The 282,352-nt window shown below is 50.7% G+C and overlaps 4 protein-coding genes, 3 long non-coding RNA genes and 1 other non-coding gene across 19 annotated transcripts; 2 read left to right on the top strand and 6 right to left on the bottom strand.

Moving 5' to 3' along the window:
* Nucleotides 1-3,145: 3,145 nt before the first annotated feature.
* LOC100050835 (cystatin-B) lies at nucleotides 3,146-7,210 on the bottom strand. Its single transcript, XM_001491167.7, has 3 exons — nucleotides 6,804-7,210; nucleotides 3,971-4,072; nucleotides 3,146-3,522 (listed from the first exon to the last, which is right to left on the bottom strand). The coding sequence occupies exons 1-3, from the start codon at nucleotides 6,867-6,869 to the stop codon at nucleotides 3,394-3,396; spliced, it is 297 nt and encodes a 98-aa protein (XP_001491217.1). The 5' UTR covers nucleotides 6,870-7,210; the 3' UTR covers nucleotides 3,146-3,393.
* A 10,710-nt stretch (nucleotides 7,211-17,920) lies between these two features.
* Nucleotides 17,921-51,318, bottom strand: PDXK (pyridoxal kinase). Of its 2 annotated transcripts, XM_001491196.5 has the most exons (11): nucleotides 51,002-51,318; nucleotides 40,178-40,232; nucleotides 33,021-33,125; nucleotides 32,221-32,304; nucleotides 31,654-31,700; nucleotides 30,584-30,669; nucleotides 30,049-30,094; nucleotides 27,112-27,223; nucleotides 26,004-26,140; nucleotides 24,083-24,149; nucleotides 17,921-23,754 (listed from the first exon to the last, which is right to left on the bottom strand). In XM_001491196.5, exons 1-11 carry the CDS (start codon nucleotides 51,086-51,088, stop codon nucleotides 23,642-23,644), a joined length of 939 nt encoding a protein of 312 aa, XP_001491246.1. In that variant the 5' UTR covers nucleotides 51,089-51,318; the 3' UTR covers nucleotides 17,921-23,641. The 2 variants fall into 2 exon arrangements, with proteins under 2 accessions (XP_001491246.1, XP_014591895.1); XM_014736409.3 differs by lacking the exons at nucleotides 40,178-40,232; nucleotides 51,002-51,318 and adding an exon at nucleotides 38,792-38,943.
* LOC111770837 (uncharacterized) lies at nucleotides 50,333-53,772 on the top strand. Its single transcript, XR_002804272.2, has 2 exons — nucleotides 50,333-50,556; nucleotides 51,543-53,772. It is a non-coding gene; the product is annotated as an uncharacterized lncRNA (long non-coding RNA).
* Nucleotides 53,773-73,883: 20,111 nt separating this feature from the next.
* RRP1B (ribosomal RNA processing 1B) lies at nucleotides 73,884-100,254 on the bottom strand. 2 transcript variants are annotated; one of them, XM_014736408.3, is made up of 16 exons: nucleotides 100,019-100,254; nucleotides 93,128-93,210; nucleotides 91,449-91,506; nucleotides 90,150-90,235; nucleotides 89,729-89,790; nucleotides 89,225-89,354; nucleotides 88,300-88,364; nucleotides 87,639-87,820; nucleotides 85,802-85,896; nucleotides 84,816-84,913; nucleotides 83,699-83,718; nucleotides 82,749-82,877; nucleotides 81,443-82,161; nucleotides 79,654-79,806; nucleotides 77,985-78,048; nucleotides 73,884-76,771 (listed from the first exon to the last, which is right to left on the bottom strand). In XM_014736408.3, the coding sequence occupies exons 1-16, from the start codon at nucleotides 100,146-100,148 to the stop codon at nucleotides 76,578-76,580; spliced, it is 2,268 nt and encodes a 755-aa protein (XP_014591894.2). In that variant the 5' UTR covers nucleotides 100,149-100,254; the 3' UTR covers nucleotides 73,884-76,577. The 2 variants fall into 2 exon arrangements, with proteins under 2 accessions (XP_014591894.2, XP_070108234.1); XM_070252133.1 differs by lacking the exon at nucleotides 91,449-91,506 and having other exon boundaries at nucleotides 100,019-100,238.
* Nucleotides 100,255-100,257: 3 nt separating this feature from the next.
* On the top strand, nucleotides 100,258-207,862 carry HSF2BP (heat shock transcription factor 2 binding protein). 8 transcript variants are annotated; one of them, XM_070252134.1, is made up of 10 exons: nucleotides 100,261-100,432; nucleotides 100,856-101,003; nucleotides 101,187-101,454; nucleotides 102,231-102,381; nucleotides 115,072-115,175; nucleotides 125,679-125,828; nucleotides 127,630-127,762; nucleotides 144,364-144,481; nucleotides 168,627-168,730; nucleotides 206,383-207,862. In XM_070252134.1, exons 3-10 carry the CDS (start codon nucleotides 101,419-101,421, stop codon nucleotides 206,589-206,591), a joined length of 1,005 nt encoding a protein of 334 aa, XP_070108235.1. In that variant the 5' UTR covers nucleotides 100,261-100,432; nucleotides 100,856-101,003; nucleotides 101,187-101,418; the 3' UTR covers nucleotides 206,592-207,862. The 8 variants fall into 8 exon arrangements, with proteins under 8 accessions (XP_014591892.2, XP_070108235.1, XP_070108237.1 ...); XM_001491309.5 differs by lacking the exon at nucleotides 100,856-101,003 and having other exon boundaries at nucleotides 100,281-100,432; XM_070252137.1 differs by lacking the exon at nucleotides 101,187-101,454 and having other exon boundaries at nucleotides 100,294-100,432.
* Nucleotides 118,580-118,641, bottom strand: LOC111770863 (U7 small nuclear RNA). The gene has a single exon (XR_002804299.1). It is a non-coding gene; the product is annotated as a U7 small nuclear RNA (small nuclear RNA).
* Nucleotides 207,863-242,637: 34,775 nt separating the features above from the next.
* On the bottom strand, nucleotides 242,638-252,230 carry LOC111770836 (uncharacterized). Of its 3 annotated transcripts, XR_011432830.1 has the most exons (5): nucleotides 252,034-252,230; nucleotides 249,753-251,518; nucleotides 246,791-246,940; nucleotides 245,459-245,768; nucleotides 243,607-245,131 (listed from the first exon to the last, which is right to left on the bottom strand). It is a non-coding gene; the product is annotated as an uncharacterized lncRNA (long non-coding RNA). The 3 variants fall into 3 exon arrangements; XR_002804271.2 differs by lacking the exons at nucleotides 249,753-251,518; nucleotides 252,034-252,230 and adding an exon at nucleotides 242,638-243,024 and having other exon boundaries at nucleotides 244,910-245,131; nucleotides 245,459-245,794; nucleotides 246,791-247,466; XR_011432829.1 differs by lacking the exon at nucleotides 249,753-251,518 and having other exon boundaries at nucleotides 245,459-245,794; nucleotides 252,034-252,218.
* Nucleotides 252,231-265,442: 13,212 nt separating this feature from the next.
* Nucleotides 265,443-268,044, bottom strand: LOC138920919 (uncharacterized). The gene is made up of 2 exons (XR_011432929.1): nucleotides 267,844-268,044; nucleotides 265,443-266,330 (listed from the first exon to the last, which is right to left on the bottom strand). It is a non-coding gene; the product is annotated as an uncharacterized lncRNA (long non-coding RNA).
* Nucleotides 268,045-282,352: the final 14,308 nt, after the last annotated feature.

Here is a 282,352-nt window from a genome sequence, read left to right as displayed (position 1 = left end):
GGCGGAGCAAGGAGCCTGGGTGGCCAGGAGATGACCTGAGGACTTAGTTACAAGGTGTGGGTGAGCCACAGGGTGAGTGTGGTACCTGCCGGGCTAGAAGGACCAGCACTGTCACTTCCTGGGGTGAAGGAATTGGACCCAGGAGGAGCAGTGACACTTGATCAATGCCCGAAGCTGGTCCTCGGAATTGGCAAGGGGGGCGGGAAAGGGAGCCCCCTCTCCCTCTGAGGCCGCGTCCCTCTGAGGCCGCGTCCCCCCAGCCCGGCCACAGGGTGGTCAGTGAGCTCCCGGGCGTTCCAGTGGAACTGGAAAGAAGAGGAGCTCAGCGCGGCTGACCCGCGCTTCTCTCACTGAGAGTTCAGTGGACGTTTGAAGAGTTTTTGTGCATCGTCTGTTGAGGTCTTTCCCATCTCCTATAGGAATTCTCCTTTTCTCGCCTCTCTTCAGAGTTCTTTATGCATGAGCAGCGTTAACCACTTCCTCTATAAGTTGCGGTATGTTCTCCAAGTTTGTCATTTTCCTTTGACTTGGTGGTGGTCTTTGCCATGCAAAAGTTCTTCTTCCCCCTTGGTGTATAGGTGTGTCCATGGCTCCTCTATCGTAACTGGATTCTGAGTCAGACATGACAAGCCTGCCCCACACCCAGGTTCTAGAGAAATTCCCCCTTTCCTCTGGAATGCTGGAGTCTTCTTCTGGCCCTTGCGTGCTGGAGCCACGTCCCTCTTCTCTGGGGATAGAAAGGTGAAGTGAGGCCGCCTCCAGGCAGCTCGATTACTGCACCTCGTAACGAGACGGCTCACCCACGTCCGCCGTGGTCTCCAGGCCACGAGCTGCATCAGCGCCGTGTGCCCCTATCTGGTCTAACATGCATCTGATCTCATCTGGACCAGCGGACCCTGAGTTCTGGAGGCACTGTGTCTGAGGGCAACTAGAGAGTGGAGTGTGGCAGGTGAGCTCCTCTCCAGCTGGTAAGGACCCGGGCCCTTCATCTGACCACCCCCAGCGGCCCTCTGGCGAGTTCCCAGAACCGGGAGAAAAGTCCTGTGGAAGAGAGAGCAGCCACAGGAGCCCTGAGGTGGTCCCCGCAGCAAGGGGCCGGGCCAGAGGATGAAGGCGTCCATGTGGGTCAGCGCCTGGTATGGAGAGAACCTGGGCATCACACAGTACAGCACAGCACAGCGGGGCTGTTCAGCCAGCCGGTGTGCGGGGCCTGCAGACCCCTCAGGCTTTGGGAAAATGACTTCCCTGAGAATTCCGGGTGAGGGTAAGACTCTGGTAAGGGTGGCTGAGAAAGGACGGGGTGGGCCAGGGACAGGAGCCTGCCCACCCAGAGGGCTTCTCTCTGCCTGGAGAGCTTGAGAATTAGGGGCTGTGACTCTCGTGGTGGGGAGCCTATGTCAGTGTCTTCTGGGCATTTACATCAACCCAGGTTCCCGGGAGACAGATGGCACTCTGACAGGGGTGATCTGAGGAGCCCTTATAAAGGGGCCACTCACAAGCCTGTGGAATCGTACGGGGTGGTGCAGAGCCCCAGGGTGGTCATAAGGGGAGCATTTAGGAGCCTGGCTCAAAGGGCTACCTGGCGGGCAAGTTGCCAGAAAGGCCAGAAATGTCCTGTAGAAGGGAGGGCACCAGCAGGAGGCCCCGAGGTGGTCCCGGCAGCGAGGGGCTCAGAGCCACAGGGGGAGGGCATCCACACAGGTCAGGGACCAGGGCAGGGCGGAGCCCAGAGGCTGGGCCAGGGTGGCAGACGGAAGAGCCCCAGCACAGGGTCTGTCCCCCAACAGCACTGCCAAGTGCCCACAACCGGGCTCTGGTTCACCATCTGACGCGGGGTGTTTGCATGCAGGTGAAACGCCCACCACACACATGAACCACTGAAGTGCACAGTGCGGTGGCATTCAGTGTACTCACAACGCTGTGCAGCCCCCACCTCTCTAGTCTCTAACGTCTGTCTTCACCCCAGGAACACAGCCCAGCCCATGAGGCTGCCACTCTTACCTGGTGGTGAGACCTGCCTCCATGGGGGTCTCCCTGGCTGCTGTCCCTGCTGATTCCTGCTCCCCTCCTGCAGGCATGGGCCGTGGGTCCCTCTCAGCATCCCAGATGGCACCACCCCACCTGCCTTTCACTGGAAGGCCCCAGGTGGAAAATATATTGCGTCTTCATTTCAATGCAGAAGTGCCCGACTGTGTGTGCAAGACTAAGAGGATGTTAGGCAGTTTTTATTCTCATCGCTCCCAGAAACAGAAGAGGATGCCCACAGCCCAGTCTTCAGAGTCCTCTTATCGCCGCTCTCAAAGCTCTGCTCACGGTCTGCTCCGACCCTTCTGCTCTTCACGCCGTCACGGCCTGGAGAGCCCGGTCCTTCAGCTGCGGACCTGGCACAGATACCAGTCGCCAGCAGCAGAGGGAAAGCAGAGTTCAGGAATGTCAGACCGACTTTGCCCACAGGAATGCACTTTCTGCTGTGATGCAGAACCAGAGACATTTCACTGAATAGGCTGTACTCTTAGAACATATGGGGCACACTTTTTCATTGCACTCAGTAACAGGCAGCGTCCTGCTGGGGACAGAAGTGGTACTAAACGGATGTGCTCTTGCCGGATGCTGGGGTTCTGAGCCACGCCACTCAGCAGACAAGCCCAGAGGGCCTCCAGGCTGACAGCGCTCTGGGCAGCTCCAGCCACTCTGCACGAGCACCTAGTGACCCGGGATGTCCCTGCCTCTCCCACACGCATCTGGGCATCTCTACTGGGTGTAAAGTGTGTGACTGTCTGAGTGCATCTGAAGCTGATGCTCTAAAATCACAGCTGCTCAGATCCTTTCATTTTATGGGGGAAACCGAGGCCTGGAGACACAACACAGAGGCGAGGGGACAGCGTGCGGAGCCACAGTTAGAACACAGGCTCCTGGAATCCTGTGTCTACCGCCCACTTGCTGTGACCCTGGGCAGACCCCTGGGATCAGCTCCTCAGGTGGAAGGGTCTCGGCCAGCTCAGGTCAGCACACGGCCCAGGAGGGGCTCCAACCGGACAGCTGTCACCTGCCTCTGAAAGCCCTTTTACAGATGTCACCCTCACCTCTGGACTCCTCTATACTGTGATTATGCTTTTAATGAAGAAAATAACCAAAAACAGGAAACTTATAAACTTTAAAATATATATAATTAAGGAAAATAAGCCCTCTTTCAAGGGAATTTAGTTAAGGTCATTGATTGGTAGGAAAAAAATCAACACAGGGAAAGTTAGATACACAGACACAGAAAGGCACATAGCACCCCCTCCACCCCGTGTGGCACAGCGTAGAGATGACACTCATTTATGATCCCAGACACACGTCCTCAGAGGACGGAGACCCGCATGGAACACGGGATCTGTTCAAGCTCAGGAGCTAGAAATACGACAGCTCGTCGTGCCTGGCTTTGTTGGTCTGATAGCTGGACAAGGCCAGGGGCTTGTTTTCGTGTGGGAGGCTTTTAAACACTCGAATGTGCACGAAGTCGTCATCGCCAACCTGAACCTGGAAGGAGAGAGTGGAGTGAGGGGGCAGGTGCAGCCTCTGACCCCAGCTCCCCTCTTGGACGCGACAGTCTGCGAAAGGCCTGGATGTGGGGAGCCATGTCCCTTCAGGTCATCAGTGACGGGGCTGATGACATTCCCCTCTCCTTCCTTCAAGTGCACCAGATGCCCTGGTTACCCCAGCGACACCCTCGCACCCCACACTCACTCCATCAGAGCCATCACTTCCCCAAGAGGCTCGGTTCTCTCCTCCAAGGAGGCTGGCGTGTGCACACACAGGCACACACACATGTAGACACATTCGTTTTAGAGGCCACAAACCCCTGAAGCAGGGGCTGTTCCCGGACCCCCCTTTAAGCACCCCTGAGATGGCACCTATGAGCCCATGCCACCCACTTCTGCACGAGCACCCATCAGGCCAGACCCCCCCCACAGGGCAGACACCCCACCTTGATGAAGTGGTTTGTCCCCGCGACCACCTGGCTCCGGAACTCCACAGCCTTAAAAATAGGGAACTTCTTATTTTCCTTCTCCTCCAGCTGTGACCTCACCTGGGGAAGGGGAGAGAATGGAAAAATCGAGATGCCGCTGCTCCTGCCACAGCAACTCACACAAGACCTCGTGTCTGACGTTTGTCTTACAAACCGCATTCTGACGCTGCCCTGCACAGATGTTCTGTGACGCGTGCGTCTCTATCACGGAGGGGACGCAGTACACTCAGCCCCGACACTGACGTTCAGGAAGCGACGCCTCACTTCACCCCAGGTTCAGCGACACCACCGCTGCGCCTCCTTGCCCTCCCTTTTCTAGGCCTGGGAGATCTTTCTATTTTCATCCTCACAACGCCATGTACAACTTTATGCCCTGTTCTTTCTACCTGACATGCCAACGGTTCATGGATGGTTATCATTTTCAAATTACTGTTTTAAAGTTGAAAACTAGGAAATGCTAAAATTTAAACTAAACGTAGTCTTCCATCTTATGGACGTGCCTTAATTCCCTGCACTCTCCCCTCTGCCCGCTCCAGGCGGTCCTCTCTTCCCCTCCAGCAGATAAGGCTGCAGACCTGTGCGTGCAGGTGGAAGGGCTTTGCTGCACTGGGAGGGGTTTCTTTGGGATGCAGGCCCTTGGGCAGAGGCTGCGCCTGATCTTTGGTGTCAGTCACTGTACTTTTGGTTCAGTGCTGTTTTCCAGGGTCTTGGCCTTTCAGGAACAGAGCATCTTTATGGGGGAAGGAGAGACCAAGTCTGTCTCTTTTTTCATTTAAAATCTCACCTGATTTGAAAGGGTTCTGCCTGCTATCTAGACGAACTGGGGGGCACTGGTGTATGCTGACTCTGTGCTGGAGGGACCAAATGGGTGCCAGAAGGTTCCAGGATTTAGTTAAACCAGCTGCAGAAAGATGCCCGTTGCTGGCAGACAAGGGGGCTCTCCCTCCTTACATGTACTGAGTCCCGGCTGCATGATCTTCCAGCGGCCTCAGGGAGGGCCCTTGCTGGGGGTAAGGATGGAGAGAAGACTGGAGTGTGGGCAGTGAGGGCCAGGAGGGCCGTCAGGCGGGGAGAAGGCGGCCACCGTCCAGGAGCTCCCCTGCTCTGTCCACGCGGCTGGAAGGTTCTCACTGTGGTGTGTGCATCTCCCTGGGGCAGCACCCACCCGTGCCTGGGCACTTACCTGTACTTGTCCATGCAGAGTGCCTGCTGGGTCTGCAGGGAACTGACCCCGCAGACGGTCTACAAGCCCAGGCGGGGCGAGTGACACCCACAGCCTGGGGGCTGGGAAGGAATGGCCTGTCTCTTTGCCTGTTCCAGGAGTGGAGGCAGGAAAGCCACAGCTGTGTGCAAGGACAGCTGAGAAAACCCAAATGGAGGTGGTGGAACAGGAGAGATGGAGGCCTGGAATGCCAGCCCAGGGCACTGCCTGCGGGACAACAGTTCACTGACTCCCTTGTTGACCGGGAGAAAGACCGGCTGGGCTGTACCAAGGGAGCACAGAGGGCCCCAGGAAAGTTAGAAGCTGCCTGTTCCTGGCCCTCAGGGGTCCAGGGTGGGGCAGACAGCCAGGGAAGGCACAAGGACATGGCTGGTGGGCACTTCTCCGGGAGGTGGGTACAGAATGCACGACTCTGACGTCTTCTGACCTGGGTCAGCCTCTCCCTCTGTCTCCTGACCTGCAGCCCAGAGCCCTCCAGGATGCTACCCTGCACCTCTCCCCTTAGAGCCGCCCAGCCAGCGCCCGGCTCCCCCACAGCTGCCCCACAGTCTCTCCCAGCAGCAGTGACACTGCCACTTACATGTCACCCTTAAGTGATCAACACCAAGTTACGGGGCCCTTTGAGACGGCAACTCTCTCTGCTGAATGTGCTCACCCACATGCAACCTCCATGGGACAGTGGGGAATTTCTGGGGCCTGGAAAACCAGGAAATGTTGGGAAGGGCGGGGCTGTGGAGCAGCTGTGGGGGAAGAGCAGGAACCATGCCCAGGGGAGGCCCATACACAGAATCCCTGCAAAGTCCTCCTTTTCAAGGGTCTCGTGGGACTGATTCAGCCCCTTCCTGCTGTCATGTGGTCAAGCCCGAGCAGGACCCTGGGCTGACCGGTCCTGGCTTCAGGGGGCAGCAGCAGGGGAGGAGGTCACAAGGGAACAAGTCTGTCTTACTTTCCTCTCCAGACTCAGACCTCCAGCCTTCCTGGGCTGCACCTTGTCTTGCTGGCAAAGACTCACCTTGCTGACACGTGAGGATGGGTGGGGCAGCCCCCTCACCCACCCTCACCAGAACCTCCCCTGCAGGTGCCTTCCCCACGCCCAGGCTACCGATGAGGAAACCGAGGGCGGGGTCAGCCAGCCGCCCAGGGTCGGACCAGGCTCTGCCTCTGCCCCCAGCCGGGTTCGCTTCCTTTGCGCTACGGTTGGAAAACTTTTTATCTGGAGACGATTTCACACTTGGGCACACAGCGTTGCAACAACAGCAAAGTGAGGACCCTGTACTCACTTTCCCGGATTCACCGACCCCACCTGCGGCATCCTCAGCTCTCTCTCTACACGATTTTTCCCATCTACCCGAGGGTGTTCACAGCAGGGCCCTGCCCCTCCGCGCCCCGCCGTGCGCATCCCCAGGGCAGGAGGGCGCTCTCCCGTGACCCAGCCGGGGCGCGGGCCCCGAACCCAGCGCTCGCCTGCACTCCAGCCGCCATCTCAGCGTCCTGGGCGGCGGGTCCCCAGGACCCGGGCAGGACCCCGACCCCATCCCCGCTCGGCAGCCCCGCCGCGGCCCGGCCTACCTGGTCGGCGATGGCCTGGGTCTCGGCCGTGGCGGGCTGAGTGGCGGAGGGCGCGCCGCACATCATCCTGGCGGTGGGCGGGGGTGGGAACGGAGAGCGAGTGTGGACACGGAGAGCGGCCGGTGACCGTGGACCGCGAGAGCGGGAATAAATGGTGACCAGGGCCCCTCCCACCCGGAGCAGGCGCGGCGTCACGTGACGCGCGGGCGGGACCACGGCGCCCGGCGCGGAGGGGGTTTGCGTCTGGGTCGGGCTTGGCGCGGGATCGCAGACCCGCCGAGATGGGCGCGGGGCACGCGCACGGCCGCAGCCCGAGTGCTCCCGCCCCTTCTGTGGGCACCGTCTCGGGACCGAGGATCCTGCGCTGCGTGGTCCCCCCGCCCGGGGCTTGGTGTCGTCCTCCCCGGGACTCTGGAGTCAAGAGGGTGCGGGTGGGGGCGTGACCCTGCGTGGCGGGGCGGGGCGGGGCGGGGCGGGGGCGGGGGCGGTGGAGGTGGGGGGTGACTATGAGCTGCACGGGGTGGGCGCGGTCGAGGGGTCCCCGGAACTGGTGGTGGGGGACTGGGGATGTGGGTGGCGGCGGGCCGGGCCTTGCGAGGATGCGGAGGGTACATGGTCCTTGCGTGCAGGTCGCAGAATGCGGATGGTCCAGTACCCCCAGACCCCCCTGTCCTGCCCTGGTCTCCATGTCCCCACAGCCTGAAGCATTGTCCCGTGCGTGCCATGGACAGCGGAGGGTTCTGAAATGGCCGAGACTTTTAGGGCCTGAAGATGAGTGGGAGGAGTGGGGAGCTGGACCCGAGAAATGCCAGGGGCAGGGTCCAGAGAAGCCGCGCCCAGCCCAGCCCGGACCTGGAGGAGCTGGGGAGAGGGTCAGGGGGCTACCAGGGCGTCCCGGAGCCCAGAGTCAGGCCCTGCCCACCTTGCTCCTCAGCTGCAAGGCGTGGGCCAGCGCCCCACTGTGCCGGCCTGTGGTGTGGGCTGTTGGGGACATCAGAAGCTTGTGGCCAGGGGACACAGTAAAGGGCTGACGTGGGTGGCCAGAAGGGCGCAAAGGGGTCCAGCGGTGGGGGTGAGCCTGAGGCTCGGGTAGGGGTGGCGGTGAGATCAAGGACGTGAGTAAAGGACTTGGTTCTGGCGGGATTTGTTTTAGGATTTAGAATAGACACAGCCACCTGGGCAGGGAAGGGTTGGTGTCCTACGTGGGGCAGGGTGGGGCCTGTGCCGGGAGCTTTCTGGACAGGACTGGCCTTTGAGAAAGATCCAGCGCTCACCACTGCTCAGGGCTGCACCTCAGTGGACGCTGGCCCTCTCCCATCCCCGGGTGCTGACTCTGCAGGAGCAGGCCGGGCCTCGCTGCGCAGAGCATACATTGCTCAGCCCCAGTGGGAGTGGCCGAGAGCAAGTGTGTGGGGAGGTGTGCCTTTCTGGCACCTGCCAGGACGCAGCCCGGTGTGTAACTTCAGGGCAGGGTGGCGGTCAGGTGCGGCTGAGCCCTGCAGGGTGGGGAAGGAGACAGTCCCATAATTCATTCATAGTTGAGTGAATGAATGAATGACAGATCAGATCCCGTAAAAATGGAAAACTCCTCTCTGTAGAAAACCCAGCCTCAGAAAATGATGCTCAGGAGGGAGGGGAAGGTGGTACTGCTGCCTCTCTCGTCCTGCAGCTCCATGGGGCCCCCGCTGTCCTGCCGAAGGTTTTGACCCTTCTTGAGATGCCTCCTGGTGTGTGAGCGTCTCTCCCTGCTGCACCAGGGTCTGCGGGCGCTCACATTTTACAGATATGGGACACCTGTGGGAGTAACGTGTCCCACCCAGATGAGACCCCACAGAGGCCGTTTATTCAGAGCGGCGGGAGCAGGGGTGACCCCATCCCTTAGGTTGGCAGAGACTCAGACAGGCAGGGGAGGGCACAGCTTACCGAGGGAGAGGAGGGCTTGGCTGTGCCCTGGTGGAGGCTGTGGCCTGGGCAGGCTTGGGGGGGGAGCTCTCTACAACTGGGGCATCCTGTGTGACCAGCTTCAGGGACATATGTGGCTTTCTCTGGTTGTCCTGAGTCAGAGGTGGGAGAGGCAAAAATGAGGGAGCTGTCTGTCATGGCCAGGCGCTGACCTTCTGGGCCCCTGGCTGCAGCCTGTGGTTTGGCTTCTGGATGGTTGTTACAGGGGTTGAGGGTCAGAGCTCTCTTGTCAGCTGTACATGGTCTGACCATTGTCCGCATGTGGAGTCAGCCTCTCACGCCGCTCGTGGCATCGGCGTTGCTTTATGGCTGCAGGTCTGCGTCCAGACAGATGTTTTCAGGCTGCCACAGAGGGCAAGCTCTGGGGGCCAAATGCTTGAGTGGGGATCCAGCTCTTCCTTGTACGTGCTGTGTGGCGTAGGAGTCACTGCTGAACCTCTCTGGGGGAATAATACTCATAACAAATCTCAGTGCTTTTTTTAAGCACTAAATGTGTTAAAAATGTAAGTTGTTTGGGACAGTGTGTGAGCCCCAGGGTGAGCTGATAGAGTCATTACTGCTGTCTATAATTAGTTTACTCACATAAGTCTTACCTGCAATTAGCATTGCTTTTTCTATCCAAAGGCCCTGGAAAACCTGACATTTCTCTCTCATTCCGTGATGCCACAGCTCTTGATTTTCCTGGAGCTGGGGAACGTATCCAGTCTCCCCACCCAGAGTCCTGGGGTCGTCTCAGGGGCCTTGAATCACTTCAATTCGAAGTCTGTATTCAGAGGATCAAATGTGAAATTCCAGCAATTTTGAAATCTCACTGGTGTGATCTCTGATTTTCCCAGGGCGAGTAGAAGTCAGGGGTTCTGTCTTTTCTCAGTGTCTCAGGATCCCTTCTTCCCAGTGGGACGAGCTGCTGTGTTGCTCTCCTGGTCACGCTCTCAGGCAGGTGAGTCACTCACCGGATCCCGGTGCTAATCCGCTGCTTGTGTCTCATCAACCAATGATGTCCTCATCAGAGTTTGTTACTAATTAAACACTAGCCTGAGAAACCTTTTGGAAAAAAAAAAAAAAGATGAAACATTTAAACAACTAAGCATGTAGCAAATTGACCAATCATCTCCAATAGCCAGGGCGATAATAGTAGCAGTAACTGAAAGTGGGACCCCCAGTGGGCAAGCACTGCCCTGCCTCTGCCCTGGGAGCCAGCACAGGCTTGGCTGCCGGGAATGGAGCCGACAACAGAGGGGACAGTGGGTGTGCCTCCAAGCCATGTCCCCTAGAAGCCAAGGAGTGTGAGCAGAGGCAACCTGAGCCCCGTCTGGAAAGAGGGAGGAGGCACAGAAATCGGGACGAGACAAGGGAGGGACCAGATGTACACTGTTAAAGGCCGTCGCTATAAACAATGGGGCAAAGGGTTTCCTGAGTTCAGAAGCATCAGAAGAGTCAGAAGGGAGAGCCTGGGACCCACATGGGGCAGTGGACACTCTGGGTGCACCTGTTGCACCTTTCCTGGGCTGTCCAGCTGTTCTCCAGTGTCTCCTGGGGACCTGTGTCTTTCTCAGGGTCCCCAGCAGACAGATAGGTGGCATTAGGCCTATTCTCTGTCACATAGGAGGCACTCAATAAATATCTCAGTCCTTACACAGTTTTGTAAGCCAAAAATAAAACTTCACAATTAAAACAGTTCATACCAGGAAGTTATCATAAGGAAAATTAATGTACGGACAGAAGATTTATGTATAAAAAACTGCATACCAGCAGTTAGAAGGCACCTCAGTGCCCAGCCCATCCACACAAGGGCAGCATGCAGCTGGGAATAAGCGGCATAGGACAGTGTGTCCTCAGGAACCCCAAGGGGTGCCCCCGAGTGCTTGTTCCAATGCCGACTTCCAGGGTCTGGTCCCTGGAAATGCGATTCCCGGGGCACGGTGGGTCCAGGCACCGCGGGATGGACGGACATGCGCTGAGATGGAACGGTGGCCCTCGTGGGGGTGATGTAGGTATCTAATGCCTTTCTTCTCTGAGATGCTCCGTATCTTTCCAAAAGTTACGTGAAGGACTTTTTTAGAAACAACAGTGGTTTTACGTTGGAATACTGCATACTCTTGAGAAGTTAACGATATCATGGAAAATGCTAGGTACGATATAGAAAAACAGCTTCAAAATTGTCAACGTAGGGGCTGGCCCCTGGCTGAGTGGTTAAATTTGCGTGCTCCGCTTCAACGGCCCAGGGTTTGGCCAGTTCGGATCCTGGGCACGGACATGGCACCGCTCATCAGGCCACGCTGAGGGGGCGTCCCACATGCCACAACTAGAAGGACCCACAACTAAAAGTACACAGCTATGTACCAGGGGGCTTTGGGGAGAAAAAGGAAAAAAAATCTTAAAAAAGAAATTGTCAACATAGTGTGATTAGTGTAATTAATAAAAGATAGCAATATATTAATATATAATTCATGAAACTCCTATGCACAGAAAATGAAGAATAGATATTTCAGAAGTTGTTCCTTTGGGCCCTGAAACCGACTGGTTCCCTTTTCTCCCTTTTCTTACTTCCCTAATTTTCTTTAATAAAAGACTGAGGGAGTAAATATGGGGAGAGAAGCACACAGCACGGAAGTGAGTGAGATGGAGTCTGGAGAGCGGCTCTGGGAGCAGAGGGCAGGGGGCACGGGGACGGGGTGGGGGCAGAGGAGGAGGCCTGACAATGACCAGACCTGGGGCGGGCTGCCTCATTTGCTGGGCCCAGTGCCCAGTGGGTCTGTGGGCCCCTTGATCAGAAAGCATCAGGGATTTCAGGATGGCTGCAGCACAGCCGCCCTAGGTGCAGCCTGTTTGAGCCCGGCCCCATGCTGCCACCTGCACCCGTGGAGCCCTGGGGGGCGGTCCTGGCTGGGAGGCAGGTGCTCCCACTCCGCACCAGGCTCCAGGGCCGGCCTGGGCGCATCCTCCCCTTGTCCCTACAGGCTCTGGGTGAGAGTGTAGCCTGAAGCCTCTTCGCTCACCTGCAGAAGGGTGAAGACCGTCCCTCCCTGGCAGGGTTGTTGGCGGTTTACAAAGGTGTGTGAGTCCCAGGCACACAGTAGGCACTCAGGGGATGCAGTGACTGTTACTTATTTGTCTTCTTTACGCCTCTGTAGTGTGTTCAGTATTGTCCCCCATAGTTGTGTCGCCCTGGAACCTCAGAGTGTGACCTTAATTGGGAAATAGGGTCTTTGCGGAAGCCATTAGTTAAGATGAGGTTCCTAGTGATTAGGGTGGGCCCTCAGTGCAGTGCCTGGCGTCCTCGTAGAAAACAGGGCACAGAGAGGCAGGAAGCACCGCATGTGAGGACAGAGCTACACAGGGGAGGAGGCCGTGTGAAGATGGAGGCAGAGCCTGGAGCGATGCTGCCAGAAGCCACGGGGGGCCAGGGGCCCCGGAAGCTGGGAGAGGCAGGAAGGCTCCTCCCCTGGAGCCTTCGCAGGGAGCAGGACCCTCTCCTTGCCACCTTGACTTCAGACTGCTGGCCCCGAGACCTGTGGGACGACCCTGTCTGCTGTTCTAAGCCACACAGTGTGTGGGGCCCGAGGAAGCTGGTCCCTCCTCTGCACGTCTCACACGCTTCCTAGCAGGATGCAGCATGAGGCTTCACGGATGCCACACACACACACCCTTGGGCCCACCTGTTTCATCACATTGAGCCTGGAGTTGAAAGAGCAAGACTTAGGAAAACACACAGGATCCGTGAACACGGACTTTTCTACATTCTAGAAAACAAAACAGAAACAGGACCGCCTCAGGATGAGAAGAGGCCCCACATGATCCTGTAGGTACATGAGAGATGCTGGTCTTTATCATTTGTGGAGTGAATGAGCGCCTTTCTCTTGCTGGTTTGTACCTAGTGAGCTCTTCACAGCTCTTGTGCACGCTGTCACCACCTAGGCGCTGTCCTGGGGGCAGGGCGAACAAGATAGACCAACCCCTGCCCTCGTGGGGTGAGCATTACAGGGGGCGATGTGTGTAAACTTGGAACAGACATTCGTTCCCCAAATTCCCATCAGAATTTCTTATTTTGCTTTTCTAATTTTAAAACTTTTTACATTGAAATAATTTTCGGTTGCAAAAATAGTGTAGAGATTCTGTAAACTCTTCATCGAGTTTCCCTAATGTTAACCTCGTCCACAAGCTCAGGCGTAGCGTCGTTATCAAGACAGGAAATGAGCTTTGAGGTGCAATCCAACGAGCTCCTCTACGGAACTGCCTGTGTCTCACTGTTGTCCAAGTAAAGGCCCCTTTCTGGTCCAGGCTCCCCCCACATCGCGGTGCCTGCTCATGTCTCGTTAGGCAGCTCCATCTGGGACAGTTTCTCAGGCTTTCCTGACCCTGACCCTCTTAAAGAGCATCAGTCACCTATTTTGAGGAGTGACCCCCAGTTTGGGTTTGTCTCATGTTTCCTGGTGATCAGATTGAGGCTATGCATTTGGGGCTGGAATACCCGCTAAGTGATGCTTGTCCTTTCAGTGCATCATATCGGGGCACGTGATGCCCACGTGTCTCATCACTGGTGATGATGATCTCGACCTTGAGTAAAGTGGTGTCTGCCAGGTTTCTCCATTGTGAAGTTTTCCCATTGTAATGAATAAGTACTTCTGAGAGTATGGAAATATCATGTTTCTCATCATACTTTGCCACTAATTTTCATATCCGTTGATGGTTCTTGCCTGCAACGCACAGCAGACTTTGCAAAGTTTCCTAAAGAGGGATGATTTTGCATTTAGAACAAAGCACATGTATATTTCAATTACACTCAATATGCTACCAATCTTTCACTAGTGTCAGCACCTAACAACTGTAGATACTGCAAAGTATATTTTTCAAGTCTGTGTTGGTGCATTTTATTGAGTTATTTTGTTGAAGTTTTGCCTCAGAAATTCATTACATGTCTGTGAAAATTGCTCTTTTCTTTAGTCCTGGTTGTCTCCTTTCCCTGCTCTCAGTTTTTCCAATGCACAGAGCGCCGGCCTCCCTGTATGTGTGGATCTGTTAATTTATAGCTCAGCAGCATCACTGAAATGTGAGCTCCAAGAGGTGGGACCTTGTCTTGTTCACGGCATCAGTGTTGCCTAGAGTGGAGCCTGGCATCTAGATGGTACTTAAATAATCAGTGAAAGAACTAATCTAATTGTAAAACCAGTTTCTAAACTATTTCCCAACTTTTTGTTAGGAACATTTTCCAATATAGAAAGAGTTGGATAATAGGGCAATGAAATGCCTGTATTCCTGCCACCAGATTCAGTCAATGTTAACATTTCGCTATTTTACTGATGTGCTACCTGTGTGGTGATTATTTATCTATTTATTGACATCATGACGCCTCGTCCCCGCCATATACTTCACTTATTTCCTAAAAGTGAGGACATTCTTCTCCATCAGTTATTGGCAAACCATAGTCCGTGGGCTGAATCTGGCTCACCATCTGTCTTTGAAAATAAAGTTTTATTGGAACACAGCTATACCCATTTGTTTATATATTGCCCATAGCTGCTTTTGTGTTACGATAGCAATTGTTTGGCCCACAAAGCAGAAAATATTCCCTGTGTTCCCTGTGCAGAAGAGAGTTAACACAAGCCCTGACTGCTCTCCTTAGAAAGTCCTGCTCACACACAAGGTTGGCCCTTGGCTGGTGTCTGGGAACTTGGATTTTGAGGGGGTTCCCATCACCCCAACTGTGATAAGCATGCCGCACCAGTCGTAAACCCTTTGTACAAATAACACGGCTTGTGCTGACACTGGTTTTCCTTTAGGAATCTGGAATTTTGGTGCCCACGTGACCAGCCCCCAATAAAAACTCTGGGGCTGATCTCTGACCAGCTCCCGGGTAGACGTAATCTTGCACATGTTGTCACAGCTCCTTTCTGGGGAATTAAGTGGGTCCTGTGTAACTTCATCGGGAGAGGATTCTGGAACCTTCCCCCACTTTCCTTGGACTTCACTCTTTTCCCTGTGCTGATTTTGCTTTGCATCCTTTGTATTCATAATATATATCACAGCTATGAGTCCTCCTAGGAAATCAACGAAACTGAAGGTAGTCTTGGGGTCCCGTGACACATGGCCCTTTACAAAAAAAGTCCGCTAGCCCCATTCTACATAAATATTGTCACATCTAAGAAAATAAAAATTATCCTGCACGATAATCTAACATGTAGTCTAGTGTCAACCTAAAAGCAAATTCACTAGTTATTTTACCCTCAAAATGAGTTTATTAGGGAATAGCCCAAAGAACTGCAATTTGTGACGTGCATGCTATGGTGAACCATAGACAAATCCAGAGACCAAGGGAGGGGCTGCTCTTATAGAGAAAGGGGGAGAGGTAGGGGCTGTTCTAAAGGAAAGGCCATTGAGGGAAAGTAGCAGTTCAGGGCGGCAATGGCTTCTCATTGGCTGAGCTGTGGCGTTTCTCATTGGCTGAACTGCAGCGTTTCTCATCAGCTGAGCTACAGAGTTTCTCATTGGCTGAGCTGTGGCATTTCTCATTGGCTGAACTGCAGCGTTTCTCATCAGCTGAGCTATAGAGTTTCTCATTGGCTGAGCTACAGAGTTTCTTATTGGCTGAGCTGTGGCGTTTCTCATTGGCTGGGCGGTGGTGCTTCTCATTGGCTGGGCGGTGGGGTTTCTCATTGGCTGGGCTGTGGGGTTTCTCATTGGCTGGGCTGTGGGGTTTCTCATTGGCTGGGCAGTGGTGCTTCTCATTGGCTGGGCTGTGGGGTTTCTCATTGGCTGGGCTGTTGCCAGTGGGCGGAGAAGTCCTCCTTCAGTAGTAAAGTAGCTGTACTCCTCCAAGATGCAAGGTCACTCCCCTCCTGCTCTGCTTCGTGTCTAAAGCACCTCCAAGTCCACCTGTCAAGCCCACTCTGACCCTCCCCATGCTGCTTAGCTGCCCAGCAAGGCCCAGTCCTGGTGGATGAGTTTCCTGTGGCTGCTCAAACGCAGTTCCACAAATTTAGTGACTTAACACCACACAATGTCCGCTCTTAGAGGCTAAAAATGGGTGGGCAGGGCTGCTTCCTCCTGGAGGCTCCTGGGAGTCTGTTCCCCACCTGTTCCAGATTCTATAGGCACCCACATTCCTCAGCTTGTGGCCCCCTCCATCTCCAAAGCCAGCAGTGTAGCCCCTCAGTCTCTCCGACACTGACCCTCCCGCCTCCCTCGTGTAAGGACGCTGCAATGACACTGGGCCCACCCAGATGACCCAGGACATCTGCCATCCCAGGGTCCCCATCCTATTCACATCTGAAAGTCCCTTTTGTCCTGTAAGGTAACATTCACAGCTTCTGGGAACTGGGCATGGACATCCTGGTGATACCGGACCTGAAGTGAGCTTGCTCACCCCGTCATGCAGCAAGCCAATCTCTGACACCAGCTGTAGTGGAAGAAAGTAGGAATTTTATTGCAAAGCACTGAGCAAGGAGAACGGCCAGCTAACGGTGAAAGCTCAAGCTCCCTGTAAAGCCACAAGCAAGGGTTTTTACTTGGGGTGTTAGGTAGGGGAGGGGGAGCATGTGGCCTTGGGGCTGCAGTTGTAAGGGTCCTCTGTGCAGGTGCGACTGTCTGTTCTATGTGTTGCACGCGGTGGGTTTTTAGTCTTTGATGTCTAAGGTTTACAATCGGTCATTGTAGCTTCTCACTGCTCCTGCAAGATGCTTAGTCAGGTGGGGGCTCTCAGCAAGCTGCTCTCTCATCAGCCATCCTCCTGCTGTTCTGCAAGGCAAGCTCAGAAACTGGTTATTTTGTTTCCCATGTTAACCTTGTGGGTACAAGGCACAGTTCCACCCTAATTCAGGGAAATTTTAAATCCTTCCTCCTCAATTTTATCGAGGGGCACTGTTATTCTACCCGACACATCCTGTGATGGGGACCAGGGTGGGGTGGGGCACGTCCTGACCCAGTCACCTTTCCCTCTCAGAGGCTCTGAGCCAAATGTTCAGCAGGAGGATCACGCAGGCCCTCGAATCTCAACCATCGAGAGGACGCGGGTGCAGCCTTCCCCTGGTGGGGAGAAGACAGGCCTCACGTCCAGGCCCACCCTTGGGACCACGTTGGATTAGGGCTCTCACAGTCTGGGTTCCTGGAAAGGAGCGGGCCGAGCTTCAAGCTCCGGTGTTATTCGGGGCAGGTGCCATCCCAGGGTTGTGGGGTGAGGCCAGAGGAGGGGAGTGAGGCAGGGGAGGGAGAGAAGGTGCTGACCCAGCTGGCCAGGAGTCCCGCTGGGCTGCTGGGTCACGTGGGGGCATCACTGGAGGGGCCATGGGGACCACAGTCTCGCTTGCTCCCTCCCTTCTCTTCTAACTGGTCAAAGTTCACCCACAGGGGTGGGCAGCCCTGGGCCTTTGAGGTGTGCTGCCTGACCTCGGGGCAGCTGTGGGTCCCACTGGGTGGGGCGTCAGTGCAAAGCCAGGGACCAGATCGGGAGTCGCAGGCGAGGGAGGCGCAGACTCGGGGCCTACAGAGGTGAGCTGGGAACACGTCACTACCAGAGAGCCCTGAATTAGATGAGGGGTTCCATCCTCGTCCCGTCATTCGGTCATGTGTCAGCTACCTACCAGGTGCCAGGCACTGTGGACACCATGCTTCTGGTCACGTGGGAGAGGCAAATGACCAAAATACTCACACCAGTATTACAGGGGTACAAACCAATGTGCAGTGGGACTGACGGCTGGACGGGCACATGCATGTGTGGTCTGAGAGAGGGCACCCAGGTCCCCTTAACAAGGGCACCACCTTTTTGCATGGCCGTTCCCACCCTTCTTTGTCTGTCCGGTGGAGCAAGGAACCTGGGTGGCCTGGAGATGACCTGAGGACTTAGTTACAAGGTGTGGGTGAGCCACAGGGCGAGTGTGGTACCTGCTGGGCTAGAAGGACCAGCGCTGTCACCTCCTGGGGTGAAGGAATTGGACCCAGTAGGAGCAGTGACACTTGATCAATGCCTGAAGCTGGTCCTCAGAATTGGCAGGGAGGGGCCAGGAGAGGGAGCCCCCCTCCCCTCTGATTTCTAGGCAAACCCTGCAGGAAGTCTGAGGGCCTGGAGCCCCCTGCATGAGCATATGGGCCAGCCACCCAGGACAGGATCATTAACAAAGGGAGTTCCCAGGGGGAAAAGAAAGCATCACATGTCCACACTATCGCATGAAAATATTTATTTGTGGATAATCAGAAGTCAACAGGACCAGCACAGACAGACATGGCCTCTATACGCTGACAGGGAGTTTTGTTATAAACGCACCCACACGCGCACAGGACGCAGGCCTGGGAGACCACCACCCAGACCCACAGAGACAGTCCCTCCCTTGCAGCTGGGACCAAGGGGTGAGGCGCTTTGTTCTGAGACTACGTTACACCCTGGGAAGCCGCCCAGATCTGTGCTCCCTTCCAGGAAGGAGCAGGTCCACATGGGCTGGGCTCTGCCCCAGCATTTGGTCCCGTCAGTCCAGGTCTGCCATCCTTCGCCGAAATTCCAAGTAAAATTCTAAGTTAGAACATATGTAGCCATACAGTGAAAAGCATTCAAAACACCACCCACATACTTCTTGTCTCTGGGTGGGGGAAATGAAGAATTCACTTCCACTTCCCCAACATTAGACCCACACCTCCCACTGTCAAGACCGTGGTTCCAGGCATTGGCGGGGATGCGCCAGGGCTGCGGGCCTGCTGCAGGCTGGCTTCCACCCCCCTCACTCCTCGGGACACACCAGAAGGCTGCTCCCAGGGGGCGGGTCCCCGCTTCCATCCCCCAGCACTCACCCTCCTTGTGCCAGCTCAGTCTAGTGGATTCCCACCAGCTAACCCAGCCCCACGCTCAGAACAGTATGCGGGAGGGCGGCTGGCTCTGCAGAGCCGGTGGGTGAGCAGGCTGGGCCCTCGACTCATTAGGACCAGTTTCCCCGTCAGGGCCAAGGCCGCTCTGGGAGCTTCCTGAGCACAAGGGCTCAGGGTGGTACTGTCTCCTGTCTGTTCCAGTCTGCCCAATTCTGCCGGACGAAGGGCTGGCCCTTGCTCTCTGGCTTCAGAGCCAACCCTCAGGACAGCGATGCCCCAGGCCAGGGAGAGTGGCCCACAGCCTCATGTAGGCATCTCCTACCACAATGGGCTTCCCGCTGCAGAAAATCAGAACTGGCCCCCTACTGGCGTAGGGCCAGGTGCTGAGGGGAGGCCATAGGTGGGGGGCTTTGTTCACCCTGGGGCTTGGGGGTCCCCCAGCCTCATCCACAGCCGGGAGTCAGAGATGGCCCAGAGCCTCTGGCTCTGAGCACAGGGCTCTGCTTGGCTCAGACACTGGGAAAGCTGCTTATTCTGTTTATACCTGTTTATTCTGCCAGAATTTAAAAAGAAAATTCTAGGAAGAAATTTCCATTACTGTAAAGTTTTAAAATATTCTCTAAGTCAGATCTAGAGTTTCTCATTAAATTCTGTCCTAAACAAATGACCACACTGTTGTTTGTGAGCACAGATCACTAACGAAAGGCAGGAATGTGGTGTGTAAGACACTGTTTTTAATCAATGTCTCCGCACTTTGAGAACAGAAACCATTTCACACTGAGAATAAACTGCAGAAGCCCACAGGAAGATGCACGCACGACGAAAAGCCCACGACATTAGGAACTGTGAGGCCTGGCTGAGTGGCCACGCGTCCAGTGGAGCCTTCCAGCCAGCGGTGATGTCAGGACGAGCCTCTGGAACTCTGCCGGACATGTGCAGGGCCCCCACTCCCTGTGCAGCACGATACAGACCGAAAAGCCTGGTTCCATCACCAGGAAGAGAAAACTAATACACTGAAGAAGGGCCTCCTAGAAAGGCGGCTGATGTTTGCAACCCGCCAGGGTGGGGGCCGGGGCCTCCTGCCCACCACTGCCCTTCCTTCTTTGCCCTCACTGTCCCCCTACTGGCAGAGGCTGCAGAAGAACCTCCAGCCACCTGATTCTGCACCTGTTACCTGTCACAAAGCGACCACAGCACAGAGATGTGCACGCCAGCTCTGCACACAGCGAGGCCGTGTGTGTGGGTGCTCGATCACTGTACTTTGAGAGACCTGCCTGACCAGTGCCCGAGGGCAGAAATGGAGAGAATAGGAGGGGTCTCCTGGAGGAATGACGTCCATCCAGACCAACTGGGCCCACGTTCAAGTCTTCCCAGGCTTAGGGTAGTGGACCTGGCCTCCCAGAGCTGCCCTCCCCAGGGATGGGGTCCTTCTGAGTGCCCTCTCCAAGGACACAGGAGACAGCTCTCCAGGGAAGTCTTAATGCAAAGAGCCACAAGAAGTGATGAGAAGGGAAGGCCCCTGCAGCCTGGCATGGGAGGTGGCCTGGAACGAAAACAGGTGGGCTCAGCAGCCGTGCCCCTCTGACAGGCAGCACTGAGTGTGGGGGGCCATGTGGCTCCCACCCAGACTCAGAAAGCCAAGACTACCCTCACAGCATCCCCGTCTGCACAGAAGCCATTCTGCTCGCTCACAAACGCCACTCCCTTCCTTCGGCCCAGGCAGGGGCTGAGTGGACCCCAGCCCACGGGAGACGCACGTGAAGAAGGCCCGAGGGACAAGCGGGCGGCAGAGGAGGAGGACACGGATTCCTAGCTGTTCTGGCACCAGAATGCAGTTATGTGGTCACGGGGCGCCTCAGATGCACATCGAGATGGTCCCGGACACCCCAGGCAGCTGGTCCCATCAAAGGGCAAGAGGACAAGGAGAGGGTGTGCGTGCCATGGAGGTCCAGCGGCCAGAACACTCTCACCTCCTCTTTCGTACATTTCAGGTGAGGAGCGAAATGAGGTTTAAGCCATGAGATGGATTGTGGGTCAGGGTGTACTCAGGGTAGCCAGTCATCCCAGGCCCCACCCGCCTGGCTCCTCTGGGATCAGAGGACTCACCCTCTGCTTTATCTCCACAGGGGCCTGAGGCTCCAATGCACAGTTTCTTTTCTCGCCGTGGATGACGTCAGTGGGGAGGTGACTGTTACACCAGGACTCAGGTGTCACGGTGTAGGCTGCACGCTGTTGACATTGAACACACCCTCCACTGACTCAGCACAGTCACGCCAAGCCGGGCTCGGTCCACTGGGGCACGAACCAACGTGCTGCAAATCAGTTGCAACACGTTTAAGAACAAACAACAAGGCTTCCTTTTGACCATCACTGACATGTATTGCGAAAGAACACAGACGAACAGGACGGCCTCAGCAGGCGAGGCAACGATTCAAGACTGGTTAAAAGAAAAGGATTCATATCTCATAACTCCACTTTAAGGTCTACAGGAGAAGGTTTGAAAAACTGGAAAGTACTAAAAATCTATAGTCTGATCATCAGCAGGCGATTCAAGGCCAAGACATCTCTCATCTCGAAACAAATATTACTTTGCATGTTACTGAACCATGGGAAAGGAAGAACAAAGACGAATTCTAATTTGGACCCAACCTGTATCAAGAGCCAAGCCAATGGACCCTGGGTAACTTCTGGATGGGAAACTCCACACACAGACCATCCAGAGCCTCTGCTGTCACAGACGGAAGATGTCCACGCAGAAAGGACCTAAGACAGCACAAGGTTGGCAACAGCACGAGGAAAGGTACGCTTTGGATACAGTTTTCCATGGAAGCTGTTATTTCTACGTGAGCCTCCACCCTGCAAAGGCTCTCAGGAGCTCCCAGTGCTTCCTGCTCGGTACGGAGGGCTCAAGCCTCAAGTTCTCCTTGTGGTCCGGGCCTTACAGCCAAAGGAGACAGGAGAAGGTCTGGGGCTCGCCAGAATCCATGATTTTACAGAAAGCTCAACAGGGGGAACAGTCTCATCACTCTATGTCTAATAAAGGGAGGGAATGAATGAGAGCTTGTGTCGGGGGCTAAGCCTCCAGAATAAGACCTAAAGGACCCAGGAGCAAATCGTGTGTGCAGGGTGCGCCTCCTTCAAGGGCACTGTACACGCAGAATAAGCCCCACGACCAGGACCGGGTTTGCAGGGCGGCTTTGCACCACTGCGCTGAAGAGGGATACATTCAGGTTCTTTCTCTAGTCTTACACTTGCTCTTGATAGTAAAAAAGAAAGAAAAGCAGCTTTTCCCACTGGCTGGCGATGTGGCCGTCTCCCCAGCTCTACTCGGCAGTGACAGGATCTTCTGTGGAAGGCGCCACGGAGGCCCAGGGCCCTGAGTGACTGTGGCTGCCCCCGCTCACCGTGTTGGGGAGGCTGCCCCCCCCAGGCCGCCAGCCACAGCCTTCCTCCTTCTCCAGGCCCAGTGGGCTGCGCCCCGAGGCACAGAGGAGCCTGGTCCTCGGAACCAGGAGACACGACAGGGACACACATGCCCTGACCCGCTGGCCGCCATGGCGAGCCGAGACCCACTGACCCTGTGCGCGGGCCGCCGGGGCACGCTGATGCCTGAGAGTTAAGACATTCAGAACGTGAGCAGAGCGGAGAAGAAAGAAGAGCGGAGTCGCACAGCAAGTCGGTGGAGACCGGGGTCTCTTCCCCTTAGGGCTTTCTCAACTAAGTGAGGACAATTCTAGTGGAGAGCTGAGAGGCCCTCTGGAAGACACTGGAACTGCCACAAAAGAAGGTGCGGGCTCCAGGAGAGGGCCTGCCTAGGGGGACAGCGCTGTGGATGGGGGGACAAGGGCTGTCCTTGGAATGTGCTTTCCCAGGGGCCCACATCCAGGCCCCCCACATTCTGCCATCTCCCCACTTCTCTCCAGGCTGTAGGTTCCCGGGAGATGCAAACCTCTGCACCCCCAGACCAAGACGGGGGGCTGCTGAGATCAAGATACGCTGAGTCTTCAGGAGGGGCACCCGGCAGTGGACAACTGGACTAGAGTCACGGCCTAGGTGTGGCCTTCGCTCGAGGCACGGAGAGCTGCTCCTCTGAAGCTCTGCCCCCTCCCCTCTCAGCTTTGGGGAGGGACGAGAGCCGGCTTCTGCAAGCCTCTCGCTTCCTGGCCTCTGGCCGGCACAGAACGCAGAAGGGGGGCTACGAGGTAACTGGCCGGTGGGGTGAAATATGCCGACAGTGGGGGGCAGGAGCCCTCTGTATCTGTCTGTACACTAACACCATGGCACAATGCATTTGTCACCAGCAGCAGGTGGCAAACACAGGGCTTAACTTGTTGTACCATAAACTAGGCGAGTTTTCACAAGGACCCAGTCATCACCCCCAGCACCAGACTTTTCTTTATCTCTGCCACGTCCCCCAGTGAGTTACAAGGTGGTCCCGCTGATACACGTGAGATTTACGGACCCACTTGAGTTTTCGGGGTCCTGGAAAGGTCCCCACCAAAGTGACAGTGCAGGGTCTGTGTGTGTCTGAGCCCGCTGGCATTAACCTGTCCATACGGCAGAACGAAAGCGGAACATCTGAAATCCCCAGGGATCTAACAGGCGGCAAAGTCAGAAATAAAAACATTCTGATGCAGGAACAAAGAAGGAAGGGCAGAACAGCAATAAAGATATTTGGCATAATTCTTCTGATGCGGACAGTTAAAACCGGGCACGGTCTCAGAGACGCACAGACACGGGGGCTTCCCCAGGCCCAGCCCACGCGGGACGGGGATCCCACAGACCCCCGAGCCAGCCGAGGAGGACACCCCTGAGACGGTCAACACGGAGCTGGTTTTCCAGGGAGGCCCAGGAGCCTTCGGGGGGAGGGGAGCTGTTTCCAAATTAGAAATTTCTGTGATCGCTTTGTTATTTTTAAAAAGCACAACTGGCACGTTTTCACAATTAAGACCAGTGGATGCTGGACACTCATGAAAGAAAAAAAATCTCAAGTTTCGGTCACAGCTCTAAGGCAGACGTTACACTTTTCACAGGAATGAAAATGGAGACACCAACACGCTGTGCGTCGGGAGGTGGTGCACGCGGCCTCACAGCACCGTGGCCTGGACGACGATCTCCGGGTTCTCGATGTCCTTTTTGCTCTGGACCATCCTCAGCTCCAGCTGGGCCGGGTTGGGCTTCAGTCCTTTCCCAGCCTGGGCTGCAGAACGAACAGAGCGTTAACGGAGCGGGCGGGGCCGGGAGAGGCGATGCTTAGTTTCTCTCCTCCTACTGCCTTCGTCCGAGCCCCCCGCCGTCTGGATTACTCAGGAGTTCCTCTCTCAGAAGGGGGCTCCGAGCTGCTGCCCAATGACCCCAGGCCTGAAGGCCAAGGCCAGGGAGCCGGCGGAAGGCAGGGACCTCATTCACAGTGGGACAAAGTGGTCACACCAGAGTCCAGTGGGTGTCTCCCTCTCCCACCTCTCTGACTGAGGGTCCCAGACACAGCGCCGGCCAACGAGCCCGCCTGCGGGAAGGCTACGCGGTACCTTTTGCACATTTGATGGTCCTCTGCAGAACGTGATGCATGGCTGACACGGTCTTCTCACAGGCCACCTGCAGGGAGGAGAGAAGCACTAGATCCCCCCCCCCACTCGACTCTCTGCTCCCTCTGCCGCCCCAATGGGATTTCCCACCGACACAAGCACCGTCCCCGTCCTCTGAGTCACCAGGGCCCTGACCACCATCACATGCTCCCCAAACCACCACGGGACAGCCCACCGCAAAGATCCCAGCGCTGAGCAGGTGCCTGCCTACTAAACTAACCGCCTCCCTCTCGACCACAAACAACTCTGGGGCGGGCCTGTGTCTCGCGACCTGTCAGGATTGCCTGGTATGTCGTAGGTTCTTAATAACTGTTCCTGGAATGAACTGGTCATAAAGAAGCTACACAGGAAAGAGCTCCTGCCCCAAACCTGGCCAAAGTCATCACCTGCCGGTGTCTCAAAGTCAAAGACTCAGGCTTTAGCTGGTGCTGAGGATGCAAGTGGAATGCCCGCCCCCTCCGCCACCAACTCGGGGAGCCGGGGCCGCGCTGAACCCAGACTTGGCCTTAGGCAGCCCAGCAGCGAGGCCTCCTCCAGGCACCAGCTGGTCCAGATGTGGCTGCCTGGACCAGACGGAGCTCCCGTGGCTGCTAATTAAACACGGCAGGTCTGCCTCACCCTGGGCCCAGGAGGGAGGCAGGAGGGGGCGGAACTGGCGAGGAGACGGGCACCTGTCAGCTTCGTGTCACAGCACTCGCCCCTGAGCCTCCCTCATAGGGGAGAGGAAGGGGTGCAGCCCCAGGCCTGCATTTCACAAACACAGAGGGGGGCGAGCATCTGTCCCAGGGGAAATGGGGCCCCTCCAGGTGCCCGGCAAAGACAGCTTCAGGGGAATCCACTCCCAGATTCCCCACCTCCAAGTTCTTCCCTCCTCAAGCGGACACAGAGGCCAGTTCCTCTCTCCGACCCCTCCCCTCCCAACCGCACCCTCCCCCCCCCCCCCCCCCCCCCCCCCCGCCCCGCATTCTCAGGCGGTGGCAGGCACCACCCACCCGAACCACTGAGGTGTGCAGAGCGGGGCATGCAAGGGGCCCCAGGGCTGGGATGGCCCCGTGTGCACTGGCTTTCTAATTCTTTGGTTTCGGCAATGTTGAGGCAGGACATGTGCTGGTCGTCACCGCTGGGCATCAGAACAATCAGATAAGATATCACAATGCAGCTCTTCTGCTCAAAGCACAGAAGGAGGTCAAAGAATGCGCCGTGACTCCTGGGGTCACCGTGGAGCGCAGAGAAAAGAGCCCGCACCCCACACCCCGATTCACCAAATCCGTCTAGCAGCGGACCGTGCTCCCAGCACTGCCTGAGCAAAATGGCTCTCTCTACACAGATGCATTTGTGGGCATTTGCACACAAAGCAGGGGGCACCGGCATGGGGACAACACCTGGAAACAGGTCTTATCCAAGCAAGTCTGACTCCAGAGCCCGCCCCTCATGCCCCAAGGGGCTGCGAGCCGCCAGTCTAAGGTCACTGCAGGAGTTAATCTCAGGACAAACTTGCACGGTGCTGCTCTCCTGGAGGATGCTCCTAGCTACTGAGGCTGAACACCACCTCTCAGTCGTAGCCAGAGCCCTCAGGTGCCCTCTGGGTCAGGACTTCCCCACGGGCAGGACCCGGACGACTCCAGGATGCTTTAAACACGTCCTGTCTAGACCCCCACAGCACCCTGACCGCCCCTGCTCACAAACGAGAGAGATGGTGGGGAGTGGGGCTGGGGCTCACCTAGACGGGGACTCTGGAGCCCAGCCCGACCACCCTCCCCGCCCCCGGCTCACGGTGAGCCTCGTCTTCCCTCCCCGTCTGGGGCCCATGGGAAGCAGCTCCCCGCAGAGGCACATGGGGCAGGGAGGGGTGTGTCCTGCTGACCTTGAGATTATTGGGGTGCTTGTGCGTCCACGCCAGGAGCATGGCGGCAAAGAGGTCCCCGGTGCCCACGAAGACCGCGTCCACCCTGCGCATCTCCATGCGGATGCGCTCCGTCACCACGGAGCCATCGGGGCTCCCTGGGGGAGAAGAGCAAGGCTGGCTGGGACCCGAGCCCCTCGGCAGCAGAGGGCCAGCCCCACGGGGGGAAAACTGGCCTGCCCTCCTCCTGCCCTGCAGGCCACAGGGAAGCTAGCGCTGCCCGCCCAGGGCTCAGTGCCTCCCGGTGCCCCTAACGCCCCCCCAGCAGCTGCCCCTGTCCCAAGGGGGGAAGTGGAAGACTGGAGCCCCGGAGGACCACACAGTCAGGCAGGCCTGGGGGGACAGTGTGCAGCTCAACAAGAGGCCAGCACACGTGATATGACGAGGACGGAGACCACAGCCCCGGGGGAGTAGCAAGGGCACCTAGAACTGTGGGGACCGTGTGAACTTAACAGAGTGGGGTGTGTGTGCGTGAGGGCGAGTGTATGTGAGTGTGCGAGTGTTCTTTCACACAGACACAGAGGGATCGGCCAGCAGGCCGCGTACGGGCTGCCTAGGTGTGAGCCCCGCCTTCCGTGTCATTTTAATGCTGTGCACGGAACACCAACTCAGGTGGCACTTGCATGAGTGAACCACCAACACAGTGGGGCACGGAACGCCCTCCCAGTGAGGTCAGCATGGGACCCAGCTCCGTGGGAGGGGAGGCATGCGGACGCCTGGTCTCCCAGGAGCCGGCCCATTCCATGTGGCCCCTGAGCCCGTAAGACGAGATGTGGACCCTGAGCTGCCCGCGTGGTGGTGGGCATTGAGAGCTGCTCGGTGACCACAGGGGAGCCGGTCAGCACCCTGTGCTCCATCGCACCCCGTGTCACAAAAACCTTTCTTTGATTCTGTTTTCAGTCTGATCTTTCTTGAGGTGACGGGAGTTCAGGAAACTGACTACCTGCTGAGTATGGCATGATTTTCCTCCTATGGAACCCAAAAGCTTCTCAGAAAACTCAGGGACATGGGGCGGGCGGAAAGGCAGAAGGGAGCCCAGTGCCGTGGCAAGGGCCAGCGCAGGACTCACGCATCCTCTGGCTCCCCAGTGCAATCAGGTAGTCGTTGCCCCTTGGGGAGGGCAGGTCGGAGCTGGTGATGACCACCGTGTCGGGGCCCATCGAGTGCAGCACGTCCATCACCTGCCGGAGCACAGGCAGCGCATCAGCTGAGGCCCGGGCACCCACACGGGGCTCTGGCAGCCGTTGCCCCAGGCCCATGAGCCCAAACAGCCAGGCACGACGGGAACTCGCGCCTCAGATGTGCTCTTGCATGGTCTGGCTTAACGGGATGCAGATGACAGAAGCCGAGAACATGGGGCACCGCAGCCCGGTCCCAGCCCACCCTCACCAGTTCGTGCCCACCGTGGGGCAGTTTTGCTAGCTCAGAGCGGCCATCCCCATTCCCTGCAGCTTCAGGTCCAAGGGTGCATGCCTGCTGGCCCCCATGCCACACCCTCCCTGTGCTCACATTCCACAGGAAGACAGCAACCACACCCAGGCCGCTGTCCTTCCTCATCCCAGCTCCAGGGTGGCAAAACCACACACACCACCAAGCAACAACTGCCCATTCTGGGAGCCACTCACTTGCTCATTCATTCAGTCAACAAACATCTGTAACACCCAGGGTCTGGAGCTCCCTGCCCTCCGAGGGCACAATGTCTTGTGACAAAATACCCACCAGGCTAAACCAAGGCTCAGGAAAGTGCCGGCTGAGCCACAGCGGCAGGCCTGGTATGGAGAGGCTGGGGCAGGAGACAGGGAGGGCCTTGTCACAGGTGGGAGGCTGTCTCCGCTGTCCCCCGTGGGGCCAGCGCCCACTGAGCTGCTCGGGACTCCCCCCCTCTCGTGGGGTCACTCTGAGAACCTGAAAGGCTCCTGTGCAGACCCTGAATTGTGCGCACACACTCAGAGTTTCTGGTGCCCCGGGGCCAGTGTGGACTCCAAGTCACATTCTCCAGGCCGGGGAGAGGCTGGTCCCTGAGTCATGGCATGGCAGCCGCTGCCCTCCCCTCGTAGCCGGGGCCACAGAGCAATGAGGAACTGATACGTCTTCCTTATGCAACCGCCTCAGAGAAATGCTTGTGATCACACAGGCAGGCGGTGGGTGCCCTTTGCTCCAGAGCCCAGTGCAGGCTGTGGGCGACATGTCCCCCGCCATGCACGCAGGCACATGCACTCACACACGTAAACACACACGGGGGGGGTCACCCACCCAGCACCCACTTGCTCTGGGCACCACACGTTGTGCCAGGTCAGAGAAAGGCCTCAGAGCGGGAGGAGGGCACCCTCCCACCCTGTCCCCCTGCGCCAGCGTCCCCTCTGCACATCAGGGAAACAGAGGCACTGCAGCCCCATGGGCCCAGGTGTGGCCATGACTGGCCGCCTCCAGCTCTGACCCAGGGACGTGGCTCCTTGGAGGGTATTTCCTGGACAGGGAAGAGAGCTCATGCTTCTGATGAGGCCCAGCCACAGACAGCATGAAGCTGGTGCTGGCCCCTGGCAGCACGCCGGACACAGGTCTGTTGCTTGGGCAAGCAGCCCAGAGGGTGGCAAACCATCTAACGCTCCAGGCAGACAGGAGGCCAGGACTGTCAGGAGTCCCGGAGGGAAAGTCAGAAGAAAGCTCACCCTGGGCTGCAGCTCCTGCCGCACACTGCCAGCCCACCCCTCCTGACGACCGGCCCTGCAGGTCCCGGGCGTGCCCTGCCAGCCCCCACTAGGGGCCAGCCACTTCCTTGCAATCAATCTCTTCCTACACACGCACACACACACAAGTGCGTGCACACACACATACACATGCATGCTGCACACTCTCACACGTGCGCGCACACATCACATGTATACACATGCATGCATACAGACTCCCCCCACATGGGCATGGACACACGCACCCACCCCTCTTCCTGGTCCCTGGTGGACCCTGACAGCTATAGACAATTTTTGGTCCACACGAGGGAGAAACAAGTGGACGGTACTAGCGTGCACCTGGAGCCTGCTCAGTGCGTGTCCGCTTCTCTGACCGTCCGCCAGGCGGCAGAACCTCGCCCTGCAGTGGGCCTTCCCCACATGCGGGCTGGGCCAACCCCACAGCCTGTGGAGGGGCCCCTCCCACAGACGCACAGGTCACGGGCACCAGGTGCAGCTGCTGCTTCTCTCTGAGCAGGAAGGCGGGGACCAACGAGACCAGGGGACAAGCTGGGACGCAGACGTTACACACGGCGTGGGTGTGCTGCAGGACCGGGCAAGCCAGACGCACGGCGCTGGCACAGAGGGAACTCTCAGTAAACGCTGTGACTATTATGGGCTGAACTGTGTCCCCTAAAAGGAAACCATGAGGCCCAGGCCCCAGTCCCTCAGAATGGTTCCTACTTCCTTATTTGGAGATAGGGTCTGTGCAGATCTGATCAAGTTAAGATGAGGTCTTTTGGGTGGGCCCTAACCAGGGATGACTTGTGTCCCTATCAGAAGAGGCGACCAGGACACAGACACACACGGGGAGAATGGCAGTGAAGACGGAGAGGCGTCTACTAGCCCAGGAACGCCAAGATCACCAGCAACCACTGGAAGCTGGGGGAGACGCCAGGAGCAGATTCTTCCCCGCAGGATTCAGACAGGGCGCGGCCCCACCAGCCCCGATTTGGGACTCCTGGCTGCCAGACCCACGAGAGCACACTTCTGCTGTTTCTGCCGGGGTCTGTGGCACTTTGTTACGGCCGCCCCAAGACTCTCACACGGCGACTGCTGCACGAGCAGAGCAGACCCCGACAGCACTGAGCGGCGGGTGGCCAACCAAGTGGGCCAAAGAGACTGACATCACGTCCCCTGGCCCTGCTGGCTGGCTGACTGGACCCAGGATGCTGGCCACTTGGGGTGCCCATCTCCCATCCCCGAGGGCATGTGGCCGCCCCCTCCCCGCCATGAGCAGTGCCTCCTGTCCCACACCAGGCCCCGGAAGCTCTCCTTACCGCTAACGCCTCTTCCTGGCTGTGGATCTTTCTGCCGCTTAGCAATCTGGAAGACAGGTGAGACGTCACTTCTCTGGGTTCTGCCTGTGACGTTCCCAAAGCTGTGGTGGCCCTGGACATGTCCCTCCATCCCCAGAGGGGGCTAACTCAGCACCTGCTGGCCATCACCCACCAGGTGGCACTGTGACGTGTCTGGGGACCAGTCAAGAGTAACATTTAGTTTTCAAAGGGGAGTCTCACACATCACAGGGGTGTGGTGAAGTTCCACATTGTGGCTACGTTTACGTGCGACAAGAGTGAAGGACAGCAGCCACATCAGGCCTGGCACTCAGGCAGCAGGTATCTGCCCGACTCCGGGATGGCCTGCCCCCAATCTCCGTGCAAGATTTCTGCTCCTCCAAGGCAGAACCTTCGGAGGAGCCCCTCAGTGGCCTGAACGAGCAAGCCCAGGGCAGACATGGGGACGCTCCCCACACACCCCTGTCGCTCTCTCCTTGGGGAGGTCTGAAAGCATCAGCCATTTCTAATTACTTACTCAGCCTCAAACTGGTTGGGGGTTATAATGTCTGCAACCGGCACAACCTTTTCTTTGTAAACTGGAAGGAGGTCCTCTGGAACGTACTGAGGAAGAGAGGAGACAGGAGCACAGGCTGATGCACCCAGAAGAGGAGGAAACGAAACCCAGGAACGTTCGAGTCCAGGCTTGGGGACTCTGACTGTGCAGAAGAGACATTCACACCACAGGGGCAGTGTGTGGGGACCCAACGGCTCCCAGGGGCCTGAGGGAGGGCCAGGGTGCCTCCTTCCATCCCTAACATCCTAGGCTTCTATGGAGGCCCTGGCGTGACTTTCTACCTTCTCCACTTTACGCCGTCACCCACTCTGTCCCAGGGCAGGTCGGTAAGCTGGGTCCACTGCCTGTGTACAGCTTGCAGGCTGAGAGCTATTTTCACTTTTTGTTTTTTAAAGTATGCTTTTTGGTGAGGAAGATTGGCCCTGAGCTCACATCTGTTGCCAATCTTCCTCTTTTTTTTTTCTCTCCCCTCCCCAAAGCCCCAGAACATAGTTGTATATCCTAGTGGTAGGTCATTCTAGTTCTTCTATGTGGGACGCTGCCTCAGCATGGCCTGATGAGCGGTGCCACGTCCGCACCCAGGATCTGAACCAGTGAACCCTGGGCCACTGAAGCAGAGTGTGTAAACTTAACCACTCAGCCACAGGGCCAGGCCCCGATTTTTATATTTTTACAGGGTTGGGAGAAACAAGTCAAAAGATGAGTAACATTTTGTGACACAGAGAAATTACAGGGAATTCAAATTGCAGACAGTCCATACACAAAATTTTACTAGAAAACAGCCATGTCCGCTCATCTGCAAACTGTTTGTGGCTGCTTTTGGCTACAACAGGGACCACAGCCCCAAAACACCTACTCTCTCGCCCTTTATGGAAAATCTCTTCTGCAAACCTGCTTCTCCTCCTACCCAGGGTTATGTCTTCAGCCCGAGTGCAGTCTCCCAGCCAGGCATTTAGAGAACCGGTGTCCCATGTTTTGATTAACAGCAACGGGTCCACTCACCCCCCTGATATATGCATGAAATTACTAACCATGGAGCCCTCGCCGTTCCACTTGTCACCCATCACCGGATCACACACTGGAGAGACACAAAGGGCGTCTTATCAGCAAAAGCTGCAGCGGATGAGAAAAGAGCGCTCGACGCTGACGTCTGTTGTTAAATCTCACGTATGCAACTAAAAGCTGGGAAAAAGTGTGGCCTCCCATTCTCATTTATCCTGTCACCTGGCACTGAGCATTTTGTTGTCCTGCCCCACCCGGGGCATCCATCCCCACCCTCCCTAGGGTCAGTGGTGGTCGTGCACCTCACTGCAGGGCCTGGCAGCCCAGCCTCCACATGCCGACGCTGACTACAGCATGCTCCTGACCTGCTTCTCTCACACAGACGCCAGGTTCACTGTGAAGACGTTTCTAACCCACGTTCTCAAGACTCACATCCGTGGAGGCCCAGCAGATTCACACTCACGGGCTGGGAGAGGCGGCACGTGAAGGGGGCGCCCAGAAGGAAGGGGGCTGAGCTGCCATTCACAGGGGCCCAGGCCAACCCCACTGGAGAAGGTGGCGGCCCCGAGGGCGCGCGGGGTGAGCGCAGCGCCTACCGTACACGAGCCTGGGGTTCTGCTGCTTCAGCTCCCGCACGATGTCCACCACCATGGCCAGGAAGGACTTGTCCCTCGTGTAACCTTTGGGAGGGAAATCCAGGCCACCCTCACAAAACAGAAGGCTCACGCCAGCTGACAGCAGCAAAAGGGAAATAACCACCATAGCAAGTGTTCCTCCCTGGAGAACGGCTGGCTGTTCTCAGATCCTGGGGCCAGGGTTAAAATGAAGTGTCCCCAACAACCGGGGCAACCAAGGGGACACCAGGCATTTCCCAAAAGAAAGGTCAAGTTTTAAAGGAAAGGAAGAGGCCACAGTGACAGGTGTACAAGGAATGTTCTCCTCCTTCTGTCCTTTCACTTGCAAGAATAAGCATATTCACTTTTAACTATGTATGTAAATACAATTGGGTACTTCTTTTACCATGAGAGTTTGTAAACAAACCCAACGCACCAGGTGGCAGCGTATTGCTCCCCTGGGTGTTTTCACCCCCCGACACCTTCCCCAAATCCCACCTGTCCCCTGCCGTGGGCTCCAGAACCCCAGTGTGGTGACTTGGCTTGGCCAGGACAGTCATCATCCAAGCAAGAACAGCCTGGCCAGGATCCCAAGGTCATGCTATGGGGTCATGGCAGTTACTAGAGTTCCACCGGGTTCTTGGTGGCACACGCCACGCCCCCTTGAAGGAGGCAGGGACCAAGGAGAAGCACGGGAGTGGGGGTGCTCCGGGCCTTCCCCAGCCCAGTCCGGCTGGAGTGAGCCCCACCAGCACCAGTGCTCAGCTCCCTCCGGGCCTCACCTGTGAGCACATAATCATATTTGTTCACGTTGTTCAGCTTCAGACCTTCGTACAGCTCATGGAGTTCATCTGAGTTCAGCACCTGACCCTTCCAGTGTGTGTAGCCTGTGGAGAGAGCCGGACACTCAGGGCCCTGACACACGGGGACACGGGTGAGACACAGCTCACCTGATGGCCCACTGAGGCCCACACAATCGGCCAGTCACCCCCGATGACGCCAGCGGATGGTCCTTTCCCCAGGGGTTGCTGCAAGGACTCAGTAAGGTCACCCAGGCATGGTGCCTCGGTGGGCCCTCCTGGGCCATCAGCCTCAAAGAACCCCCTGGAAGGTCCTCTGGCTCTGACACTGTCTGGGGTTGTTGTTACTGACATCAGGGTCCCACCCTCCCACAGCAGTTCCCTCTGGAATTCACCCAGTGCAATGAGGGCGGTCAGCTCTCCAGGCCAGCTAAGGACGCCTGTGGAACCTGTGTCATGTTGAGAGACGGGACGCGGGGAGGGACACGCCAGACCCACAGAGCTGTGTAACTTCTCCCTATCTGTAGCAGGGCTCCTGGGGGTGACCCCCCCCCCCATGTCACAGTCACTTGCTTTGCCAGCCTCTACCATACATGTTTCCCCATCCAGGACAAGTTGTTCCATCACTGTCACCTGGGCACCTGGCAGGTGAGGGCTTGTCCTGTCCTTGCCCGCACCCCTCCCCGACAAGGCTGAGTTGCAACAGAGCAAGTCTTGGACCAAATCGCAACCAGGAGCCACATGTGAATTAGAAACAGGCCCAGGGGCTCGACCTGCTCTCGGCCCCGAAATGTACCCAGGTGAAGCATTCCCTCCAGGCAGACAGACATGGGGGTGGTCTGCGGGGGGACCTTCCTGCCATGCGGGACCCTTGCTCACCCAGGCTCAGGTAGGGGCAAGGTGGAAGGTCAATGGCTAGCCCATACATGCGGGGCGGGGCTGCACCATGGACACCCCGCATTTCACCCATGAAAACGCGTTCCTGGCATCCCTTAGGCCCTGAGGGATCCCTCTGATGGATGCGTTTCTAAGCACGAAAGTCAAAACCTCAGGAGGGTGGATTCCCACAATAGCCAAGTCCATCTGGACCACCAGGCGGTGGATCCCGGTGGACAGGCCCATGTCCTCACCCGGCTACAGGCTTCCTTCAGGCGAAGCCCCACAGGCCAGGCAGCGCAGGCCCAGAGGAGAAGGGGCGACGGCTCCCTCCACCGGGTGGCCTGTGGGCGTGAGGGCTGGCTCCCACCCGAGGCGGAGCCATGGTGAAGAAGCTAGTCTGGAACAAACACCCAAGAACACCTGTCAAAGCAATTCTCCAGGGACTGCTGTGGCCTCTGGGACGTCAGCCAGGGGCAAATGCCCACCCTGTATGTTCCATCAGAAGACAGCGGCGTATCCATCAGACCGAGAAACTGACTGACCCCTGTTAGCCGGGTAACCTCAGGGGCAGGAGGGGCAGGGGTGTCCACCACGGGCCAAGACCAGCTTCTCGCGGCTCCGGCTCAGGTGTGCATTAGGAGCTGGCCATGTCCCAGGCAGGCGTTTGCTCCACAAAGACCTGGGCTGCCACAGAAAGCCCGCAGCCCAAGGGTGGGGGAAAACGGTCCTTCCTGCCCCTCGGTTTTCCAAACATCCTACCAGACAGGGTGGGACCTAAGGCGACTGCACAAGTAGTATATTTGTGTCCTAGGGCGGCGGTGACAAAGTCCCCCAGACCGGGCGGCTCCAACAGCAATTCTGGAGGCCAAAGTCCAAGATCAAAGTGTGGGTAGGGCTGGTTCCTCGGAGGCCTCTCTCCTGGGGTGTGTAGACGGCATCTCCTCCCGTGTCCTCACGTGTCCTCTGTGTATCTGTGTTCTGATCTCTTCTCATAAAGACACCAGTCAGGTGGGACGAGGGCCACCCTCGTGACCTCATTTTACCTTAATCACCATCTCACAATACAGTCACATTCTGAGGTGCTGGGGGTTAGGACCTCAACACACAAATTTGGGGGGACACAATTCGGCCCGTAACACGCAGTGACAAAGGTGAGTCACACAGACCTCCAGGTCTCAAATGCAGGGAATCACGCAGAGCACGCAGCCCCTCGGTGAGGCCGGCTTCCCAAAGAGACAAGGGGGCTTGGTCCACACCTTTGAGCCCTCCTGCCCAGTTGCTCCTTCTCCACGGCTCAGGACAGGTCCAGAGCCTTCCAGACCCTTCTGAAACAGGGGAGGGGCACTTGGACCCTCTCTCCAACCCATCAGGTTATGGATGAAAAAACAAACTCTGCAGAGGTCGAGCGAGTGACCCCAAGGGACACAGCTCCTCAGGCAGCCAGAGCGGGCCCAGCAGGCCCGTCCCGCCCCAGCCTGCAGGGAAGGCCCCTCACTGTCCCCAGCCATCAGGCTCCTGGTGTCCACACCAGCTACCTCTCCTCCCAGGATTTCACCACTTGGCCTGGCAGCTGGTCACACTAAAAACTGTAAGCGCCAAGCCAGCTGGGCCTGCCCTGCCCACTGACCTCCAGTGCCACCAGTTTCTTCCAGCTGTCCCCGGGGCAGGGATCCTGGCTAACAGGCAGCTCGAGGACACCTGTGCGGAAGGAGCAACTTGAGCACACTGGGTGGGCAGGCGCTGCTTCAAAGCCTGGCGCTGCCCTGGAAGGCAGGCCCTGGGGGAGCCTCCCCACGTCCCAGAGGGCAGAAAATGAATTGGGGTGGGGGCCTTGCCTGTTGAAAGAGGGCCTGTAAGAATGCGGGCTGGGGAAAGCTGAGCAGAGAGCCATCCTGAGACGGCTGTCCCCAGAAAGGCCAGCTGCAAGGCCGGCCCCCACTGGCGTCTTGTAACTTGCATTCCCCCATTCGCAGAACTGAGAAGAGAGGCCACTGTTTGCAAGAACAATGTGCTTTGTGCCGCCACCTGCTTTGCCTGAGAGGCGAGAATTCGGTGCACGCCAGGCAGAAGCTGCCCACAGGACCAGCCCCCATAAAAATCCCAGGCGCTGATCTCCGACGAGCTCCCCGGTAGACGACATGTCACATGTGTTGTCACGGCTCCTCGCTGGGGAGTTAAGTGCGTCCTGCGTGACTCCGTGGGAGGGGCTCTGGAAGCGTGCACCTGGTGTCCCCGACCTCCCCTCATGCTTCCATTCCCTGCCTGTTGCCGTCAGACAGCATAGCCGTGAGTCCTCCTAGCCCGTCACCGAAACTGGGGGTGGTCCTGGGGACCCCTGGCACAGTGGGGATCCACCCTAGGAACACCAGGGCTATCCCTGCCCCCTGAAAACGTTCCCTCAGCCTCCCTCAGCTCCCAAAGCCTGCCTACCCCAACCCAGCCACCTCTCATGATCAGCCTAGACCCTCCCCATCCACGGGGGTCTCGGACGCGGATCGCAGCACTGCAGCATCCGGAATGCAGATTCTCAGGCCCTGCCCAGGCCCGCGAGCCAGACTCCCTGGAGCCCCGCACTCAGTTTTCACAAGGCCCCAGGCGATTCTCAGACACACACAAATTCCAGAAACCCTGATTGAGATCAGGAGGCAGCAGACCATGGCCCCTGGGCCAATTCTGGCCAGCCACGGGTTTTTGTACAGCCTCCAAGCTAAGAACCAGTTATGACATCTTCAAATGGTTGGGAAACAAGAATACTTTATGATTTGTGAAAATGATATGAAATTCCATTTCTGGTGTCCATAAATAAAGTTTAAACTCTACTGGAACACGGCTGCACCCACTTCTTTACTCACTGTTCTCTGGCTGCTTCGTGCTCCAACAGCACAAGAGTGGCAAAGCCTCAGTCATTTAGCATCTGGCTCTTTATAGGGAAAGCTTGCCAGCCCGGCTCTGGAGTACCTGCTCCCCCAGGAAGCAGGCTCTCTGGCCTCAATCTTAAGAGTGATTTCTGACTCTAATCACAATGACATCCCACTTCATGCCCACTATGATGGCTAGAATAAAAAAGACAAATAGTAACAGGTGTTGGGGAGGACGGGGAGAAACTGGAGGCCTCGGACGTCGCTGGTGGGAATGTAAAATAATGTGGCCACTTTGGAAAACAGCCTGGCCGTTCTTCAAACAACGACACACAGAGTTACTATCTGATCCAGCAATTCTATACCTCGGTAAAAACAGGAGAAAACTGAAAACATGTCCACAAAAACACTTGTGGAACAGTAGCATGATTCATAGTAGGCATGATTCATAACCCCAAATGTCCATCACTGAATGAATGGATAAACAAAATGTGGTAGATACAGGCAATGGAATACGATTCAGCCTTAAAAAGGAATGAAATACTGACTCATGCTAAAAATGGATGAACCCTGATAACATTAGGCTGCATGAAAGAAGCCAGTCACTAAAGGCCACATATCTATTGTATGATTCCAATTTACGTGAAATGTCCAGAACGGGCAAGCCACAGACAGAAAGTGGATTGGTGGTTGCCAGCACCTGGGAGGAGGAGGAATGAGGAGGGACCACTAACAGGTAGAGTTACTTTGGTATGGTTTCTGCTGGGGCAATGAAAGTGTTCTGGAAATATACTGGTGATGGTCGCACAACTCTGTGACTACACTAAAAACCAGTGAATTGCACACTCAAGTGGGAGAATTAATTCCACGGCATGTAAATATCTGAGTAAAGATGTTGTTTAAAAAGAAAAAAGGGATTTCTGACCTGGAAGAGTGGGCAGATGTCGGCTGGCAGGACTGCGTACTTGGGACCAGAGCTGCTATACCGGGCGACCCCGACCCCAGGAGACAAGCAGAAGCAGGCTGAAGTGGTCAGAGCCTCTACATGGCTCAGGCGTCCCACTGTGGGATCTATGGGGAGGCTTGTGGAGCAGGGTATAGACAGATTGTGGTTGAACCCTCAAGGCCGGTCATGCATAGCCTGAGCTGAGCACCGAGCACACAGTAGGACCCATGGTGGAACTAACACAACAGCGAGGCCTTTGCCAGACAGCTCGAGAAGCACAGTGCTGGACAAGGGTGCTCATGAATGGGGACAGCCTCTCTAACCGGGTGATTCACACACGACTCATGCAGTAAATCTTTCTCCCCGTATAGACAAGCCTTAACAGATGCTTGCTGGAGGTGAGTGCAGTAAAAAAAATAATAAAGCGCCTCTGTTCTTAAAAAAAAAAAAAAGGTAAAAATAGCAAGTACTCTTGGGTCCAAAGCCCAGGACAGAACAGACAGGTCACCATGGGCGTCCTATACACACAGGGAGCGATTTGGCTCTACTCCCCGGGAATGGCGGCTGTGGGGCTGCATGGGAGCGGCTGAGTTACGTGTCCTCACCACCAGCTCCCCAGGTACCACTGTGGCACGTAGTGCCACACTGCCATGGGCGCTGGGATAAAAGAAACACCAGCCTCAGTTCTGAGCAGCAGAGTGTGGGCAGGGGGGAGGGGAACAGCAGAAAGGGGTACCTGGGCTCAGGGGCACAGTGAGGCCTCACCTAGCTACTCCCGGTTGGGGCGGTGGCACCTGAGCCACAGGGTGGCCCCGGGGAGGCCTGCCCTGGAGGCCCCAGTTAGGCTGCACAGACAGCGCCGTGGGCCCAACACAAGGTGCTCAGAGCCACCCACAGATGGGAGCTGCCTGAGGGGTCCCCTGGCCAGGCAGGCCCTGAACAGCATCTGGGGGCGGCTGGGGTGGGGGCAGCGGGCTCTTCCCTATCCCGGGGGACTCCCAGGACCACAGGGGTGGGCCCCCCTGGAAGGGAAGCCCCCGTCCTCCTCCTGGCTCTAACCAGCCCCATACCTGCGTGGGCTCCCAAGCATGCGGGAGGGAGTCTGTCTTCATCCATCCATCCCTCCAGGGGCAGACCAGAGGCCCCCTTCTGTCTGGGAGCCCTCAGGACGGCCCGTCCACCACCAACTGAGAAGGTTCCACGGGAGCCCAGGAGACAGCCAATCACTAGTGAAGCCCCCAGAAGCTCCCGTCCTCACCCGGAATCTGACGCAAAGGGCGCAGGAGTTTCTAGGCCAGGTCTTTGCTTAGCTGAACAAATGCTGATCGTGGCACAACATAACATTCAGCAATAAATTTAACTCCATTGTTTAATGTCCAAGCCAGTTTGGCTTATTTACTTAAAAAAAAAAAAACAAGAGGGCAAGAGGGTGGTTAAAACAGCCAATAAAACACAAAGGATTCAGGGAAGTTCGCTGGATCGAGTTCGACTTTTCATTTGTTTGTTTTGACTTAAACTTTTTGGGACTTCTCCACATTTCCGAGCACCCTGGACATTCGGCAGAAGCAAAGGCAGGAAAGGACCACAGCCTTTTCACCAGGGCCCGGCATGCAATTGCTCCCTCTCGATTGCAACACCCCCTCCCTTCCAAGAAGAATCGCACCCAAGAGAATTACGGAAAATCTTCCCCGTGCGGGCTGACCCTGAAGCACCTGCCCTCGTATCCTGTTGGCACCAACGCCAGGCTGTTTCTGGGACGTTTTGTGCTCCTGGGGTTCCTCCTGGGTTCAGGTAATTTCAGAAGAGGCGACGTGGCGACGCCTCCAAGAACCGAGAGGCTTTGTTCTCCTGCTCTGCACGGTGTGGGGATCATGGGCCAGCGCAGCCCGAGTTCAGGAGCTCGCCTGACAACTCGAGGGCTTTCCGAGGGCAGTGACCTTCACATACCCTTGAGCCAGCAACTCTGCTTCAAGGAGTCCATGCACAGAAATCCTCGGGTCCTCGTGCACTGAGACACCCACACAAGCTGCCCCAGGCACTGGTTTTAATAGAGAAATCAGGATCCACCCACTTGTGCACCAGCAGCATGAACATGTGGGGCCCTCCCCACGGCCCGCGGTGTCACCTCAGTAGACAGCGGGGGGCATGAGCTGGCACATCACTCAGAGGACAGCACAGCCCTAGAGTAGGAACTGGGATCACTGTCCTTGTTTTACGGAGGAGGAAATTGATGCACCGAGAGGTTATGCCACAGGCCCCAGGTCACCCAGCTCCAAAGCAGCCAAGCGGAGATTCAGAGGCAGCAGGCCAGACCGCGGCCCCCGCCCTCCCATGCTGGGCAGCCCTCTGGTTCCATTTCCCCACCTGTCACATAAGGGGTGGGACCCCAGATGTCTACAGGGCTGTTTCTCATGCCCACACTCAGCTCTATGATGACGCTGAGGTCAACACCTTACCTGTGTGGTTTGAGAACTGGACAGAGTTCACCGCGTCGATCTCAAACCCCAAAACCTGCAAGACACACAGAGAAGGACCAGGTCTGAGAGAGCCGGGCGGCCCGCTGCCCCACAGCAGGTGCCCGATGACCGACGGCCTGGGGCCAGGCTGGAGGAGGGGAGTGGACTGAGGCCGGGCGAGTGCAGGTCCCCGGCACAGGCTGGAGGGTCTCCGAAGTGGGGAACAGGAGGGTCTCCCCGAGTTGGGCCAGGTATTTGTACTCTCAGTGCTGTACATGTCTGCTGATGAGCTTGTTCACTCCTTTACTTAGGAAATATGTTGGGGAGCAACCAGCCCAAAGGGCAGAAACTCAGAGGCCACGGCCCTCCTGCTGGAACTCAATGAAGCACTTTCAATCCCTCTGGAATCCCACCAAACGAAAGTGCTCAAAGAAACCCACGAGCCGTCCATCGGTCAGGGTGCTGAAGGGCGGTATGAGGTTTCAAGCCCCCACTCGGACGAGGAGGGAAGGCCAAGGGCTCCCCCACTCGGGGACACAACTGACCGCTCCCTCCCCAGGAGCCTGGCTGGCAGCCCCTCTGTCATCACATGTCAGCTGGGGAAAAAGAAGGCACCCAGCCTGGGTGCATACAGAGCATACAGAGCAGGCGACGGCGAAAAGCTAAAGCCATCACTGAGCGAAGAGCTGAGTTTATGGAAGGTGGGAGCTCTTCCTTTAATGACAGGGAAGAAACGGCCCGGACGGCTCAGAAGCCAATGCTGACAGGTGTTCGTGGTGAGAGGGCGAGAACCAGAGAGAGCCTTCCTGGTGCTTATCTTTACTCTTCTGATTGTCCACGTTCATTCAGTATTGATTCTCTCAGACGCTATGACATAGAGGACACTGCAGATCCCTCGGGGGGACAAGGCACACTCTCTGTGGGGGCCCCCGCACCCAATGGCTGTCAGAGGGGGCAGACATCAGGACACTTCTCAGCCCATCTCTTGGCCTCCATGTGCCACCCTTACCCTGGGTCCCTGCCAGGCCCCACAGGCTTCTTCCACCTGCCTCTTCCAGGCTGGCCCCCACTGACATTGTTGCAGGAGGACCCAGGACGATGGCCCTGCTGTGTGGTTCCCTCCCTGCCTCTCAGAGTGTGCACTGCATCGCTCCGCAGAGCCAGCCATCTCAGCTGCTGGAGGACCACCACCCAGTGCCGCACAAAGGCCTCAGGTGCAGGGCCCTGTGCTTGGGGATGAAGCCATGAGCCATCACCCACCAGGACGCGAGGCCCAAACACCCAGGAGCAAATCAATCCAGCGTGAGCCGTGTACCAGGGCCCGGCCAGGTCCTCCAGACCTGCGGGCACCAGGCAGCCACCCCCGAGAGCAAAGGGAGTGGCCTCGGGGCCATCAGCACAGGAGGGACATCACTCAGGCCCTCCTTTCGCATCCCCCACCCCTACATGAACGACGTCACCAGGGGAGGTTGGGGGCTCATATATGGACCCATCCACCATTTGCCCTTTGGACACTCGAGTGCAAACAAGCTCTCAGCCGGCCCCGACTTTGAAGCCACATGAAACCACGTCATGACAGACAGGTGTTTAAATTGGGCTCCATGTGTGTTGACAGCTGAGCTGTCCTGCCGGCCCCCACCACCGGGACAAGGTCATCATCTTTCCTTTCGGAGGCTCTGGCTTTGCCCACAGCTGGGACGTGGGACTAAACTGGGAGTGCTGTCCCCCCACAAGGCCAGACCACGAAAACCACGTCATCCGCCAGGATCAGCGTGAACAGGACCAACCATGCCTGGAAATCCGGGACGCAGCTTGCCGAGTCCCGGGACCTCTGCCTCCCCATCTCTTCTGCTCCATGCCACCCAGGCCACCAGCAGGGCCTCTCAGAGCTACCCCCCACCTCCCAACACCCTTCCTGAGGGAAGCACACCCCTTGCTGGCCGCTCCATCCCGGCAGCTCCCTGGGGCGCACACGGGGCCCACCTGCCGCCTGCCTGCACCAGGCTGCCTGGAAGGGTCCTCCACCTTCTCCCCAACTCTCCCAGCTCCATCACCCCCACTCCGCTTCCAAGGCCCCACTGCATCCGTGCTGCGGGTCAGTCGCCGCTGCCCTCTGTGACGGTCGGGGCTCCAGGAGGGCAGGACCTGTTCTTTTGGACACGTGGGGACAGAGCAGGGCTTACTGAGTATTCGCTGATTTGATACACACACCACACGTATTTCCCATGTCTGTGTCTGCCATCCTCGTCCCCTGCTCTAGGCCCTAGCCCCCCACAGGGGGTGCCCAGTCTCCCCTCCATTCCCTCCCGGCCAGCCGGGTCTCAGCCGGGCGCCCCTGGGACATCCACTTCCACAGCTGAGGCCACCAAGGGCCACCACAGACCTCGGCCCCGCCCGGGGTGTGGGGATCGGGGTCACGGCTAGAGCTCAACTGATGATGACGGAGAACGGACTGGCCGGGGACTGCGGAGAAAGAGGCCAAGGGGCGCTGAGGGGCTCAATGATCAACAGCCAGGACTTCCAGTTAACGTGGCCGCTGCCCTTGAGACCCTCGCCCTCCCCCAAACCCCAGGAAAAGGAGGACAAAGGACCTTTTTATAATCCTGGTCCTCAGAGACAAGGCAGGGAGGGGGCAGACGGTGGGTGAGAGGTTTCAACAAACTCAGTTTGTGCGTATATGAGAGAGAGGCAGAGAGACAGGGAGTGAGAACCAAGGGGAGAAGCTGGTCCCAGGGCCCTCCCCTCCGCCATCTTGCCCTGGCCGTCCCTGCCTTCTCCTCTGTGTCAACTCCCCACCCTCTTTTCCCCTTCATCTGACACCACCAACCAACCTTCAAGCCTCCTCGCCAGGTTCAAAAACAGGCAAAGCTCTGGCGTGGGCAACGAGGAGAGCGGGGAGGCGGGGGAGCGACCGGGAGCTGGCTTCTGGGTGCTGCGCAGTCTCTTCTTCACGTGGGTGGCGGGGACATGGAGTGCTCACTTTGTGAAATCACTAAGCTATACATTTATGACTCGTATTTAACAAGTCTTCTTAAAAATTTTAGGCCGGTATTATCAGGACTTAAAATAATAAAACAAAAATCAACAGTCTTTTTAACTAAGAAGTTAAGATGGGCACTTTGCAAATTGACTTGCCAGATTTCACGGCCTCCTATACACGGATATAGCCTGCAGTATTTCAAATGCTTTACAATTCTAATCAATTCTGAGGAAATAGATTGGAAGCAATGATGACACAAATCCCGAAAATCCTGCCAAAATATCCTGCTCCACTGCTTCTGGATGTGCAGATAATTAATCCTTTGGAGCTGGCAAATTGGAAGTCGCTATTTTCCGCTTTTAAAAGACAGAGAGAGCTAAGCCGCCAGGCTGGCATCTCCATTTCAAATACCAGCAGCGACATCAGCTTACTAGTCAGTGTCCCATGCTAGTGTGAGTGCACCTCTCAAACGGCAGGTGCGGGGCTGAGCGAGACTCAGAGAAAGACCACGTAGAGGGGCCGAGCTCCACCACGGAGCCCTCAGACCCCAGAGGAAGGAGAGTCCTGTGGTTTAAATCTAGTCTGCAGCTCAAACGCGCCCTGTGATGCTGGGGCTGCGACCCTGGAAATCACATCCCTGCTCAGCCAGTGGCTCCCAACGGCATTTGCAACAGGGAGGGAGAGAGACACTGGGAGAAGAGAAGGGTCCTGCCCCTTCCAGGTGGCTTTATCCCAGCGCTCTGCTCCTGCGCAGTGATGGGCTTCCTCTAGCAGCAGCTAAATCCACTTCTTGGATTTCCCATCGCTGGCAGAATGCCTCATCACCGCCCTCCCCCCCCCCCCCCCCCCCCCGCCCACGGATCCCCTCCTCCCAGAGCTCCTAACGACCACAATCTCTTCTCTCTGATCCCGTGGTATCAGCTGCCGGCAGGTGCCTCCTCCACTAAATTTTCACGTTCCCTTTTTTTCCCTTTTCTGTTCTTCCAATATCTGCCTTAACAGCTGTCTCTATTAAATTCTCTGTGAAAATAATCACTCTGGTTTCTGTTTCTGGACTGGCCCTGCCTGACACACCTCATCTTCCCCCACCCACAGGGGACCCGGACACAGACTGATCCTCGGCCAGGGGTCAGCGCTGTGTCCTGGCCACCCACACACCGTGAGCAGCCGGGTTCTCCCCAACGGTTGCCTGCCCGGCGTGCGGGCAGATCAAGTTCTTGTAACCTCGGCAGCCATCACGCGAATCACATCATGTGGCAACAGACCAGGGTGCCCCGTGGACCCTCCTGCCTGTCAAGACCACCCCATATGGGCCAATTTGTGGGAGAGCACTGCTGGTCTAAGTATTCTCACGGGTGAGAACCACACAGTTTTACAGTAAACCTTGGAGCTCAATGGCCTGTGGGCTCCTGCAAATTCTCAGAATTCTAAGAATGGTCCCGGTGGCCCTGGCTCACCCTTGCACAACCCCACGGGAGTGTGGGCGGAACCTCTAAATCTGACAGTCTCTCCCGTGATTCTGTCCTGTGGCAAACCAGAGATTAGCTAAGCGAGTCTGGTCCAACAACACGAACCCTTTAGACGCAGAGTCGTCTCCAGCTGACGGGCAGAAGAGGACATCGGAGCGATGCGAATGAGAGGAGGACCAATACACCGTCGCAGGCTTTGAGGATGCAGGCCACATGGTGAGCAATGCAATTTGCAAGTGAGTTTTACACACAGCCATTACTAAGAACTGAGTCATGAAACCACACATATAAATTACATCTTAAGCAAACATAAGAAATAGCCGAGCCCCACCACCCCCTAATTAGTCCGCTGTATTTCACCATTAGCCAGGCTCCTGAGCCTTCCGCGTCCGTTGGATTGGCATGGCAGGATTCTACCCAATGGAGGCCATGGGGCATCTCTTCCAACCCCAGCCAGCACTTTACCGTCAGCCGGGTGGATGTACTCACACCACAGGAACTGGCCCTCCCCCACCCCGAGACAGTTTTTTAACATTCACCAGCACACGGCAAAAACATCCAGACAAGACTTGTTTTAAGAAAAAAGAGGAAGAACTGACTAATCCAGACCAGGGAGGATGGGGGAAGGAGGCCTTGAGAGGCAGGGACGGACCCCACCTCCACCAACCCCTGCTGCCCCGGGCGAGTGGCTCCCCCTCCCAGCACTGCCCTGGCTGACCCTGGTGGTGCCTGCCCTCCGCCTCCAGCTTCCCCACCCCACCCCAGTCAGGGGCCCGGGGAAGCGTCTCCGTGCCCCATCTCTGCAAGGACAGCCTGCAGGCCTGGCTCAGGATCCTCACTCCCATTCCTGTGAGTCTGAATGGTCTCCCCGCCACCATTCTCCTTGCCCCTTCCCCCGACCCCCTGGTGTATCCCGCTAAACCCCAACCTTCAAGGGCTTGCCACTGCCCATGGGAGGAAGCCCAGACCCCCATTCTGTGAGTCCCTCCCAAGCGCCTCTGAATGAAGGCTGGCAGTGGCCAAAGCCCCAGCTTCGGGCTCCACCACCAAACCCACTCCCACTTCAGAAAGGGCTGGGAGTCTCGGCGGAGAGGGCCTGCGACAGAGCAAGCTCCTGCTCCCCCGAGTACGTGCCGCCACCCCCTCCGGCTGCTGAGGAAGACCTGCCACACGAGACCACGCAAGCACAGCTGACGCCGAGCAGCCAGGGCTCTCATAGCTGAGAGGGGCCACAGAGACTCCCAGCCAGCCAAAACCGGAGGCATTTCTGGAGAGGTCTTAGCATCGGATATGCTGCCTGTCACCCCTAATCAATGTCTGGCATGTGGCAAGGCCCCCCACCTGCTGTTGGAGGAGAAGTGTGGACAGGCGCACGGCACACAGGGAGAAGCCAGTCTCCCGCCAAGGGAGGAGTCCGAACACACGGCCTGAGTCCCAGGCTGGCGGGATGGCTCGGAACTGGCTCCAGCTTCCGAGCCCTGCCAACGCGCGGGGGAAACACGGCAACCGTCAGCGCAGACTGCACCCGGGAGAGCACTGTCAAACGTCCCGGAGTCGTGCAGACACAAAGAGCAGTGATGGCCAGGACACAAGGAGGTGATCAACCTCTCCACTTCTACACGCCACGGTAGCCAGAGGCTGTCAACGCGGGCTCCCGTCCTCTGCCCCAGTGCAGACCTCAGGCTGCCCTCCTGGGCAAAGTGTCCCTCCTCGAGGGCGGCTACATGTGCCAGGGGGCCTGAAGCCATGCTCCGGTCCCTCAGCCTTGGGTGGTGACGCATGCTCCCCGCAGCCAGACGGCCGCCTCACAGCTGCACTGCCAGCCCACTCTGCTGGCAGTGAGGTTAACTCGGCAGCCAGGCGATCTGCCCTCACTGGGGAGGCAGGGTGCTCAGAACAGCAGGAGTGGGGAAGCTCTGGAATATTCCAAGGCAGGGCCCCACCTGCCCAGACCACCCTTGGGAGAGTGGTTAGTGCCGGGCAGGGACAAGGGTCACAGTCATTAAGATCCTCGCGGTGGCTTGTCTTGGCGGTGGCTTGTTTTGCAAGACGTTAGCCACTTTCATAGGAAATTGGAATTAGAAAAGAGGGAACACGTGTCATGTGACTGCTGTCATCTAGATCAGCCTGGGGGGTCCATGTCCCTTCTACCAGTTACCGGTCAGCCTACAATTCTGCTCAATCCTCCTCCAGCATCCTCTCATCTCTCACAGGAACTTCTGCTGGAAACAGCCCTCAGCCCCGCAGAGACGGCTGTCCCCAACATGTCACACGGCCTGTCTGCCCTTGACTGGCAGCCCCCTCTCCATGCAGGGGGCGGTGAGGAGGGGATGGGGTCACGGGTCTGCCCTCACCCTCCCTGCGCTCTGCAAACACTGGATCATTCTGCCCCATGCTCTATCTCCTCTGTTGCTGGTCACAATAACACGTTCCCCTCAGCCACTAAAAGGTACTTTAGACTCCAGCCCGGAAAGAAATCCAGAAACAAGGTCAAGGTTCTGCTCTTTCCTCTGCTGTACAGCATTCTTCTCTTCCCCGGGAAGGCGGCTGCCCCGGGCTGCCGGCCTGACACCGCGAGCGAGCGGTGTGCTTTGGGGACCTGGCCAAAAGCAGTTTGGGAACCACGGCCCTGAAGCCCAGAGCCGCAGGCGTCCAGCCAGCACAAATCAGTGTCACGCTCATCGCGAAGCAGCTGTGCTGGCACCGTGGGCGGAGCTCCGTCCAGGCAGCACCCTGGGAGCCCGCACTCCTGACTGCCAAGGGGACTGCTCTCACTCTGCCGAGGAGGCTGAAAAAGGCTCAGAAGGCAGGGCCAGGCCTCTGAGCCAGAACTCCCAGATGAGGGGCCGCGGGGTCAGTCCCCACAGGTGGCCTCTCTGGCACCCCTCACATGCATTTTCCAGTCTCTGAGTAGCAGGAGGGCAGATCTGGGGGGCCCAGACAGAGCCCACCTCCTCCCGCCATTTCTAAGTTCTCTTCCCACAGCCAGCTGTGTGAACAGGCGTACCTTTGGAGTCTCGAGCTATAGGGTGACCATCAAAACTCAGAATATAATCCCCTAAGCACGGCTCTGGGTGTCCAGGCATGGAAACCCGGCTGCAATTGGCAAGTGCGGGACTCCAAGGCCATTTCCAGGCTCTGCCCACCCCAGCCCACGCCGCACTTGGTGAGGTTGCTGCAAGCCGGTCAGCAGGCCACCCCCACCCATCTCCCAGCTCCTCCCCACTGCAGTGGGGCTTAGACGTGGGGGTGGGGGAGCAAAATGCCCGCGTGGGACCCTGGGGAGCATCCTGCAGCGCTAACAGACTGATCCCACAAGAGCCGAGCAGCCGGGGCCAAAGGAAGCAGGTGCAGACTGACAAGGAACCCAGACTTGGGTCAAGGAAGCGCTCAGGGGTTAAGGGCAGAAAGTGTCCTCTGGACTAAGAAGCGTCTGGAAACTGCTCTTGTGATGGGCTGAACTGTGTCCCCTCCAAATTCCTCTGTTGAAGCCCCAATCCCTGGAGCCTTGGAATGTGGCAGTATTCGGAGAAACGGTCTTTAAAGAGGGGATTAAGGTAAAAGGTAAAATGAGGTCACTAGGGTGGGCTGTAACCCAATCTGACTGGTCATCTAATAAGAGGAAGAGATCAGGACACAGACACACACAGAGGGACAGGGACGCCGTCTACAAGGAGAGAGGCCTCGGGAGGAACCAGCCCTGCTGACCCTTGGATTGTGGACTTCCAGCCTCCAGACTGCGAGACAATGACCTTCTATTGTTGAGCCGCCTGCTTCGTGGCACTTTGTCAGGGCCACCCGAAGACACCAGCAGAGGCCTGTTTGAGGCCCGGCTGCGGGGGAGCGTGGTCTCAGCACCACCAGCCCTGCACCTCCCCCTCTCTTCTGCTCTCCCCATCCCTCAAGACCACATCTTATTACTGTAATTAAGAGGAGGGGGAGGTCATTAGGGCAAAGGACGCAGGGAAGGAAGCCAAGACCCAACCCACACCCACTCCTGACAGCAGTCCCAGCCTCTACGAGGCGCCCCAGGCACATGTGGGTGCCACCTAGCACCCTTTCCTGCCTGGTCCTTCTGCATGCTGGGAGGTGAGCAAGGCACCCCCGGCCCACCTCATGCAGCAGCCGGCACCTCCAAGAGACTGCTCACTCCCCATCTCCCCCGGTCCTAAAACAGCCTGTGAGGCAGGTCTCACACCCATTTCACAGAGGAGGCGCCACAGGGCTCCAGGCAGCAGGTGGCCTCTTCAAGGTCACGACCCTAGTGAACAGGCCCTGCCTTCCGTGACACCCGCCTGCCATGTTCCTCCTGGGCCTCACAAACGTCGAGAGGAGCAAAATGCAGGGCGATTAAATCAGAGACAGAGGGGTCACTCCTGCCCCAGGGATGACAGGAGGGAGGAGATGACACACTTCTCCACCCCCCCAGCCTGTGGCCGTCAAGCCCACAGGGAAGGATGCTGGGCACTGGGGAGACCCCAGGTAAGAATAACAGCTTGGTCCTTAAGAGGCACTTACTTCCCCAGGTGGCAATCTGGAGGAGTCCCCTCCCCCGGAGTAGGTGTGGAAGTTAAGAGCGTGTGCCCGGAAATTCAGGAACAAGGGACACCACTGCAGGACCCGGGAAGAGCTGAGCAAGGGACAGTTTGCCCCGTGGAAAAGGAAAAGGGCACGACAACAGGTGGATGGGGAGGAGGACAGGGCAGAGGGCATGGAGAAGCCAGCAGGGGCCCGTGCACCTCTGCCAGGGGCGGGTCCCACGGCACCCTGGCGAACGCCGTGCTGGGATGCTCCTGTCGCTGGGCAGGGAGCTGAAGCTGTTCTCAGAGCCCAGCCTGGTCCCATCCTCCCAGGCTGCCCTACACCTTCCCCCGCAAGCACAGTTCCCCCCAGTGGCCCTGCCTGCACAACCCACCTAAGTGCCAAGTCTCCCCTCCCCGAGGGGCTAGGGGCGGGCAGTCCATCCAGAGCAGCGGCCAAGAGCGGGGGCTGGGGGACAATCCCAGGCTAGCACCCTGACCACTCTGGGGAGTCAGCTCCCCACTGGCTGGAGTGAGAGGGGCAAGGACAGGACTGTGCACTAAGCACCGCACACTTCTCAATGGTGCTTGCCGATGAGTGGCGGCCGCCCTGCTTTGGACTGAACCCTGCTACCTCTCCACCTGCAAGTCTTTGCTCCACTATTTCCCCCTTGGCGCCGGGCATCGCAGCCTCAGGTCAGCCCTCAAACTCTACTGGGAGGCAGTTCCAACCCGTCCTACAGTCCTTCCAGCCAGCCTGCACTCCGCAGGTGTTAGTGACCCATGGTCTTTTATGTCCTGCAGGGCCCAGCAAAGGACTAAGCATGCACAGCAGGGGACATGGGACCTGCCGAGACCTGTTCCTAGCCCGGGGTCAGGCCCCGAAACACCAGCCAAAGGTGAACAGTACAGGAGAGTCATCACCTTGTGCAGACAGGCCAACAAGGCAAGGAAGTGCTGGTCACCCCAGCGTTGCCTCTGGCCCAGCACGACACCCCGCCACACCCAGGCCTCCTCCTGTGCCTTCAAGGGCCACGCAGCCATAACCCTGGGGCTGCAACAGGAAGGACTGGGCGCCGGTCAGTGAGCCACAATGAGATGGGGTGAGCGCCCAACCAGGACAGACACACGAGGCAGAGGCGGAGCGAGGGGAGCTGGTGGGGATGGCCAGTAAGGAAAGCCTAACACATTTAGAAGGCGGCTTCTAAAGTCAAACCCTGCATGGGACTGAACTGGTTTCTGGGATTTTCTTCTTCAGAGCTAACATCTGCAGGCAGGCCTCGTCTGCCCCATCCCCGTCCCGGGGGACCACCTCCCGGAAGGTCAGCCGCTCGCCCGGGGGCTTCACTATCCATGAGCTTACTCCTCCCTCCCACAGGGGGCAGGGACAGAATCCGGGGCGCCCGGCAGGTGAGCACTGCAGGCACCTGCCTATCCTCTTTCCTCCTCCGCTCCGGGGACCCCCGCTCGCGTGACGCCCCGGCCGCTGCGACGCATTTTCTCGCCTCCAGGGAGCCCCCGCCCGCAGCTGGCCGGGCCGGAGGGAAGGGGCGGAGGCTGGCGAGCGCGCACAGCTCGTGCGCGGGGGCTCCAGCCTAACTAATCGCTCCCGCCCCCCATTCCCTCCCACCCTCAGGGGCCCACCGAGTGTGCCCCCCGCCCCCGCAAAGCACCCGCCTCCGGAGCCCGCATCGGGCACCCCGCACTCCAGACTAGGACCTGCGGCTGCCTCGGTGGCCCGGCCAAGGTCACTCGGCCCGGCTGCGGCTACCCCGCAGCGGGCCCGCACTGCCGGGCGCGGGGACACCAGCCGGGTTACGTAAGGCCGGCCAGGCCGGGCCGGGGTGGAGCGTACCTGCAGCGGGAACGTGGCCGCCCGGTTGCCCACGTAGCCGCGGACGACGTGGCTCTGGATGGAGAGCACCCGGCACTCCTCCTCCATGCCGGGCCTGCCGCGGCGGCGCGGGGCCGGGCGGGCGTCAGCGTCTCCGCCGCTGGCGGGGGCTCCGGCTCCGCTCGCGCTGCCCTCCGCTGCGCTCCGCTCCGCTCCGGCCGCCCCGCTCGGCCCCGCTCGGCGCAGGCGCTCGGCTCGGACGCCAGGCCGCCTCCCTCTGACCTCAGCGCTGCTGGGAACCCGCGGGTCCCGCGCTGCGCGGGGGGCGGGCCGGGGGCGGGCCATCGCGCAGGCCCGCCCACCCCGCTCCTCCCCGGGGACGGAGAAAATCGAAACCGCGCTCCCCTGGGCCGCGGCGACCACGTCACTCTGCGCTCCTGGCACGTGGGTGGGGCAGCCACCCTCCAAAAGCCGGGTTTGCGCTTTTAATTTTTCCCACTAAGGGCACTGTTGCGTCGTTCATTCATTCATTGAGTCATTGATCCATTCATTCATTCTACAGAGGTCCGCGCGCCCTGGCCCTGCGCCTCCTTTCTGACGTCCGGGCCCCATATTCCCGGGCGCAGGCGGACCGTGACCCCGTCCGACCGGGACAGTCATGGAGGAAACGCGCGGGAGAGGGCGCAGAACTTGGAGACTGCGGAGGCGCAGCGCGGGGAAATGACCGGGACCGCCTCCCCACCGGCCGCGGCGCCCGCAGTGCCAGGTCTCCCCTCCAGGGGCGTCAGGGCCGCCGAACGCCCTACAGGGCCCGGATCCTGCATCCGATCCAAACTCACCCCTCCGGCCACTGCGCGGACAGGCGCAGGGACGCGGGAGCCCCGGGCCCGCCCCGCAGGACCAAGGACCCAGGCTCGCCCTGCCCGCCCTGGCGCGCCCACCGAGGGGACGCGGAGCTGACGATCGCGGGGCCACGAGGGGACTTGCCCTACCCCGCAGATGTCTGGGGGGCGGACATCTCCCCGGCACCATGAAACCTTTGGAGACCCCAGCCTCCCAACCCCAGCCACGTGGCCAGCCCTCCCTTCTCAGGTGCCCCGGGCTGGGCCACGTGGCCCGTGACCACCCCACCACCTCGCCGGGGGCCTGTGAGGAGGAACCCAATGCCCCGAAGTCACAACCCCCAGCCCCTCACCCCGCCTTTCCCTCCCACCCCACACCCCCAACCTCTGAGGCGCCCCCTGCGGCTTCCCCTTGCTACCCCCCGGGTCTCAGACCTCCAGACATGGTGATTTGGGTCTCTTCTGGTGACCCAAGGCAGCGTGTTTAACCTCCTCTAAGCCTGGTGAGAAGGTCGAGGCAGTGACCCAGCAGGTGACAGGATAAGGAGGAGGGAAGGCATGTCCTCAGCCATCCAGATTTTAAAGAGGAGGAATGTCCTAATGAATAATAATTAGTTGTTAGGTAATCACACCTAACATTTATTGAGTGCTTACTATGTGCTGAGCTCCTTTCCCGCATTAACACACTTAATCTTCACCAGTATTCTATACGGCCCGGTTTCATCCCATTTTTACAGATGAGGAAACTGAGCAAGAGAAACCAGAAGTTGCAGGCTGAGTGGCACACGCTGCTGGGTGAGAGGCGGGAATCCGCAGGGCCGGCAGCTCTGGCCACTGCACTCACTGCCCTTTTCTCCTTCCTGCTCTGTGAGGTCACCCGCCCGTGGCTCTAGGATGGCCTGCTGAATCCTTCCCTGTCAGCAGCTGACCTCACCCCTCCCCACCTGATCTGTCACCTCCTGTCCCTCCCTCTCCCTGGGCAAACCTCCCCCATTCTCCATCCCACCCCTCACAGCTTCAGCCAGGGGATTCCCAGGCACCAAGAGGGAAAGGGGCTCGGGGACCCTGCTCCTCGACAGAGGGCCCGGGGAATGATGTTTTGGTGAATTCACTTTTCCTTCGGCTTTTGAAAGGTCTAGGTTCCTCATTCCCAGAGCCCATGGTTCCCGAACTGGTCACCTGAGAGTCACCTGGGTCTCTAGTCACCCTGGTCAGCTAGCCAAGGCCCAGCCCTGTCCGCCTGCTGGAGGCTGGCCCCCAGGGCGCTCTGTCAGCTCTCCAGGGGCTTCTGGGACCACTCAAGCTTGAGAGGCACTGTTTAGGCAGCTGAGTTAATTTGGTGTTTTTGTGAACACTGTCAGTTGCCACTAGTTACCAGTCCACGGACAAACCTCTTTCCTTAATGACTCAGGCAGTGAAGACCTTCCAGAAACTGCTAGTCTATGGAAAAGACACTCCCAGGTCTGGCCAGCCGGGTCATGGGTGGGCTGCTTCACCTCTGTGTCCAGGTGGGGGGCAGAGCCCCTCAGGAACCCTCCCACCCACTCGCATGTCCCCGCAGGCCTGTGGACAGCCTTTCCTGGGAGAGGGCACTGTCCCTAATGTGCGGCACATGCCCTGAGGGGGCGCCCTCAGCTGGTTAGGACGAGGTGGCCAACTGACGGATCCCTGGGGGAGATTATGGCTGCACAGGCAAGTGGGTGGGGTCTGGTGGGGGGGGGACCGTTCGAGAAAGTCATTCACCAAGAAAGAAGAGAGGTAACTGAGAGAATTCTCTGTGCTCTGAGCTCATCTTCCATGACAGCACGTGAGTGACCGCTCTCTGAGTTGCTGGAGGTGGTGTGGTGTGTCCACGAGGACTCTGGGCCTTGGAAAATGACCATGATTTTGGTGACCTTGTGTCAGCGCTCAGTAATTTTTTTGAAAAAGCTTTCCATTTGGACATAGTGATGTATTGTGTGTAATTGTGTGTGTATTGTGTGTCAATGTGTGTAAATACATTTTCTTCTACACCCTGGCGGCGTTTGAAATGCCCTCACCGGGAGACCACACCCAGAGAGAGTTAGGACAACAGCTGCCGAGCTCCAGAGGCTCCTGTGTGAGGGGTGTTAGGAGTAATTTTTCTCTAACGAAATGAGGGGTATGTAGGATCTGTGGTTGGTCAGAAGTCTGGACAGGCATCTGCGCCCTGCCAACCTGGGGAGCCCAGCAGCCTAACACCCTCAGAGCAGCACCCTGGGTCCGGAACCTCACTTAGGCCTGTGTCCCCCCACTTCAGGGGGGTGCCTCGACCTGACCTGAGAAAAGGCTGGCTGATCCTACTCTCAGAGCGGTGTCACCTTCGACTCAGGGTGAACCTTGTGTATAAGCTTCCTCTTATGGGTTGCATTGTTCCCCAAAATCCATATGTTGGAGTCTTAAGCCCCAGTAGCTCAGAATGTGACCTTATTTGGAGATAGGGCCTTTGCAGATGTAATCAATCGAAAGTGAGGTCTTTAGGATGGGCCCTCATGCAAACTGGTGTCCTCATACCCAGGGGAAGACGCTGTGAGGAGATCCAGGGGGAAGACTGCCATCTACAAGCCCAGGTCAGAGGCCCTCAGAAGGAACCAGCCCTGCCCACACCTTGCTTTGGGGCTTCTGCCTCCAGAACTGAGAATAAGTTTTTGTGGGTTAAGCCGCCCCATCTGTGGCACTCTGTCCCACCTGACTAATACACCGCCTGTCCAAATGCCTAAAACGACGGCATGCCGGGCCATTTTGGGGTCTGCTGGCTGACATGCTGCACACGTGTCAGAGTCCTGGCTTCACCCTCTTGCACCACCTGGTAGGTATCAAGCTTGCCCCTAATGATCCGAGGGACTGGCATTGACCCCAAAGAACCTGACAACCGTGACAGGACAAACTGGCTGGGCTCAGCTCACGACATCATGTGTCCCAGATTTTCTGAGCCCCTCCCAGTTTCAAATGTTCTGTCCCACTAGCAGACCGTGAATACTGATTTTAGGGTCAGAAAAAGCAATCGCTGTCTCAGGTTTCTCCTGGCCAGAGTGCTGTCTCTGACCTTGGCAACAAAGGACACGGGGCTCAGTGACTTAAACACGGTTGTGGACTGAATGCTTGCCTCCCCCAAATCCACATGTTGAAGTCCTACCCTTCTAACTGGTGGTATTTGGACGGGGGGGGCCTTTGGGAGGTGGTTAAGGTTAAATGAGGTCATGAGGGGGAGCCCTGATCTGCCAGGATGGGTGTCTGTAGCACAAGAAACATCAGCGAGCTCACTCTTTCTGTGTGCAAACACTGAGGAAAGGCCCCGTGAGCACAGAGCCAGAAGCCAGCCGTCTACCAGTCCGGAAGAGGGCTCTCACGGAAGTGAATCCGTTGCGCCTTGATCTTGGACTTCCAGCTTCCAGAACTGTGAGAAAATAAATGTTTGTTATTTAAACTGCCCAGTCTGTGGGATTTTGTCACGGTAGCCAGAGAGGACTAAGGCAGTCACTAAAAACATCCTTTTGCCTTACAGACCGTGCATTTCTTTGACGCCCTGCCACTATTTTCAGACCACACCTCCTCATAGACTAGAACACATTCCAGAAGGCCGCTCCCTGCCGTGCTGGGTGGGTTTCGTTTTATTTGGCTGAGAGGTGGTAGCTGAGCGTTTAAAAACATAGGTTTTGTTATTATCCAGGTATAGTGAGGTCAACAGATCAGAGACAACTGCCATTGAAAAGATAGCATGTCACGCACAGCTCCCAAGAGATGCGGGCTTGCCATGCCACGCAGGGCCTGGTGGGGAAGCACCAGGCAGGTCAGGAAGCAGAGGGGGTGAGGGGAAAGCATGGGCAAGAGCCTTTATTGTGGTTCCCACGAGAAAGGCAAGGCTACGCAGGTAAGCAGGATGAATGCTGACTAGTCTGAATAATCTTGGCAGGCTCCAGGGCAGGGTCCGTCTCTGGTTGCCTGGTCCCTGGCCCTGTGGTGATTACGGCTGAGGGGTAGTGCCCCCCACAGTGTAAGAGCTGATAAAAGAACGATTTGGAATGGGGGCTCCGGATTGTTAGTTTACTCGTGAAAGTCACGTTTGTTCTCTCTAAGAAGTGGCAAACCTTGGGAAAGGTTCCAGTTGCCAGAGTATCAAGAATACAGAAAATAGGAAAATGCATTTAATACCCTGGGTGAGCTCTGGACCCTGGAGCCACACTGCCCAGGTTCGATTCCAGATCCTCCGATGGCCCTGTCAGCTTGTGACAAGTTCCGTCAACTCTTGGACTCAGTTTCCCCATTTCCTCAAATGGAGAAGTGATAATAATATCTACGCTGAAGCGATGTTGAGGGGGTCCAGCAGACTGCCCCACGTGGAGATGGGGAACCGGGCCTGGCACGAGCGAGTGCTCAGTAAAGTTTCCTTTTCATTATTTATCCTGGATTCTGCTGGGCCCGGTGGAACAGAAGCTGATGGAAAATTCCACTTTCTCCCATAACTGATGGATGCCAAGCCACCATTTTTATGGGGTGAAGAATCTAGCTTGAAATCCTTCCATTCTTCAGAAGTGGCTCCATCCTTTTGGGGATAGGGTTTTGGATGTTTCTCAGTTCCAGAATGTCTTTATTTAGAGGCAACAACTGAACCCAAAGCCTGGATTACAGGTTTGTTTGTATGTTTATGAGTGGATTATCTTTTTTGCTTTCCTCTTGGGAATAGCCAAGATGTCTTGAACCTTTAAAGCTGTTTGGGCCAGTGTCTTCAGGAACACTGGAGAGCTCTCTGGATTCTTTCCTGACCTGTCTGGGTGTAGTAGTTTGACTTGAATCCTCCAGCACTCTTGTCTGGTTAAAGCTCACCTTGCAGTCTTCAGGTCAGCGAGCTGGCCCCTATGACAACGTCCCCAGCTCTCCTTGATCTGCAGGCTCCGCCTGAAACAGCTCCAAGCCATCTGAAGAGTTTTCTCCCTAGAGGTCGTAGAAATGTGCAATCAGTTTCCACTTAAGCACACGGGGTGGGGGGGGTGGGGGGGCGCTGTCTCTGCTCACAGATCCCATCGAAGAAATAACCTTGAGCGCCACCCTCTGATCCTACGCAGCCTTTACTGGCCGTGCCTCCTCTTTCTGTGTGGTCTTCTTTCTACGCACATCTGTCTGCTTTTACATGATACGTGGTAAGTGCTCAAAAACATACCCATGTTAGATTGTTTTTGAAAATTCGGATTGTAATATATTGCGTATGGACATAATATTATATTTTTATACTTTCCATCTGTCCTCCAATATTTCTTAGCGGTCTTTCATGGCTGCATCGTTCCCAGCATGTGAAGGTATAAGAATTTCTTTAGCTAATCCTCTAGTATTTGGACAGTTTGTCTACAGTTTTTCACCATTATAAATAATTCATTGGACTTACTTGTAAGCAAATCTTTGTGTGCATTGCTGCTTACTTGCTTAGTACAAATTCCTCGAGGTAAAAGAGTAAAAGATCAGTGAAAAGAGTAGCGTATAGCTCTAGATTCTTCACATATGTCGCCCAATACGTTACGCTCCAGGGAAGTGTCTAACCCACGCTCCTATCAGCAGCCGGTTGTAATTTCACCACAGCCTCATCAGGACTAGGTATCTGTATTTTTACAGAATCCCTGGAAATTGGCAATAAAAAACACAGGAGACACTTTTAGATGTGAACTTGGGTAACCTGTCCCTAGCGTTTTATAGACGTTATGCAAATATAAGGGGTTAATCTAATTATAGCAGTTGGATTTTTAGAGGTCTTCTGTTTGCTTCTGAAATCACGCCAAACAGGCCAGTCCTCCTCAGCCAAGGGCTGACCTGGACCTGATCACGCAGCGTCTGTGGCGACAAGAGCCGCGGGCTCACACCCCCTCGGCACCTGTGGTCCTTACTAAGGACTGCGTACGCCCAAGGTGCGCCGTCAGCTCACCAGCGCCGCATCTGGAAAACAGGGGTAATAACAGCGTCCTTCACCCAGTTCTTGCGGGAATCTCATGAGATGGTTCCCATAAAGCACACAAGTGCCAGCATGATAAAACCAGCTTTTCCAACCAGACTGCAACTCCGTTAGGGCCAGGACCAGTCCTACACCCCAGCATCTATACTGTGCTACCTGGTGGCAGTCAGTTAATAAATGTTGGACGGAGGGATGGATAGAGGGAAGACATGGATGGGTAGAGGGAGGAAGGCGTGCATGAATAGATGGATGCATGGACCAGTGGATGGACAGATGGGTGGGTGTATGGGTGGACAAATTAATCAACTGGTTTAAAAAAGGCAATTTCTCAAAAAATTAAACATAGAATTACTGTATGATCCAGCAATTCCACTCCTGGGTATACACCCAAAAGAACTGAAACCAGGGGCTCAAACAGATATTTGTACACCCACGTTCCATAACAGCATTATTCACAATAGCCAAATGGTGGAAACAACCTAAATATCCATCAAGGCATGAATGGGTAAGAAAAATGTGGTGTATACATACAACGGAATATTATTCAGCCTTGAAAGGAAGTAAATCCTGGCATCCTACAACGTAGAGGAAACTTGAGGACATTGTGCTAAGTGAAATAAGCCAGTCACAAAAGGACAAATACTGTATGACTCCACTTATGTGAGGTACTTAGACTAGTCAAAATCATAGAGACAGAAAGTGGACTGGACGCTGCTGGGGGCAGGGGGAGGGGATGGGGAGTAGGTGTTTAATGGGAACAGAGTTTCAGTTTTACAAGATGAAAAGGGTTCTGGAGATGGATGATGGTGATGGTTGCACAACATTATGAATGTATTTAATACCGCTGAACTGTACCTAAAAATGGCTAAAACGGTAAATTTACATTTTGTATACTTTACTGCAATAGAAAAAAGGCAAGCAAGCTTGATGCAACATCAAATGTAATGAAAGCAAATCCCTTACACTCCAGGAGCTTACATTTCAGATTTAAGCAAAATAAACACAAGTGACTGGCCGAGGGTGGTAAAACATAACATTCAGTTAGAACAAAACACAGAACTCGAGGTGTGGCTGGTGTTCTGGTTCATTCCAGCTGCTGGTGGAGCGCTGTGCTGGCAGAATCAGAGGAGCCTGTGGGCTGGGAGTATACTGGGGGCGGAAAGGCAGACCCTTCCTGTCTGGGGAGGGGCCTGGGCACCTCACCCAAACCAGAGTGTCTGAGTGCACTGTCCCTGGAGGTCCCCAGCGGTGGGGGTGGGCTGGTGCTCAGACCCGTGCAAAGTTGTGTCTGCTCCTCTTGGGCAGCCAGTGCCCAGAGGGGCCTCCTTAGCTGTGAAATCCCACCGGGGAAAAGCTGGTGCCTGCCCCTTCTGCTTCCCTGGGATGTGGATGGAGGAGGTGGGAGGGACCCAGGATGCTGTCACTGGCGCTGTGCCCATCAAAGCCCATACCCAGAGCCTGCTTTCCCCTCATTTCATCCTGGTCCTCCTCCCAGTGATTCCCTCCTTTCTCGAACGCTCCAGTCTGCCCCTCCACCTGCCCTTTTGCTTTCTTCTTCCAACATGTGCTGCCTTCTCCTGCTGTGTGGCCCTGTGGGACACTGGACACAGGGAACTTGTGGGATGGGAGGCAAGGATGGCATCCTGGGCAGGGCATCCTCACTGGCGGGCGCCCTCCTTGACAGTAGATGTGATTAAACGCAAATGAGAAGCACTGAGAGGCCCCTCTGTGGCTGACACATCCGTGACCAGGACTCCCAGGCCCTTTTGGACTCTGCTGGGCCAGCCAGGAGCTCGGTGGCAGCAGGGGGAGGGAGCGTGGGTGTCTCCTCGCCTTTGTGAGGATCAGGCCCAGACGGCACTCAGCCCACGAGGACCTGGGCTTCAGAGCTTGCTGAGGACAGGCAGGAGGCAGAGCCAGCCACCAAAGGTCACCTACTGTAGGATTCCGTTAATGTGAAATGTCCAAAATAGGCAAATCCATAGAGACAGAAAGCAGATGAGTGGTGGCCAGTGGCTGGGGTTTGGGGAGAGAATGGGAGTGACGGCTGATACCGACATGATTTGTCGGGGGAGGCTGTGCCGAAAATGTTCTAAAATTAGATTATTGTTACGGATACACAATTCTGTGAATATACTAAAAACTATTGAAATGTATGTTTTAAATGTGAACTAAATGGTATGTGAATTGTATTTCAACAAAGCTGTTTTTAAAATTATAAAAAATTGCAGAGTAAAAAAAATAAAGAAAAGAGAAAACCAAATTCTTTAAGGAAAAATCCAGACTTAAAAAGAGATGCACAGGGGAGGTGATTTTTTTTTTAAGATTAGCACCTGAGCTAACAACTGTTGCCAATCTTCTTTTTTTTCTCTTCTTCTCCCCCAAACCCCCTAGGACTTAGTTGCATATTCTAGCTGCAGGTCCCTCTGGCTGTGCTATGTGGGACGCCACCTCAGCATGGCCTGATGAGCAGTGCCATGTCCGCGCCCGGGATCCCGACCAGCGAAACCCCCGGCTGCCAACGGAGTGCACAAACTTAACCACTGGGCCACAGGGCCGGCCCTGATTCTTTTAAAACTACATATTCTTTCTCTCTTTTTTTTTCTACAAAATAACGCAAGTTGAGATTTCTGGTTTCGGCTCTGATATGCATAGACCTTGGGAGTTGTCACTCTCATCCTCACAACAAGAAAAAAGATGAACAAACTGAAAATCAGGGACTTTTCTTAGATCCATCAGATCAGAGAATTGAGGTCATGTGACAGACCGCCACCCCCTAATCTGGAGATGTGGGAATATGGAGTCACCGCCGAGATCTGCTTACCTTGGGCGGAAGCTTCCAGAACCAGTAACCATAAGAACGGTTACACCGTTCCCCTATCTTTATAATTGAGGAATTGCTGGAGGCAGAATGTGGACTAACTGGAGAGTTAAAAACTTTTGGTGGGGGGGGCGGGGGAAGGGCACACTTGGTGGTTTTACCTCCGGGAGCCCTGCCAGGATCTAGCTGTAGAAACCAGAGAAAACCCTCCTGCGCTTGGGGCAGGAGGAAGGGAAAAGCAACCGTTTTGAAATACACCCTGAGCAGCCTCCCCAGCGAGCCCCCTGGAGGGGCCTTTAGCAGAGCCTGTGTGACCCGTGGGAGTACAGCCCCTCTGCCTTCCCGTCTCAGGAGAGGGGAGAAAAAAGAGTAAGAACCGCTTCTAAGGGGCACAGCCCAGGGAACGTCTTCAACATTTCTTGCAAGGCAGGTCTACTGGCCGCAAAGGCCTTGTTTGTCAGAGAAAGTCTGTATTTCTCCTTCACTTTTTTTTTTGAGGTCATAATAGTTTATAACATTGTGAAATTTCAGTTGTACATTATTATTTATCAGACACCATATAAACGTGCCAGTTTACACCTTGTGCCCGCATCCACCCCGCTTCCCCCTGGTAACCACTAAACTGTTCTCTTTGTCCGTAAGTTTGTTTATCTTCCACACATGAGTGAAATCATACGGTGTTTGTCTTTCTCTGTCTGGCTTATTTTGCTTAACATAATACCCTCGAGGTCCATCCATGCTGTCGTGAAATGGCACGATTTTGTCTTTTTTATGGCTGAGTAGTATTCCATTGTATATATACACCACATCTTCTTTGTCTATTCATCAGTTGATGGGCACTTGGGCTGCTTCCACATCTTGGCTATTGTGAATAGTGCTGCAGTGAACATAGGGGTGCGTATGTTAATTTTGATTGTTGATTTCAAGTTGTTTGGATAGATATCCAGCGGCTGGATAGCTGGGTCATATGGTACTTCTATTTTTAGTTTTTTGAGGAATCTCCCTACTGTTTTCCATAGTGGCTGCACCAGTTTGCATTCCCACCAGCAGTGTATGAGGGTTCCTTTTTCTCTACATCCTCTCCCACATTTGTTATTTTTTGTCTTGGTGACCATAGCCATTTTAACAGGCGTAAGGTGGTATCTAAGTGTAGTTTTGATTTGTATTTCCCTGAGGATTAGTGATGTTGAACATCTTTTCATGTGTTTATTGGCCATCTGTATATCTTCTTTGGAAAAATGTCTGTTCATATCCTCTGCCCATTTTTTGATCGGGTTGTTTGTTTTTTTGTAGTTCAGTTGTGTGAGTTCTTCACATATTTTGGAGATTAACCCCTTGTCAGATATGTGATTTGCAAATATTTTCTCTCAGTTAGTTGGTTGTCTTTTGGTTTTGATCCTGGTTTCCTTTGCCTTCCAGAAGCTCTTTAGTATGATGAAGTCCCACCTGTTTATTTTTTCTTTTGTTTCTCTCATCTGAGGAGACGTGATATTCAAAAAGATCCTTTCAAAACTGACGTCAAACAGTGTATTGACTATATCTTCTTCTAGAAGTCTTATGGTTTCAGGTCTTACCTTCAAGTCTTTGGTCCATTTTGAGTCTATTTTTGTGTATGGAGAAAGATAATGGTCTACTTTCATTCTTTTGCATGTGGTTGTCCAGTTTTCCCAACACCATTTATTGAAGAGACTTTCCTTTCTCCATTGTGTATTCTTTGCTCCTTTGTCAGAAGATTAGCTGTCCAACTCCTTCACTTTTTTTTTTTTAAAGATTAGCACCTGAGCTAACAACTGTTGCCAATCTTTTTTTTTTTTTTCTGCTTTTTCTTCCCAAATTCCCCCAGTAGATAGTTGTATGTATTTTAGTTGTGGGTTCTCCTAGTTGTGGCATGTGGGACGCTGCCCTGGCATGGCCTGATGAGCGGTGTCATGTCCTTGCCTAGGATCTGAACCAGTGGAACCCTGGGCCACCAAAGCAGAGCGTGCGAACTTAACCACTCGGCCACAGGGCCAGCCCCCAACTCCTTCACTTTTTTTTTTTAAAGATTTTATTTTTTCCTTTTTCTCCCCAAAGCCCCCCAATACATAGTTGTATATTCTTCGTTGTGGGTCCTTCTAGTTGTAGCATGTGGGACGCTGCCTCAGCGTGGTTTGATGAGCAGTGCCATGTCCGTGCCCAGGATTTGAACCAATGAAACACTGGGCCGCCTACAGCAGAGTGCACAGACTTAACCACTCGGCCACGGGGCCAGCCCCCCAACTCCTTCACTTTTGAAGGAAAATTTCACTGGATACAGAATTCTAGTTGGCTGTGCTTTTTCTTTTAACACATTCAGCATTTCACTCCACTCCCTTCCTGCTCGCATGGTTTCTGAGGACATCAGATGTAATTCTTACCCTTGTTCCTAGAGAGGAGGTGGGTTTATCCCCTCTCTTCTTTCAAGATTTTCTCTTTGTCTTTGAGTTTCTGCAGTTTGAATATGATATGCCTGTGTGTACATTGTTTTGTATTTCTCATGCTTGGTGTTTTCTCAGCTCCCTGGATCTGTAGTTTGGTGTCTGTCATTAATTTTGGAGAATTCTCAGCTCTTAATTTTGTTGTTGTTGTTGTTTTTTTTGAGGAAGATTAGCCCTAAGCTGACATCCGCGGCCAATCCTCCTCTTTTTGCTGAGGCAGACTGGCCCTGAGTTAACATGCATGCCCATCTTCCTCTACTTTATATGTGGGATGCGTACCACAACATGGCTTGCCAAGCGGTACCATGTCCGCACCCAGGATCTGAACCCCAAACTCTGGGCCGCCAAAGCAGAACATGCACACTTAACCGCTGTGCTACCGGGCCGGCCCCTCAGCTCTCATTACTTCAAATAGTCTTCTGTTCCTTCTCCTTCTGGTCTTCCCATCACGTGTGTGCCATACCTTTTGTATTTGTCCCATAGTTCTTCTGTTCAATTTTTTTTCACTCTTTTTTCTCTTTGCATTTCAGTTGGGAGTTTTCTATTGACATATCTTCAAGCTCATTGAGTCTTTCCTAGTCATACAGATGTCCCCAGGTCAACCTCTGTGTGGCCCTGCCTGGCAGCCTTGTCTCATTTGGACCTCTAAGTAAGGAAGGGTTCTGTCTTTATCTATCTGAATGTCACTGTGTTGTGTCCCACAGTCAAAGAAAATCTTTAAATCTTATAAAACACTGATAAAGAACAGTGTCCAAAATACACATAGATTTTTAAAACTCAATGATAAGAAAACAAACAGCCCAATTAAAAAATGGGCAAAAGATCTGAACAGATGCCTCACCAAGGAAGATATACAGATAACAAATCAGCATGTGAAAAGTTCTCAACATTAAATGTCAGCAGAAAAATGCGAATGAAAACAACAATGAGATACCACTACACACCTATTAGAATGGCCACCATCCCAAACACTGACAACACCAAATGCTGGCGAGGACGCAGAGCAACAGGAACTCTCATTCACTGCTGGTGGGAAGGCAAAACGATACAGCCACTTCAGAAGACAGCTTGGCGTTTCTTACAAAACTAAACATACTCTTACCATAGGATCCAGCAATCACTTTCCTTGGTATTCCCCCAACGAGTTGAAAACTTACGTCCACGCAAAAACCTGCATATGGATGTTTATAGCAGCTTTATTCATACTTGCCAAAAATGGCAGCAACAAAGATGTCCTTCAATAGATGAGCAGATAAACAAACTGGGGTCCATCCACACAATGGAATATTATTCAGCAATTAAATAAATGAGCCATCAAAACACGAAAAGACATGGAGGAAACTTAAATGCATATTGCTAAGTGAAAAAAGCCAATCTGAAAAGGCTACGCACTGTGCGATTCTAACTATGCAACATTCCAGAAAGGGTAAAACTACAGAGATAGTTGAAAAAAAATCAGCGGTTCCCAGGGTAGGAGGGGAGGGTGGCATGAACAGGTGGGGCACAGAGGATGTTCAGGGCTATGAAACTCCTCTATAAGAGATTGTGATGGTGGATACACATCATTACACATTTGTCAAAATCCGTAGGATGTACAACATCCAGAGCAAATCCTCATGTAACTATGGACTTTAGTTAATAATAATGAAATGATGCTGGTTCGTTAATTGTAACAAATGTACTACACTCTTGAGATGTCAGTAACAGGGGAAACTGTGTATGGCGGAGGCATTTATGGGAACTCTCTGTACCATCTGCTCAACTTGAAATTGCTCTGAAAAAAAATAAGATCTATGGATTAAAAAAATAAAACATGTTTATCAATAAAATCATGGTAAATCTATGACCCGTTGCTAACATTTCGATGTAAATCTAGAGTTTTTATTTTCATTTAAGAGCAAAGGAATCCTATTGCTCATGCTATTTGAGATCCTGCCATTTCCGTTAACATATGATGGTGTGCATCTTTCCATGTCAATAAAAATTACTCTCCATCGACCTTTTTCATGACTGCATTTTACTCCAACCTTTGGATATTTATGTTTTTTCTTAGGCAAATCCTGGTCTCGGTTAATGGATATTTGGGTTGTTACTACTTTTTCACTGCAGAGAGTCTCATTTAACCTGCATGAATCCAACTACAAGTGCTCCACCAAAAAGAAAAAACCAGGAACGAAACTAGCCAGTGGGTGTGGCTGCCACTGGCCCGGGCAGGGGGCTGAGGGTCCCTGTGGGAAGCCGGCTGACTGGCTCCTCCACTCAGCTTGTCTCACTTTCTGTGCTTGTCACAGCAGGAGCGCTGTCAAGCTGAGCCAGTCTTTAAGGTTTAAAGACATATTTTTTGAACAATCTGGCCTCTAAACCCACGTCAGACATTTCCTCTGTGCTCGACCAGAGTGACAGGGCTGTGTTCCAACATTAGAGGAAATGCTGTGGCTGCACTCCACCGAGGGCCTTCGCGGAGCTCCCGGGGGCAACTGTGGTTCCTCCTATGTCTCACCTACCCAGGTGAGCAGCTCTGGGAGCACATACTCGCACACAGTCTTTACACGCACTCATAATTAGCTCCTAATGTCAAATTTCTTGCAGTGCAATTTTTGGGTTAAATGGCACACACTTGTCTGAGAATTTGGGTGCAGATTGCCAAACCGCACTTGTATAAATTTGTGCCAAGGAAACACCCACCAGCTGTGTATGAGAACCATGTAGAAAAAGACAGCATCTGAAACCAAAGATTCAATGAAGGACTTGACAGGAGCTGGGACACAGACACGATGAATGAACTGGAAGACAGACTACAAGCAAATCTCAAACCAAAGCACACTCAGAAAATAGAATTTTTAAAAATCAGAGAAAGAGCTTAAAGGACACATGGCACACAGTCAGAAGGCCTGGCCTAGGTGTAGTTAGAGTCCGAGATGGAGAGGAGAGAGAGGACGGACTGAAACAGTATTTGAAGAGACAGTAGCTGGGAATCTCCCAAAGACATCCATGCAGCCAGTGAAGCAATGCGCTGACCCCCAGGCGGGACAAACACAGAGAAAGCTATCCCCAGGTACATCCTAGAAAAAACGCTGAAACCCTCTCTGCCGCACGCCATCCCAACACAAGGGTCTGCAGTGACTTCCTGGACACAGTGGTGCTCGGCTGGGTGACCCCAGCCCAGGGTGCTTTGGGTCTGTGCCCCCTTTGGAGTGGCCAAGGGTTAGGACATGCTAAAGGCTTGTGTTTGGGGTGAGACAGGCTTCCCGCCCAGCAAAGTACAGGATGGCCCCACACAAAACCAACTCTCCCGGCACGCTTTCAAGTGGGCGAAACCCTGTTAACAGTGATCCTCCCCTAGAACCTACGTGTATTGTATATCGAAACACTGCTATGGACTGAATTGTGCCCCCCCAAATCCATGTGTTGAAGCCCTAAGCCCCAGTGTGCCGTGTTTGGACCAAGGAAGTATATAAGGTTAAATGAGGTCATAAGGGTGGGGCCCTGGTCCAGTGGGATTAGCATCCTTATAACAGGAGACAGCAGAGCGGCTCTCTCTCCCTCCACCCCCGGAGGACACAGTGAGAAGGTGGTCCCCCATACACCAGAAGAGAGCCCTCAGCAAGAACCCAGCTGTGCTGGCACCCGGATTTCGGACTTCCAGCATCCAGAACTGTGAGAGATAAGCGTCCGTGGTTGAAGTCGCCCCGTCTGTAGTATTTTGTTACAGTGGCCCAAGCTGACTAATACAAGGACAAATGGTTGCACCGTTTTAACACAATTTTCCAGGAGTGCAAATGCGGTGCAAATTGACAGAAGATGACAGTCTGTTTTGTTCTGACCTTTACCCACGGCTGTTCACCATCTCATAAGGTCACGTTTCCAGCGTAGCGCCGTGGGGTCTGAGCGTCTGTTCTGCGTCTGCCTCGCTGGCTTTTGCAACTGCTCATTGCAGCGACTCGGCATGTAGGCCCACGCACAGCCCCTCGGCCGGGCACCCACGTGCCCAACCAGTTCATCTCCCTAGGAAAGCACTTCTCCTTTGTATTACAATCAGGGCACCACACTGATGTTTTAGAATGTGAATGTAGCAGTGGCATCCATTTCATTTCAGGAAGGAGGTGTTCCGTTCTTGTTATAAAGGGGGCCTGGGTCTGACGGGAGGAAATATTTTATTCGGTAATAACATCCCCCCCATCAGACACAGGTGCTGAAGACTGGGGCTCCTGAGAAGCTCACCCCCCAAATTCGACTGCATCTCAGAGGCAGTCCAATCTGTTTTGAGACATTTCAGCAAATCTTTGGTTAAGAGGGAGTGTGGACTGACCGTTATGCCCAAGGCCTTGGTTCAAAACCGGCCCCATCACTGACTGACTTATAAGACCCTTCTCTGCCTCAGTTTCTTCCTTTGTAAAGGTGGGGTGTATTAGTTTTCTAGGGCTGCCATGACAAGGTACCATAAGCTGAGGGGGCTTCAACCACAGAGATGTATCGTCTCTCAGTTCTGGAGGCTGGACACCCAAGATCAAGGCGCCGGCCTGGTTCCTCCTGAGGCTACAAGATCAAGGCGCTGGCCGGCCTGGTTCCTCCTGAGGCTCCAAGGGAGAACCTGTCACAGGCCTCTCCCGGTTTCTGGTGGTTTGCCGGCAATCTTTGGCGGCCCTTGTCTTGTAGACGCACGTCTCCAATCTCTGCCTTCATCTTCACATGGCATTTTCCCCGCGTGCATTGTCTGTGTCCAAATACCCCCTTTTTATAAGGACTAGTTGTATTGAATTAGGGCCCCACCTAATGAATCTCGTCTTAACATGATTATCTGCAAAGATCCTCTTTCCCAATAAAGTCACATCCACAGGCACCAGGGGTTAGGGCTGCAGCCTCATTTTGGGGACATGATGCAATGCATACCCTGAGGTTCACAGCATGGGGCATTGAATGGCATGTACAGCCATGTAAACTTCACAGACGCACTGGGCACACGGAGGTCAGCGCCGATGCGCCTACACCTACGCGGTTCATGAAGTCCAAGGGCAGGGGCCGGGTCCACGCTGAGCTAGGAGGTGCCCGCTGCATCCAGGGCATGTTCCACAAACTCACTGAGGGCCTCGCATGTGGTTCTGGGGATTGAGAGCTGGCCAGGAAGGGTGGGAGGGGCCTTCCAGACAAAAGATCCACACAAAGTGGGTCACGAGCACGGCATGTTTGGGGAACAGGTGGGACGTGTGGTTACAACGGCACAGGGGAGGCTGCCATTGCACTGGAGGGGCCAGTGGTTCGGAAGGCAAGGAAGGGGGACTTCGCCCAACGTCTTAAAAAAATCGTCACATAAACACCCTGAATCCCAACCGGATGCCACACTCCATCCTTCGTACGTTTTTGTCAGCAGATTTCAGCACGTAACCATATGTCCATCATTTAAGATAAAGTTCTCACCTCAACTGAGTTAAAAATAAATAGCATGGCCAGAATTACCTGTGGGGAGGAAAAAGCAATGTCTCCTTTCACTAACAGGAAGTATGAGTTTCAGAACCTGCTGCCTTTTCGAAGAGTCACTACGGTCAGTGTGAATTATTCGCCAGGACGTCGTGAGCTGTGGTGCCCATCAATGGCGCTCAGTAGAAGGTGCGTCTGAAACAGGACTCAAATCTGGAGCTGCCAGTGGAGTATATTTTCGACTTTTATTCTTAAAAACCTAGGTGGAGAAATAATTGCAGGATTTGAAGATTGACGGACCAGAGCCTTAGTCACCAGGCAGTGACAAATGCCGGGAAGAATTGCAGCTGTTTTAGACCGGGTTCAGAGAGGCCGTGAGTCCCGGGAACAAAAGGCGTGTTCTGAGCCCCTGACACACGCGCGTGGAGGCGGAATCACGGCCCAGACACAGCCGCGGCGCTCGCTGCACTTGCTGCTACTGGCTGAACGCAGGGACTCAGCATGACCTGCTTCCCAAAGGGAAAAGGATCAGCGAGGCGGGTACGGCTGGCCTTCCCTGGGGCAGCTCTGGAAGAAACTAGAGTCTCACCCCTCCTCCGGCCCCTGCCCTCGTTGGCCCCCAGGCCAGGCCGGTCCTCGGGAGCCGGCCACCCACAGGGCAGTGGTCTCCCACAGCCCCAGGAGACACCCCTCTTCTGGGGATGTTCCCAGAGAAAGGTCAGAGGGTGTCTCTGTGTGATAACCCCGGAGAGCCTGGATCTTGAAGGGGCCCCCACTGGATGCCCTCAGTGGTCACTTGCCCTCGGGCCCCACGTAGAGCTGCCTCAGGCCTGTTGCTGCAGAGAGGGGACCCAGAGGCTGGGCCTTCAAAGTGGAGTGAGGACCAGGCCTGCCACTGGCTCCCAGCTCCTCTTGGAGGGCAGGAAGGAGGGAAGGAGGGAGGGAGGGAGGGAAGGAGGGAGGGAGGGAGGGAAGGAGGGAGGGAGGGAGGGAAGGAGGGAGGGAGGAGGCAAGGAGTGAGAGAAGGAGGGAAGGAGGGAAGGAGGGAAGGAGGGAAGGTGGGAAGGTGGGCAGGAGGGAAGGAGGGAAGGAGGGAAGGTGGCACACGGCCGCGGCTCACGGTGAGCACTGGACCTTCTCCCAGCTTCCTGAACACCCGGCAGCATCACCGTGGAAGGCTCAGACCGCAGTGCCCAGACCTGTTTGTGGCTTTACAGGCCCAGGACACTAATCCACGTCCAGTCACTTTTCTGCATTTGGTGCTCTGTTTTAACACAAAACTTTGACTTGGCTCCTGTTTCACTTACAGAAAAGAGATACCTGGTTGGGGTGCTGCTAAAATAACCAAGTTTATCCCAGGGTTCCGACCACTCGCTGTGCAGCCCAGCCACGTGTCTGCTGCCTGATGTGCTGACCCCAGAAGGTATGGAGCGCTGAGGTTCTGGGTGGATGCACAGCTTAGGGGCACGTTTGAGGGAGAGGCACACCCTGTTGGGGAGAGAATGCCCTGCCAGGGTTGCCCGTGTCCCCACAGTGTGGGCTCAGCGCCTGGACAGCTGAGAACCCGCCTCCCAGGAGACACAGACCGGGCTTGCCTGTGTGCTGGGCCGGGGCTGCCCTGGGCCCAGGTGGCGGGGAGTCCAGCCTGCATTCTAGGGGGTCCAGTCCTGACGCTAGGCCAGGGGAAATCGTGCTGGAGTTGAAGATAAAGCCCCTCCTCTGCCAGCTTCCTGAGAAAGCAGGAAAGCCAAGGTTGCAGGTGTCATGGCAACCAGCCCAGGGCTCTGAGGCATCAGCTGGCTCAGCAGGGACAGGGGTGTCAGATGGCCAGGGCCTCCCACACTGCAGTCCCAAGACAAAGTGGAAAGACTACGCCCCCTGCCGGACCATCCCCAGGGCGATCCCAGCCCACCGGGGGGCTGCAGGGTCAGGGTTAGACACACTCTGCTTCAAAGATGCAATGTCCAGGGCAAAAATAAGGGGCAATGTTCTAGGATAAGAGAAACTCTAAGACACAACAAGCAAATGCAACGTGTGATCCTGGTTATTTCCTGGTTAGAAAAATGTGTTTAGGGGGTTGGCCTGTGGCCGAGTGGTTTGAGTTCGCGCTCTGCTTTGGCAGCCTGGGGTTTCGTAGGTTCGGCTCCTGGGTGCAGGATCCCACATAGCACAGCTGGAGGGACCTACAGCTAGAAGATACAACTATATACTGGGGGCTTTGGGGAGAAGAAGAAGAAAAAAGAAGATTGGCTACAGATGTTTGCTCAGGTGCCAATCTTTAAAAAACAAAGGCGTTTGGGGGAAACTTAAAGCTGAACTCGTGTGAGGGGATGTCGGGGATCTAAGCGGGCCGGGCCGGTGTGACTAGGGGAATGACTGGTTCCAGAGGACGTCCCTTTGGCAAGGCAGGCTGGAGTGCGAGGGGATACATGTTGTGTCGCCCATAATCTCCTTCGAGAGGGTTGGGCAGAAAGGGTCTCCAAACCAGGTGCATGGCGGAGGTCATCAGCTCGCTCTAGATGACGGGTCTGTTTGTTCCGCTCTCAAGGCTGGAGGGGAGGCTGAGCCCAGGGGTCTGGGCGGAGCGTCTCTAGGTTGGACCTTGAGGACAAGAGCTGGGGGAAGCCCTCTGCTTTGCTGGTTTTTCAGCTGGCTGGATTTGATTCAGTTCACCAAGTATTTGCTGAGGGCCGTTCTGTGTCCAGGGCCCTGTGCTAAACGCTGTGGATCTGTGGACAGTGTTCCTCCCACCTGCGCGGGCTGGTGGACTGCAGGCGCCCATGCAGTGGGCCTGGGGGCCTGAGACTCTGCCTTCTTCACCAGCTCCGGGTGGTGCCCTGCTGCTGGCCAGGGTCTGCACCCCGAGGAGCGAGGCCCCAGCCCTGTGGCGCCAGAGCTTGGCGAGGTGAGGCACAGGTCTGAATGTGGGCTCTGCAGACTGGCAGAGCTGGCATCAGGGCCCTGCTCGCACATCCCAGCTGGGTGGTCTGGGCAAGGGCCTGACTCCTCTCAGCCTCCTTTCCTTGTCTGTGAGCAGGGACTCAGCATACCTTCCGGGCAGCGGGGAGACTAGACCCAGGGACACCCGTGATGCGCAGAGCCCGGCAGAAGAGAAGGCTCCCTTGGGAGAAGCTCCTATGCCTCCAGGGGCTGCAGACCCGGCTTCTGCGGCTCTGCCCAAGCTTTGGAAGGTGCGCCCCCCACCACACCTGCCCCAGCCCGTGCCCAGGCCCCGGTGCCTCCCAGTGCCCCCTCCGGAGCTGTGGAAGCATGAAGGTGAGCTTTACTTGGGCTGTGGAGTCTTGGCGGAAGAGCCCTTCCACTGCAGGGAGACAGGGGCACGGGGAACTGCCACCAGCTGCTGAGCACACTGAAGCTGTCCTCTGCGAGCCAGAGCCCTGGGCGCACAGGGCAGCCCCTCGCTCGACCAACCCAGCCTCCCCGTTCTCCTGTACATTTTATTAAGTGCTTCTCAATTTGTTCTAAGTCCCTTGATCAATTTCTGGAGACCCTGAATGGCTGTCTTTGTTAATTTTGACCAGCACATCAGAAGTCTCTCCTGGGTAGAGGTTTCCCTGAGCTCCTCCTCACACTGCCACACTCCTTCCTGTTCTTTGAATTCACGAAACATGTACCTGCCTCAGGGCCTTTGTATGTGCTTTTCCTTCTGCTTGTAATACTTTCTCCAGATATCCACATGGCTCACTTTTCAACCTCTTTTGGTCTCTTCAAATAGTACCTTCTTGTAAACAGTTCTTGCCAGCATGGTCAGGTAAATTACGGAAAAAACATAAAAATTAGCAACTGCTTCCAGATCGTCTTTATACTTCTCTGTGCTTTAAGTTCAGTGGAAACTTGAAAGGATGACACATCTGTAAAGTGTACCACTCTGTACGGCATTGGCTAGGCCTGTGGGCGGGGGGTTAGCACTCACGAGAACCCTGGGCCCCGACGCACCTTCTCTGCTTGGTCTTCTCCCTCTCGGAGCTCTGGTCCCCAGCTGACATCGCACAGCTTGTCCTGTCTCCTCCAACTCGGTCAGCTCCACCAGGCACTGGGCTATCTGTTGTCTCTGCAGGACGTGCTAGAGGACGGGACCTGGCCCGCAGCGGGCCCTCAGCAAGCACCTGCCGATGAATGAATGGTGTAGGGGATATGCTGAGTACCTGGGGGGAAAATAGCCATTTTGCAACCTGTCTTCTAAAGAGGTGGCTCCTGTCACATGCAGCACTTTCTATGGGGCACCACGTGAGGACACAGCTGAGCGCAATGGGGGCTAGAAGGAGCTGAATAGCTGTGTAAAGCTAGAGGAGGATGTGGGACAGCGACGCCTGTGGAGGCGGGAGCATGGGAACCAGCTGGTGGCCCAAGGCTCAGAGCTGCAGGCCCAGAAATGGGGAGGAATCTCCAGCTGATGGATCACTCCAAAAAAGGACGTGTTTCAGGCGTGATTCTAGGTTTGTGGTGGGTGAGTGACAGAACCCCTCCCTTAACCCCCAAACCTTCGGCAACACATTTGCTCCCCGCCGCCTGCAGTATCTAGGGGGTCTGGGATGAGGCTCTGGGCCCCACATTTGGGGTGACGGAATAGAGAGCAAGAACAGGGCAGAGGAAGACACTCAAGCCTGGGCGTCCATGGAACATGCCCCTCTGGGGACATGCACTCCCCTCGGGGAGCGTTCTAACTTCAGTGAGGTGTAGAAGGGCGGCCTCCGTGACATCTGGGCCAGTCCTAACAGCCAGAGACTGAAACCTAAGTGCCCACGGCTAGTGGGGACGACGAACGAAGGTCATCTACACACTGAGACGCCACGTGTCCTCCTGTCGAGACCTGGGGTGAGGTCAGAACAGGGACGGTGGGGGCCTGCCTGGGATTTTAGCTGTTATTTATGGGTTAAGTGATCCTCTGTGAACTCGTCTGGACTCCGAACCACAACTGTGAACAAACTGGGGAACACGTGCATATTAAGGTCCAGAGCACAGTCAGTGTTCCACGCGCCCCACAATCAAGCCCATGCTGACGCCCAGCAGGAGAGCGGGCCGTCTGCCCGGCCTGATGGTGCCCTGGACACCGGGGGCAGTCATTTCTCTGGGCTGGAGCTGGGGAGTCTCCGCCAGGACGCAGGCACCTTTCCACTCATCTTCACAGGCCAAGGCCCAGGGAGCAGACGCTGCAGGCCTGGCAGCGAGCATCTTTGCGAACAGTCTCAGGCCAGCTTCCCCCATAAGAGAAGACTCGTGAGCAGCCCCTGGCTGGCTCTAGGTAGTCGGCGCACCACAGAAGGACAGGGGCCCCAAGAGTCTTGTTTTTGAACACTCACGACCGACGCCCACATCTTCCAACCCCTGCTATGTTCAATTTCTCAGACAGACATATCTTTATGCACACCGACAGTCAATACCAACACGAATCTGAGGGCAAAGACAGATTTTTATTGGCCTCGGCTTTGACGAGGACTGACGACCCCTGCAGACACGAACAGAGTAACTGTAAACAAAGTCCTTGCCAGCACTCCGGCAAATTCAGAGAACACACACACATCAAAAGGTGGATTCAATTTTTATATTCTTTCCAACACTAACAACTGCTTCCAGATTTTCTTTATACTCTTCTCTGTGCTTTCAGCTCAGTAAAAGTTAGAAAGAATAATACGTTTGTAAACGGCGGTACCAAATTGTACAAAATTGACCAGACCAGGTGGGAAGATGATCATTTTACAAAATACTATAACATCACCAGCATTAATTGAAATTATTTTTCCTTTTTTGGACTTCCAAGTCCCCTTGGCAATTTTACCTACGAAAATAACATGCATCCAATAGAAAACAGGTATTCTAAATACATTTTCTTTATGTGACATATTCTTGTTGTGTATATATGTCATGAGAAATTTTAAAAATAAGTCACAGTAAACCTATTGAACTTACCCACAAAATGGGGTAAGTCAGGACAGATTGAATCCAAGACACACTGTCCCCTGGACCCGAGGCCACAGGCATGATGTCACAGGAGGTGCATTTAAAGGACAGTCCACCATGCCTCAGAAAGGACAGGGGACATAGAAATGCTAAGAGGAAAAGTTCCTGCACCCACTGGGAGAACAAATGTGCCATTCTGCCCTTGAATGCTGTGCTAAGACATCTTAACATTGCTGGATTACACGGCCCGGTTGGCTATACGACCCATCTTTAAAGCTGAAATAAAAATTGTTAGAAAAATAATTTGATCAAGGATAATGAAATTTTTTTTTTTTAACAAAAAGTTAAAAATACTCGCGTACTCTAATCTTTTCAGGCCCTCGGTTTTGGTTTTGGAGTGACTGTCAGCACTGTGTCAGGCGCACACGCTGAAACCACGCGAGCACCACCACGGAGCTGCCCTGCATGCGAGTGAGACTTCTCGCGACAATGACTGCTCAACAGCACGATGTTAACGATTTCTCTTCAAGGCCTAATCCTGACAGAACTTCCTTGCAGAGCAGACAGAACAAAGCTCGCACTCCCTTCTCCCCAGGGTCTTCGTCGCGAGTCAGCCCACTGACACCCCAGACTGGCCAGTCACAGCCTCGGCAGATGAGGCCCCCATCAGGTGGGTGGAAACCAGTCAGGTCGACGCAGCGCTGCAGCCCAGGGGCCTCCCTGTCCTCCCAGCCGAGGCGGGGACCACGGGGATGCTGGGCTCCTCCGTTGGGAGCAGCGCAGGGGCTGGCCAGGGCTTTGGGGAGAAACTGGAGCAAACGGGGAGGCAGCTTTCATGCTCAGGAGCCCCGAGGTCCCTGGGGCAGTGCAGGCTGGGGACGCACCGAGCACCCGTGAGCCAAAACTATGGGTCCCCCAGGTCACGCAGCTCCTTTAGGTCTGCGATCTGTTCTTGTGGACGCTCCGGAAAGAGCCAGCGGCCCAGCGGCTCGCCTGTGACCGTGTGGCTGGATTTCTGCATCTGCATCCTCTCCATCACTCAGGCTCAAGGGACAGACGCAGCTTCCCGAAACAAGGTCATCAAGTGAGCACTGCTCTAAGTCGCACTTCTGTTTCTCCAACTAAAGCCTGGGCGCCTTCCACCCCCGCTTTTTGTAATTAACTAAAATTAGAACTGTATAAAAATCTGTATGTGCAAGCTGCAATATTTCAGATAAAAGGTAGCTATGAACAAATAAATATGCACAAACAATATTAAGGGCTGCTAATTCTGCCTTCCAGCAGGAACTCAGGTTTCCAAACACTGCTGCCACACTTCTAAAGAAGTGAGTTTAACTGAAGTTGGGAAAGCTGCTTTTGGAGACGCCAGCCATTTAGGTCGCTGGCTCAAACATCCATATGTAAAGAGCATCCAGAGGCCAATGACCTGGGAGGAGTGTGCTCGGCCCCTGGGGCTGGAACCCCAGGGGCAAGCCAAGGAGGGCTCTGGCTCTCCCCAGTGAGGACACTTTGGGCTGGCCTGAGAGGTAGGAAAATGGGGAAGGAAACAAGACAAAGGCAGGAGGGACGCCCCCAGGGCAGAGGCCCTCTCCCTGCCCCCATTTGCAGGTTCACCCCCAGCTGAGTACGCATACAAAAACTACCGTATTGCTGATTTGGTTACAACAATCTTCTGTATCACAAACACCAAACACCCACAGAACATGGGAATGAAGTCGTACATGCTTTTTAAAAGAAAAAGATGACCCTTAGACTAAAAACAGCCAGAAAACCAGCCTAGCATGGCAAACACAGCAGCGAGCACCAAAGCTTTGTGTACCGGGTGGCTGGTGAGGAGCCCCCTCCCAGCTCTGACTGGGCCGCCAGCACCCATTACTGAGAGTGATGGGCAGCGTCCTCTCAGTTCACACAGCTCTCAGGCCCCTCGTGGGGATCACTGAAGCTACCCCGAAATGTGGAATGTGGCGAGCTCAGGCACAAACACCGCTTAGAGCAAAAGCTTCAACCAAGATGCCCACAGCCCCTGGTGGAAGGACGGAGAAGCAGCGGTATCACAACTCACACTCAAAATCTCGTATATACAATTTATGGGAATTTATAAAACAATAAAAAAGGCCCCACCTTCATAAAGTTATAATTTATAGAATATTCTGTAAAAAGCAGTCTTTAAAAGGACTCTGTCACGACCCTAGAAGAAGTCCATAGCTGTCGGCCTTCTCTTTGGTGTGGCGCTCAGCGGTTTCTTGGTCCCCAGGGGGGTGCTGGCAGGTGAGCTCCTGGGGGTCTTCAGCACCCCATGGAGGGGTCTCTGCTCAGGGTTGAAGGCCACTCGGGAGGGGCCTGTGGGACTGACCAGGATGCTCTTGTCCGTCTTCTTGAATTCTGCCCAGATGAAAGCAAGGACACATTAACAGGTATGATTCTTCTGTCCTGCCAACCTGCCCAGATGGTGTCCCGCCTTGGTGCTGTCACAGCTCACGCCCCGCGGCTCAGTGGGCCCTGAGGGCTCTCGGAGGCCGTGGAAGGCCCTGGTGCGGCTCCTTCACCACACCAATGTACTCTTACACGGAAGCGCCCTGAGGGCCTGGGCAGAATCCGAGGGCGCACCAGGGAGGCAGCTCCCAAAAGGGGGAACTCTGGGAGCTGGGGCGTGTTTACGGAACATGAAGAATTAGTGAATCCCGAGTTTGGGTCTGGGACGAATCTGAGGTAGATATAAAGAGTGAAAGGAGGAGCTTTTCCTGCCGGCGGGTTTGCTCCTCCCTCCCTCTGCAGCTCTAAAGACAAGGCCTCGGGAGGGAGCTGCGTGGGCTCCTCAGGCCCTTCAGATGGGCTCTCCTCTCTCCATGCACATGCGCGTGCACAAACACACTGACTTGTGGTCCCTGAAAAGAGTCAGGTCTTCAACTCATATACTTTTAAATAAAAGTTTGGTTTCCTTGGAAAAAAACAAAACAAATGGATCGCACCAATATGAAAAGCAGTAAGACAAGAACATCCCTCTTTCTCCCTCTCCTCTTGGGCAGGGTGGTTCCAAATTTTAGTACAGGCAACTGCAGCCTACAGACCATGAGATCTCAGGCCGAGTTGGCTTAAAGTATTCTAGGACGGCAGGCCTGGGAGGATGGCTTCACCATCTCCTGCCAGGCAGCCTCCTTTCAGGGGGCCCCAGAAAGACCCCCTGCCCACTGCCCTATCAACTGTCAACCGGGGCTGACTTCTTTTTTTTCCTAAGGTGTGCTTCTTTTTTTTGGTGAGGAAGATCGGCCCTGAGCTAACATCTGTTGCCAATCTTCCTCCTTTTTTTTTTCTTCTCAAAGCCCCAGGACATAGTTGTATATCCTAGTAAGTCCTTCTAGTTTTTCTATGTGGATGCTGCCATAGCATGGCTTGATGAGCAGTGTGTAGGTTTGCGCCTAGGATCCAAACCTGCAAACCTGGGCTGCCTGAAGCAGAACCTGGGAACTTAACCACTCGGCCACGGGGCTGGCCCCAGTGGCTGACTTCTGACTCAGGAATGGGTCAAGACCCTCCTTCCCCCGAAGAGTGGACCCCAATGTGGCCTTTGTGGAAGGAAAGCAAAGCCCACACTCACCTGCAGTCATGTTTCTGTTCAGGCCGAAGGTGACCTTCTTGGAGCTGGACGGTGTTTTGTACAGCTGCAGAAGGACGACAGAAGCACAGGAGTAAAACGACAGCCGCGGAGGCGCTCAGTCTGTCTGACTGCAGCGTCCCTGAGGACCCACAGGCGCCCACTGGCCCATGGGGCAGCCTGCAGCGCAGAGGCCACAGGGCCGCTGTGTCCCCCTGGTGGCCTGGGTCAGGCCCAGGGCCTCTGGGAAGCATGTTCATGGCAGGCAGTGCACAGCGCCAGCACTGCTCTGCACTAACCCGGTTCATTGCTGGCCACGTGCTTGCGGGTCCCGGGGAAGAAAGCAGAGGGGGATTACGACGTTTGAAACCTCCTAAGTAACAGGACAAAGCTTACCGCTGAAAAACTATGAGCAACTCCCACTCACTGTGTCCCAGAGCTTAAACTTGTACATGAAATTGACTAGACTACACCCGTAATGGAATCTAACTTCAACGGGCGATGGGTTTCCCAACTTCCCGTGCACGAGGACTCCAAATTGGATATTCTAACAATTTATCAAAATTAACCAAGTTGTTTCCTATTTGAAAACTCCTACAAGTGGACCCATTTTGCATTACAAAGCACTTTCTCAAATTCCTTCCTAGAACCCCACATTTCTGTGTGAATCTCATAATTCTGCCTTACACCATTTTTGCTTTAATACCATAAACACTCTGCGAGAGGAACTTGGCTTCTGTAAGCCCTGAGTCCTTTGGCAAATACACCTAAAATATCTTATGTACAAATATGAACGCAGATGGTGGTGATTCTGCTGGTTCAAAGCTATTTAAATTGCACTGAGTTCTTCTCAAAATGTCCACCTGCTCGTGAGTCTCCCCAGCAGGGCCCGCCCAGCACGCCGGCCACCGCAGCAGGCCTCTGCCCCACGCAGCTCCACCAAGACGTCTACCTCTTGCAGGCAAACCCAGACTCGCCTGCACAGCTGCCCAGCCCGGACCTTGCTCCACCTGCCAGGGGCACTTGGCAGAGCCGACCACTTCCTTCACGAGCCCCCGCCCCTGCCCGGCCTCGCAGAAACAGTGACTGCCCCACCCCCACCCTCACCACGACCACCCTGACACCCGTGTCCTTGGCAGGGTCCTTGCCCGCCTCCTCCAAGTGACTTACAAATCCAGGGCTCTTCAGGGCTTCCTTCCTTCCCCCTTTCACTACCCTTTCCTCTAGATCTCACCAAATCCCACAGGTTCTAAGACGCGGCACCCCTGACCCTGCCGATACAGAATGGGCATCATCAGCGGCACCTGAGATTCCCCCCGACCGATCTCGTGGCGTTGGCCCCCTGACCATGATGGTCCCTCAGCCAGTCCCTGACCGCCCAGAAACAAGCACATGCTACAGGGCTGAGACCACAGCCCAGAGCCGACCAGGCCCGTGGAACCCAGCACAGCCTAAACAGTAGACCTGGGCTCCTTGACAGGAACCTGCTCACCGTGGACAGCAGCAGAGGCCAAGCGGCCTGCAGAGAGTGCAGCTGGGGCCAGGAGAGCAGAGCAAGGCCCAAGGCCCAGCATGGAAAGTCCCTTTCTGTGCCCTTCACGGGGGACCGGGCTGTGCCACTGTGGGGACGGGCAGCAGAGGCAAGGGCCAAGTGTGGCTGGAGTGCGTGTACCTGCACGGCAGGGTTCGGAGAGGAGGCGGCAGTGCTGCTCTTAGCTTTTCTGAAGAACAGGGGCTTTGGTAGGAAGGGGGCGTCAAACTTCACAAAGTCATTCTCTCTCTTCATCTTCTTCTTCTTCGAAGGGCCGAAAGCCCCACGGGAGCCCTACATAAGCGAGGGGCGAGACAAGAGGGAGAGGTCACACCCACGCACACAGGAAGTGAAATTAGGACGGGAGTGCAGACAAAACCGAGGGGGGGGCCCACATGATGCAGTGTGTCTCAGATGAGCCCATCCACCAGCTCAGACAGCCCGCACCCTGTTTCCTGTCCCAGGCTTGCAAACACCTTGTTTACTCAGCAGAGCGCAGACTTCATGCACAAACTACCACCTCTCCATCGTGGCACCACGCCAGCAGGGCGGGAGATTTCCTCTCTCCAGCCGCAAGAAGCCTTTTTATTTTGTCTTCAAACTTAGGCCCTATGTTCTGAAGATTTCTGCCTTTCAAACACCATCTGTTAAATACTAATTCATTTTCTCATTTCTGACAAAAGACATCACTGTCCATCGAAAGACTGGTATGAAAGAGGGAGCGTGATGACCTGGTTAGGCTCTGTGGTCCATCGCAGGCAGGCTGAGAACACTCACTGGGTGTTTCACAACTGACGGCCACCCACAGCAAAGACCCTGCTCTAGTTCTGGACCCCAAGGGCCTGGGAAACCCCGTGCAGCCGATGTCACACTGGTGGTTTTGGCAAGTTCTCGGTGTCCCTTAGCAGGACCCATGGTGCCACAAGTGAGGGGCAGAGCCGGGAGCCCTCTCTCTGTGCCTCCCCGCACTAGCAGAGATGTAGGGGGCACGTTGAGCCCCTTCGGGAGGAAGGCCTCCTTTGCCCGTGACTGATTTATCAACTGTTTCCATGCCTTCTAAGAGGGGTTGCCAGCAGCCCGAGACATGAGACAGGAAGGAGGAGCTTTCTCTGACACTCCTAGTGAGGAGCGAGCAGCACATGAGCAGCGAGTGAGGCCGGCGGCCGGAGAGCCGAGGGCAGGTTTTACAGGACAGCCAGGTGGTCGGAGGAGGTCTGGGACTGGAGCAGACTTCCCCAACTCCAGCTGAGTGCTCTGCTGGCCGACCTGAGACCTTTTACTGACCATTGGACAGGCCTGGAACCAGCATTTGACCAAGTCTCCATGAGTTCCCCTAACAAAGGCCTCAGTGTCCTGACCGCTGCAAAGCAGTACGTGCAAACACAAGTGCTCGACGAGGTCAGCACACGCGCTCTGGAGAGGGCCAGGGAGCATGTATCTTCAGCGTGTGGGCCATAAGGTATGTCACAACCACCCAGCTCTGCTGTTGAGGAGCTGAAGCCAAACTTTTGGGCTTCCTCTTTTGCCCAAGGGGCCTAAGATTGGACATGAGTTGAAGGATAAGAATGAGGCCAGCATTTGATGGAGACACACACCTGCCTGTTTATACTGCAGGGCAGCGGTGCCTGCCTTCCATGGGGACAAGTCTCCCAGCTTGATGCAGGCGCCGGGGAGGGTGGGAGTGTGGATGGTGGCGGGGATGGTGGGGGAAGGAGGAGGCGGAGGTCGTCAATGACGACTGTCTCGGCCACTGAGATGGGTCATCTGTCTATTTACTCATTGGAAAGGGTGTTAGAAACCATGACTGCTCCTTAGTCCAGAGGTCTGACCTGTGCCCATGCCCCCATAAACAGGGGCCCAAAGAGGCAGGGAGTCCTGACGCTCCTGCAGGGAAGCCTCAGCCACCCCTGCTTGGGTCCAGCTGCCTTACCAGAGCCCGGATGAGCTTGACTTCGGATTCCAGCACTCCACTGTGTTCCACCAAGTTGGACATCTCTTTCATTTTCTTCCTCTTTTTCAAGATGGCAGTTTTCTGACTGGACGGGTCATAGAGGTTAAGGGTGCCAGGCTCCCCCTTCTTCTTCTTCAGTCTCCCGCCCTGGGGCAGGGTGGCTGGGCAAGCCCCTCCATCTGCTGGGTTCGCCAGAGGGCCCTCCTTCTGGGGCGGGGGCCAGGCCAGCGTGGGCGGGCCACGGCCATTGACTGGGAGCGCTCCGAGCTTCCGCTTCTTCAGGACGGGGGCTCCGCCGGCTGGGGAGGCTTGTGGGGCAGGTCTCTGAGAACGGGCACTGCAGGGGCCACCCTGAGACACATCCTCCAGAGGCGACGCTGCCACTTCTGTGCTCTCCCTCTGGAGCCCTGCGCTCCTCTTCCTCGGCCGTTTCCTCCTGCTGTGCATTAGTGGGTGCTCCACGCTGCTCTGCCCCAGGGGGCTGGGCAGGGCTGCTGCCCACGGCGCAGCCACACTGGCCTCCTGGGCTCCTCCCGGCCCTGCCTCTGGCCCACTGCCCCCATTCTGCTCTGGGGCCGCGGCCTCGCCCTCCGGCCCTGCGCTCGCAGGCTGGAGGTGGCGCCTCTTCTTCTTTTTCCTTTTTCTCTTCTGAACGCAGCTTTTACTCTTTTCCTCCTCAGCATGAAAGAACCTGTTTCCTAGAGAGACAGAGAGACAGATAAACAACACCCCCACGACAAGGCGACAGCAAGGTCTCGCTGGGGAGTCAAGGGCAGCGTGAGGGGCAGACAGAACTTCCCCACATTTTAGCACCAGAAAGGCCTCGGTCCTCCTTGATGCACGGGAACTCCACTAGTTTTCTCATTTAGTCCCATTTCTTCCCTTTCCCAACTTTGATTAGAAACCTTCTGAATGCTTATTTTCATATAAGTGGAACGAAAATAATATTCAGATTTCTATTAATTTTTCAGGCCAAATGGTAAAAACCAGAGATGCAGGGTCGGAACAGAACAAATGCTCCAGCATTCTCCACGTCCGCCCCCACTTCCCCCAGAGATGCCGCTGGGAGTAAATCAGTGCTTTCACTTTAGGGAGGCTGGAACGTGCTTCCACAGAAAAACGAGAAAACTCTCAGAAAGGAGCCTTGCTTTTCAGCCACTGTAAGCTAAAGCTTTTGCTCTGTGATGGCTTATGGCTCAAAGCCTCCCATGACTGCAATATGCCCGCTGCTCCCCGAAGGCCGTGTGCCCTTTTCACCCCCACTAACTGCAAGCTTGTGGCTCACCTTTCTCTCTCTCCATGCTGCTTGTCTCTAAAAGTTTACTTCCTTTTTTCTTATGCCTTCCTTGACTGAGGGTTTGGTCATCCTCATCAGCAGAAATATCCTCAGCAAAACTGAGTTGAGGTACACTGCCTGGTGGACAGAGAAGCCACAACTCTTCAGCTTTCTGAGACCCTTACAACTCGGGCCCCAGGGGAATTAAGAGCCATGGCTCCCCGCCCCCGGGTAGACTTTTAACCCTATTTCTGTCATCACTGTTGCTCACGACTACCCCAACCCAAACCCCAAAGCTGCCGACACAGGAATTATGGACTTGAAAAACCTTTGTCTTTCTTGACCACGGCGAGGGAAAAGATTACAAGCCCTGGGTGGCGCCCTACAGCTCAGCCCCAGGGCTTGGCCAGGCTGTCTTCCACACCAGCTGGGTCTGTGGTGCCTTCCCCATTCGGAGCACTCCAGGTGTACGAGGGGCAGGGGCGGCAGAAACATCGACTTGCTCAAATGTAACCCAGCTGACACAGCAGCTTTTCCCCAGAGGACAACTGACCGTTAAGAGCAAAGGAAAGGGACCCTGAGAGATCAAACTTCCGTCTCCATAAAGGATCCAGATGAGCAGAAATTCACCTTGCTAAAACAACAATACCCCCCACCCCGGGGTCTACCCTCTGCCTGGCGCTGACAGGGAGAGCCTCCCGTTGGGCTCGGCTGAGGTCGCTGGGCTGGGGAAGTGGGGCGCTGGAAAAGGTCCTACGCTGTGGGGCTTTCATGGGCTTCTGCTCAGCTGAGCAGTGAGCGGTGTTAACTGACGACCTTTCACAGGTGAAGGCTACTATTTTTGACGTTTTCAATCAACATCGTTCAATCCTGGTTTTCAATAGTTGGCAGAAATGCCCTCGGTGGGGTCCACGTTCATGTCAGATCATAATCAATTCTAATCCTCTCACTTTCCTCACCTTCAGAAAGACCTCGAAATCTGAAAAAGAAAACAACAAAAGTTCATAAAGAAAGCCCTTCCTTCTGTCTTCTGTGAACACAGGCACTAAACTTAAACGTGACAATTTGTTAGTTCACTTTCTTTTTCCTCTAGAAGGGGAGGCTGAAGAGGGAGTGGGATGCAAAGGCCAACAATGAAGGACGAAACTGCCCTCAACCATCAGCAACGTCAAGGACATGGTGATCTCAAGATTCTGTCTTGGCACATCCAAACAAAACCGAAGAAATCAACGTTTTCTTCTTTCTTAGTCTCTCAGGCTGAAGCAGCTTGGAGCTCTGCTTCTGTTCAGTCCTCTTCGTTTACCAAAGGGGGAAATGCCAAGCAGTGTTCTGCTCTCCACGGCTCCGGAGCGTGAGAACAAGGACGCAGGGGGGCTGTGTGCTGCGGGAGGCATGTGGGCTCAGGGCGCAGCACCGGGGGAGTGGCAGGGGTTGAGAGTTGGCTCCGCCCCCCGGCAGCTGAGGCCTCAGGTAGGTGGGTTACCCCAGGCCCTAGTCAGCCCACCTGTAAACGGGGATATTACAGCAGCCGTCTTACAGGGCTTTTCTCAGCATGAAATGACTTATGTAAAGTCCTCACAACAGAGCCTGCTCACAGACTGTGGTCAAACTCAGCTGTCACTTGTCATCAATCACAGGCGGCCACCGGCTCTGCAGCATTGATGGCGACCACACTTCTGGCATAACCAGGCTGGGAGTGAGGGAGGGTAGATAAACGCATCTATCTCAACAGTGCGTTGCAGATAACGCCGGAGCAGTTTATTTACGCTAAGATTTCTTGCTCTCTCAATTTTAGACGTCACCCAGAGACTTCTTTTACGTCACTAGGGAAGAGCTAGAAGTGAAGGGAATGGCTGCACTTGAAGAATGGAACCCAAGGGGCAGGCGGGCGCTGTCCTTGTGAAACCTTTAGGTTTGCATGTGTATACTGCATTGCTATGAATACAAACACGGAAGGACAAAAAAAGAAGACACAAGGTAAGCACGGTGACAGCTCGTCCACACCATGAGATAAAGAGGGGCTGGACTGAGCGGGAACGATGAAAGTCAAGTGAAGCCCTCTCCCGAGCTGCTTACTTTTTGATTAGTCTGGAGAGACGCTTCCTGTTGAAGGGAGGGATGTTTTTCCTGCTGGTTATTTCCAGGAGTCGGTCAGCAACAGCCTTATAGTCAAACTGTGTGAGAAGAAACACAACATTAACCCACAGCCAAACACCACCACCCGACCTGGAAGTCCCATCTCCTAGAACAGACTCCCAGCACACGGCTCTGGGAGCACTCAGTGACGGACGGTCCCAACAACACGTGCTGAGGCGCAGCAACCAAATGCTTAAGCAAGATCTTTGAAAAATTCGCTCTCTTTTTCCGTGGGAGAAGTTGAGTATAATTCTTCCTTTAAAAAAAATTGTGGTGATGGGGCTGCCCCATGGCCGAGTGGTCAAAGTTCCATGCGCTCCGCTTCAGCAGCCCGGGTTCGCCGGTTCGGATCCCGGTGCGGACCTACTCCACTCGTCAGCCATGCTGTAGAGGCATCCCACACAAAAAGCAGAGGAAGACTGGCACAGATGTTAGCTCAGGGCTAATCTTCCTCAAGCAAAAAAAAAGGATTGGCAACGGATGTTAGCTCAGGGCCAATGTTCCTCAACTGCGCGCTGCCCCCCCACCCCACCCCGCCCGCCACCAAAAAAAGTGGTAACATATACCACATACAATTGACCTGGGTGTGTTTCTTTGTAAATTTAATCCAGATGTCCAATTTGCACTTGGTAACATAGTAAACTTTTTTTACTTGGGAATTACCATTGAGCTGGCTTTGTTGTATGGGATAGAGCAGATCTCAGCAATTCAACCCAAAATGAACACTGACATCTTTCAAAATTCCTTCACATTTAACTTTGTCTCCAATAAGCTCATTATGAGGAAGGTGACATTAGTGACTGAAAGGATTAAAGAGGACTTTACACATTAGGCCTTGGTGTTTAATTAGCTCTGACCCTAATTCCCAATGAGCCTGACCACTCCACAGTAAATCCATATTCCATAAAAAGCAACAGTGTACTGACCTGGAGAAGCGGCCCAGTGTTCTCCGAGCTTCGGCAACCATCTCTTTCACCTTCATCACCAACGCCACCTTTTCTGGAGTGACATCTGCCCAGGGCTATGAAAACACACCCAAAGACGACACCCTTCAGACGTGCAGCCAGGACTATTCCAGGGGAGCCACCATCTAATTAGGGGTCTCTTAGTCAAAAAAGAAAATTTCTGTACAGAGAAAAACTCTGCAAGTATATTTATAATTTGCCGAAGATGTTTTTTCAGCCCCTGGACATGAAAAGTCTGGGAGAAATCACACTTTGCATTTTAACTACATCACAGACACAACCTCGGCTGCCTCCAGCACTCTCTGGCACACAGGGCCTTCCTGGGCAGGCTGTGCTGGCGGCGGGCGCGGGCTCGGGTTGGGTGCTCGGGCAGGTGCGAGGAGAGCGGGCTCAGCAGTCCAGCCCTCGTTTCAGAGGAGTCGGGCCGTGGTGGAAATCGACACAGATATGGTAGCACACTAACTTTTCCTGGGGCCGCCTCAGGAGGCACGAGTGAATACTCATGCAACCGAGAGCATTTAAAAAATAATTCAGAGCATTAAAGCCCATGAAGCAGCAGATAAAAAGTACTAATGAAATCTCCTAACTTTTCAAACTTGTACCGTTTCTGGAATCCTGTAAGCTCGTTAGTGGGATGGGCTCAGGGTACAGCCCAGAGCAGACAGCGCAGGGTCCCACACTGTGCAGGTGCTTGTAATGAGCACTGGACACGTAAACTAGGAGAGAAGTTTCGGAAGCGCTCATGAAGAGCGAGAGCATCTCCAGTGTGCACAGAAATGTGGGTAGGAGGGTCCAGAGACAGTTCCCGCAGCTACACAACATGCGATCCAGGCCCTTCAGCTACCTCTGTTGCCTGCATCGAATTTAAAATCAGAATATTTCTCCTTTTCTTTTTAAAAACTTTTGCTTTTTTCTGATTAAAAAATAATATATGATCATTGTAGAAAATTTAGAAAAACAGACAGAAGTACAAAGAAAACAGTAATCACCCATAATTCTGCCACCTAGGACTATTAACGTTTTGGTGTATATCCTTCTAGATTTTAAGGGGACATAGAAATGTTTAAAACAAATCAGACTCCTCCACAGTTTCGTGTTCTGCGTTAAAAAAATTTTTAAATTAAATTTCCTCTGGTCATTAGTTTTTGAAAACTTTGCTTTTTAACGGCTACAAAACATTTTAAAAGCATGGGTATACCCTGAGCAGTTACCTAATGCTGTGCCCCGAGATGCTGTAAACCACTGACAGAGCTCTGATGGGCCTGCAGCTTTAAATGCACACGCTGCACACAACTGCACAGGTATAAAAGGGGAGCAGTAAGAACGATGTGAGTCCACAGTGGGTATTTAAACACCCAAAGAAAAAGAACCCCGAAAGGACTCGGAGATCAGAAAGGAGAGCTACAGAAACAAGTGTGCATTCATAATGTACGGTAAAGGATGTCCCCTGTTGAGGACCCTCTTACAGATCTGAGTCTACATTAGGATATTTAACACATCAAAAAAACAAAAACAAACAAAACCCAAAGCAACAATGATAAAACCCTCGGAGAAAGTGCCCCTTCCTGGGAGTGACAGAAGTGCGTGTAAGCTGCAGGGTCACTAGGCCTCGGATCCGGCCCAGAGGACTGCTGGCCAGGCACGGTACTGTAATGCAGCTCTGCTCCCCTTCTCAGGGGTCCAAGGCAGAGCCATCTTCACGGAACTCTAGGTTGTAGTCAGTGAGATTCCAACAAATGTACTAAAAGTGTTTGTTAGATCATGATTTTATCTAAAAAAAAAAAGGAAATTCTCTTACCTGTCTTCTTTTTACTGATGGTTTTCCTCCATGTCATCTCGTTTTCAGGCATGTCGTCTTCAGAGAGGTCACCATCACCCACTTCGGTTTTCTGTTCCTCCACTGTCTCTTCAGGTACAAAAGGAGACTGATCTACAATGACTTCAAAAACACCCCTAGCTATAGTCTGTACCAATGTCTGGCTGAGGGTGGAAGCACAGCAGAGAGAGCGTGATTAAAATGAATGGTCTGGACTTCGTCGTTCAAAGGCGTGTAGAGGGACGAGGAGTAGAGAACCAGTGCACATTCAATTTCAGCCCGCCCAGTGCCTGGTGTGACCCATCGCCTGGTCAGCAAGCATTTGTATCCCTAACTACACTCCCGTCAAAGCAACGTGGCCTGTCAGGAGCCAGCTCAGAGCTACGTGACAGAAGCCGGGGCACCAACAGTAGACAGAACTCTCGGTGTGATTCCTGAAATGCCTGGGGTCAAATCACAAAGCAGGAATAGCCGAATTACTACTCAAAGCTTCCAATGTCTTGCTGATAGGAATTAAGAGTCTGGCTGTCCTTAGCTTTAGATAACCACCCTAGGCATCCTGTGTCATGCTTCACAACAATCCCCCACCCCTGATAATTAAGTGCCAAGTGAAGCAGTAGAAACAAATATGTGAATCACTTACTCCTTAGTCTTGGCAGCAATTTTGCAGAATGGATCAATAAACTTAAGATTCTGATCTGCCAAAAGCTGTAATTTAGAAATAAAACAGGAAAAAAAAAAATGAGGAAAAAGAAGAACCTTTTCTCCTTTCTGACGTGTCCTTGAAAAAAGGAACCGTTTGCATTTTTGACACAGGTTGAGTCAGACTGAGTAACACTTGTGTCACAATGCCCCAAATGCACTCTGCATGAAATACCCCGACGCTGGGAGCCAGGCTCAAGGTCACGGCTATCCTGCAGCCACTCGGCGTCTTGGCACAGAGACAAGAGAAACTGCCCAATCCAACCAGCACTGTTCTCCCTTCTGCGCATACACAGCCCCTCCTTTACAGAGAAGTTCTATATGGAGACTATCTTATAATTAAAAAAACTCACGTTCACTGCAGAACATTTGTGAAGGAAAAAGTAAAAATTACTCATAACCCCACAGTCAGATAATCACCTGCATACTGAAGAATGTACATTTCATCTCCAGCCTTCTGTCCATTCATACAAGAACATGCTCTTTACAAAGTCATACTACTTGCACAGCTTTCTCTACTGCCTTTAAAATCCCAATACGACAAGCATTTCCCCATGTTATTGAACTCTTTATTGGACTGTGTAGATTGCTTTCAATTCTGTTTCAAGTAAGACTGTCATGTACATCTTCAGGGCAGAATCTCTGTCCACATGTCCCATTAGGTGCTTAGGACACATTCCTAGATGGGGAAGGACTGAAAAAAGATAGGTGGAACCAACTCATGCTGCTATTGTCGCTGCTAACAACGAGTGCCAACCAAGAGCATCTCACTCGCAGCCCACGAACATCTGAGGAAGAGCTAAAGCCCCATCCGGGTGAGCTGTGGTCTCACTACACAGCTGACAGGATGTGGGACTGATGCTTACCTCCTTCCCTCCCACTTTGGACAGTTCATCCAGATAAATAGTAACGAAGTGGAATTTCACTCCATTAGGAGACTGACTCTCAGGATGCAGGACTTCCTTCATCAAGACATCGAGAAAGAGCTTGATTCGGCTAAAGAAAACAATACACAGGTTTCTATTAACTACAGCATGCTGACATTTCTCTCTTTTCCAAGAGAAAACAATAACATCCAGTCTCATGCTAGACTGTATAACAAGTAACGCAAGGCTGAAGAAGTTTTATTATGAGAAAAAGCAATCACTGAAATCAGTACAAAATGCCCACTGTCACGTGGACTCAGCCCTCACAACCTCTCCTGGATTTAAGGTCTTCATGTGTAAGGGTGCTCTGCCTCTCACAGCACTCAACACAGAGAAAGGCAGAGCTCATGCAATTCACAGTTGCTGATTAACTGAAAGGCTTGAAAAACACAATTACTTTAAAAGTTTTAAGGCCACCAAATGCTAATCCAAATAGTTACCAACCTTTCTTCCCAGCCAGTTCGCTTCAGAACTTCAAAGGACTGCCTCAGGACCAGACGGATCAGCTAAAGACAGACAACGTTTGTTACAAAAGGGAAAGTAAGAAATCTTGATCAGCTTAGCAGAATGAGGAGACCAAGGAAACTGGTGTGGCCTGGATCCCAAGAGTGAAAACATATTTGCAACTGTCAAACTTCTCCATCAAAACATAGTAACTAAGGACCCCTAAACTCATCCCCAACACCTGAAAGAGACAAAACAGAGACGCCTTCACGTCCCTGTTCAAACGCTGTCTGACGCTCACGCTGCCTCATGCCAAGCCTGGAACCCGCTGTGCTTCCCATTGTTTTTTAAGGTGCTGAACATTCTTTGTACTTCACAGGAGCTTCTGAAAAAAACCGGGACGAAGGCAGTCTGATCTTACCAGGTAGTACTTGTCCAGGCGCAGCCTGTCTATCCCCTTCCACTCTCGATTCACGGTTTGCCAGAACGTCTGCATGAAGAGATGCTCTGCAGGGAAGAAAAGCCTTTGAACGCTTGGGTTTGGGTTAACATACAGCAAGAACGCAAAGAAGAGAAACAGACTAGGACTGCTTATCACGGACTTTTCTCAACAATTCTTGGGCAGGTAGAAAATCTGGCCAATAATCAAATATGCTCAACATTTTACATTTAAGTAAAAGCATATGATGTTAACAGGAAGGCTGGTAATACCTTAGTTTTCAACTAGAATGCTCTCTGGAGCATTTTTCTTTTTCCACTGCAAAGCCATGTTTCTATTAAAATCAAAGGATTTTCTGAGCCATGTCTACCGGCCCTTTCCAACCATCTATACCTAATAATCAACCCAAAGCCATCATTTTCATAACACTTGTGCGATCCATGTAGAAACTCAGCTTTTCGGTTTGTGTTTAGTGTCAGCTGGGTGAGCTATAACAAAACATTTTATTTTTCTCTTCTGAGCCACGAAACTAACACTATCATCCAAAAATAACTTTTGTTTGTTGATTTTTTTTTTTACTTTACTTCTTTTTGCACAATTCTTTCTTGATATATGAAAACCTACACTGTACTCCATGTGTAGAATTTTGTTCATTACAAGTCAGCTGGGCCCCCGCTAAAATTCAGAGACCATGGAAATTAGCGCCATTAGGTTGGTTTTGTTCTAAGGAGTGCTAAGCAGAACAAACATTGTGCTTTTTCTTTCTTCATAAGTAATCAAAGCCTGAATGCCTCAGAAATAAATTTCGCCCTTTGCTTATTCTTTTCGGTGAAGAGGGGTTACTGTATAGTCTATGTCCAGTGATAACCCTAAATGGCTCGTCTTGAGGAGGCATCCAGAGGTTCCTGCAAACACCGGCATACGCATATAGAGCCTCTAAGAGTGTGAAAGTAACTCAGAATTTGGAGATTCTGGAGGATTGTTATTTCTTCAAATATTTTTTCGAAATCTTTGAGATGTCAAATGTGCTATTCCACAAGACACCTCTCTAACCCTCTTACAGAGTCAGTATCTAGGTTTATCATAGTCCCCACAGGAACAGCTTGTCACCTGACATCTATACACCAGTAGCCCCAGGTCCACATTAAACTAGCCCACTAGGCCACTGGAACTGAAACTTTGAAGGCAGGAGAAGAAACAACACTGAGTAGATCTCCTAGGCAAGTTACCAATGCTGACGAACAAGGAAGTTTTGAAAGGCATGAAAACATTGGGACTTACGAGCCTCTGAGTTGTTAACAACATGGATGAGTTGGGAAATAGTGTTCGCTAGCTCCTCCTGCAAAGGCGGGGTTAGGAAAAACATCGGGGTTATTAGGTGGTAACACTGAGATGACAGCACTGCAGCCTGCACCTCTGCCCGTCTGCTGGGGGATCTCTATCTCTTGTTTTCACTGTCACTTCCACTAACAAGTGTGTATATGAATATGTGAATTTTATCAGATGTGAAATTCCCAATTTCAGTGGACTACTGTGCCAACTTTATATGCCTCTGAGAATTAAATTAAGATGCATGTTTACAAAACAATCTCTGGTTATCACTTCAAATGACCTACAGAAGAAATAAATTAGCTGTCAATTCCTGGCTTTAAAAATATATTATAACTTAAGTTGAGATTCTAGTCTAATCCCCCAAATAATGGAAACGCAGATGCCAGCAGGGAGAAATTGCTGGAGGTTAGACATGGACCCTCACTCCTCAAGGTTCAGGGCGTGGAATCAGAACATCCTCGCCTCGGCTCGCTGAGACAGGCTGTAACAGCCGGGCGCTAGGGAGAGGGGTCGGCAGCCCCTTCCAGGCTCTGTCCTGGGTGAAAGTGCCACCTGAACAGCATGCCCCACTAAGGTGCAGCAAGCTCAGTGTGGGGGGAATTTGGTGGCTGGGGTCTGTGAAGAAACCTGCCTTGGGGAGTGTCAACGAAAGAATTCTGTTTACGAGCTCCCTAAGAAAGAAATATCCTCGTGGGGACTACTACACTTGCCTGGGCCTCAAGTTTTCCTTACCCATTTTAGAGGAACTCCCAGACTTGACAATGATGTTCCTGTTCATCTGTTTTCTTCCCCCACTAAAGCTGTTGGTTGTTACTTTTGAATGTAATTTAAAAATATTTTGCTCTGCTATCCTACTCAAAATATGGTTAGTGGAGTAAAAGCAATAAATCAAGCAAGTTACCACACGGCTTGGGGGAAGTGGCCAAGTTGCACATTCAAACCCAGGCAAGTAAAATCTACCCATGACATCTTATACATCAGAGGGCTTCAAACGGGGTTTCAAGGCTTATCCCTTCCTTCTACACAGGCAAGACCTGCTTTTACACATCAGAACAAAGCTCTTTAAACAGTGGAATCATTTTCTTAAATACTTTTGGTGGTGAGGCCCAGCATGCTCAGCAGACAGGTCCAGATGCAGCATGCACATCTGTGCCGAGTCCCCACCAACTTTAAGGGCGGGGCATCAGATGTGGAGCTGCTGATCACCCTATGAAGACCCTGACCCAAGCAAGGTGGCTGCCTAGTCCCAGGCACCCACTTAAACCATGGCAGAGGTGGGCCTGGAGCTTAGGTAGCTCACAGGATCTTAGACTAGCGCCATGACATTTTTGACTACGAATAATGAAAGAAGATGAGACAGAAACTTTAAAATAAGTAACGTAAAATCTACCATGGAACCTATGAAGTCAATCCTTAATTTATGTGTATTTGCAAAGATAATTAACTTCAATGCCTGGACACTGCACCCCTTTCCATATGGACAAGAGGTGAGAAAGCGAATCCCTGAAAAGCCACGATTTTCATCTGTTTAGGCACATTAGGGGACTGACACAGCAGAAAACGAGTCAGTCTCTTTTATCGATTGGAGCCCCAAATCCAGCAGTATGACAAAGGGAACTGTACGTTACCTGCAGAAGGGGTTCGTCCTGCACCCACATGCAGTAGAAGAGCCCTTTCCATATTTTTAGAAGTTCTTCTTGACTGAAACCTCCTAGACGACAAAAAAAGCACAGAAATCTTAGTCCTCATCTTTCATTTCTTAAAGTTCGGAACTGCCACATAAGCAGTGAAAGTAATACCACATACATTTTCATTATTTCCAAATGTCTTTTTTTATTTAAAGCACATATTTCCTTGTTATTACAAAAGAAACACATATAAGTTATGCAGTTTTATCAGTTATGGGGCAGGTGGTAGTGGTGGCGTGTCCTCATTACCTGAGTAATGTAAGGAAGCAAACATCATCACAACAAAAAATCAACTAACAAAGCGGTCATTTGTAAAATGAGCTCCTCCTAAGTGCCCCTCTCTGCTTAAAACTAGCATCTCACCCTGCACACCAACACTTTCATTTGTCTTGCAAAGTAAAATGTCAAATCCTACAAAAGATGTAGGATTTGCTCAAGTCCCATACAACTGGCCACGGGGAATCTGACAGAGCATTGGGATATTTTGGCAACAAGACCCTTTCAAGGATCCTGCTGTAAGGTCACACTGGGCTGTATCCTGATCTCCCTCCCTCTGCCCCTTCTGGTTATGTTTTCATTTACTGGGCAATTTTAGTTTTATTTTAAGTGGCATCACCTTGGCTAGCCTTGTTCTGCCTCATTATTTGAGCCCTTGACCTCTTCCTGTATCATCTATGATCAAGCTGCAAGTCATGCACAGCCTTCTACCTCCTGGGCCGGCCCCAGGTGTCCTGGAATAATTGCTGAGTGACATAAGGAATCATAAAATCAGGTAATGTACACTTTGAGAGTTTCTAAGCCTATGGAGAACAAACAGAATCCTCAAGTCCTGATGCAGGTTACAAATGGTCCTTATTAATATCTCACTAGGGGCACTAGGAAAAGTCTTTAGGAGCTGCAAAGAAGATAAACTGGGAGAATGTAAACAATCAATGTGATGATCTCAATACTCCAAAAGATCATCAGAAAGTGACACACAGATCCCTTTTGATGGACTGAGGTTATTTAGTGGATTCAGAGTGAGCTTTATACCCGTGTAGGTATTGATTTCTAAGTTCCTAAAGACCTTTCTCACATCAACTACGATGGTGCCTTTTGATTCTTTGTGATAGTTTCTCACTTAAAACCCATACACCAGAAATTATAATAAAATCAGTTTATGAAAGTGCATTTCCTCTAGAGGTTGGGCAAACGATGTGCCAACTGGTTTCTCCCCTCTTGTTATGAATAAACCACACCCGGGGATCTTCTTATTGAGAACACAACTCTGGTGTGAGTAATAAATTCCACCAGAGCTGAGCCAATTGCAGTCATAATTGTAGTAACTTTTTTTGTCAGTGACTTGTGCCTACATTCAGTCATGTTAAGACTATATATTCCTAATGAATTGGTGGATCTCGGTCAGGATCATCAATGGCTGCTAAAAGATTAGATGAAAAAATATTGAGGAACTTTAAAATGGATAAATCAGACCAACAACACCCAAACCCACTGATCCAACTTAACTTGCAAAGATAGACAACTATTCAATAGATGCCAGATGTGATACAGCAGGAATAACACAGCACTGCCTGCTCAACAGTCTTACGAAAACAAAAAGCTAACCCATATCACGTCAAATCTAACTATTAATACTCATTTGCAGGAAATACAGGGGACAGACGAACACATCAAATGAAACCATGGGATGCAGTCAGCAAAACCCTAAATGACCCAGTTCCTCCAACAAATGAATTAGCAGGAAAAGAAAGAGATGGATAAGAACAGTTAGAATGTAAGTCTCAGTGCACGTATCAACCAGACGCAACGAATGAGTCTTGTTCGAATTCTGATTTGTCACTAAAAACATTTATGGGATGACAGGAAAAAGTCAACAGATTGGATATTTCATACTAAGGATTTCTTTTTAAAAAGCTGTGGTAATGGTACTGCGGTTATGCTAAAGAGCCCTTATCTCCTAGAGATACATGCTGAGCTACCTGAAGATGAAATGAGATGTCTGAGATTCACTTCCTAAGAATTTAGGGGGAGGAGGAAGCAGGCAGATTGGACAAACTGGCCAGGTACATAAATGCTGAAGCAGAGTAACGAGTACACTTTTTATATATTTTAAATATTTCTTAATAAGAAGGAAAAAAGAACTGCACGAGATTACCAAAGTGTTATCACGGGCTGTTTCCTTTCCCCTTTTTGTCATTTAGAAAACTCTTCATAAGGAAACTGGAAAAGCATAAACACAATGAACTTAAAAGCAAAAGGGATGTGAACGACACTGGTTCCTGATGAGGCTCGGCACTGGGCACTCCCTGTTTTTGCTGAACACCTAGTAATGATGCTATCCCCTCCAGGGCTGTCCCACCTACAAGGCAGGGCCTGTGGAGGGAGGCAGTGGTCCGGATTGGGTTCACCCCACTCGGAGGAGAGGTGGCAAGCTGGGCTCAGGCCAGATCAGCATGAACTCCCTTGGCCACAGGGCCAGTACAAGAAGGAACAGACAACCTCACTGCAGATAAAGATCCTCTTGTTCAAGCTCTGGGAAAGTCTCTGGCTCTCTCCCAGTACACCGGGAAGAAGACACAGCCAGGACCGGCGCTCAGCCACCTTGCCACAGCCTAACCCCATCTGAGAACAGAACCAATCTCAGGGCAGCAGAGTTTCCTATGGAGAAAAACCGGGTCCTGGTGTCACCAGTTCAGCTCCTGCATGAAGCTGTGCTTTGGTTTTTCCCCTTAAAACTAGTATGGCTTGGATGTTCTCTCAAGCTGCAACTGAAAAAGAATTCTAACCAATAAAAATGTATTTTTATTGCAAAAAATTCATATACATCAAAAGTTATACATTCAAAAGTGCCTTGTTCACTGCTCCTGAGTCCCAGTCCCCTCCCCAGACGGAGCACTGTCATCTGCCAGACGTGCATCTCTCCTATGCATTTACATCACACTTACATGGAGTTCTGTGTGTGTAACCTAAATAGCATCGTATGTTCTACATTGTCTGTACTCTGGCCTTTTTCACTTTAAAATAGCATGGTGTATATTTATCTCCAGACGGTTCTTCTAAGTGCACCAGTATGCCAAACTGACCCTAGGTGATAATTTGGTATACCCAAACATCTCCGGGCAATCCATACCTGTGACAGGCAGAGGGACAATATGATGGGCTACACAGGCTTCTGTAATGGAAAACATCACGTTTTGACAAAGTAACAGGGTGACAGCAGATCCCGGACAGCAGGCAGGAAAGGGAGTTGGATGTGAAAACACATTCTGACTGCTTCATCCTACGTGAGGGAACAAAGCAGAGCGGGAGCAAGGCCTTGGTTAGGCCCCGGCCTGCTCCTCACTAGCCGCGCAGTGTTAGAAAACATCAGCTACCCTTTGAGCCTCAGTTTCCTCCCCTACAATGCAGGTAAGGTTGTGGTTAGGGTGGAAATTAGGAGCCTGCGTGAGAGGCACTTGTATGGCCACATTCCCCCTCAGCTGGCGGCTATGACGACTGCCTCACCCACCTGCTCCTGAAGCTCTTCTCCCTTTTATAACATAAAAAATCACTTGTTTTCACCCAGGAATTTAGCTGGTTAAAACAAGGTACCAATTTTCACAGGATTTAAAACAGAGAAATTCTCACTATTTCATTTCTTTCAGAACTCTGAAGGTGAAGTACATATCTGAAGCACTTTTCGTTCCCAATTGCTTCTTGATCTGTCTTTTCCCCTTGGGGTTGAGTTTCTTAAACTCAATGCAACTAAGTTTCTGACAACAGTACGGGTTTAGTTATTTCAGAATGAATGAGTGAACATGAAAGGGAGACGTGGATACAGTAAATACCAAGAAGCTGTGAGGTAAGAAAATCCAACGGCTACTTTCACCACAAAAGGAGTACAGGAGCCATTTTATGTGGGGGTGAAGGGTTATGCTCAAACTTACACCAGCGTCAAAACATCCACAGCTCTTAGTTATCACTACCGGATCAAGAGACCTTTAATCCTACAGGCAAGAAAAAACACATATTTCCCCTATTACTGCCACCGAATCTAAGGTGCCACCAACTGTAAGACGTACTATTTCACGTGCCACCAAAAGACAGCAAGAACGCAAATGAAACTGCCACAAGGTTGACGTTAAGATACATCCCGATTCTAGCAGATGTCAGATGTTTAAAGTTGCAGAACTGATCAAACAGGGAGGGATTTTTGTCTGGGTTTTCACTGACGTATTACTAGTATGGAGTAATAATAGCAAATAGTAGGTGCTCCATAAACGTTCGCCAAATGCACGAGTGAATGAATAAATAGGGACGAATGAGCCCTAACAAGTAAAACCACACACAGCGACCCTTCTGTGACTGTGGAGGCTCACCACGAGTAGCTAAAGCACCAGAGCGGCTTTAAGCACTTCAAAGATCTCCAATTTGTTCTTAAAATCACAAAGCTACCTATGTTGCTGATGGACAGCTATACATATCGGTGAGTAAAATTTCAGATTCCCTTTACTACGCCTAAGACAAGATGCCAAAAAATTTGACCCTCTCACTCAATGAGATTCAAATGTCAGGCCAAGTTATTTCCAAACTTGTGTTTCTATTTTGACAGAGCACAGCTGTGGCAGAGACCTTGTTTACTGTGTCCCACCATCACCGTCTATGACATTCACTTTACAGATCTTTCTTCGAAAGCCCACTATATTCTGTGCAATGTGGACACAGTGAGGCATAAGACAAGCAACTCTAGGTGTGATGTGTGCTAACCAGGCGGGACTCTGGGGCACTGGCATAAGCACACTGGCCTCATGCTCCTGCATCGCCTCAACATTTCAGATCCCGGGCTTGCTCAGCAAAGGGGTTTGAGCAACAGGCTCTGTCTGGCTGTCTCAGCCCCATATGCATTGCATCTGGTCTTTCTTCTGTTCCTGTGCATAGCCAGGCCCTCGTATGCCTGGATGCGCTCCCGCTTTCAGCTAAGAAAACAGACGGAAGCTCACAGTGTTTTGGGGGAAGAATGACACATTAACAGATAATTAAGAAGCAATGTAGCTAAGTGCTACAATAGAGACATACTGGATATTTCAGAATCCTAGAGGAGTGGGGGTGAGATAGGCAAGGCATTGTGGAGGAGGTGATACTGAACTGAATGCTGGGAGCAGATCAAGGGTGGGAATCTTTTCGGAGTGAAGAGGAGAAGCAAAAGCAGGGAGGTGAGAAATGGTGTACTGTATGCCAGGAACCATGAACGGTTTGCTGCTGATGGAGCATGAAGCAGTCAGGTAGGGGCTGAGCTGGGAAGAGAAAGGAAGACAGATCATGATCTGCACACATGGGATGCTAGCAAAGTAGTGTTTTAGGAAGATGACTCCTGGCTGGTTGGAGGACGCGTTCAAGGCGGGGACAAATGGAGTTACAGAGATCAGCTAGGAAGTAAGCAAGAGCGGAAGTCCAGATGAGATAAAGAGGGCCTTTGGTTAGAGCAGAGTCATTCAGCAGTAGGACCACGGGATACCGGATGCAGGGTGGAGGGAGAGGACAGGGAAGAGAGGAGTCCAGGACAATACTGTGCATCCAGCTAGAGTCTGAATGGATGACGGGACCTAGCAACCAACATAAGAGAGCACAGATGGCAGAACAGCAGCAGACGAGAACAGGTCTTGGGGGGAAGAAAACGAGTTACTTTTGGGCATTCTGAGTCCGAGGTGCCTGTGGGACATCCCGGTGGAGATGCGAGGTTAGCAGGGACTATCTGAGCTGAACGCAGCAAAGGTTTGGGTTAGAAATTTGGGTTTAGGAACCTTCAGCATCTATGGGATACTTGAAACCAGCAAAGTAAGCTAAATCTCTCACGGAGATCCCTAACAGAATTGAAGTCAGGAATTTAGGTCTTCATTCCTCTTTCTAGCACACTTCCCATAAAACTGTATTTTCTTTTTTCTGGGTAGTCTTTTGCGACTTCTTTTCAAAATAAAACAAACCAAGGGCAGATAATAACTATTCTTTCAAGTAGACTCTAAATATATTAGGATTACCAGTAAATAAGTCAAACTTTATCTAAGAGCAACATAAAACCTCTATCCATAGTGCAGTTCATACCTCATGTGCTCACCCAAGAGTTTACAGAACATATTTTGGGTCGGGTACATGAAATCCTTCAACGGCACCCCACCAAAGTAAAAACCCAAACTACAAAGCTCCATGTGACCCGGCACCGCCTACTTTTCCACCTCCATGGCACAACACCGCCACTCTCCCCGACTTACTGGTCCTCCAGCCATTCCCTAGGACATGCTCCGCGCTTCCCTCCCGCCTCTGCTCAGCTCTGTTGAACATCACCCAGAGAGGCTCCGCCTGTGTAGAGGAGCTCCCTCCCGCCCTGATTTCCATGCCTCTTGCTGCCTCACACGAGCTCAATTTTAGTCATCTATGCCCCCTAGCTTTACTGGCACAAGTTCTTCGAGGGAAGGGATTCCGTCTTCTCTCCTGGAGCCCGAGCACCTAGAGGTGTGGGTCACAGGAAGGCGCGAATCAATGAAGAGCACACCAGAATAAATCAGGCGGGACTAGCGATTCAAGGTGCAGGCTCGGGCCCGGACAGGCTGGGTCTGTTCTCGGCTTCCCGACTCGCCGTGACTTCCAGCAGAGTACCTAACCCCTGCGGCCGCAGCCCCTCAACCCTAAGACCGGGCTAGACCCAGCAGGAAGCGATGCCCACGGTGTGGACACAACCGGGGCCACGGCAGGAGTGCGAGCCGGTGCCCGACGGCTTCCCTGCTCCGCCGGCGGCTCCCCCCGGCCCCGGCCCCCGGCCCGGCCGCCATGCGGCGCGGCTGACCGCCGGGCGCCCACCTGTCTCCCTCTGCGTCTTCACGCTGAGGTACTGGCGCAGCTTCTTCACCGCCCGGTCCCGGATGCCCTTCTCGTGGGACGCCAGCCGCTGAGCGAACTGGATCTCGGCCGGCTGCATGGCGGGGGCCATCGCGCGCGCTGGGGCATCCCCGGCCGCAGCCGCCGAGGCTCAACCTCCAGCTGCCGCCGAGCCGCCGCCTCCGTGCCGCCCCTGCCGCGACTGCGCAGAAGGCGGCGGCGGCGCGCGGGCTGATGGCGTCATGAAGGCGCCGGCCAGCGGAGTTCCTCGCGGGGGTTCGCGTCGCGCCTTCGCGTCTCTGCCGGCTTTCGGCAGCCAAAGCTCGGGGCCGTGGACGGCGCGGTTAGCCAGCGTTGAGCCTTGGCCAGGAAGAGACGGATGGCCAATTTTAAGTGGTCTCGAATTTTTAAGCCCACTCCACAAAAACCCCATCCGATCGGCAGCTGTCCTGCGAAATACACGGGTTTACAGTTGCATTGGACTCCTCGGGCCGCCTCCGCAGGGTGGAGACTGGGAAGAAGGACCGTGCTTGGGGTTTTTGGCGGGATATTGGGGGCAGCGCCATCGAGGGGCCGAGAGAGGCGGCCCCCTCCAGCGTCCAGGTCCTGGGGCAGAGAGGGGGCGAGGACGAGTTCTAGGACAGGGCCAGCGGCAGGGCAGGTCCCAGTGCAGGGCAGGGATTTGCAGCATGTGCTCGCGAGTCCACCCTCAGGCCAGGAGAGCACGCACTCCGGCGCCTAGGGCAGAGTCAGCTTCCTGCCGGTTTCAAAGACAGACGGCCTTAGTTGTGCGGTAACTGGGTACGTTTGAACCCACAGGCTGCACCATGTTTCGCGAACTCAGCGGGCGTATTGGGGCAAGTGAATGGACCAGGTGACATCTCCAAGGTCAGGTGGTCATCTGAGTTACCTAGCCAGCCGGCTGGGCTAACACTCCCTGTGGGAGCAGACACCCCGAGGAGCTGTGGTGAGAAAGCGTGGATCCTTGCTAATGAGGCTCAGAGCCGAGCAGGGGAGAGTGGCCGCCGGCTGGGCGGGTGCCGGTTCCCTTGACTGCATCGCCCCTTAGTCTAGCATCCGTTGCCAAACAGGAAAGGCCGATTCGACTTACCTCACTTGACACTTACACCTGGGTCTCGCTGTCCTTTAGCTTTGCAGTTAACAAGTTTAAAACCCCAGCGGAGCCAGAAGAGAGATGCCGGCTCTCGCCGAGCCCACCCCGAGTCCGCAGGGCCCAGCGTGCCGCGTAAACGCTACGGAGTTTGAGCCTCGCGGCTCTCTGTACTCAAGCCCTCGGCGTGGACGCACTCCCGCGCTTTCTGGCGTGTGGGGTCAGAGGGCGCGTCGCCGCGCAGGCGCACGGAGCTGAGGCAGTGGCGGCCATGGGCGAGGCGGGGGACGTCGAGGAGGCCTGCTGGGTCAGTGAGGGGGCCCTGCCCGCCCGTGCGTCTGAGCTGCCGCCATGCGCTACCCCGCGCTTCAGCGGACGCTGGGGAAGGGCCTGGGCCTCGTGGGCGGACAGCTAGGCCTGGGCGGGGGTGAGGGCGGCGCGATGGGGCGCTGGGCACGGAGCTGGCGGTGGCGGCCCCGGACCCAGCCGTGCCCTCAAGGCCCTCTCGCTGCGCCAGGGCTCGGTGTGGGCTCTGGGAGAATGCGGCTCCACGGGGGACCTGTGTCCCCTGACTGCACGTAGTGACGTCCCTGCAGTGATGTAGCTTAGACCCTGGAGCCTGATCTGTGTTCCCCTCCTGCTTCGGTCCCCCGCTAATGGCGTCCCTTGAGACAGCCACCCATTCTCCCCAGGCCTCCGCTTCCGGCCTGGACAACCTTGGAGGGTCGTGTTGAACACTACGAAATGAGATGACCAGCAAAGAGCTGGGCGCCCAGTGGGGACCCGGTAAACGTCCTTCCCTCCTGATTAGCTTGGCGCTGGACCGCTCGGGAGGGGATGCTGGCGTTCTCTTTGGCTTTCAGGATTAGGGCCTCCCTCGTATGCACTTAGAAAAGGAAACTGGCTGGGGCTTTGGCTCTCGGGACGTGACGTGTATAGCAGAGTTGTACTCTTTAGGGTAAAGATGTGCTTTTGAGACCGGTATGAACACAAGAGGCCTTAAAGAAAAGGAAGCAAGCTGGTCAGGGCTGCTGGTTCTGGTGATCTGAAGGGAAATGTCATCTTAAAATCTTGTTCTTTTAGCACGTGGGAGCTAAAGAAGAATTCGTGAAAGTCCGAAAGAAGGACCTGGAACGGCTGACCACTGAAGTGATGCAAATCCGGGACTTCTTACCCAGGATCCTGAATGGGGAAGTACTGGAAAGCTTCCAGAAATTAAAGATTATGGAAAAAAGTGAGTCTTACTTCATCTTTGGCAGTCGTTGATGGTGACAGCAATCTGTTCCAGCAGATTTACTTTATGTGAATAACTGTAAAGGAATTGTCCATAAACTCTAAGATACCGTTATAGTCCTTGTAATTGCCTTGGGGAGAGTCAGGTAAGACATGAGAAAGGGAGGGGCCCTCAAATGAATAACTGGGACATGTGTAAGTTTGTGTTGGAGGAAGAGTTGCCAGCTTTTAGGAGTGTCTGTTACCAGTTTCTCTTTCTCTCCACCTGTCTTCTTGGCAGAAGACTTTTATACAGTCATGCACTAAATAACGAGCTTTCGGTCAACGACAGACCACACGTACAACGGTGCTCCCGTAAGGTTAGTGCCGAAGAGCATAGCTGTGTAGCAGGCTGTACCATCTAGGTTTGTGTAAGTGCACTCTGACGTTCACACCATGACGAAATCGCCTGACAATGCCGTTCTCAGCACGAATCCCCGTCCTCAAGCGACATATAACTGTACTGTTATAATGAAAAAGCCACAGGGAAAATGAAGTCCTTCCTTGTGTAAGTTAAGCATCTGGCCGTGGGGCAACCTTGCATGCAGTTTGGTGTGTCTGGAGAGGTAGTTAGATGTGTGTTTACTGGTCTCCAGGTTGATGGACAGGTCAGTTCCTCGCACTGGTGTAAGTCCAGGCTTGCTGGTTCTTGTCCATTCGGATTTTGAGATTTGAGCTGAGCTGTTAGTCATATGTCAGTCTAGCAGCCTGTTGAAGTTCTTGGAGATATTCTGGGATGGATTCAGTAGTTGCCTAATTGAGGCTGAGTTACGATTAAATCGGCCTTCAATGGCTAAGGCTGATTCACTGCACTGCGTTTGACTGTTTGCTGTCACCGCATGAGCTCTAGAAAAGGCACGTCTAGAGGGCTCAGGTCGGGTCTCTGGCACTAGCCCAGGCGAGAAGATACCTGGACTCAACAGTGCATCTGGTTTGTGCAAATGTGTCTGGTCAAGGGGGCAGCTATACACGGTTAGAAGGGAGAGTGCGCGTGGTTACCATGGCTCCCTGTCCTGTTTATTCTCTCTTTGGAATCCTCTCTCCTCTGGTGTGCTCTGGGAGGCGGGCTCCTGCAGACTGTGTGCCTCCTTGCTGGCTGCCAGTGAGACTCACCAATGGAAGGCCTCAGTGGGCGGAGAGGGAGATTGGGGTGTTTCCTCCTGCTCCCTCCACAGCTGTGACTCCCACTTGGGGGCCTCCTCCACAGTCCCAGCTCTCACTGGGCTCCAGTAACACTGTTTTCTCCCTTCGTTCCTTCAGCTGGAGGGTTGTTGCTAGTCCCTGGTGCCTCACCATCCCTTGCTGGGTCTCTTATCCCTGCTCCGCACTCTGTAACTAGTCCTTCCCGTTAAGTCTCGACATCTGGGTTGATTTGTTTCCCGTTGAGACCCTGCTAGATATGCTCCATGTCGCTTACTACCATAGGTCCAGGTCGTCGTCTTCCTAACCTCCCTGGTTCTGATCCCACGCTCATCCAGCAGCCTCCTGCAAGTCGTTAGTGTCCCACATGCATTTATCTTCAGGGAAGGAAGCTGCTGACCAGCAGCAGAGTCAGCTTGCTGGCTGTCTGTTTCTCACTGCAGGTTAATGAACTGGCGTTCTGAGAAGTTCATCAGGATCTCGTGAATGGGTTAGCATGAGTCGATCTTTGGAGGTCAGTCCTCTGCCAGAATCAAATTGTAGTGCTTACAGAGGTAGGGGCCCCGAATGAACCTATGGTGGCCTGATCAAAGTTAGGCTTTAGGAGGTCTTGCCCCACAGCCCCTGGCCTTCCTCAGGCCATGGAGTCCCCTCTTCCCACTGGTCTCTCTGGCCGCTTCTTCCTGATGAGCTTTGCCGATTCACCCTTCTGTGCAGCAGCCTTTCAGCCAGCCGTGCTGCTTGAGGCTCAAGCCAAGACCCCCTTCTCTCCTCACTCCAGGGCCTCTCTGTGGGCAGTCTGTGCACACACATAGCTTCAGTTGCCAACTTGATGCCAGCGGCTCCTAGATTTATCTCTAGCCCAGACCCCCCCCCTCCGGGATCAGGGCACTGCATCTAACTCCTGCTTGGCATTTCTTCTCGCTGTTTCAGTCATTTCAAATTCTAAATGTTTATCCTAGCCTTATCAACATACAACCAAGAGGAACAACAAGGTCAATTTACTGGCTCATTGCAAGGAGGAGACCACACACCGGAGGAGCTGTGGGTGTTTTGCCAGCAAAGGACAGGACAGAGTTGCCATAGGATTGGGGGCAGGATGCGTTGGAGGTGAAGTGCAAGTGAAGCCTGTTTTGATGGGCTCCAGGCAAAGTTGGGCTGTGTGTGAAGGGATCAGCATCAGGTCTCATGCAGTGGACCCAGGTCCTGTTTCCTTGAAAACTACAAAATTTAGATAGATGTGGAACATCCTATCTCGAAATCCCTCGTTTGAAGCTCTGCAGCCAGCTGGGAATCAAGGCTGCTGCTCTGTGTCACAGTGACTTGGATCCTGCAGGCAGGAGTGGGATGTTTCCTTTCTACTGGTATAAGTCCAAACAGCAAAATTTCTGATAGTGTGGGGTTTTACAGAATAAGCTTTCTCTGAATAAGAAATCAGCATTCCCTGAAAGAAGGGATCATTATGACACTTTGCAGTTGCAGTGTGTCCTTGGGAGAAACACTCTCTCCTGGTAACTTGGCAGCTGGCATTACATGTGTCTGTTATCCCAGCCTGTTATCCAAATTGCAGGACAGATTTTCACTTTCTCAGAGCAAGCCGATTTGTACTTTGTCATGACTGATTCATGATAACCATCCCTCCACCCCACCCCAATTTTGCCTACCTCAGTCTGCCCCAGGCACCACCGTTCAGACTAGAGACCTAGGATCCTCCTTGTGGCCAACCTCTCTCTTCACTATCCCCCCCGCCCACCTCTCTGCCGGTAAGTCCTGTATATTTCCCCTCATGGTGCATCCTGAAGTCATCAGCCTGCTGTCATTGCCACTGCCACCACCAGAGGCCCGGCCTCTGTCATTTTGCCTGAATCTCTGCCTCCTGACAGCATCCACTCATTGCCACTCTGTAGTCCATTCTGTATACTGTAGCCTGAGTAATTTTTAACAATTCAGAATGTCATTCCCCTTCTTAAGTCTTTAGTGGCTTGCTTCTCCTTGCTCTTAGGATAAAGACTAGAAAACAAAACCCTGCTAAAACCCACTACCACCCAAAAACCGAAACAAAACTATACAATGGCTTGAAAGGCTTTATATTGTTGGACTTAGTCTCACTTCCTTATATGACTGCGTAGACACCATCTGTCTTCCTGTTAGATGTTGTCAGAGCATCCTGTACTTTTATTTCAGACAGAATGGTTTTATTCCCATCTTACGGTGTAAGGTGGTGGGAGGGCAGGGCTCCTGTTTATATCCTCAGAGCCTGGCTGAATATTTGGTCCTGAGGGACTGCCTACCCTCCTGTCTCTGCATGCTCTTCTTTCTCAATTGTAGCAGAATTTCATGAAGCAGCGTGTGCTACAGGATACTGAGTGTTAAAAGGAAAGGTCAAAGTGGACTGCAGTGGTTACAGGAGGCTTCACTGTGAACTTTGCACTTGACTTGGTCCTTGAGGACGTCTGCTTCCCTGGCCTAAGGCCTGGTTTAAAAGATGATCTCCTAAGACATCTTTCACCTCATTTTGGCTCTTGAATATTTGCTACTTGGGCGATGTGAGAAAAACAAAAATTTCCTTTTTCTTTTTATGAGGACTAGGTCTGGTGGCCCTCCCTGGGCCTTCCCAGGGGCCTCTCTCCCAGATGAAGCACATAGCCATGGCTCTGAGAATGGGTCCTATAGAGGCAATCTCAGGATCACATGATGGCAGCGAGAGCTGTTTGATGTGTGGATTTGTGCCCCCTCCCCCTCGCCATGTGGTCCAGGAAGATTCTTGGCTTTGAGCAGTCTCAGGGCTGCGTTTGCTCCTGTCTTAAGCAGTGATGAAGGGCAACATGAAGGTAGGAGTGAATGCAGTCAGGCAGGAGGAGGAAAGGCAGGCAGGTGGAGGGAGAAAGAGGACTCGAGTACAGTCCCATTTACAATCGCAACAAAAAGAATAAAATATCCAGGAATAAATTTAACCAAGGAGGTGAAAGACCTATACAATGAAAACTATGAGACATTATTGAAAGAAATTGATGATGACAAAGAGGTGGAAAGAGATTCCATGCTCATGGATTGGAAGAATAAACATAGTTAAAATATTCATATTACCTACAGCAATCTACAGATACCATGCAATTCCAATCAGAATCCCAATGACATTCTTCACAGAAATAGAACAAAGTATCCTAAAATTCATATGGGGCAACAAAAGACCCCAAATAGCTAAAGCAATCCTGAGAAAAAAAGAACAAAGCTGGAGGCATCACAATCCTTGACTTCAAGATATACTGCAAAGCCAGAGTGACCAAAACAGCATGGTACTGGTACAAAAACAGACACGCAGTTCAATGGAACAGAATTGAAAGCCCAGAGATAAAACTGCGCATCTACAGACAGCTGACCTTTGACAAAGGTGCCAAGAACATACAATGAAGAAAGGAAAGTCTCTTCAATAAATGGTGTTGGGGAAACTGGATAGCCACATGCAAAAGAATTAACGTAGACCATTATCTTATGCTATGCACAAAAATGAACTCAAAATGGATTAAAGACTTGAAGGTAAGACATGAAACTGTAAAAGTCCTAGAAGAAAATATAGGCAGTACATTCTTTGACTTAGGTCTTAGAAAAATCTTTTTGAATACCATGTCTACTCAGGCAAGGGAAACGAAAGAAAAAATAAACAAATGGGACTACATCAGACTAAATAGCTTCTGCAAGGCAAAGGAAACCAGGAACAAAATGAAAAGACATCCCACCAGCTGAGAGAAAATATTTGCAAATCTTATATCCGACAAGGGGTTAATTTACAAGATAAATAAAGAACTCATGCAACTCAACAACAAAAAAACAATCTGATCAAAAAATGAGGAAGGTATATGAGCAGACATTTTTCCGAAGAAGATATGCAGTGGCCAATAGGCACGTGAAAAGATGTTCAGTATTGCTAATCATTAGCAAAATGCAAATTAAAACTACAATGAGATATTATCTTACACCTGTTAGAATGACTATAATAACCAAGACAAAAAATAACAAATGTTGGAGAGGATATGGAGAAAAGGGAACCCTCATACGCTGTTGGTGGGAATGCAAACTGGTGCAGCCACTATGGAAAACAGTATGGAGATTTCCCAGAAAATTAAAAATAGGACTACCATACGACCCAGCTATCCCACCCCTATGTTCATTGCAGCTTTATTCACAATAGCCAAGATATGGAAGCAACCCAAGTGCCTATCAACTGATTAATGGATAAAGACGATGTGGTGTATATATACAATGGAATACAACTCAGCCATAAAAAAAAGACAAAATTGTCCCATTTGCAACAATGTGAATGGACCTTGAGGGTGTTATGTTAAACGAAATAAGCCAGACAGAGAAAGACAAACACCACATGATTTCACTCGTATGTGGAAGATAAACTAACACATGGACAAAGAGAACAGATTAGTGGTTACCAGAGGGGAAGGGGGCTGCGGGGTGGGCATAAGGGGTAAAGAGGCACATATATATGGTCACTGATTAATAATGATGTACAACTCAAATTTCACAATGTTATAAACTGCTAATGACCTCAATAAAAAAGTCTGAAACACTAGTTTTAACCTTTTAAAACTTTAGTAAATATGTTAAAATGTTAATACTGTGAACCAGCCTTGTTTGTTCATTGAATACCTGCAATGAATACAAACCAGCACAGCCATGATATACTGGAGAGAGATTCGACTGATTAGCAGTAAAAAACAAGTTATTTTGTGTAATTTAAGATCTGTACAACAGCACCTTGCCTCTGTCAATGTGGTCCAGCAGAACTTTCTGTGATGATGAAGGTGTTGTATAATCCATGCTGTTCTCTTCTATTTTAAAAATAGCCATTAAGCCATGTGTGGCCAAATGACCCAGCACCATTTATTGAAAAGACAGTCTTCCCCTTCCATACTACGCTGTTGTTTTTGTCATAAGTGGCTGTATATGTGTGGATCTGATTCTGAATTCTTCATTAGTTTTATTATTTATTTTTAAATTATTTGTTTAATATTAGTATTTATTCATTTTTGTGTTGATTTTCTGCTTGGCGGTTTTTTATTCTAGCTCCCTGATGAAATTCTCTTGTTGCCTATTTTCTGGAACATAATCAGTTATTTTAAAGTCTTGAGTCTGGTAAATCCAATATCTGGGTCACCTATTGGTCTGTTTCTATGGCCTGTTTTTCCTCTTGGTAGTCCTGGTAATTTTTTATCAATCAACGCATTTTTTGAATGAAAACTGGCGTAGGCTGTGGATGATGATATTTTTCTCTAGCAAGGAATTTTTTTTTCTTCTGGCTTCTGCCAGTGAGAATAGAGTCAGAGATTACCTTCATCCGGTCAGGGATTGATTCACAGCTGGTTTCAGTCTTGGTTCCAACTGGCCTATTTGTGGTTCATTCTCTCTATTAGGTTTTTGGTCCTTCAAGGGGGTCCACCTGAGAGCTGGAGTTGTTTCCCAGTCTTTCCATTTTGGTGGGCTCTGACCTTCAATTTTGGTCTCTCCAGCACCATAAGACTGATTCTAGCTCTGCTTGGCATCCTGGCCTTTCTTCACTCACTGTCTGCTTGCCTCTGCAGCCTCACGGTGCTGGTTGCGCATTGCTGAGTGCCTGGAGGGAGAAATGGCTCTGATGTCAGCTCATTTTTCTATGCTTCCGTCTTTTCCAGGATCATGGCCTGCCCTAAGTCCATCTGATAGCTCTGTACTTGATTTTTATTTCCCCAGCTTGATGAGACTGTGGAGCACTCTGCCTAGCTTTGCCGCCTCTTTGCTGTGCTGCCTTTGAATATGCAGATGCCTCAGGGAAGGCTGGGTAGAGAGCTGGGCTCACCTCACTGCACTCCCTTCTCTCGGCCTTGGCCCTCAAGGCTGTGTGACTCCATAGCTCAGACACCTTCTAATGAGTTTCTGTTGTTTCTTTAAATTCCGCTTTTCTAGTTATTCTTGGTGGGAAGGTTGATCTGCTACGTGACCATCAGAGTTGGAAATGGAATTCCTTCCATATATGTTGTTGTGATTTTTAGATTGTTAAGAATATATTGTAATGTCATGCAGAAAAGACAGGCTATGGAGATGTTCCAGATTAAAGAAGGCTAAAGATACCTGACAGCTAAATGCAATACGTGACCCCAGACTGGATGCTGTACTGTGAAGGGAGAAGTTGCTATAAAGTACAATTTTGGGTCGTATGACAGAATTGGAATGTCAGTGGTAGATTAGGTAAAGGTAGTAATATTAATTTTTCTGCAGTTGACAGTTGTACATAGTGGGTGTCTAAGGCATTATCCCTCTTCTTGGGAAATATTCACTGAAGTATTTAGGAGTAAAGGACCATGATATATGTAACTTAACCCAGCTGGGTCAAAGAATATATTGTGTGTGTGTTTGCGTATGGTACATACGATGAGCAAATGTGGTAAAATGTTAACAGTAGATATGTCTGCCTAAAGGGTGTTCTTTGTGTTATTTTTCTTCATTCCATGTTTTCTGTTTGAAATTATTTCCAAATAAAAAGTTTAAAAAAACATACTGTAAAATGGAAATACTACTTAAATGTTTACAGAACCATAAGCATCCCTGAGACACTCTTGGGTTCTTAGCAGGGCGGTATTTCTAAAGTATTTGTAGGGGGGTGTTGAGATTAATTTCCCAAGAGTTTGATATTGATGAGAAGAAAGGGGGACCTCTGTTTTGCCTCAGAGAATTATTATTCCTGGCCCATACAAATATCAACTAGAGAGATAGTTGTGAAGAGTGGGACAAAAGAGTGAGCACCAAAAAGATATTTAATATGACCAAAAGTTTATTGTGGCCCAAATGAGATAAGATCAGAGTGTATCACGTGCCCGTCCTGGAAGGAAACAAAAGCAGCAGACAAGGAGTGTAATGAAGAGATGGCAGCACAGGTGTGGGCAGGGCTTGGGAACACATGAGGGCAGCAGAGCCCTGGGAGCTGGGGGAGTGAGGCGACATGGCCTTCCTGAGAGCTGCCAGACTCGCGAGAGGGAGCTGCTCGATGGGACCGTGGCCTCAGCCGGAGGGGGCACTGCTGACTGGAAGGCTGGCAGCGATGAGGCAGAGGGGAAGCAGATGTCCCAACTTGTCTCAACCTGTCCTCCTTTCCTGTGGAGCCCGCCACTGTCTATCCAGCAGGAAGCCGTAAGCACAGGAGGCCAGTTCCTGTGGACGTTGACCGCACCCTCTCGGGGGTGCACAGTGGGTGGAGAGTGGATCTGAAGGGTGCGTGGAGACTGTGCAGAGCACTGGGGACTGGGCAAGAAGTCAGAAGTCTTGTAGGCTTGTGGTCAGAGGAGGTGGGATGGTAGCCAGGGTCGGGGGTGGAGACGTCCATTATTCGAGTATGTCGCTCCTGACCACCCGATTGTTAACATTATATTTGTATGCCAATAAATGAAAAGCAAAATTCCCTGACTCTGGTTTGGGAAATACTTGTAACAGAATTCTTGAGTTCAGCAAGATTGATCTTAGTTTTTTTCTGATAGTATTTGTCTTCAAGTCTTTCAGTGAATTTAGTTGGTAAATCACTCAGGTAGGTGTTTATTACGTGTCTGATATTCGTCAGGCCGTGCTAAGTAGCGTGGGGATGTAAAAGGTTAGGATCCCATCCTTTCCTCATCGTTTACAGGTGGACTGAGGAGCTCCAGCATGCGGCTGAGAAAAGGTAGCAATACAAGGTCCTGCCAAGTCATTGGCAGTGCCAGTGGAGGACAAATTCCTGTTAGTCACACAGTTTCTTCATCTTGTAAAAGGGTATTCCAGTGCCCTTTACGTTAGAAAAAGAGTGGTTTTGGAAGCAGATTTTTGGCAGTGCAGGAAAAAAATATTTCTGTGTTCTGGTTCCAGCTCTCCTCTTTCACCCCTTTGGTTTGTTTTAAAAATTTGACAGCTAATTAAAGTGTTGTTTGGCTGGCTTAGATTGGACAGTAGGATTGCAAATGCATTTCAGCTCTTTAACTGAAGTTTTTAAAAAATTTTATGAATCCTAGAATATTCTTATTTCTTTCAACTTATATTTATATTATATTAGGCTGATTAAGTTAAAATGAGATGTTTAGTGTGGGCCCTAATCTGGTATGAGTGGTGTCCTTATATAAGGGAAAAATTTGGATGCAGAGACAGATACACACAGAGGGAAGATACTGTGAAGAAACACAGGGAGAAGTCCAAGTGAAGGTGGAGGCAGGTTGGATTACGCTGCCGTCAACCCAGTGACGTCTGGGGCCACCAGAAGGTGGCAGAGGCAGGGGAGGGTCCTTCCCTTACAGGTTCCAGAGAGAGGAGAGCTGCTCTGTTGTTCTGAGCCACCCAGCTTATGCTACTTTGTTACAGCAGATTTGGGAAACCAATGCACCCTCCAAATCTCGGCTCAGACGAAAGATGGAATCCATCAGTAGGTAATCCTGAATTCTCTAAATCTGTTAGAGAGTGATAAGGAAAAAGTTAACGGCCATTAAAAAGCCTTTATTTTGGATTTAAGACTCTTTCCTTAGCTATTTTGATCAAAAACATTTTCGTGTTGATATGAAAGAAATGGTAATTTATTAAATTGGTTATAAACATACCAGTTGGTAAAGAAAGGGTAGGAGAAATTGATCCCTTTTGTATAGTTTAAATTTCTTTGGTTAGTGTTTTAGAAACCCAGCTTTTCATTTATAGCTCTCTATATCCTGCCTTTATACAGTTCTCTGTACTCTTCCTGTGAACTGAGCATTAAGAGAGAGAGTCACTCTCATGTTACTAAAACTATCAAAGAAGAGTTGTAAATTTCAGAAGCTATGTAGCGGTTGACCTGGCCGGTGATTTAGATTGCTTCTGTATATTGGTAGTCTGTCTGGACCACCCTTTCATTCAGTTAACAGTTAAATGGAGATTTTCCCTTCATTTCGATACTAAGATTAGCGGTTGAACTCCAGTCCAGGCTGGCAGCTCCTTCCCTATTCCAGTGCTGAGGCTGGGTAAGACCCTGTCTTCACTATGTATGCTATGTCATTCACCATCCATATTGTTTCTGTCCCTGCTTTTTAACAAAATTACAAAAGCAATATAGTCTCATTATAAAAGAATCAGACATATAATCAAAGTGGCCGGGTTTTTCTGTGTTCAAGGATTAGCAGAAGGAATGTATAAAGAAGTGAAATTCATTTATGTGACGACTATCAAGTGCTTACTCCGTGCCATGTGCTGTTCTAGGCATTTGGGATGCATCAGAAAACAAAACATGAAACTCCCTGTGCTCGTGGTGGTCTGGGTGGCAGGCATGCTGCAGTCCCAGTGGAAAATGAGGGGGGAGTGTTGGTAGGAGGCGGCAGCAACGCTCCTATCTGGCCACAAGGCGGTGGGCTGGTACAGCGGAGCATGCTGCCGCCTCCTGGACAGCCTGGAGCGGGTGGGTGTGGCATCCCTGACGCTGACCTGGAAGTCTTTGGGGTAGCCCGTGGTAGAGTGGGGTGTTTTAACCCTGTCCCTTTGTTATGTTAACTTACAGGAGGATCATAGAGAATGACAGAGCAAGAGAGATTATGAAGTTATCATAATGAAAGAGTCTTTTGGGTGGTCAAAATTAATGCCTACATATTTGTACACATAATAAGGCTTGTAGAGATGTAATTTCCTATCTTCTTTACGGTGTTTGACTAATATACAGTTTAATAATAGAAGAAAAATTTAAAAGTTAACTGAAAAGGAAAAATTATCTTAGTTCCCTTTTATATTTTCTTTCTTTTTGTCTGTGACCATATGCAGTTCATACTTCATACATAATTATAAGTAATATGTATAAATAATACATATATGTTTTCATTTAATATTGTTACAAAGGCAATTACGTAGTTTTCAAAGCGTAGCACTTGATTGGTATTTGATTTCTCATGTGGCCAGGATTAGTGGGACAAAATAATTTCAGTGAAAGTCATGTCCTGGGCTTTCATGTTCTACATCGTAGAAGGGCAGAAAAGAAAACTGACTTACGGGAGAAGAAGTAGTCCCACGTGACTTTCCCCTAGTTCCCTAGTTTCTAAGAAACACGTTTTAAAAGAAGCTTTGCCAGCTTTGCCTGCCAGTGTCGTAATCTCTGACTGAATGTTTAGCTTTAGCTTCTGATCTTCCTTCTAGGGCAGAGGGTCTCCAGAAGGTGTAGACTCCCTCTATTCCTCTGGAGCTTTTTGGGATCCCCCTGTTGTTCTTGGCAGCCCCTGCCCCCAGGTTCCTTGTTTGGGCTTCCCCTCGCCTTCTCAGGCCCCTCGCTTATACAGCCAACCCCTTCTCTTGTCTGCACCTCCTTGGAGGAAGTGTCTGTGAGCCTTTTCTCCTCTAGGGTGGAGTGCTGTCCCATTTCCCAGGCATCTGCTCCTCTCACGGCACCACGGGCTGCCTTCGCCCACCCTCCGTTTTTCCACTCTGTCACATTCCTATGGCTGGGTCCCCTTCTTTGCCATTGCTGGTTTGTGGATTTCATTTCGTTAGTGATGAGAGACCACGCTGTTATCCTGAAGCAGTTGTTCTTAAACTCTGTCCCCAGACCAGCAGTCTCACCTGGAAACTTGTTAGAAATGCAGATTCTCAGGCCCACCTCAGGCCTACCAAATCAGAATCCCTGAGGATGGGGCCCAGCAGTCTGTGTTGGAGCAAGTCTCCAGGGCATTCTGATGTGCACTAAAGTTTGAGAATTACTGTCCTCAAGTATTGCTACTTTAATTGGAGAAATTGCACCATTAGCTCTGAGCACGTCCCCCCTCAAATCTTGGTATATTTTGGCTTATGGTTTCTTAGCCCTTGAAGTCAAGGCACTTAAAATTTTAAATTATGTATTTCTTTTCTTTTTGAATGTCAGTATTTCTGCAGCATAGTTTTTATTTAAAGTTGATGATACTTTTGACTTCAGATTTATTAATGTGAAAGTCTTTTGGGATTTTTCCTGGCTATTTGAATCATCATCTAAACAAATATGGTGGAGGGGAAGTATTCCGTGGTTGCCAGCTTTCCCTGTGGCCTTTTCTTGTCTCGATCCCTCCTCCGTTGACTACTACTGTGGCTGTTCCCATTGAGTCAGTATGCCAGTTGGTGAGGCTAGCTTTGTGAATCAGCCCTGGCTGGCACCGTCTACTCACTCAGCTGCCTTCTGCTTTTTATGGATCAGATACAAGTCTGTGCCAGGAGACAGTCGGGCTTCTCAGTGCTGCCTTCAGTCCTTTAAATAACACGCTTTCTTAAAGCCTTGAGTATATGTCTGGCAGTAAAATGAGGTCTTAAAAGCATAAAACAGAAAACAACAAAAAAAAGTGCTTTCTGCTATGGGCTAAAAACTGATAAAAACTTAAAAAGCAGAACTTGTACAATACTGGTTATTCAAGGACTGGTTATGTGATTGATCCTGCCTGAGAAATTGGTATGGGTTTTCCTAAGAAGATTAGGCAACATGGATGCTTAGGAGACATTAGTGATTTGAAATATTGAGTGTTTTTACGTCTTTTTCTTCTAGACCTGGAAAGGAAAGAGCAAGAAATAGAGCAACTGAGGATGGATTGTGAGCACTTCAAAGCTCGCCTGGAGACGGTGCAAGCTGACAGCATGAGAGACAAGAAGGTGTGGTGCTCACAGACCGCTGCTTCAAGCGCCAGCATCGTGATTGTGTCCACAAAGTGGCATTAATGACAGTCTTTCTAGCCCTTAGGCCTCGAGAGATTGTATTTTTAAATGTGTGTATTCTGAATGGGTTTGAAATAGTTGAACATTTGATTTTATAACTGCTTAATGTGGAGGCTATTTACTTGGTACCTTTTAATAGTCATTTACTGTTAATTTTTATGTTTAAAAGACCATTCTAAAACATTAAAATTAAGAATATAATAATCTTAAAAAAAGTCATGCACATAATGGTTTATAATCAGAGATAGATATATTAAATAGAAATATTTGGAGCGTTTTTATTTTCAATAGTAATACACTAGGAGTACCAGTGGTGGCAGCTCCTGTGTGGTGTTCACTGCGTGCTGGCAGGTGGTCAGCAGCTGTCCGTGCGTCTCAGGCGCTTCTCCCGGTGCAGCTGGGTCAGCAGGTACCAGGGATGGGAGGGAGCTGGTCCAGGCCCCACGCCTGTGTGCTGAACTTGGCTCCTGCTGCCTCCTCGTGTGAGGGTATCCGAGTGTCGCTGCAATGGTGGTTTTCCAGAACTGGTGGATTTTGGGTAGACTTTAATATTGAGCAAGTGGGAAAGGTTAGGGAAAGAGTTTCAGTCTCAAAACTGAGTACGAGTGTCACATATTGAAAGTTGAAACTTTAGCTTTGTCATATCCTATTTAGATCTTGATAAACTAAGATGGGAATGTGGTTAATTTTTCTGGGCCTAAAAGTTTCATGTTCTGAAAGAAGTTGACCAAGGGGCAAGAAGGAATTTGCTAAATGTTAACAATACAATCCATGGGTTCAATACTTCCTTAAATTGCTGAGACATCCTTGTTAAGGTTGAAGCTCAAATTGGGCAGAATCTTAAATTTCTTCTTCTTTTTTAATTGCTAAGCATAAGAAAAATGCATGTTTTGCCGGGATTTTAGATGTAATGCTTAAAAATAAGTCATTCTGGAAAAGTGCTGGTATAGACAATGAAATGGCCATGGTAAAGCAGTGTCAGATTACAAGCATGTTAATGCCCTGACCCTTTAACCTTAGTTAAAATATTTTGGTTTTTTATTTTATTATTTTTTTAAATGTGGAAATATTTTAGATTAAACTATTTCCCATTTCTAGGTAAGTATCTTACTTAATTTGACACAGAGGGGAGGCCCTGCAAGTTTGCTGTAACAAAGCCCTGTGTCATCTTGCTGTAGAGAACTGGCAGCTGCCTTTTCTGTAACGTTTTCTATGGTCTCTGTCCAGGTCTGTACAGATCATGAGGCTGGACTCTGGAAGCTTATTTGAGAGTTGAGGGACCAGGAAAGAATCTAGAGACTAGATCCTAAATCAGAGTCTTGCCAGTAAGTACTTAGGGTGGATAAAAGTTGTGAGGAAAAGGCAGAAGTTACTGAATCCAGTATGTAAGAAAAGGTCAGAAAACAAAGTCTGGACTCAGAATCATAAAGAAATGTGCTGGATGAGCAGCAAGCCCGCACCTGCTGGAGACTGGCTGCTGGAGCGGAAAGCTTGGTTCATGGCCCAGATTGAGAGAGTCCTCAGTGATGATGGACTCGGATCCGTGGAGGGGTTCAGCGGGGCCTTGCTGTGATCCACGAGGCTGGTCAGGGGAGTCTGGCAGCAGCAGCCTCTGAACTCGAGAGAGGAAAGAGCCCAACTTCCGTGTGTAGGTGAAACTGTGGGAGGGTTCTGAATTACTCTTTGAAGGATGGTGCTATTACTGTGAGTTAGCTGAGGCTTTCTGTAGAGTATCTGCCAGCCGAGCTTTTATAGCACCTGCCGGGGTGGTCCCGCATGTGAACTTAGCATCGATAAGGTGCAGAGTTCCCCCCGTGTTCTCTTTGAGGAGCAGGCGTTTCCGTGGCTTACTGTGGTTTCATCCTCTCTCTCTCTTGTTTTCTTATGGCGTGTACTTTTCATCGTCAGTAAACTAACTTAAATATGGACTGCCGATTTTTTGTTATCTATCTTTTTAATTTGTTAGGAAAGACTTGCTACTTTTGTGGTAATAAAAGGGAAGTTGTTGCAAATGTATATTTATGGAAACTTTTTAAAGAAAAATAACTGAGTATAGTTCAGTTAAAATCAGAAATGAACTACAGAAAGGTTTTGAAGGAATCTTGAAAGTTTTGTACTTGAATTCTCTGAATATTCTGAACAAAATACTCTGTTATGTATGAGTATTCACTTTAAATAAGTAAATACATCAGGGTTTGATTATTGTTTTCCCTTTTTTATTTTATTTATTTTATTTTTAATTTCTTTTGGTGAGGAAGACTGGCCCTGAGCTAACATCTGTTGCCAATCTTCCTCTTTTGCTTGAGGAAGATTGTCGCTGAGCTAACATCTGTGCCAGTCTTCCTCTATGTTTGGTATATGGGATGCCGCCACAGCATGGCTTGATGTGTGGTGTGTAGGTCCATGCCTGGGATCCAAACCTGTGAACTCTGGCCTGCTGAAGCGGAGTACACAAACTTAACCACTATGCCACCAGGCCAGCCCCTATTGTTTATTTTTTAAAAGCAGCTTTATTGAGGTATGTTTTGTATACCATAAAATTCACGTGTTGTAAAAGTATAGTTTGATAATTTTTAGTAAACTTGTGCACTTGTACAACTATTGCCCCAATCCAGTTTGTCCTTTGGTTAAAAATTTTTTTTTGAGGAAGATTAGCCCTGCACTAACATCCACCACCAGTCCTCTTTTTGCTGAGGAAGATTGGCCCTGAGCTAACATAAGTGCCCATCTTCCTCTACTTTTTATATGTGGGATGCCTACCACAGCATTGCTTGATGAGTGGTGTGTAGGTCTGTGCCCAGGATCCGAACCTGTGACCCTGGGCCACTGAAGCAGAGCACGCATGCTCAACCACCACACCACTGGGCCGGCTGTTTGGTAAAGTGTTTTTGAGATAATTATAGATTCACAGGAAGTTGCAGAAAGTCCTCTATACCCTTTACCCAGTTTCCCCCAGTGGTAGCATGCTGTGTAACTAGGATACCAGGTAAGAGCCAGGGCATTGACACAGGTGCAGTCCACAGAGCTCACTCGGGTTTCACCAGTTTCACCTGTACTTGTGTGTATTTAATGAGTTTCACATATACCCATCTGTGTGTGTGCATAGGTCTGTGCCAGTTTATCATGTATAGATTCGTGTCACCACCACCATGCTCCGGATACAGAGCTGTCCCTCACTGCAGAGATCTCCTGCTACCACATTTCAGGCACACCCACCCTGTCCCTGTGCCTACCTCCTGGCAACTGCTAGTGCATAGTTGCCACACATTAATCTCTATAATTTTATTTCAAGCATGTCACAAAATGGAATAATTCAGAATATAGCATTTTTTGGGGAGGAGGAGTGTCTTCCAGTGAGGACTGGGAAACCTGCTAGACAAATTCTAAAAGAGCTTCAACACTCAGCGTATAACCTTTTGATAGTGGCTTTTTCACTCAGATCCGTGCAAGTCGTTGTGTGTGTCGTAGTTGTTCCTTTGTGTGGCTGCGTGGTGTTCCATGATGTGGAACATCAGTTTGTTTGGCTGTCTCCCACTGAGAGACATTTGGCTTGTTTCCAGATTTTTGCTGTTGTGAGTAAAGGTCCCGTGAACACCCGTGTCTAGGCTTCTGTGGGAATGTATGTGGGAGTGTGTGTTTTCATTTCTCTGGGATAAGTGCCTAAGAGTGCAATTGCTGGGTCGTGTGGTAAGTGAGTGTTCAGTTTTGTAAGAAATTGCCAAATTGTTTTCCAGAGTGGCTGCACCATTTTACATTTCCACCAGCAATGTGTTAGTGATTCACTTCTTCCACATCCCAACTAGCGTTTGGTGTTATTACTATTTTTTATTTTAGCCATTTTGATAATGTGTTGTGGTTTTAATTTGCGTTGCCCTAATGGCTGTAATGGTATTGAACATCTTTGCGTGTTCTTATTTTCTGTCAGTATATCCTCTTCTGTAAAATAGCTGTTTGTGTCTTTTGCCCGTTTTCTAATTGGATTTTTTTTTTACTGTTGACTTTAAAGAGTTCTTGATATAGTCTAGATAAAAGTCCTTTATTTGATATGTGGTTTACAGATATTTTCTTCCAGTCTGTAGCTTGTCTTTTCGTCTTTTTCATAGGACCTTTCGGAAGAGCAAAAGTTTTAAATTGGGATGAAGTCCAATTCGTTGATTTCTCCTTTCCTGGATCGTACTTTTTCTGTTATGTCTAAGAACTTTTCACCTCGCCCTGGGTCCTAAGAGCTTCTTCTGTTGTTTTTCCTGACAGTTTTATATTTTATGTTTAAGTTCGTGATCCATTTTGAGTTATTGTTCGTATAAGGTGTGAACTTAGGTTGATTTTTTCTCTTTTGGCCTATGGTTGTCCAGTTGCTGCAGCACCATTTGTTGACAAGACCATCTTTCGTCGCCTGGCTTGCTTTTGCCTGTTTGTCAGTAGTCAGCTGGGCGTCTTTGCCTCGGTCTCTCTGGGCTCTGTGCTCTGGTCCGCTGATGGTTCTCCCACCGGTGCTCTCTGTCTTACTCCTGTGGCTGTGTGGGAAGCCTGGGCTCTGGGTAAAGGGCTTCTTCCCATTTAGTTCTTCTTCCTCAAAGCTGTCTGAACAGGTCCTTTACTTTTTCATATAAATTTTATAATCTCATCTATGTCTACAAAAATTCTTGCTTGGATTTTTATGGGAATTGTGTTACATCTGCAGATCAGTTTGGGGGGAATTAATATGTTTCTTATGTTGAGTCTTTCAATCCATAAACAAAGTATGTCTTTTCATTTATTTAGGCTATCTTTAATTTCTTTCGTCAGCAGTTTGTAATTTTCAATGTATCCATCTTACAAGTTTTGTTAGATTTTTACCCAAGTATTTCATTTTCCTTGGAGCGATTGAAAATGGTGGTGTACTTTTAATTTTGGTTTCTGCTTTTTTGTTGTTAATATTTAGAAATGCAATTGCTTTTTGTGTGTTGATCTTGTGACCTGGCTGAACTCATTTATGAGTTCTAGGACTTTTTTGTAGATTCCTTGAGATATTTTTATATAGACAGTTGTATCATTTGTAAATAGGGACAGTTCTGTTTCTTCCTTCTGCTTGATATGCCTTTTATTTCTTTGTCTTGCCTTATTGCACTGTCTGGAACTTGCAGCATTATGGACGAAGGAGAGTGGTGAGAGTGGACATTATTACCTTGCTGCTCATCTTGGGGGAAAGCACTGAGTCCTCCACCGTTAAGTATGATTTTTAAAAAATAGGCTTTTTTTTTAAGAGAAGTTTTAGGTTCACAGAAAAATTGAGTGGAATGTACAGAGATTTCCCCTATACTCCTTGCCCCCACTCATGCATAGCCTCCCCTATTATAAACATAAATATGATTTTAGTTGTAGGCTTTTTGTAGATGGTTTTTATCAAGTTGAGGAAGTTTCCCCTATTCCTAGTTTGCTGAGAATTTTTAGCATGAGTAAGTGCTGGATTTTGCCCAATTTTTAGAACATTTCTATCACATATCAGTTTGTCGTTAGTGCTTGCTTTCCTGCCCAGCCCAGGCAACCCCTCGTCTCCTTTCTGTCTCTATAGATTTGCCTTCTCTGAATCTTTTGTAGAAGTGGAATCATATAATATGTAGTCTTTTGTGCCTGGTGTAGTGTTTTGGAAGTTCATTAATATTAGCATACGTCAATTGTTTGTTCTTTTTATTGTTGAATAATATTCCATTGGATGGTCATCACTTGATGGACATTTAGATTATTTCCAATATAACATATAATCTTTTGTATTTCTGAAGTGTCCACTGTAATTTCTCCTCTTTCCTTTCCGATTTCATTTATTTGAGCCTTCTCTCTTTTTTTCTTAGTGAGCCTGGTTAATGGTTTGTCAATTTTGTTTATCTTTTTAAAGAACTATTTCTTAGTTTCATTGATTTTTTCTGTTGTTTTTTTAGTCTCTATTTCATTTATTTCTGCTCTGATTTTTATTATTTCCTTCCTTCTACTGATTTTGGGCTTTATTTGTTCTTCTTTTCCCAGTTCCTTTAGGTGCACTGTTAGATTATTTGAGATTTTTCTTGTTTGTTGAGGTAGACCTGTATTGTTGTAAACTTCCCTCTTAGAACTGCTTTTGCTGTATCCCATAGATTTTGGCATGTCATATTTTCATTTTTACTTGTCCCAGGTGTTTTTTGATTTCTCCTTTGATTTTTTCGTTGACCCAGTCGTTGTTCAGTAGAATTTTGTTTAATCTCCACGTATTTGTGGCTCTTCTGATTTTCTTGCTGTAGTTGATCTCTAGTTTCATATCATTGTGGTCCAAAAAGATGCTTCGTATTATTTCGATCTTCTTAAATTTATTGTTTTGTGGCCTAACATGTGATCTATCCTGGAGAATGTTCAGTGTGCATTTGAAAAGAATGTGTATTCTGCGGTTTTTGGATGGAATGTTCTGTATATATCAGCTAAGTCCATCGGTGTCATTTAAGGCCAGTGTTTCCTTATTGATCTTCTGTTTGGATGATCTATCTATTGGTGTAAGTGGAGTGTAAAACTCCCCTACTCTTATTGTGTTTCTGTTTCTCCTTTTTTTGTCTGTTAATAATTGCTTTTTATATTTAGGAGTTCCTATGTTGGGTGCGTAGATAATTACAAGGGTTGTAGCCTCTTGTTGGATGGTTCCCTTTGTCATTATGTAGTGCCCTTCTTTGTCTCGTGTTACAGTTTTTGTTTTAAAGTCTATTTTGTCTGATATAAGTATTGCTACCCCTGCTTTCTTTTCTTTGCCATTTGCATGGAATATCTTTTTCCATCTTTCACTTTCAGTTTGTGAGTGACTTTAGGTCTGAAGTGTGTCTCTTGTATGCAGCATATATATGGGTCTTGTTTTTTTATCCAATTAACCACTCTCTGCCTTTTGATTGGAGCATTTAGTCCATTGACATTTAAAGTAGCTGTTGATAAGTATGTACTTATTGCCATTTTGTTACTTTTTTTCTGGGTGTTTTAGTAGTTTCCCCTATTCCTTTCTTCTTCTCTTGCTCTCTTCCCTTGTGGTTTGATGGCTTTCTTTAGTATTATGTTTGGGTTCCTTTCTCTTAATTTTTTGTGTGTTTATAATAGGTTTCTGGTTTGTGATTACTGTGAGGTCCATATATAATAACCTACGTATATCACGATCTGTATTAAGTTGGTCTCTTTAGTTTGACCTCTTGCTAAAAGCTCTACTCTTTTACTCCGCTTCTCCTACATTTTGTGTTTTTGATATCATATTTAACCTCTTTTTTTTCTTTTTTTGGTGAGTAAGATTTGTTTTAAGCTAACATCTGTTGCCAGTCTTCCTCTCTTTTTTTTTTTCTGCTTGAGGGAGATTAGCCCTGAGCTAACATCTATGCCACTCTTCCTCCATTTTGTGTGTGGGATGCTGCCACAGCATGGCTTGCCAGGTGGTGTAGGTCTGCACCCGGGATCTGAACCCGCAAACCTGGGCTGCCAAAGTGGAGCACGCTGGACTCAACCACTACAGCATAGGGCCGTCCCCTCTAACCTCTTCTTTGTGTGTGTGTGTATCTGTTACCCTTTTATGATGGAAATAGGTAATTTTAGTACTTTTGTCTTTTGACCTTCATATTAGCTTCATAGGTGGTTGATCTGCTACCTTTACTGTATATTTACCTTTACCAGTGATTGTATTTTTTTTGATAGTTTTCTTATTCCTATTTGTGGTCTTCTCTTTTCCACTTAAATAACTCCCTTTAGCATTTCTTGTAAGGCTAGTTTCTTGGTGATAAACTCCTTTAGTTTTTGCTTGCCTGGGAAACTCTTTATCTCTCTTTCCATCCTGAATGATAACCTTGCTAGGTAAAGTATTCTTGGCTGTAAGTTTTTTCCTTTCAGCACTTTAAATATATCATGCCGCTCCATTCTAGCCTGTAAGGTTTCTGCTGAGAAGTCAGCTGGTAGCCTTATGGGGTTTCCTTTGTATGTCATTTGTTGCCTTTCTCTTGTGGCTTTTAGGATTCTCTCTTTATCTTTAATTCTTGACATTTTAATTATGATGTGTTTTGGTGTAGGCCTCTTTGGGTTTATCTTGCTTGGTGCTCTCTGTGTTTTCTATACCTGGATGTCTGTTTCATTCCTTAGGAAAGTTTTCAGCTTTATTTCTCTGTCCCTTTCTCTTTCTCTTCTCCTTCTTGGACACCTATAATATGGGTGTTAGTGCGCTTGATGTTGTCCCAGAAGTCTCTTTGACTGTCCTCGTTCTTTTTAATTCTTTTTTCTTCTGTCTGTTCAGCTTGGGTGATTTCCTCTAGTCGTTCTTCCAACTCGCTGATCCATTCTTCTGTATCATCTACTCTGCTTTTGAGTCCCTCTAGTGAAGTTTTCATTTCCAGTGTTGTATTTCCTTCAGGGAAAGATTTGTTCCTTAGGATTGCTCCTGGCGGGCTAGAAGGTAGCTTTTTTTCTCCCCAGAAAGGAGTTTCTGCCTTTTCCACCTCTGTCAACAGTGTCCCTTCTTGTGGGGGGTTCTTTTTATCCAGTTTTCAGTTCTCTCTCAGGGGTAATTGTTCCAAGAGTACTTGTAAATTTTTTGTGTCCCTTGGAGGAGGTGAGTTCAGAGTCCATCTATGCTGCCATCTTGACCTAACTCTCTGTTTTTGAAATCAGGTAATGTCAGTCCTCTCACATTGTATTTCTTTTTCAAACATTTTTTTGGCATTTCCATGTGAACTTTAGAATCAGATTATGAATTTGTACAAAAAAGCCTGCTAAAATTTTGATAGTGATTGTGTTCAATCTGTATATCAGTTTGGGGAGAATTACCATCTTACCAATATCGAGTCTTCCAGTCCGTGAACGTGGTATATCTTTCCATTTGTTTAGCTCTTCTTTTAATTTTCCTCATAATGTGTTATAGTTTTTACTGTACAGGTCTTGAACTACTTTCTTAAATTTTTTCTTAAGTATTTTCTTATTTTGATGTTTTTCTGAGTGGAATTATTTTCTTTGAGTTTCTCTTGGTGTTATTGTACTATCTGTGCAGCCCTTGTTGGGCATATCTGCTTACAACCACCAAATGTGACCCTAGTGAACACTGTCCTTCTCAGCAGTTCTTGTGTGATCTTGCAGAAGAACCACCGTAACCAGACTAATTGGAATGCAGGCTGCTTCACCTGTGAGAAAAGCTGGAATTCTGAAAGGACGTGCTGTGATAGAGCTTTTGCATACGTCACCCCAACTTGAGTGGGTTCAGCTACAGACGCCTGAAGATCGAATCTAGGAATCTAGACTATTGTTATGATGAAGTCAGATGTTAAAAACCCAGAGTTTATAAGTCACATAAAGCAGTGTTAGCATGTGTCGTAGGCTCAGTGACCATTTTTTCTCGTAAATTGTGTGAATATATGTGAACATGTATGAAGCTTTAAATCTCAAATGCGTCATCCCCAGGTAGATGTGACTGGCCACCTTAGGCCAAGTTATGAAGTGAACAGACTTTGACTTGTGGCCCACTGCTCCCTTTCTTCCCCTAGGCAAAAAGCCCCTCTACTCTAATTGTCCTGCACTCACCTCTCTAAAAGAAAAGCCTAAAATGTCTAATATACTCAACTTTGTGGACTGTTGAGCCAATTAGACTTTGGTATAAATGCATTTAGCTTGGTGTTTATATTTTTGAGTTTCATGAAGTGAGGAAATGCTCTCATCTTTTAAGGGAATGTCAGGTAGTAAGGAATAGTGAAACTGGAGGTGGTGGTTGGGGAGGGCAGGAAGCCCCACATCACCCAAGACTCACCTGAAGGTGTGCCTGTAGGAGTGCTTGTGTGCTCAGAGGGGACATCGGGAGGACAGTTCACTTGTTAAGAGCCCTGGCTGACACTTGCCTGCTACGTTTCTTCAGAAGCCGCTGGTGGGGGGCGGGTGAGAAGTCTTTCCTGGCCTCCCTCTTCTCCTGACACGGGCGCTTAGCTTGCTGTGCCAGGGCACGCCTGGGAGGCCCTGCCTTCATACTGCTCTCCTGCCTCTGCTCCCATCTTTCCTACCTGGTCTTAGCTGTGTCATGTGGTGTTTTTACAGTGGAGGGGGCAGCTCCTTTCTTAGAGATGTTGCTCTGTGTGGACTACTGTCAGGTTGGTACTCTGTTCAGGTGTCCCAGTTGGTGCCGGTCTTGGGTAGAGCCACTTGGGACCTGAGATGCCTCATGTTTTCATTTTACTTAAAGAAGACGAATTCAAGTCTTTGGTGGCATTTATAAACTCTAATGCAGTAGTGTGTTCTTTTCTAAGAGTGTTATTTTTGCCTCTGAAGTTTTTTAAAAAATATGGATTATGGCTTTCTAGGGACTGGTTTTCATTTACCAACTGTTTTCTATAATTCTGCATGCATTTCTTCAAGAAATATCTTTGAAAGAGGAAACACAATAGAGATATTTCAAGGTTGAATGCTATTCATTTTTCTGATTTTATTTTGTTTTGATTTCAGGAGAAACTGGTTCTTCGACAGCAGCTGAATGAAGCGAAGCAGCAGCTCCTGCAGCAGGCAGAGTATTGTACGGAGATGGGAGCAGCAGCCTGTACTCTTTTGTGGGGTGTCTCCAGTAGCGAGGAGGTTGTCAAAGCCATTCTAGGAGGGGTGAGTACGACCAGTGGGCTGTCTGGGTATTGTTGATTAGCGCTATGTGACTGAGAGAGTCCAGCGCAGCTATGAGGGTGCTTACAGGCTAAGTCCATTTCTTTTGTTCCTTCGTCACTGGTTTTGGAACACCAACTGTGTAGGGTCCATTGTAACCCGGTACTCTGGGAGTATGTGAAGTGAATGAAATAAGATCCCTTCTCTCCTGGAGTCTGTGTGGTGTTTGTGGAGATGATACCACTTCAGTCTTATTACTTGACATTTACATGTATTTAACAAAGTTTAGAGTGCTTTGCCTATGTTAATTCCGTGGGTAATGTAATATTTAATTTATTGAATGTTATGTTATTTAACATACGTACATTAATAGTGCACACACATGCACATGATGGAATTTCACCGAGGAAGAGAGATCTGAAATGAGCCTTGATTAACTTGTATGGGTGGCAGTGGCAGAAAAGGAGGAAGGTGGCTCAAGAGGAAGGAAACAGTGTAATCAAAGGCAGAGAGCGCGAAGTCCCAGGTTGGTTTTAGGCACAGCGTGTGGGTCAGCTGACACAGTGTGAAGGGTCAAGTGGGAAAGTCGGGGAAATAAGGCATAAAAGGTAGGATGGAATGTGATTTTGGATGACCTTAAATGTCAGGTTGATGATGGATTCCTGAAGGATTTTTGAGTAAAAGAGTGATAGGACAAGAGAACAATTGTGCAGAGATGAACCTGACAGAGAGGATAGGTAGAAGGTGGGGTTGTGGGTATGGAGACTAGACAGGAAGACTCATTGGAAGGCCATCCCAGTGGCTCAGGCTGGAGTGAGTTCAGCAGGCCCCTGATATGATAGCGGGGATGGGAAGGGAGGAGAGCCATGGTGATTGAGGCAAGTGTTGTGACAGGGCAGACTCAACAGCTGAGAGCGAGAGGAACTGAGGAGGAGGATGGTGGGTTGCCTCTGGGAGAATGCTGTGGTCATGAATGGGAGTAGAAGTCAAGAGGAGGATGTTTTGTGAGAGGCCAATAATAAATCACTTATCACTTACAGAAATAAAAACTGTGTGACTTTAGGTGGAGAGATTAAATACATTTTAAAATTTATTGAACTTATTGAGGTATAATTTATATACCAGAAAATTCATCCTTTTGCAAGTGTACAATTTAGTGGTTTTTAGCTAATTTCCAGAGTTGTGTAATCGTCACCACAATCCAGTCTTAGAACATTTATATCACCCCACGAAGTTCCCTTGTGCCATTTGTAAATGCATTGGTTTTAAAATTACTCCTTAGAATCCTAGCACCCCCAAGGAAGGGCTTCAAAGGTTCTGCAAACTCGGAAGTACTGTTTGCCACATAATGAAGATTTAAACTGCCAGATGAGCCTGTTCACTGTCTTTATCTCTTCTACATGTTGAGATTTCAGTTCAGATCTTATTTGAAAAGCAGTTCTGCCAAAGGTTTGAAAACCTCTGGTTTCATGCCTAGAACAGAGAACATATTTTCCTAGTATATTTCTAGTATATTTTTGGATGAATTCATCCCAGTACTTCCATCATTGTGTAAATCTGAGCTGTTTCCTATATATATATATATTTATTTATTTTACTCTTTCCGTCATCAGTCTTCAGTCTTCTGCATACCTCAAACTTCTTTTTTCTGATCTTTTCGATTGAATCTTTAATGAAAGAATAGACTTGAAAATATTGTTACTGTAGTTAAAACCAGAGTGTGTCTTCTGTGTTGTGCACTTTTAAAACGTTTTCATGCTGGTATCTGTGAAAGAGTCTGGTATTTTCCTTTCCAAACTTTCAGGATAAAGCTTTGAAGTTTTTCAGCATCACTGGTCAAACAATGGAGAGTTTTGTGAAGTCACTGGACGGGGATGTCAAGGAGCTTGATTCTGACGAAAACCAGTTTGTTTTTGCTCTGGCCGGAATCGTAACAAGTGAGTAATTCTTTTCAAACGTAGTGACTGTTGGAAGGGTGTTCTAGAGCGGTGACTCCAGTCAGGGGTGTGTGTGCATAAATCTGTCAGGAACGTTTTCAAATCTTGTGTGATTCTTACCCTGGAAATCTGACTCAGTAGCGCAGGGATAGGTACCAGGGGTGTATTGTGGACCATCACCGCAGGCAACTCTGGTAACCATCCGTAAGAACGATTGATCTTAGGAACCAGGGTGAGGTGCATGTTCTCTTCAGTTCTGTACCCCAACAGAAGTCAAAACACAACTGTAAGTTTAGCTCCTTGTTATTTGGAATCATCATCATTTTACTAATGTCTAGCTTGAGTAAAGGCCCTAAGTTGAGCTTAAGCTAAGCCCTTGCTGTTGTTTTGGTACAACAGTTAAAGAATTCCAAAAACCTCAATTGTCTCTTTAGTAAATTTCTCCCAAAGATTATAGATAGAGTTATGATAGAATTCTATGGCAAAACTACTGTCGAGGATAAAGCCAAATGGTTAAATGATAACTGATAGCCTAGCGTAGTAGGGGGTGGTCTGTACTAGTGAGTGTTAAGTCTCTTTGTTCTGAAGTCAGTGAAATAGTTCAGTATATTGCTATGGCTTATTTTTTACATTGCTCTTTCATCTCTGCTGTGTCCTATGCCACCCTTAGGGCAAGGCTCTGCTATTAAAGAGAAAGGAAATTTTATCATGGCATTATCCTTCCTCTACTGCAATCCTAATGAAATAGATCCTGTGTAGACAGTTTCTTCATGATCCCTTAAAAGTTGATGATACTTCTGGGGTAGGTGTTGAGACTCAGAGGGTCTCTACAGCGGCCCTCATTTAGCCAGCGCTTTAATCAACCCCAGCACGGCATTATGTGCTTCCATCATAGCGCCTGCAGCGAGAGGAGGCTTGCTTTGCTCTACCGTTTACAAGTGTTTTAAGGTCTTTTTTTTTTTAACAGAAGTCTGCAAATTTGATGATTAGATTTTCTGCTATTTGCAGGTGACCCCAAAGGTCTGTGACATATGTGATTTGTCGTTCTGCTGGGTTGTGAATTTGAACTGCCTGAGTTGCTGGCTGGTGTGTAGCGGGGAGGCAGTTGGCCAGTGGGTGAACCGGCCTGTTGCCCAGCATACAGGCTCAGCTTACCTTTGTGTTTCCCTGCTTGGAGTAGCTCACATAGGAACTCTCACCAAGACTTGGAAAGTGGCACTTACGTTTTTCACTTACACGCTGATGAACTTTACTGGAAAGATTACATACTATGGTGGTGTTTTATTAAAGTGCTGCTTTGCAGACATCTCGGGGCTTATGCATCTCACATACCAAGACTCTGTTCTATGAGGAGTAGGCAGTATAGCAGAGACCTTGGGTTAGCTGTCAAACAGATCTTCTGCCTTCTGAAACAAGGATTCTTATTTTAAATTTACATACAGTAAACTCACCCATTACGGTTTTTTTTCTCACCTTTTTACAGTTCTATGAGTTTTGACAAATGCGTATAGTCATGTAACCACTCAGATTAAGAACAGTTCCATTACTTCCCCCAAGACTCCCCCCATCGTCCTCATCACCTCTTTCTTTTTTTTTAAAATTTTTTATTGAGTTCATAATAGTTTACATCATTGTGAAATTTCGTTTGTACATTATTCCTTGACTGTCACCGCATAAGTGCTCCCCTTCACCCCCTGTGCCCATCCCCCACCCCCTTCCCCTGGTAACCACCAAAATGTTTTTTTTGTCCATGTGTTTGTTCATATTCCACATATGAGTGACATCATCTGGTGTTTGTCTTTCTCAGTCTGGCTTTTTCGCTTGGCATAATTCCCTCCAGGTCCATCCACATTGTTGCAAATGGGATGATTTTGTCTTTTTTTGTGGCTGAGTAGTATTCCATTGTATATATACACCACATCTTCTTTATCCAATCATCAGTTGACGGGCACTTGGATTGTTTCCATGTCTTGGCTATTGTGAATGGTGCTGCAATGAACGTAGGGCTACATATGTTACTTTTGATTGTTGATTTCAAGTTGTTTGGGTAGATACCCAGTAGTGGGATAGTTGGGTCATATGGTAGTCCTATTTTTAGTTTTTTGAGGAATCTCCATGCTGTTTTCGGTAGTGGCTGCACCAGTTTGCATTCCTACCAGCAGTGTATGAGAGTTCCCTTTTCTCCACATCCTCTCCAACATTTGTTATTTTTAGTCTGAGTGATTATAGCCATTTTAACAGATGTAAGGTGGTATCTTAGTGTAGTTTTGATTTGCATTTCCCTGAGGATTAGTGATGTTGAACATCTTTTCATGTGCTTATTGGCCGTCTGTGTATCTTGTTTGGAAAAATGTCTGCTCACATCCTCTGCCCATGTTTTGATCGAGCTGTTTGTTTTTTTGTTGTTGAGTTGTGTGAGTTCTTTATATATTATGGAGATTAGCTCCTTGTCGGATATATGATTTGCAAATATTTTCTCCCAGTTGGTGGGTTGTCTCTTTGTTTTGATCCTAGTTTCTTTTGCCTTCCAGAAGCTCTTTAGTCTAATGAAGTCCCACTTGTTTATTTTTTCTTTTATTTCCCTTGTGAAACGAAAAGCTGAGAAGACATGGTATTTGAAAAGATCCTTTTAAGTTCCATGTCAAAGAGTATTCTACCTATATTATCTTCCAGGAGTTTTAGGGTTTCAGGACTTATCTTCAGGTCTTTGATCTATTTTGAGTTTATTTTTGTGTATGATGTGAGATAATGGTCTACTTTCATTCTTTTGCAGGTGGCTGTCCAGTTTTCCCAACACCATTTATTGAAGAGACTGTCTTTTCTCCATTGTATGTTCTCAGCTCTTTTGTCGAAGATTAGCTGTCCATAGATGTGCGGTTTTATTTCTGGGCTTTCACTTCTGTTCCATTGATCTGTGTGCCTGTTTTTGTACCAGTGCCATGCTGTTTTGATCACTATGGATTTGTAGTACGTTTTGAAGTCAGGGATTATGATGCCTCTAGCTTTGTTCTTTTTTCTCAGGATTGCTTTAGCAATTTGGGGTTTTTGGTTGCTCCATGTGAATTTTAGGATACTTTGTTCTATTTCTGTGAAGAATGTTGTTGGGGTTCTGATTGGGATTGCATTGAATCTGTAGATTGCTTTGAGTAGTATGCACATTTTATGTTTATTCTTCCAATCCATGTGCATGGAATCTCTTGCCATCTCTTTGTGTCATCATCTGTTTCTTTCAGTAAGGTCTTATAGTTCTCATTGTATAAGTCCTTCACCTCCTTGGTTAAATTTATTCCTATATATTTTATTCTTTTTGTTGTGATTGCAAATGGAATTGTATTCTTGAGTTCTCTTTCTGTAAGTTCGTTATTAGAGTGTAGAAATGCAACTGACTTTTGTAAGGTGATTTTGTACCCTGCAACTTTACTGTAGTTGTTAATTATTTCTGATAGTTTTCTGATGGATTCTTTAGGGTTTTCTGTAAACAAGATTGTGTCATCTGCAAACAGCGTGAGTTTCACTTCTTCACTCCCTATTTGGATTCCTTTTATTCCTTTCTCTTGCCTAATTGCTGTGGGCAAAACTTCCATACTATGTTGAATAAGAGTGGTGATAGTGGGCACCCTTGTCTCGTTCCTGTTCTCAGGGGGATGGCGCTCAGTTTTTGCCCATTGAGTATGATGTTGGCTGTGGGTTTGTCCTATATGGCCTTTATTATGTTGAGGTAACTTCCTTCTATCCCCATTTTGTTAAGAGTTTTTCTCATAAATCGTTGTTGGATCTTGTCAAATGCTTTGTCTGCATCTATTGAGATGATCATGTGGTTTTTATTCCTCATTTTGTTGATGTGGTGTATCACTGATTGATTTGCGGATGTTGAACCATCCCTGTGTCCCTAGTATAAATCCCACTTGATCATGATATATGATTGTTTTGACGTATTGCCAAATTCAAGTTGCCAGTATTTTGTTGAGGATTTTTCCATCTGTGTTCATCAGCGGTAGCGGCCTGTGGTTTTCCTTTTTGTGTCATCCTCATCAGGCTTTGGTATCAGAATGATGTTGACCTCATAGAATGTGTTACGAAGTGTTCCATCTTCCCAAAGTTTCTGGAGTATCTTGAGAAGGATAGGTATTAAATCCTCTCTGAAAGTTTGGTAGAATTCTCCAGGGAAGCCATCTGGTTCTGGGCTTTTATTTTTTAGAATGCTTTTCATTACTGTTTCAGGCTCTTTACTTGTGATTGGTTTTTTCAGATTGTCTATCTCTTCTTGATTCAGCTTTGGGAGGTTGTAAGAGTCTAAGAATTTATCCATTTCCTGTACATTGTCCATTTGTTGACATATAGTGTTTCATAGTATTCTCTTAGAATCCGTTGTCTTTCTCTGGTATCCATTGTTGTTTCTCCTCTTTCATTTCTAATTTTTTTTTTATCTCCCCAAATCCCCCTGGTACATAGTTGTATATCTTAGTTGCAGGTCCCTCTAGTTGTGGCATGTGGGACACTGCCTCAGCATGGCCTGACGAGTGGTACCATGTCCGTGCCCAGGATCCGAACCAGTGAAACCTTGTGCCACCGCAGCTGAGCATGTGAACTTAACCACTCGGCCATGGGGCCGGACCCTCTAATTTTATTTATCTGAGCTTTCTCTCTTCTTTTCTTTGTAAGTGTGGCTACGGGTTTGTTAATTTTGTTTATTTTCTCAGAGAACCAGCTCTTTGTTTCATTGATCCTTTCTACTGCCTTTTTTGTTTCAATAGCATTTATTTCTGCTCTGATTTTTATTATTTCTCTCCTTCTGTTGACTTTGGGCTTTGTTCTTCTTTTTCTAATTTAGTCAGGTATAGTTTGAGATTGCTTATTTGGGATTTTTCTTGTTTGTTAAAGTGAGCCTGTATTGCAATGAATTCCCCTCTTTTTTTTTTTAAGGATTGGCACTTGAGGTAACAACTGTTGCCAATCTTATTCTTTTTCTTTTCTTCTCCCCAAAGCCCCCAGTACATAGTTGTATATTTTAGTTGTGAGTGCCTCTGGTGGTGCTATATGGGACGCTGCTATGGTGTGGCCTGATGAGTGGTGCCACATCTGCACCTGGCATCCGAACTGGTGAAACCCTGGGCCACTGAAGTGGAGCACGTGAACTTAACCTCTTGGCCACAGGGCTGACCCCGAATTTCCCTCTTAATACGGCTTTTGCTGCATCCCATATGAGTTGGTATGGTATGTCTTCATTTTAATTTGTCTCCAGATATTTTTTGATTTCTCCTTTCATTTCTTCAGTTATCCATTGGTGGTTCACTAGCATGTTGTTTAGTCTCCACACCTTTGCCCCTTTCTCAGCTTTCTTCTTCTAACTAATTTCTAGCCTTCATAGCATTGTGATTGGAAAAGATGCTTGTTATTATTTCAGTATTCTTAAATTTATTGAGGCTTGCCTCATTTCGCAACATATGATCTGTCCTTGAGAATGTTCCGTGTGCACTTGAGAGGAATGTGTATTCTGCTGTTTTGGATGGGGTGTTCGATATTTACCTCTTAAGTCCAACTGGCCAAGCTTTTCACTTAATCCTACTGTTTCCTCGTTGACTTTCTGTCTGGATGATCTGTCCATTGATGTGAGTGGAGTGTTGAGGTCCCCTACTGTTATTGTGTTATTATTAATATCTTATTTTAGGTTTGTTAATAGTTGCTTTATGTACTTTGGTGCTCCTGTGTTGGGTGTACAGATATGTATGTGTTATTTCTTCCTGATGGCATGTCCCTTTAATCCTGTGTACTGCCCCTCTTTGTCTCTCTTTACATGTCTTGTCTTAAAGTCCACTTTGTCTAAGTATTGTGACACCTGCTTTGTTTTGTTTGCCATTAGCTTGGAGTTTGGTCTTCCATCCTTTCGCTCTGAGGCTGTGTTTGTCTTTGGAGCTGAGATGTGTTTCCTGGAGGCAGCATATTGTTGGATCTTGTTCTTTAATCCATCTCGCCACTCTGTGTCTTTTTATTGGAGAATTCAATCCATTTACATTTAGGGTGATTATCAATTTGTGAGGGGCTTAATGCTGCCATTTTATCACTCTCTTCCTTGTTCTACTGCATTTCCTTTGTTTTTCGTTCTGTGTAGTTTGGTCTACCCATTGAGTTATGTAGTTTTTTATGTTGTGTTCGTTTTCTCCTTATTTATTATTTGTGTCTCTGTTCTCCTTTTTTGTTTAGTGGTTACCATGAGGTTTATATTCAGAATCTCATGGAGAAGATAGTCTGTTTTCTGATGGCCTCTTATTTCCTTAGTCTAAACTGATTCCCTTTTCTCTTCCCCTCCTAAGTTGTTTTTCTCACATCTTATTCCATCTTGTGTTCTGAGTTTGTGGTTAAAATGACAAGATTATCTTTGTTTGTGGTGTTTTCCTTCCCTTTCTCTTTGATGCTGTACTTGAGTATTTGCTAACATGTTCTGATGTGTAGCTACAATTTTCTGATTTTGTCTACTTATTTATCTCCTTACTCCGTGCTTTCTAACCCCTTTCTCCCTTTTTTTTTTCCAGGTATGGGGGCCTTCTTGAGGATTTATTGTAGGGGGGTCTTGTGGATGCAAACTCCCTTAACTTTTGTTTATCTGAGAAAGTTTTTATTTCTCCATCATATCTGAAGGATATTTTTGCTGGATAGAGTATTTTTGGCTGAAAGTTTTTATCCTTCAAAGATTTTAGTATGTCATTCCAGTCTTGGTTTCTGCAGAGGAATCCCATGAAAGCCTGATAGGGGTTCCTTTGTAGGTTATTTTCTTCTTCCTTGCTGCCCTTAGTACTTTTGCTTTGTCATTTACTTTTGCCAGTTTCACTACTGTATGCTTTGCAGTAGGTCTTTTTACATCGACATATTTAGGAGATCTGGTAGCCTCTTCCATGTCGATATCCATCTCTTTCCCTAGGTTTGGGAAGTTCTCCACTATTATTTCTGTGAACAGACTTTCTGCTCCATTCTCCTCTTTTCCTTCTGGAATACCTATAATTCTTAAGGTGCGTTTCCTAATTGAATTGGATATTTCTTGGAGACTTTCTTCATTTCTTTTTAGTCTTAGTTCTCTTTCCTCCTCTGTCTGGAGTCTTTCAACATGTCTGTCTTCGATTATGCCGATATGCTCCTCTATGATGTCCGCTTGAGTGTTCAGGGAATCCATATTCTGTTTTATCTCTTCCACTGTGTCTTTTATCTCCAATATTTCTGATTGATTTTTATTTATGGTTTCAATCTCTTTTGTGAAGTAGCTCCTGAACTTGTTGAATTGTTTCTCTACATTCTCTTTTAACTCATTGAGTTTTCTGATGATAGCTGTTTTGAATTCACTGTCATTTAGATTACATATTTCTGTGTCCTCAGGACTGATTTCTGTATACTTGTCATTTTCTCTCTGGTCTGGAGATTTAATATAATTTTTGATATTGCTAGAGGGGGTGGCTCTGTTTTTGTGCATTGTGATGGTATTTGGTTGCAGTTACCGCCTATTGCCACTGTGTGGGGGTCAAGAGCAAATATTCTGAGTCCTCTGCATTCTGCTGGGATCCCAGGCACTGGAGCCAGTGCTGGGCAGGGTGGGTGGAGGTACGCTTTCTCTTGTGTGCTCTCAGGGTTTTCTCGCTCTGCTCTCACTATCTGCTCTCTTGGGGTGTTGGCTTGCTGAGGTCACCCCCCATGATAGCTTTCTCCCTGGTAGAGGGCTTCCCTCTATGCTGCGAGGGCCCTCAGGGATCTTTGACATTCCTGTGAACAAACATCCCCTCCCACCTTCCTTCCCTCTCGGTGGCTGCCCGGGGTCCCAGATCACAGTCTTTTGGGGAGGGACCAAAGTTTTCTCCTACCCCATTCCACCTCCTCCGAGGGGGACTCCAGCCTCTCTGCCCTCTGTCATGTGGCTGCATGGGTCTCTCAGACGTTTTTTGTGTTGTGTTTGGATGTCCTCTGCTGGAGTGTGAATGTCTTTTTTGTTGTGTCATGGAGGGGAGGGATTGCCAGGAAAGCTCACTCCGCCATGTTGCTGACGTCACTTCCTCACCATCCCCTTCTTTTGTAGTCAACCCCTCAGCCCACCGTCAGCCCCAGGCAACTGCTGATCTGGCAGTTTGTTAAAACTTTTAGCTGAGTTTTTCATGCTAGCTTGTGTGGCATCCAGTGTCTGCTCCAGGTGAGCAAGTGCTTGCTTCACATCTCGCCTTGGAACATCTGCCTTTTCTTATTTTTCCTATTAGTTGGTTGATCTTTGCATTCAATTCTGTGATGTGTTCAAGATAAGCTGTGATTATGTGAATTATCTCCCCCACTTTTTTTTTTTTTGGTGAGGAAGATTGGTGCTGAGATAATGTCTGTGCCAGTCTTCCTCTATTTTGTATGTGGGACACTGCCACAGCATGACTTGATGAGCTATGCATAGGTCTGCACCCGGGGTCCAAACCCATGAACCCTGGGCTGCTGAAGTGGAGTGCATGAACTCTGTGCAACCCAACCAGCCCCTGGAGGTGTAGCTCTTTCCAGTTTACTGTATCTCAGGCAAAAACTAGAAGTCAGGGATTTGTTTAAACATTGAAATTGTTAAATTTCTTTTGTTTTTTTTTTAAATTTTTTAATTTTTCCTTTTTCTCCCCAAAGCACCTCTCCCCCCCCCCCCGTACCTAGTTGCATATTTTTAGTTGTGAGTCCTTCGAGTTGTGGCATGTGGGATGCCGCCTCAGCATGGCTTGATGAGTGGTGCCGTGTCTGCATCCAGGATCTGAACCGACGAAACCCTGGACCGCCAAAGCGTAATGCGTAAATTTAACCACTCGGCCACAGGGCCGCCCCTGAAATTGTTAAATTTCTTACTCATCCATAGTCACTGTTCTTAATAATAGATTAGTATAGTAAAAGGGTCTGGACTTTTTAGGCCCAGCTAGTCCACTCCCCAGGATGTAATTCTCTGGACTTTATTTTCCTTACCTGAGAAGGGGAATAGTAATACCTGCTCTAATTACCTTACACATTGTTGTGAATATTCTACTGGACTACGGTAGGTGACAGCACATTGTAACCCCAGGTGCTGTTCAACAGGCCGATGTGATCGTTTTCAGTGACTTCTATGACAGGAAAAATTTAGAACGTAGAGAGGAGGGCAGGTTGTCATCACCATCCTGTGTATCTAGAACGTGGAGAGGAGGGCAGGTTGTCATCACCATCCTGCGTATCTAGAACTTGGAGAGGAGGGCAGGTTGTCATCACCATCCTGCGTATCTAGAATGTGGAGAGGAGGGCAGGTTGTCATCATGGTCCTGCGTATCTAGAACGTAGAGAAGAGGGCGGAGTGTCATCACAGTCCTACAAACCTAGAACGTAGAGGGCAGATTATATCACAGTCCTGTGGAGATTAACTTGCTTAGCTTGCACGTGGAGAACTTACTTTTCTAACTACTTTTTCTGCTTTTTGATTATTTGGAAGTCATAATTGTACTCCTTGACTCTTAATTCTGAGTTTATTCATTCGAACAATGTTAGATAGTGATTATAGAATCAAGATTACTTTTTGATTATTGATAATTTATGGGCAGGACTGGAGCAGCTTATCTTTCATGGATGTAATAGTTGCACAAAGTTGATGGCAGAACACTCTTGTGTTGGTGACCATCACTTCTCTTGCCCCCCAATTATTCTGTTTCCTGTTCCCCTCTTCCACATACTCACACCAACACAGGGAAGCAGTGTGGTGTGTGGGAAAGAAGACAGGGTGGGAATTGAGGCCCAGTGTCCAGCTCTGCTTGCACCACCAACTAGCCCTGTCTTCTTGTGTCTGTGGCCCTCAGTTTCATCTTTTGAGAAAAGAGTCTTAGACCCCACATGATGATTAAGGTCTGCCCTGGCCCTCGACTGGTGTGGCTCTTCATGTGGAAGAATAGGTGCCAGTTCTGTACCTTGACCTATAGGTGGTCTCGTGTCACCTAGTCCGAGTCTGGAGTGAAGAGTCAGTGGCCAGGCATTTGGATGGTTTCCACTCTTTGGCTATTACGGATAATGTTGCTGTGAACATTTGTGTGCAAGTTTCTATGTGAACATGTGTTTTCGGTTCTCTTGGGCATATACCTAGGAGTGGCATTGCTGGGTCATGTGATGTTTAACTATTTGAGGAACTGCCAGACTGTTTTTCATAGCAGCTGTATCACTTTCCATTCTGGTGGCTGCTTTTTCCTGTGTCTTCAGAACAGTCCGTCTTTCTCTGTGTGTGTCTGTATCTTTGTCGTTGTTGGAGGTGGTTTGTTCTTTGAGCTCTAGGCGAGATCATCAGGGACTGTCTGGATCTCCATCACTGTTGTTGGACCTCATCAAAGGCAAGGTTGGCTTGTAGAGAGCTGATTTTCAGTTTAGCATTTAGAAAGATTTATGATAATCTGGGATATTAGAGGTAATTGTTGAGAGATATTTTGAGGTCACTGAAGGCTGTTTTGGTTTCTGTGTTCCATGGGCACAGTTCTGACATGTTTGATTTAGTCTAGTCTTACAGAAGTCTTGCTAATTCAGAAAAATTTGGTATCTGTTATCTGCAATATCCAGTTGATCACAGAAGTTCTCTTAATTGTCTTTTAGTGGTTGGTCTTGGGTGACTTTGGATATGTTGTAATCTTCCTTAGATAATTCCCTTCCTTCAGTTGACTGAGTCTGGCCTAGATAATGAGCTGTTGTTTTGTGGAATTGAAATGTTTCTTTAGAAGTTCATGTCCCTTTTTAGCTAGCTCAGCAAGGAGAAAACATAGTCAGCTTCAGAGTTTTCCAGATCAATGGAACGTGAGGAGATTATGTACCTATTGGATCAGAAGGACCTCACAAGGGCTCCTGTATCCTTGACATCTGGCATTAAGACCCAAGAGAAGTAGGATGGAATTTCACTGAATTCCATATGTAACTTTCTGGGTGAATTGTTGATTTTACTAGGTGAAGGCAAGTAAATTGGCCAACTTTATAGAATGGGACACTAAAGAGACCTAAGCGTTAATCTGTTCTTGTAAAGAATTTGGTTTCAGGTGGGACAGTGAGAGGATAGTATTTGGGGTAGTCAGTACAGCAACACAGAATCGTTTTGTTACTTGTTCACAGATCTTACACAAATCCATATTCTCTACCATTAGGCTTTTTTAAAACAGTCAACATTAGGTGATTGCAGGGACTGTACAAGGAATTACTAGTCCTTTTTCTATTTAACTGGTCACAGTTGGCCTACAGCCTTTTGTGGCTCAGCTCTAGAGAGTATTGAGGAAGTTTAGGTAAAGATGGAGAAGAATCATCTGGACTCTTTTGGCTTTGTTCCAGTTATTTGACTCTGTCTGTAGAATCTTTCCCCCATAGGGATTCTGGGACCATAGTTAATTCTTTGGTTATTTCTTGAGTCATACATAATATGGCCAAATTAGTGTTCAGATTGGCTGTCATTTGCATATCAGAGAATTTTCTGGGACTCCTAAAAATCGTCCTTCTGTGGTACCTTTTATTTGTCAGGTTCTTTTGCAAAATAAATCTCCATCCGTTAAACTTGCAGGGGTTGTGTCCAGAGAAGGAAAAAATATCTTTCTGATAATGATTCCGGAGTAACCGTTACAGGTTGGGAGAAATGAAAGATGCTGAGAATATTCCTTTCCTGAGAGTGCAATAAAGTCTTAAGGGAAAAATTCTGACCAAATTGAAAAAACAGGAACTATGCTTGTAGATGAGCCGTAGGAAAGATGGAGACTTCCGCTTGGAGCTGGTTTCTTCATGGTGGATCAACAGGTGATAGCATTGGCTGGAAGTAAAACTGTGTCACCATATGCCTTGCCATTGATTTTTCTGTGACTGGGCTTCCTAACAGTGGGGTGTGCTCACTCCACAGTGGAAATTTACCTAATCTGGCAGAGACAGGTTTTGCAGGCAAAGGCATGAGCAGGTTGTAAGCGATATTGGACATCTCCCAGGAGTCACTTTGACGCTGTAGACTAACAGCAGCGAACAGAGAAGGACGGTAGGCTCATCTCTCTCAGCTAGCCCTCAGATTATAGGGCTGATCTCTCTAATCTGACTTCTCGCCACAGAAACCAGAGCACCCAAAGGAGGAGAGAAACTGACTTCTAGGAGCCACCGCCCAACAGGACTGGGCATCCCCTCCAACCCTGCGGGGGATTTCCAGAAAGAGTGTACAGAGGCAGAGTTCCAAGACTGAGATCACTCACGGCCCTTGGCCCTCCCCCCTCCCTGTGACAGCTGAATAATTGACTTGATAAGAAACTACCACAGCAAATACAAAGAAACAAAAACCAAACGATGAAACAGGGTCACAATATTAATATCAGAGGAAACCTGCTTATGTTTCTTTCAAAAATTATGGTGCAGCGCTTGTGCTGCAGATAAGAGGTTTATAGAAAACAAGTTCAGGATGAGCAGTAGAGACTAAGGGCTCCATTGAACGTGAAAATTGTATCCCTGTTGTTGTTATTATTAATTACTCTTTAACAGCTTTATTGAGATATAGTAATATACCATTACAATTTGCCAATTTAAAGTATATAATTCCGTGGCTTTAGTATATTCATGTAGCTGTGCGTCCATCTCCACAATCAATTTTAAAACATTCTCATCACCCCAAATGGATTTCTTTTGAATCTGGCCATTCCCCCCAACTCTAGGCAACCTCTGATAATACTTTCTATCTCTCTAGATTTGCCTATTCTGGACAATTCATATAATACCATATATGGTCTGTTGTGACTGGCTTCTTTCACTTAGCATGGTGTTTTCAAGATTTTTGCATATAAGAACATGTGTCAGTACTTCATTCCTTTTATGGCTGACACTGTTTCATTGAATGGCTATACCATACCTCTCCATTCATCAATCTATGGATGAACATTTTGGTTGTTTCTGCTTGTTGGTTATTGTGACTAATGACGCTACAAACATTTGTGTACAAGTTTTTGTGTAGACATAAGCTTTCATTTCTCTTGAATATATAGCTAGGAGTGGAATTGCTGGGTCATATGGTATGGCTTTAACCATTTGAGGAACTGTCAAGACTATTTTCCACAGTGACTGCACCATTTTACATTCCCCCCAGCAGGGCATGAGGGTTGCAGTTTCTCCACATACTCGCCAACACTTGATTATATTTTTGATAATAGCCTTCCTGGTAGGTGTGAAGTGGTGTCTCATTGTCATTTTGATTTGCATAACCCTGATGGCTAATGATGTTGAGCATCTTTTCATGTGCTTTTTGAGCATTTGTATATCTTCTTTGGAGAAGTTTCTATTCAAGTCCTTTGCCATTTTTAAATTGAGTTATTTGTCTTTTTATTATTGAGTTGTAAGAGTTCTTTGTATATTCTAGATACCAGTCGCTTATCAGATATATGATTTGTAAAAAATTTTCTCTCATTTTGTGAGTTGTCTTTTCACTTTCTTGATAGTGTCCTTTGAAGCGCAAAAGTTTTACATTTTGATGATAACCAGTATATTTTTTCCTTTAGTTGCTTGTGTTTTTGATGTCATAGCTAAGAAACTGTTGTCTAATCCAAGGTCATGAAGATTTACTCCTATGTTTTCTTCTAAGAGTTTTATGGTTGTACCTCTTAACATTTGGGTCTTTGATCCATTTTGAGTTAATTTTTATATATGGTGTGAGGTAGGGGTCCAACTTTCTTTCTTTGCATGTGACTATCCAATTGTCCCAGCACCTTTTGCTGGAAAGATTATTCTTTTGTCCTTTCTCCATTCAGTTGTCTTGATACCCTTCTTGAAAATCAGTTGATCATAAATGTGAGGGTTTATTTGTGGACTCTAAATTCTACCATTGATCTATGTCCATCACTATGCTGGTACCCCATCGTTATTTCTAAAGCTGGAAAAAGACAAAATTATTACAACCTAAATCAAAAATGTCAGACATAATACAGCTCAACTCTTTATATTTTTATCAGCATACTTAATTGACACCAGATTTATTTCTTAAATTATATAATTTCTATGATAAATTCTAGAAATACCTATATAAATAATTTTAAAGAAAAATGAACCTAGAAAAAATAAGTACATTTTAACAAAAAATTAAACCAGCAGTGCTTTATAGTCCTAGAGTTGACTTACATCCCAGACAGACTGACAAATACTGGAGCTGTCTGTGTAGGAATTTATTCACATTTATCTTACTTTGTAGTTTGCTCTTTAGATAGTGATGTTCAATGAAATGCAAGATTGGCATTTGCTGCTGTAATGCTGGATACATGATATGGGACTTCATTTACTAGTAAATTTGTTGTGTTTTGTTTGGTGTTGTTGCCTGCTATGATACAATGTAGTTTTTGCTCTAATGTTTTCTTCGCTGATGTTCCTGTTATCTGTTGCTGTGTAACACACCACCCCAAAATGTCAAATCTTTAAACAACAACATCCATTTATTTTGCTGACAAATCTGCAATTTGCTCAGGGCTTCACAGGGGTGATTTGCTGCTGTTCTGCAACATCTGGGGCCTCACTGGGGGTGATTCAGATTGCTGGGGATGAAACTGCTGGGGGCTAGTGGGGTGCCTCTCTCTTTCTCTCCTCATGTAGTCCCAGGGCTTCTCCACCGTGTGCTCTTTCTATGGTCTCTGCATCATGGCAGCCTCTTGCCTAGCAACTCAGGGCTCCTAGGGCAAGTGGCGAGAGACCAGCGTGGAAGCTGTCAGGCCCCTTCCTGCCTTGCCTTGACAGTCACGCTGTGTCAGTTCCGCTGCACTCTGCTAGTTACATGTGAGTCATAGGCCAGGGCCAGCCCAAGGGTCTGCATGCTGGAGGCTTGGTTCATTGGGAAGTCATCTCTGGAAACTAGCTACCAAAGAACCTAGCTAGAATGTATGTTTTCCTGCAGGGTCCAGTATGTGGTCTACTCTAGTTACATGAAGGAGGTTTTCCCCTGAAAAACTACCTTAAAATGACTTTCTATCAGTTTGTGATGCCAAATGCTTGAAGCTTCATCTTTCCACCAGACATTTCTTTAGTAAAACCAGAGTGTGTCATATGCTAGAAAATATAGTCATCAGGTTTAAATTGATTGAACAAAGAAAGTAAGTTTGTGTCAGTGAAGGTCCAGTCTTCAGTAAAGTTATAGCTATCATGAAATTATGTACTAGGTAACACAGCTCCAATTTATGGGGCAAAAATCGCTGGAAAGACAAGCAAAAATGGGGGAAAAAATCTGTTAGGTTTAGGAGACTTTAATGTACCTCTCTTGATCCTTCTCAGCACAGAGAAACAAAAATAAATAGGAATGTCCAGGATCTGATTCCATAAAGTTGATCTGGTAGCATAGATGAAATTTTATGTTCTGCCGTTAGATTACAGTTAATCAAAGGCAGAACAAGTTAGTGATAAAAGTCGTCCTCCATTCTTGATAATTATTAGCAAACTAAAAATAGAAGAAAACTTCCTTAAACTCATAAAAGATCCTACCAGAATCATCCATTAGGCGTCACACTTAATTGTGAATTACTAGAAGCATTTCCATTAAGTCAGAGGGAGAAGGACGCTGCTGCTCTGCTTTTCCACTTTGGCCTGCTCTTTTTTTTTTTCTTTTTGAGGAAGATTAGCCCTGAGATAACATCTGCCAATCCTTTTTTTTTTCTTTTTCCTGAGGAAGAGTGACACTGAGCTAGCATCCGAGCCCATCTTCCTCTACTTTATATTGGGATGCCTGCCACAGCATGGCTTGACAAGCAGTGCGTAGGTCCGCCCCTGGGATCCAAACCCGTGAACCCCAGGCCGCTGAAGCAGAAGGTGCAAACTTAACTGCTGTGCCACCAGGCTGTCGGTCAGCTCATTCAAGTTAGGAATTTTAATCACTGTGAATCACGCTTTATTGTTAGACCTAGCTAAAGGGAAATCTTACCAACCAGTACATGGATGTACTTGGATCATTGATGTATCCTCACAGGTGTCTGGGAGTGTTGACAGGGCCCGTGTTAGCTGCACAGTGTCCACTGGGAGCTGGTGGGATTGAGTAATCCCACCTGGCCTTCATGCTGGTCTTGCGGTGCCTCAGGCATGGTGATACCTGCCAACCCATAGTAGGATGTAAAATTCAGAAAAAAAGTGTTTTTCAGAATCAGTTTTCATACTGTCTTTTGACCTCATGATTTCAGTTTGGTATCGTAGTTCAAAGTCATTAGGATTTCACTCCCAGGATTGAAAGTGGATTTTAGCATCTTTTGTCCCAGATAAAGTAATCAGCCCCCATCTTCTGTTTGGACCCTGCCCGCTCACAGCTGTTTAATCCAGTATTCCAGACCCTGGTGTCCCCTCGCTGTCCTGCAGTCGGGCTGCTGACGTATTTAGATCCTAGTGCTCTGTTCCTCTACCGAGGCATTCGCTAATCACAGAGGCCCTTACTCACAGGCTTAGTAACTGTTGTGGTTGTCAGTTACTCTCTCTGGGCTGTCAGCCCTGTGGATAATACTGCTTTTTAGTACCTTGTTTGTTATTCTGTGTTTTCATTTCATCTGTTAGGAGAAAAACAGCAATAAATACTCCATCTTGGGCAAACTTTTCTAGATTCTGAAGTAACAGTGATTTTGATGCTTTGTTTTCTCTTTCTGTTGCAGATGTTGCTGCCATAGCGTGCGGTCGTGAATTCTTGGTTAACTCCAGTCGAGTGCTCTTGGACACCATGCTGCAGCTTCTGGGAGACCTGAAGCCAGGACAGTGTACCAAACTCAAAGTGTACGGAGGATACTATTCGAAAGTTCATGTTTATTTACATACCAGTTAGAATTTGCTGATTGGGCCTCTTTTTCAAATAAACACAGTTAATTTGGCAATAGTTCTAAAAACTAGAAGAAGCAAATTGCCCGGAGAATTAAGGGACACACTCTCTATTCAATACTATTTTAGAAAAATAGCATAAACAAAAGGAATGTTCTCACCTTAGAGCGATCAGTGAGTCCCAAATGCTGGTGTGACACTTCAGGGTTGTATTAATTACCTCAAAATGAACTTAAATAGATATTTGTTACAGCAGAACCCGACTTCAAGGTGCCAAAATCTGTGTTCCTTTTCTCTTGTTGTGTAACAAGTTACTGCAGACTTAGTGGCTAAAACAACACATACTTGACAGTGTGTCGTTTAGGTCAGAAGTCTGAGTGGCTTAGCTGAGTTCTCTGACTAGCGTCTCAGAGGGCCACAGTCATGGCATTGTTGAGGCTGAGCTGTTTTCTGGCGGCCCTGGCGAGAATCTCCTTCCAGGTGTGTTCGTTGCTGGCAGAGCCCACTGCCTTGCATTTGTAGGACTGAGCTGCCTGTTTCTTTGATGGCTGTCAGGTGCGGGCCACTCACTCCTTCCAGGGCCGACTGAGTTCCTTATCCCATGACCCCACACCATCTTCATGCCACAGCAGCTTGCTGGACCCTTCTTACACTTGGAACCTCTCGGACTTCCTCCTCTGCTATCAGCCAGAGAAACTCTGCTTTTGTTGGGCTCATGTGTTTAGATTAGGCGTAAGTGGATAAACTCCCTTTTGATTAACTGAGTAGACTGATCAGTAACCTTAATTATATCTGCAGAGTCTCTCTCCCATGTAACTGAACATGACCAGCATGTCGTATTATAGGTATAGCCCCAGGGATGAGGGTGGGAAATCTTGGGCTGTTCTAGGACTCTGCCTGTCACACCATTCATTTCGAGTATTTGCTTTTACTTCCTGGAGTGTTTTTTATAGAAGTTTCTTTAAAGTCTTTGTCATACACTTCCAGCATCTGTGTCATCTTGGCCTTGGTGTCTCTTGGTTGTCTTTTCCCATGTGAGTTGGGATTTTTCCTGCTTCTTTGTATGCTGAGTAATTTTGGATTGTACTGTAGACATTTGAATGTTGTTTTGAGACCTTGGGTCTTGTTTAAATCCTGCAGGAAATGCTGATGTTTTTGTATTAGCAGGCAGTCAACCTGGTTAGGTTCTAGTCGCAAGTTCTGATCAGCCCCCTCTGTGTTGTGGTTTCAATGTGAGTTCTATTTTCAGAAAGCCTTTGCAGTGCTATTGGGTCTGCCCCTCACGTGTGCCACCTGTGGCCAGCCTGAGACCTTCATGGTAGTTGAGAGGTTAGTTCTCAGAGTCTCGGATATGCTGTTTATGATCAGATCCACATGTGCATAGCCTGGAGTGAGGGTCGGGGTTTATAACAACCTTGTGGGTCACTTTCTTGAGCTCTGAACGCTCCACAATGTCCTTGGTACTTCTTAGTTCCCCAGGGCTCCCTTTTTCAGTCCTTCCCCTGGAATGCTAGGGTTTTATGTGCCCTGCTGTGCCCTATGTTTTTGCCACTTTGCCCACATCCAGGGCCAGACAGCAGGAGTTTACAGAACCGCAATTCCTTCCAGTGGTGAGGAGGATTTCTTTTGCACAGAGTGAGTTACCTGGGGCTCCCACTGCTAGCGTGGTCACTGCCAGGAGGTTCCTCCCCTACTGCCTGAGCCTGCAGAAGTCTTCTCCTGGTGCTCGCTCGCTGTGGGTCACTGCCACTTCCGGGCTGCGGGCTGCGTGGTAAACTCACTGCCGGTTTGGTGGTTCTTACACTCCTGGTTTTCTTCCCAGTCTGCCTGTTCCTGTTTACTTCTCTGGGGCCTCCCACAGCTGCTCCTTGTATTCTGTTCAGCATTTATAGCTGCATTCTGTGGAAGCAAGAGGGTGGGGTGTTTAGTCCATCTTATCTGGACTAGACTCTCCAGTCCATTTTAGTATTTTGTGCTAGCAAATATATGTACATGAGCAATGCATATAATATAATATAAGATATAACTTATATAGTTTTGTGTATATTTTTACAACTTGTCCATGGATCTAGTTAATTCCTTTTAAGTATCTTATATCAAAGAAGATGTAACATTTGGATTATCTTTTCACTGACTAGTGGACATATAGGTTCTTTTCAGGTTTTATTCCTCAGATATAGTGCTGCAAACCTCTCCTTGCTAAGCTGCGTGCCAGTTCCTCTGTGAGTTTTCTCAGAAGTGGAGTATTGGATAAGTAGGACATGCGTATTTTCACCATTATAGGATAGTGCCAAATTGTCACCAAAGTGTACTCTTCCACCTGTACTACGTCAGTGCTCTGCATCGTCAGTGTCATCAGAGATACGTCAGCATGCTCACCACTGGATGCTCCCATGCCCTCATCACCCCTTCATTGTTTATTGTATTCTTATAAAGAATACTTATGTTTTCTATCTATATCTGTCTGTCTGCCTGTCTGTTTTTAGATTTAGATTACCAGTGAAGTTGAGACTCTTTTCACATGTTTGTAATACTTGTTTTTTTCTGTGAATTACCTGTTCGTGACTGTTGCTCATTTCTATTGGGTTATATTTTTCTTAATGGTTTGCTGTCATTTTTTATGTGTTCTGGATACTAAACCATTGTCTCTTTTGCTTCTGTGGTCTGTACAAGGTCACTGTTCCTGGGACCAGCTAACCTCCTCCTCCAGTTTCGAAGGCGAGGCTGTGTGTGAGGGCTGAGTCTCTTTTAGCCTCTCTGGTTCCAGTAGGTGGAGCTCTGTGCCTTTGCATCCTCATGAGCTCTTGTCCATTGTAGTGGGAGATAGGGAGAATTGCCTTCAGAGACATTTGCTTGCTTACTTGGCAGTCTTCATCTGACCACTGAGCAGAGCTCATGTACAGACTGCTGGCCTCAAACTCCACTTGGGATCTGAGCACGCAGCAGCCTGAAGTGGGCCTTCTCCATCATGTGATCTTTGGCTGCCTTCTAATGTGCATGACATCGGTCCACTTTCTTCTTCACTGCTCACTCCCAACCTTGAGTCCTCTGGAACCAGGACCTTTCTTGTACTCTAAGTAAGCTTCCTTTTCTTTTTGGCTTCTCCATGCCTTGACTGTAACTTGCTTCTTTCCTGGGGATTTTGCTTTTTTTGCTCTCCACGATCAAAGGCTACTCATTTTAAGCAGCTTGGGTGCCTCAGACCAGAGATGGGGAATTTTTTTAAAGACAATTTTTTTAGAGCAGTTTTAGTTTAACAGCAAAATTGAGAGGAAGATACAGAGATTTCTCATATACTCCCTGCTCCCACACACACATAGCCTTCCCTGTTATCAACAGCACTCACCAGAATGGTACATTTTTTTACCAAGGATGAGCCTACGTTGACACATCACAATCACCCAAGGTCCGTAGTTTATATTAGAGTTCACTCTTGGTGTCGTATATTCTGTGGGTTTGGATAAATGTCTTATAACATATATTCATAATTATAATATCACATAGTGTATTTTCACTGCCCTAAAAATCCTTTGTGTTGTACCTATTCATCTCTTCCCCATCCCTACCCCTGGCAACCACTGATATGTTTATTGTCTCCATAGTTTTGCCTTTTCCAATATGTCATACAGTTGGAAGCCTTCTCAGATTGGCTTCTTTCACTTAGTAATATGCATTTAAGGTTCTTCCCTGTCTTTTCCTGGCTTGATAGATCATCTCTTTTTAGCATCGAGTAATATTCCATTGTCTATATACCACAGTTTATGTCTCCATTTACTGACATCTTAATTGCTTCCAGGTTAGGGCAATTATGAATAAAGTTGCTCTAGACATTGTGTGTAAGTTTTTGTGTGGACGTAAGTTTCAGCTCCTTTGGGTAAGTTACCAAGGGGCACATTTACTGGATCACACGGAAAGAGTATGTTTAGTTTTGTAAGATACTATCAAACTGTCTTCCAGAGTGGCGGCACCATTTTACGTTCCCACCGGCAATGATGAGAGTTCCTGTTGCTCCACAGCCTTGTCAGCCTTTGGTGTTGTCAGTGTTCAGAATTTGGGTCATTCTAAAAGGTGTATAGTGGTATGTCATTGTTTTAGTTTGCATTTCTCTGATGACATATGATGTGGAGCATCTTTTCATTCGCTTATTTCCCATCTGTATATCTTCTCTGGTGAGGTGCCTGTTAAGGTCTTTTGGCTCACTTTTTTACTTGTTTTTGTTGTTGTTGTTGTTATTGTTGAGTTTTAGAGTTCTTTGTGTATTTTGGATAATAGTCCTTTATTAGATATTTCATTTGCAAGTATTTTCTCTTAGTCTGTGACTTGTCTTCTCATTGTCTTGATATTGTCCTTCACAGAGCAGAATTTTTAATTTTAATGAAGTCTAGCTTATCGATTATTTTTTTTCATGGATCATGTCTTTGGTGTTGTATCTAAAAAGTCATCACCATATCCAAGGTCACTTAGGTGTTCTCCTGTGTTATCTGCTAGGAATTTTACAGTTTTGCATTATACATTATGTCTGTGATCCATTTTGAGTTAATTTTTGTGAAGGATGTAAAGCCTGTGACTAGATTAATTTTTTGCATATGAATGTCCAGTTGTTCCTGTACCATTTGTTGAAGAGATCATCTTTGCTCCATTGTATTGTCTTTGTTCCTTTGTCAAAAGTCAGTTAATTGTATTTATGTGGCTCTATTTCTGGGCTCTCTGTTTGATTCCGCTGATGTATTTGTCAATTCTTTTCCAAGTACCACACTGTCTTGACTACCATAGCTTCATAGTAAGTCTTGAAGTCAGGTAGCATCAGTCCTCCAACTTTGTTCTTCTCCTTCAATATTGTGTTGGCACTTCTGGTTCTTTGCCTCTCCATGTAAGTTTTAGAATCAGTTTGTCAATATCCATAAAATAACTTGCTGGGATTTTGATTAGGATTGCATTGAATCTGTAGATCAAGTTGGGAAGAACTGACATCTTGACAATACTGAGTCTTCCTACCCATGAACATGGAGTAGCTCTCCACTTATTTAGTTCTTTGATTTTGTTCATTTGAGTTTTGTAGTTTTCCTCTTACAGATATTGTATATATTTTGTTAGGTTTATACCTAAGTGTTTCATTTTTTGGGGGTGCTAATGGTATTGTGTTTTTGATTTCAATTGACTTTTGTATATTAACCTTATATCCTGCAACCTTGCTATAATTTTATTAGTTCCAGGAGGTTTTGTTGTTGTTATTGATTCTTTTAGGTTTTCTATGTAGATGATTATGTCATCTGTGAACAAAGACAATTTTATGTCTTCCTTTCCAATCTGTATACATTTTATTTCCTTTTCTTGTCTTATTGCATTAGGCAGGGATTTCCAATATGATGTTGAAAATGAGTGGTGAGAGGGGACATCCTTGCTTTCCCATCTTAATGGGAAAACTTTGAGGTTCTCGCTATTAAATATGATGTTAGCTGTAGGTTTTTTGTAGATAGTCTTTTTCAAGTTGAGGAAGTTCCCTTCTATTTCTAGTTTACTGAGAGTTTTTATCATGAACGGATGTTGCACTTTGTCAAATCCTTTTCCTTCAGCTATTGATATGATTATGTGATTTTTCTTTTATAGTCTCTTCATGTGATGGATTACATTAATTCATTTTCGAATTTTGAATCAGCCTTGCATACCTGGGATAAATCCCACTTGGTCATGGTGTATAATTCTATTTATACTTTTTTGGATTCAATTTGCTAATATTTTGTTGAGGATTTTTGCGTCTAAGTTCATGAGAGAGTTTGGTCTATAGTTTTATTTTCTTGTATGTCTTTGTCTGGTTTTGGTATCAGAGTAATAGAATGAGTTAGGAAGTATTTGCTCTGCTTCCATCCTCTGAAAGAGATTGTAGAGAATTGGTAAAATTTCTTCCTTAAGTGTTTGGTAGGATTTCCCAGTAAACTCATCTGAACTTGATGCTTTCTGTTTTGGAAGGTTTTTTTTATTATTAATTCAATTTCTTTCATAGATAAAGGCCTGTACAGATTGTGTGTTCCTTCTTGTGTGCATTTTGGCAGAAATTATCCTTCAAGGAATTGGTCCATTTCATCTAGGTTATCAAATTTGTGTAGTATTTGGTTGTAATCCTTACCATTTTCGTGGGATCTTTGATGATGTCCCTTCTTTCATTTCTGATATTAGTAGTTTGTGTCCTCTGTCTTTTTTATTCAGTTAGCCTGGCTGGAAGCTTGTTGATTTTATTGATCTTTTCAAAGAATCAGCTTTTGGTTTCATTGATTTTTCTCTATTGATTTCCTGTTTTCTTCTGCTTACTTTGGATTTAACTTGCTCTTCTTTTTCCAGTCTTCTGAGGTGGAAACAAATTATTGATTTTAGATCTGTCTTCTTTTCTAATATCTGCAACCAGGGCTATAAGTTTCCTTCTAAGCACTGCTTTTGCTGCATCCCACAAATTTTGGTAAGTTGTATTTTCATTTTCATTCAGTTCAAAATATTTTAAAATTTCTCTTGAAAGTTCTTATTTGATCCATGTCTTATTTATATGTTGTTTAATTGGCACTATTTTGGATTTTCCATTATCTTTTTGTTACTGATTTCTAGTTTAATTCCGTTATGGGCTAAGAGCGGATATTGTATGATTTGTGTTCTTTTAAATTTGTTGAGGTGTGTTCTTGTCTGAATGTGGTCTGTCTTGGTGAGTGTTCCGTGTGAGCTTGTGATGAGTGTGTGTTCTGCTGTTGCTGCATGAAGTAATCTATAGCTGTCAGTTCTAGCCAGTTGATTGATGTCATTGCTCAGTTCCGTTATGTCCTTGGCTGAGTTTCTGTCTACGGGATCTGTCCGTTTCTGAGACAGGGTGTCACAGTCTCTATCTGTAATAGTGGATTCGTCTGTTTCTCCTTGCAGTTTTATCAGTTTTTGCCTCACGTAGTTTGACGCTCTGTTGTTAGGCACATACGTGTTAAGAATTACGTCTTCTTGGAGAATTGACCCCTTTGTCATTATCTAGTACACTTCTTTATCCCTGATACTTTCCTTGTTTTGAGATTTGCTCTGTCTGAAACTAATATAGCTACTCCTGCTTCCTTTTGATTCATGTTAGCATGGTGTATCTTTCTCCACCCTTTACTTTTAATCTGTATCTATCTTTGTATTTAAAGTGGATATCTTTTTATGCTTTTTTTTCAGTGAGAAAGATTGGTCTTGAGCTAACGTCTGTTGCCAATCTTCCTATTTTTTTTGTTCTCCCCAAAGCCCCAGTACATAGTTGTATATGACCTAATTATAGGTCATTCTAGTTCTTCTATGTGGGACACCACCACAGCATGGCTTGATGAGTGGTGTGTAGGTCTGCACCCAGGATCTGAACCGCCAAACCCTGGGCCGCAAAAGCAGAGCGTGCGAACTTAACCACTCAGACACAGGGCCAGCCCCTAAAGTGGGTATTTGGTACACAATACATACTTGGGTCTTTTTTTTTTGATCCACTCTGACAAATTGGTCTTTTAGTTGGTGCATTTAGACCACTGACATTCAAAGTGATAATTGATATAGTTGGGTTAATGTCTACCATATTCATTACTGTTTTCTATTTGTTGCCCTTGGTTTTTATTCCTATTTTTGTCTCCCATTCTTTTTCTGCATTTTGTGATTTTAACTGATCATTTTATGTGATTTTATTTTCTTTCCTTTCTTAGCATGTTGGTTGTGCTTCTCTTTTTACTTTTTTTAGTGGTTGCCTGTAGTTTCCAGTATACACTCAGAGTCTAGTCTGCTTTTAAATAATATCATATCACTTCCTGGGTAGTGTGAGTATCTTATGATAAAGAATAATCCTAATTACTTCCTGCCATTCCTTGTATCATTGCTATCATTCATTTCACTTATACACAAGCGTATACACACACACATACAGCTATCTACATAAGCATGCATAGTCAAATATATTGCTGCCATTATTATTTTGAGCAAACTTTTATCTATTAGATCAACTAAGAATAAGAAAAATGAAAGTTTTTATTTTTCCTTCACTTATTCCTCCTTTAGTGTTCTTCCTTTCTTTAAGTAATTCAAGTTTCCGGTCTGTGGTATGTTCCTTCTCTCTAAAGAACTTCTTTTAACATTTCTTATAAGGCAGGTCTGCTGGCAACAAATTCTAATTTGTGTTTGTCTGAGAAAGTCTTATTTCTCCTTCACTTTTCAAGAGTAATTTTGCTTACAGAATTGTAAGAAGAATTGAATTGTATAAAATTGTAAGTTGGTGGGTTTTTTACCTCTCAACATTTTAAATATTTTACTCTACTCTGTTCTTGCTTGCATGTTTTCTGAGAAGTTGGATGTAATTCTTATCTTTGTTCCTCTGTAGGTGAGGTGTTTTTTTCTCTGGCTTCTTTCAGGATATTTTCTTTATCTTTGATTTTCTGCAGTTTGAAAATGGTATGCCCAGGTGTAGTTTATTTTTGCATTTACCCTACTTGGTGATCCCTGAGCTTCCTGGATCTGTGGTTTGGTGTCTGACATTAGTTTGGGGAATTCTCAGTCATTACTGTTTCAAATATTTGTTCTGTTCCTTTCTCTCTCTTTCCCTTCTGGTATTCTCATTACATTTGTGTTACCCCCTTTGTAGTTGCCACACGGTCCTTGGATATTCTGTTCTGTTTTTTCAGTCTTCTCTTTGCTTTTCAATTTTGGAGGTTTCTATCAATATGTCTTCTAGTTCAGAGATTCTTTCCTCAGCCATGTCTAGTCTGCTGGTAAGCCCGTCAAAGACTTTTCTTCATTTTTGTTACAGGGCTTTTTATCTCTAGCATTTTTTTTTATTGGTTCTTTCTTAGGATTTCTGTCTCTCTGTTTACATTATCCATCTGTTCTTTCATGCTATCTACTTGATATATTAGAGCCCTTAATATATTAATCATAATTGTTCTAAATTTCTGGTCTGATAATTCCAGTGACCCTGCCATGTCTGGGTCTGATGCTTGGTCTGTCTCTTCAGATGTGTTTTTTGCCTTTTGGTATGATATGCCTTGTAATTTTTTCGTGATAGCCAGCATGATGTACTAAAAGGAACTGCTGTAAATAGGCCTAGAACAACATTTTGGTCAATGATGTACCACGTATACATGACAGTGGTCTGATAACATTAGGACCATAGAGGTAGGTGTGTTGTAGGCTGTACCATCTAGGTTTGCATAAGTGCATTGTATGATGTTCATACAACTACAGAATCACCTAACAATGCATTTCTCAGAATGTGTCTGTGTTGTTAGGTGACACTTAACTGTACTCTTCCTGTGATTTCGTCTCAGTCTTGTAGTGAGCCTGTGCCTCTGGACTGCATTTCATATCCTGGACAGCTTGGCTGGAGTGGGCTGGAGTTGGGTATTTCCCTTCCGAAGGCTAGAGCTCACTGGAGTTGGGTATTTCCCTTCCCTGGGTCAGTTAGGCTCTGGTTGACTAGCTTCCCTGAGGGCCAGCCTTGTTAGGAAGAACAAAGCACTCTGGTGTATTTCAGAATGGTTCCTCTTCCCCTCCCCTTGCTGTGGAAACCTGCTTGAGCTCCTAGAGGTAAATCTCACAGTATTGTAGGGACCTCCCTTTGACTGGGTCCCCCTGGAGTTTTTAACTGTCAGCATTGTCTACACTGAGCCTTGGCTAATTCCTCAGTTGCAGTTCAGGTTTTCTTCTCCCACCGCTGGTTCCTGCGGTGGTTTCCTCTCGTGAGTCTCTGCTCTGGGAAGCTGGCTCCCTGTGTTCACCTGTCTGTCTCTCCAGTCCTGGGGGCAGTGGTTGGCCCTGTGTCCGCTTTCTCTTATGAATCCAAGAAGAGTTGTTGGTTTTTCAGTCTGTTGTGATTTTTATTTGTTGGGAGAGAGTGGCGACTTCCACGCTCCTCATATGTGAACTGGAAACCGGAAGCCCTTGTTCTCATTTTTTTTTATTAAGGTTATAAAAGTTAACATCCTTGTGAAATTACAGTTGTACATTATTATTAGTCATGTTGTAGGTACACCACTTGACCCCTAGTGCCCTCCCCCCACCCCCCTTTCCCCTGGCAACCACCGATCAGTTCTCTTTGTGCGTATGTTAACTACCACCTATGAGTGGAGTCATACAGAGTTCGTCTTTCTCTGTCTGGCTTATTTCACTCAACATAATACTCTCAAGGTCTATCCATGTTGTTGTGAATGGGACAACTTTGTCCTTTTTTATGGCTGAGTAGTATTCCATTGTATAAATATACCACAACTTCTTTATCCAATCATCAGTTGCTGGGCAAGTAGGTTGGTTCCATGACTTGGCTATTGTGAATAATGCTGCAATGAAGATAGGGGTGCATGGAGCTTCTGAAATCGCTGATTTCAGGTTCTTAGGATATATACCCAGTAGTGGGATGGCTGGGTCATAAGGTATTTCTATTCTTGACTTTTTGAGGAATCTCCATACTGTTTTCCATAGTGGTTGCACCAGTTTGCATTCCCACCAACAGTGTATGAGGGTTCCCTTTTCTCCACAACCTCTCCAACATTTGTCACTCTTGGTTTTGGATATTTTTGCCATTCTAACAGGTGTAAGGTGATATCTTAGTGTAGTTTTGATTTGCATTTCCCTGATGATTAGTGATGATGAGCACCTTTTCATGTGTCTATTGGCCATCTGCATATCTTCTTTGGAGAAATGTCTGTTCATGTCCCCTGCCCATTTTGTAATTGGGTTATTTGATTTTTTATTGTTGAGTTGTGTGAGTTCTTTGTATATTATGGAGATTAACCCTTTGTCAGATAAATAACTTGTGAATATTTTTTCCCACTTAGTGGGCTGTTTTTTTGTTTCAATCTTGTTTTCCCTTGCCTTGAAGAAGCTCTTTAGCCTGATGAAGTCCCATTTGTTTATTCTTTCTATTGTTTCCCTCATGTGGGGGGTTATGGTGTCCGAAAAGATTCTTTTGAAGCTGATGTCAAAGAGTGTGCTGCCGATATTCTCTTCTAGAAGACTTATTGTTTTGGGCCTAATCTTTCAGTCTTTGATCCATTTTGAGTTTATTTTAGTAAATGGTGAAAAAGAATGGTTGATTTTCATTCTTTGACATGTGGCTGTCCAGTTTTCCCAGCAACATTTGCTGAAGAGACTTTCTTTCCTCCATTGTGGGCCCTCAGCTCCTCTGTCAAAGATTAGCTGTCCATAGATGTGTGGTTTTATTTCTGGTCTTTCAATTCTGTTCCATTGATCTGTGCACCTGTTTTTGTCCCAGTACCATGCTGTTTTGATTACTGTAGCTTTGTAGTCTGTTTTGAAGTCAGGGATTGTGATGCCTCCAGCTTTGTTCTTCTTTCTCAGGATTGCTTTAGCAATTCGGGGTCTTTTGTTGCCCCATATGAATTTTTGGATTCTTTGTTCGATTTCTGTAAAGAATGACATTGGAATTCTGATTGGGATAGCGTTGAATCTGTAGATTGCTTTAGGTAGTATTGACATTTTAACTATGTTTATTCTTCCAATCCATGTGCATGGAATGTCTTTCCATCTCTTTATGTTGTCGTCAATTTCTTTCAAGAAGGTCTTGTAGTTTTCGTTGTATAGATCTTTCACTTCCTTGGTTAAATTTATCCCAAGGTATTTTATTCTTTTTGTTGTGATCGTGAATGGGATTGAGTTTTTGAGATCTTTTTCTGTTAGTTCATTGTTAGCGTATAGAAATGCTACTGATTTATGTATGTTGATTTTATACCCTGCAACTTTGCTGTAGTTGTTGATTGTTTCTAATAGTTTTTGTATGGATTCTTTGGGGTTTTCTATATATAAGATCATGTTGTCTGCAGACAGCGAGTTTTACTTCTTTGTTGCCTATCTGGATTCCTTTTATTTCTTTTTCCTGCCGAACAGCTCTGGCCAACACCTTCAGTACTATGTTGAATAGGAGTGGTGAAAGTGGGCACCCTTGTCTTGTTCTTGTTCTGAGAGGGATGGGTTTCAGTTTTTGTCCATTGACTATGATGTTGGCTGTGGATTTGTCATATATGGCCTTTATTATGTTGAGGTACTTTCCTTCTATACCTATTTTATTGAGGGTTTTTATCATAAATGGATGTTGGATCTTGTCAAATGCTTTCTCTGCATCTATTGAGATGATCATGTGGTTTTTGTTTCTCATATTGTTAATGTAGTGAATCACGTTGATTGACTTGTGGATGTTGAACCATCCCTGTGTCCCTGGTATAAATCCCACTTGATCATGGTGTATAATCTTTTTGATATATTGCTGTATTTGGTTTGCCAAAATTTTGTTGAGGATTTTTGCATCTATGTTCATCAGTGATATTGGCCTGTAGTTTTCCTTCTTTGTGTTGTCCTTGTCAGGTTTGGGGATCAGGGTGATGTTGGCTTCATAGAATGTATTTGGGAGTGCTCCATCTTCCTCTATTTTCTGGAACAGTTTTGAGAAGGATAGGTATTAAATCTTCTTTGAATGTTTGGTAGAATTCTCCAGAGAAGCCGTCTGGTCCTGGACTCTTATTTTTGGGAAGGTTTTTGATTACTGTTTCTATTTCTTTACTTGTGATTGGTCTATTCAGATTCTCTATTTCTTCCTGATTCAGTTTGGGTAGGTTGTATGAGTCTAGGAATTTATGCATTTCTTCTAGGTTGTTCAATTTGTTGGCATATAGTTTTTCATAGTATTCTCTTATGGTCCTTTGTATTTCTTCGGTGTCTGTTGTGATTTCTCCTCTCTCATTTCTAATTTTATTTATTTGAGACTTCTTTTTTTTTAGTGAGTCTGGCTAAGGGTTTGTCGATTTTGTTAATTTTTTCAAAGAACCAACTCTGTTTCATTGATCCTTTCTACTGTCTTTTTTGTTTCAATATCATTTATTTCTGCTCTAATTCTTATTATTTCCCTCCTTCTACTGACTTTGGGCTTTGTTTATTCTTCTTTTTCTAATTCCGTTAGGTGTTGTTTGAGGTTGTTATGTAAGATTTTTCTTGCTTATTGAGGTAAGCCTGTATTGCAATGAATTTTCCTCTTAGGACTGCCTTTGCTGCGTCCCAAATAATTTGGCACAGTGTGTTTTCATTTTCATTTGTCTCCCAATAATATTTGATTTCTTCTTTAATTTCTTCAATATTCCATTGTTTGTTCAGTAGCATGTTGTTTAGTCTCCTCATTTTTGCCCCTTTCCCAGCTTTATTCTTGTAGTTGATTTCTAGTTTCATAGCATTATGATCCGAAAAGATGCTCGATATTATTTCAACCCTCTTGAACTTACTGATGCTTGCTTTGTTTCCCAAGATATGGTCTATCCTTGAGAATGTTCCATGCGCGCTTGAGAAGAATGTGTAACCTGCTGTTTTTGGATGAAGTGTTCCATATATATCTATTAGGTCCGTCTGATCTAATTTTTCATTTAATTCTATAATTTCCTTGTTGATTTTCTGTCTGGATGATCTGTCCATTGGTGTTAATGGGGTGTTGAGGTCCCCTACTATTATTGTATTGCTGTTGATGTCTTCTTTTAGTTTTGTTAAGAGTTTCTTCACGAATTTTGGTGCTCCTATGTTAGGTGCGTATGTATTTATGACTGTTATGTCATCTTGGTGGAGCGTCCCTTTTATCATTATATACTGCCCCTCTTTGTCTTTCATTGCCTGTTTTGCTTTGAAGTCTACTTTGTCTGATATAAGTATGGCAACACCTGCTTTCTTTTGTTCATTATTGGCTTGGAGTATTGTCTTCCACCCCTTCACTCTGAGTCTGTGATTGTCTTTGGGGCTGAGGTGTGTTTCCTGGAGGCAGCATATTGTTGGATCTTGTTGTTTGATCCATCCTGCCACTCTGTGCCTTTTGATTGGAGAGTTCAATCCATTCATGTTTAGTGTGATTATTGAAATGTGGGGGCCTACTGTTGCAATTTTATCACTTGCTTTCTGGTTCTTTTGCATTTTGTCCTGATGGAGAGCTGTTACTTTGTGTTATTGTCCTTCTGCTTATCTCCTTTTTTCTGGATTTTGTAACCCCTTTCCTTTTTTTGATTTTTCAGGAATGAGTTTCTTCCTGAGCAATTCTTGAAGAGGAGGTTTTGTGGTGGTGAACTCCCTTAACTTTTGTTTATCTGGGAAAGTTTTTATTTCTCCATCATATTTGAAGGATATTTTTGCTGGGTAGAGTTTTATTGGCTGCAAGTTTTTATCCTTCAGAGTTTTGAATATTTCATTCCAATCTCTTCTAGCCTGTAAGGTCTCTCCTGAGAAATCTGCTGATAGCATTATGGGGTTTCCTTTGTAAGTTATTTTCTTCTGCCTGGCTTCCCTTAGTATTTTCTCTTTGTCGTTGACTTTTGCTAGTTTCACTACTATATGTCTTGGGGTTGGTCTTCTTGCATTAATAAAGTTTGGAGATCTGTTGGCTTCTCTGACATGAAGTTCCATCTATCTTCCCAAGTTTGGAAAGTTCTCAGCTATTATTTCTTTGAACAGGCCTTCTGCTCCCTTCACCTTCTCTTCTCCCTCTGGTATACCTTATGTTGCATCTCCTAATTGAGTCAGATAATTCTTGGAGAGTTTCTTCATTTCTTTTTAGTCTTAATTCTCTCTCCTCCTCTGCCTGCATCATTTCTATATTCCTATCCTCCAAATTGCTAATTCTGTCCTCCATATTATCGACCGTACTGTTCAGAGAGTCCAGATTTTTCTTAATCTCCTCCATTGTGTTCTTCATCTCCAGTATTTCTAATTGGTTCTTCTTTATGGTGTCAAGCTCTTTTGTGACATAGCTCCTGAACTCATTGGATTGTCTATCTGAATTCTCTTTTAGGTCATTGAATTTTTTAATATTGGCAGTTTTGAAATCATCGTCATTTAGGTTGTAGATTTCATTGTCTTTGGGATTGTTTTCTGGATGCTTATCATTTTCCTTCTGTTCTGGAGATTTAATATATTTTTTCATACTGCTTGATGGCGTGGGTTTGTGACTCCGCATAGAGATAGAGTTTAGTCACTGCTTCCACTTGTTGCGACTGGTGTGTGTCGGGGGGCAGCTGTTTAGACTGCCCCAACCAGGAACCCTGTCAGCTGTTACTGACTGGGTCTGGACCCCTCCTTGTAGTCACAGTGGTCATGTGGGGTCCCTCGTCGGTTGTGGGGGCTATTGCAAGGGGGCCTCAGGCTGCTGGTGCCTACTGCTGCAGCCCACCTAGACGCGCTCCCTCCTTGTGGTCTGCAGCAGTGTTGTGGGCTTTCCCATCAGCCAGGAGCAGGATCACGTATAATCTCCGATTTGTCCCTAACAGAGCCCACCAGATCACACTTGTCCACTATAGGTCCCAGCAGAGCTATGGGTATCTTCTGCAGTTTGTCATTAGCTCACTTAGCTGTGCTGCTTTTGCCCCAGGGCCTTCCCGCCTTGCGATTGCCAGTCGGGACCTCTCCACTAGTGCTGTGCAGAGGCTTTCACTGAGGCTGCTGTAGGACCCTGGAGTTCCCCCCTGGGCTACGTAGTTGTTTCACCGGAGCTCTACTCTGCCCCACTTTACTCTCACGGGATCTCTGGGAGCCCCTTGCCTTGTCTGGGACACGGCCAGAGTCCATAGGCCTGCGGTGGCTTGTAAGCTGCTGCCTTGTGGGGAATTCTGCTCTAGGGAGCTTCCTGGTGTTCCGAATGCTGTGTGGGGCCTCCCTGCCAATGGTGAGCAGAGGCCCTCCCTGCTGGGGGGGTGTGGGACCCTGGAGCAACCCCCCGGGCCACAGAGCCGGGTGTTGGAGCTCCACCCAGTCCCCAGGCACGTCCACGGGAAGTCCGGGCACCCCCTGTACTGACCCGTGTGCAGGAGACCGTGAGCCCAGCAGCAGCTTGTGGCCTGGAGCCGCCCCGGGGGATCTGCCCACCGGGAGCTTTCCTTTTTCCTGGATTCTGGGCGTGGCCTCCCTGCTAATGGTGAGCGGAGGCCTTCCCTGCCAGTGGGTGTGGGGCCCTGGGGATTTCCCCTTGGGCTTAGGTGTGATCGCGGGGGGCTTGGGTAGCGGTGTTGTCACCTGTTTCCACTGTCTCTCCGCTGGTGAGTGCACACTCCTGCCCTAGGTGCTTGGCGATGCTATGGTGGAGTCTGCTGGAAGAGAGCCTCCTGCAGGAACTAGGCTGTCCGGGGGTCGGGGGTCAGAGAGTTTTCACCTATTTCCACCTCCTCCCGGGGGGGAAGTCTGTCCGCATTCCGATGTGTAGTAGCACGAGACTTTTAGGCGTCTTGAGATGCTATCTGGATATCCTTTGTTAATCGGTGAATGTCCAATTAGTTGTAGATTCGATGGGGGAGAGACAAAGAAGACCTCTCACTCCGCCATCTTGGTCCTGCCCCGCCCCTTGTTCTCATTTTTTAAATCCATTTAAAAAAATCCATTTCTCTTCCACTTCATGCACGTGAGCATCCCTGGGAACCCTCCTCTGTGTCCTTACCGGTGCCCACTTTGCTGTCCACAGTTGCTAGGTTGGACTGTAGGCTGTTTGTGACCTGACCGCTTTGCTGTTACTCAGTCCTCTGCAGGTGGCTCTACTTCCTGCTCCGTGGAGAGAACTGAGGGTGTGGGTTGTGAGCTTACTCATCTCAGCTGCCTCACTTATTAATAGCCCCTCACTCTCACACTCTTCTCTCATGTGTCAGAGGGACATCTGGCTTTTGGGGTTTTTGGGTGAGTAGTCCTCCTACCTCTGATTTCAATTAGCTGTCCTTTTGATTAGCTGCCCTCTTGGATTTTGCTGAGTTGGTTGTCATCTCTTGCTTTAGCATTTTCAAGTTCTCCCACTCTGCTGGCTCCTAGGCAGCCTTTTTTCTCCCAGTTGTGCTGTGACAACCTTCAGCAGGGCCCTAGGGTCCACATCAGTCCATTTGCCAGCTCTGCTAGAATTTGAGTGACTTTGGGTTTACCATGATGTGACATGTTTTCCAGAATGTGGAAAAAAGTTTCCATTTTTCCAGAATGAAGGGCTGGCTCATGGTACCCTGTTCCTTTTGCTTCCCTTTGGAGTCCCCATGGGCCCTGTGGGTCAGTGACCTTATAACAGACTTAGTTCTACCATGGGGCACCAGGGCCATCTCTTTGGTGGCACTTTCTCATAGGGTAACAAGTGGGACATTGTTGTGACTTAGCCTCTGTGAGTTCTTTCATTATCATATCTTCTCAGACTGTAATTTCTCACTAGCCCTAGTTTATCTGCCTTTTTGGGGAAGACACTTCTTTAACTTCAAATGTAGAAACTTCCAACATCTGGTGGCTAGACATGCCAGCTGATCCTGGGGGTCTCACGAGGTGCTTTGTGCCTCCAGCAGGGTGAGTGGATTGCTGTTTACTGTAGCGGTAGATCTCTTAAGCCTTGGCACCCATACCTCCAGGAGGATCACCTGCTTGCTACACCAACCGGGACTGTGTTCTCTGTTGATAATTTTCACATTTGCATCAGCCTCTCAAGTGCCTGCTTGCCACCCAGGCCAGCCCTAGACTAGGCTCCCTCAGCCTGGGCTGGGGAATTCCATGCTGCAAGCCAGTGGCAAGCCCCTGGCAGAGGATCTTGGCCAGCTCTTCTCCATGCATTAGTCGTTCACCAGTTCGGGTGTGAAGTGTCAAGAGCTTCATCTGTCATTGTCAGCATCAGTCCGGTTTCTTCCACCTGTAACCATGGGTTATCCAGGCTCGCACATGCACGTCTGGCACAGGCAGGGTCTGTGCTGTGTCTAGGATTGCACCCTGACCTTAGGATTGCAGAGGCCATTGAGCATCATGCTGGCACTGAGCCTGGTGCACTGGACCCTGAGACTGTCCTGGCTGTGTCTTGTCTTTCCCCACTCCTGTCAGGTGATGCTGTTGTTGCTATTCTCCTTGACAGTAAGAGCTGGACAAACAAAACTTTTGTTTCACATTGGAGATGTGGATTTTAGGAATTAGGATGACTTCTAGCCTTGTTAAGTACCCCTGTTTCTTTTGTACTTAACTTTCGCATTAACTTATTCTCGTTGCCCATCCTTCGTTATGATTTTATTGGTCCTTATTGAACAGGCCACAGGCGGCCTTTTAACAACTTATTCTGGCTGCTTCTCAGGGTCAGTGTTAGGGCCAGAACTGCTGGAGATGTCATTGAATGGGTTGGCTGAAGGCCCAGAGTTTAAGGTGGCTCCTCAGCTAGAGAGAAGAGTCTGCTGGCAGGCTGAGCCGTTGGAGGGCGGCAGGGAGGGGTTTCCACATTCCTGAGCGATGGCTTGGCTCTCAGCATACTGCTCTCCCAGGTTTGGGGTTGGGCTGCAGGCTCTGTGAAGGGAATATGTCTGCTCTGTACCAATCGCAGGTTACTGACAAAGCATGTTTCACTGTGCAGGGGCCGGGGAGTATGCGGCATGCATGGTCAGGAAGGACCAGGAGGGAGAAGAGCAGCTCAGCAGAGCTGTTTCTTGTCAGACACATGGGGTGGGGGAGTGTAGAAATGCCTCTGGAGTCGGGAATGTACTTTATCCCGCTCCTTGAGGTTACTGTTGGTTACCCCCCACTCGATGACTTCCAGTTGTCGTCAGCAGAAGTCCTGCTCATGAAATTTCCCAGGTCCTCTGGGCAGAACCAATTTGTGAGCTCTGCAGGAAATCCAGTTCATACTTTGCGACCAAACTGGCATTATGACATTTCTGAAGAGATGTGGCTCTGAGTGACTGTGGCTGTGCGTGCAGCTCTGTGCCTCCGTGAGCAATGATTCATCATCGTCAGGAGCAGTGGGCTGGCTTCTCCGCAGAATCCCAGCTTCCAAAGAAGAGAGAACTTCTTCGGGATAGTCAGAGCTCAGACTGTATTTGTGAAGATGATTCTAGCAGCATTTCCACAAAATGTCTTAAAATAATGGCAGCACTTTAGAACTCAGCTCAGGGCACTGAGCTTGGAAGGGACCTCAGAGCACAGACAGCCTGCTCAGCATCTGCTCTGCTTGTCTCTCCCTCTCACGGTGAACTTCCGGGGGCACATACCGCCTCTTCAGCTCTGTGTCCCAGGGCCTGGCACACAGGAGATGCTCAGGAAGTCCTGCTAAACGAGCAAGTGAGATGCAGATACTCACCTTCTGGGTTACGGTCATACCTTGGTTGTTGTTAAAAGTCATACAAAGTGTCACTGCAGTGGTGGCCTGACGACTTCTTCACAGAAGGAGCAGCTTAATGCCAATTGAAAGGAAATATTCAAACATGATTGGGTTTCTAAATTGTTTCCAGTCAAAACTTTAGTAATGCTAGGTAGTAGGAAAGTTATCATTAAGGACATTATAACATATTTCTAGGATGTTAATTATCATTTGGGGTCTGGAAATGAATGTATATTATTTTTCACGCGGTAGGGCTCTTAATGCCAAAACATTTATCATTCACTGAATTGGTCTAGTACTGAGTTATAAATTGGTATTTGGTGCCATGAATAATATAACCTCAGGTTGTCTGAGAGGCGTTTTTAGGATTTCAACCTATCTAGTTTGATCATTCTATCTATATTTTTAAAAATCTCAAAAATCTGTATTCAGCTTTTTCAATAAGAAAAAGGCGAATAACCCGATATACATATAACCAAAGAGATAATCAGGCAGTTCCCAAAAGATACTGACAAGCTTCGTAAATATGGATAAGATTCTCGACCTCAATTGTAATGCAGATTATAACCCTAATGAGATACCTTTCCATTCCTTCTCGTTGAAAAAAACCAGAGTCAGGCAGTTTGAGCTTTGGAGAGGAGGTGAGGCCGGGAGAGCTGACACCTGTCCTCTTGCTGTGGGGAGGGAGATGGAGGCCGTTGGGCGGCCTCTGTTGAGGTTGACCACATGCATGCCTGGGACAGGCAGTCCCCTTCTGCCTACATACTCCGGAGGAAGTTTTACCTGTAAACACCAGGATACTTGTGCAGAAACGTCCTGGCAGCCATGTTTGTAACGGTGTGCCCCAGGAAGCTACCTGAACTGCCGTCAGCTGGAGAACAGACAGATGGAGGGCAGTTAGTGTGTGGGGACCTATCGTGCAAAGACGTTAGAACTGTGCAAATCAACAGACACCTCAGCGTGGTGTGGGGGTTACTACGGCCTCCTGCTGCTGCTGCAAACATGGAGAACAAAATCACCAGGTTCTGTCCCTGTTGTACAAGTATACAGACATGCAAGGCTATTCTCACATCAGGTGTAGACAGTGGTTCCCACCGCCCTGAAGTACGCGTTCAGAGTTCCACGGGGGTTTGACTGTGGTGGTGAGGTTTTCTTTCTTAACCAGGGAGGTGTGTGTTCTGTTGTTCTTTATATTCTTTTGTGTCTCTCCAGTGTTACGTAGTAGATAACAATTAATCTATAGGTATTTGATTAGGATTACATATGGCATGGACCACAGATTTTTAGGTTCTGACTCGATTGGGGAGGGGTCGCAGACTCTAAAACAAGCATGCTAAGTAGTTAATTACTGCATTCCTCTTTAAAAATTGATAGGCCTCTAACTGCAAGCTGCTGTCTGTCATTTGGTCTGAAATGTCTAATTGTATTGCTCTGCCAGTTGCTTCTCTCTCAAATAACATAAGCAAACTTTTCTAAGACTTTTATTGCTCCTTGTTCCTGAGAATTACTTGATGGTGCTAATTTGGCTACTTTAGATTTTAGTCAGTTTTGGAAGACTGATTTGTAGTTTTTGTTTCTGGCCATCACAATCATGCCTTTTGGTTTGTCTTTATTGCTGGTTTGTTTGGAAGTGCTGGGTGTGTTTGTTCTCTGTTACTTGTAGGTGACAGTTGGCGTTTCTTTTAGATGAAGGATAAGGCAGTTCAGTTGCGTCACCTTTACTTGCAGTGAGTCAGCCCTGCGCACCAGACCGTCAGGAGGGCTTCCCAGCTCCCCACCGGGAGAGCCTGTCCAGCCCCAGGCCGGTGACCCAGGTGAAGAGAGCTGCCTTTCTTTTTTTTTTTTTTTTGAGAAAGATTAGCCCTGAGCTAACTACTGCCAATCCTTCTCTTTTTTGCTGAGGAAGACTGGCCCTGAGCTAACATCCGTGCCTGTCTTCCTCTACTTTACACATGGGACGCTTTCCACAGCATGGCTTTTGCCAAGCAGTGCCATGTCCGCACCCGGGATCCAAACCGGTGAACCCTGGGCAGCCAAGAAGCGGAACGTGGGAACTTAACCGCTGCGCCACTGGGCCAGCCCCAAGAGAGCTTCCTTTCATTGAAGGCGAGTTCCCGTTGTTGCTTTTGTGGCATCCACGTTCGCCACTACCTTTATTTTAGCCTTGCTTTCAGTCCTTTTGTTATCAGTGTCAGATGTATCTCAAGTTCTCAAGACTGCAGAGACCGGGAAGTTGTTCTTCTGGAGCCCATTAGTCCATCTGTAACGAATCTTCTGCCTAGGTTTGTGGTTGGAAGCCAGCTTTGCTGGCTTTTTTGTCATTGGAGGAAAACGTCTGACTCCTGGTACTACAGTCGTTTGAGAAATGACATTTACTTTTAGTATCTCCTGTGAAGTCCTATAACAGTGAGTCGAGTGGGCAGTTTCTTTGACTTGACAGTTGGAAACGTCATACATTATTTACAAATTGCTTTTGGTTGGAATAGAAAACATTTGGATAAGAAACGGAGAGTCATTCTGAGTTTGGTGTTTGCTAGGTCCTTGAGTGATCTTGGAGAAGTCGCTGGTCTTCTGTGAGATGTAGCCTGACCATGATTTGAGGTCTCAGGTGGCACCATGGTCATTGCAATCACCTTTGTTCCATGTTTGCTTCACAAGGATGGCTGATTTTGACCAAATAGGAAATTTTAAAGGTATCTGTCAATTTGTGAGTCGTTTTTGACACCTTAAAGTTAAATGGCAGTCAATGAAGAATTTCAGCTGGACGTATCTTCTGCCGCATATTTGCACACGTATTACAGTTGCCGTCTAGAGGTTAACTTTGCCTTTTAAGATCTAGAGAAGATTGGTTTATCTTATTTTCATGCTCTAAAGCAGGAGTTAGCAAACTTCTTCTGTAAGGGGCCAGATAGAGAATATTTTAGGCTCTGTAGGCCATATGATCTCTCTTGCAATGACTCAGCCCTGCTGTTGTGCGTGAGAGCAGCATAGACAGTACATTTAATTTTAAGGAATTCCAGCTATCTGTGCTGGTAATCTGAAGTAGGAACTTTTCTCTTCCTGGAACACTGGATCAGAGACCGCTGAAAATTCTAGTCAAGGTGCTGAATTTTTCTCATGAATATGACATTTGAATAGCCCTTAATAACTCATAATAGGTTACTAGCGAATAGGTATTTGGATATCTCAGGAAACCTTGAGAGGATTTGCACTTGCGGCTCGTCTTTGGCCCATGGGGGGCTGAGGATCGTAACTGGAAAGCTGGGCCTCACTGCTGTCGAGGGCGCTCGTCTAGTGTTACCTTCTTGGACTCCGTAGCTTGTCTTGACCTTGAAGATGCCCCTAAAATACGAGGAGAGAAAGACCTGTCCCTGCTTGCTTTGCCCTGCTGAGGCTCTCGGTCACTGGGAATTGAGTCATTTTCCGTATTTAAACGGAGTGCTTAGTGTCCCAGGTACTGTACCAGGCTGTGGGTGATAAAGACGAATCAGCCACGGAGCTTGCTTTTGACAAAGTAGGGTTAGTGAGGAAACCAGCTGTTTTAAGAGAGGGCTGTAATAAACATTTTCCATGGCATGCGTGTGTGCCTGGCCCACCTTAATTTATTTACGTAGTCCCTTGTTAATGGAGAGTCGCTATTACTGATTTTCCTTTTGCCTCAGGCTCTAATGTGTCTTGGTATGGAACTGTTACTGATCTCATCTTTATTTAATATTTTGACATATTGCTTATTATGGAACTTTTACAGTAGTTTTGATTTTTTTAAAATTTGCATTATAATATATTTTAAAAATCTTGGTTACTGAGTCTTTTGGCATCTCTTAAATTTGTGCCCAAAGCAACTGCCCTACTCTCCTCGCCTAGCCAGCCCTGCGAGTTAAACATTCGCTTGTATGCTGGACGTTGTAGAAGGTGTGTTGTGGACTCTGGACTCTTATCTTTTCCTGAAGAGAATTGATGTTTGTCCTAGCAGGTGGTTAGCTTTACCTGACTCCTAAACCCTGGCTCCCCGGAGGTGGTCAGCAGCCACAAACTGTGCCTGTTCCTGGGTTTTCCAGCTCTCTGTCTCCACTGGGCTCCTTAGTGTCTGCCTCGTGGTGACATAGTTCAGAGGCAGCCCCAGCCAGGGCCATTTCGTGTGCACGTCTTAGTGCTCCCCTCGTTCTGGCACCCGCCTTTATGGGCTTCCTCCTTCCTGGCTTTCTCTCTCTGCTACAATTTCTTTAGCTCTATTTCCTATTTAGTATTTCTCCTTTCCCAGGGGTCAATTACCCTTGAGTTTTACAGTTTGATTATTATAGTTTTCATTTTTGTGAGCTCTCCTAGGTTCTCTTGAGTTCCTGGTCATTTATAATACTTGGTAGCTCCTTGATCATGTTTTTAATTTCTTATTGAATTATTTATACCTATTAAACATACACATTTTCTACTCTTCACTTGATATGTCTAGTATCTGACTCTGATACTTCTAGTATGCGGCTCTCATTGGTTCTTTGTGCTGTTACTTATAAGGGTGTTTTTTGTGTGTATTTTCTGATCTTTATTATGAACTCACATTTGTTAGTACTGTATTTGTGGGAATTCTTTGAAGACCAGGTTGAGGGTCCTTTCCTTTAAGAAAATGTTTGTTTAGAGTATAGTATACTTGTGAATTGAGGGTTACCTGTATATAAATGCAGGATTGGTAATAAAAGAGATGATTCAATAGATATAGTTTTGAGGTTTCCTGTGGTACCATCTCTACATTCATGTCTCTTGATTATGTGAGCCTAAAGGTGGTATTGTGTGGCACTGTTGCTCAAGTTTCCCATTTTCCTGTAGCTTCAGAGACAATTATTATTTCACATACCTTCTGCTTGCTATACCTGTCATACAGATTGTAGAATTGGATGCCTGAAATGCAAGGAAACCTCTAAGTATGTTAAAGTCCTGTTAACCAAGAGATGTATTTAGGGTGAAATATAGAGTGGAGGAGCCAACATTTCAACACCATTTTCTTTCACATTTCAGGTTAATGCTGATGTCCTTGTACAATGTGAGCATCAATTTGAAAGGCTTGAAGTACATCAGTGAGAGTCCAGGATTCATCCCTTTGCTGTGGTGGCTTTTGAGTGGTAAGGAGAGGTTTACATATATCTCTCGGATGGCTATGTGCCTACTCCTCTGTGGCTGAAGGAAGTTGTAAAGTATTAGAAATTAGGATTGGTTGTCTCAAGGTGTTACTATTTCTTTAAAAAAAGGATTTCAAATTATGGAAAACTCAATGGTGTGCTGAGTTATTCTAGTTCTGTTTCTGAAGTATTGTTTTCAATTTAGTTATGATTCTGTGATATAAAGAAAAATGATAAAACAGTTGGTAAATGACAGTAACCTATTGCCTTCTCTGAGAACAATACAGTACTATATGTGTTGTCTGCGAGTCTGAATATCAGGTAAAGGAGAAGTCCCATTGTTAAGGAATGTGGGGAAAAGGAAATCTGAGAGATATCACAGCTCTGAAGTTACATATATATGAACATATATATATATTATGTATATGTGCTTTTAAAATTTTCTTTGAAATAAAAGGCTGTCTTTACTGTTCCTCTTCTCCCTTACCACCAATGTAACCTAAAATTTTGTCCCAGTCTGTTCATCATAATTTATAACACTGTGTGTTTAGTGTTATGTATTTCACTCAAGCGTGCAAAAAAATGGACTTTCCTTATTTTTTCATAATTCAGGTCAATCTCTGTTTTTGAGCTTCAGCTCTACTTGGTGGTAAATGCTGTTTTTTAAACAGTTTTTTTGAGGTATAATTGACATGTGATAAACTGCACACATTTAAGACAAACAATTGATAAGTTTTGACATAAATCTACACCTGTAAATTCATCACCATAGTCAAGATAATGAACATACCTGTCACTCCCAAAAATGCCTTGTGCTCCTTGGTGACCCCTCCCTCCCATTACTCTCTTTCCAGACAACCACTCCTCTCCTTTCTGCACTATAGATTGGTTTTTGTTTTCTGCAAGTTTATATAAATGGAATCGTATATTTTGTGTTCTTTTTTGCCTTTTACTCAGCATAATTATTTTGAGATCCATTCGTGTTGTGTGTGTTAATAGTTGATTTCTTTTTATTGCTAAATAGTATTATATGGATATACCATGATTGCTTTATTTATTCAGCTGTTCATGGACATTTGGGTTGTCTCAGATGTGTTTGGCTATGATAAATAAAGCTCCTATGAACATTCTTCTGTGTCTTTGCATGGACATATGCTTTCATTTCTCTTGGGTAAATACCTGGAAGTAGAATGTCTACATCATGTGTTAGATGTGTGTTAGTTTTTATGAAACTGTCAAACTGTTTTCCGAAGTGAGTAAGCATTTTGCACTCCCCCCAGCAGTGTGTTAGTGTTCCAGTTGCTGCGCGTCCTCGTCAGTACTCGGTATGGTCGTTCTGTTTAATTTTAGACATTCTGGTAAGGATGTAGTGGTACCTCACTGTGGTCTTAATTTGCATTTGTTTTATGACTAATGATGTTGGGCATCTTTTCATGTGCTTATTTGCCATCCACATATCTTCTCTGATTAAGTGTCTGTTCATATCTTTTGCTCATTTTTAAAAAGTTGGCTTGTTTCAATTGAGTATTCAGAGTTCTTTGTATATTCTACATAGAAATCCTTTCTCAGATATGAAGTTTGCAGATATTTTCTCCTAGTCTGTTAGTTATCTTTTCATTCTCTTAAGAGCATCCTTAAAGTACAGAAGTTCTTAATTTTGATGAAATTTATCATTCTTTTTCGATTATGAATCATGCTTTTGGTATAGAAATCTTTGCCTAACTCAAGGTCACAAAGATTTTTTAATGTATTTGCTCCTAATAGTTTTATAATTTTGCATTTTACATTTAGGTCTATGATCCATTTTGAGTTAATATTTGTATACAGCGAGAAGTATGAATCAAAGTTCTTTTTTTTGGCATAAGGCTACCTAGTTGATCTGGTGCCATTTGTTTTGAAGACTTTCCTTTCTCCACTGAAATGCCTTGGCACCTTTGTTGAAAATCAAATGACAATATATGTGAGGGTGTAGTTTTAGATTCTGTTCTGTTCCATGGATTCAATTTTGTGTCATTATGCCAGTATCATAAAGTTGGGTAGTGTAAATCCTTCAACTTTGTTCTTATTTTTCAAAGTTGTTTGGGTGTTTCGAAGTCGTTTGTATTTCCGTATAAATTTGAGAATCAGCTTGTCACTTTTTACCCAAAAAATCCTGTTGGGATTTTTATTGGGATTGTGTTGAATTGACAGTTTGTTTTGGGGAGAATTCACATTTTAGCAGCATCGAATCTTCCAATCCATGAACACAGTATAAATGTCCATTTATTTGGATATCGTTGGGGCACATAGATCTCCCATGTTTATGTCTTAAGAGCAGAGGAGCTGACCTCCTTTGTTCCCGGCTCTCTTTTCAAGGATGCTTGTATACTGAAGGGCCTTGGGAGATAGAGATACTGTCCCTCTCCAGAGCAAAGGGTGGGTTTGTTTACACCCATACAGTATGGGTAATGCTTCCTTCTAGGGCAAAGGTCAGGCAGGCTTACTACCCATTATGAAAGACTTGGGTTCCCTGAGCTTGGGATTCCTCTTCTGTAATGCAACCCGCGGCATGTGCATGGCCTGGTAGAATTGGGTCTCGCTGAGCTGACACAAGAGCGGATGCTCTGGATATGGCTGTTGCTGTGGAGTAGTAAAGTTTTTTGTCTCAAGCTCAGAAGTCTCATGTCTTCTGCCAGCATCCATGAAACTATAGCATGCTAACTTGTTAGCTTGCAAGTAGGATAAAACCCAGACCTCCCACAGTTTTAAAGGCAGGCTGAGGGGAGGCTGTGTTTGTAGTGCATGATAATCTTATCCACCAGCGTTGGATACTTGACCAAACAGCCATTTTTTTTTCCCCTGAAAATGTGAACTAAGGGAGACATAGAGTCAGAGGTGGACTTGACCTGTAAGCTAACTATCCAGGCTGGTTGTCATGGGCTGTGTGCAAGCAGATGCTGCCAGTTGGAGGGAGCAGGGGGTAGGGAGAGGGAGAGAATAATTAAATAAGAATACCTAGTGCTTTTTGAATGCCAGTCACTGTTTTAGGTGCTTTATTGTATACTCAGATTCATTTCTCTAAATACCTTTATAAGGTAAATATTACAATTTCTGTTTTATAGACGCGGAAACTGAGGCACATAGACGTGAAGTAACTTGTTCAAGGTTATACAGCCGCTAGGTGGAAATCCTGACAGCCGGGCTTCAGCTCCTGTCTCTTAGCCACTCTATTGGGGTGTTCTTCCTCAAGAAGTGTCTCTGAGATGGAAGCCTTGGTTCTGGGTGACTTCTCTCCTTCACTTGCCTCTGAGATAGAGGGCCTGAAACTAGATGCCCCCCTCTCTGTGTGAGCTAGCTTGCAGCCAGTGATCCTTTGGCACTTCTGCTGGTTGTTTACCTTCTCATAAAAAGAAGGCATTGGGCTAAATGTTCTCTATGCCCCTTTCTAGCTCTGGTACTCCAGACATTTTCCAGGGCTGAGTGAAAATCATTGAGTTTCATTTCATTTTATGCAGCTCTCTAGGCAGCAGGCAACCAGGAGTGTCTGTTCCTGACACTCAGCGGAGATGGTGCTCTTTGACCAGGGTGGATGGTTTCTGCTTAAACGTCGGGTCGCATGCAGTGAAGGGTGGTGGTGAAGTTGCCTGAATGCCACTTTTTGCCACTGGGGCATCAGGCTTTCTGGTCCATAAAGACAAGTTCTTTTGACACAACGATCACAGGCCAAACCCTAATAAATCTTCTCCAAGGTCATCCTACTTGATATCTGTAGAGTTATTTGTTATCACAGTCAAACAAAAACAAGGTCTATCAAGACCAGGATATTTGACCCCTGAGTTATGTATGGAGTTACTTTAACTTAAAAATCAAAACTTGGGAGCCAGCCCGGTGGTGTAGTGGTTAAGTTCGCATGTTCTACTTCAGTAGCCCGAGGTTCGCAGGTTCAGATCCTGGTGGTGGACCTAGCACCCGCTCATCAAGCCGTGCTGTGCTGGCTTCCCACGTAAAATAGAGGAAGATTGGCACAGATGGTAGCTCAGAGCCAGTCTTCCTCACACGCACATACAAATTAATTAAAAAATCAAAATTTGTTATGGAATTTTATGTGTATTTTAGTAAGGTGAGTACATATTTTATTCTAGATTAGAAAAATAGGAACAAAAGTAGTTCCCTGAAAAATAACATGTACTTCTTGGTGCTTGGTAGTGTGTTGTGATGGTTTCAGAATTCTGGACCTTCACAGCTGCTTAGGACTAGGAGAGAATTTGAAAACTGGCTTGTTCTACCCCTTTGCTTTTAGGTAGATCTGCTTTATGAAAATACACTAGACAAAAAGAGTCTCTTCTAATTTTTAAAAGATCTAGGAAAAACAGATTGCATGACTTCTCTCAATAATTGGTTCCTACTTTTATCAATTTTTCCATTAGGAAATTTAATATATTTAAAGAATGTAGACTTTGGACTCATTAGACCCAGATGGAAATGGCAGCTCTTCTACTTGAGAACTTAACTAACCTTTTAGGATCCCTCTTTTCTGATCTGCAAAATGGAGATTTCTGCCTCAAGGATCTTAATGTTTATTAAAATGCAATAGTGCCCAGGCCAACACCTAATGTAGTAGGTGTTAAGTTTCCCTTTTTATTTCTAATATAATTCATACCGCAGTGAAAGCTCATTTCCTTTTATTTTGTTTGATCTAAAGGTGGCAAGTTGCTTTCAAGTTTCCGGACTTCTCTGATCCAGAGTACAGGACCAGTTGCTATTAATCATCCCTGACTGAATAATCTTATTTCCTTTAACCTTTGCTGGATTTCGTTTTCCTTCTCTTTATTCAACTTGTATCTGGCTTTTCCCCAGGCTTTCTCCAAATTCTTCACATTCCTCTTAAGTGGCAGAACTGGCACAGAACTGTAGCAAATAGCTGATGAGGACAGAGTGTATTGGGATGATGACCACATGTTACATTACTGTTAATGCAAACTAGTATAATGATCACTCTTTTAACTTTTAACTTAGTGCTGGCTTTCCTACCCATGTGTACAATGTTGAATAGGCATTTGGAAATTGCCTCCCACTTTACATTTATTTGGTTTGCCTGCATAATATGACACATTGATAGTTCTACCAAATTTTTATCTTCAGCCTAGACCTCTCTCCCGCACTCCAGAGTCATATGTCCAGCTATCTATTTGACATCTCCCCGTGGATCTAATAGACATACAGACATCTCCCCATAGATAGCTTATAAACATTCAGACATCTCTACATAGCTATCTAATAGATATTCAGATGTCTCCACATGGATATCTAATAGACATTCAGATGTCGCCACGTGGATATCTTTTTTTTTTTAAAAGATTTTATTTGTCCTTTTTCTCCCCAAAGTCCCCTGGTACATAGTTGTATATTTTTTTTTCAGTTGTGGGTCTTTTTAGTTGTGGCATGTGGGACGCCACCTCAGCACGGCTTGATGGGCAGTGCCATGTCTGCGCCCAGGATGCAAACTGGTGAAACCTTGGGCTGCTGAAGCGGAGTGCATGAACCTAACCACTCAGCCTTGGGGCCAGCCCCTCCACGTGGATATCTAATAGACATTCAGACGTCTCCATGTGGATATCTGATAGAAATTCAGAGGTCTCCACGTGGATATCTAATAGACATTCAGACGTCTCCAGTGGATATCTAATGGACATTCAGACGTCTCCATGTGGATATCTAATAGACATTCAGACGTCTCCATGTGGATATCTAATAGACATTCAGACGTCTCCACATGGGCACCTAATAGACATTCAAGCTCAATGTGTTCAGACTAAATTCCTAATCTTCCCCCACATTAAATTCTACCTACAGCCTTCCCAATCTCAGTTGATGACAACTCTATTTTTCCAATTTCTCAGGCCTCTAAAAACCTTGGAGTGATTCTTGTCTCCTTTTCCTCTCACACCCACATCCAGTCTGTTAGGAAGTCCTGATGGCTCTGCTTTCAAATACATGCAGAGTCTGACCACCATCTACCGTTACCATGTGGTTTTGAGCCTCCATCAGTTTGCATTTCGGGAACGTCGGTAGCCTCCTGCACATCTCCCTACAGTCCATCCTTGAAGGCCAGGAATTGGGAGCCAAGGCTATGATGGAATAGATCCTGGACCAACTCTCCTTACTGAAAAGAGTCAAAATGCCACATGAGATGTAAAAAACATTTTTAAAAATGCTCCTCTGAGCTAGAAAAAAAGTAATTATACCCAGGCACAAAAGCCAAGTGAAAGTGGGACGCCAGAGAGGTTGACAGAAATGGAGCTAACTCCTGCTTTGAGGGCATTTGTCAAAATGACCTTCAGTTTCCTGAACTCACAGGGTATGGGGACAGGAAAGCAAGCCCAGGTCCCACCCTAAATGAGTAGCCTAGTAGGGAACTCCCAAAGGTATTTACCAACATGGTAAGGGTAAACTGACGATACTCCTCCTACCCCTTGGGACTGCAGGAAGATTGCCTGTTTTGACCTTTGGCACTGAGCGTAGTGGGGGAAAATCTCTTCTGAGGATGACCATAGGCTGTAGTGGAGGAAAAATCTCCTCAGAGAATTAATTACCATAGGCTGGGTTTCGTGCAGCTTGAAGCCTTAATTCAAACTACTGGGTGGTCCCCATTTAGAGAACAATGCAGATCATTTCTGGAAGATTCTTTGACTTCAGCCAAGTCTTCAAGGAATTCTTAGAGATAAGGTTCCAAGAACTTGAGCTCGCATATTAAAAATCACAAAAAGCCTGGGAAACATCATTAGTGAAATAAATAACATAACCTGCAGAAGATTTTAGATATAAGAATTACTATATCAATATAAAATAAATGTGTTTAAAGAAATAAAAGAAGGGATTAATATACGAGTGAAGAGTAAGAGATTGTAGAAATGACCAGGCAGATCTCAAAAAGGATCAAATAGTATTTCTGGAAATGAAAATATAATGATTACAATTGTAATTTTATTAACTTGATAGTAGATTATACATAGTTGAAGAGATAATTAAATTGATATAGGCAGATCTGAAGAAATTATCCAGAACGAAGCCCAGAGAGACAGAGGTGGAAAATAAGAGCAGGTAAGAGATACAGAGGAGAGACTAAGAATTTAACATATGGCTAGTCAGAGTTCTGGAGAGAGAGGAGAGGGAACAGGACAGGCAAGCTGTGAAGAGAGTAGCTGAGAAGTTTCCCAACCTTGTTTGCTTAATTTGAGAAGTCTACCTAGTTATAAGCAGGATAAATGAAAATTAGTCTACACCTAGACAAATTGTAGTGAAAACTGCAGAATATTACAGATGGAGAAGCCCTTAGAAGCAGACGGACAGAACAAATGTCTACCTTCTAAGGAAGAACGCTTAGACTCATAGGTGATCTCTTAGCAGCGACAGGGCGGTATCATAATGCTGAGAGAAAATAACTGTCAACTTGAATTTGTATGCCTCCTTCTCGCCTAACAAATATGTTTCAGAACAAGGATGGAATAAAGATGTTTTAGACAAACAAAAACTAAGAGTCTGTCACCAGTAGACCCTCCCAATAGGAGATTCTAAAGGTTACACTTGAGGGAGGAGCGTGGTCTCAGATGGAAAGTATGAGATGCAAGTAAGAATGACGATCAGAGAGAGGAGCAAATGTAGGGATAAGTCTAAACAAATATTGACTATATAAAATAAGACAAACAGAAAACCAAAATGATAGAATTTGAACATCAAGAGCAGAATAATAGCACATGTGCTGGGAGGAGGATAGGCAGAGTTACACCGTTACGTTCACGGGGAGAGCAAAAATACTGGTTAATTTCAGACTTTGATAGTTAGTATGCAGGTTAAAATTTCTAGGGTAACATGGAGATAATAGAAATAAAACAGACACTTATAACGTCAATACAGGATAAAATGGAATGTGAAAAATAAAGATGGCAAGAAAGAGGAAAAAAGAAAACAAAGATAAGATGGAAGCAGTAAGTCCACATATATGTACAATTATAATAACTGTAAATGGACCAAATGACTCAGTTAAAAGATAGTAATGTCAGTCTGGATTTAAAACAATCGTCCAATTATATGTTGTTTATAAGAGAGCTATCTAAAACTTATGAATACATAAAGATTGAGAGTAAAAGGAAAAACATACCAGGCAGATTTTCATCAATTCACCAGAAGGATATAACAATTTCTGAACTTATATATGCACATCCTAATATAGTCTAAAGATAAAATAAAAACTGAAAAGAACATAAGAAGAAATTCACAAATCCCCCATGATCATGGAGATTTTAACACACTTCGCTCAATACTTCATAGATTAAGAAAAGACCAAAGTCTCTTGGGGCCGGCCCAGTGGCACAGCAGTTAAGTGTGCACCTTCTGCTTCAGGCAGCCCAGGGTTCACCAGTTCGGATCCCGGGTGCGGACATGGCACCGCTGGGCAAAAGCCATGCTGTGGTGGGCGTCCCATGTATAAAGTAGAGAAAGATGGGCACGGATGTTAGCTCAGGGCCAGTCTTCCTCAGCAAAAGGAGGAGGATTGGCAACAGATGTTAGCTCAGGGCTGATCTTCCTCAAAAATATATTTAAAAAAAAAAAAAAAGACCAAAGTCTCAATAAAGGTAAGAATGATTTGAAAAACACACTTAACCAGTTTACCCTATTGGATGCATACAACGCTCCAGCTGTGTATTTATTTCAAGCACACATGGAATATTTACAAAAGTGACTATTTTCTGGGTTATAAAGCAAGTCTCAACAAATTTCAGATGATCAGAATCATATGGAGTATCTTCTTTGACTACAATATGAGTGAGGCGGGAAATATTTTTTTAATTAATTTTTTTTATTGAAGTAACATTGGTTTATAAAATAAATTTCAGATGTACATCATTATATTTCAACTTTTGTATAGACTACATCGTGTTCACTACCAAAAGTCTAATTGCCATCCATCACCATATACATGTGCCCCTTTACCCCTTTTGCCCTCCCCCACCCCCTTTCCCTCTGGTAACCACGAGTCTATTCTCTGTATCTCTGTATTTGTTGTTGTTTTTTTTATCTTCCTCATATGAGTGAAATCATTTGGTATTTGTCTTTCTCTGGCTGACTTATTTCACTTAGCATAATACCTTCAGAGTCCATCCACGTTATCAAAAATGGCAAGATTTTAGCTTTTTTTTATGGCTGAGTAGTGTTCCGTTGTGTATATATATATATATATATACACCACATCTTCTTTACCCGAGAATAAAAGAAGAAATCAGATATTTTGTACTGAATAATAAAAATATTACATATCAAAAATGGTGAAATACATCTAAATCAGTATTTAGTAGAAAGTTTATTAAAGATCAAAGCAGAAAATTAATGAACTAAACATCTACCATAAGAACTTAAAAAAAGAAATTGAAACAACCCAAATAAAATACAAGGAGGAAAATAAAGAAAAAAGTAGAAATTGATGAATTTTACTGGGCAGGTTCAGCAGCAGGTTTGAGCTGGTGGTAGTAAGAATGAGCAAACTTGAAGCCAGAGAAAAGAGATCGTCTGCTCTGCAGGACAGACACAGGGAAGAAGGAAGAAAAACAACCAAAGCTCAGAGCCCTGTGGGCATCATCAGGCAGACCCATATATGCACAGTAAGAGTTCCTGAAGGAAATATGAGGGAGAACGGAGCAGAAAATATATTTGAAGAAATAATGTCTGCAAACTTCCTAACTTTGATGACAAACAGTGTATGCATCCCCGAAGTATAGTGCACTCCAGGTAGGCTAAACATGAAGAGGTGTCCGTTGAGACGCATCATAGTCCAGCTGTTAAAGCTTAACACAGAGAGAACGTCTCGAAATCAGCAAGAGAAGAGCATGTGCAAGGGGACCACAAGAAGACTAGGAGCTCACTGCACCTCAGAAACAATGGTCATAAAGCAGACGGATGACGTTTTTAAAGATTTTTTTTATTTTTGCTTTTTTTCCCCAAAGCCCCCTGGTACATAGTTGTGTAGTTTTAGTGGTGGGTCCGTCCAGTTGTGGCATGTGGGACGCCGCCCCAACATGGCCCGATGAGCGGTGCCATGTCCGCGCCCAGGATCCGAACCGGCGAAACCCTGGGCCACCGAAGCGGAGCGCGCGAACTCAACCACTCGGCCACGGGGCCGGCCCCGCGGATGACGTTTTTAAAATTCTGAAAGAAAAGACAAAGAATTCTGCCAAGAATTCTGTGTCCAGCTAAGCTATTCTTCAAGAATGAAGGCAAAATACATTCGTGGCTAAACACAGACTGAGAGATTTTATTGCCGGCAGACCTTTATACAAAAGGAAGTTCTTAAAGCTGGAGGAAAACGACACGAGAGCATGACTCCAATCCGGAGATACTGTTCAGGCCACCTTGCCATGTGCTGTGTGTGATACACGGATAGGGCTGGCATTTCAGAGGCACACTCTTTTGAAACTGTTGTGTGAAAGACTTCTAGTAAGAATGAAAGATCTTATCCCACTTCTGGGTATTGATCCAAAAGGACTGAAAACAGGATCTTGAAGAGATGTTTGCATACCCATGTTCATTGCAGCATTACTCACCATAGCCAAGATAAGGAAGCAGCCTAAGTGTCCACTGATGGATGAATGGATAAAGAAAATATGGTGCATGCATACGATAGAATATTTTTTAGCCTTAGAAAAGAAGGAAATTCTGAGACATGCTACAACACGGTTGAACCTTGAGGACATTATGCTGAGTGAAATAAGCCAGTCATAAAAAGACAAATACTGCGTGATTCACTTATATGAGCTATCTAAAGTAATCAAACTGAGAAACAAAGTAGAATGGTGGTTGCCAGGAGCTCGGGGGAGAGGGAACGGACATTGGTTCAATGGGTACAAAGTTTCAGTCATGAAAGATGGAAAAAGTTCTGGAGATCTGTTGTACAGTAACGTGTATAGTTAGTACTACTTACTGTACACTTAAAAATTGTCAAGAGGGTAAATTTATGTGTTTTTTTACCACAATTAAAAAAAAAGAATGAAAACTCTTGTGTGGCTTTTTCCTCCCTTGACACCTTGTGCCTAGATTACCAACAGCTTTTTAGCTGATGCTCTCCCCACTATCTGCTCTCACTCCTGTCTACCCATATGCTCCAAGTATCCCTTTTGGCCCCACGGTCCCTCTGCTTAAGAGCATTGAGCTCTCCAGAAGTTTCAGTCTAGGTGCTCTTGTCTGACTCTCAGCACCCACCCTCAGGCTTCCCTCCCCTTCTCTCTCACCATGCTTCCTACTCACTCCGAAACCAACACAGAGAGGGAGCTTGGGTTTGCACACTGACAGCCCTGGGGTTACACCTCAATTCCGCTCTTTAATACCGTAGGACTTTTAGCAAGATTCTGACCCTCCCTCAAGCTCTCTTTCCTCATCTGTTCAGTGGGGATTGTGGAGGTCATTGTGTCAGGTGCCCTGCACTGGCCAGGCATATAGGACCCACTGGATTAATGGGGCGTGCCCTCTCCTGGTCTTCTCCTCAGATGCTCTGCACAGCTTCCCAGATCTTTGCCCTCTCGTGCCCCAACAGCTTTGCATACTCCCTCGTTCTGTTTCTCTTTCCCACTCCTGCCTGTCTGGAAGGCTCGGCTCAGGCTGTACCTGCTGCTCTAGCCCATGTTGAGTTCTCTCATTTGGTTTCCCACTTTACTTAGAGACAATATAACTTAATGTTTTCTTGTTATCATGTTTTATAAATGCCAGTTATCTCCAACTAGACTGTACATTCTTTTTGGTAGGAACTAGATCTTAGATTTCTTTGAACTTCTTGCTATCAAAAGCCTGCCTGTCCCAGTGCCCCTCAGCTGTCATCTTGGTTCCCCCCACCGTAGCCCAGCCCTGTGCAGCTTAGCGTCCCTAGGGGAGTGTCTGCTTTCCCTCAGGCCGCAGCTACCCTGACTGCAGCATTCATCCAGCTTTCCATCTGGTCTCCTGCCTCAGTTCTGGATTTGCTTTCCAGTTCTTCATGAACTGAGCCCTGACTGGATCTCTCAGGGTCTTCCCAAGCCTCTGGGTCTTTTTGTCCCAGCCTACAAGCAGTTAGTGGCTCCCCACCTCTGGCCCAGCATCTCCTGAAGATTCCTCCTGTTCTGCACACTCCCCAAGTTGCAGTCTCAGGTTGATCACCCAGCCTAGCCTGGGATGGAGTCCCCAGGTTAATCTTTTTGTTTGGTGAGAAAGATTCGCCCTGGGCTAACATCTGTGCTAATCTTCCTCTACCCTGCATGGGGGATGCCTCCACAGTGTGGCTGATGAGGGGAGTAGGTCCGCGCCTGGGCTCCAAACCCACGAACCTGGGCCACTGAAGTGGGGAGTGTGGAACTTTAACCATTCAGCGAAGGGGCTTGCCCTCCCAGGTGAGTCTTTGGTGGCATGATTGGACTCTGGGCTGGGAAAGGTAGCCCTTGACTTAGTGTCTGTATGGCTGTTGTTCTGGTCGGCTTGGTAAGCTCCTGCCCTCTTCTCCTGGAGCAGGACTTCTGCCCTGACCCGGCCGTGCCACAGTGATGATCTTGGTGATGTGTGTGTCATCGGAGCTGGACCAAAGTCTTCCTCCAGGAATTTTCCGGCTGGAGCTGATGAGCTAATGGGGAATTTGGTAGACAGATTCTAAAATTTATGTGGAAAAGAGCCAATGAAAGCAAAGGTGTTCTTGAAGAAAAATAAGGTAGGAGGAAATGTCTGTACTAGCTATCACTCTTGACAAGAGACAGTGTGGTATTACAAAACAACAGACCAATGGAATGGAGTGGAGGGCCCAGAAACACATGTGGAGTGCTGTTAAGGGACAAAGGCTGCTCTGAAGAGCCATGGGGAAAGGACAGTCCTTTCAATAAATGATGCTGGGTCAGTGGATATCCATAATGGAAAAAGATTAAACTTGATCCCTTCCACACACCATACATCCAGATCAGGGAGACTGTAAGACTGAAATGAAAGGCAAAAAGAGAAGGCGTCTAAGAGATAACAGGAGTTAGGTATTCATGACCTTGACATAGGCAAATATTTCCTGAACAGGAGACAGAAAGCACTCAGATTACATTCCAGTGATATTTCCGGTTCATCAAAAGACACCATTAAGAGAAATAAAGCAAGACACGGAGTGATAAAGTATATCTGTAACTTTTACGAAACCAACAGTGATCCTGTATCCAGAATGTAAAAATTAGTAAGATGACGGACAATTTAACAGAAAAACAGATGGGAGATTGGAATAGGACCTGACAAAAGAGAGTGTCCAGAAGGCCAAGTAAACACAGGAAAAGGTGTCCAACCTCAGGACTCATCAGAGAAATGCACCTTACAGCCACAGTGAGGAAACACTCCTCCCCATCAGACTGGCTAAGGCGAAGAAGGCCAGCAACAGCAGGTGTTCGTGAGAATGGGGAGAATCAGAACGCTCCCACGCTGTTGGTACAACCACTTTGGAAAACAGCCCAGCATAAGCCACTAAAGACATGCACTTCCATAGATCCAAAATTGTGTTTCTAAAAGGTACACTCACAGGAAAATACGGACATTTACCAAAAGACAGGCACGAGAATTTGTGGAGCAGCATTATTTGTAAAAGCCAAAACCCAGAAACAATCCAGATAGTAAATGGGTAACTTCTTAGAACGGGACACTATACAGCAGTGATTCTCAACTTGGGGTGGGGCGTTTTGCCCGCCAGGGAACATTTTGAATGTCTAGAGACATTTTTGATTGTCACAACTGGGAGGTGCTACTGGCATCTAGTGGATGGAGGCCAGGGATGCTGCTCAATATCCTACAGTGCACATGACGGCCCCACAACAAAGAATTATCCTGCCCCAAGGTCAGCAGTGCTGAGGATCCCTGCAGTGCAGCGATGGACGTGTCCACAGCGACGGACAACAGCATGAGAAGCTCACAAACCAAATGGGAGTGAAAAGCCGACAGAAAAGCATGATTCCATTCGCATAATGTTCGAAAATGGGAAGAAGGAGGAAGCATCGTGTGGTTAGGAGGGAGCAGAGGGTTTCCAGGTAACGGCAACTTCCCATTTCTCAACTTGAATGTGTTAACAAGTCTTCCTCTGCGATAATTCTCTCAGCTTCACTTTTATGTTTTGGGTACTTTTCTCTAAGTATGTTGCACTTATTAACCTTATTTTGGTAACAGAAAGAGGAAGAAAGGAGAGAAGGCAGGGAGGGGGTGAGAGAAAGAGAAACCACGATTTGTCAAAGCCATTCCAGAGGAGCCCTTCCCACACCTCTGGGCCAACCTCACTCTTGCTGTCCTCCAGACCCAAAAGCCTGGCACCTGGGTCACTTCTCCCGGCCTGCCCCCTCCACTCCAGTCCATAGTGACGTCTCTCCTCCTTGGACCCCTTGCTCTATCGAGAGCCCTGCCCTCTGGCTCAGGTGCGTTAGTAGTGACCTCACAGGGCTGGTGACGGGATTGTGTGCATTCAGTGCACGTAGTGTGCTCAGGATAAGGCCCAGCATAGAGCGAGCTCTCAGTGTTAGTCATCGTTGTCATCACGTTGAGTGCTTTGTACTGTCTCAATCTAGTTCAAGTCCCGCCTTCTGTGATGGGCAATTTTATGTGTCACCTTGACTGGGCTAAGAGATTCCAGAGCTGGTGAAACCTGATTTCTGGGTGTGTTTGTGAGCGTTTCTCTGGAAGAGGTCAGCATTTGAATCCATAGACTGAGTAAAGAAGACCGCCCTCACCAGTGTGGTGGGCATCGTCTAGTCTGTTGGGGCCTGGATAGAACAAAAAGGCCGAGGCAGGTTGAATTCACTCTGTCTACCTGAGCGGGACGTCCATCTTCTCCTGCCCTCGGGCATTGGAGCTCCTGATTCTCGGGCTTTCAGACTGGAACTGAGTGACACTGCTCGCTTTCCTGGGGGGCCCAGCTTGCAGACGGAAGCTTGTGGGACTTCTCAGCCTCCATAGCCATGTGAGCCAGTTCCTATACTAAATCTCCTCATATTTATATGGATATACATATCCTACTGGTTCTGTTTCTCTGGAGAACCCTGACTAATACACTTTCTCTGCAAATTTCAAGTTCTTTAACACAGGATACAGGGCAGTAGCCCTCAGACCAGACCCAGTGCTGTGCACACTCCTGGATGCTGCCGTCTTTCTAGGCTGGCGATGCTGCGCCTGAGTACACAGCACCGTGTGGCGTGCAGAGCTTGCTGCATCTGCAGTGAGGCGCCTGCATCCTGAGGAGTCCCACTGTGTACAGAGTGTACCTGGTTTCCCAGGCGGGCAGGAGAGCCACTGTTCCTGTCCTGCAGCAAGGAGCTCTGCTCCTGGGTGAGCGGGCCCAGGCTGACTGTCTGTTAGACTCGGGTCCAACCTCGGACAGATTCCGAAAAGAAATAACACAAAACATGCCTTCAAAATAAGCTGCACGTCACTGCAGCTCTCACTCAGCCAAGAATAGTTACTTGGTTTTCCTTTGTTGCCTGCACGTCCTTTTTTCTTTAGGGTTAAAGAAGTAGGTGCCTAGGAGCCAGCCCAGTGGCATAGTGGTTAAGTTTGTGCGCTCTGCTTCGGCGGCCCACGGTTCACGGGTTTGGATCCTGGGCACAGACCCATATATTGCTCGTCAAACCACACTGTGGCAGCATCCCGCATACAGAATAGAGGAAGATTGGCACAGATGTTAGCTCAGGGCTAATCTTCCTCACCAAAAAAAAAAAAAAAAAAGGTGCCTTGAACATTAAACCTTAGTGTACAAATATCTCTAAAACCACCAGATGTCCTCAATTAAAATCTAAGAATTAGAAATTCAAATTGTGCCTTGTACACTCTTTGTTCCAAGTAACAAGCGAGCATTTTAGAAAATATCTTATTTTTGTTATGTTCTTTTATGATTCTTTTTAGCCATTCTCTGCATTGTTTCCTCAGGTGGCAATTGTTCTTGCCCCTGCAATGACATCTGAGTATTTCTCTCAGATTATTACAACACCCACCAGCTGTCCTGAGAGGGCTCCTGAGAGAAACAATACAAAGAATTTGTCTACAATTACTTCTCTGTGATGAAGGAGGAAAAATTCATTGGATCAAGGAGAAAACTTCCATTAAAATAAAAACAGTTGGGGCCAGTCTGGTGGCACAGAAGTTAAGTTTGCATATTCTGCTTCAGCGGTCCGGGGTTCACTGGTTCGGATCCTGGGTGTGGACCTACGCACTACTTGTCAAGCCATGCTGTGGCAGGCGTCCCACATATAAAGTAGAAGAAGATGGGCATGGATGTTAGCTCAGGGCCAGTCTTCCTCAGCAAAAAGAGGAGGATGTGTGGCAGATGTTAGCTCAGGGCTGATCTTCCTCAAAATAAATAAATAAACAATAAAAACAAAATCCATTTCCACAAATCAACCAAAATGGATTATCTAATTCTCTAACCAGGAGATAGTTATTGAGCCTTAAGCATTAAGACAGATCAGATTCACAATGTTTATTATTGCCGTAGGAGCCCTCATATTAAAACAGCAATTTGAGTCAGTTTAGCACTATAATATGAAAACAGTGAGCACATCCTTTCATGGATGGTGCTTAATTCTGGCCCAGTGCTCTGGTGCTGCCAGGTGCCACTCGGGATGAATTCTGGAGGGCCCAACTCCTTGCCCTGTCTTCTCTAAAAAGCTGGTGAAAGATGAAACCCAACACGGAAAGGCGCCACGCCTGGGAAATCAGCAGTAATCTTGACCTGCGCGCCTGGGAAAGAGGAGGGCAAGCGTGCCTTGACTTGCTTGGAGTAAACTATGGAAAGAGAGATCGATGAAACATGAATCTCAGGGTGACCACAAGAGGTTTCACTGTAGAATCCTGTTACATTACAAGAACACTTAGAACAATTTGCTTGTTAACTCCTCTCCACCAAAACCAAAATCTGCTAAACAGAACAAAACCAAAGAGAAGAAAACTGGTCTCTTCGTCAGCAGTTCAATATGGCGGAAGAGGGTGGGGTCAGCAGCTGTCCACTCCTCTGCTCCGAGAGCTGGCTCTTCCTCCTAGAGAGTCCCGGCCAAATGGCCAGTGTCGGAAATGGAAAGAGCCCAGGGTCTCCAGGGTACTTCAGAGTAAGGAGAGTTCTAGAACTCACACAACCCAGAGCCTGCTTTCCACCAAAGCAGTCGGCCATGAGGGCTACATCCTCACTCAGAATACCCTCACTCGTCAGGACGTTTTTGGAACTCCTCCTGGAATTGCCTTCAGAGCCAGTCTGTGAGCCATACCCAAATACCAGTGTCGCTGCCTGAGATTCGGACCCCGTGTCCTCATCAGGAGCCTAGTGCTGACATTAGTCCCGCCACACTGGACTGGCGGGTTATGATGAGCTTTGTGCGTGAGCCGCTCACGACGGGGAGGGCACTGGGCAGCTGAGCTTGGGCCTTCCAGCACTCACACAGCTGGTCCTCTCACCTCCTCAGCCTGCAGGCTCCCCTCTTCGGGCTCCCTCAGAGAAGCCTTTGCTCCCCTGCCCCTCGCTGAAAAGGCTGGAGCGCCCCAAGGCCCAGTCGTCAGATCCTCTCACTCCCTGGAAGGTGCGTCGCTGCCGCGGGCTGTGAATGCTTTCCACAGCGGGGTGATTCACAGTGCTGCCTCCAGCCCCAGCCTCCTCTGGAGCTTCAGCTCATCAGTCTAGCTGTGCACTTGCACCTCCCTCTGAAGGTCGCACAGGCCTCTCGTGCCTAACGTGTGCCCAGCCAAACTCTTGATTCCTCTGCTTGCTCCTTCCCCAGTCCTCCCCTGGCATCCCCACTGTCCCCGCTCAGCCCCCAAACAGCATCACCCTGGACGTCCCTCTCTCACATCCCTCTCCCTTCGGCATGTACCTTGAATCTGGTCACCTCGGTCATCGTCACTGCTGCCCCTCTGGTCAGGCTGCCGCCATCTTCTCACCTCTGCTGCAGCTGCCTCCCATCCTCTCGGCCCGCCCTCAGCAGCCGGCACGAGCGTGGTGAGCCGTCCATCAGGCCAGGGCCTGCCCCTGCTCAGAGTACTGTCCTGAGTCTTCACAGCCGTCTCGAGGCCTCGGTGTCTCCCTGACCTCCTCTCCTGACACTTCGGCATCCTCAGCCGCACTCCACACACGCACTGCGGCCCTTGTCGCTCCACATGCCCATTGCCCAGGGCTGCCGGAGGGCCTTCCACTGCTTTCCGTGGCCTGTGATGCTCCACTTGCAGATCTCTGCGTGGCTCGTCCTTCGCTTCACTCAGGTCTCCACTCAAATACCTGAAGAGTGGCCCCACCTCGTCTCTCCAACCCTTCACGCCATTCCATCTTTATTTGTATTATGTGACATAGGCCATTCTGTCTGTTTGTTGTCAGTGTCTCCACCTGCATATAAGCTCCATGAGGGAAGAACTCATCTCGTTCACTTCTGAGCCTCCAGTTCGTAGGAGGGGGCCGGGAGCTCGGTGAACACCTGTCGTAAATGAGCTGCCCCAGTGCTCCAAGCTGCAGCACCCCTGCCCGTGTCACGAGCCACCATGGCATGGGTGAGGCCCCTACACCGTGGGGATGGGTAAGGCCCTCTGCTGCCACGGGCGCAGGGAAAGCCCCTTCTCACCAGCAGGCTCTGCGGAGGGGCTGCTGAGCCCCAGCAGTGTAATTTGTGAGACAAAAGAAATAGTCTCTAGTCTCTACTCTCTTACCTAGTTAGAGGTTAAAAAAAAAAAAAGTTCCAGGCCATTAACAAGCAGCAGATCAGAAAGTACAAACGTGAGTCTGTTTGTAGCGCTCACCACGGGACGCTGAAGCAGGAGTGGTCTGACTTGGGGACGGGATGTCTGGAAGGGCTCCCTAGAGAGTGGTTTCAGGCTGCATGTTGAGGGTCTGAATGTAACACATCAACCATTTAGATCACGATGAGATGAACTGGTAAAACTTTATGTAGTAGGCTACTTCGTATTTCTCAGTTTTTCTTTCCATAACTCAAAGAAATGGTATAACTGCAGCCTTTCCAAATTAAAACTCCCTCATAATGGATGTGCACATCTTGGCTTCTTCCATCAGCTCATCTGTTTCTGAATTACACTCTAGCAGCAGATTCCTCACTTCCCTCTTCCCAAAATCACTTGTCGACTTTTTCAACACGATACTTTAGACAACAGATCGCACACAGAGAGAAGTGGAAAAGGTGTTACTTAGCCCAGCTGGGAATTTGCTTCTTCTGTAAAATGCACTCGTGTAGCAGACGGGTCAGCTCTGATGTACATGTAGAGCCTGAATCACAACCAGATTAGTCCTGCTTCAACACATGTCAGAGTGCACTGAGGAGGAAGGTGGGCACGGATCTTAGTTCAGGGCCAGTCTTCCTCAGCAAAGAGAGGAGGATTGGCAACAGCTCAGGGCTAATCTTCCTCAAAAAAAAAAAAAAAAATTAAAAAAAATCCATTGAAATAAGCAGGTGTCAGTAGCCATAAAAGAAATACCACTGGCAAAGACAGAATTCTCAGAATGGTGCATCATCTCTTACATGGAGACAACACATAATTTTCAAATTTCAGATTCAGTGTAGGTTTAACTGATAAATTTGGCATAGCCCGGGAGAAAACACACAAGCTCAGACACAGGGTTTGTAATCAGAGGGCTGGGATGTAAGCACCAAATACGGTACTTCCTAACTGACTGGCCTTCTCAGGGAAGGTATTCACATGCTTCTGGGCCACCGTTTCCTCCTCGATAAACTGGAACGTATACCCGTTTCCGAGAGTTTTACAGAGCACGTTAGCTGGCGCGTGGAAATGCGTGCTGGGCGCAGTAATACTCCGTGACTGAAGCCGTGAGGACTCTCGCTGGCTGTTGCGCTTCCTTCTGCCGTGCGGATTCTCACACACCTATGGCCCCATGGGATTTAGGCATCTTCTCTGAAAGATCTTTTTGAGAGTTACCTTCTGGTTTAGTTTCCGGGGAAAATTCAGTTTATAGGTAGTAAATTTTAAAGATGAGAGTTTGTGCCGTCAAATATGTTTTTGTGTACTGCGATAACACAGTGTGGGGAGGAGCAGAGGTGGGACTGTGAAGAGGAGGCGGTGGGCGCACACTGCCTGCTCCTACATGCCTTTGGAGGAGGATGGCCATGACCCCAAGGGAAACACGAAGCTACCAGATTTCCTCATGTTGTCACTGTCGTTATTGGACTTTCACCCTCACACGACGAGGAAAAAGATTGGAAGAAAAACACGAAAGTACCAGTGGGACCTGTGGGACAACATCAAGCTTGTCAGTAGAGTCTTGGAAGGAGAGTAGGGGGAAGACACTAAAAAAATTTGAAGAAATCATGGCCCAAAATGTCCAGATTTGAGGTAAACTATAAACCTACAGATCCAAGGAGAGAAAACTACACCACAGCACCTCATAATCAAATGGCAGAAAACCAGCGGCAAAGAGAAACTGCTAAACGCAACAAGGGGAAAGCACGCTGGGTAGAGAGGAACAGAGGTGAGAAGGGCAGCGGGCTCCTTGTCAGAGACCACGCGGGCGAGGACCCCAGGGCAGCACCGTGCAAGTCGTGACAGAAAACCCTGCACCCAGCAGGAAGGCCTTCCAGAAATAATGAGGACGGGACACCTGTCAGACAGCCCGAAGCCGAGGGAATGCTCTGTCAGCACACCTGCCCCTCAGGAAGTGTTCTCCCGGCGGAAGGAAAATGAGACCAGGTGGGTCTCGGAGGAAAGGGGAGCGCCAGCAACGTCAGATAGGTGGGTATTTTTCTTCATATCTTTTCAAAGACTTTAAAAGGTAGCTGTTTAAAGTGAAAATAATAAAAATGTATTTTGAGGTATTCAACATATGTACGACAACAATTGCCAAAGGATGGAAGGGGAAAATGGCGTGTGTGTAGGCTGCTCGCACGGCACGTAAGCAGTGTGATGTGTTTTGAAGGTAGACTGTGGAAAGTTAAACGTATGTATTTTATACCCTAGGGTAACACTAAAAGAAAAATTTAAAAATCAAAGAGGTACAGCCAATAATGGAGATAAAATGGAATCACAAAATAATGCTAAGTTAATCCAAAAGAAAGCAGACATTGAAGGGAAAAAAGAACAAAGAACAGATAAGACAAGTAGAAAACAAATAGCAGGAGGACAGATTTAAATCCACGTAAGTTAATAATCACATTAAATGCAAATGATCTGTAAATGGCTTGGGGTTCACAGGTTTGGATCCCGGATGTGGACCTACACACCACTCATCAAGCCATGCTGTGCTGGCATCCCACATACAAAATAGAGGAAGACTGGCACAGATGTGAGCTCAGGGACAGACTTCCTCAGGCAAAAAGAGGAATACTGGCAACAGATGTTAGCTCAAGGCCAATCTTCCTCACCAGAAAAAAAAAAAAGGTAGAGATTGTCAAATTAAAAGTACAAGACTTGGGCTGGCCCAGTCGCGTAGCGGTTAAGTGCGCACGTTCCACTTTGGTGGCCTGGGGTTCACCGGTTCGGATCCCAGGCGTGGACATGGCACCGCTTGGCACACCATGCTGTGGTAGGCATCCCACATATAAAGTAGAGGAAGATGGGCACGGATGTTAGCTCAGGGCCAGTCTTCCTCAGCAAAAAGAGGAGGATTGGCAGCAGATGTTAGCTTAGGGCTAATCTTCCTCAAAAAAAAAAAAACAACATAAAAGTACAAGACTTACCTGGTGGCACAGTGGTTAAGTTCGTGTGCTCCGCTTCTGTGGCCCAGGGTTTGCAGCTTCAGATCCCAAGTGCAGGTCTAGCACTGCTCATCAAGCCATACAGCAGCAGCATGCCAACGAAATAGAGGAAGACTGTCACAGACGCTAACTCAGGACCAATCTCCCTCACAAAAAAATAAAGAAACGTAAAAAAGAAAGAAAAATACAGGGCCTAACTGTATGCTGTTTACGAGAAAGCCACATTAAATATAAAGATGTGTAGGTTAGGGGCCGACCTGCTGGCACAGCAGTTAAGTTCGCATGTTCTGCTTCTCAGCGGCCTGGGGTTCACCGGTTTGGATCCCGGCTGTGGACATGGCACTGCTTGGCAAAAGCCATGCTGTGGCAGGTGTCCCATGTATAAAGTAGAGGAAGATGGGCATGGATGTTAGCTCAGGGCCAGTCTTCCTCAGCAAAAAGAGGACTGGCAGTAGTTAGCTCAGGGCTAATCTTCCTCAAAAAAAAAAAAAAACAAAAGACGTGTAGGTTAAAGGATGGAAATGTATTTTAAAATATTTTATATATATATCAATATTACATATGTAAAATGTTTACATATATATATGTATATAAAAAACATATACGAAAACTAGTTCAAGGAAAGCTGCAGTGGCTCTCCTGACATCAGGCAAAGTAGAATTCAGTGGAGGGATTATTGGCAGGGGTGAGTGAGGACATTTTGTAATGATGAGTCAATTCATTAAGAGAGCGTGACATTCTCAAATGTGTATGCACTTAGTGATAGAGCTTCAAAACACGTGGAGTGAAAACTGACAGAGCTGAACGGAAAAATGAACAAATCACAATGACGGTCAAGATTTTGACATCTCTCTCGATAGGAGATAGAACAGGCAGACAGAAAATCCGTCAGGATGGAGAAGACTGAACAACATCGCCAGCCCACTTGAGAGCAGCGGCGTCTGTAGAAGGCACCACCCAGAACAGTGGAATACACGTTCTTTCCAGGAGCGCCTGGGGCATTGACAAGACGCACCGCATTTTGGGCTGTAAAACAAGTCTCAATAAATTTAAAAGGATTGGAATCATACATGATATGTTTCCTGACCATAGTGGAATTAAATTAGAAGTCAATACTAGAAATCTAATTAAATTAGAAATCAAAATTAGAAAGATATCTGGAAATTCTCCAAATATTTGGAAATTAGGTAAGTCAATTTAAGTTAGAACGTGTGCCATACAGCGTACTGAAGAGTAAGGTGGTGTCACAAAGTCAAATAAATGACTGGTCTCACCATTCTCTAAGAGTTAGAAACGCTTTATGTACTACATGATGTTGTATACTATATTAGTCATGCATAATAGATTATCCCTATATATGCAAAACGTAAAGATGCATAAGCATTCTCTTCATTGCAAATTAACCAGGGATCCTCACGCCGTCACCAGATACGACTGCAGACCCTGGAAGACTTGCGAAGTCTCTGTGCAGCAGGCTTCGCGCCCCACCATGCTCTGTGAAGGCTCCTGGCCTTACAACACCCTTCCAGAACTCCTCTCCTTAATTGCTGCCTCTCCCTCGGGCTTGCTCACTCCTCCCCCATCTTCCGCCGTTCACAACTCCCGGGATGCTCCCTCTGCTCTATCTACCCCTCGCCCTGCACACAGCCCCTCTCCCCGCAGCTCCACTGATTCTGCTTTTCCCCAGGAACCCAGGGACATGTAGACGTGAGATCTAATGGCCTTACTCAGTCCTCAGCCTCTTGATCTTGTTTTCTCTCCTCAGGCTCTTGAATGCCGCCCTGGCTCAGCTCAGCTCCTTTGCTGGAGCAGCTGTGAAGCCATCACAGGCTCTGCTTTCCCTTGCTGTAGCCTAACGGAGAGGACACGTCAAGGCTCAGCCTTCCCCACCTCAGTTCTGGGCACCAGCTGTGCCTGTAATTAGTAGGTGCTCACTAATGTTTAGGTAGTTAATGAATGAATCAATGAGTGAACACAAGAATGACTTGTTCCCCCAAAAGTCACCTGCCACTTCCCTGCGTGGGTGAGCAAAGCAGGGTTTGATTCTGGTTCCCTCCACTTGCTAGCACGGTGACTCCAGAAAAACCACTTTCTGAACGCCACTGTCCACTGTGACGGGGTGAACGAGGCCCACTCGGCATGCGGCTGTGAGGGTGAGTCCTGCGTGCACTGGGCCTGGGGCTCCTGCACACGCAAGTGCTCTGTAAACTGGCTGTGCAATGTGCGGTCCAGGGGACACAGGTTCTCCCAAGAACTTGTAAGTAACGCTGCCTTCTCAAAGTGCAATGAGGAAAGCCCAGATACTTAGAATGTACAAATTAGGGACCTAACTGAAAACAGATAAGTAGAGAGTTGTGGACCTTGTTGCCTCCTCCAGAGACCAGAGCAAAGTTCTTTCCTTCACCTGATGGAACACAGATGTGCCTCAGACTCCGGGTCTCTGCTGAGCAGCAAGCAGGGAACGGGACTCGGTGTCTGCCCTCACAGGGCACAGACAGTGTGGCTGTGGTGGTGGGCACCCCGGTGGGACCCCCTCCGCTTGACCGTGGCATGAGGTCACAGAGAGACAGTGTTGGGGAGCGTGCTGAGGACTGTCCAGGACGTGAGCCCCTCACTGGAGCCGAGTGCCATGCTGAGGGACGGGGCGACTCCCCAGGCGTCTGGGCTTATCTGCCTCTACACTCCACACATCCTTCCCTCTGCTCTGATTCCTGAGCTTTGGAGGCACCTTTGTGATGGGTAGTTTGGGTTGCTAGGGAGACAGAAACTTGGAAGAAGGTGCCCTTGATGGGGACGAGAGCATCCCAGTCACCAGCAGTGACTGCCCCAAGGTCAAGTTCTGTGCTAGCCCCTTACTCCATAAACCTCAGTTTCTGTGAGTGAGCATGACCCGAGGCAGCCTTTCCTTGTCCAGATCATTCTGGGGCTGTAAAGGAGGGCGGAGGCCCAGACTATGGGCCCAGCAGGTCTCGTAGCAGACTGCCATCCCCAAACCTTCCCCTGGACAACATCACAGTCACTTCACTGTGCCCTTTCAACCTGCTATTCTGTTTAGCACCTAAATGTGACGAAAACAATCCTCCATCCTTTTATCAGTCTGTTGCCACACACTGGCTGACTCCTCTGAAGACACCGAGCACATCTAGAGTTGCATGTTTACCTTGAGAGTAACAGTTCTCAACACCTTTTTCTGAGTTAAAAAACCCTCAAAAATTCTGATAAATCCTCCGCTAACCCAACATAACTACCCCCCTCCCCCCACAAGATCCCAATTACAAGGCTGTGCCTCTTGGAGGAAGTCGGCAATCTGCTGGACAGATCCTGGTTCCCTGCTGGGAGAGGCCACCTCTCCTCAGCCCCTCGGGACTGCGGGAGCATGGCCAAGTGAGAGCTGCTTCGCCTTCTTTCCTGCTGGGGGTGGCAGAGGAGAGCCAGCAAGACGAGCCAGCAGACACAGAGCTCTCGCATCCTGCTCTAAGCCCTTCTACCCCCGGGCCTCAGGAGACCACGGGGATGCACAAGGGCGATGGAAGTGCGGGGGCGGTGTGAGGTCTTCCCTCCCCTTCCTCCCTTCTGGTGGGATTCACCATTACAAGTTCACCAAGGGCCCATGTGGCCAGAATGGGCTCCTGGTGGGGACAGTAGGGTGAAGTTTTGTCTGTGTAGTTTGGAAATTGCTGTTTATGGAGTGCTAACTGTGTACCAAGCATTTTGATAGACACTTTCACGTGGCTCCTCATTTAGTCTTTACAGTAACAATGTAGATGATTTAAATCTTCAGTTTATAGATGAGAAAATGAAGGCCCAGCAAGCCTTTAAGTAACTTTTCTAGGATGGCAGTGGTGAGTGACTCCAAATTGCTTGTCTCACCTCTGTATGACGCTGCTGTGCTCTGGCATGGAGATAAAGTCTTAGCCCATGTTTTAGCTTATGCATTTAATATATGCATTTTTTTTAAACAAAGGTAATTAACCAGATAATTAAGTGTGAGCATGTGTCAGCATGTGTGTGAGCGTGTGTCTGAGCTGTGCTTTAAGGAGCCAGGTAGTTGTCAGGAAATATGAGTTTGGTGTTTTCTTTGTGTCACTGTGAGCGCCTGTGTTGGAGAGATGTGGCATTGGGAGTCATTGCCTGTGACAACAGCTGTCATAGGGCGTGTGGAGTTAGGGATGTCTCAGTGCCATGTCCTTGTCCTCTGGTCCTTAATTAGCCACAGCTTAGTTCTCAGAGTACTGTTTTGTTCTGTCCTTCCTTCCCCTCCCCAGTTGGGGTAGATGTGGGGTAGATGGAAACACCTGTCACCATCTAGGGAACTAGCGTCCCTTAACCCGTAGAGCTAACTGGATGGGGATGATGAGTGTGTATATGGAGAGGAGGTGAGCAAGGAGGGAGTTCTTGGACCTTCCTTCCTGTCAGAGGGAGGGTTGTGTGTGTCAGGGGCTTCTGTCTAGGGAACCTAGGTCAGCACACACCAGCTTTAGGGTAAAACATTTCAGGTCTCCTTGTGTTCAAAGAAATGCAACTTACAAATTCCTAATCATCCTATTGAAATATGGTGACATCCTAACCTTTCAGTCTGGATTTTTCCACAAATCCGTGCAGATAGTAACAGGGAAGAGCGTTGCCTGCCGCTGATGATGATCCGTCTTTGGCCAGCAGTAAATCCTCCATGCTGGTGCCTGGGCCTGGTGTGGGCACACGTGTGTTGAGTTGCACACCTTGTGGAGCCACTTATTTCTCAGTTGTTCAGCGTGGGGGTAATGTGGTTATTTAAGCCTAGCTGCAGGCCCTGTTCCAGTGCTGCTGCTGCTGCTGCTGACGGGTGTGACTGAGTGAGCTGCGTGCTTATTAGAGACGTTTGTCTGTGACGACGCCTGTGACTTGAGAGCTCAGAGCTGTGGAGGATGTCACTCAGGGAAGCTCTGTGGTTACCTGGTTAAAACTGCGTTCCCAGTTTATAGCTGTTAGTGGCTCTGTTAGCACAGCTTCTCCTCCCCTACGCTCCCCCTCCCCACTCCCAAGTGATTTAAATATTATGGACATTCACAAGAAATCTGTCTACTGTCTGGGAGGAACATTGTATGTGCAGTGATTCTGCGTCCATCCAAGCTCTTGGTAGGACTTGGTGAGGAGAAAATGGCTCCAAAATGTCAAGAGGGGACTAAATTGATAAAAATGTGGGAAAAACCCAAGCAGAATATGATTTCATTTGTTTTGATTTGCCTGGGCTTTAATAATGAAATAATGCTTTTTTAAAATGTTTGGTCCCATGTGTATGATTTTCAAAAACATGCAAAACTAATCTATAGTGATAGAAATCAGGACATCAGTTGCTTATGAGTAGAATTGACTGGAAGGGAGGGGGCATGAGGGAGCTTCATGGTGACGGAAATGTTCTGTATCTTGTTAGGATTATGTTTTCTATGGGTGTATACATTTGTCAAAACTTTTGAATTGTACATAGAAGATTTGTGCAGTTTACCCTGAGTAAATTTTAACCTCATTTTGACAAGACCATCCAAGAAACATACTTTTATTTACGTAATTTTACATTAAATGTAACTAATCCCTATCTACTGCTGTCAACTTTTTGACAGTTCAAGTGAAGGATAGAAGCTTTACCTTCCTTCATATAATCCCATTTCATCTAAAATTGTCTTAAATATTCCCTCTAAATACGTTGGGAACCATATGAGACACTAGAATAATTTTTACTTCAACCAACAAACATAATTTAGAGAAATCAAGAGAAGAATTGGAGTGTGTACGTACCCTTATTTTTATTCTTTCCTCCTTCTTGATGTTCCAAGGTTCTTTCTTTTATCATTTCCTTTCTGTTTAGAGAACTTCCTTTAGCTATTCTCTCTTCTGTTTCTTCTTTTAGATTTGCAGAAAAGTTACGGAAATTGTATGGAATACCCCTCACCAAGCTTCCCCTAATGTTAACATCCTACATAACCGTAGAATAGTTTTTGAAACAGGAAATTAACATTGGTACACCTTTATTACCTAATCTTCAGCCCTAATTCAAGTTTTGCCAGTTTTCCCACTAATCTCCTTTTCCTGAAAACAGCTTTGAGATGTAATTCACGTACCATGAGATTCAACCATTTACAGTGTATAATTCAGTCGTTTTTAGTATATTCATAGAGTTGTGCAACCATGACCACCATCTAATTTTAGAATATGTTTATCACCACCAATAGGAACCCCCCATACCCCTTAGCAGTCCCCATTCTCCTTTCCACTCAGCCCCGGGAAACCGCTCATCTGCTTTCTGTCTCTACTGATTTACCTATTCTGGGCAATTCATAAAATTGGAATTTTTATTTTAGGCTTTTGTGTCTGGCTTCTTTCATTTAGCGTGTTTTCAAGGATCATCCATGTTGTAGCATGTGTCACTACTTCATTCCTTCTCATTGCCAAATAAATATTCCATCGTATAGAATTACCACATTTTGTTTATCCATTTGTCACTTGATGGACTTTTGGGCTGTGTTATGAATTGTCAAATTAACACTTCTTAAGTGAAGCACAGGTTGCCGGATGGTGAGCTGCAGTTCAATAATAGCCCACAAGAAGAACTGAAAAAGAGAAGTTCATTACTCACAGGTCCTGGAGGAAGTACACAGCGTGCCTTGAGGGACCACACAGGGAGGTCAAGGCAGAGTGCAGACAGAGACAGGCCCCAGGGCACATGCGTTTTTGAGGGTCTGTTGGTGAAGTGCTTTGGGGTTCCCAGGCTACAGCTGAATTGGTCCATTCAAACCAAAAGACTGCAGTTTTGGTAAGCCCCATGGGGGTCTTATCTAAGGGGCACATAAGGGAAAGGCTCTGGGAGGCAGGGGAGATTGTTGATCACAAGGGCTATTGGAGAAATCACTTCAGAGACTTATATTTGCTTTGGACTCTGTGGGTGTTATTTAGGGCATGTGCTTGTGTCAGGGGCCAAGTGTCAGTTGAAGGTCCCTGCAGACCATTTGGCCAAACAAAATGGATGTCAAGGCAGCAATGCCATGGAGTAGGTGAGCTAAACTCTCGATAGGCTGTTACTGAATAATGCTGCTTTGAACATTTCTGTGCAGGTTTTTGTGTAGTCTAGCCATTCTTTTAGTGTAGATCTGCTGGCAACAGATTCTCTTAGTTTTTCTTCATCTGTCAATGTTTTGAACTCCCCTTCATTTCTGAAGGACATTTTCCCTGGGTGTAGGATTCTGGGTTGCCAGTTCTTTTCTTTGAACACATGGAAAATGTTGTGCCACTTCCTTCTGGCCTCCATGGTTTCTGATGAGAAATCCAGTATTGTTGAATTATTTTTCTCCCATAAGTGAGGTGTCATTTCTCTCTTGCTGCTTTTAAGATTTTTTTCTTTGTATTTAGTTTTCAGAAGTTTGGCTGTAATGTGTCTTGGTGTAGATTTCTTGAGGTCTATCCCACTTGGCTTTTGCTCAGCTTGTTGGATCTGTATGTTTCTGTCTTGCCAAAGAGCGTAAAATTTCAGCCATTATTTCTTAGAGTATTTTGCAGCCCTGCCAACTTTCTGTCTCTTTCCAGAACTGCAATGACATGAATGTTAGATCTTTTTTATAGTTCCACTGGACCCAGAAGCTCTGTTCATTTGATTTTTCAGTCTATTTTCTGTCATTCAGATTGGGTAATTTCTCTTGTCCCATTGTCCAGTTCACTGATTGTTTGCTCTGGCCCCTCCATTCTTCTCCACCAAGTTCTTCATTTCAGTTACTATATTTTTCAGTTCTAACATTTCATTTTGTTCTTCTTTGTATCTTCTCTTTGCTGAGACTTGCAGTTTTTTCATTTGTTTCCAGGAGGTTATTGTTGCTCATTGAAGAACCTTTTTTATGACTGCTGAAAAACCCTCCCCAGATAATTGTAACACCTGTGTCATCCCTGTGTTGGGGCAGGTGAATGCCTTTTCTCATTCAAGTTGCTACACCCATTTCCAAACCCAAAATTGAGCCATCTATTGGAATCTTTTCAGTCTCAAATAATAAGTTTTTCCATGATTATTTTAAAAGAGAAATTGTATAGTTATCACTCAGAATTTGCTAATCTGTGGCCCAAACAGACCCGAGTTCTGTGTTATCTCCTGCTTGTGCAGTTTGGGTGCATCACCCATTTGCCTTCCCTTCATCTGTATTCTCTTCAAATGCTGTCACTGAGCTGACCGTGTTTCCTTCTGGTGACATCATCATGAAGTTATTCCCGGTGGCTGCATCCTTAACTACATTTGTCTCATTTATGACTTCCAGTGGCTCGTTTTATTTTACCCTCTTTTGAGGGCTTCATAGCTGTCTCTTCAGCTTGCCTAATTATTTTGTTCTGAAATGTCCTTATAATTTGTATTACGTCAACCTTAGCCACATAAAATACAATCTTTTAAGTCGTTCAGCAAATACTTATTGTATTGGGGATGGAATGATGAGCAAGACAGACAAGGTCATTGCTTTCCTGAAGCTTTTGAAGCCTAGTACCTGAGGATTACTGTAAATGCTCAATAAGAACATGATTACCTTTTGACCTTGTTCCCAAGACAGACATAGATGAAAAGAAATTAATCTTGTCAACTTGCTGTTTTCTTGTTTAACCTGAGAGGTGACTCAAGGGTCACAAGGATTTGTGAGCTTGTTTTACAGAAGAAAAAGAATACCTTCAAGGAAGTTAACGTCACCAAATAAGCAGTGCCCAGCTTCTGTTGACACCAGAAGTCAGATTGCCCAAGGGCTGATCTGGAGTGAAAGAAACGAAGATTACCCCTTTGTTTCTCCAAACTCCTCCTGCCAAGCCCCTAGCTCTGTAAAAGCCCCTGCTTTCTTCTCTGTTAAGGCGGATTTCAGAAAACCCATCCTCCTGCCTTCTTGTCTTGGCCATTAGAATAAACCTTTCTCCTTCTCCAAGCACTGATGTCTCAGTGATGGGCTCACTGCTTATCAGACACACAAACTTGAGATTAAGGTTTGGTACCACTTTGAGTCTAGTTGGGGAGGAGCGAAGATAACTTCATAGAATAAATGGTATGTAGAGAATTTAAATAGGGTGATGGGTGACAGAGTGAGTGGGTAGTAACTTTACACTGGGTGGGAAGGGACGAGCTCTCTGAGGAGATGATATTTAAGCTGAAATTTGATTATTTTGTAGACTTTCCACCTCTCTGTTTTCATTACCCTTCTGTTCTTGCATGTTGTACACTTCTTCCATTAGAGCCTGTTATGGGCTGAATTGTTGAAAATTCATATGTTAAAGCCCTAACCCTGAGTGTCTCCGAATGTGACTGTATTTGGAAATGCGGCCTTTAATGAGATAATTAAGTAAAAATGAGGCCGTTAGGTTGGATCCTAATCCAGTCTGACAGGTGTCCTTGCAAGAAGAGATTAGGACACACAGATGCTAGGGATGTGTGAATACAGAGAGCAGGCCATCTGCACGCAAGGAGAGAGGCCTCAGGGGAGCCAACCCTGCTGACCCCATGATCTTGAACCTCCAGCCTCCAGCACTATGGGAAAATAACTGCCTGTTGTGCAAGCTCCCCAGTCTGTGGCATTTGTTACGGCAGCCGAGCTAAGGCAGAGCCCTTAGCATGCTGACCACAGGTATGTTAAATTCCCTGTCTGATAATTCCAACATCTCTGTCTTATCTGAGTCTAGTTCTGATGCTTGATTGGTCTCTTCAGACTTCATTTCTTTCCTTTTAGCATGCGTTGTAATTTTTGGTTGAAGGCTGGATATTATTTATTGGGTAACAGGAACTGAGATAAACAGGCGTCGGTGTGAGGTGTTATGTTAGTCTGGCAGGGGTTGGGCAGTATTGAATATAGGTTCCAGAGGCTTCATATTCCTCTGTCGTCCTTGCGCTTTCTCACCTGTTGCCTCTGAGTTTCCCTGACAACCCACCTTAGATGGAGCCTGCATCTTGCAGTCTCCCAGCTGTAATCCTCTGTGTTTATAGTTCCTGCTGTGTGTGCCGTGTCTGGTGATCCCTGTTAGTATGAGTTAAGGTGTGTGAGAGGAGGGCAAGTGTTCTGTCATCTTATGATTGAATCTCGGTCTTGTGGTGGCCTGTGTCTCTGGGCTCTAACCCTCACAAGTGTTTCTTAGCCCTCTCCCCTCCTTAGGTGAGTCAGGAACAGAAGAAGGGCCAAAGTGGGAGAATACCCTTCTCCTTGGGTGGGATAAGGCTTTGGTAAAGTCTTTTCTCCTGGAGAAATTCCCTTTGTTGTCGGAAGCACCCTGGCTGTATTGCATGATCTTCCTATCCCCTGCCGGAGCCGTGTGAGAACCTGATGGGGCTCTGGGAAGTCAAACTCAACTGTGGGGCCCCCCTAGACTGCAACCCCCAGGAGTTTCTTACGTTCATAGTAGGCCACGCCCAGCTTTCAACAATTTGTCAAAATGATCATTTATGTGTTCTATTAGTTTATGGCTCTAGTGACTTCTGTTCCAGGGAAGCTGATCTTGGCTGTGACTCTCTGGATTTACCTCTTTCTCTAGAATTTAGTGTGGCCATTACCTGAAACCTCAGTTCAATGATAGGTCCAAGAAAATATTTGATTTTTAGTTTGTTCTCCTTTTCTTGTTGTAAGGATGGGACTGACAGTTTCCAAGCTCTTTACATGTTAAGACTGCTAAGCTGAGATTTGGAAGGATCAAAGTGTTTGGTGATTAGAGGAAGAGCATTCTGGGCAGAGTAGCCATCTAGGACAAAAGGACTAAGCATATTTGGGAAACAGAGCAGGCCGATGTTACTGGTTCATGGTGAGGAGGGGCGAGTGATGTCCCATGAGCCTGGGGACGCAGGCTGGGCGAGGTCAGATGGGGCTTGGTCAAGGACCTGGGATTTCATCCTGGATGCAGTGAGGATCTGCTGGAGAGCAGGGAGGTGACATAATCTGATTTCCATTTACAAGGTTTCATTCTGACTGCAGTGTGGAAGATGGATAGGGATGGGAAGAGGAGAGAATGAAGTACTAAATAAGAAAGCCACTGAGAAGGTGATTACTGTAGCCTAGGTGAGACAAGATAGCTTAGCTTGGGTGGTAGTTATGGATTTAGGGTGTGTTGGAAGTGGATTGGAGAGTCATCAGCAGATATGTGGAATTTGAAGCCATGGGAGTGGGTGAGGGGTCACCTAGGGAGAGTAAGTGCAGAGGGAAGCCCAGGACGGAGCCCTGGAGGACTCAAACGTCTAGAGGCCAGTTATAAGGAAGAGGATCTGGTGGAGGGGGACTGCTTTGGGAAACCAAGAAAAGAAAGTATGTCGAGGAGGAGGGCATGGTCAGCTGTGGCCAGAGAGGTCAGTTGAGATGAGAGTGGAACAGTGACAACATGGAGGTCATTGGTGACCTTGAGAGAAGCAGTCTCAGGGAGGGGGAGGTGATCGCAGCATGAGTCAGGCTGAAGGAAGCTATGTGAGGCAAAGCAGTGGCCACAACGACAGCCACATCCTTCAGGCAGAGTCTCTGGGAAGGGAAGCAAAAACTGGGCAGTAACTGGAGGCCAATTTGGGGTCAAGGAGTATGATTTCCTTGCCTTCTTCCCTCTTCTTTGAAGTGTGTAAGCTCAGGGCTCATGGAGCTGCTGGACAAATCCATGTTCCTGGGTGCCCAAGGAGGATTGTGCACAGCCTAAGACATGGCTGACGTGGCCTGGGCTATGGTCCAGAATCCACAGAGGTGGGTGCTCCGAGGTGGCTGGCGAGCCTGTAGGAGGGAGGAGTGCATGTGAGCGTGTGTCCTGAGACTTTCACCACAATCGGGAAGTGCCTGACAGGAAACCTTGATTACATTTGAAGTCCATTGGCATTATCAAAAATTTTATCAGCAAATGAAAAGGAAGATCTGTTGGATCCTTTAAATATAATTTCAACTCTTATACATTTTGGATGGTTGTACAGTGATAAACAGTTTGTACAATGGTTTATCACCTGCATATGTGAACAGATAGCATCATTTTGGTTGTGAAGAATTTGAAGAGGTCATTATTACCTGTTCTCAATTAGGAATTGTGTGAAGTCATTTGAAACATAAAATATAATGTGAAGAATTATGGTCACAGAAATAAGTTTCTCATTAAATTGGATAATATTTTGTTTGAAAAACACTTAACCAAACCAGATATACAAACGGCAAGAAAGCACACGAAAAGATGTGTCTTTTCAAATATTTTGCCTGTTTTTATTGGGTTGTTTGTTTTGTTATTATTGAGTTTTCAGAGATCTGTTTACATTCTGGATTCAGGGTTTCTTTTAATCAGATAGGTGTTTTGCAAATATTTTCTCCCAGTCCAGTGGGTTGTCTTTTCATTTCCTAACTGTATCTTTTGAAGAGGAGATTCTTTTAATTTTGATATAGTTTATCAATTTTTTTCTCACGTGGATTGTGCTTTTGGCCTTATACCTAAGAAATCTTTACCTAACTCAAGGTTGCAAAGATTTTCGCTTGTTTTCTTCTAGAAGTTTTATAGTTTTGTTTTTTACATTTAGATCTATTATCAACTTTTCTGTAATTTTTGTATGGATTGAAGTTCTTTGCTTTCCATGTGGGTGTTCAATTTTTCTAGCACTGTTTGTTGAAAAGGCTGTTCTTTCTTGATTGAATTGCATTTATACTTCTTTTGAGATTTAACCATTGCTGTGGTCTGTTTCTGGGTTCTCTCATTCTGTTTCATTTATCGCTGTGTCTGTCCCTTCACTACTACCACGTTGTCTTGATAACTGTAAATCTTGAAATCTAGTACTCTGAGTCCTCCAGTGTTTTTCTTTTTGTAAATTATTTTGGCTGTCCTAATTCCTTTGCTTTTTTAAATAAATTTGAGAATCAGCTTGTTGATTTCTACAAAAAATCCTACTGGGATTTTGATTCAGATTGCATTGAATATATAGATAAATTTGGGGAGATTTGCCATCTTAACAATATTGGGTCCTCTCATCCATAAACATACTGTGTCTCTCCATTTAAGTTGTCTTTGATTTCTTATGTCAGTGTTTTGTGGCTTTTCAGCTTAGAAATCTTGCACGTATTTTGTAAAGATTTATATCTAAATGTTTCATGGTTTTGGTGCTATTATAAATGATAGTCTTTGAAAAATTTCATTTCCAATTTATCAATAATATAAGGATACAGTTGATCTTTGTATGTTCACCTTGTATCCTGTGACCTTGCTCAACTCAGTTACTTCTAGTAGCTTTGTTGTAGATTCTTTGGGATTTTCTCTGTAGACAGCATATCTTCTGCAAATAGGAACAGTTTAATCTCTTCCTTTCCAAACTATAAACCTTCCATTTCTTTTTCTTGCCTTGGGTTAGGATCTCCAGTATGATTTTGAGTAGGAGTGGTGAAAATGGACAGCCTTGCCTTGTACCTGATCTTAGGGGAGAGGCATTCAGTCTTGTACCATTAAGAACAACATTAGCTGCATGTTTTTTGTAGATGCCCTTTATCAAGTTCAAGATGTTCCTTTTTCCAGTTTGCTGATAGTTTTTATTATGAATCAGTGTTGAATTTTGTCAAAGGCTTTTTCTGCATATATTAAGGTGATCATTTAGTTTTTCTTCTTTAGTCCATTGTCATGGTAAGCAACATTAATTGATTTACAAATGTTGACCCAACCCTGTGTTCTACAGTAGATATCTGTTGTTTATGAAGTATTATCCTTTCTGTATATTACTGGATTCAACTTGCTAACAATTTGTTTAGGATTTTTCTGTCTATATTTATAAGAGATATTGGCCTTTTCTTTTAATATCTTGCCTAGTTTGGTATTAGGGTAATCCTGGACTCATAAAAAAAAGTTGAGGCTTATTCCCTCCTTTTCTGTTTTTGGAAGACTTGTGTAGAATTACCATTATTTCTTCTTTAAATGTTTGATAGGATTTGCCATGTTTGTCATGTATTTGTATGTATATGTATATGTATGTGTATATATATATATATATTTTTTTTAGTGAATTTTTGTGATTATGTCTTCCAAGGAATTTGATCCATTCCATTCAAGTTGTAAAATTTATGGGCACAAAGTTGTTGGTAATATTGTCTTATTATTCCTTTAATATCTGTAGGATCTATAGTGATGTTTCCTCTTTCATTCTTGATATTCGTAATTTGTGTCTGTCTTCTCTCTCTCTATTCTCTTTGTTTAATCTGGCTAGAGTTTTATCAACTTTATAGATTTTTTAAAAGGGGTCAGCTTTTTATTTTATTGATTTGTTCCTCGATTTTTTTTGAAGATTGGCACCTGAGCTAACATCTGTTTCCAGTCTCTTTTTTCCCCCTTCTTCTCCTCCCTTGCCAAAGCCCCCCAGTACAGGGTTGAATATTCTAGCTGTAAGTCCTTCTGGTTGTGCTGGATCACTTCACTATGGGCCTTTCATTTTCCTTGCTGTGTCATTGTAATTTCTGATTGAATGTTGGACATTGTGTTGGAGGCAGTGGAGCAGAGGTCAGCAAACTTTCCCTGTAATGGGCCAGATAGTAAATATTTTGGACTTTGAGGGCCACATCATGGTTTCCGTTGCATATTATTTTTCTATTTTTTTCTTTTTAAACAGCCCTTTAAAATATAAAACCGCTCTTAATTCATAGCCTGTGCAGAAACAGGGCATGGGTTGCATTTGGCCCCTGGGCCATGGTCGACCAACCTGTGTACTCGAAAATGAGGTAGGTAGTGTTTACTCCTAAAAACAGCCATACCTCTTGTTCTGCTGAGCTGTTAGTGTCAGGGGCTGAGCTGAGTTAGGGTTTTGTTGTTGCTGTGGTTACCTTCATGCACCGCTGACTTCAAATTTCTCCCCTTTCCTTGTGCTGAGGGTGGGGGCTGAGCTGCCAGAGTGTCTTCCTCAGGTCCTGCTCCACCCTCCACTGTTGGCCTTCCCTTTGGCTCTGTGCCTCAGAGGAGTCTCCTTCTTTCCTGTGTTCCTCCCCCAGCTGTGGACTGCTCTTCTGGCCTCTGGGTGTTTGCTGGGCTGCTAGTGGAGGACAGAGGGGAGTTCTCTGTTGTTTTGGTTTAGCTCCTGTCTCCTGTGTCTGGGTGGTGGGCCTTCCCAGTGATGCTGTCCTGCTCCTGTGGCAGCCACACTCTGCGCTGTGTCTTTGGCAGGTGTTGTGCTAGAGGCAGTTTCCTTCCCCTCCCCTAAAGCAGGAAGAGGCTGATGGTCTGGGCCCAGGAAGGCCCTGCCTCCCCCGGGTAGGCTCTGGGCGGCGGTTCCCACAGAGGGTTTGTTCAGTCCACTCTTTCAATCCACTTACTTCCTAAAAGGTTTTTTAAGTGTAGTGCTAAGAAAGAGGTACTGATTTGGAGTCTGGTTCCAATGACAATATGCAATTAAGAAGTGAATTAATGGCATGTTAAAGACTCACAGGAGGAAGAACTGGTAAGGGGAGTTGGGTCCATCCTGGTTAAGGGTCATAACTGTGTTGGGCTCTCGTTTCAGCCTAGCTGTTTTTAGTGGCTGCTACAGTATAGGCAGGGCTACCAGGTGCTGGAGCTGCAAGGAGCATTCGCATGGAACAAAATGGAATACCCTGTGAACATTGCAGCCTGTGACTTTGTGGGACTCAGTTCCCCTGAATAGAGGCCCTATCTGTATTTAGGCTCTGAGGGGTTTGCTGCACTTGGAGTGAAAATGAAGTAATACCTTTTAAAACAATCTGATAAGTGGACAGAATTAGAACAAACAGCATGAAAAGCCCTCATATTTTAGTTCAGCATTTTAAAATTACATGATTATGAGTAAGTTTTGAAGACAGGATGTTACTAAATAGTTGACAGTTGAGTTTTGTCATGCTGTTCTTATGAGCTCAGCTTTTACATCGCGAAGTGATGCTGTTTCTGCGTCAGCTCATAGTGTTCTAAACTGTCAAACCTGTCGTTCAGAGAGGGCAAGCACCCCCGAGGGCCAGATTCTGCCCCAGGATTCGTGTGGAAGGCTGTTCTAACCAGAAGCATTACCTCTTCCCCCAGATCCAGACGCAGAGGTGTGTCTCCATGTATTGCGACTTGTCCAGTCTGTGGTTCTGGAACCAGAAGTCTTCTCGAAGTCCGCCTCCGAGTTCCGGAGCTCCCTGCCCCTGCAGTGCATCGTGGCCATGTCCAAGAGCCGCAACCCCCACCTGCAGACTGTGGCCCAGGAGCTCCTGGAAGACCTCCGTGCCCTGCAGCATGATGTGTAGGGGCACTTGGCGTGTCCCTTCCCCTTCCCCAGGTCCCCACTTTGTATTCTGAAACCGTCACCGTGTGCCATATGTTATAGATGGCAAAATGTGATTGCCTAGAGATGGACCTCCCTCACTTCGTCCTGGAAGTGAACGTACTTTGGGTGGTTGGTTAATCTTGCCAAAGGGGAGCCTGAGAGAGACTCCTTCCTTCCAGAAAGGCCCGTGTCAGCTGTACCTGGAAGAGGGCCTTCTGAGAGCGGCTCCTGCTGCTCCGGAGACTTCCCCCATAAGAATGGGAGATTAAATAACCATCTCCTCTGTTGGTCAGCATTTTCCTGAGATGCGCTTCTTTGACAAGTGATTCATTCTCTCTCTAGTAATTATAATGAGTGCCCCAAAATGCAGATGTACCTTTAAACCTTTTGGTGAACCTGCTATTTCAGATGACATTGGACATTTTAGTTCTTTATTTTTGTGGCTCTTTTATTTTTGAATAAAGGAAGTCAGAAGAGTCATTGATGTGCAACAACTATTGTTTTAGACATATCGTAAACTTGATACTAGGAAGTTGGCTATTACAGTGCATATGCTTGGTTTGTAGAAAAACTCGTTCCGTTCTTCTGGGTCCTTTGGCTGTAAACTCAGAAGTTCAGATTTTGTATCACAGATAACATGGAAAGATGCTCCTGGATTGGAGCACATGCATTTGGTTGAACTTCCTTACATGATGTACACGGTGTGTCCAGGGTCCCCTCACCACATATCTCCTTCTCATCTTCACCCAGCCTGCTGCAGAGAACAAAGGAGGAGACACTTCACTTCTCACAGATAGCACGACGTGTGAGGGCAGGAGTTCCGCCTCAGTCACTCCTTAAAGTCACGTGAGGGAACGTGTTCCCTCCTTTCTTCTATGCTGCTTCCCACCGTGAGATGCTGCGGGTCCTTGGACTCCGGGCGTCCTGTAAGAGCGGGAACAAATGCAGGCCTGCCCTTCCAGGGGACTTAGGAACTGTTTCTGCTGTGTTTGACATTTTCGAGTGACTTCATGTTTCTGTTAAGTAGGTTTTTATGTGCAGTTTATGGCTGAGGCCGAATGAAGGAGCTTAGGGGAAGGCACAGTTGCTTGGATTTCATGAGCCAACACATTGTGCAACACCAGTTACCAGAGCAGAGCAATGTTGTAAAAGGCACTTTAAAATTCAGGGAGGCAGAAGTTGGTCCATCTGTGCTGTGTGGTTCCATAGGTCCTGATTATTCGCTAATAAAATTGAGGATGTGTTTTTGCACTTTTTCTAGCCTGATGTTTTCTTTTTGGTTATTTGTTTGATAAGGTAACGGGAAATAGCTACTGTAATTAGTTTGTGCTGCCTCTAGAAATGCAGGGGTTTTTCCTGCCAAAGATGGGATCAGTGATATGTAGAGAGATATGAGACTGGGCCAAGCCTGTGAATGTTGCCTAGTTTAGCTAATTAGTAGATGGATGTGATTAAGAAGGATAAGTTGTTTTCTCCTAATTTTGAAATGCTAAGGATAACAAGAGTTCTTATGAAAACTCCTTCAGGAAGAAACATGACCAATGCGTGTTTTGAAAGTGTATCACAGGAAAAGTGCTGAAGGCCAATTCTAAGGAGTGACCAGTCTTTCTAATGTTTCTCCTCTTCATATGAAGGTCAAGAGGAAAACATGGGTTCTTTAATTTTTTTGCATTGAGAGATCCAAAGAAAACTCAGTTTAAAAAGTATATGTAAAAGCATGTACTTGGCAGCATTTGAGGTCACTTATGAATTTTAAAATCAGAAACACAAGCAGTAAAATGGTACATATTTTTTTAAATTTAATTTTTAAAGAGTTCCTCTTACATTTATTAAGTTAAGGAACTCTTTTTCTCCATAGTGCCGTCAGTTTATATGTAAAGGCAGGAAACCTGCCAGGCCAGGTCCCATCTCTTTTCTGTGAAGTCCCAAGGAAGCAGATCCTTGTTAAGATGCAGGTCAAGCAGAACTTTGTGGCCGGCTTTGGATGCCCTGTGTTGCTCATGGCGTGAATTGGGATGAGCTTCATGCTGTAAGGGCTTCTTCTCATCCCAGATGTTTATATAGCCCCTTGGCTTTCACTTATTCCAGAAGATTTTAAATTTAATTAGAGTTCCAAGCATAGCCGTACAAGTCTGAGACTTGAAGAAAATCAGCCCAAGGCTGGAGGTCAGACCATGGGCAAGGAGGGGTTTTAATAAAAGTTGTGAATGTGCCCATTACATGGATTCTACCAAACCTGCCATTTGCTGCATTGCCATGACATTAATAAGAATGGAAAAGGTTGATAAATAGTTTTGTAGACTTACTGATTTCTGAGAAGTCCTGACGTTGAAGTTTGCTCTATTTCCTTCTGTGATGTAGAAGTTTAGACTGCCTTTTAAGGACTTCTCTAACCAGCGTATGATCTCGCGCATAGACCCTGATAGAGTGTGGGACACAGTCCAGGATTCAGCATTCTAGAGAGGGTGTGCCAGCTCAGACGGTGGAGCGAATGAGCCCATTCAAAGGTCTTGGGGTACATTTCCAGTCCAGGCTCAGGTGGGGGTGGCAAAAGACAACTGGTACGCCTCCATCTTCACAGAGACTCGTCTTAAGGACCACGGCTGTCTCTCTGCTCTGAGAGTGTGCGCATTTAAATTTGTCTCCAAATGTAGAGTAAGATGTGGAATACGGAGTCCTTTGAATGTGTTAGTCGTGTTATAAAATGAAGACTCTTAGTGTCTGTTGTTTGTAATTCTTCAAGTTTTTTTAAATTGTGGTAAAATTTAAAACCATTTTTAAGTGTAGAATTCAGAGGCATTGTACATTCACAGTGCTGTGTAACCGTCACCACTGTCCATTTCCAGGAGGTTTTATCGCACCAAACAGAAAATGCGTAGCCATTAAACAGTAACTCCTCATTCCCAACTGCCCTCCCCCTAGTTGCTGCTATCCTCTGTTCTACTTCCGTCTCTGAATTTGACTACTCCACGCACCTCACGTAAGTGGAATCAAAATATTTGTGCTTTTGGGTCTGGCTTATTTCACTCAACATAATGCCTTCAAGGTTCATCCACGTTGTTGCAGGTGTCAGAACTTTAGTCCTCATATGGCTGTATGATACTCCATTGTATCTGTGAACCACACTTTGTTTATCCATTCCTCTGTTGATGGACACGGGTTGTTTCCAGCTTTTGGCCATCAGGGATAATGCTGCAGTGAATATTGATGTACAAGTATCTGGTTGAGTCACTGCTTTCAAGTCTTTTGGGTGTATACGTAAACGTGAAATTGCTGTATCGTATGGTAACTCTGTGTTTAACTATTAGAGGAACTGCCTCCTATTTTCCAACAGCTGCACCATTTTACATTCCCACTGGTAGCAGTGCACGAGGGTGCCAGTTTCTCCACATCCTTGCCAACACTTGTTATTGTCTTTTTTTTTTATTATAGCCATCCTAATGGATGTGGAGTGGTATCTTATTGTGATTTTGATTCCCTAATCAAAACCCTAATGACAATGATATTGAGCATTTTTTAAAAAATTTATTTTTATTTTTATTTATTTGGGTACTTTTGAGGAAGACTGACCCTGAGCTAACATCCGTGCCCATCTTCCTCTACTTTATGTGTGGGACGCCCACCACAGCATGGCTTGCCAAGCAGTGCCGTGTGTGCACCGGGATCCGAACCGGTGAACCCCAGGCTGCCAAAGCGGAATGTGCACACTTAACCGCTGTGCTACTGGGCCGGCCCCTGAGCATTTTTTCATGTACTTATTGGCCATTTGTGTATCTTCTTTGGAGAAATGTCTATTCAAGTCCTTTGCCCATTTTTGCACTGGCTTGTTTGCTCTTCTTCTTCTTTTTTTTTGGTGAAGAAAATTGCCCCTGAGCTAACATTTGTGCCAGTCTTCCTCCATTTTGTATGTGGGACACCACCACAGCATGGCTTGGTAAGTGGTGTGTAGGTCTGTGCCCAGAATTTGAACCTGCACACCCCCAGCTGCCGAAGCGGAGCATGCAAACTTAACCACCATACCACCGGGCCAGCCCTGGTTATTTGCTTTTTCTTGTTGAGTTCCAGGTGTTCTTTATACATTCTGGATATTAATCCCTTGTCAGATATATGATTTGCAAATATTTGCTCCTGTTCCGTGTGTCGTCTTTTCATTCTGTTGATAGTGTTCTTTGACGTACAAGAGTTTTTAATTTTGATGTAGTCCAACTTGATCTGTTTTTTCTTTTGTTGCCTGTGCTTTTAATGTCATATCCAAGAAATCATTGCCAAATTCGGGGTCATGAAGATTTTCCCCCATGTTTTCTCCTAAGAGTTTATAGTTTTATCTCTTCAGTTTAGGTCTTTGGTCTATTTTGAGTTAATTTTTGTATGTGGTAAGAGTCCAACCTCATGTTTTTTGCATGTTTTCCCAGCACCATTTGTTGAATTTTGTGATTGTCATTTGGCTTATGCTCATCATACTTTTAAAATATTTGGTTTGTTTCATGAAGAGCCTTTACCGTAAGGGTTTTAAGTTGTTCCCAATGGAGCTCCCTCGGCTGCTGCTTTCCCACTATGAATGTGTATTTAATGTTCTTAGAACTTACCTACCACAAAATGTCAGAAAAGATGACTCCGGGTCGTATAGTTTATTGCATTTTTTAATTGAAGGCATATATGTAGCTCAACTTTTCAGAATAAATGGTTTTATGCAAACTCTTACTCTTGAATCTCTGGGAGAGAGTTCAGGAAGCAGGAAGAGTGGGTGCAAAGGGCCCAAAGCACCTGTTTGGGGCACGTTTGAAGACAGCAGGGAGTGTGCAGGCCACAGGAAGACTTTGTGGCTTGCTGTGTCACGATGGCAGATCGTTGGAGAGCAATGGGCAGGAGCAACATCTGATTTGCATTCTAAAATGTAAAAAAACCAATTCTGTTTTTAAGATCGTTAGCTGACCATGCCCTCTGTCTTTAGCTGAGTGATCCTCTGCCAGCCCCCACCACTTAAGTGGCAGGAGTCTGAGATACCAAAACCGGTGACCAAGGAGTTTGTGTCCAAATGCACTTCCCCAGGGTGAAGCCTTCGCTCTCTCTGGGCGTCCCAGGCCAGCTTCTGTGGCTCCCAGCAAGCAGTCCTCGGACTCGTCACACTGAAGTCCGAAGTCCCTGTTCTCGTGGGACCCAGTGCCTGCTTACCTGCCATGCACGTGTTGTCGCGCAGGGCCCGGGTGATGCAGAGGTGACACGGCCCTGCCAGGATGGAGGAGAGCGCCTGCTCACTGCCAGCCCCACGTGGTCTGTGCCCTGCTGTCAGTCACTTGCACCATCAGCTCTCTTTCAGTTGTCCCTGTGTCTGCTTGACTGCAGACCCTTAGAACAGTGGCTCTTAGCTATTGCCGAGTCATGGAGCACTTTGACAAGCCGATGAACATCTCCACACAAAACCGCATGTAAGCACATATGTGCTGTTTCCTGTACAATTTCTGGGAGTTTGTGGGGCCCTCTCTTCCCCCACCATGAGTAACTGGTAAGGACCCCTTGCCGTGGATGTGAGAGTCACACTGGTTGAATTCATGTGGCCTGGTGCAGTGCCAGGCATGGGAAGCATTAAATGTCATGATTTCCGTGAGACAGTAGGGCCTCCCACATTAACGTCAGCCCTGTAGCTGGACACAAAGCATTTGGTTTCTTGGTGGCAGACAGGGCCTGTGTCCAGTTTGCCCCAGCTCAGTCCTCACAGCCACTTTCTGCGGGTGAGGGGATGAGCCCAGAGACGTTCAGCTACTGCCCTGTGTCGACGAAAATAATCCATAACCAATCTATAAATGAAAATTTGGGTGAGTTTATTCTGAGCTGTAATCTGAGGACCATGGCCCAGGGCCTTTCTTCCCGAAGGAAGAAAGGGCACCAAGGAAGTGAGGTATACAGAGTGGTTATATACCCCCATACAGGACGTTTCACATAGGATTGAAATGTCCCTCCCACAATAGTCACAAGATTGCCCTGTCGGCACAGCGCTTGATGGACACAGCAGGTAGTGGGTCTGCTGTCTCAGTGGGCGCAGAAGGAGGCAAGTCTATTGTCTTGAGCTGGGAGGTCACAGGTGAGCGCAGCAGTCAGTTCCTAGCCTAAGGAAAGATGCTTAATCCTTAAGGGAATGCCAACATTGGGAGGGGGAGGGAAGTTGCACCTTTATCTCAAGGGCCTTTGCTCTTGCCATGGGGAATATCTAAAGCAGATATACAATGCATGCTCAACCACCTCGGTCAGGCCCTTTTGGAAAGACAAGGTCAGGCCGAATTAGGTTTACACAAAATGGCTTCCTCATATACTCCAATATGTCCTATTACTTGCCATTTTTATTTGTCACCTGAGTCGCAGAGCTGCGTTCAAGCCGCATCCCTCTTAAGTAGCCCCTAATCACAATGTGCCTCCCTGGGGGTGCGTCCAGCCTAATTGGTCACTTGTTCTCCAGACCAGGGTCTGGCCCTGCTCTTGGGCTGTCACAGCTCTGGTGACCAGCGGTTTCAAGCCCTCTGGCACCTTCTTTGGCCTGCACACTCTGGGTGGCACCAGCAGGCCCGTGGGAGATGGAGGGAGGGCACGGAAGCGGAGGACAGGGTCAGACTTCTGCCTGCCCTCCAGGTGGTGTGCGGACAGCACGCCTTGATACATGACAGCCTCCCGTGGCTGCCTGCTCACATGCTAACATTCAGAAAGATAGGGAGAGGTTTAGCTTAATCATCAGCATCACAAATGTTTTCTTTTTTAAGATTGGCACCTGCGCTCACATCTGTTGCCAGTCTTCCTTTTTTCTTCTTCTTCTTCTTCTCCCCAAAGCTCCAGAGTACATAGTTGTATATTCTAGTTATAGATCCTTCTGGTTGTGCCATGTGGGACGCCACCTTAGCGTGGCTTGACGAGCAGTGCCATGTCAGCGCCCAGGACCCAAACTGGCGAAACCCTGGGCCGCCAAAGTGGGGTGCGTGAACTTAACCACTTGGCCACAGGGCCAACCCCACAAACGTTGATTTTTAAAAGCCTCTGCTCAGTATCTGCAGGTCAGTTTACATAATTAATATCAACTCCTGCCTTGGGGCTGGTCATTCACGGGCTCACTGTGACCTGTCTTACCTTTGCCTACAGTAATTGCGTGTTTCCCTTTCAGCCTTTCAAATTTGCAGTCCCGTAGAGCTGAGACCCATGAGGCCAGGAGCAGACTCATTCTCCACCTGCTCCAGGCCAGAAAGCCAGCTCCAGCACAGCGGGGATTGGAGAGGACCTGCCTTCTGCTCCTCTGCCCTGGGGCAGGGCCTGGGGGAGGGTTCGGGAAGAAAGGCCCTGGGCCATGGTCCTCAGATTACAGCTCAGAATAAACTCACCCAAATTTTCATTTATAGATTGGTTATGGATTATTTTCGTCGACACAGGGCAGCAGCTGAACGTCTCTGGGCTCATCCCCTCACCCGCAGAAAGTGGCTGTGAGGACTGAGCTGGGGCAAACTGGACACAGGCCCTGTCTGCCACCAGGAAACCAAATGCTTTGTGTCCAGCTACAGGGCTGACGTTAATGTGGGAGGCCCTACTGTCTCACGGAAATCATGACACTTAATGCTTCCCATGCCTGGCACTGCACCAGGCCACATGAATTCAACCAGTGTGACTCTCACATCCACGGCAAGGGGTCCTTACCAGTTACTCATGGTGGGGGAAGAGAGGTCCCCACAAACTCCCAGAAATTGTACAGGAAACAGCACATATGTGCTTACATGCGGTTTTGTGTGGAGATGTTCATCGGCTTGTCAAAGTGCTCCATGACTTGGCAATAGCTAAGAGCCACTGTCTTAGAGGCCCAGATGCCTGCTGACCAGCCCCCTCCAACCCCCACCCGTCCAGATGGGGTACTGCCTTATGCCAAGCACCGAGCACCTGGCAGGGGGCTGCCCTGCAGGCCGTGTCTTGACTGATGAACCAGTCACCGCGGGGTTAGTGTTTTCTATCAGATGTGGCCCTCTGCCCGGGAGGACGGACTAGGGTTGAGAGTGGATGTTTCTCCTCCTGTGTCCTCCTCTCTGTGTCCACGTGTTTGATGGGGACTGGGGTTGTGTGCTCGCAGAAAGGCCTGTGGCCTCAGGACTCCCGATGGGCCCAGGAGGTGGGTTCACCCTGTTGAAGTGTTGACACTGAAGATGTTTACATCCCACATTTCTGGGAATGTTTATCCGTTTTTGGCTGTAGACCAAGAATACCTGTGCTCAGACAATTGGTCAGGCCTAAGGAGGCCATGACAGATGACAGGCTGTCTCTGAGCCCTGCCAGACAAACCTGAACCTCCTTGGTCGTCTGAGGCCAGCTTAAGTCAGTCAGGTTTGCATTTCCCCTTAAAAACCAGCAACCAAGTGACTGGGATGCTGGGCCGAAGGCCGGCCTGAGGCAGAACCCCTCTGCTGCCAGCTTTGCTCCCGGCTGTCTTATGACCTCAAGCCCCTTTCTTAATCTTGTTTCCCCTGCTGTGCTGGAAAAAAATCCCATTCCTGGAAGTTACCAGGAGAAAAGCCCTGTCTTAAGGTCAGAGGAGCAGGAGTCTTGAGGGAAATGAACAGAGCAGGTCCTCAGCCGGAGGCCCAGGCTCTGGATGCGGGGTCCCTGTCTTAGAGGCCCAGATGCCTGCTGACCAGCCCCCCCCAACCCCCGCCCGTCCAGATGGGGCACTGCCTTATGCCAGTTGACGTCATCAGCACGAGAGACTCAAAGCAGGGAACAAAACTGCCTGTACTCTCTGGGGCTCTTGATGCTATCGTCTCGTAGGAAACCCTGACCGTGCTGGGCAGGTGAAAAGCCTTCCTGTTTGTCCCACGATTAGTCACACTGACTCTGTGCCAGGACTCGCGTCTGCGCCGACGTGAATCCCCGGGCCCAAAGATGACAGGCCGGCGGCACCAAGGGGCTTGCACAATCGGCACCTCAGACAGCCGGACGGCTTCTCTTCCCTGTAATCTGCACCCCTGCCCTACTCAGCACACACTTCCTCTTTTCCAAGTCCTTCTGGAACATCTTGGTCTGGGCTCCACTTTGCCCTGTTCGGGGAGGCAGCCTTCATCACAGAAGGAACCTCTGTTCCTGTGCCAGGAGGGCTCGGCCTCCTTCCAGGGGCTGAACAAGATACCGTATGAAGCATCAGGCATTTCTCGTGGCTCCCAGACCTGCTGCTGGCTGGCCGGGCCGGCCGTCCCACAGCTCACAATGGGCGGCTTAGCCTTCTCAGGGCGAGAACCAGCAAGCTCTTGCCACACTGGTGGATGACCCCAAACCCCATCTGGAGCAAACGCATGAAAAGCAGGGAGAGTAGGGTTCGGGGTTGGTGCCCTATCCCAGAAGAGGAGAGCGCATTCCCACAGTAACTGACTTCCATGGGCCCTCCCCCTTCCATGATTTGACAGGTTTTCATTCTTAGAACACCACTCGGCTGTCGGAATGTGTAACAGAAAGGGGCAGGACCACACAGAAGAGCCCAGTGCAGGCTAAAGCATGTGTGTGTGTTGTCCAAGCTTGGTGTGGTAACTCACACTTAGAGGACGCAGTGTGAGTGAGTGAGGCACGGAGGCGTGCACACAGACGAGTAAGCCAGTGTCTTGGCCGCCTGCCTCTGCATCCCCTCCTCCCCTGTGGGGCTCCCCAAAATGCTGGGTGTCATTGCATGCGATGAGTCGACATCAGGCCTCCGCTCTGGGCCTGGGCTAGACCCTGCAGACTCGGATCTGAAAGTCAGGGTCAGACCCGTAAGTCCGTCACTGAAGCGCCCAGGCAGATGTTCTATTCTTTGACAGGTGAGGAAACTGAGGTTTTGAGAGGTGAAGTGCTTTTTCCAGGGTTACATTTCTAGGCAGAGCGGGCCAGGGCTTGAATCGGGCAGTTGGACGGTAGATCCTGGCCATGATAGAAGGGATTGGGGGTTCGAAAGGTGCACAGACGAGGTGATACTTGAGCTGGACTCTGAGGGACGCACAGGGCTCTGCCAAGGAGTCCGAGAATGGGGTCAGGTGGGAAGAGCGGATTCGGAGCAGAGGGAGAGGATGTGGACCCAGGATATTTCTTGGAGGGGAAGCAGGAGCCGCAGGGTGTCCCTGTGGCCTCGGCAGGCCTGGCATGGCCTTTTGGTGTATGTATCTTGTCTCCCTGACCAGGCTGCCACCTTTGGGTCCCAGTGTCTGGACCAAATGAGACCACGTCCAGTAAATGTTGCTGAATTTAAGTGGAGGCCGCTTACCCCGCGGACAGAAGGTTCTGCAGGGAGGATGTCCCGAGGGAAGTCGAGGAGACGAGGGGACTCAGTGTGTGGCCTGGGCTCCGTATGTGGTCTTCTGCTGGGGTCCGATTCCCCTCCTGCCTTTTAGAATGTCTGAGACACGTCTATAATGATGGCTGACGACTGCTCCCATGAGGCTTACTTTGGGGGATAATTATCAGGCCGAAGTGGGTCACCATGCCATGAGGACTCTCTGCAGAGAAGGATGGGGTTGTTTCTGGGGGGGTCAGGCCAGAAAGGGAGGTCACCTTCCACAGAGTTCTCTCTGCAGAAATTAAAGGCTGCCTGGGACCAGCTCCCCAGCCCTGCGCCTCTCATATGGCAGCCTCTGACTGCTTCTGTGGCCGGCACACTGACAGGGTTAGCGTGGCAGAGGCGACAAGGGCAGGCCCACGGAGGCATTCCCTCTTGATAAAAGTCTCCTTGGCACAACACTTTTTCTGCTGATAAGGCTGGGTGATTAGGGACCCAAGGCTTGGCCCTGGCCCTGTGTGGGAGCCTGGCTGAGGTGGACACAGGTGTTGGGCCCTCAGGCCTTTTAGGGCCAGTGGGCAGAGAGGGCGGGCGTGAAGGTCAGTGTTCTGGCAGGAGAGGGACACTGTCTGAGTGTGGGCGCCAAGGGCAGGCCTGCCGCCTGGCCATGAGATGTTCCAGCGTCAAGCTGCCTTTGACCAGCCTGTCCACGAGCTCTGCCCTTCCTGCAGATTGGCTCCCTCCCCCACTCCCGGAGACAAACATCACCAAGGCCTGCTCTTCCTCGAAAGCTGGTTGCTAGAATTTTCCTGCAGGCTAGATCCCTTCTAGGGAAACCGTTTGGAGGGCTGAGTGTGTGTCTGCGTAAACATTTACTTAGGCCTGGCATCTGGTTTCACATCTGGGATTACACACCCATTCCGACTTGGCGAGGGAGGGTTATTGCAACCTTTCAGGGCCTGCGCCCCGACCCCTACTCCTCATGTTCCCTTGTTCAGCCCTGCCCGGCCCTGCAGACCAGGGAAGGGCCTCTGAGCTGGAGGCGGCTGAGGGAGGCTGCTGGGGGTCCCGAGTTGAGGTCACGGCCCAGCACAGACTGGAGTGACTCAGGGGAGCATGGTGGAGAGCTGAGCCCTGAACAGGCCAGAGGGCCCCACGCCCAGGAGTCTGGTTCTGGCGGAGGCATCTGGTGCTGGGTGGGGGTGTGTGCATGTGTGTCTGTGTGCACTTATGTGCATGTGTGCATGTATGTGGGTGTGTGTGCACGAGTGTACGCACGTGCATGTGAACTGACCCCACAGGGAGGTAGCGATCGGGCTTGATACAGCCCATCTCTGGGGAGCCCTCTCTGAGTGCACCCCACCCCTTCTCACCACTTTCTTTTTGTGGCCTCAGCCATCCAGTGCTGGTTTCTGGGCAGCCTGCGCTAGTCCTGGTTGCCGTCCAGGTCACCCAGACCCTTGGCTGTGCCATCCCTATGAAGGGTTGCTCCCCTCAGGTGCCTGCTGCTTGCCCTTTCTCACGCTCCATCTCAGCGGCTCCAGAATCCCCACCCCGGCCAGCTGGTACCCCACCCAGACCTCCTGTCCATCGGTGGCAACCATCCCTGCAGTTGCCCCAGCTTGCCCCACTTTCTTTCTTAGAGAACTCCTCTCTGCGGCCAGCGTTACCATCACTCCCTTACAGATACCCCCAATTCTTGCCAGCTCGCCCACTGTCACACTCGCCTGGCAAAGCAGGACCTTAGGGAATGAAATGGCTCCGGGGCTTCTGTGCCACACCCGGGCAGCTGGGCGGCACCGGGAAGAAGTGCTGCCCCCACGGACCGTTGAGGGTGGCGTTTAGCTGAGTAGCAGGTGCTGCAGCCTGGCCCAGTGGACACAGGAATGTGCCCACCGCCATGGGCAAAGCAGGCTTCTCAGTCTCCTTCAGTCTCTCCCGTCTCACCAGAGTCCCCTCTCCATGCCCAGCGCATTGGCCGCCTGGCAGCCGGCTGGGTCCTTTACAAACAGAATCAGATCGTGTCATTCCCCTCCTTAGACTTCTTCAGTGACTTCCTGTGGCACTTGGATCGGGCTTGCAAATCCTACCTGTTGTGTCCCATGTCCCAGCTCCCTCCCTCCTGAGCCCCGCAGCCTCCTGCACCCACCCACAGGGCTCTCCTTGCGTATTGGAGTTTCGCCTTTCCCTAGTGAGAGCGGGGCCATGCCTGTCTTCCTTGCCTCTGTCTCCCAGCACCTAGAACAGTGCCCGGCACCCGGCGACACGCAGTGGATGCTAAGGAATGAATGCTGCCGGTGGGGCAGGTCACTCAATCACAGGGCTCCTGCCATCTAGGGACACTGCCTGTCAGCTCTCTAGTCTCCCCCGTCTGGGTCTGTCTCTTCTTGTGCCATCGCAGGGACAGAGTTGGGAGCTTAGGGAGGAAGATTCCAAGCTGCTGACAGTCCGAGTTGCCCAGAGTGAGCTTCCCCATCCAGTTCCTCTCTGTGCTGTGGGACCTCACCCGGGCCCCACGCATTTGCTGTGCCTGTGTTTTGCAGCTACCCCGCTGCAACTTCTAGAAGAGGGTAGCACAGCATCCCCCATGGACAGCCAGTGGCAGGAGGCTGATAAAAAGGCCCGTGGAAGACTGAAGCTTTTCTTTTCAAGTGGCTTTTCCTGCCTCCTTCCTGTGGCCTCGATTTGTTCTCCGGTCACTCATAAAGATACCTCCTGAGGTGTCCAGGATGCTGCATGGGGCTTAACTCAGAACTGCAGAGCAAGTTGTGTTTGGTGCCTCCTCCATCGGCCACGTCTCCACCCAGACTGTGATCTGTGAACAAGAGCTTCCTCCAGGTGTCAGCTGGTGATGCAGACCGGCCAGGCCCAGCCCAGAGAGCCTAGAAGCCCTGTGTCTCTCAGAGATTCTCAGCGGGCCACGTAAGGGCCTGAGAAACCCACAGTAAGACGCCTGTTTCCCTGGGCTTAGCCCAGTGTTGCCCCGGCCTGCCCAACCCCAGGGCCCCCAGCCCGGCCCAGCCCAGCCCAGCCCTCTGCTCTGTGGAGTGTGACTTGGAATCGTTAATCCAGGCCAGACCTTCAATTTGAAGAAAAGGAAACTGAGGCTCAGATGGCGCAGGGACTTGCAGAAGCTCGTACAAAAGTCATGAGTGATGGAGGACGAACCAGATCCGGTCTGCTGACCTGGGGCCAGGAGCTCGGTGCCTCACGCACGCTGGCCAGGACGCTGTGTGCCAGGACGGTTAGAGCGAGGGTGTGTGGCTGTGCGAGGAGCCTGTGGGAGGCAGGACAGGTGACAAGCTCCTGTGCTGGGGGGACCATGTGAGGCTGGAAGGGTTCCGTGTGACGTCACCTCTGAGGGTCTGAGGCTCGCTGGTGGAAGGGGCGTCCGGGCCAATGGGAGGTTGGAGACTTCCCACTACTAAGAAGTCCTCTGCGTGGAGCTGGAAATCGCCTTCTGTCCAGCTGCCACGTGCCCATCCTGGCTGGGTCTCCTGGAGCCGCAGAGACCAGTTTCCCTGCCTCCCATACGGGCAGATTTCCTGCTATTTGAAGAGAGCTGCTGTCTCTCCCTCTCCTGCCCCCCATGAGCAATGACAATGAGTTTCCTAGAAGACACGAAGGACAAAGGCTTGAGAAGGATGACTTTTTAAATAACAGTTGCTCGCAGGTAGGCCGTGCCGTCCCCAAGTCTCTGTGCCAGGCGTACAGGAGGAGCTCGCGGTGGGAGCTTTACAGTTGTTCCAGGCGCTTGGTCCCGCGGGCTGGCGCAGGCCACACTTTCGTTCTGTGTGTGCGCGTGCATGTATAGGTGCACCGTCAAGTGGGACGTAGGGGCTCTGTCCCCCTCCCATCTCCTTCAAGGACTGCTGTCGCTGCCAGCCTCCTTACCTAGCCTGGGTTTCCTGTCCAAACCCCAGCTGGACTCTCCTCCCCGGGGTCTCCTCTGGAGCACACAGATGGGCGGTAGTCAGGGTGACGAGGGGGTGTTCCCGGCTTTGCTAGGAAAGGAGATGGGACACTTCCCCCGAGAGGTTAGTGCCAGACAACATGGCCAGCGCTGGGGCCCCACCTGGAACTTGGAAAGCCGCGCTCTATAGCTCCACCCCAGTGAGGCCAGTGGCAGGCAGGGTGGGGTGGAGGGAGGGCCCTTCTGCGGGGCACTGCTCCCATGAGAGGGTGTGGGGGTGGGAAAGGAGAGAAAGAAGGCATGACTAGGCTTCCTGGCACCCCTCAGGGTTCCCGGCAGCTACCCACATTTCCTAAGCTCAGGGAGCATGACAGGGTGGCCGGTTCAAACGCTGGGCGCACTTTAGCCCTGGGGAGTGGGTTGGCGTGTGGAATCAGTGAGTCCACTATCCCTTGTCAGAGGGGCTGGGGAAAGGAAATGAGTCAGTGGGAACAGTTGCCACAGCAATAACTCAGTGTAGAAAACCCAGAAGATGCTGCTTCCTCCTCCCACATCTGTGCCTGCGTCTGCTCGCCCAGTGCGGCAATGCGAGAAACTTCAACGGAGAAAATCATGGCATGGTCCCAAGTGATCATTAGCAACCAGGCGGGAGAACCCAGGTTAAATTGCATTTCTTAACGGTGCCTCTTGGCTCTCGGGCTCAACGCTGCGTCTGAGCACTGAACGAGTGGCTGGGAAGCCAGAGCAGAGAGCGACAGGAGTGGGGGAGCTCAGAGCCCCCAGGTTTTCAGTGCTGTCCATCCAGGGCCAGACTGCAGAACCACAGGCCTTGAAACCGTCTACCCTTTTGTCCTGGGCATGGACACACTTCGTGTTTTGGTAACTCAGCAGTGAGAGGATGATGTCTGGTCTTCGTGAAAGGTGACTGTGCACAGACCCCGAGCCCGAGGGTGGAGGGGGCTCATGGCGAGCATGCGCAGCTGGGGACGGTCCCTCGTGGGCCAGGCCCTGCAGCTCCGTGTGGAAGAGCACAAGCAGACATGGTTATCACGGGAGCGGGGACAGCTTCAACAGCTGTATTAGCTTTGTGGCTCACAGACCTGGCGCTGCCCCGTCTGTGGGGTCCTGGGATGGTGGGATGGATTCCTCAGACTCGCTTCTTCCCTTTATCAACTCGAGCACTTCAGTTTGGGGTCAGCTGTGGGCTGGGGAGGGTCCTTGAGCCCAAGTGAGGACAGCAGAGCCCCTCCCCTTGACTCTGAGGAGTTGGGCCGCCTGCCAATGTCACAGCACCCCGAGAGCAGCCATCAGTCCCCAGTCACTGTCACTTGGGCTTGACATCATATGTTTCAAAAGCTTCCTGTGAATCTTGTGGAACAGTGAGTCTGCAGTGTTTACATGCACATATGAGTGTGTGCACACATGAGCTGGCACTGTAGTGTGTGCTGCTCTCACCTGTGGGGTTCCCCCTGCAGGGTCTGTGGGATTCTCCTTGCTCGGCCTGGCTCCAGGACCCTGTGGACCTGGGCGTGTTCTGGACGGAGAGCACGGTGAGGCCAGGTCTCCTCCCTGTCTGAGGACAGCCTTTGGCTTCGCTCCTTCCCAGCGAGACTGGCTGCTGCACCCTCCACTCTCCCTCTTCTGAGAGAGGCTGTCCTCAGGGAGACGGAGGGTCTTTGCTGAAGACAAAGAAAAGGCCCTGAGCTGCTCTCTAGCGGGTCACCCGGACGCGTGAATGTGAACCACCTCCGTGGCTGTGCGCTGGCCTCGGAGCCCGGGTTTCAGTCTGTCCTCTTCAGTCAGCCTTGCACCCAGGAAGCCCCTGCTGCCCTCTCTCCCCTTTCACAGTGAAGCATGCTGTCTTGTCAAGAGGGGACCAGCGGCCCCAGGTTGTGAGTGTGACATTGTGGCTGGGAGCAAAGTGGCTGTGCTGAGAAGCAGACGGTGCCTGGGGAGAGAGAGGCTGTGGCCTCCACAGAGGACCCCTCCTCAATGAAGTGATGGGACCAGGAGGCCTGCTGAGGGAGAGCCTGTCGTGTTGGTACGAGGAGCCCCACAAGCAGGCATGTGCCCACCTTGGTGTGCGTTCATGGAGCCAGCTCACTCAGTGTCTCAGTTAGCTTGGGCTGCTGTGACAAATGGGGCAGCTCAAACAACACAGATGGGGCAGCTCAAACAACAGGCACTTATTGTCTCAATGCTGGAGATCCGGGTGTCTCAGGGCTGGTTCCTCTGAGGGCTGGCTCCTTGGCATGTAGACACCGTCTGCTCCCCGTGTGCTCACATGGCCGTCCCTCTATGTGTGTGTCCTGATCTCTTCCCATAAGCACACTGACAGATTGGGTTCGGGCCCACCCTAGTGACCTCATTTTACTTAACCACCTCTGTGAAGGCCCCGTCTCCGTACAGTCCCATTCTGAGGTGCTGGGGCTGGGACTCCGTATAAATTTGGGGCAGAGCAGGGCCCACATCACTGACATTTCGTGGGAGCTCAGGGCCGGGCCCTGCCAGACCTGTAGCACACGTGTTTTTGTTTCTGTCTTCCTGTTTCTCTTCCTCACATGTCTTAGAGCTGCAGCTATTGTCAGCCCAGCTTCCTCGGGTGGGGAGACTGAGGCTCGGAGACGCGAAGAGATGTGTCCAGAGACCGTGACAGTCCAGCAGAGGAGAGAGAGTGTGGATGCCAAGTCACAGCACAGCGTGACAGAGGAGTGCTCTAAAAATGGCATGTATGGGGGGCACTGGGGACAGGGAAGGGGCCCGGTGTGCCCTGGCCACACGTCCCTCGTGGCCTGTTGACACCCCCAGATGGTCTGCTCTGTGGGGCCAGGGACCCCGCTAATCCTGGACACCACCAAGCTCGTATTGGTGAGAATGGGCACAGTCCTAGCATCATATGGTCACAGTCTCCAGACCACAGGTGAAGCTGGCTGTCTGCATGCTGGTCCTCAGCTTCTGGCACCTTCTATCCATGCTCCGGGTGTGTCCAGTTGGGACCAGCCACAGTCTGCTGTTGGTAGCAGCACCTCTAGAGAAACCCTCCCCTGTGACCCCGGGTGTCATCTCGAGTATGTGACTTTGTGTGCCGGCTGCCCTGTGGTCCTTCTGCTTTAGCTTTCATGGTGATGCGCGTCTGTCTGCGAGCCGAGGCGGCTGCACTGAGTCACTGCTGAGCGGGAGGGAGTCCTCAAGCCTGGGTTTGTCACCTGCGCTTTGTGCTGCTTCTGGCTGTGCCTGGGGCTGGGCTCACAGGTCCCCCCCCGACCCCCACCAAGGTCAGAGGTCGATTCACCTGCTCCTTGGGGCTTTGCCTTCTGTTGGCCTGTGAGGCCAGGGTGAGGCCATCCTACCTCCAGACAGCTCTGACCTCTGAGGCCAGTCCAGGGCCTGCATCCTCATGGGCCACACACGTGTCTTGCTGGCAACATGACTAGGGACCACCTTGGCCAGCCTGGCCTTGAGGGCACCATAGTCTGGTCAGCTCTGCCCCTGGCCCATCGCTTCCTCTGTCCTGCAGACCCTTGGACTTTGGTGCACACTGGCCCCCTACTCCTGGGTCCTCCTGTCCAACTTGGGCCATCAAGGGAACCCTGGCCATTTGCGGCCTAGCTCAAATTTGTTTGATTTGTTTTGGGCTGCTCCTCGAGGCCCCTCTCCCCTTGTGAGACACTCCAAAGAAGTGTCCTTTCCAAGGTCTAGTTGGCACCATGGGGGAGAGTCCCTCAGAGCTCGTGGTCTGTCCTGAAGCCAGCAGTGGGAGCCGGGGACTCTCCTCATGGCACTCTGCCCCGGAGGCAAGTTCTTCCCATGAAGGAAAAGCGCCAACGCTGGCAGCAGAGGAGAATGGGGGCTGCCCTCTGCTCTCAAGGGTCGTAGAGACTATCTCAGTGAGTATGTCAGACCCGGAGCAGGGGACTCCTAAACAAGAGCAAGGGCTCTAACCACAGGGAAAAAGACAGACACGTTCTCGAAGTTTATCAGTCAGAACATCTGTTTATCAAAACCACCTTAAAGAAATGGAAAAGGCAGCCACACGCTGGAGAGAGGCTTCGTAGCACTTGCAACCGACAGGATCAGTACATAAAATATAGAGAACTCTGAATCAGCGAGAGAAAGAGCCACAGCCCCATGCAAAAATGGGCACGGGTGGCCAGCAGCCACTTCAGTGTCCTTTGTCCAGTCAGCATGGGAGGGGATGGTCAGCCTCACGCAGGTGCTGGGAGATCATTGGACGTCCACCAGCTTGGCAGGTACGCGAAAGCCGACAATCCTGAGAGTGGGGGACGGTGGACCTCTCTCATCCAGATTGCGGGGAGCAGCGATCCACACCTCCAAACGTGGTGGAGCTGCAGCCACGCCTCCGCGCCGAGGCCATGCCCCCGTGCCGAGGCTGCTTAGGAAGGCCAGGTCCAGGGAGAAGAACACGCCCGGAGACAGCGCACCGGGATCCTTTCCCACGCAGCCAGAAACAAGCAAAGCTCCATAGATAATGTACACGTGATATGACATGTAAGAAGAAAGAGGGAACGAAGAACACGATTCAGGGAGAGGTGGCCCTGCCGGGTGGGTGGGAGAGGAGAGCCATCACTGAGCTGCGGGTGCCCCAGTCCCCACATGTGGGAGGGCCGCGGTGCTCTCTGCGCCATCAAGACATAATCAGAAGAGTGCATTACATGGACGTCGGCGAATGTGTGCCACAAGGCCAGGATCTGTGCCCCCTGTTCGGTGAGAAAGGGGGGGGAAGGGACCGCACCTGCCACATGCTCCCTGTCCTCCTTCACGACTCCCCTCTTTCCTGCCATCACAGGGCATGAGGGACACAGCCCTGCTTAATGCTGGTAGCCATGGCCTCCACTTCTCACCCAGGAGCGGTCTGGGCGCTGTCAAGTCCTCCATCTGCCTTTTGCCCTCCGCCCCTGGGGTTTCGTGATGCCAGTGGACACCCAGCTCTGGCGCGAGCCTACCCTCAGGCCAGTGGCCTTGACAAGGCAGCCATACCTGTGTGTCCTGAGTGTCCCCACGGTGCCAGGCGCGATGGGAGGCTTTAGACGGATTCTCCTCCATCCTCACAGCCCTGGGTGTGCAGGCTGTCTCTGCACCCCCCTTACAGATGGGGAGTCGGGGCGAGGGAGGGTCTGGGGTCTCCCCAGGGCACACAGCCAGCGTGGGAGTGTTAGCACTCACCCCAGCCCCGCCCGAAGGCTGCTCTCTCAGGTGCCCCTTGGCCCCGTCGAGCCTGGCACCAGCTTCAACTTCTGTGACAAGAGAGTGCAGACGTGCAGCCAGCAGTGAGTCATGGGCCACACAGGTTCTGCAAGCTCTTGGCTGTTCTCTCTGGAAGGTTCCAGCACCGAGGGAAGGACGCTGGGCAGAGCTGGTCTTGGGGCCTTTGCAGTGTCCAGAAGGGGAGGGGAGACTTGTCCTGGGGTGTGGTTGGGGAAACTGTGGCGTGGCTGGGCCAGGGCTTACCCAGGGTCACGGTCAGTTGTGAGCCCGCCCGGAGGCCCAGGCTGTTGAAGGCCCATTCCTCGGCTGCCCTCCCTGGGAACACAGGAAGTGGGGGAAGCTCCCTGCGCTTCCCGAGGAAGTTTCTTCAGGAAATGTGCTTGCCTGGGGAGCCCAGACCCGATGCTAGAAGCAAGCCTGGGGGCGCCTGGGCTGTGGCCTTGTGCAGCAGAAGAGGGGAGCAGGGCCAGGCGGGGTGCAGAGCTGGCCAGTGGAGCCCGCAGCCTCCACCGTCCTGGGAGCCACAGCCTGGGCAGCTTCTGTCCACAGGCCAGGCCAGGATGGAGCTTCCTGGATCTGGCCCAGGGTGGGGACTCTGGCTGGGGCCTGGGGCCGTGCCAATGCTGTGGGCGATGCGCCTTCAGCCTGAGTCTGTCCCCCGGAGAGATGCTTCAGCCTTCTTTGAGAACACCAGCTCACGATGGTGTGCTGATCTGTTGATTTCCGAAGGAAGGATCGAATTCAGGCTCCAGCCGCCTCTGATGACAGATCAGTGCCCCCTCAGGAAAAGCTGGGTGGGGTCAGAATGGGACTCGGCCTGGCCCCTCTCCCCGTCGGACCCTCCCCAGGCCAGTGGCCGTTGGTGAGATGAGGCCAAGGGGCATCCTGAGTCTGTGGCTCTCGGGCCCCAGGGGCAGCAATGCCGTGGGTGGGGAAAGGTCCCGCACCCCTAGGGCTTCCTGCCTTGGTTGCTGCCGGGTCTCCAGTGGGGCTGGGTGGGGGCATTGAGACCAAGTGGGGCTGTGCATAGGGTGTGGCTTCAAGGTACTTACCCTGAGCCTGGTCCTTGCTGTGGCACGTGTTGTCCCCCAGTGTATGCTGCCCTTTCGTTACTGGGGGACCCTAGGGCAGAGCAAGGGGTATCTGGCAGCTGCAGGTTTCCACCTGTTGGAGGCCTGGACAGGAGAGAACTGGACATGAGCGAAGGTTGTGGGGAGCTGAAGACACAGTGCAGGTTACCTGGGAAGGGAGGCAGGTGAGGGAGCCCCAGGACCACAGGGCCTTCCCCGCCCAGCTCTGCTGACATGGGAGCAGTCCAACCCTGCCCTTGGGAGTGTGCCTCTGTGGACAAGCCAGGAATCGCAGTTTCCAGAGGAGCTCCCGCCGCCTCAGCCATTCTCCCTTCCCCTCTCTGACCCTTTCACTGCTAGGCCCGGGGTGGACCTGGGGCAGGCAGAACTCGGCAGAACGGGATGAGGATGGAGATAACAAGTGAAGGAGTCGCTACATAAGATGCCAGCACTGTGTGAAACTGAAGAGGGCGAGGACAGCTAGCGAGAGGGAGGCGCCAGCCGGGACAGGTGGCACAGCAAGTGCAAAGGCGGGAGGCAGGAGTCTGGGGACACAGCAGAGAGGCCAACAGGGCTGGAGGGGACCTGGCACAGTGCAGGATCGGAGCTCACTGAGATGAGCCTGGAGCTTGCCCCCGCCTGCATCTCTGAGTGACAGTCAGTAACAGGGAAGGGCAGTGGCCTCCCCAGGCAAACGATTGGTGTTGGTGACCCGGGAGTGTGATCAGTGGCAGGTGAAGGTGGCTCAGCAATTGGGAAAGCGGTCCAGTAACACGCAGACCCACCTTCCCCCATCCCCGGCCCCCAGGAATGCAAGGGAGGGGGCAGGGCAGTCCACTCTCTGCCATCAAGGGCGGGAGTTATAAATGGACAAGAGCGGCTGTCGCCAGTGACACACAGCGACTGCTCCTGGGGCAGCCCTGGCCGGCGCCGAGAAACCCCCAGTGCCCCCTCCCACCCTCCTGGGAACAGGGAGACTGGACAGGCCTTGGCCTTTTAAGGTAATTTCTGGGCCAGCATTTCCATTACCGGCTGGTCGCACCGGCTGAAATGTGATCTCCCGGAGACTAGCTCTCAACGTGGCAGGAAGCTCTTCCTGGCTGGGCAGGCAGCTGGCAGGCGCCCCCACGTGCCACCTCAATTTGGATCCCGGAGGAGACACAGAAGATACGCCCCCGGAGCTGCTCCACCAGCCAGGGGCTTGGGGGTGCCCCTGTAGGCCACAGTGGTGGAAACACCTAGGGAGCAGCCTGTGCTTCTGGCAGGGGTGGGGGTGTCTCTCTGCAGCCCCTCCTTAGGTTCAGGATGTCCCAGCTCCTGCCCTCACCTGGATTTGGGCTCCTTTCAAAGCCAGTAGCACTTATCCCTGTAGGAGGCCCTAAGGCAGGAGGGACGATCCCCATGCCAGGACCACCCAGGGTCTCATGTCCCCTATTCAGGTTTGTGTGGGTGGGGGCTGGGTGGGGAGAGATGAGGCGAGGTCTTAGGAGGCCTTGGAAAAGCAGCCCCTCCATGTTCTAAGGCTCCCTCATGTGCCCCTCAGCCAGGTCACACCAGGCCCATAGCAGAGGGGGCCACACCTGGGCACTGGCACATAGGGCACAAGGGGACACTCTCCAGGCCATCTGCTGAGTCACCTGGGCAGGCAGGTGTGTCCTATGAGAGGTTCCTCGGACACCTTGTGCACCAGGTAATGCATCCTCTCAACCCTGGAGCCAGCTGGCAGCTTGGGGGTCCCTGCCTCTCCCAGGCTCACTCCCCTGCCCCCTGCAGCCTCTGCAGTATGGTCACTGTTTTCCTTGTAGGTCTGCTTCCCTGGCGTGGCAGCTCCCTGAAAGCAGGCCTGGGGCTCAGTTCTCTGCCCAGCCCGCAGTGGGTCCTCAACAAGTGTGTGTGGAATGACGAGCTTGCTGCTTGCTGAGTCTGTGCTCTCTGGTCTACACTTAGCCCGGTGGAATGGACACCATGCCAGTGCCTGTCCTCAGGTTGCTCGTCCAGGTGTCAGGAAGGTAAGCTGCGTTCATGCCACAAAGTTCTTACAACCCAGAACCCCTCCCCTGCCTCTCATAGCCAGGGAGGCAGAGGCCAGAGGGTGTGGGCAAAGCGGGCTTGCACTGCGGCGTCCACATGGCCAGGCCAGGCCGGGAGAACGGCGCCTGCACCGTGTGTCTGACGGGCGGGCTGGGCCAGCAGCGTCTGGAAGTGCAGCCGCAGGGTGGTCGGGCCCAGGGTCTATTGGAATGAACGCTGGTAGCAAGCCACACCCCTGGACACTGCCAGGCACCATTTTATTGTATGGTATTTGCAGGTATGAGGGTTTCCACCTGATAAAGGCATCTATGAAACGCCCACAGCTGACGGCATACTTCATGGTGAGAGCCTGGGTGCTTGTCCCCTGACGAGTTTGCTAGAGCTGCTGTGACAAAGGACCACTGACTGGGCAGCTTCAGCAACAAAAGCTTATTGTCTCATGGTGTGGAGGCTGGAAGTCCTGGATCAAGGTGTGGGCAGGGCTGGGTCCTCTTGTGTGCTGTGAGGGAGAATCTGTTCGTCCTCTCTCCCAGCTCCCGGTGGTTTGCTGGCAATCGTCGGTGCTCCTTGGCTTGTAGAAGCATCACCCCATCTCTGCCTCCATCCCCACATGGCTTTCTCCCCAGGTGCCTGTCTGCGTCCAAATGACCCTTTTGTATGAAGACACAGTCGTATTGGATTTAGGATCCCCCCACTCCAGTATGACCTCATTTTATGTTAATTAATTACACCAGTCATTAGAGGGAGGCCCCCTGACTCCACTCCTGTCCTTCAAGGTGGGGTCTGTGAGCCAGCTTGAGCATCACCTTCAGGGCCCTTTGAGGCCTGCCCTTTGTGTGTGCACATGTGCTGGGGTGTGAGGGGGTGGGGCGGTTATTTCTCTGGCACCTCTTGTCTCCAGGCGGGCAGGGCCGTGGGCCTGGGCTCCTTCCACCCTGGTGCTGTTGGGTTTCTGTGAGTTTATTTTCCAAAGCGGTGAGGACCATTTCCATCCCGGGAGTTCCTTGTCATCCCCTTGGAGGCACCGTACTGCTGAGCTGGAAGGCTCACCCTGGCAGGGCGGGAGGCGGGGCTTCAGAGGCCCCAGAAGGTCTTTGGGGTGCAGGGGAGGCTCCCCACCACCCGGGCGATGTCTACAAGACAGAACAGATCCATGCCCTCCTTCCCTGGCCTTCCCCCGCCCACATTCCTCCACCCCCACTTCCTGCCCTCAGCCGAGGCTGGGCGGAATGGCCTGTCTGCAAGGACCCTGGTTCACCATGTCTGGCTGCTTCTGCCTCAGGAAGTGCGCCATTCATTGAAAACCGCTCCAGTGAAGACAGGGCTAACCATTTCCCAAAGATGGGGAAACGTTAATGGGTCACTAACCAACATCTGCAAGGAGTCAGTGAGTCCCTAAGCATCCAGTAATCCACTAAGTCCTTAATGAGGCCCGCCTCCCCCAGCGTAGGAGCTGCCGCGATGGGGGCTGCTTCTCTCTCCTGAAGTTTAGCCAGATTGTTGCAAAATGGCCATTTAGGGGAAGGCCTGACTGTGAAATGGGATTGGAGCTCTGCATGCAGCAGACGGTGCTCTGGGGGTGCTAAGGGCACATGGAAAAGTCTGGAAGCTTCTGCCAGTGAGGGATTTAAGCCAGTCTGCCATCTGCCGAGGGCCAGTGTGAGGGTCTGGAGCCCCAGCACGGGGATCTAGGTGGACTGGCCCCAGGCCGGGGCTGTCTGAGGGTCTCTACCAGTCAGCACCCAGAGTTGTTCTGACCCCTCCGATGTGTCCCCCACAGGCTTTGGGGTCAGGAGTGGCTGTCTGGTTGTGTTCATCCTTGAGCAGAGATCCGACTCTCATCCCACGGGCTGGGAGATGACAAGCAGACAGGCCGGGTGCTGACCACTCGTGCAGCTCCTGTCCCTTTGAAGATCCAAATGGATCCTGGCCCCTGGCCTGGCCACTGGGGCTTTGGAACCAGAAGGAAAGCCCCACCCTCAAGGTTTTCCTGCTCTTTGAAAGGATCTTGGTTCCAGGGTCCCACCCTTGGAAGGTTCCGGAATCAGCTTGTCCCTCCCCTGCCCTGGAAGTACCCAAGGGAAAGGTGGGCAACGTGAGCGAGCAGGGTGGGTGGTTTGTTTGCCCTGGAAAGCTCTGATGGTCTAGCACCATGGGACTCAGAACATTCCAGAACAGTGAGTGGAGGTGCATGACCTCTGGGCAGCAGGACAGCTGCCCTGCTGAGCCCTCCTCTGAACTCCCACCAGAACTGGGTTTAGGACCCAACAGAAAAATGGGCCAGACGCCCGGTGGAGAGAGGCTGGGACTCGGATCCCACCCGTGAGTGGGGGCAGTGGGGACACTGAGGGTCCTGCCCTGGCCACCTGTATGGAGCCCTCCTGCGCCCATGGTGTCTGTGCCCAGGCCACTCCAGGGGCCCAGCAGCACCCTGCAAGGGCATTCATGCTTGTCCACACTGGAGCCATGTGGGTCCTGCTTTTCTCGTTTGCACATGGAGAGGATAGAGGCAAAGCTGAAGTGAGCACGTGCTTCTGGGGCTTCCGCACGGTGCCCAGCCCCGGTACAATTATCTGCTCTGGTGGTCTGAGCTCGGCCCATGGGACCGCAGACACCCCAGGCCAGCCCCTCACCTTTCTGCCCACCTGGCCTCCTGCAGGGCTTCGCTTCCTGCTGAGGCCTCTGGTCTGCTGCACTTCATTCCCACATTCGTGGACGTCTCACGTGGAACGTGCAGGGGACCATGTCCCAGCAGCTTCCCAGCATGCTGGTGCCATCCGAGCCCGCCTGCCCCAGGCCGCAAAGCTGCATGTCTGCGGGTGACTCATGGGTGGGCCAGATGCCTGGGTCCAGGGAGGCCCTGCCTCCTGCCCCCAGCCCTGGAGTGCCCAGTGGTCCTCCCATGCCCCTGTCTGGATGCGCTCAGCCCCTCCCAGCTTCTGGGGGCCTTTGTGAATCTCACCCAAATCCTCACTCAGGTCACCACGTCCCCCCACTTCTGAGGCACACACAGCGCCTGCCCAGCCCCCGGGCGGCCTGCCCCTGGTGCCACAGCTCCTCCCCTCTCCTGGGCTCCCTGCACCTGCTCTTTCCTCCCAACCTGCTCCTCCTTCCTCTCATCTTTTCTTATTTTTATTTATTTTGAGAAGTTTGAAAAGTTGGAAGTGTACAGTGAAGGAAATAGCAATTCCCTGTATTTTCACCACCAGGGACGCACAGCCGTCTGCGTTCTGTCACATTTGCTCACCATCCTCTTCTCTGCTTGTCCTTTTATTTAAACTAAACATTCCTTCACTCTCTCTTAAAAAAACCTGCAGATGGCACCCAGATCCCTCCTGCTCGCCGCCAGGCTCTCCTCTCTGCCCCTCAGCTTCCCTCCCGCCTGCTGTGCGATGTTGGATGTTGGATCACCGGCACATGCTCACAGCAGGACGTGTGTTCGCGGTGGCACGGATGCACACGTGGCACCTGCTTTCGTACCCTGACTCACCACTTGCTTTCTCAGCCTATGGTGGGTTCACAACGTTGACGCCTGCAATATCAGGATCAGGATCTAGTTCACCCTTTTCACCTGCTGCCAACATCCTATTGCTTCCAGTTACTGGACTCGTCCGCTGTTGACTGGCGTTTAAACTGCAGACGAGCCGCTGTGGTTGTCCCACCCGGAGCTGGAATGGCCGGCTGTCGGGCGTGTGTGTTCTCAGTTTTATAGGTACAGCCACATGGCCCTCCAGGAGCTGGCCCAGGTTGTACCCCTGGTCAAGGAGTGGGGAAGGACGCTCCAGCTGACACTCTGGGGCAGCCTTGAAGACTGTTGTTTCCTCCTTGGGCAGGGCCGGGCCAGCCTGGCTCTGTGTGCCCTGGGATGCGGGCCACGTGGCCGCTGTGGGCACCAGGGCACTGTGGGCTGGGGGATACAGATGTCCAAGGCCATGGGGCCAGGTGAGGTACTTGGGGTGGGGGCACAGGAGCAGCCTGAGAGCTCCCAGTCTGTCCCCCTCCAGCGCACAACTCACTCCACTCATCCTGCTGCTCTACAGGGTTCACACTGCTCCTCCCCACGCAGCCCGCCCCGGCTGTCCTGGTCCCCACTGCCGACAGCAGGAGACGTGGGGAAGGGTCCTCCCCCCGGGCCACAGCCTCTCCTTTGTGCCTCGCCGGCTGTGACAGGGCTGGCAGGACCCTGGCTGCAGGAGTGCAGCAACCAAAACCCCTAAGGTGTTGGGCGAAGGCAGTGACACCTTCCTGTTGCAACAGGAGTCACGTCATTGGACAAGCACTGCCCCCGACCCCACCCGTCACCAAACTCAGGGTTCGGGGCTGCTACCTGCAGTGCAGCCACCACTGGTGAAACCAGGGGTCGGGGTGGGGTCCTGGGCAGGGCCTGCGTGGGGCACAGTGAGTGCGTATGAGTGTGAGTGTGTGATGTGTATGGTGAGTGGTGTGTGTGGTGGGTGGTGTGTATGGTGGGTGGTATATGTGGCATTCAGAGTGTGTGTGTGTGGTGTGTATGGTGTGTGGCATTCAGAGTATGTGTGTGTGGTGTGTATGGTGCGTGGGGTGTGGTACATGGCATGCAGAGTGTGAGTGTGTGTGTGATGTGTATGTAGTGTGTGTGGTGTGCAGAGAGTGCGTGTGTGGTGGGTGTGGTACATGGTGTGTGTGGTGCGTGGTGTGTATGGTGCTTGGTGTGTGTGGCAGTCAGAGTGTGTGTGTGGTGTAGGGTGCGTGGTGTGCAGAGTGTGTGTGTGGTGTGTGTGATGCTTGTGGTGTGTGGTGTGTACACTGTGTGGCACACAGAGTGTGTGTATGTGGTGTGTGCTGTGCGTGGTGTGCTGTGTGTGTGTGGTGTGTACGGTACGTGGTGTGTGCAGTGTATGGCATGCAGTGTGTGTGTGGTGTGTGTGGTGCATGGCATACAGAGTGTGTGTATGTGGTGTGTGCAGTGCGTGGTGTGTGCAGTGTGTGGCATACAGAGTGTGTGTATGTGGTGTCTGGAGTGTATGGTGTGCAGAGTGTGTGTGGTGTCTATGGTGTATGGTATGGGTGGTGCATGGCATGCACAGTGTGTGTGTGTGGTGTGTGTGGTGCATGGTGTATGCGGTACATGGCATGCAGAGTGAGCGTGTGGTGTGTGGTGTGTGTGTGTGGTGTGTATGGTGCGTGGCATGCACAGTATGTGTGTGTGGTGTATGTGGTGCATGGTGGTCAGAGTGTGTGTGTGTGTGGTGCATGTGGTGTGTGGTGTGTGCAGTGCATGGTGTGCAGAGTGTGCCTGTGTGGTGTGTGAAGTGCGTGGCGGGCAGAGTGTGTGTGTGTGTATGGTGCATGGTGTGTGCAGTGCATGGCTTGCAGTGTGTGTGTGTGTGTATGGTGCGTGGTGTGTGTAGCGCGTGGCATGCAGAGTGTGTGTGTGTGTGTGTGTGTATGGTGCATGGTGTGTGTAGCGTGTGGCATGCAGAGTGTGTGTGTGTGTGTGTGTGTATGGTGCATGGTGTGTGTAGTGCATGGCATGCGGAGTGTATGTGCATGTTGTGTGTGGTGTGTGCGGTGCGTGGTGGTTAGAGTGTGTGAGTGTGGTGTGTGTGGTACATGGCATGCAGCGTGTGTGTGTGAGGGTGGCAGGGGGCTGGCAGGGAGTGGCTAGAGCTCTGTGGCTGGCACAGTGGGGCAGAGCTGTGGGTCGGTGTGAGAAAGCTGATTTCCACAGTCGATTTCAGACGCATCCCTGTCCCCCTCTGACGTCCCTGCAGCTGGCCCAGCCTGAGAGGTCCCGAGCAGAGCCAGTTTTGGGAAAAGTAACGTATTTTGAGTGAAATCACGCCAAATGCCTCGCAAGCTCAGAAAGGCAGGGAGGCACGCTTTGGAAGCCTCCTCCCCTGGTGGTGACAAATGCCCTGTGGTGGCGCAGACCCCGGGAGGGCGGGGTCTCCTGGACCCCAGACAGGCAGAGCCCCGGCCAGCGGGGAGGGGAGAGGAGGCGTCCCGGGGGCTCCGGAAGGAAGGCCGCTGGCGTGCTCAGCCCCCAGTGCATTCCTGTGGTTCGGTGGGCGGGAACGGGCGGGTCACTGTCTGCTGCGGAGGCTGGGCCACCTGTCTCCACGGGCTCGCCCTGCGTCAGTCCTGGCTGGTGGCATCTGTCTACCCTCTCCAACAATACCGGCCTCGTCTCGCCCTCCCTGAGCCTGGCTGTGTCCAGAGCTGCCTTGGGAGCCTCTGTGGCGTTGTGAGGACGGGGCGAGCACGTGGCCGCCCCGCAGAGCGCCTCATGTGTATGGCAGCCTCCTGTGAAGTCACGCCTGCCCTTCTTGGCAGGCAGCTGGCCGTTTGTCCCAAGTCCCTTTCTGGGTCCTTTTCAAGGAAGGGCCTTCTGTCCTGCCCACTCCTCCGGCTGGAGCTAAAAATATGAGGGTCATCCAGGGGCCCACCCTCCCCTCTCAGAGGCCCTTGTCTTCCAGCCCAGAAGCCACTGAATTCTTTTGATCGTGTACAAAATGTTGGCACACCCCAGCAATTTATGTTTTTTCTTTAAATAATGTATATGTTGTATTCTCGTTAACGAGTATCTCAAGGCGCAGTGTACGCTGACGGTGATGTTCATTGTTGTGACAGCAGACGTAAATCCACCCCATAAAACACTGAACCCAATAACCTCAAAGCTGACTGCCAGTAATGGCTCTCGGATTCTAGTCTGAGTCTGAGTGATGATGGGCGTCATCCCCTCCTGTGAGGTCCGTGCTCCGCCCAGCCTGGGAGCACAGAGGCGTTGGAACTGGGGCCCCAGCTGGCTCTCTTCTGGCCTCTGGTCCCGGCCCAAGGAGCCAAGGGTGTCAGGAGAGGGAGCTGGGGCTGCTCAGAGGCTCCTGGGAAGGCCACACTGCCTTTCTATCCCCTGTTCCAGGCTGCCCCTGTCCCAGGCGATTTTTCACACTTCTGACACTGCCAGGGGCTGATCTGAGGCTGGGGGCTGTTCCAGCAGCTGAAGGAGAACTCTGGGACTTGGGAAGTGTCTCCCTCAGGCTCAGCATCTCCGTGACTAGAGATGGCCCTGCTGAGGTGGCCGAGGGCACCTCTCCACACCAGCGAGCCATTTGACGGCAGGCACCAGGCCAGGGGCGAGCAGCAGGGGGACACTGGTGAGGCGTGACTGGGCCTTCCCAGCCGCACGGAGGATGGCCTGCAGGCCAGACCCCGGAGCTGTGACCGTCCCCTGTGCCTAGCACTTACTTATGATGGTGCCCGGTGGGTTGTCTTCACACACCTGCAGCCTGCCCTGGATTCCAGGATGGACCCTGACTCCTCAGGCCACTTGGCCTTTTTTCCTCCTTTGGTGTCTTTGTTTTTATTGCGGTAAAATACACATAACATAAAATTTATCGTTTTAACCTTTTCTGAGTGTACAGTTGAGTGGCATGAAGTCCATTCACATTGTTGTGACCGTCACCATTGTCCATCTCCGGAATTTTTCCATCTTCCCAAACTGAAACTCCGTCCTCTGTCCCCATTAAACACTAACCCCCCCATCCCCTCCTACAGCCCCTGGCAGCCACCGTTCTACTTCCTGTCTCTGTGAGTCTGACTCCTCTGGGGCCCTCATACAAGTGGGATCATACAGTGTTTGTCCTTTCGTGACTGGCTTATCTCACTCAGCATAATGTCCCCCAGGGTCATCCATGTTGTAGCAGGTGTCAGAGTTTCCTTTCTTTTTAAGGCTGAATAATATTCCATTGTATGTTACTATAGACTGAATATTTGTGTCTCCCCCAAAATTCTATGTTGAAATCCTACCCCTCAGTGTGATAGTATTTGGGGTTGATTAGGTCATGAGGATGGAGCCCGCATGGTGGGATTAGTGCCCTTGTAAAAGGGACCCCAGGGAGCTCCCTTGCCCCTTCCCCCACGTAGGGACACAGCAAGAAGAGGTCATCTGTGACCCAGGAAGAGGACTCTCGCCAGACGCCGAAACTGCTGGCATCTTGATCTTGGACTTCCAGCCTCCAGAACTGTGAGAAGTAAATTTCTGTTGTTTGTGAACCACCCAGTCTGTGGTATTTTTGCTACAGCAGCCTGAACTGACTGAGACATGTGTATATACTACATTTTGTTTATCCATTCATTCATGGAATCTTCCAGAATAACATTTGATCAAATATCTGGGCTCTGTGGCCTGGCCAAGTGAACACAGAATTAACCATCAGTAGTTTTCAATGCACAAGGGTTTTGCCTCATTGATTAAGTTTATTCCTAAGTGTTTTAATTTTTGATGCTATCGTACATGGAATTGTGTTCTTAATTTTCTTTCCAGATGGATCGTTGTTAGTGTACAGAAACACAACTGATTTCTGCGTGTTGATTTTGTATCCTGCGACATTGTTGAATTCATTTGTTACTTCTAACAGCTGCTTTTTTTTTTTTGGCGTGTGTGTGTGTGGAATATTCGGGTCTCCTCCGTGTAAGATCGCATCCTCTGTGAACAGGGTCATCTGGCTGCTGCTTTTCCGACCCGAATGTCTTCCGTTTCTCTTTCTTGCCTGATTGCTCTGGCTGGGATGTCCAGCACTACGCTGAACAGCAGTGGGGAGGGTGGGCATCCTCGTCTGGTTCCTGGTCTTTGAGGCAAAGCGCTCGTCTCTCACTGATGAACATGATGTTTGGTGTGGACTTGACCTTTTGGCCATCAAAGTTCTGTTGGCAACATTACTGCTGCTTGACGTTGAAGGATGGCTCAGTTCACGGGACCTGGGCGGGAGGCCCGAGCAGCTCGCGGTCTTCCTCCATTGTCTGTGCACAGTGAGTCCTCCTGACCGAGACCAGAGGCTCCCGCCAGAGGTCTGGTCAACGGCTCAGGCCGAGGGCCTTGCCCCTGGGCAGCTGGAGCAGGATGGTCTCCGATGTGCCCCAAGCTCCTCGGAGCAGCCAGGCAGGTGGGAGTGGCCCTGCGTCCACCTGCGTTGCCCGTCTTCCAGGTGCTTTCTTCCCAGACGAGTCTCTGCGACGGCCTAGGGCCACAGTTCCTTCCGCTGGGAGCACTGCCAGCTACGGCTGCATCTTCGGGGGTGGTGGGACCATGCTACCTGCCCACAGCGGGGCCCTGTCGGACCAGCGGCCCCTGCCTCGACCACGGCTGCTTCCCACCCTTTCATAGTGGTGGTGAGAACGTAAGCTGGGCTTTGCTCTGATACCCATTAGTCTGATTAGCTGGAAATGCCCCAGTATGCCTCTGTTTTGTGCTGTACAGCTGAAGTTATACATATATATTTTTATCTTTTTCGTGAGGAAGATTGGCCCTGAGCTAACATTGTTGACAGTCTTCCTCTTTTTGCTTGAGGAAGATTGTCGCCAAGCTAACATCTGTGCCAGTCTTCCTCTGTTTTGTATGTGGGATGTGGCCACAACATGGCTTGATGAGCCTTGTGTAGGTCTGTGCCCGGGATCTGAACCCACGAACCTGGGCCACTGAAGCAGAGGACGTGAACCTAACCACTATGCTACTGGGCTGGCCCCTGAAGGTATATTTTAAATGAAAATTCTGTGATTCCAAGTCAGAAAGGCCAGCGTAGGGTGGACAGGGCACAGCCAGGAAGCTTTCCCCCGCCTCACGGCCTACCTGCTATCCCCCTGCAGCCCTAGAACGACTCTCAGGCAACGCTCCTAGCAGTGGGGGCGCCAGGCCAGCGCCAGGCGGCCGCCACACACAGACCTGCCCACCGCTCAGCCGTGGCCCCACAGGATGGGAGGAGGAGCCTCAGGCCCTGGGTGGGGGCGACAGCAGGGTTGGGGCGCAGGGACAAGGGGACCAGAAGCACCGTGGGGACTATTGGGGAAACTACTGTGTCAGTATTTCTTCACCCACATTCAACCTTCGTGGAGTTGGGGCGCCTGTCAGGGGAGCCAGTAGGACACTGCCAGGGCTTGGGCTGGGGTCAGAACGAGGGCAGCACCCTAGTGCTAGCCCTTCTCTGTGAGCACTTCTGAGGCGCCTGGCCTCCCTCAGGTCCCCCATCACCCTCTGACTGGCCCAGGAGAACAGTGTCATGTCGGGGTCACCCTCTGATTGGCCCAGGAGGTCAGCGTCATGTAGGGGATGGTGGCCTTGGGAAGGGAGCATGCAGGAGGGGGTCCCCGCGGCCTGGCCCTGGGGCCCCATCTTCCCGCACACACATGGCTCCTTGACCCTCTGGGTGAGAATGCCCCCCTGGAAGCCCTGGCCAGGCACGGAGGGGCTCTGGCCGGCCCTGCCCACGGGGTTGGCAGCCTGGCGGGGCAGCTGCTCTCAAACCCCAAACCCCACGTCAGCACCAAGCACCTGTCATCCGGGGTTGGGAGACACGTCGAGTCCCCAGCTGTTACCGCCCCGCTCCCCACAGCCCCGTGGGTGGAGCCCGGACCCCCGGTGCGGCTGGAGCTGCCTCAGCGCCTGGGGCCACCCCAGGCCGGACTGTCCTGATAGGCAGCGTGCAAGGGCCCGTGGCTCCCGCTGGGGTGGGGATGGCGGGTAACAGCTGGGGGGCTACCTGTTGTGTGTGTGAGTTCGAGTGTGTGCATATGTGTGTGATGGTGTTCACACATGTGTCCGTGTGTGGATGTCAGTGTGGTGCAAGCATTTACACATGTGAGGGGTGAGCGTGCACTCACACATGTGCACACGTGCGTGGGACTGGCTGGCGCAGGGCTTCCTGGGGAGAGAGGCCAGGAGGGCCCTGCTACCCCGGCTGACACCACTCCCGGCAGGTCCCCAGTCCAGGAGGCAGGTGAGGGCTAGAGTTGCAGCAATAAATGGTGTTGTCAAAGATGTTTCTGGATTTCCGTAGCCGAATCCCAACCGAAGACCTGGGCGGCAGCTGTGGAGTGTTCTAGAATGTCAGTGCTGTGGAAGGCCGCTCAGGATGGGGGTCTGCACGTCCTGCAGAGAGAATGCTGGTCTCGGCCGTCCCGGGGCTGCCCTGCCCTGCTGCTGGGCCCAGATCAGCCTTTCCGGGGGGCCCCACTCTCTGTCCCGGCAGGGGGCCTGGGAGAGCCCAGGACGGAAATGCTGACGTCACCCCAGGGCTTAACACAAGAAGCTGTGAACCAGGAGCAAATCCACATTCCTGACCTTCCCCCAACCTTGGTCCCCTGTCGCTGAGGTCCCCGAGAAGCACACGTGGACCATGAAGGCAGCCGTCACCAGAGGTGGGTGTGGAGGGCGTGCAAAGTGGCTGGCGGCCGGCAGGACGTGTGGCTGTGGGCTGTCCCCTGAGCTGCTGGTGGGTCCCAGCCTTCTGCGTCAGCATCAGTGGGGCCGGTAACTACCCTCATCTCCTGGACCACTGGGAGACTAAATGTGAGCTTTTCGTGCCCAGAAGCTCCGTCTGCCAAGGTGAAGTGGCTCCCTGGGGCCAGTTTTGTCCCCATGGAACCCCTCAAGCCTCCACCCCAGGGGGGGCGCAGGGACTGGGGCCTCTTCACAAGTGTGAGGTGCTTCCTGGACTCAGCTCTCTACGCCGCAGACACCAGACATGGGGGTTTTCCCACACGGAGCATTTCTCCACTTCTCTGCAGACACGGTTGGGTGTCCTACAAGTCAGTTCAGGTCTGACACTGACTCCCAGAGTCAGCACAGAGCCTGCAGGCAAAGGGCTCGGCCCCACAAGACTGCCCCGCTTCAGACGCCAGCCACAAGGCGCGGGTCCCCCGCTCACCCACACTTCTGCCCGACTTGGCTACAGATCAGAGGTCCCTGCGTCCCCCTCCTGCAGTACGATAATTTGCTAGAGCAGCTCACAGAGCTCACTTGGCCTCTCACTGGGCGCCGACCTTGCACGTCCCTGCTGGACTGTCCCCAGGCATGGGCACCCTGGGTGTCCTCCGCTGGCCACCTTCTGTCTACATTCGCCCACCAGGACCTCTGGCTCCCCAGACATTCCATTCAAGGGTAAATACTTGATTCTGTCTCTTGATTTCTCAGTTTTAGAATACTGAATTCTTCCCCAGCTTCCTCCACAGGTGAAGAGTTAATTAATTAACTAGAAGGTAAATAGACAGGTTAACGAGCAATGACCCGGGCAGTGAGGCAGAAAAGGAAACTGAAGGAGGGGAATGTGCAGGGCCCGTGAGCTGCTGAAGGGACCCAGGACAGGAACCTCCCCAAGGAAGGGACATCAGAGTGAAGGGACCCAGGACAGGAACCTCCCCAAGGAAGAGACGTCAGAGTGAAGGGACGCAAGACGGGAACCTTCCCAAGGAAGAGATGTCAGAATGTGCCTGGATCAAGTTAGGACGTGAACCCCGTGGGAATCTGGGGAATGCCTCTCAGACAAGGAAGTGTGTCATGCAAAGGTCCTGAGGCAGTGTGCTCCCGGCTCAGCAATAAAGGAAGGTGGCTGGAGAGAAGATGCTTTGAGTCAGCAGCCCCAGGTTCTTCTGCAGAGCTCATACCCTCGCAGGCCAGAGTCAGTTCAATTAGACAACACCATGACATTGTGCTTTGGGTGTGTGGCAAAACCACTGGAATGTTCTGAGCAGGCCCTGCTCTGCCTTTCATCATCAAAAGATAACTCAGAGCTTCCAGGTGAGCCAGGGGAGGAGGCCAGAAGGACCATGTGGTGATGGATGAGATCAGAAATAGGAGCATGAACTCATGTTTGACTTAAAAAGATACAGATGTGACACAGAGATATGTTTATAGATATGCGTATATACATGGTCGTATGCACACACGTATTTTCTCTATGAGCTGAGCGGGTCTCGACGCAGCGACACCCAGTCTCCCTGAGCGCAGCCAGCACTGGATCATGGCCTCTCACACCATCTCCAATGAAAGGAGCCAGACGCGGACGAGGGCAGGAAATAAAGGAGAGCTTGGGGCATTGGTGGTGCCAGAAAGCAGGAAAGAGCTAAAACCCCCACTTCCATCAAAGTATCGCTATCAGCTCATTAGCCGTTAAAAATGACCCACGGTGATGAAAGTGTAAATAATGGGGCAAACTGGGGGCAGGAAGATGGGAACTCTCTGTGTGTCTTCACAGTTTTCCCGTAAATCGAAAATTGTTCTAAGTTTAAAAGTTTGTTAAAAACAAGAGGTAGCTTTGGCCGCTTGGGGGCTGGGGTGGAAGCAGGGGAGGTGTGTGTTCGGACTCATGCAGGCTCGAAGCAAAGGGTCGAGGTGAAGAGGGGAGGCCGGAGGGGCACAGGCGTAGAGGGAGAAGGAGTCAAGAGCCAGCTGGGCCTGTGACGTGTGGGACGCCCCTTAGACTCCTGAGTAGGGGACGGGCATCATGGACTGCAGACCGGGGGGGCTCGGCCGGGGACAGAAACCTGGGGTTTTTTGGCGGATGGACTAGTCAACAGGTGGGTTATTCATCCCCTAATCCCATTGGCTGAGAAGGTACAGTCTCCTCCTTTGGGGTCACGTAGGACTTTGGCAACCCCAGGAAAGTACCAGCCAATGTCACCTAAACTCCAGGAGGACTTCCAAACAGTCAGAGCTATAAGCTAGGAGGGTTTAAAGACAAGCATAGAAATAAATAGAAAACAAAAATGGACACCGATGTTTAGAACCCGTTTTAGCGCAACTGTAGCCGTAGTTTGGGGGATAATTACACTTGTGTGTGTTTCGTCTGCCAGGAAAGACGTTTAAAGTGTTTGGAGGAATCGTTCACGCTGCGGCAGTAACTGCAGGCTCGATGGTTTGAGGGAATTGACTGCAGCTTTTAATCAAGCCTTCAACGGCCAAGACACTGCGTTTCTAAGTTCCCTGTGTTCTTCTGTTAAGTTTGATACGTAAACATTAAGAAGATGAAAGGATGCCATTTAGAGTCCCTGCTTTCCATGTCTCCGTGGCACTCTCGGGACCGGTCATCACCTTATTCATCCTCCTGGGTGTTCAGGGTCATCTGCCCCTTGGGTGGGTGCACCAGATGGGCGCTTGTCTTGTTCTCTGTTGGAGAGAGGGATGGGTGAGGGGGCGGTGGGCTGGGAGGCAGCGGCCAGGACTTGAGAAGGGGAGAGGATGGGGACAGACTTGTCCTGGGAGCTCCCACCACCTGGGAAGTGGGCAGGAGAGAGGCAGAGGGCACTTGGGGGCCATGGGCGTCTTAAGGAGCGTGCAGGATGCTGCCCACCGGGTGACCGCTCCTCCCGCAGATATGCCTGGGAAGCAGATGCCAGCTACAGGTGCCAGTGTCTTGCCGCCTCCCTGCACAAACAGAGAACCCTGGGGGCTCCGACCCAGAATGTTCCCACAGCAGCCGGGAACACCGGGTGTGGCTCCTCGCCCCACTGCCTTTTGTGTTGTTTATTTGTTTAAGTTCTTCTTGTTTGAGTTACAGAAAGGAAATTGAGGAAGGCGTGCGCTGTGGCTGTGTGGCTGCATCCTAGGAAACCACGGGGGGCGGACAAGCTGGGCAGCGACTTTTGAGCATCGAGGAGGGAGCGGGCCCGGGACTGCCTGCTGCCCCAGCGAGCGGCGGTCGCCCACTGGCTGCCCTGCCATCTGAATTCCTTTTGGTGTATCACTGACTTTTATTTGAAAAACAACTTTATTGAGGTAGAATTTATATACCATAAACCTTACTTGTTTTAAGTGTATAATTGGTAGTTTTCAGTAAATTTACCAAGTCGTGCAACCATCACCATCACCCACTTCTGGAACAGTCTCATCACCTCAGAAAGATCCCTTGTGCCTCTTTACCGTTAGTCCCCGTTACCACCCCAACCCCTGGCAGCCGAGAATCTGCCTTCTGTCTCTATGGATTTGCCTATTCTGGAAATTTCATGTAAGTGGAACCACATGACTCATGGTCGTTTGTGTCTGGCTTCTTTCACTCAGCACAATGTTCCTGACGTCCACCCATGTTGTGGGGGGTCAGCATTTGCTCCGTTTTCTGGTTGAGCGATATATTCTGTTGTATGGATGGACCAGACTTCGTGCATCCTCTCACCTGTTGACGGACAGGTGGGTCGTTTCTACTTTCTGTCCATTAGGAATCAAGCTGCGAACATTTATGAACATCTGTGTGCAGGTCTCTAGGTGGACGTGAGTTTTCATTGCTCCTGAGTCTAGGACTGTTATTAAACTATATTTCCGGAGGAGATTAGATACATCCAGGAGGCAGAATTCAAAAGGGGCAGAAGGAACAGGAGGCAGAGTGAGAAGTGAATCTCCTCCCTGGTCAACCCCGGGGCCGTCATTGTCCCCGATTCCTGTGCTCCCTCTCCGAGGGGCTTTCCACACCTGTCACTCGATTTTATATAAAAGAGACGTGTCTTAGTTTGGGGTCCCCCAGAAGCAGAGCTGGAGACAGGGACTTCGATGCAGGGGGATAACTTGGAGGGGACCCCAGGAGGTGACCGCAGGAGAGGATGAGAGGGAGGGCGAGGTGGGGTTCCCACTGGGCATCTGGGCTGGTCCTGCCCAGGATCGGCCTCCAGAGGACGAAGAACAGGAGGCTGGGACATTTATCTGAGAATTCCAACCCTGAGCCGAGGGCTGGCCTGGGAAGTGCCAACGTCCCTATGCACGGGTGGGAGTTGTATTTGGAACGTGTGCCTACATAGTGCGTGTTCTGACTTCACTCGCTCACTGCTCCCTCTTTGGCATATCCCTCGTTCTTTCAAGCGGCGCACAACATTGCCTGGTCCCCATAAGCTCACCAGCCTCCCCCACTGACGGACATTTAGATTGTTTTTTTTCCCTCTCAAAATGTGCTGCAATGATTTGCTGTGAAACGCGTCAAGAGTAAGATGTATGGATGGAGGGCGGATGGACGGCTGTGTGACAGCAAGTACAGAAACCGTGAGGGATACACTCCTCGAGAACTCACTGTGCAACCGTTGAAACTTTGCTGTCTGTTTGAAAGGACACTGTTGGGGCAGTAAAGAGCTGTGGTGGAGCCCCTCGGCACGGGGTCCCAGGAGCGCCGGCTCTGGGTGGGCGAGGGCTCTCTCTGGCCTGGTTTTGAGAGATACTGCTGGGGCGCCCTCCGCGGAGAGGTCCTGAGTCACACTCAGGCCCATGGTGAGGAGACAAGTCGTGGCCTCTCTACCTGCAAAAGCCCCAAGATGGGGACATGGTGACACTTCCAGATTGTGGGGTGTGGGTCCATCCACTCGCTTCCTGGACAGACGAGGCCCTTGAATGGGGAAAAGGCCTCACAGGGGAGGTGGCGGTGTGCAGGACCAGCTTGCCCGGAAGAAGCATGGAGAAGTGGCAGACGCTGCCTGACAAGGAAGAGACCCTCCCCGGGTGTAGACCAGCAGGTGCCCGGGGGTCACAGAGCCCGAGTGCATAGTGCGACAGATCGCGATGTCTGAGAGCAGAGCTTGCAGGGCGGCCCCTCCCAGAGGCTCCCGGCCCCCACATTGTGCCCCACCTGTTTCCTGATGGACTGTGAGGTCCCGAACGCTGGTGTCCACTCTAACAGGACCACGCAGGGACCCCTTGCTGCGAGCCAGGCACTGCTCATCCACGTAGGAGCTTGCTTCTGCTCCCAGCGGACCTGTGGGGTCCAGCGAGGGTGTCGCATCCCCGGGAGGCTGGCGAGACAAGCGGGTCCTGCCCACCACGCTCTCGCACCTCATGTCTGCCGAGCGCATCGCTGTGTGACTCCCTTGGTGTCTCCCAGCTCCTGGAAATGTGTACATTTGCGACAGCCTCCTGGTCTGGCTTGGGGCAGGCTGACTCTGCAAGGTGGGGGTGGGTCTTCAGGCTGAACGGTCCGGAGCAGGGCAAACAGAGAGAAGGCGGAAGATGGGGTGGTGCGGGGACTTGGGGTTCGCCTGGGGCAGGGTTTGCATCACCTGTTGTGACGTTAGTTTCAGCAAGAGAAGGGCCGGCGGAGCTGGGCACCCCGAGGATGGGCAGAAGGGCGGTTGGCGGAGGGCAGGAACCCCTGCAGGTGTGTGCGAGGCGGGGAGGTGGGGCCTCAAGAGACCCCAGCCAAGTGCATAAGGGGAGGCTGAGGCCGTGGGCAGAGGGCTGGGGCATGAGGCAAGTGATGAATAACTGAGAATGTCCCCAGAAGTTTCTCTTTCTGGCTGCCATTTTTGCCAGCATGCACTGGTCCAGCTTGACTGGCTGTCTTTTCTTCTGGATGTGCCCTTGACCCTGGCTAAGGTATTTGGCTGGAATTTTCAGCCCCTGCTCCTGCTCCTTCTGGCAGAGGGCTGCAGCCGACTGCCCAGACCAGGTTTAAAAGGCTTGTCTGAAGTCTTGGGTAAATGGATCTCTTAGAGAATTGATTTTCAGCACACTGGTCAGTCAAGGTCATTTTGTTAATTGGCTTTCCGAGAATTGATTTCCTATATCTTGGTCCAAATTATTTCCCAGGATGCCCCAAAGTGCTTGAGTGGGTCTGTGAGGATGCCAGAGAGAAGGGATGTCTGCAGAGGGTCCCATCAGTCATCCCAAGAAGTGCCCGCAGAGACCCCGTGGGGCCTCCTGGGCTCGGTCAGGGACGGAGCGATCCCTGAACCAGGGGACAAGGGTCATGGGCACGGCTGCCACCTGGCATGGAAGTGAGGCCAGGAAGGTGGTAGGGACCCAGCAGTTCACTGCCCAGCTCTTTCCCTGGGGCCCGTGGGCCTTGCTCAGTGTGCTTGCTTTCAGCTCAGTTTCTCTCGCCTGCCCCCCCCCCCCCAATTCCACCCTCTCTCCCGGCCCTCCCCCTGCACACCTGCTTGTAAGCAACCACCACCATCCTTACCCCTTGTCCACCGAGTCTCTTCCCCCAGGATGTTTGCATGTGTGTCCCGCCTCCGATGTCTGCAAAAGGTTGCGCTGCTGGTCGAAGGCTCCGAAACAGACTCTGAGGGCCCTTCCTCCTTCAGCACAGCCCCACTGCCAAATGCCAAAGCTGGAGAGAAAAGAAGTCAGGCCCCAAGTGAGACAAGGTGTGGACTTGGGGCCGAGACGGCCTGGGAGCCCACGCCCCACACCCTCTGCCCAGCGCAGGGTGATGGTGGACGGCCCGGGCCTCAGCAGCACTGTCAGTGTCTCTGCAGACCGGAAGGGGGTCATCTCAGAGGGCCGTGAGCAGGGCTGGGGCCAAGGCCCACGGGCTCTGGGGGAAGCTCCATGGGTCTGCGTTCGGATCTCTGAGGCAACCCCGCTGCCAGACCCAGGCCCACAGACAAAGGCAAGGGGTGGGCTGGGCTCTTGCTGCGGCTCCAGCCTCGCACGAAGCTGCAGGAGACAGAGCAGAAACAAGCGCCAGGCCCAGGAGCAGGCCCGTGACGGTGCCCACATTGCTGTGGGTCAGCGCCGTGAACGAGCCCTGGGGCTGGACAGCGGGGCTGGCAGAGGCAGCTGCACAACTTCTGGACAGGGAGAGAGAGACAGAAAAAAGCAAAAGCAGAAACCCCAATAACAAAACAACAAACGACTCAAAATAGGTCTGCCAACTCTAATCTAAAAACACAAGAGGTATGTGGAGAAACAGTCATGGTTGCACAACTCTGAGAGTGTATTAAATTTCACTGTATGTTTTAAATGTAACTTTTTTTTGGTGAGGATGATTGGCCTTGAGCTAACATCTGTTGACAATCTTCCTCTATTTTGCATGTGGGATGCCGTCACAGCATGGCTTGATGAGCAGTGTGTAGGTCCATGCCCGGGATCCAAACCTGCAAATCCCGGGCCGCCGAAGCAGAGTGTGCCAACTTAACCACTATACCACCAGGCCAGCCCCTAAATGTACATGTTTAAGTGGTTAATTTTTTGTTATATGGATTTCACCTCAATTTAAAAAAAAAAAGAGAACACGAAAGAGCCAACAAAATCCATACTCAGGACATAAATTCATTCCCGATGGAGTTAAGTTTATGGATGTGTCTAATAAAAACTCTAAAATTATCTGTGATGCTCTCAAAGAAATAAATGAAGCAGTTACATCCATTCAAATAAATTATGAAATCAAATCGGCAGATACAGAACAAGAGCAGCTGGGTGTGAAAATGGCAGATCTTGGAAATGAAAATATAGTCACTAAGACAGAAAACTCAAAAACTAAGAAGAGGGGTTAAGATTGAGTACACACTGAAAAGAGGATTACTGAAGTGGAAGACAGAACTAAGAAATTTTCCCAGAATGCAGAACAGAGAGAAAAGAGATAAAGCTTTAAGTGTGTACACACATTGTACACACACACACACACATGGGAGCAGATGTGGAGATGTGGAGGAACCCCAAAATAAGAGACTGGAGAGAGGGGCAGAGAAGCAAGATGTGAAGGGATGATGGCATAGAAGCTTCCAGAATTTAGGCACACGACATTGGGGTTGAAAATGCAGTCCCAGCACAGAGCATAGAGGAATGCACACGAACTTGTCAAGATTCTCAGAGGCAGCTAGGAGAATCCTTTCTTGCTGGTTTGGCAGAAGGGGACCAGTTAAGGGGTGTAGACAGCACTCAGGATCACCAGAGGGCCCGAGAGACAGAATCAGCTGAGTCCTGGGCTCCCACCGTGGACTGGGCTGCTGAGAGTAGGGCCTGGGTTCTAGACACGGCTAGGGAACATCAAGGATGAAGAGGAACTCTTGGAAGCCGCCAGACAGAAGAGGCGAGTTATTCTCAGTGGACTGACAGACGGAAGCAGCGCCCAGCAGGAGCAGAGGCGGGAGAAGGCAGCCGCGATATTGGAAGGCGTCTGTCGCTCCCACAAGGAGCCTGGGAGGGGGGTGTGATGAGAAGTTTCCTGGCTTACAGGGGGTGACAGAGGCGAGACCTCAGAACCAATGATGGAGAAAAGTGAGCGACGATGTGGGGTAGAGAAATCAGGGTGAGGCGAGGCAGCCGATTAAACTTCTCAATGCCTAGAAAAGGGCTGGGCTGGGTGGTAAAATGAGGGGCCAGCCCAGTTGCGTAGTAGTTAGGTTCGCTCACTCTGCTTCAGTGGCCCAGAGTTTGCAGGTTCGGATCCCGGGTGTGGACCTACACACCGCCCGCCACGCCATGCTGTGGTGGTGTCCCACACACAAAATAGAGGAAGACTGAAGATCTTCCTCTCAGGGACAGTCTTCCTCAAGCAAAAAGACGAAGATTGGCAATGGATGTTAGCTCAGGGCCAATCTTCCTCACCAAAAAACAAAAAAAGGTAAAATGAAATTTCTAGGCCACAACACGAAGATGTTGACAATGTAGGAGATGTGGAGCAGCTGTGCCCCCACCTGCCTCCCGCCCCACTCCTCAGGCCGTGGCCTCAGCCTCCCTCTGCTCTTGACTGGGCTCGCTCGAGGACGCAGATGCCCGTCAACACTTTGTCCCGTGTCCGCACTCTGGGGAAGGTACGGCAGAGCTGTGAAGACGTTCGACAGGAGGCTCCCTGAGCACTGCCTGCGGAGCCCGAGGCTTGGTCAGTCCAGGGTCACGCCTGCTGTGAGGAATGACCTCAAGGCTGGGACCCCGCGTGGACACTCAGGAGGCTGGCGGGTTGGCAGATCCTGTGGCTTCAGGGAGGTGTGACTGGGCTGGGACGGGAAGGCTGGGCGTGCCCGTGGGTGACACTGGCACTCGCCTATCCACCGGGCTGTGGGTCCCTGGCGTGCGGATGGTGGGTGGTGCCGACGTGCCAGTACGGGCCAGGACGGGTGTGTGGCTGCGTTCCCTGGGGGCAGGGTGAGGGGGCCCGGGAAGCAGAGTGATGTGTGGGATTCCTCCAGAAGCCCCACCTCTGCTCCCTCGGTGTGGAGCTGGCAGCCGGCCGGTCGGGGGTCTTGTCACGGGATCCTGCAGTGCCACAGCGGCCCAGGCCTGGGGCAGGGGCGCTCCCTCCGCAGGCCGGGGCCTGTCCGCGGTGCAGAGTGAGCACGGAGTGTCCTGAGCGGGGCCTCCCCAGCCCGAGGCTAGGCTTCTCCCCTCCATGGAGGCTGTGTCACCCTCCCCTAATCTGGGCTGGGACAGCGGCAGGCCTGACCCCAGAGACGTTCACCCACGTCTGAGGTCACGCTGCTGGCCCTGCATGTTCACGCGTGGGCTGTCCCCCGCGGTCTGCCTCTGGCCCTCCTCCTCCGCTCAGGGCCCTGGGCTCTGCAGGTGATGGGCCGCCAGAGCTCAACAGACGGCTGGTGGCTGACCCGGGCCAGGAGCCATCTCCCCTGTCCTCCCTTGTGGCCGAGGGCGAGGGAGGGACCTGTGGGGCTCAGTAGAGGTGGAGAGTGACTCAAAACCCAAGGGGGGGGCCTTGGACTCAGCCAGGGCTCCGGGCCTGGGGGGCTAAACCTGTGACTGATGTCCCTCTGGCTGGAGAGAAAGGCCCTGACCACCGACCCCGGGTCAGTAGGATTTCTCGCTCGGGAAATGAGAGTGACATCAGAACTGGCGTGGGTCACAGCCCACGTGCTCGGCTCCGCCTGGCCGCAGGGGCATCACCAGGTGTGAGTGGTGACCGTGACGGCCTGGAGCAGTGGACAGGGGCTGTCTCCCCGCTCAAGGTCACTGGCCTGCCCTGTCCTGAGGACTCAACCCACACCCACAACCCATCACCCACCCCCGCCCAATCCAGGAGCCTCTCTGACCCCTCGCCAGGACACCATAGTCCCCTCCTGAAACCCCGGAGGGTTTGTTCTTCTTCTTGTGCACCTCCTCCCCCTGCCCACCTTCACTTGCTCCCTGTGGGCTCTCCCCGGACCACTGCGTGTGCCCCTGCCCATCTGTGCGGCGCCAGCCTCTCCTCTCCCCTCACCCGCTCGGCCCCTGCCCGCCCCCTGCAGCACCATCTCGGGAGAGTCGGCCGAGCGTGTTCAGGCCCCTTTCACCCTGACTCCTCGAGAGGCACGCGGTGGCCCCACAGGGGAAGGCTGTTGGTGCTGGAGCCCCCGGAGCGAGAGGGGGCCCTGGTTTAGTCCTTTCTGTGGCGCAGTCTTGGTCAAATGCTTGCAGCCCCAGAATCAAGTGTCCCAGCTGGGAAGTGGGGCCGGCAGCACCTGCCCACCCGCCTCGCAGGCTGTGCTGGGCCATGGAGCCGCACGCACAGATCCCCAGCCTGGAGCCTGCAGGCCACGAGAAGCTGCTCAGGGACTCCAGAGCCACTTGCGAAGGCGTCATGCTCCCACCTGGCCCCACTGCCCTCGGCAGCATCGCCCATTCCCGCCATCCAGACCCCCGCCCCCCAGTCTCCTAGCTGCCCATCCTCCGTGAAGCCCTGGGAGGCGAGAGCTGAGCCTCTCCCGTCGGTGCTGACACTGGGCTGTGTCCCAGCAGGCCCGTCCGCCAGTGCCCTCTGCCTTCTCTGGCCGCCCCCCCCCCCTCCCGCTGAGCCCAGGATGGGTCCTCCCTGCTGGTGGGCATTTTCCTGCCGGTTCTCTGGGGCGAGGCCTGCGGATGGCTTTCTCCTCCAGCTTCTTATCAGCTCATCGGTCCATTTAGGTGATGACACTTCCTGGTTGAAATGAAGCCAGATCCCCACATATTTGGCCAGAGGGTTGCAGAAGACTTCCTATTTGGGGAATAAAAGAGGAGGCGGCCTCTGGAGGCTTCAGGAAGTGGAAAGCCCTGGCTTCCGGTGCAGCCGCCAGGGGACAAACAGGGCACACGGCCCCAGACGCAGCTGAGGGTGCGTGTCAGAGCACAGCCTCCCGGGATGGAGGTGGTCAGCCAGGGCCCCCCAGGTGTAGACATCCTGGCCCCGCAGACCCTGTCAATAGGAAATGGGAGTGTCCGGGGCTGGTGCTTTTCTGGGGGACGGTGGGGAAGCCTGGCCGTGACAAAGGGACCCCGCCTCCCTGACCCGGACCACCCCAGATGTGTCCAGGGGTCCTGGCTCTGCAAGGCTGCTGGAGGCTCCTCTGCGGCCGGCCTTGGCCACAACCTCCTGTCTGACACCTCACTTCTCAGCCTCTCAGAGGCACCTGGGGTGCTGGGCCCTTGAACCCCCGGCCCCCCTCTGAAGCTGGCTCTTGGGGAAGACCCAACACCGGGGGTGCGTGTCCCGGGCTCCATCCGCTGCCTTACCGCATGGTTGGGCCGACGTCATGCTCTGACGGGATCCTGGAGGCAGAGCCAGGAAGAAGCCTCCAGTTGCATCCCCACCTCCAACACCCTCCCAGTCGCTGCTGCAAATTTCTGTAGCTGGGGCTTCTGCAGCATGACCCTGGGCCTTGGGCTGGTAGCACCCTCTCCTCCTTCTGTCTGCTAGCCTGGGGCAGAAGTGACCCATTGTCGGCAGAGCTGGGAGCCTGCCCAGGTCCCTGGGCACTCAGCATCCGGTACACGCTGTCTCTGGCTACAGGAGCCAGACATGTGGGCTGGTTAGTGCCCTGGGAGCTCCTTGGCAGTGACTGATGGCAGTTGGAGGGGAAGCAGCCCAGCTTCCCCTCCTCCAGGCCAGGCAGCCCTGAGGTATGTCTATAGTCACCTGAGGCCCCAGTGGGTGGGCCCTGTTCCCCAGGGGTGTACGGGCTCCTGCCCTCCCTGACTCCCCGCCTGGTGTGTCAGGGGTCCCGTCCCACATAAACTGTCCAGAATCTTGTCTCACCATCTGCTTCTGGGAGACCCACCTGAGCAAGCCTCCCGCTCATGCTTCACCGTCCCCTGGTTGGCCTCTCAGCGGTCCCTTCTCCCCTGTCTCTCTTTCTGGGCCCCCGAAGCATCATTGTTCAGTGCAGAAGGTGGGCCTGCCTTTTGGCCAAACCATTGCTTGCTCTCTGATCCTGGGATTGTGGGTGGGGGAGGAAGAAGAACTGGAAAGGGGGTGCGTCTGGAGGTGCGAGCAGACTGGGCGCTCACTGCGCTGACCCGTCCGAGTGGTGGGGACCTGGGCCAGCCCCGGAGACAGCTGGTGCAGCCCCCAGGCCTGGACACAGGCACCCCCTTCGCCGGCTCCCTGGGACAACAGAGCCTGCTGGTTATAGAAAGTGCTCCCTACATAACCAGCTTGAAGACACACGAAAAGCCCCAGGCAGGCGGGTCAAAACAACCAGGGATGGGCGGGAGCTCCACGGACAAACACTGGGGAAGCCGTGAGCAATGGGCGGAAAGCCCTGGCCTGGCAGGAAAGGGACTCTGGGTGGGGCGGCCCTGGAGAGAAAGTGGTGGGACAGACAGACACGCAGGCCACCGCAGCTCCCAGCGCAGTTGGCCTGCGGACGGAGCCTCCAGGACACCGGCCCAGCCCCTGCTCCTCTCACCCGGCAGCCCGGGCCTCCCAGCTGCTGTCCTGGCTGACGCCTCGCGTGACCCCGGGTGACTTGCAGGAGGCCTCCTACCTGCCTTGGAAATGGGTCCGGAGTTCCCCTGGTCTATGCTGGCCCCTCCCTGCACACCTGCATTTAGGCCCCACCCTGGGAGAACTAGGATGATCTCATCCTGAGATCCTTAACTTGATCGCACCTGCAAAGACCCTTTTTCCAAATAAGGTCACGTTCACAGGTTCTGGGAGTCAAGACGTGGACATATTTTTAGGGTCCACCATTCATCCCACTCCAGTTGGCACGGGGAGGCGCCCCCTGGACCTCCTGGCTCTATTGTGAGCATGGGGAGGCTCCTGGAGGCGTCCAGGCTTGTTGGGACGAGCACGGTTGGGACAGAGCTGGCCTCCCCGAGCTGGGCTGCCAGCTCGCAACCACGTCCCAAATACACACCCACCCCCTCCCTGTGGGCTCCTTCCCAAGCCGGCTCACCTGGTTAGATCATCTCTACCCATCTCTCCCTCCCGCCCTACCCGGAGGCCACCTTGACTGCTACTCTCAGGAGGGCCTAGGTAGCGTTTCCCTCCCTGGGGTACATAGCCTTACCCAGACCCCCGCCTTGTCCCCAACCTTCTCTGGAGGGAAGCTGAGCCTATGTCCCCTGGCCCTGGTGGCTCGGGTGGGCATGCGGGGGTACCGAGGCCGCTCTGAGTCGCAGAGGCAGTGAGGATGGGAAGGAACAGAGGGAGGGGGTTACGGGAGATGAGAGGGGGCCCAAGAGGCCCTCGGAGACCCTAGGGCCTTAATCCAGGCTGTACCGTTCCCACCCCCAGCATCAGCCTCTCCCAACATCCCCAGGCCCTTTCCAGCTGCCCACCGCCCACTCCCACGCAGGACCCTGACAGAAGAGCCTTCCGGCCCTTCTCTTCCCCTCGCCCCTTACAGGGACCCAAAGAGCAAGACCAGCCCCACGTTTAGTGGGGGAAACTGCGGCCCAAGGTGGGTGTTCTGTTTTATTCTCTGTTCCTCCGATGGGGGCTGCCCAGCCTTTGCTCCTCCCATCTTCACCTGAACTGTGCTCCCTGGGGGGTGGGTAGCTGGGTGCTCCCTGGGCCCCCAGGCCCTCACCTCTGTGGCTGTCCCGGGAAGGCAGATGCTTAAAAATAGCTCCATCTTCCTAAGCCACAGGCCTCTTTTTTGGGAAGCCGGGCCCCACCTTCCGGCTTCCTGGGACACAGCCTCCAGACACATGGAGATCGGGGCTTGTCCACCCTGGCCCAGCTGTCCGAGCTGGCCACACCCCACCCTCAGCTGCTGCGTGTCCCTGGGAGGCCGTTTCCCCTCCTGTTGTCTCTCTGGGGATCCGGTGGGGCGTGCAGCACATGCTCCACGGCCTCATGCTGTCCCCTTTCAGAGCAGTATTTTTATCCAGGGAGGTGACCACGGGTCATCCAGCCCTGCTCACCAAGACGCCCTGGAGTAGCAGCCTCAGGGCTGGAGAGTGCCCAGGCCTGGCATCGGGTGTGCACGGACCCGCCCATGGGCGGGGACCCCCTCCCACGGACAGCAGCCTCTCAGCAAACTCTTCCTTCCATGGCCGGAAGGGAGTCTGGAAGATTTTATCCCAAGCAAGTAGCCAGACAAGGAATGTTCTCAGGGGACCCCAAAGTGACTCACAATGGAAAGTAGGGGTGCTCACAGGAGCTCTGGGGCCGGCTGAGCAGACTGGACCACTTGTGATTTCTAGCTCTGTGGGTGGGAACCCCCTTCTGTCTCCCACAGTGGAGGGATGGGGGACCCTGAGGTGCTGCTCCCCCAGCAGGGGAGTGAGGGGTAAGCCACCTGGGTGATGGGGGAGCCCCCAGGACAGTGCGGACAGCAGACCCACTGGCCTCTAAATAGCACCTCCACCGGCCTCCGGGGTCCTGAGAGCCTCCCATGATCCTAGTCCTGGGATGGTGACTCGGATGTCATGCGTGGTCCCCTGATGGAAGTTCAGGGTTGAAGCTGCTCACTGCTCATCTCCTGGTGCTCTGGTCCCTGTTCCAGAACCTACCTGCCTTAAACCTCTTCCTCTCTTGAGAGTGTGCCCGCTGACTCGCTGTGGAGGGGTTTTCTGACAAGCGCGTGCTGTTATCTTGAACCTTGGATAGGTGTGTTTGGACCATTCACATGTCATTGATACTACACTTTGCTCTTCGCTCTGTCTGTCCCCTCTGGTTTGGCTCCCTGTTCCTTTTTCCTGCTTTCATATTTCAATATTTTGTTGTAGTCCATTTTAACTTATCTATTGACTTTTTGGCTCTATCTCTTCGTATTTTTTAAGTGGTTGCTTTTCGGTTATAATATACTAACCCTAACCTTCCACAGTCTACTGAGAGTTCATATTTCACAGTTGCCAGGAAAACATAGAAGGCATATAACCACATAGACCCCTTTCTCTCCTCTCTTCTCTAAAGATCTTGTCCAGCTGTCTTCTGTCTCTGCGTTGTTTTAAAAAATGTTTTATTTGTTTTTAAAATGTTTTCCCTCATTTACTTTGCACCTGATTTCTTTTTAATTAATACACTTTTTTAGAGTAGATTTAGGTTCACAGAAAAATTGAGTGGAAAGTACAGAGAGATCCCATATACTGCCACTCTCTCCTGCTCAGGTTCCCTGTCCGCGTTGAGCTGCCCGAGCCTCCACTGTTGTGAGGCAGTGAGATGCAAGGGCTGACTCCTTCTTTGCCAGAACCGGAAGCCCACATTTCAATGTACACAGTCATTTTGACTGGTGTAGCTGGTACCATATTTTCAGGCCACTAAATTCAGTGGTGTAAAAATTCTAATTGTATTCTTCAGAAAATCAGTTTAACCTATATTTGAAACCCTCCATTCCTCCTGATGGCAAGAAATATAATCTTGGTCAAATCTGGGAAAACTATGCTATTCCTATCTTAAATCATTACTTTTCAGATTTTCCCTTCCCCCGTCTCACTGAGGAACAGCGATAGAGAGGGTGGGCAGTGGGTGACTCTGGTGTTTCTGGGTTGCCTGGAAATAGCTGTGGGAGGGGGCTGCCATGGCTCAACTCCCCACAACCGGCTCTGAGGCAACTCCGTGGACGGGGCTCTAGCTTCGAGGAGTTTGACCCCAGTTGCAAACAGCCCCGTTGATGGCAGGAACCATGGTGGCCCCCTCTGTGGGGTTTCTCTGCCCCTCCCCCCTGGTGCCGTGGAGTATGGAGAGCCGAGGGGTGGCAGGCGCTGCTCCTGGAGGGCAAACACGTGTAGCCATCCGGTCCTGCACACCTCTCATGGGCCGGGGGCTCAGGGCCTGCAGGCATCTTGCCGCTGACCTCTCCCTGTGGGTTTCATCCCCACTGTGGGATGGTTGTAGGGTTTGGCCAAGCCCATGGTTTGCCCTCAATCTGGGGGGCAGTGCCGTGGCAGAACCTGGTGGCCATCCCTGTGACCTGCCTCTCCTAGCTTTGTGTATGTTTTGATACAAATCCCACAGTGGTTAAGTCATTACTTAGCCCTCCTCCATTCCTGCCCGAGTCTTCCCAGACAACAGGAGCTCCGGGAAGATGGATCATGTCTACACGGCTTTGCGCACCGCCTGGCCCGTTGCCACGAACCCCTGGGAGCCTGTACCCAGACTGAGAAGGCTGATATCAAGGAATTTCTGGGAAATATTTATAATGCTGGGGGCCTGAATAACACTTCCCACTTAACGAGGTCCTTTTCCTCCACACCTCAGGGTACCAGAAGGGCCCGCTGCTCTTTTCTTCTTATTCAGGAGGAAACACGAGCATCGGATGGTGCAAATTCTTATGGCAGAACCAGCAAGGGCCTGAGTCCCACTGCAGGGCCCAGCCCGCTGGCCAGCGAGCCCTGAGCTTGTTCGAGTCACACATCTCTCTGAGAATCTGATGCAAGACAGAGGCTGTGTCCCCTAGAAACTGCACAGCCTCACACCTCTCGTATGCAGTCGTGGGGTTCACAGGGTTCTGAACCCAGGCTGTATCAGTCAGGGTTCTCCAGAGAAACAGCCAGGAGGAGACGTGCCGAAAGAGATTTATAATAAGATATTAGCTCACGTGATCACGGAGGCCGAGAAGTGCCACAATCTGCCATCTGGAAGCTGGAGACCCAGGAAAAGACGGGTGGAGTGTGAAGGCCTGAGAGCTGGTGGTGCCGACTCTGTTTTGAGTCCGAAGGCCTGAAAGCCAGGAGCAGTGAGGACAGGAGGAGACCAATGTCCCAGCTCATGCGGTCAGGCAGGGGACAAGTTCATCCTTCTGCTGCCTTTTGGTTCAATTCAGGCTGTAGCGGATTGACTGAGGCCCACTCACCTGGGCAGGGCCCTCGGCTTTCCTCAATCCACCATTTCAAATGCTGACCTCTCCATAAACACCCTCCCAGACACACCCAGAAATAACGTTTAACCAGCTATCTGGGCGTCCTGTGGCCCAGTCAAGCTGACACATAAAATTAGCCATCACATAGGCCAATGTCGATGCCCCCGACTGCCCCAAGATGTCCCTACTCCTGCCAGGGTGTACCTGCCTGTCCCCTACCCCGCTGGGGCACGTCTGGTTGGCCACCTGGTGCAGGCATCAGCTCTGAACGAGCAGCCCTGGTGAGTTCACACGGGACCGGCCTGTGAGTGTCTTGCTCTAGCCAGCTGATCTGTGGGAGCATGGAGGGTGTTCTTGTCATCGTGGACACTAAACAGATGTTGGGGGTAGTGATGGGGATTCAGAAGCTGAGCTCCAGATGGCAGTGAGAAGCAGACCCTGGGGTTTAACTTGGAAACACACAACCCACAGGGCTAAGTACCACTCTTCAGTGGGAGGAGACAGACAGCGAGATGCTGAAAGAGCCACAGGAAGCGCCAGGCGGCACATCTGATGCTCATTTGCAGGGAGGTGGGGAGGGGGGGCCAGGTGAGTCTGCAAAGGAAGAGGTTCCGGTGTGGCCGTGGCCCAGGGGGACGTCACCAGAGGACAGTTCTGCTGCTCAAGGAGGGTGGGTGGCAGGTCTGGCTGAGCTGCGCCCGCTCCTTCCCTGACCAGCGGCCATGTTCTCGGGATGGGTGGCGAGGACGTGGCGTCCATGGGAAAACTCTGAGGCTGCTTTCCTCTTGGTGGAGCCAAGCTCGGAGGAACACCAACTGCCAGCACAATGGGAGGAAAACCTATTTCCTTTACTTTTCTTAGGGGAAAAATTAAAATTCTGAACAAACACATGACAGGGCTCTCTCAGTCTTGTCTCCTAGAATCCGTAAGTGACCGGTGTCATCGGGAAGATGTGGAGAGGGACACACATGACCTGGGTCTCTGACCGCAGGCACACTGCCCGGCCCACACAGCCTCAGTTTCTTCATCTGTCAGTCGAAGGGGTTGGATGAGACCAGAACGTGAACCTGATGTGGCCGGGCTGCTGTTACTCCTGACATCACTAGCCTGCAGCGTTTTGAATACTTATAAAAATTAATTGCCTACATTTAAAAAATGGAAATATCACCTAAAAATCCGGCTTTGCTGAAAGTCAGTCTATGCCGGGATCAGGACCCACGTGGCTCCAGTTTGGAGGGGACATCTGTTCTCCAATTCTTCACTGGCCGTGCCACTGCACTGCCCCTTCTTGTGTGCATTCCTGCCCAGCCCCTGCAGGCGCCGACTTCCCACACCCTGTCCGCGTGTTTCCAGAGGCCCCTGAAGCCCCACTGCTCTCTACCCATGGTGACCTGTGATCCCAGACCGGGGACCAAGCCACCCTCAGCTGAAACGGGCCTGAAAAACCAGCCGTGACACATGGTCCTCGAGGAGCACAGCCACCGTGTGGTCAGGGTCATGGTGCCCACTCTGGCTGGGATGTAGTCACCGAGGGGTCGATGCTGCTGTGTGTTCAGGGCACCCCCAGAGTGAGTGCACAGGCATGGTGGGCCTCTCCCTTGGGTCCGGCCGCTTTCACACACTGTCCACTTGCAGGTGGGCCTGGCCACCCGGCAGCATCCCCGGGTTGCCTGATGGGGGCAGATCCCCAAACAGTGTCCTCTGAGCCAGCAGGCCTGACTGTTGACAGACCCCCTGGGTGGTCTGACCCTGGCCAGGTTTGGGACCACCAGGTACTATGGGACCCCTCTTTGCTGGTGCCTTGGCATTCTGGGCTCATACCTCAGGACAGTAAGGGGGCCTGGCCCTTCCAATTTCATTGCCCTCCTTGGCTCCAAGCCTGCCTGGCCCCGAGTGCCAGGGTAGGGCTGCCTGTCACAGAGGCCACCTCATCGATGGAAGGGAGGAGCAGAGAACTCACCTGTGCACTCCAGGTCGGGTGGTCTGTGCAAATGCAACTCTCAGGGGAGGAGGGCTCTGTGCTCTTGCCATGCCCTGTTTGTGTGGGTCATGTTGACCAAAGTTTGTTTTGTCCAGGCCCTGAGAGGTCAAGAGTGTGACAGCTCACGTGCTGTTGAGTGGAGATGCTCCAGACACAGGTGCTAGCCTGTGAATGAGCCTGGGTGTGGTTTGAACACACTCATGCACACCTGAGCTCGGACACACAGGGTCACACATGCACACATACTCACACACGAGCAGACACACCACACACGTGCACACACACATGCTCACACATGAACTTGCAAGTCACACACAGTCACATACACATGTTCGCACACCAGCAGACACGTGAACTCGCACACAGTCACGTGTGCACACATGGTCCCATGTGAGCATACATATACCACACACATCAGCTCACACACACACACGTGTGAGCACCCTCTACTCCACGTGGAGATAAATGAACAGGTGAGTTTGGAGAGCTCATCCAAAGATGCTTCTGTTGTGTCCAGGCCTCTGAGGGTCTCGGCTGCAGACGCGGCAGGCCTTGCTGTGTTAGGAACGAGCAACGACTATAAATAAGTCTGTGCACAAATAAATAAAGCCTCGCCTCAGTAAACGAAGGTTTGCCAGGGGCGAAGTCCTCAGGAAGGCATTTCTGTGAAGGGTGACACAGTCGTCACTCCTGGAGTGAGGGGACTTCGAGACACGTCAGTGCCCTTCTTTGTCTCCGAGGAGATGCGGTCCGTACGTTTGCACCTTGGGAATCGAACTCCCGCACTATTGGCGAGCGCCCGGCTCCTCGGTCCGCTTTCCACTCAGCCGCCAAGACCAGGCCCGTTACACAGCGCCCGGGCTCGGTCCGGGTTTTGGTGCCACGTCACCAGAGCCTGCGGCTAGAGTCTCTCCGCAGAGGTCTGGAGCTGGGCGCCACGTGCCGGGCAGCCCAGGGGGAGGGTCGGTTCAGTTGAGGCTGTGTCTCCTGGGCTCGAGGTTGGCAGGCGGTATGTCAGGGGACCTGGGTGGGTGGGGAGATGAGAAGTTGTGGCCACTCTGTATCAACAGGAGGTCCGGACTGATCACTTGCACACACCCACGCACACGCACACACCCCCACACACATGCACACAAACGGAGTGTGGAGAGGTTTGTTACTCACATAACGAGGTTTCCCGGGGAGAGAAGTGCAGGCTCCCCAGCTGGAGTGCGGTCTGGAGAGAGTGAAGGGGACTGGCCGGGGTATTGATTGTGGCTGGGGTGGGGCCGCCGTCAGGGGTCTCACACGTGGGCAGGGGCTCCCGTGGTTGGAACCTCCCACAGCACCAAGGGAGGAAGCACCTGGGTTTTCTCATCACCCAGATGTGGAGAAAAAGGGCAGGGGGACAGGTGGGACTCGATAGGCGTCAGTGCTGAGACATTGGACGTGGAGCCCTCATTACGGAAGTGGAAGCTGGGATGGGTTGGGAGAAGCCAGGCAGCTGGGCAGTGCTGGGCGGCCGACCCCTGGCTCTCTGCAGGCTGCAAGCTGTGCTGGCAATGGCCTGAGACTCGCAGGGGCCCCGGGTCTAGTGCAGACGGGGGCTCTGCCACTCCAGGTGCAGGGTCTCCCTTCCGGCCCCACAGTTGCCTTCCAGCTGCTTCTGCCTCCTGCCTTCAGATCACCCCTCCAGGTGAAGCCAGCCAGGACCCTTCAGCAAAGAGAGTACCTGGTCCCCTGCAGGCGGCTCCATCGACATAGCTTCCTGGGTGCCTTCTAGAGGCTGGAGTCCAGAAGAGCAAGTGCTGCTGGGACAAACATTGGACACAGGTGCAGGACGCCCTGCCTGTGCAGCCCCCACGGCTCCCATGGCTCTTGGGCTGCACCCCGGCCCCATGATGCATGGAGAGCTGTGGTTTTGCCTGCCCGGCTCCTGTCCCTCCTCTGGGGGACCTGCTCCTCCCCGACTCCAGCCACGTGTCTTTGGAGGGCTGGCACTCAGTCCTTCCCTCTGCGTTTATTTTGTAAAGGACTTTTCACTATCCTTGCAATAAACACTTGTAGATGCATCCCAAGAAACTCAACTCAAGTCAACAAGGATGGGCTGCTCGGTCAAGGATGGAGGAAGGTGGGGAGTGAGAGTGTGGGTGCTGGATCCACTTAGGAGGATGTTCAGGGTCAGGCAGGCAAGACGTCCAGGTCCCAAGGGCACCTCTGGGAGGGGCCAGGGCCTCAGGGAGGGGAGACTGGGAAAATGGGGTGGCCGGGGGCTTCCCTGGTCTGTGGGAAGAGAGCAGAGTGAGGCATGGAGAGAGAGAGATTTGACCCAAGCCTGGCCTGTCCAGCTGTCCCTGAGGCGGTGGCGGCCCTGCTTGCTCGTGGTCTGCATGTCTGAGCCCACCAGCTCCCTTTGGCCCAGGCCCCTCTGAGTTTGGTTTCTCCCATCTGTGAACAGAAGAGTCCCCGTCTGGGGGGCCCCTGCGCTGATCCTGCTGGTCTATTGGACACCCCAACTCACCGGCCTGCACCCCGATCCCAGCCTCGCCCAGGATCCCCTCCCAGCCCCTCCTCCCTTCTACCTCTTACCATCTCTCGAGGTTCAGCTGAGGTGTCGCCTCCTCTGCCTTGCTCCCCCGCGCCTTGGCTCATTGAGTCTCTGGTTGATCCACTCAGTGGTTGATTGACTCCTTTAGTTGACTCATTTCTGTGGTCCCCTAGCACCAGGCACTGACCTGGGTACTGGGGTCCAGTGGAAATTAGGAGCCACGTGTCCTTGGGGAGCATCGGTCTGGGGGAGACAGACATGAAACAAACCAAGGGCTCCGGGCGGCCTCTGAACACTGAGCAGTGCAGGGGGCTGTGAGGGGAGTGGGGACCAGGCCCTGCCTGCCAGCTCCTCCCTGTGTCCCTGATGCTGCTCTTCTGTCCCCGTGTCCCCGGTGTACCCTCTCCTGCTGTCCAGTCTCCCCTCTGAGCCCTGCCGGCCGCCGCCTCTGACTGCCACTCATGGGTGCGGGAGGCAGGACTCCTCTCTGTCTGGTTCCAGAGCCACGAATGTCCTGGATCACAGCGCGCAGTGAGTACCTCATCCTCTGGACAAAGCTCCCTGGAACTCACCATGTGTCCCGTGCCTTCCCGGAGCCGGAGGCCATGTGGTTTCCATCCCAAGGCTGGGGACGCTGGGCTTCTGGCCACGAGCTGTGGCTGATTTCTGACTGACCCAAGGTCCCACTGGCGATCAACAAGTCAATGAAGGATCTGAAGATACCCGCTACTGGCATGCTGCCAAAACATGGCCACAAAGCCTGAGACGCCCTCCGAGGAGCCGAACGAGGGTGCACGGCCCCGCAGCTCAGAGCTTGGCACAGGCACCTCACTCGAACGCTCTGAGTCACATGTGACAGACAGGTCAACGTCCCCAGGTAATGTGGAGTGAGGGGCTGGCAGGCACCCAGGGCATGGGGGCCTCTGGCTGACCACCAGCCTGAGGCCGGCATGGGTGGCCAGTCATGCGCCTTGTCCTCAGCGCTCCTGCCTCCCCAGCTGCTGCAGGGTCTGCCCCCCAAGACCCCAGCCTTCCTCGCGCTCTGGGCGATGGCCTCAGGTGCACGTCCCTTCAACACAAGGGCCAGTTTTACAGAACTGCCTACAAACTCCGCCAGAGGCCTATGGAGGTCTGTGCTCCTGCGCTCAGGCCAGGCGAGGGGGAAGGGGCTGCCCCCCTTCTGCATCCTCAGACCCCCGCCTGCCTGGCTGCAGGAATGGACCTGGGTGGGAAGATCAGCCCCTCTGAGGCTGATGGACCACCAACACTTTGACCCCAGGGGGCCTGGGGCCCAGGGCATTCCCCACCCCTGATGGCAGGTCTCTAGCAGTGCTGAAGCCCTGAGAGCTCCAATGACACCACTGGCCGGGCCTGGCCGGGGACAGCCCCCACGGGTGATTGGGGTGGTCTCTTCTGGAGACCCCTGAAAAGTCCTCCCTGACCGCTAACCCCTGGGGCCTGGGCTCCTCTGCCCCTGGATTTTGTGCTCTGTGTGGGTCCCTTCCCCACCTCATCCTGCCAAGCATCGTCTTGAGTGCTGCTCCCCCTCCCAGAGCTTCCTCCTCCAGCGGGGCCAGCCTGGGGCCACCACTCAGCAGTTTGAACCTGGAGCCCCGGGGACAACGACGCAACTTCAGAGGGCTGTCACTGGGCTTGTGGACCAAGCAGAGGCCCGTGGTGGGTCTTCAACCATGGGTGTCCTCCTCCGTTTCCAGTTTGCATGCTTTCTCCACGGCCTCATCCCTCTGCCAAGCCTGGACCCCGAGGGGTCGTGACTCCCACCTGCTCCTCCTGGCTCCCCGTTGGAGCTGCCAAGCCAGGCCCACCCACACTGGGGAACCCATGGACCTGAGGGGTGCCCCTGCTGCCGTGCCCTGGGGAGGGGTCCGAGCGCCCGGGAGCAGCCTCTCCTCAGTTGGTGGATGGTCCTCTGGGAAACAGCTGTGTCGTTTTTGGCAGAGGGCCTGCCATTTTCAGTTGCTTAACACATTAGACGCCTGAGTGGTCAGCATTCCAGATCTGGTTCTTCTTGGGAGGCTGGCCAGCCGGCCAGGCAGTCGAGGCACGTTGGCAAGGATGTGCCTGGTTGGATGAGAGAGCAGAGACTGACACCAGGCCACCAGGCCACCCAGGACCGCTCTCTCCTCTCCTGCTGCCTGTGTGTGACCTTCCCTCCTCACGCACACACCACACATACACACATGCACACACATCTGACATATACATGTACACACACCGCACATGTACATATACACACAGCATACACACCAGCACTCACTCGCACACACACACGCGCGCACCATAGATGCACACCCCAGCCTATCTCATGCTCCCTCCGCTGTGCTTTTCTGGATTCTGTCCACTTCCTCCTGATGACGGGTCTCTGTTGGGAAAGGACAGAGGTCGGGACACGCAGGAGGCAGGGGCAGTGAAAGATGGTCAGATCAGTGGAAGGTGGGTCCCAGGCGTGGGCCTGAGAGACAGGAGCTGGAGGCCGGAAGGAGGCAGTCCTGGCGATGGGCAGTCTGGGGCAGGGAGGGCGGCAGGGTGAGGTCAGTGGGGAGGGTCGTGCAGGCGGACGCTGGCTTCTCCAGGAACCAGGGTGGAGCTGACGAGAGTGACAGGGGCAGGGCCAGGGCCTCGGGAGTGGGGTGGGCCCCGGGAATCTGTGGGGGCCGTGGTGGGGAGCAAGCATCATCTGCAAGAATGAGCTTCAGCGCGAGGGTTTTAGGGAAGACGGAGGACTGAGGTCTGACGTGACCGTGAGGAGCCAAGAGGCAAGCCCCGACCCCCGGTCCCGGTGGAGGGGAGTGAGGGAGAGAAGACCCCACATCCAGCATGGTCCTGGGGAAGCAAGATCTTGGTGGGGGGCGGGAGCCACTTACAGCAGGAGGTGGGGGGACGTCCGGGACGACGGGGTGCTCTGTGGGCTTCTGCTGTGGCCCATCTGTCTCAGGAGGAGCGGGAAGCTCAAGGGGTTGGGATGGGTGGGAGGTGGGCAGGACTGGGGGGCGCAGAGCCATGTGGGGTGAGGGGTTGGCGACCTTGGAGCTGAAGGCCTCTCGTGGGCACTGATGGTGGGAACAGGGGTGCAGGCACACAGGGATGGGTCTGGGGATCTCAGGGCAGACTGAGGGAGACAGGGTGTGAGTGTGCGACGTGGGTGCACGAGGGGTGTGTATGCGTGTGTTCTATGTGTGTGAGTGTGTACATGTGCGACGTGTGTGAGCAGACCCTGGAGCGCTCCACTCCCACTGATGGAGGCGCAGAGATCAGCGGCCGGCTCTGCTGATCCCTGGAACCAAGTTCAGGAGAAGGGGCTTCCTCGAGGGCTGGCAGCCTGGAGTTTGGCGCTGAAATCAGTGTTTGGAGAATTCAGAAGGAGGGTGCTGGAACTCCCAGAGATTCTTTTTAATGCAAGGGATTTAGCTAAGAAATAAAAGCATTAGTGACTTCAAAGAGCCATCTCGAGTTCAGGATATGGTCAGCGTGTGTTTCTGGCCTCAAACAGAGCTCCAGAATGTTCTAGACCCCTAAAGTGTCAGTTCGGCCTTCCATTTTCACCCTGAGCCGGGGAGCAGGACTGACAGATATAAGGACATTTACAGCAGGAGTTGAAATGGAAGGGGGATGTGTGTCCCCCCAACCCCAGCCAGCTGACATGGCCATCCAGGCTCACCCCCATGCTGGAGGTGTCCCTGAGACTTCTCAGAAGGCTGAGCTCCCTCCGGGGGGTTTGCTCTGGTTCCAGCATCCGAGCAGGGCCAGGAGTCGCGTCTCTGGGTTTCTTTAACTTGTTTCCCTGTGCCCTTGCTGGGAAGAATGAAATTAAACAAAATCCTAGTCCTAGAACTTGATGGATGCCGGCGGGGGGCACCACACAGGGCTGGGGAGGCACTACCAGTTGGCTCACGGTGCATAAAAACGCGGCTGCCTTCTCCACCTCCTGGCTGTCGGCTCCCAGAGCCGAGTGTCAGAGGCCCCAGAGAAGGAAACGATTTACGGAGGACGAGGCCGCGCTGGGGCAACAAACCCATCAGCATTCCCGGAGTGTTTGGACATTTCCAAAGACCGATCATGTGAGGACTCTGTGATTTGCGATCTGAAGTGACATCAAAGAAAGCGTGTCCTTTGGGTGAAATTCGTGATTCCTGGCATTCCTGAAAACTTCGTCACTTTGAGTCCTGGAAAAGTGAGCGTCAGGCCCCTCCCTCATGGCCTCTGTGCCGTGGGAGTGCTGTCCGCGGAAGTCTGCGTCGCATGCATGTCCCTGTGAGTGGGAAGGCAGAAGAGAACTCAGGAGGCTGTGTGGGGGTGGAGGTGACCGGGGTGTTGGGAACGCATTGTCGGGGACTCTCTGTCACCCCTGTGGTCTCCCTTAGGGGGTTTGATGGATGGGGTGTCAGAGCGCTTTAGCCCCCAGCTTTCTGCTGGCAGGCGATTTCTAAAAGATGTAACTGGAAATGCAACCCTGGCATTTCTGTCCTATTGGGGACACAGCCCCTAGGCCCCGAAGGGACACCAACAGTTCCCGGGAAGACTGTGTCTCTTGGGAGAACATCAGGGTGACAGTGGCGGGCAGAGGGTCAGAGTGGGCTGGGGCCAAGCGCGTGTTGTGGGCATTCAGCCACTGCCTGCTCCCTGCGGCCGGGCTGCCAGCAGGCTTGGAACTTGCTGACCGCGTCAGGGCAGGACAGCTCTGGGCCAACGAGGGCAGGACCTTCACCGCCTCTCCGCCTTGTGAGTTTTCCCAGAGGGTGGTGTCCAAGCCTCTGTGATTGTGATGGACTGAAGGTTTGTGTCCCCCCCAAATTCATGTGTTGAAACCCCAATCCGCAGTGTGATGGTATGAGGAGGTGGGGCACTCGGGAGGTGATCGGGTCATGAGAGCGGGGTCTGCATGAATGGGATCAGTGTCCTTGTAAGAAGAGACACACGAGAGAGCTTGCTTATCTCTCCATCACGTGAGGACACAACAGGGAGACAACTGTCTGTGAACCAGGAAGCAGGTTCTCACCAGGCACCGGATCGGTCAGTCAGCACCTTGATCTCGGACGTCCAGCCCCCAGAACTGTGAGAAATAAATGCCTGCAGTTTAAGCCCCCAGTGTGGAGTATTTGTTATAACGGCCTGAGCTCACCAGGACAGTGGCAACGCGTTCTTTAACAATAGCAAGTATTTGAGCGCACAATCCCAGCAACGAATATAGATCTATTTCTGCATGTCATGTGGACCAGCAATCTAAAATACTATAGATGTCATAAAACGCAGGCTTATTAAACACTTTAAAACTATGAGGTACAAAATAAGCATAAGAGGAGTGTTCATCTTTTCTCCTCGCGCGTCCCCAGGCCACACGTGCCTCCCTTTGCCATCGTCCCTGGTCCAACGTTAGGGCCGGCAGAGTTCAGCTTCGTGGTAAGGACTAGCCTGCTTTTTGCTGCTGTTAATTTTTTGTCCTATGTTTTAAACTGTTTATGATGATTCTTCTCAAACGTCAGCATCAGAGTGAAGGTACCACGGCCAATCTTGTTTGACCTCTAACCCCCTCCCCCACTTCCCGAACCCCCTTCCTCTCCCTGGGTGCTTTGAAAGCAACCCCTGGACCTCATTTCATCAGAAAAACACTTTAGGAGAGAGCCCTACGGAACGCCTGCTTTTTAGAGTTGGTTTCTTTGAACACAAAGTCCACAGCTTGATGTAACTTGAAAGACTCTTTTGAACTCTTCCTTTCACCTCCCCCTTCCCTGCTCCCTTCCCCTCCCTGCTTAACTGTCACTCACTTGTTCAAGAAACCTGGTCATCTGTCCAGTAGAATGTCCTATGTCCCAGAGTTTGCTGGCTGCGTCTCTGCAGTGCCACGTAACACATCCCTCTGTCCCCGAGTTTCCTGCAGATTAATCCAGCGTGGCAGTGACGGCAATGACAATGGCAGGACCTCCTCGCAGGCAGTGTGCTCTCCCATCAGGACCCGGAGTGCCAGGCTGCTGTCTGGGGCGGTTAAGCTTGAGCGGCGGAGTCAGGCCCATCATTGTAAAAGCTCCCATCATCTTCCTCCTGGTGACCTCAGCTGCCTCCAGGCGTCCCTGCCCCACTCCCTGATTTTATTGTTTTTTTTTTCAGTTGAGATACAATTGACGTATAACATTATATTAGTTTCAGGTATACAACATAATGATTCGATGTTTGTATATAATGTGAAATGATCGCCACAATAAGTCTGGTTAACACCCATCACCACACACAGACACAATGTGTTGGTCTTAGTGGGCTGAGGGAAGGAATTAGCGCCATCTGCTATGGGGAAGCGCAGAAGCTGGGTCACGAGGAGGCTGGGCTCTCCAGGGCAGCAGGGCGGCCACTAGGTTGACATAGCCCCCGGTGGACCCTGGACGGTTAGATCCCCACGTGGCCAGTTGGGAGGACGTCAAGACACAAGCCCAGGGCAGGCCCTCCTGGAGCTCTGGGCCATCTCCAGCGGGACCCCGGGCAAGTCCTCCAGCTCCTCCAGCTCAGGCCTCATCCGTCAGCGGGAGCCGGCTTGCTTCAACGCACCCACAGAGCAAGCCATCCTTGCAGTAGAGCAGCAGGCTGCACGTCCTTCCCCAGGGGTCCAGGAGGGAGCACAGCCGATGCCCGAGACGCCCTCTGAGTGACCTTCTCTCCCCAAGTCTGGAAAGGTGCCGCTCCCCACCACCCTGGCGGATGGAGAGCACAGCCGCTCTGGTCACTTTCTGTGAGGAATCATTCTCTCCTGGAATCCTGGTTGAGAAAAAGCTGGCTCAAGGAATGATCTAGAGGAAATAGATTTATGAATGTGGGAAAGGGTGCTTAGCAAAATGAATTTACTCAGGAAAATGGGCCTTAGGTAAGAGAGAGGGAGCGGCTCTACCCCCAATCACTACTGTCAAGAGGAGTTTGGCCCCATGTGCTCCAGGCTCTGGGGGAGGCCGCGGGCTGCGGGGTGCTGACGGTGGGGTGGGCACCATCAACAGGCCACCGCCCTGGCCCCAGGCTCGCCGCGGGCATGGAGCGCCAGCTGGACCAGGCCAGGTGCACATGGCACCTCTGCCTTACAGCTCTCGATCCCAGTCGGCCACTGAGGACCTGGAGCGAAGTCCTCCGAGAATGCCCCAAACGCCACACTTCAGACGGGCCGGCTCCGGGAGCCTCCGTCATGGGCGCTCCCGTAAATCATGTTCCTGGCACCACGGGGCCAAATGGAGATTTGTCAAAGCAAACATGAGTGACCCGGCCGGCCTGGCAGGCTGCCCCTGGCCTGTCCTGGAGTCCACTGGACTCCCGCCCACCTGGACCGCGGCCAGGCGGCTTGCCAGACTGTTGGGCTGCTTGCGGGCCAGCCCCTCCGCTGTGCAGAGCCCGGGGCACCCTGGTGTGGCGGCCATGACTGCGGGGACACAGGGGGGCTCAGCGAGCAGCTGGTAACCCACAAAAGTGGCATCTGTTCAAGGCCTGGCCTCCGCCTGATTCCCCTCTTTCTTCTTAAATGAACAGACGATTTTTTTTAGAGCAGTTCTCCCTTTAACGGAGAAATTGATCAGAAAGTGCAGAGATCCCCCCAGGCCTCCCAAACATGCCCTGCTTTCAAAAGCCATGAGCTGCCGAGGGCCCTCGTGGGGGCCACCTGATGGGGCCTTGGCCTTCAGACCAGGGACGTGGCAGCCCAGGGTCTCCTGGCGGGTGGGGCTGGGAGCTCACGTGCCGCTGTGAACTCAGCCGTGAGGGGAGGGCTCCCACGGAGCCCTGGGTGACTGGCAGCTGCTGAGGCCCTCAGGCCCTAGAACCATCATGTAGCCAGGACAGGGACTCAGGGTGCAGTGGCTTATTAGGGGATGATCCCAGGGAACAGGGGTGAGGGAGAGGCAGAGGGAAGGGGGTGGAGGAAAGCCAGGAGGAGGGGCACTATGACTACCCTGCTGAGGGTACCCCAGGCTGTGTCTGTCCATCTGCATCAGCTGAGCTGGCCCCAGGCTGCTGGGCAGACAGGAGGCTGTGCTGCGCTCCGTGAGGCATGCGCTGCTGGTGCAAAGGGCCTGTGGCCTGAAGGCTCTGGGGGTGGCACACCCCTTGCTGGGGCGGCTGCCCTCCCTTTCTCTTGCTGCCTGTGGGTGGAGCAGTGGGATGGTGTGGGCGCTGCCACTGAAGGAGACAGCAGAGTCTTGCAATGCCCTCTCCTTCAAGCAGCCCCTCCCAGGAAGCAGAGGGCAACGAAAATCAAGAGAATTCGGTTGCAATCCCCCGAGGACAGGGTCCTAGCTTCTTTCAGTAACCAGGACCCCTGGAGAGCACCCCGGAGCTCTTGCTCCTCTCTGAGCCTCTCGGCTCGCAGGCTGCGTCCTGCTCTGGTCCATCCACAGCGTGTGCGGGAGGGAGGGGACATGGCTTCTGCTCTTGGTTAGGAGCTCAGGAGTGATGAGGGGCTGATGAAATCCCGGTCTGAGCCCTGGGTTAGCTCCTCCTCCTGGGCCCGTCTGGCCAGTGGATCCACCTGGCCAGTAACCGCGTGCCGGCTGAGCCCCTGCCCTTCGAGCGGGAGGTGTGGGCCGCGCTGTGGTGTGTGATCACCTTCTGTTTCTGCTCCGGGGCTCCCGGAGCACGGTGAGCAGTCGGGAGCCTGGGCACCTGGCTCCACCTTGAATGCACCCTGACCAGGAGGAGGGGTCCAGGGGTGGGGCTGTCAGTCTTATTCTAGTGCCCCCAGCTGCTGGCTGGGCTGCAACACTGCTTTTGATCACGTCGGTGGTGGGGACCCCAGCCTGGCCTTGGACCAGGGCAAGCAGCCGTCTCGGGGTCCCAGACTTAGTGTCCCTCAGCCCCGGCCCCATAGGAGGGGAGGTGATCCTGGTACCACCCTGTTGGCCCTTCCACAGCAGCTCTGTGACTCAACCTCTCCGTGCCTCAGTTTCCTCATCTGTAGAATGGGCTGAGTAATAGAAGCCACCTCACAGGGTGGGTCAGGGGTCACTGCAGGCCCAGAGTCTAGCACGAGGTCACGTCTTCGTTGAACGGTCAGCAAGGGTCGGCTTTCCTACCTCTTCCACGTCCATCTCCCCATTTCTTCTGCACCATAAAGGGTACAGCAAGTCCGTCTGTCCTGCAGGACGGCCGCTTCACCGGCTTCCCCACCCGCCTCCACTGGTGTCGACGCCTCCCGCAGAGGCATGCTGCACCCACTTGGCCTCACGGTGCTGGGGTCCAGGCCCTGCACCTGAACTTTGCCGTCGATCTCGGGGGGCAGGTGTCGTGAGAACAAGGATTATCCACAAACAGGTGACGTGTGTTCCCAGTACGGAGTGTGCCGGGGCGTCGCCACGGGAGAGCACCATCTGAGCACAAACCCGACTGCAGGGGACCAGCATGCTCCCTGGTCTGCCCTGGGCTGTCATTCCTCTTCAAGATCCGCGTCAGCTCCACGTCTCCTCTGGCCTTTTCTACATGACGCCCCAGCACGGCCTGCAGGCCCATCGCCACCCCAGGACACAGCCCTGTGAGGAGAGGTGTGACCACGTGTCTGCCTCCGGGCAGGCCAGAAGCCCCTCAAGCCCCCCACAGAGACAGGGTGTCCTGGAAGGCCCTGGCTGTTCCTCTGCAGCCTTTCGAGGCCCTGTGAGCAGGCTGAGTGTGCGGTCTCTCTGTTCACTGGCCCCCCAGGGACCCCCTTGGCTCTGGCTCCCTGGTTGGGCCCCCAGAGGAGAGGGCTGCTGTCAGGGGTCCTGGACCACTCGCCCGGGAGCTCTGGGCAGGCTCTCTGCCCCTTTAAGGGGCTGAGTCAGCTGGAGACCCCGTGGGATGCTTGAGAGCTCCCCCATCTCCATTCCTGGGCGCCGGGGCCTGTGGGGGGCTCCCTTCCCCTCTGCTTACTCCCCTCGTCACCCCTTCCATGTTCCCGCTCTGGAAGGTCATGGCTCCTCTTCTCCACCCTCTGGGCCTGGCCCTCGCCTCCCTGAGAGTTCTCATCATCGCTGCTTCCTGCTTCTGTCGTCACCCTACCCCATGAGGTAACGTGAGGACACCAGAGAAGACGGGCTTGCAATGTAGAGAGGGGCCCCCAGCCAGACTCGGGGAAACATTTCCTGCAGCTGAGGAGCGGGTCATGCTGAGCCAAGCTCTGGCCCTGGCCGGCCCGGGCTCCTGGGGTGTGAGGCAGATGCTCCTGGGCAGAACCCTGACCCGCACTGGCAACACCTGAGCGTTGTCAGCAGCCCGCGCTGGCTCACGGCAGGCACGCCCAGCCCTGCACCCTGGGACGCTGGCAGCTCTCGGAGGCTCTCCCCATTCCACCCTCCCTTCCTCACTCGACCTGCCCCACCCTGGAGGTGGGGCCCCTGATGACCTCAAAGCTAACACTTTGAGTGTCGCAACAGGAAAAAAGGCATTAGTAGGTGCTAGGTCAGACAGTGGGGTTGGCGAGCACTTCCTGCTCCCCCAGGAAAGGTTTTCAAAGTTAAAGGGCACCTGCCCCAGGTGGACCCCCCACTGAGTGTGAACTGGGGGGCCTGGGCCTGATTGGTCCTCTCCTGCCTTTTTCCTTTCTATACGAACACTTAACACAAGATCCACCCTCTTAACAGGTCTTTAAGTGCACAGCACAGGCCTGTTAATTGTCAGCACAGTGTCGTAAGCAGAGCTCCAGAACCTGTTCACATCGTGTAGGTGAACCTTCATACCCCTCGGACAGCAACTCCCTGTTTCCCCTCCCCCAGACCCTGGCAACCGCCATTCCACTCTCTGCTTCCACGAATTTGGTTCTTTTAGATTCCACGTATAAGTGGAACGATGCAGGATTGGTCCTTCTGTGTCTGGCTTATTTCACTCAGCATGTCTTTAAGGTTCATCCTTATCGTCCCATATGGCAGGATTTCCTTTTTAAGGCTGAGTAATATTCCATTGTACATATAGACCATGTTTCTTTATCCATTCGCCTGTGGATGGACACAGGTGGGTTCCACCTCCTGGCTGTTGTGAATAACGCTGCAGTGAACACAGGGGTGCAGAAACCTCTTCCAGAGACTGATTTCAATTCTTTTGGATAAAAGCCCAGGAGAGGGAATGTTGGATCGTGTGGTCGTTCCAGTTTTAATTTTTTGAAGAACTCACACTGTTTTTCGTAGCTGCACCATTCTGCGTTCCCACCCACAGGGCACAAGGCTCCAATTTCTCTCCAGCTTCGTCAGCACTTACTGCCCTTTGTTGTTTTTGAAAATAGCCACCGTAACAGGTGTGTAGTGATATCTCATTGTGGTTTTGATTTGGGTTGATTTCAAAATAAATCGCAAAGCTACAGTGATTAAAACAGTGTGGTACTGGCGTAAAAACTGACAGATGGACCAACGGAACAGAATAGAGAGCCCAGAAATAAATACAGCCAACAGCTCTTCAACAAGGGAGCCAAGAACACACAATGGGGGAAAGGACAGTCTCTTCAATAAATGGTGTTGGGAAAACTGGATATTCATGAGCAAACGAGTGAAATTGGTCCGTTATCTCGCATCATATACAAAAATCAAGGTGGAGGAAAGATTTACACCTTAAATCTGAAAACTTCTAGAAGAAAACACGGGAGAAAACCTTCATGACGTTGGTCTTGGCCACGATTTGACACTAAAAGCACAGACTACAAAAGGGAAATTGGACAAGTGGGATCGCAGCAGACTGAAGAGCTGCTTCCGCACGGCAAAGGGAACAAGCCGCAGGGTGAAAAGCGACCTACCGCATGGGAGGCAATATTTGCAGATTTGATAACAGGTTAATAGTCAAAATATATAAGGAGCTCCTACAACTCAACAGCAAAAAAACCTACCAGGTTAAAAAGTGGGCTGAAGTCTTGAATGGACATCTCGACGAAGAAGACACACAGGTGGGGGCTGGCCCCGTGGCCGAGTGGTTAAGTTCGCGCGCTCCGCTGCAGGCGGCCCAGTGTTTCGTTAGTTCGAATCCTGGGCGCGGACATGGCACTGCTCGTCAGACCACGCTGAGGAAGCGTCCCACATGCCACAACTAGAGGAACCCACAACGAAGAATACACAACTATGTACCGGGGGGCTTTGGGGAGAAAAAGGAAAAAATAAAATCTTTAAAAAAAAAAAAAAAAAAAAAAAAGAAGACACACAGGTGGCCAACGGGTGCATGGAAAGGTGCTCCATGTCGCTAACCGTTGGGGCCGAGCGCTGACCATCCGGGTTCGGGGGTGGACAGGCTGCCCAGGTCCAAACACGGCTTGGCCACTTCTCATTCCGTGTCTCTAGAGTTGAGTCATTTAACTCTGTGCCTCAGTTTCCCCATCTGTCAAATCGTGGAATCATGGCTCCCCCTCCAAGGGAGGTGGTATGTGTGGTGGTCAGTTCAGGACCCTCTCTCTGCAGGGGTGGACAGCTCTGCTCGCCCCCTTCACAGCACCCAGGGTGCAGGCTCATGGCCCTCCCGTTTGTAATCTCTTTGGGGTTTGTCGAAGCAAAAAGTCCCTCGTGAAGAAGCTCTCATTTCTATATAGGAAGTGGGAGGTCTGTGGCAGGAGTGACTGCTGGAGTTTGCTCCGGACAAACAGGGCGCTTCCTGCCTCCCTGTCCAGCGCCCTTGACAGCTGGTCCTCTGCTGCTCCCGCTGCAGGTAAGGCTGGGCCACGCCGGGTCACTGGCCAGGCCTGGGCTCCCTCGGGGCCCTGCGAGACACAGGTGCCTGGGGACGGAGGAAGCACGGCCATGACAGGGCACCGTCCAGTCCCATCACTGTGGGCATCACGACCCCAGGCCCGTCACAGATAGGCTGGCGGGGGCACCCTGGACCTGGCTCATGTCCCCTCCCCTCCCCTGCAACTCCTGCTCCATGTGCCCGAAAGGAAGACCCGTGAGCACCCCGCAGCCTGCGCCCGAGGCCGGGGAGATAGAGGCGGATGGAGATGGATGCCACCCAGAAGACAGACACCCATAATTCAGCTTTCCAAAACGTCAGCAATCTTTACAGCATTTCTTTTTTTCTCTTTGGATTCAGGGTCTTAATGAAAACCCAGGTGTTCCGAGGGTTTATTATTTAAACAGCTGCCTTCCCTTCCCTGGTCGGTCCAGAGCGTAGGGTGTGAGGATGGGCCGTGGAGCCGGGAGTGAGGCTGAGCCACACCACAGCGGAGGAGGGACGCCTCCCAGGGGCTCGGGGGGTAGGACAAGGGAGCAGGGTGTGGAAGGGTCCCCACTCTGCCCCTAACTGGTCATGAGAGCCAGGACCAGGCAAGAACCTTGTCTGCACCTCAGTGTCTCCATCTGAGAAGTGGGTCCATGAATGCCTTCTACAACCCAGGCAAGGAGACAGATGGTGCCAAGTGGAGAGAAAGAGAGGAGGGTGTGAGGGGGGCCAGGAGGGGGCCGGGTGCTGGGGTGGGGGGGCCCACCAGGGGACAGGACTTTGTAGATAAGCCTGAGCCTGGCGTTTCTGCCCAGGAAGTACTTGGCGGTATTGTAACACAGAGCGAGGCCTCCCGACCTAGCGGTCACACAGGATGCTGTGGAGGAGAGGCTGGCGGCTGCCGCTGACTCCCTCCTCCCCGGCCCTCCCCTCCGTCTCCCCCCAGAGACTCTGAAGCCTGCGGGCCCCTCTGTCCTCATGGTCCTGGTTCTCTCTCCCGCCCGTCACACCCTGCGTGCTCAGGGGCCCTGGGGAAAGTGTGGCTTTCAGAGTCACAAACAAATTTGTTGTTTCACTTTAAAAATCTTACAAATGTAAAAATAATCCTTGAAAGCTTATATTAATATTTTTTAATTTGAGAAAGGACTTTTGAAGATTTCCCACTCAAGACACACCGGAAGGTAGGAGAAGCTGGCCTTCCAGTTCCCTCGGTCGTCTTCTCGTGGGGCGCATGCCCTCAGCTCACTGAAGCCTCTGGTGGGCTCTGAGCACGCACGGCTGACTCCGGGCTGCAGGGCTGAGTGGGAGAAGATGCTGGAGGCCCGTGGTGGGGTGCTGGCAGCCGTGGGGAGCGGCTGCGTCTACCCACGGCTGGCAGAGGACTGACCTGGCCTTCAGGGAGACACGATGCCGGTGGTTTGTGCTGCTTCCTGAGGGTGCTGTTCTTCGGGGCCCTTCCCAAGTTCCCTTTCCGGGGTCTCGGGGCTGTGGTCTTCCTGACGGACAAGCCGTCTTATACTCGTCTGTCTCAGATGCTTTGGTTTGAAAGGAAAACACCCCAAACTAAAATAAACAAGCCCAAACAGGCCTCACGGGACTTGGGGTGCATAGTGGCCTCGCTGGCAGTGTCCCGTGAAGGTCAGACCAGGGTGGAAGGGGCCCCAGCCGACATATGCAAGTCCCAGGGGCTTTGCGGCTGCTGCCACATCTGTGGAGGATGAACAGAGGGTGGGGTGGGGGAGAAGACCCCTCCACTGACCTGGGCTGTGCCCACCCTGACAGCCCAGGACAGTGACCCCCAAGCCCTCCGTCCACCTCCCTGCCAGCACTCACCCGCGGTGATCGCTGAGCAGTGCGATTGGTGCTGCAGCCCATTTGGCCTCTTTTAGAAGCAATGGCAGAGCAAAGCTCAGAACCCTGGCTCGACATCATCTTCCTCCTCCGCTTTCTGCCCTGCCTCCTCCGGCCCGGACAGCAGCCTCGCCTCCCTGCCTGTGTCCCTTAGGCTGCCCCTGAGTGCTCCTTCTGCGTCCCTTCTAGATCTCTGAGCACCTCCCACCACGTCTGGCTTGGAGGGGCCACAGCTCAGCCACGAGCCCTGGCCTGCGGGCAACACAGCCGGGGCTCAAATGGGGCCAAGCCCTAACCCCTGTGGAGCCTCGGGGAGAGCGGGGTCCAGGGTCCCCTGGGTGGGGCTGTTGGGCTTGGTTTAGAGACGAGCGCTGCGTGTGCATGCGTACGCATGCGGGGGTCCTGCCCGCCAGGCTGTGTCACATGGAGCAGTCCAGCCCCTCCTCTGAGGGCAGAGCTGGGCTCCCCCAAGCCAGGGGGCGCCAAGATGGCCCTTGAAGACCAGAAGCTGGGAGAGGGCACGGAACAGAGCCTCCCTCGGAGGCTTGGAAGGACCAGCGGACACCTCGATCCTGCACCTATGGCCTCCAGACTGTGAGAGCACACATTTCTGTCGTTCCGGCCGGCCGGTCTGCAGTGCTTTGTCAGGGGGGCCCCAGGACCCTCACGAGTGCTCCCCAGCCTCCTTTGTCCCGGAGCCCTTCCTCCAGCGCCCACAGGCCTGACAGGTCATCCCAGAGCCCGACAGTCAGACTCTGAAGTCTCTGTGGGACCAGCAGCCGGAGTGTCAGGCCCAAAGAACTGAGCTGCTCCCATGAAAGGGGCGTCCACGTGGGCCGAGGGGACAGCCCACCCCAGGCTCGGGGGCAACTTCCGGGAGCCCTGCGCCCGCAGCGGGGGAGCCCCGGTGGGGAAATTGCCGCGACCGAGGGGCTACAGAGGAGCGGGTGGCGGGGATGCTGCAGAGACCTCTGTCTGTGGCAGCCCGTGCAGCCGCTCCTAGCCTTGCGGGGCCGTGTGAAGGGCCTGCTTCTCTTCCTGGGCTCAGACAGCTGGCAAGATGCGGGCCGCTCGACACCCCAGCTCCTTTCTGTGCTGAGCTGCCATGCTCAGGTCTGTCCCTGTGGGTGTGTCCACCTCTGTGCCCCTAATGCGAGACTCGGCAGAAGGCCACTGGGCGCTCAGTGGTTCTTGCAGATCCCGCCGCTGCCCTGCTCCTGTCTCCTCCTGGATGGAGCCCTTTGGCTTCCAGCAAAGAGGACACGGCCTCGCCAGGGACCCTCAACACCACCGGCATCCCAGGGTGGCCCTGCTGCCCCACAGCACGGGCAGGGACGTGGAACAGGGCCACGGCTGCCGGCCGCTCCCGGGGGTTCTCCTGGGAGGGCATGGACTCCGCTCGCCTTAGTGCAGGCAACGGTGCTCCTTTAAGACCCCGCCGGAAGCAGGCCCGCCCCAGCCAGCATGTCCCCTCAAGCCCCACGTCGGGGGCCCAGGCCCCATCACAGGAAGGGGCCGACGACACCTGCCCTACACTCTTTCCACGGTTTCAGAGTGTTGCCCCGGAGGGGGCTTGGTCCCAGGGAGGAGATGCCTGTCTTGAGAGCCGGGCCAGAGACCTTGAGTCTCTCGGGACCCCTCATGATTGACGGTGACTTGGAGGGCGTGAACGGTGGCTGTCTTCAAAAGCACGAGGAGGCCGAGGGCTCTTAGTCGGCTTTGCACGACTCACGTGTAGGGCCTGGGTGAGTGCCACGTGCCTCTGTTTACTCACGTCTCCCAGAACAGAATGGGTCGGGGCGGCAGGCAAAACGATGACCTGACGATTCTCTCTGGTTTTTGCCTCCAGCCCCTGGGACCCCCGTCCTTCCAGACATGACTCAGGACCCCAGGAGGGGGTGCCTGTCGAGAGAGCACTGGGTCACGTTGGGCTGCAGTTTAGTCAAGAAGTTCAGGTTCACAGGGTTAGAACTAAGGCCCAGGGTGAGTTCCCTCTGGGGCTGAAGGCTCCTGGAGGACACGGGGAGTCTAGTCCCCTGGGACCTACACACTCTGGCCCAGCACCTGGGACATGGCAGAAGCTCCAACTCTGGGCTCCTGGGCTGTCTGCAGAGCTGCAAACGGAGCCGAGGCACCTCGGGGGCCGGCCACCACATGGGTCCTGAGGCCTCTTCCTCTTCCTTCTTCCTCCCACAGCTCCTCCCCCCTGGGGAGATGTTTCCAGGGAGGAAAGGGTCAAGACCCAGCGGGTTCCCTGGCCACGGGTTGAGGGGAGAGTCTGTTTAGGGGTAAACTCAACAGATGAGGAGTGGGCTCCATTTCAGGAAGTTTGCCTTGAAACGCACCCCCCCCCCCACGCTCCTCCTTGGGGCTGGCAGGAGGCACCGTGCATGCATCAGAAAGGAGTAGGGGCTGGCCAGGGGTTTGCGGGTTTGAATCCTAGGCACAGACCTACACACTGCTCATCAAGCCATGCTGTGGTGGCATCCCACACATAAAATAGAGGAAGATTGGCGCAGATGTTAGCTCAGGGCCAATCTTCTTCACCAAAAAAAAAACCAAACAAACAAACAAACAAAAAACCCAGAACAAAACCAGAAAGGAGTGGGAAGCTCCAGAGAATCCATACAGTGTTTATCAGAGCTCTGCAGAGGGCGGGCTTCCAGAACCTTCTGGAAAACATAGAAGGCTGTCCCCAGGGCAGCAATTCTCCCCAAACCCCAGTGCCCTCTTTGCCATGGGTTTAAGTGAGCAAGGAGAGTGTGGACATCCTGAGTGTGGACTGAACGCACAGCCAGACCCCAGGGCAGGTGGCCCAGATGGGAGAAGATGGGCACCAGGACACATTTGCGAGGGGGCCATGGGGGAGAAGGAACTTCTGGCTCTCAGGGACCCTCATCCCACGGTGGGGGGTGGTGAGCTGGGTACGGGAGGCTGGAGGGGGCCACTCAGGACAGACGGACGGATGGACGGCCTTTGAACTCCATGGGCCACTCAGCAGTCATCCAGCACTCATGGACACACGCTGAGGGAGCACCTCCTCCACCTTGATGTGAATCCAAATGCCTGATGCTTGCAGGGGCAGAGACGGGGTCAGTGAGGGCAGTGAATGTGCCCAGTGGGGTCAGGAAAGAGGCGGAGGGGGCAGCAACAAGAAGGGGAGGCCAGACTCAGGCCGGGGAGCAGCTCTCACCACACCGCAGACCTCAGGGGGCACCTGAGACACCGGGAGGCAGCCCCGCCCTCGCCCCATGTGGCGGAGTTTATGAGATGCTTTCTTCAAAGCCAGGACCGAGAGGTCTCTGTGACGGCACTTTAGGAGCACTCCCTGTGTGGCAAGGCCCCCCAGACCTCACGCCGAGGGGGGCTAGATCTACCCCTGGGCTGGAACCGCAGCCCCTCAAATGTGTGTCTGCAGGCCGTGCAGGGGGCTCTCACGGAGGGGGTGACCTGGGTGGGAGTATCTTGAACTCATCAGGATTGGGGGCCCCCAAGCTCCCATAAGCGGACCCACTTTCCAGTTTCCTTAAGCCCCTGGGTATCCAGGGTGTGCTAGCCACGCGTGGGCCCCTTGCAGCTCGGGGACCTTCCTGCCGGGCTGGAGACCGCCTGACAGCCAACCCGGCTGCCGCACGGGGAGCTCAGGGCTGGCCACGCTCAGACGGCAGCACCTGCGTCTGCTGTGTTCAGGGCCCTGTAGATTAATTGCCTGCCTTTTCCCATTAGAATCTTCCTTGATTTCAGAAATGTTTCTTCCTTACCCGGTTTGGAGGTGATTTTTCAAGTGCAAAGGGGAGCTCATTTGGGAAATTGCTAAAGCTGGTGTGCGCTGTCTGCACCTCCAGCGCCGGGGATGGGGGTCTGTTCCCGGAGCCAAGCGAGCCCCCAAAGTCCAGCTCTCGGTGCTCAGAGCACGCGGCGTCCTGCAGCTGCTCAGGACACACAGACCCAGGCCCTAGGGGCCGGCGGGTGGGTGGGTGGGAGTGACCCGTCTCACCTGCGAGGACTCCTGTGGGACAGTGGCATGTGACAGACGACTGAACCCAGAGCCAATGACCAGGCCGGTGCAATCGGGCCACGTCTGCCCATTTAAGGAGCCCCATGCTGCTGGAAAAGCCCTGAATTAGAAAGGCATGCAGACACGGTACGCTAGATAAGCCCCAGGCCTGTCTGTCCACCCGCCGGACGCTGCTCTGCACGGAGGTGGCGTGAGTCCCAGCTCCCAGGAGTCTGTCATCAGCACAGAGACGTCAAGGGCTGTTGACACCAGAAAAACCCCAGCGGCTCTGCTGAGGCGGGCTTCCTTGCCCAGCGGCTCCTGGTGAGCCCGTTTCCAATCGTTCCATCAGGCCTGACGCTTCCACAGTTGGGAAAGGAGGCAGACTGCTGAACTCCTGGCCCCAAGCCGATGCTGGACATGGCCTCGTAATGTAACTGTCACCCAGGACTCGGAGGCACGTATCATTGTTTCCCCAAATTACAGCTGGGGAAACTGAGTCCTAGAGGCAAGGACCTGTGCTGGGTTCTCAGCTGGAAGGGGCACAGCTGGGCTTCCGGCTGAGCTGGGCCCACCGGGGAGGGGGCATGTCCCCAGGGTGGGGCCCTTCACTCCTGGACCGTCTCCCCATCGTCCCTGGAGTATGCCAGGCCTCTCCTGTCTCCCAGTCACCTCGCTCTGGCCTCGTGCTCAGGAGCGTGTGTCCCCACCTCCCTCTACGTCTCTGCGTCGGACTCTCACGGGGCCTCCCTCCTTCTCCCTCCCCGCCGGGGCAGCGCCCTGTGCAGCTCCTGCTGTCCTGAGTCCACCTCCTAGGCCCACTGGGCGGGGTGGTCACTGTCCCCCAAGGGCTGCAGGCGCCCTGAAGGCACAGCCTGTGCTTCCCGTCCACAGAGCCCTGAGCTGTCAGCACCATCTGGCACACACTCCACACGCGGCAGACACTTGTCCAACAGGGCGAGCAGCTCGTTGCCCGCTTCTGTCAGAGGCTGGAGGGGGGCTCAGGAGTGAGACCCGGGGGCTGCATCACTCCGACCCCAGCCTGCTCGTGTGAGCCTCCTGGAGAGAAAGACCAGTGGCTCCCTGGCAGCTCCACGTCAGCGACCTTCCAGGTCGGTTGTCTGTGGTGTGTTTTTTTTGGGGGGGTGGGGTGGTGAGGAGGATTGGCCCTGAGCTAACATCTGTTGCCAATCTTCCTTTTTTTTTTTTGACTCCTCAAAGCCCCCTAGTACATAGTTGCATATCCTAGTTGTAGCCGAGTAGGTTTTGATTCTGGCAAAAGCACACCCTTAGAATGACTTTTCAAAAAGCATTTTAAAGTTGAGGTGTAGCTTACATATCATAAAAGCACAAACCCTGAGTGTCCAGCCCAACACATTTTCACGTGTCTACACCCACGTACCCAGCATCCCTGTAATGCGATCAACATCAGGAGCACCCCCGGCACGCACGGAGGGCCTCTGTGCCGGGCTTGTCCCCTCCCAGTCACCACCCCAGGCATAGCCTCTCCTCTGACCTCTGACCTCTGACCTCCACCAGGTTCAGTTCTTCTGTTGCTGAACTTCACGCGTGTGGAATGCTCCTTCACTGGGTCTTGGGGGGCCCACGTCCAGTTTTACTAGGTCATTCCACACCGTTTTCCAAAGCGCGGCGTCCGTTCACCCCCACCAGTGGGAAGGCCCAGTTCCCCACTTGGTGTTATTGGTCTTTTTAGTTTCAGCCGGTCTGGTGGGTGTAGAGCACCGTTTGCTGGAAAGTCGTGGACCACCCATGAGCTCCGTTAGACATAAGAGGAGTTTGGCGGTGAG

Source organism: Equus caballus, chromosome 26 (assembly GCF_041296265.1).
Source record: "Equus caballus isolate H_3958 breed thoroughbred chromosome 26, TB-T2T, whole genome shotgun sequence".
Lineage (NCBI taxonomy): Eukaryota > Metazoa > Chordata > Mammalia > Perissodactyla > Equidae > Equus > Equus caballus.
This window is presented reverse-complemented; position numbering and strand designations above follow the sequence as displayed.

Coding starts and splice junctions, on each gene's coding strand:
- PDXK (XM_001491196.5), bottom strand. CDS start 51,088: ATGGAGGAGGAGTGCCGGGTGCTCTCCATCCAGAGCCACGTCGTCCGC. Junction 32,305..33,020: donor ATATGATTATGTGCTCACAG/GTGAGGCCCGGA, acceptor TCCCTCCCAAAG/GTTACACGAGGGACAAGTCC. Junction 27,224..30,048: donor GCCAGGAAGAGGCGTTAGCG/GTAAGGAGAGCT, acceptor GTGCTCCGGCAG/GTGATGGACGTGCTGCACTC.
- RRP1B (XM_014736408.3), bottom strand. CDS start 100,148: ATGGCCCCCGCCATGCAGCCGGCCGAGATCCAGTTCGCTCAGCGGCTG. Junction 82,162..82,748: donor CAGCATGGAGAGAGAGAAAG/GTGAGCCACAAG, acceptor CTGTCTCTCTAG/GAAACAGGTTCTTTCATGCT. Junction 76,772..77,984: donor GAACAGAAACATGACTGCAG/GTGAGTGTGGGC, acceptor TCATCTGGGCAG/AATTCAAGAAGACGGACAAG.
- LOC100050835 (XM_001491167.7), bottom strand. CDS start 6,869: ATGATGTGCGGCGCGCCCTCCGCCACTCAGCCCGCCACGGCCGAGACC. Junction 4,073..6,803: donor CCCAGGCCATCGCCGACCAG/GTAGGCCGGGCC, acceptor CCCCTTCCCCAG/GTGAGGTCACAGCTGGAGGA. Junction 3,523..3,970: donor GGACAAACCACTTCATCAAG/GTGGGGTGTCTG, acceptor CTCTCCTTCCAG/GTTCAGGTTGGCGATGACGA.
- HSF2BP (XM_070252134.1), top strand. CDS start 101,419: ATGGGCGAGGCGGGGGACGTCGAGGAGGCCTGCTGG. Junction 101,455..102,230: donor ACGTCGAGGAGGCCTGCTGG/GTCAGTGAGGGG, acceptor TTGTTCTTTTAG/CACGTGGGAGCTAAAGAAGA. Junction 144,482..168,626: donor CAGTGTACCAAACTCAAAGT/GTACGGAGGATA, acceptor TTCACATTTCAG/GTTAATGCTGATGTCCTTGT.